Below are 288,358 nucleotides of genomic sequence, written 5' to 3'. Positions count from 1 at the left end.
ATAATATTGGTAGGGGGGATGAGGACGTGGAGTACAATGTACGGAGGTTGGCAAGAGCCTGAAGAGTAAGGCCTCAAAGGCAGTAGTCTCAGAATTGCTGTCTGTATCACACGCTCATGAGCATAGAAATAAGATTAAGTGAATTAACTTGTGGTTGGAAAAAGTTTGCAGGAGGGAGGGCTTTCAACCTCTAGGACCCTGGGACCTGAATAAGCAGGACAGATTTAGCAGAACTGGGACTAATAACCTCACAGGGAGATTTGCAAGTGCTGTTGGGGAGAATATAGAGTAGCTTTTCAGGTGGGTGGGAACCTAAGAGGGAATTCAGATAGAATAAAAATAAAGCTGATTATGGAAAGTACAAAAGCTGTAAGTGAAAGTGGAAATCAGAAGAAGCAAACCCAACAATCAAACAGTGTCATATTATAGAATGAAAGAAAAGAATTAAAAACACTCTATCTGAATGCAAGCAGTGTTTATAACAAGATAGATGAATTGATGGCACCAGTAAAGGAAAAAAGAAGTTCTATTTTGAAGACGTGGCTACAAGGTGAACAAAACTGAGAACTGAATATTAAAGGATATTCGACATTTAACAGGGAAAAGCAATAATGAAAAGGAAATGGGTGGTGCTGATTAAATGGGGTGGTATAAGTTATTAGGAAGAGGGGATCTCTGAATGGAAGAAGAAATTGTAGAATCTGGTGGAGCTAAGAAACAGCGAGAGACAATGAACATTGGTAGGAGTTGTTTTTGGTGTGGGAATTCAGGGCATGGTACAAATCAGGAAATTAGAAGAGTTTATAGTCATGACAATCATTGGTAAATTCAATCTATATATAGACTGGGTAAAGCTAATGAGAATCAATGTGGTGGATGAAGAATTCCTGGAGTGTGCTTGAGATAATATTTGGAGCAATGTGTTCAGGAACCAAATAAGACATTGACTATTTTAGATCTAATATTATATAATGAGAAATGGCTCATCAATAATCTTGTAAAACACACTTAAGGGAATAGTGACCATAATATGGTAGAATTTTCTGTTAAGCTTGATAAAGATGGAGTTCAATTTGAAATTAGGGTACTAAATCTAAACAAGGGTAATTATCAAAGAATGAGGAGGAAGTTGGCTGTAGTAGATTAGAAAAACGCATTCAAAGATTTAATAATAGATAGGCAATGGATGGTATTTAAGTAAGTAATGCTTGCTTTTCAGAAAACATAACTCATTTAAGGCAGAAATGCCTAACAGGAAAAAAATGTACTATGGCTAACAAGAAGATAGTATTAGATAAAAGGAGGAAACTTATAAAGTTCATCCACAAATTGTAAGCCTAAGGATTGGGAGAATTTTAAAATCCTGCAAAGGTGGTCCAAGAAATTGATCAAGAAGGAGAGAGTAAACTATGAATGCAAGATAGCAAAAAACACAAAAATAGATTGTAAAAAGGAATAGGTGGGTAAAGACAAATATGGGCTGAGGCAGGAGAATTGATATTAAGAAATTGTGAGAGTACTGAAGGAGGTGCATGCAGAGATAATGGATGCCTTGGTGATCATTTCTCAACATTTTATTAATTCTGTAAGTTTTAAATGCAACCCCACTGTTTAAGAACAGAGGAAGAGTAAAAATGGAAAACTACAGAGCTATTAGCCTGACAACTGTAGTAGGGAGAATATTGGGATCTATTATAGAGGATGCGATCATGGATGTCTAGAAAATAATTGTCTGATAGAACAGAATCAACTTGGATTTAGGAAGCTGAAATCATATTTACTAATCTATAGGGGTTTATGAAGATGTCACTAACAGAGTCAATAAGGGATAACTGGTGGATGTGGTGTATTTGGATTGTTGGAAGGCTTTTGATAAGGTTCAACACAGGAGGTTGGTACACAAAAGTAAAGCCTATGGGGCTAATAAATGAGCATGAATTGAGGATTAATTAACATCAGAAAGCACACAATGGGAATAAATGGATCACTCTCAGATTGTCAGGCTGTGATGAGTGGGGTTTCACATGGATCAGTGCTTGGGCTCCAGCTGTTCAAAATCTCCATCAATGATTTGGATGTGGAGGCTAATTGGATTATTTCCAAGTTTGCAGATTGGACAAATGTAGTGGGAATAGGAGGAGGATGCTAAAACACTTCAAGGGGATTTAGGCAGACTGAGTGTGTGGGCATGAGCATGGATGTGGAACATAATCTGGTTAAATGTGAGGTTATTGAATTTGGTAGGAGGAGGATTGATGGTGCAGAGTATTTATTAAATGGTGAGAGATTGAAAAGTATTGATGTCCAAAGGGACCTAGGTGTATTGGTTTATAAGTCACTGAAAGTTAGCATGCAGGTACTGCAAGCAATTCAGAAGGCACACAGTATGCTCACTTTATTGCAAAAGGATTTGAGTAGAGGATCAAATAAATCTTGCTTTAGTTGTAAAGAACACCGGTGAAACTGTACCTGGAGTATTTTGAACTGTTCTAGTCCCCTTGTCGAGAGAAGGATTAACTTGACAAACAATAAGTGCAACAGAGGTTCACTAGATGGATTCCTGTGATGGTGGGACTTCTCTGTGAGGCGATTAGGTCTGTACTCTCAAGAGGTTAGAAGAATGAGACGTGATCTCTAGAAACTTAGAATCATAGAATCCCTACAGTGTGAATCAGATCATTTGGCCCATCAGGTCCACACCGACTCTCTGAAAAACATCCCACCCAGACCCACCTCCCTACCCTATCCCTATAATTCTGCATTTCCCATGGCTAACCTACATAGCCTGTGCATCCATGGACACTAGAGGCAATTTAACATGGCCAATCCACCTAACCTGTACATCTTTGGACAGTGGGAGGAAATTGAAGCGCCCGGAGGAAACTCACACAGACACAGGGAGAATGTACAAACTTTACATAGGTAGTCGCTCGAGGCTGGAATTGAACCTGGGTCCCTGGTGCTGTGAGGCAGCAGTGCTAACCACTGAGCCGCTAACAAATTCTAAAAGTGATAGTCTGAGTCGATGAAGAAAGGATGTTTCCCCTGGCTGTGATGTCTAGAACTGTCTCAGAATAAAAGGGAGGACAAATTGGACTAAAATGAGGAGGAACCTTTCTCCCAGGGCTGTAGGAGCTCAATAATTAAAAACTTTCCAGACAGAGATCGATAGATTTCTAGTTACTAATGGCATCAACAGAGATGTGGATAGCACAGGAATATGGTGTTGAGATAGACAATAATCCATGACCCGGACAGAGCAGACCTGAGCGACTGAATGGACTCCTCTTGCTCCTATGTTCCTTATCCATCTGTGAAGTCAAAGCATTGTACCAGTACGGCAGAGCAAGCCTATGATTGCTGAGCATTTAGCAGTCTTAATTGTGCTTAATTACAATTGAACCCAATTATAATAACATAGTGACCACACAACAATGATCTTGTCACACATAGGCAGAGAAATTCAACTCCATGGGGTCCATTTGTTGGCTGAAAATTTAGAGATTAGAGAGAGGAATCCAACCTCCTCCAGAAGTGCACTAGTTGCTAACTTGGATCGGCATTGTTCTGAGAGAGACAATTGGCACACATAAGACCATGAGACATAGGAGCAGAATGCTCCATGATTCAATAAGATCAGTGCTGATCTGATAATCCTCAACTTCATTTTCCTGCTTTATCCTTGTAAGCCTTGCTTTCCTTTACTGATTAAAAATCTGTCTCAGCATTGACCAAATACACTGAACACAACCTTGACAGCCTTCTGTCATAAAAACTTTCATAGATGCACAACCACCTGAGAGATGATGTTTCTCCTCATCTCTGTCTTAAATGTGCAACTCCTTTACTTTGAGAGTAAAGGAGTTACTCTCCTTTACCCTGTGGTCCTAGACTCGCCCACAAGGGGAACCAGCCTTTCCTCATCTACCCTGTCAAGTCCTCTAAGAGCCTCATTTGTTCAATAAGGTCAACTCTCATTCTTCTCAACTCCAATGAGTAGAAGCTCAAACTACCCAACCTCTCTTCATGAGCAAACCCCTCCAAATCCAGAATCATCTCTGTGAATCTTTTCTGGACTCGCTCCAATGCCAACATATTGTTCCTTAGATTTGAAGACCAAAACTGTTGATATCATTGTCGGTATAGTCTGACTCATGCCTTGTATACTTTTAGTAAGATTTCCCTATTTTTATAATCTATTTTCTCTGATATAAAGGCTAACATTTCATTTGCCTTCCCTGTTACCTGGTGATCTTGGATGCTAGTTTTTTCTGATTTATGTGTAATAACTCCCCAAATTTCAACTATACAGGGCATTAGTGAGGCCAGTTTTGAAATACTGTGTACAATTCTGGTCACTCTGCTATAGGAAGAATGTTGTCAAACTTGAGAGGGTGCAGCTAAGATCTCTAAGGATGTTGTTGGGATTGGAGGGTTTGAGCTATAAGGAGGGCTGAATAGGCTGGGACTCCTTTCTCTGGATTGTTGGAGACTGAGGGTGACCTTGTAGAGGTTTGTAAAATCACGACGGACATGGCTAAGGTGAATAGCCAAGCTATTTTCCCCAGGATGGAGGAGACCAAAACCAGAGAGCTAGGTTTAAGCTGAGAGGGGAAAGATTTAAAAGAGACCTGAGGGGTAACTTTTTCCTGCCGAGGGTGGTGTGAGTATGGAACAAGCTGCCAGAAGAACTGGCGGACACTGGTACAAAAACAACATTTAAAAGACATCTGGATAGGTATATGAAAAGGAAGGGTTTAGAGGGATATGGGTCAAATGCTGGCAAATGGGACTAGGTCAGATTGGGATGCCTGGTTGGTCTGGATGAGTTGGACCGAGTGGTCTGTTTCCATGCTGTATGACACAATAACTCTAAATCCCTCTGTGTTGCAGCTTTCAGAAGTCTTTCTCCACTTAAATAATATTCAACTCCTCTATTCTTTCGGCATAAACTTACACTTTCCCATCTTATATTTCATCTGCCATGTTTTTACTCTCTCACTTAACCAGTCTACATCCCTCCCTAGACTCTGTGTCACCCTCATGACTTGCTTTCCCATCTGTTTTTACGTGTTCCACAAACTTGTCTTTAGTACATTGACTTTTCTCACCCAAGCCATCTATATACATTGTAAATAATTGTGGACCCAGCACTGACCCCTGTGACACTACACTAGTTTTAGATTGCCATCCTGAAAATGCCCCTCGATTCGAACTCTCTGTCTTCTATTAGCTAGCCAGTCTTCTATCTATGCTAATATACATCCCCGACACCATGGCTCTTATCATATTAAACAGCCTAATTGTACTATCTTATTGAATGCCTTTTGGAAATCAAAATATAGAATGATTTATTACTGTAACTTGCATTTTACAGTGAATAATACAGTAAACTACAGAGAAAGGCTTCTACTTTTTCCACAATCCAGCACCATTTTAAACAGTTTAAGAATAAAAAGAGTAAATGGTATAACTGAAATAGAGTCCTCCACCACCTTGCTACTTGCACCGGACACACCAATATAGGAGTCGCCACATTTTAGGTGCCAGCTCTTCATCGCAGGGCCCACATCACCGTTGCCATGGAGTCCCATGCTGAATCCATACTTCCTCCTCAACCAGGAGTCCAGTGCCAATGCTGCCTGATTGGTAATCAGGACACCCTGCTCTCAGCCTACTGCAACCGCAGCTAGGAATTCCCAGCTCCACGACTGCCCTTGATGACACCAGGAGCCCCTGCTCTGGGCGTATCATGCTGTAGTCGCTGCTGTTGCTGCCTTACCAGGGCCAGGAGTCCCCACTCTGGGCCTACTGCAACCGGGAGTGCCTGGCTCAGAGTCCCATACCAGCCACAGGTGTTGCCTTGCTGATGCCACCGTCTTGAAGAGTCTGCTGCTGTCCCCAATCTCCATGAGGAGCCATGTCTGCTAATGCTATTAGGAGGCTGTTTTATGTGATATCTACTGGCTTCCCTCTATTTAGCATGCTTCTTAATTCCTCAAACAATTCTAATAAAACTGCCAGTTGTAAGATTTATTAGCAATTGATTATCAACAAGGTAGATTTTGTGTGTCATATCCTGCCCAATTTTTTCAGTTCTTCATGATCTAATCTTTATTTATTGAAAGCCTCAATGGTTATGTCACCTGCAAGATGCTCAGCAGGTTGATTAATTAGTTTGCTTTCACAGACTTGTCCCTCTCCTTACCTATGGTCTTCTGACCTTTCCTCATCCTGCCTTCTCTGCTCTCCATCCCCACCCATTGGTGGTACGATGGCTCAGTGGTTAGCACTACTGCCTCACAGGACCAGGGGCCCGGGTTTGATTCTAGCCTCAGGTCTGTTATGGAGTTTGCACATTCTCCCTGTGTCTGTGGGGTTGCCTCTGGGTGGTCCGGTTTCCTCCCACAGTACAAAGATGCTCAGGTTAGGTGAATTGGCCATGCTAAATTGTCCATACTGTTCAGGGATGTGTAGATTAGGTGCATTACTCAAGGGTAAATGTAGAGGAATGGTTTTGGGTGGGATACTCTGTGAAGGGTCAGTGCGGACTTGTTGGGCTGACAGGTCTGTTTCCACACTATAGGGATTCTAAGATTTTTCTCCCATCCCCTCACTCCCCACCATAATCCCTGTGACCCCATTCTGTGACCCCAACTCACAACTCAGAACCCTAAGTCAGCTGACCAAAAATCTGATTAGAATATTAGCTTGCTGCCAACAGGGCCCATGTCAACTGGACGTTAGCCCAATCTCTTAGGGTGAATCTTACATTCATACAGTCCATTGCTCAGCTAAAACCAACACTCCCAAAATTTATGCGAGCCTGTGATATTGTGTCATAAGCATTTCTGAGGAGCTGTGTTCCCTCCATGATTTATAATGCTCAGCATAGAAACAAGATATGGACAATATCCAGGCTTGGGCTGACAAGTGGCAAGTAACACTCATGCCACATAGGCTATGACTATCACCAATAAAAGACAATCTAACCACCACTCCTTGACATTCAATGGCGTTTCCATCATTGAATCCCTCACTATCAACTTCCTGAGGGTTATCATTAACCAGAATCTCAACTGGACTCACCAACAATGGCTGAAAATGTATTGCTGGAAAAGCGCAGCAGGTCAGGCAGCATCCAGGGAGCAGGAGAATCAACATTTCGGGCATGAGCCCCTCACCAACAATGGCTACAAGAGCAGATTAGAAGTTAGGAATATTGCAGTGAGTAACTCACATCCTGACTCCCCAAGGCCTGTCCACAATCTACAAGTCACAAGCAATGGGGCGCTTCCTACTTGCCTTGATAAGTGCAGCCCAACAACACTCAAGAGGATTGACACCATCCAGGACAAAGCAGCCCACTTAATTGGCACTAAATCCACAAACTTCCACTCCCTCCACCACTGAAGCTCAATAGCGGCAGTGCGTGCTATCTACAAGTGCACTACAGAAATTCACTCAGACAGCACCTTCCAAACCCACAACCACTTCCATCTAAAAAGACAAGTGTAGCAGAAATGTGGGAACATCATCACCTTCAAGTTCCTCTCCAAGCCACTCACTAAACCTGCCTCTGCAAAGTGTTTGGCTTAATGGCAGCATACTGTTAGTGGAGAGAACCATTTGTGGGGTTACTGAACAGAGACAGCTTGAGGCAGGTTGCTTCATCTGTTGTTCAACCTCTTGATTCACGTCCTTTGACGACAGAAATGAGTAATAAATGACTCTCTTTCAGTTATACCATTTTACTCTTTCTATCCTTAAACTGTTCAAAATGGTGTTGGATTGTGGAAAAACGTAGAAGCCTTTTTCTGTATGTTACTGTATTATTCACTGTAAAATGCACAGATTTTTGACAGAAATTGTTGTGTTCAATGTTGAGTCCAGAATATTGTGAAGTGCTCAGTTGTAGGCTGAGGTGCTGTTCCTTGGGTTTGCGTTGTATTTGTTGGAACAGTGTAGGCCAAGGACAAAGATGGTAGTGTGTGTGCAAAGTGGAGAATTCACAAGCTCAGAGGCAATCTTGCAGGAGTGTCCTGAGCGGTCATCTAATCTGGTGAACCCAAACTGGTGGGAGCAAAACAACCTTAACTTTCCCAACTTATCTTCGTAACTGAACATCTCCAACTCTGGTCACACTGAGGGCAGATTTCTTCTCCAGCCTTCGCATGAAATAGAAAGAAACCCATCACCTTATGAATAAAGCAACATTGCAGAAAGATTGTCTAGTAAGCTCAATATAAACCACAAGCATCTCCATTAAAGATTTGTGAATAATTCATATGGGTATAAATTATGTTTTTAAAATAAATCAGGTTCTTATTTGTTTATTGAAATGCATTGAAACTATTCATGTTAATGGAATATTAATAAGGCTACAGTATAAAAGTTCTACAGATTTCAAGCCCATGCATAAAATCACCTTGCAAAGACAGCAAGGTACAAGTGGCTATGTAAAGCTGGTTAATTAGCAACAGCCCCTCAGCTTGGTTTTTTCTCCCGGTTTTATAATCCACGCTGCCACAGTCAGTCTATCAGTATTGCACTTGCTGCATTCTTACCTCAAGGCTAACTAATGAAGGCCCATTTGTTTGCAGACTTTGTCCTCCCTCATATCCCATTTTCCGTGGATTCATAGCAAGATTGGACACCCCTCATGTCACAGTGATGACCATCCCTGTGTTGCTCTTTATTTTTTGATTGAGTGTAAATGTTGCTGACAAGATCAGCATTTTACCTGATGTCTAACATCCCTTAAACCGAATGGCTTATTAAAATTGGATATTAGATCAATTAAAAGAGCAGTTAACAATTAACCAGTGCTCCCAAAATTTATGCTGAGCCTGTGATGCTGTGTTATATGCAGCTGTGGGGAGTTACAATCGTTCCATCCTTTGTAATCCACAGTATCAGAATTAAACAACAGCATCACAGCGCAGAAGGATGTCAATCAGCATGTCATGTCCCTGCCAGTGCACTCTCCAAGAGGAATTGAGCTAGTAATGCTTCCCCACAGTCCTCTGTTGTTGTTTCCTCTTCAGACAATTTCCTTTGAATGCCTCAATTAATCCTGCCTCCACAATGGCTTAATGGCAGCATCCTGCTAGTGGAGAAAACCACTTGTGCTGTTGGTCTGGAGTCGTGTGGTCATCAGATTTCCTTCCCTGAAAAACATTAGTGAACCAGATGGGATTTTACAATGATTGACAGTTTTCAAGTCCATTTCAGGACATAGTTGAAGAGCTTCAGGGTAGAGGAGATGATCTGGGAGTTGCACCAATTCCAGGCTTGTTAATTCATTGAAGTAAATTCCAGTAGCAGCTGTGCTGGGATTTGAACCCATGACCTCACGCATTAACCCAAACATTGGGATTACTAGGCCAGAGACACTACCACTATACCAACATCTCTCTCTGGACTGTTAGACAGACCATTGCTGGAAAAATCAGACTGCCGGCACATGGGAGAGCTCAGCTCAGTTTCAACCAGAGTCCCATGTCAAGGATCATTGGTGGGAGCCACTTGAGATTTCTGGTGCTTGTTCCCCAGTGGCAGGAAATGAAAGCATCTTGTGAGGTTTAGCTTTCTGCTTCCATGGGCATGTTTCCAGACTCTGAAGCTGCTTTTACAGCCACATATTATTTGAGAAAGTTAACTTGACTGTATCCATCCACTTCGGCCTGATGACTACACTTTACAAAATGACCTTTGTAAATGATCATCTTGTTTCAGAATCTGAGAATTGTGGATTGAAAAGCTTTAACACATAATTTAGATGGACACTCCAATGCAGTACCGGGAGTGCTAGAGATGAGATGTTAAACCAAGGCTGTCCTCCCAGTTGGGAGTAAAAGATCCCATGGAATTATTCAATGAAAAAGCAAGGGATTTTTCCTTAGTGTCTCACTCATTATCTATCCCTCAGACAGTATTAAAGCTACAGATGATTTCATCGATATCATATTACTGTTTGTTGCAGCTTGCTACGCATGACTTCACAGTTTATTTCCGATGTTACAACAGTGATTACCATTCAAAAGCACTTCAACAGCAATTATAAGTGCTTCATTCATTCAGAAGTATTTCAAATATTTAGAAGTACTTCAACTACAAGACTTGATCAGTTGTACTATAAACACACGCTAACATAGTTTTCAGAATGTACTACTCAAAGAAAACACCTCTTAAGAGTACAAACAGATGGCCCCGACGTGTATGTGCTCTTCCAAAGTGATATCTTGATAGGCACTTTGTTTTTTAGTGCTTTACCATTTTTAAACACAGGACAGTGACACCAAACCACCTGATCCCCAAATTACTTTGCTCTTGAGATAAGGGTTAACACTGTGAGGCATAGTCAATACAAAAGCACCAAGTCCTGGGCTGCCACAACGATTTGTTTACTCCACAGACACTTGGAAGCCTAAAATGCCTGGCACTCAATAACTTGGCTCTTGTGTACATTTACGCCTGTGGGCTCTTGTTTCTGAGCCACAAGGTTGTAGATTCAATTCCTGCTCCAGGGTTTCAGCACAAAAATCCAGACTGACTCCTCCAGTATGAGGGAGTACTGTATAAAGTATTGGCTTTGAAGTGAAAATTAAAATGAAGCCCCATCTACTTGCCTGGGAAAGATCCCATTGTATTACTTCAGCGATGAGCAGCAGAGTTCAAATCAATGGGTTGTCCAACTGTCCAGAGAGAGATGTTGGTATCGTGGTAGTGTCTCTGGCCTAGTAATCCCAATTCCATCTATCTGTCTGGGAAAGATCCCATTGTGTAATTTCAGAGACAAGCTGCAGAGCTATCCTATTAATACCTTAGTAAAGTTCTAGCTGATGTTACTACCGGACAAGTCGCTTCCCAAACTGACATCTACCTCAGTACACCAGATTTATTTGTTCAACTAACTTGGTCATCTCTCACTGAAACATAAGCACGACAGCCTGCAGATTTGATTTTAACAATAAAGTGGAAGTTTAATTCACAAAAGAAATGAAGATATAGTAGGACAAACCAAACTACTTGCGTATAACACAATTTGAAAGATTTCAAAACAAAATCCCATCCATTCCCAACATCATCACTTCACAGTCCTCAACTATCAGAGAATTCCTTTTTCTGTCACATCTATAGATTTGACTCAACCGTTCCTTTCAATTCCTGATCTTGAGAGCTCAATAGTTCTCTTTTCTTGATTATTCACAAAGCATAGAATGTTGGCCTTTTCACAAGGGAGTTTGACTGAATAGTGAGAGAGTGGTATTCCAGATGTATAGCTCCTTGGCCAGACCACATTTGAAATGTTAGGCACTGAATCTCATGCAAGAAAGGGTACACAACACATTTCTGTCAGGTAAGGGGAGCATCTTGTATTCCTGATAGAAGTATATAACATTATGAGAGGAATGGATAGGATGGATATTTGGAGTCTCTTTTCCAGAGTGGAAATGCCAAACACCAGGGGGCATAGACTAAAGGTGAGAGATGAAAAGTTTAAAGGAGATGTGTGAGGGAAGTTCTTTTACACAGAGGATGGTAGGTGCCTGGAACGTGCTGATGGGGAAGTGGAAGAAGCAGATACAATAACAAAGTTTAAGAGGCCTTTAGACAGACAAGTGAACAGGCAGAGAATAGAGGGTTACAGACCACATGCAGGTAGATTAGTTTAGAATGGCATCATGATGCGCACAGACAGGGCTTATTCCTGTGCTGTATTGCTCTATGTTCTACCTTCTTAAAAGCTTTGAGCAAATAACCTAATGGACTCTGCAGTGCTGAGATGTGCTACACTGTTGGAGATGAGGTGCAAAGCCAAGACCAGTGAGTTTTTGTTGTTGTTTCATTTGTGGGCATTTCCTATTGATCCTATTTACAAATCTGTCGAGGATGTGAAGTTGGAGACCAGGAAAACTCCGCGTTTGACCAACAGCCTCTGCTGGAATTTATTGCTCTTGTCAGGAAATTGGATTGAAACTTTAGATTGACTGGGACAAGGTATGCCAACACTGTTTTTCTAGTGATGTCTCCAGCAAGCAGAATTCTGTGGATAGTAGGCAGTGACAGTATTAATCCCAGCAATGACCTTGCCCACCGTTGCATGGCCTACTGGCATTTATGTCATGGTTCAAATGAAGAGCAGACACATGGGAGATGTGCCAAGGACATCTGCACCATAAAATAGGACTGAGCAGGAAACAGGATGAGGTGCTGACCAAAAAACTGGGAGAAATCCAAAAGAAAGCAAGCAAGAGAAAGAGAGAGAGAAAGTGAGAAAATGAAAGAGAGAAAGAATTAAAAAGACAAAGAGAGAGAGTGAAGGAGAGAGAAAAACAAATTGGGTACTCATTTGACCTTTGTTATGATAATTGGACACAGCCATTTCTGTAGGTTTTGAAGGATAGTCACTATTACAAAGTTAAAAGTACATGTTATAATATTATAACATGTACATATTATAACAGTCTGGACATCCTCTGAGCCTCAGCCGTCACTGAAAATTCTCAGAATGGTCAAGACATATGACATGAAATATTTAAAGGCAAGTATATGTTAATGGTAATATGTTACTATTGATGATAGATGCAATAATGCAACTCTATCAAGATTCAGAACAGAAGAATTGTACTGGGGTGCTGTCAACAGCACTCTTTTAATGAGAATGTGAGTAAAGCATTTACAGAACTTACTGTGTATCTGACAACAGTTACTCTTAGAGGATCAGAGAATCTGTATAGGTGGAAGGAGGCCATTCTGCCTATCCAGTCCACACCAATCCTCTGAAGAGCATCCCACCCAGACCCACCTCATCCCTGTAATCCTGTATTTCCGATGGCTAATCCACCTCACCTGCATATTCCTGGACACTATGGGTAATTTAGCATGACCAATACATCTAACCAGCACATCTTTAGACTGTGGGAGGAAACCAGAGCTCCCAGAAGAAACCCACACAGACATTTTAGAAATCTGGAAAAAAGAATCTTATTATGAGTGTGAAGCTGATGCTGATTGTTAGGGGAGAGGTCCGTCTGGTTAATTAATCCCCCTGAGGCAAAGGAATTTGCTATCGTCACTAGGTCTGGCCTAGGTGGGACTCAAGACCCACACCAATGAGGCTAGTTGTTAACTGTCCAGGAAATGTAATGGGGTCCTCAGTTCAAACACTCAAGCATTCTAAGAATGTGCAAACTCTACACAGACAGTGGAGTGAAGCAGCAGTGCTAATCGCTGAGCCATTGTGCCACTCTAAGTTAAAAGTGAAACCAGATATAACACACTCAGATTATGAGCAGTTTAGCTGATGAAAGCAAGAGTGCATTACAGACAGCCAACACCAAGGATAGGGGCAGAATCCATGAAGGTGTAACAATACAGAACTGAGTCCATGGAAGTAGCACAATCCATGTTGATAGTAATACAATATTAGCACATATCAGGAAGCTCATTAAATATGAAAGGGAGAAAAGACTAGAAGGGTGCTGGGAAGGTTGGATGAAGAGGTGTGGCAGGATGTTCACGTGGAGCATAAACTCCGGCAGAATGGCTGTATCTGTGTTCTAGATTCAATGTGATTTCATAAAACATCAAAAATGTGGAATTTTATGAAGAATGTATGTTGCAACATAATCTGAGAAAAGATCTAATTTGAATGACAATGTTTCAATGATTTAGTTAATTTTCCTCGTTAATACTTTTTTGTGCTGTCATTCAACATAACTGACTACATTTTTCTCCTAGAGATGTGTTAATTGTGCTAGGGTATCATTGACTTGTACATAACTGAGTAAAATCTGAAAAAAACACAAGGCCTTCTTCAGAATATAGAATTTCTCGACAAAATCACTGAAGTCCACAAAAGCTAGGAGATTGAATAGTGACCTTATAGAGGTTTACAAGATCATGACAGGCATCAATAAGGTGAATGATAAAGGTCCTTTCTCTAGGGTGGGGGATTTCAAAACTAGGGGCATATTTTTAAGGTGAGAGGAGAAAGATTTAAAAAGGACATGAAGGGCAACTTCATGTGGAAGGAACTGCCAGAGGAAGTGGTGGATGCAGGTACAGTTATAACAGTTAAAAGACATTCGGACAAGTTTATGAATGGAAAAGGTTTGGAAGGATATGGGCCAAACGCAAGTAGGGGGGACTAGTTTAGTTTGGGATTACGGTCGGCATGGACAGGTTGGACTGAAGGCTGCTCTCAATGTGTATGACTCTGTAAAAAAATGTAGGAATTCGGAGCTCCAGTAAGCCATTTGGCCATTGAACCTACTCTATTAGTCAATAAGACCATGGCTGATCTGTTTGTGGCCTAATCTCCACTTTCCTGCATACTCCCATAATCTTAACAAAAATTGTCTAGTTTAGCCTTGAATAAATTTATTGGCCCAGCCACAAATACTCTCGGTGGAAGAGAATTCCGAATGATTTTTCTGAGAGAAGCGATCTCCCTTCGTCTCCATTTAAAAGGACACCCCTTACTTTGAAACAGCACATCCTAGTTCGAGATTCTCCTGTGAGGGGAAACATCCTGTCAGCATCTATCCTGTCAAGGGTTATTTCAATAAGGTCACACCTTAGCTTGTCAAACTGCAATGATACAGATCCAACTAATCAATCTTTCCTTGTTAGCAACTTCCTTTTCTCAGGAATCAGCTGATAGTGAGCCCTTTGTAACTGTCTCTAACGCAAGTACTTCCCTCCTTGTATTATCCAGGTCACATTTCACAATCCCAGTAGTCACATGACACTACAATAATGGAATTGCTGACCAAACATTGCAATCAAATGCTATCAGTCTACAACATAACTGAAAATGACATGAGAAAACTCTAATGATGGAGAGGCTTGGGAACTATAGGTCTAAAGTCATGTTTTGCTTTCCCAGTACAAGTCACGTTTCATATTACACATATGGTGTATCACAAAATGTTTCTTACTGAAAGAAATTTTTCCAAGTTTTATTTGACTGAATCAATAGTAATTTCTTCCATTAACTCCTTTGGGTGTCTGCTCACAGATTAGGCACTCCCACAGTGACATATTGTTTCCACATCTTTGTTGCATGGTTATATATCTCTGAACATATAGCTATTTGTAAACTCAAATGTAAAATTTAACAAACCAGATTTGCTTCAGCAAACTAAAAGCACTCAGGTTAAAAAGCAAAACTTGCAAATGCTGATTGGCTTAGCTTGCAGGAATTAAGAAAGTTTATATTTTTGTTTATTATGGGACTGTTTTTGGGACTGTTACATTGTTGCATTGGGAATGCGAAACCTCATTCATGGATGGAGATAATTTTGTATTTGTTGTGACTACAGCATTCACAGAGGACTTCAGCATTGCTCGGACAAGACAGCCAGATGATGATAGTTAACAGTAATAACAAAACAATGAAAACTATTTTTTAAAACCAATGAAATACAGCTTTAGCTAAGGGGCAAGTCTGAGACTAACTAAAGCAAATTCTTCATGACACAAATAGTAGTTAATACAAAGACAGATGAAAGAGTACAGGAGGTGTTCTTGGATTCATTTAAAAACCAATTGGATGTTGTAATGCTAAGACTATGGTTTATTGTAGCATAATGGAGAGAAGCCGAGTTTAATGGCCTATCTTATACATAATTATCTTGCAATCATTTCATTAACAGTCGAATCCTTTTTATTGCTGTAAGTGTCAGTCAATAGTTCAACACAACCAGGCAGTGATGTGTGGAATTGGATGATTTGGAAATGCCTATCTATCCCTAAAATCTTGAACACTCTTATGTAACCATTCCAGCTGACGGTCATGTCAGATCCTAGAATGAAATCTAGCTTAATGAAACATATTTTATTTTTATTTTTAATCAGGTTATCCTTCACTAATCTTGAACACACTTGTGTTACGATTCCAGCCGATGTTATTACTGGATGCGACAGATTCCAGACAGCAATCTGGCTTGATGAACTATATTTTACTTTTGTTTTTAATGAGATGATCCTTTGGTGAAACACAAAATGCAACACTGTAGAATTGGTTTTAAGAGACAAGCAAGTTTATTATGCAAAAAAAGGATAAAATACAATAAATTAAACTTTTTATATATTTAACAACACATTGAAAGACTTTAGAGCATACAGTAAAATAGGGATAGATAGGCATTTCCAAATCATCCAATTCCACACATCACTGCCTGGTTGTGTTGAACTATTGACTGACACTTACAGCAATAAAAAGGATTCGACTGTTAATGAAATGATTGCAAGATAATTATGTATAAGATAGGCCATTAAACTCGGCTTCTCTCCATTATGCTACAATAAACCATAGTCTTAGCATTACAACATCCAATTGGTTTTTAAACTCAACAACACTCCTTTATAATTTTCATATCAGAGAGACTTACTTTCTTTTTCATAAAAAGAGAGCTCAGTTTAAATATGAATCCAATTCCCTTTCTTGAGAACCTGGTGTTCTTTTCCTAGAGCCTTCAGATAGTTGAGCCTATACTTTCTCAGTTTCAAATAACCTCTTCAGGGTTTTAGCCAAACACTTCTGGTCTGGAACATTTACACTAAACTCCTTACACCTCTTTCTTAACAATTCCACAACTACCTTTTTTTTTCAGGAGAAACTGTTTTACAAATCTAGGTTCAGGTAAGAATTCTGCAAACTGCCCTGAACTGGAAGGAAAAAGATTTTCCCAAAGGATGTGTACTTCCTTTGAGCTTGCCCCCAACAAAAATCCAGAATCTTTCACCTGAAAGCTTAATACATTGTAAATTCTCCTGTTGTAAACAAAATCCCATTATTCTTGAAGAAATCTCTGTGTTTTAAAATAAATCACCATGGCTACAGAAATACTTGCAAGTTAATTATTAAACCTCTTCCGACACACAAAGTCCCAAGTTCTACTGGTTTAAAATTCAAAATAAATGATATCAAAAAATATGAATGATATATACCTTGCATCATACATGTCAATCATAAATTTATCCACCTTAACCTTGATTGGATTAAGCGGTCTGGCCTCCATTGCTCTCTGTGGAAGAGGATTGTTAATAACCTTTTGAAGGAAGAATTTCCTCTTCACGTCTGTGTTAAATGGGACATCTCAGATTTGGAATTTAAGGTAAAGGATGGAGGTAGCACAGTTTTGGATGAGCTTAAGTCTATGAAAGTGGACAGGCAAGAAACAACTGGAATAATTTTAATGAAGTTTGTCTGGATGAAAAGAGGGCACAGGAAGCAGGTGGGCTGGTTTATTACCAGGCTTTGGGCTCCAGACAACTTTTGTAAAGGTTGGCTTTGGCTGTGGGAGGTGGGGATGGGTTGTAAGGGATGACGAGATGGGCATTAGAATAGGCCCCTTACAGGATCAATTGAAACTCCTCCATCAATGCTATGTGGAATGTTCCAGTTGGCTGTCTGAATGTCACCACTTCCAACTACCCCCGGTCAGTTTTTCTGTGCTCATTTGCAACATGTAAAAGGATGGTCGAGGTGCTTCCCACTCTCCCAGCTACCTGTATTTGATGGCCGGGTTGGCCGTACCAGAGCGCTTAGCTTTTCAGCCTAGGGAGATCACCCGATGTCCAAAGCTGGATACTAAGCACACTCCTTGGCCACTTATTGTCCGAAACTGCACAGACATCTCGTGACTCAATGTCAACACTTGGAAACGTAGCCGCTGTTGGGGTCCTGATCCCAGAAATGAAACCCTGTTTGTTTGTGCATTGGATGAGCTGAGGTGGAGACACATCATGTTATGACTATGGAAAGCAGTGGCCTTTTGAATGGAGTTGAGAAGTTTTCATAGTGCAGTGAAGCATCCTGACCACTGGGCCTAGAAGATCCAGATTCAAGTGACACCTCAGGTCTTGATGGTCATAGATAGCATTTCAAAACATGGTCAAGTGCATTGATTATCATCCAGTAAACATTTCTAATACACTTATGACAGGCAGTACGTATGGGAGAGATTCCCAGTCAGCCAAAATCATATGGTAAATGGAGTACAACTACCTCCCTGTTGTTGAAAGGTTTCACATGCAGGATTGTGCTGTGAGCAAGTATCATCCATGATCCAGTGAGTGTCTGTACACATAGTTAGCCAAGGGACAGTTGCTGAGCTTCGTAATGGAAAGGATATGTTGGCCAAAGGCCATCTCTCTCCAATCTTTTCCCCACATTGCTTCTGTTAGAGTGCTTGACTGATAACCATTCTTACTTGGCTTTAATTTCCTGCAGAAGAACAGCACAAAGGCAAGTCATAGAGTCATAGAGTCCTATAGCCTGGAGGCAGATTCTTTTGCCCAAACTGGTCCATGCTGACCAAAATGTCCATCCCTGCACTTTATCCATATCTTTCTAACCCTTTCCTGTCCGTGCAAGTCTTCATTCTATTGCAGAAACCCTATATCCTGATCCCTAACTCCATCCATCTCTTTGGTTCAAATTGGGACCAAGTACCTAAGTCCCCGTTTCCTCTTCATTGTACCTCAGAAATTGCTGGCTCCCTACGCTCAGTCAGGCAGGCATGGGATTCGAGCTAAAGAGGTAACCTGCGAGTTGAAATTAAAATAACAAAATGTTGGAAATGCTGAGCATGTCAGTCGGCCTCTCAGAGAGCAAATAGGCCCATGTTTCAGGACAAGAGTTCTTCAGGAATTTCTGAGCTGAAATATTGTCTAGCTTTATCTGACACATTCTTATTCCCCTCTCACAGTTCACCAGCATTACTTGCTAAGTTTAAACTTATGCATTCACAGAAACACAGAGCAGGTATAGGCCTGCTTCCCCATTCATCCTAACCCTGCGCGATCACCCACATATCCCTTGATCCCTTTAGCCACAAGAGCTATATATATCTCCTTCTTGAAAACACATGATGTTTCAGCTTTAACCATTTTCTGTGGTAATGAATTCTCTAGCCTCACCATTTTCTGGGTGAAGAAATTTCTCACTTCATTCTTAAAAGTTTACCCCTTATCCTTAAACTGTAGCTCCTGGTTCTGGACTCTGCTAGCATCACTAGCATCCTTTCTGTGAATAACCTGTCTAGTTCTGTTAGAAGTTTACTATGTTTCTATGATATCCTACCCCTCAGTCTTTCATACTCAACTGACTAAAATCTAACTCACATAATCCCTTCTCATCCATCTGTCCTACTATCTCAGGAATCAAGTTGTTAAACCTTTGCTGTACTCCCTCTATGGCCAGAACATCTCTTCTCAGATGTGGAGATCAGAACTGCACACAATATTTCAGTGTAGCTCCACCAATGTCCTTTATAATTACAATAAGATATCCTTTATTCTGTACTCGAAACCTCTCACTTTGAAGAAGAGTTTACCTTTTTTACTGCCTGCTGCAATTAAAACATAGAACATTACAGGCCCTTCAGCCCTCGATGTTGTGCCACCCTGTCATACTAATCTGAAGCCCATCCTACCTACACTATTCCATGTACGTCCATATGCCTGTCCAATGACGACTTAAATGCACTTAAACTTGGCGAATCTACTACCGATGCAGGCAAAGCATTCCATACCCTTACTACTCTCTGAGTAAAGAAACTACCTCTGACATCTGTTTTATACCTATCTCCCCTCACTTTAAAGTTGTGTCCCCTCGTGTTTGCCGCCCCCATACTTGGAAAAAAGCTCTCCCTGTCCACCCTATCTAACCCTCTGATTATCTTGTATGTCTCTATTAAGTCACCTCTCAATCTTCTTCTCTCTAACAAGAACAGCCTCAAGGCACTTAGCCTTTCCTCGTAAGACATTGCTTCCATACCAGGCAACATCCTAGTAAATCTCCTCTGCACCCTTTCCAAAGCTTCCATATCCTTCTTATAATGCGGTGACTAGAACTGTACGTAATACTCCAAATGTGGCCGTACCAGAGATTTGTACAGCTGCAGCATAACCTCCTGGTTCCAGAACTCAATCCCTCTATTAGTAAAGGCCAAAACACTGTATGCCTTCTTAACAACCCTGTCAATCTGGGTGGCAACTTTCAGGGATCTGTGTACATAGACACCGAGATCTCTCTGCTCATCTGCACTCCCAAGATTCCTACCATTAGCCCAGTACTTTGCATTCCGATTACTCCGGCCAAAGTGTATCACCTCACACTTGTCCACATTAAACTCCATTTGCCATCTCTCAGCCCAGCTCTGCAGCCTATCTATGTCTCTCTGCAACCTACTACATCCTTCATCACTATCCACAACTCCACCGATCTTAGTGTCATCCGCAAATTTACTAACCCACCCTTCTAAGCCCTCATCCAAGTCATTTATAAAAATGATGGACAGCAGTGGACCCAACACTGACCCTTGCGGTACGCCGCTAGTAACTGGACACCAAGATGAACATGTTCCACCAACTACAACCCTCTGTTTTCTTTCAGCAAGCCAATTACTGATCCAAACTGCTATGTCTCCCACAATCCCATTCCTCCGCATTTTGTATAATAGCCTACTGTGGGGAACCTTATCGAACACCTTGCTGAAATCCATATACACCGCATCAACCGGTTTGCTCTCATCTACCTGTTTGGTCACTTTGTCAAAAAACTCAATAAGATTCGTTAGGCACGACCTACCCTTTACAAATCCGATCTCTTATAACCTTTTCCAACACTTTACCAACAACTGAAGTGAGCCTCACTGGTCTGTAATTACCAGGGTTGTCTCTACTACACTTTTTGAACAAGGGAACCACATTTCCTATCCTCCAGTCTTCAGGCACTATTCCTGTAGACAATGATGATTTGAAGATCAATGCCAAAGGCTCGGCAATCTCTTCCCTTGCTTCCCAGAGGATCCTAGGTTAGATCCCATCTGGTCCAGGGGACTTGTCTATTTTCACACTCTGCAGTATTTCTAGTACCTCGTCCTTGTGAACCTCAATCTCTTCTAGTCTAGATGTAAGTATCTCTGTATCTTCCTCACCAACATTCTCATTTTCTATAGTGAACACTGTCGAAAAATATTTATTTAGTTCTTCCCCTATCTCCTCTGACTCCACACACAACTTCCCACTATTATCCTTGATTGGCCATAATTTAACTCTCGTCATTCTTTTCTTCCTGACATACCTATGGAAAGCCTTAGGGTTAACCCTGATCCTATCCGCCAACAACTTCTCATGTCCCCTCCTGGCTCTTCTGAGCTCCCTTTTTAGATCTTTCCTGACTTCCTTGTAACCCTCAGGCGCCCTAACTGAGTTTTCACATTTTGTCCTAACATAAGCCTTCTTCTTCTTCTTGACCAGGGATTCCACTTCCTTAGTAAACCACAGCTCATGCGTTCTATATCTTCCTCCCTGCCTGACAAGTGCATACTTATCTAAGACACGCAGGAGCTTTTCCTTGAATAAGCTCCACATTTTTAATGTGCTCATCCCCTGCAGTTTCCTTCCCCATTCTACGCTTCCTAAATCTTTCCTAATTGCATCGTAATTTCCCTTCCCCCAGCTATAACTCTTGCTCGGTGGAGTACACCTATCCCTTTCCATCACTAAAGTAAATCTGACAGAATTGTGATCGCTGTCTCCAAAGTGCTCACCTACTTCCAAATCTAACACCTGGCCAGGCTCGTTACCCAGTACTAAATCTAAAGTGGCTTCGCCCCTTGTCGGCTGTCTACGTACTGTGTCAGGAAGCCCTCCTGCACACACAGGACAAAAACTGACCCATCTATAGTACTCGTACTGTAGTGATCCCAGTCAATATTTGGATAGTTGAAGTCCCCCATGACAACTACCCTGCCTCTCTCACTCCTATCGAGAATCATCTTTGCTATCCTTTGCACGTTAACTTCCAGCGATTGGTGCATGAGGACACCCAGGTCTTGTTGAACATTCCCCTCTCTCAATTTATAGCTGTTCAAATAATAATCTGCCTTCCTATTTTCACTACCAAAGTGAATAACCCTCACATTTATTGACATTATACTGCATCTGCCATGCATTTGCCCACAATGCATTATCCTGTCTGAACCAAACTGCAACATCTCTGCATCCTTCTTACAGATCACTGCTCCACCTAGCTGTGTGTCATTCACGGAAGGAACTCTTAGTAAACAGGTTTGAGTCTGCACGTAGGTTTTTCAGGAGCATGCCCTTGAGTATTTTTATTCAATGGTTCAGTTCTGAAGGCTGGCTCTGCAAGCAACATTTCTTTTCAGTATCTGCTGTGACGATGTTAATTAGATGTTCATATTTTCATAGATATGAACTGTTACCGTCTCCTATAGTCCCTTTAAATAATTTTAGACTTTGCATAATTCATTTAAGAGAGGATGCTGGTGAGGAATAATTATTTTGCCCTTTACTATATTTTGCATTAAATATACTACAGCAATAGTTTTCAGCTGAGTGGAGAGAGGTGTGATTATGGATGTAGGTTAATGGAGATATAGTTACTAATTGCACGCAGATCGAGGTCTCAGAGAAAGCTTACACAATGAGACCTCATTTCAACTCAATTAAATTGATTTTCTCTCATTTTAATTCAGTATGTTAAGTATAGATGTGATAAGGCTGCATTTAAATAAACATAATAGAGTAACTGGGCATCCCTTTAACATGCTCAGTCAAATCATTGATCTCATGCAAACCAGGGAAAACACAGAATAATGATCAATGTAATACTATTAGACAATAAACATGAGCTGTGATATCTCATGCAATGTGGAGGGAAATAAATCTCAATATCATTTGCTGTTGAGATTCAATGACACAGTACTTCATCTGTTCTGGTCACACAGCTCAATCTTTCTTTCCCATGTGGCCCTTTCCAACAAAAAAAAACAACAGTAAGTTATGTTAGGTTCTAGAGGATTGCACAATGTGAGCATTTTCCAAGGAATTAAAGCAAATCTGAGGTCGAGACAGATAAACCGTTCAACAAGTTACCAGCTTGGAACAAACTGCAAATTGTGAACTGTCTTATTTTTGGTATTCAAAGTGTCAAAAATTATGAAAGAGGTTTAGATGCAGTGATGAAGGAGAAACTAGCTGCACTGACAGGAGGCTCAGTAACCAGAGAAAAAGTAGAGACATAGAAAATTAAGAACAGCCCATTCAGCCTGCTCTGCCATTCAATATCATCATGGATGATTGTCTAACTCAGTACCCTCTTTCTGTTTTCTCCCCATACCTGTTGATCCCTTTAGCCCTAAGAACTATATTTAACTCCTTTTTGAAAGCATTTAATGCTTTGGCCTCAACCACATCCTGTGGCAGTGAATTCCACAGGCTCACCACTCACTGGGTGAACACCTTTCCTTTCATCTTACTTTTCAAGTTTGGGCAGCGGGAGCAGAGAGCGGAAGAAGCAGTGCCTGCTGGGAAGGTAAGGGTTTCGATAAAGGGACCTACCTTCGTGTGCCAGTGGCCTTTTCGTGTTTGGGCGGTGGGAGCAGAGAGCGGAAGAAATGGAGCCTGCTGGAAGGTAAGTGATTGTTTTTTAAGTGAGTGCAATCTAAACCCGAGACCCTACACCGTAGGCCTCCTTCCTGTTCACCTCCTCTAACCTCAATAAGAGTCTGTAGACTCGACAAATTTTCTCTTTTTTTTCACTTCCTTGTTTCGTCCCATGTGGGCTTTCAGAGTAGCAGGATATGGATGTTAGGGCAGTTGCATGTTCCTCCTGCAGAATGTGGCGAGTAAGAGACACTTCACATGTCTCTGTCGACTACATCAGCGGGAAGTGCACCCAACTCCAGCTCTGGAAAACTGAGTTAGGGAACTGGAGCTGGAGCTGGATGAACTTCAGATCATCCGGGAAGCTGAGGGAGAAATTGAGAGGATGTACAGGGAGATGGTCACTCCTCAGACACAGGATAAGGACAGCTGGGTTACAGTCAGGGGGAGGAAAGGGAGCCAATAGACAGAGCAAGAATCACATGTGGCCGTTCCCCTCAGCAATAAGTATACCTTTTTGGATACTGTTAGTGGGGACAGCCTACCAGGGGAAAGCCATAGTTGTCAGGTCTCTGGCACTGAGCCTAGCACTGTGGCTCAGAAGGGAAGTGGGGAGAATAGAAAAGTACTAGTGGTAAGGGATTCAATAGTTAGATGTATTGACAGGGGATTGTGTGGTCAGGAACGGGACTCCTGGAAGGTACGTTGCCTCCCAGGTGCCAGGGTCCGGGATGTCGCCGATCAGGTTTATAAGATTCTGAAGGGGAAGGGTGAGCAGCCAGAAATTGTGGTACATGTTGGCACCAATGACATTACCAGGAAAGAGATTGAGGATCTGAAAGGTGACTACAGAGAGCTAAGATAGAAGCTAAAAAGCAGGACAAGTAGAATAATGTTCTCAGGTGCCACAAGATAGTGAGGTGAGGAACAGTCAGTGAGTGCAGCTTAACACATGGCTTTGCGGCTGGTGCAGGAGGGAGGGCTTCAGATACCTAGACCATTAGGATGTCTTCAGGGGAAGGTGAGACATGTATATGAAGGACAGGATGCACCTGAACTGGAGGGGTACAAATGTCCTGGGTGAGAGATTTGCTCGTGTGATTCGGGAATGTTTAAACTAATTTGGCAGGGGGGTGGAACCAGAGCTACACATCTGAGGTGGGGGGAGGTAGTTGTAGATGAGGCAGTGACAGAATGGAGAGATTAACTTAGAACATGGATCAGTACTTGGGACTATGATGTTGTGGCCATAAAGGACTTGTGGGTTTCACAGGGGCAAGAATGGTTGCTAGATATTCCAGGGTTTAGAAAACTTAAAAAGAACAGGGAGGGGGATAAAAGAGGAGGGGTGTAGCATTGCTAATTAGAGAGTGCATCACAACTACAGAAATCAAGGTTGTTGAGCAAGATTTGTCTACTGAGTCAGTATAGGTGAAAGTTAGGAAGCATAGGAGCAGCCACCTCATGGGGGTTTTCTACAGACTCCCAATAGCAGTAGGGAGATTGAAGATCTCACAGGCTGGCAGATTTTGGAGAAGTGCAGACATAGCAGGTTATTGTTATGGGTGACTTCAACCTCCTCAGTGCACATGGTTTGGATAGAGCCATTGTTGTCAGGTGTATTCAGGAGGGTTTCCTTACTCAGTATGTAGACAGACCGTTGAGGGGAGAGGCCATTTTGGATTTAGTGCTTAGCAATGAGTCAGGACAAGTGTCAGATCTCGCGGTGGGAGGACACTTTGGTGGCAGTGACCACAACTGCCTCACATTTACCATAGACATGGAGAGGGAAAGAAGAGGTTACCATGGAAAAATATTTAATTAGGGAAAAGGAAATTATGACGCTATCAGACAGGAGTTGGGAAGTCCAGATTGGGAGCAATTGTTTCACAGAAAGGACACAACAGATATGTGGAGACTGTTGTTGCGAGTGATGCATAAAGTTGTTCGTCTGAGACAGGTAAGAAGGGGTAAGATTAAGGAGCCTTGGATGATGAGAATAGAGGAGCTTCTCGTCAAAAGGAAGAAGGCAGCTTACGTAAGGTGGAGGAAGCAAGGATCAAGTACAGCTTTAGAGGATTACAGGCTTGCTAGGAAGGAGCTCAAAAAGGGACTGAGGAGAGCTAGGAGGGGGCACGAAAAAGGCTTGGCAGGAAGGATTAGGGAGAACCCAAAGGCATTTCACTCATAAGTGAGGAATATGAGAATGATCAGGGAGAAGGTAGGGCCAGAAAATGTGTTGCTGGAAAAGCGCAGCAGGTCAGGCAGCATCCAAGGAGCAGGAGAATCGACGTTTCGGGCATGAGCCCTTCTTCAGAAGATAGAGCCAGTCAGGGATAGCTAGGGAACTTGTGCGTGGAGTCTGAGCAGATAGGGGAAGTTCTAAATGAGTTTTTTGCTTCAGTTTTCACAAAGGAAAGGGACCTTGTTGTGAATGAGAACTTTGAGGAGCTGAGATACAGGCTTGACCAGATTGAGATTGCGAAAGTTGATGTGCTGGAAATTTTGGCAAACATTAAGATTGGTAAGTGTCCCAGGGCCAGACCAGATTTATCCTAGGTTATCCAGGAAGCAAGAAAGGAGGTTGCTAAGCCACTGGCAAAGATCTTTCCTTCTTCACTCTCCATGGGAGTCGTACCGGAGGATTGGAAGGAGGCAAATGTTGTTCCTCTTTTCAAGAAGGGGAATAGGGAAATCCCTGGCAATTACAGACCAGTCAGTCTTACATCTATGGTCAGCAAGATTTTGGAAAGAATTCTGAGGGATAGGATTTATAAGAAAGAATAAAGAACAAAGAAAATTTACAGCCCAGGAACAGGCCCTTTGGCCCTCCAAGCCTGAGCCGATCCAAATGTACTGTCTAAACCTGTCAGTCAATTCCTAAGCATCTGTATCCCTCTGCTCCCCACCAACTCGTGCATCTGTCCAGACGCATCTTAAATGAATCTACTGTGCCTGCCTCTACCACCTCTACTGGCAAGGCATTCCAAACGCCCACCACCCTCTGTGTGAAGTATTTGTCACGTGTATCCCCCTTAAACTTTCCACCTCTCAACTTGAAAGCATGACCTCTCGTTATTGAATCCTTCATCCTGGGAAAAAACTTGTCTCTATCCACCCTGTCTATACCCTTCATGATTTTGTAAACCTCAATCAGGTCCCCCCTCAATCTCCTTTTTTCTAGTGAAAATAGACATAACCTATTCAACCTCTCTTTATAGCTAGCACCTTCCATACCAGGCAACATCTTCATAAACCTTCTCTGCACCCTCTCCAAAGTGTCCACATCCTTTTGGTAATGTGGCGACCAGAACTTTACACAGTATTCTAAATGCGGCCGAACTAATGTCTTGTACAATTTTAACATGACTTGCCAGCTCTTATACTCAATACTCCATCCAATGAAGGAAAGCATACTATATGCCTTCTTGACCACTCTACACCTGTGCAGCAACCTTCAGGGTACAATGGACCTGCACTCCCAGATCCCTCTACCCATCAACTTTTCCCAAGGCTCTTCCATTCATTGTATAATTCGCTTGAGAATTAGACTTGCCTAAATGCATCACCTCACATTTATGACTATTTGGAAAAACATAGCCTGATTAAAGGCAGTCGGCATGCCTTTGTGAGGGGCAGGTCATGCCTCACAAACCTTATTGAGTTCTTTGAGGAGGTGACGAGAGAGGTTGATGAAGTTTGGGCAGTGGCTGTGGTGAATATGGACTTCAGCAAGGCATTTGATAAGGTTCCCCATGGTAGGCTCATTCATAAAGTCAGGAGGTATGGGATACAGGGAGATTTGGCTGTCTGAATTCAGAATTGGTTGGCTGAGAGAAGGCAGAGAATAGTTGTATTTGAAAAGTATTCTACCTGGAGGTCAGTGGTAAGTGGCGTCCTGCAGGGCTCAGTTCTTGATGGTTGTAGCTTCAAGTTCCACTTGAGACGTTTGAGCACAGAAATCTAGGTTGACACTCCAGTGCACCAATGAGGGAGTATTGATGTATGTGAAGGTTTGCTGCATATGAATTAGCTGCCACATTACCTACTATGCAAAGTCAAAAGCGGTTGTAAAGCTATTCAGAATGCCCTGAGGTGGTGAAAGGCCTATATGGATGCACTCTCTCTTTTGTCCTTCCCCATAGCCTTGCAGTAATTCTTTTCTCTGCAAGTGTTTATTGATTTTTCAAGTGTGTTCCTGATAATAACTTTTACTTATTTTATGAAGTGTTTTCTATGTTACATTTTGTAGGCTTACAGATCAGATTTACACTTATACATTGGGGAGATTGAAGAGTGGTAGCAATGGTAGAATTCAAATTCAATTATGAAATCTGGAATTGAAAGCTTGTCTCAGGAATGGTGACCATGACGACCATTATCCATTGTTGAACAACAGGTTGTTGGGGTTTGAATGACGTAATGGCAGAAGGTGAAATTTGAATTCGATGAAAATCTCGAATTTTAAGAAAAGCTATTCCAACGGTGACCATGTTACCATCAGTGATTGTCATAATAACCCATCTTTCACAATTATCCTTTTGGGAAAGGAATCAGCTGTCCTTATCTGGTCTGGCCTACATGTGACTCCAGATCCATATTAATATTTTAGACTCTTAACTGCCCTCTGAAATGGCTGAGCAAATCACTCATTTCAAGAGCAATTTAAGAAGGGTAATAAATGATGACCTTACCAATGATATCAACATCCATTGAAAGAATTAAAAAAAAACACAAATATAAATTTACAGTAAATGAAACTGATATCAGTATATATAAACAAAGCAAACACTGGAATAAGTTAATATCTCAACAGTGGGTCAAGTACAAATAATTTATTTCCAATGACCACACTTGTAACATCCTTGACTCCTGGTCCCATCCTAAAAACAAATTAGCTTGCATGTACGCATAACCTTTAATGTACTGAAATTCCCCCAAGAGGTCATTTCTTTCACAGGGGTATGTTTAAACATTTTTAAGGCAGAAGTGGTTAGATTGTTGATAAGCAAAGGGGTGAAAGATTACAGAGGTAGGAATGAGATGAGATTGAATTCAGACTAGTCAGGATTGTATTGAATGGTGGGACAGGCTTGAAAGGTCGAATGATGTACTTCCAATCTGAATTGACATGGGGTGGCACAGTGGCTCAGTGCTTAGCACAGCTGCCTCACAGCGCCAGGAACCTGGGTTTGATTTCAGCCTCAGACGACTGTTTGTGTGGAGTTTGCACATTCTCCCCGTGTCTGCGTGGGTTTCCTCCAGGTGCTCTGGTTTCCTCCCACAATCCAAAGATGTGCAGGTCAGGTGAATTGGCCACGCTAAATTGCCCATAGCGTTCAGGGATGTGTAGGTTAGCTGCATTAGTCAGGGGTAAATATGGGGTAGCAGGATGAGTTTGGTTGGGTTACTCTTTGGAAGGTCGGTGTGGACTTGTTGGGCCGAAGGACCACACTGTGGGGATTCTATGATGATAAATGTACATATCTATGCTGATGTGTATCAAAAAAATTGTGAACATATAAGGAGATGTTGGGACGATTAACAAAGGTCAAATAGGTCGCTTCAAGAATTATCTTAAAAGAAAGTGTAATGAAGAATCAAAGAGGTTGAGGGAGGGAATGACATATTTTAAGCCCATGACAGTTGAAGGCACAGCTGCCAATGGTGGAATGGAGACATTAGGTATGTGGAGGAGACCAGATTAAAATGCAAAGATTTTGAAGATTGAGAGGTAAGGAGGCAGTTACAGAAATGAGCAGCAGCCATAATGGAAGGATTTGCAAACAAGGATGAGAAGGTAAATATAGCTAAGTCCAGGAATGATAAATGAATGGGGCCCTGTTGTTTTTCATTCATGCGATGTGGGTATCATTGATCTCCCATCTCTAGCTGTCCTGGAGAAGATGGTGATGAGATGCCTTCTTGAACCACGGCAGTCAACATTGTTTAGATACATCCACAATAGTTCCAAGGAGGGAATTCCATGATTTTGATGCAGTGTGATAACAAAGGAATAGTGATACAATTCTATGTCAAGATAGTTTGCGACTTGGAGGAGAACTCATAGGTGGTAGTGTTCCCATGCATCTGCTGCTCTTGTCTTTTTGGGTGGTCGAAGTTCAGGGGATGCTGTTAAAGGAGCATTGATGGATTGTTGTGGTGTTTCTTGTCGATGGTATGTACTGCTGATAAAGTACCTTAATGGTGGATGAGTGAATACTGAAGATGTGGATAGGATGCCAGTCAAGTGGGCTGCTTTGTCCTGGATGGTGTCAAGCTTTTTGAGTGTTGTTGGAGCTGCACCCATCCAAGCAAGTAGGGTGTCTTCTATCACACTCCTGACTTGTAGATGGTGGGCAGGGTTTGAGGAGTTGGGAGGTGAATAATGTCCAGTCTCTGATCTGTTTTTTTGATTTAGGATTAGAAATCTTCAAAAGCATAAATCATCTGATTTCTCACAGCTTCTATGTTTCTGTGTCATTTGAAATGAGGAAACCTACCACAAAAGGTATAATTTCTTACTTACGCTGTTGACACGTAAGCTTGCTCAATACCTTGTGCATTTAGACCAAAGTTAGGAAGTTCCAGGATTTGTAGCCAGTGGATAGAACATAGAACAAAGAACATAGAACATAGAACATAGAAAAATACAGCGCAGTACAGGCCCTTTGGCCCTCGATGTTGCGCCGATCCAAGCCCACCTAACCTACACTAGCCCACTATCCTCCATATGCCTATCCAATGCCCGTTTAAATGCCCATAAAGAGGGAGAGTCCACCACTGCTACTGGCAGGGCATTCCATGATGTTAAGGAACAGTGTCAGGATAGTGTGTAGCTTTGGGGAAACCTGCAGATGGTGATCTTACAATACATTTGTTGACCTTTATTCTTCTATATGGTAGTGTTGTGAGTTTGGGAAGTGCTGGTGGACGAGCCTTGGTGAGTTACTGCAGTGCATCTTGTAGATGGTACACACTGCTGCTACTATGTGTCAGTGGTGAAGGGAATGGATTTTGAGCGTACTGGGTTGGGTGCCAATCAAGTGGGCTGCTTAGTTCTTATTGGAGCTGCACTCAACCAGGCAGATATCCCTTCAGCCTCTGACCTGTGTTTTTTGGACAAGTTTTGGGGAGACAGGATGTAAGTTAATTGCTACAGAATTTGTAGCCTCTTGCCAGCTCTTGTAGCCACTCTATTTATGTGGCCAGTCTGGTTCAGTGTTTGGTCAATGATAACCACCAGCATGTTGCTAATGGGGGTCCATCAATGGTTATACAATCCAACGTCTGGTCATATAATAGGGGCAAGGCCATTGCTGAAATAACTGAAGATCGTTGGACGTAGGACACTACTCTGAGGAACTCCTGTAGTGATGTCCTGCAACTGCAATGATTGACCTCCAGCTCCACAATCAATTCCCTTTGTATAATTGCAACAGTGGAGAGCTTGCTTCCAATTTCCATTTATTTCAGTTTTGCTACAGTTCCTTGATGCAATACTCATTCAAATACTACCCTGCTGTCAAGGACTCTAACTCTTAACTCACTTTTGGAGCTCAGTTATATTGTCCCTGTTTGGATCAAGGCTGCAGCGAGATTGAGAGTTGAATGGTCCTTGTGGAAACCAAATGGACAATCAGTAAGCAGGTTATTCCTCTGCAAGTGCTGCTTGACGGAATTGTTGATGACCATTTCTTTTGCATTCCTAATGACTGAGTTTGAATAGGGGGGCAATAATTGACCATGTTGGATTTGTCCCGATATTTGTGCATAAGGGGAAAATGGACAATTTTTCACATTGTTAGGTAGATGCTAGCACTGTAGGTGTATTCAAACAGCATGGGATGGGGCTGCAGCTAATTCTGGAGCACAAGTCTTCACTGCTGTTGCTGGAATGTTATCAGGGCCTGTAGCCTTTGCAATGCCATTGTGCCTTTCCAAATGACACTGAAGTTGCAGTTTATTCAAGTAAATGGACAATAAAAGTACGTACAACTTGTGCAGAATACTATCAGGTTAAGACATGAGGATGGAGAAAGTGAGGTCTGCAGATGCTGGAGATCAAAGTTGAAACTTTATTGCTGGAACAGCACAGCAGGTCAGGCAGCATCCAGGGAACAGGAGATTCGACGTTTCGGGCACAGGCCCTTCTTCAGGAATGAGCAGAGAGTGTTCAGCAGGAGAAGATAAAAGGTAGGGAGGAGGGACTTGGAGGAGGGGAGTTGGAAATGTGATAGGTGGAAAGAGGTCAAGGTGAGGGTGATAGGTCGGAGTAGGGTGGAGGCGGAGAGGTCAAGAAGAAGACTGCAGGTCAGGAAGGCGGTGCCGGGCTGGAAGGATCCGGCTGAGACAAGGTGGGGGGAGGGGGGATGAAGAAACTGGTGAAGTCCAAGTTCATCCCCTGCGGTTGGAGGGTTCCCAGTCGGAAGATAAGACGCTCCTCCTCCGACCGTCGGGTTGTTGTGGTTTGGCGGTGGATGAGTCCAATGACCTGCATATCCTCGTCTTATCTTCCGACTGGGAACCCTCCAACCGCAGGGGATGAACTTGGACTTCACCAGTTTCTTCATCCCCCCTCCCCCCACCTTGTCTCAGCCGGATCCTTCCAGCCCGGCACCGCCTTCCTGACCTGCAGTCTTCTTCTTGACCTCTCCGCCTCCACCCTACTCCGACCTATCACCCTCACCTTGACCTCTTTCCACCTATCACATTTCCAACTCCCCTCCTCCAAGTCCCTCCTCCCTACCTTTTATCTTCTCCTGCTGAACACTCTCTGCTCATTCCTGAAGAAGGGCCTGTGCCCGAAACGTCGAATCTCCTGTTCCCTGGATGCTGCCTGACCTGCTGTGCTGTTCCAGCAATAAAGTTTCAACTAAGACATGAGGATATCAGGTTAAGACATGAGGTGATCAATCTGAGCTTCGGCATTCCTGTTCTGTCACTGGGTTCCTGACCCAGGACTACTTCCATGAATGTTGATCCTGGGTCTCACCAGCGTTCAACTTTTTGGCTGGGGTTAAGTTTTATTTCTAAGATCCACCCTTGATGCCCATTTGTCTTCAGCTGACACATTTCCACATCCTTCTGTTGCCATCACCTCCAGATGTTTCTCGGACAAGTTCCTGTTTCCATTGTTCAATGATTTTGTCATGCCAACCTAACTCTAACCTTCCTAACACTGACCTTAACCCTAATGCTATCAGGGTTTCAATACATTGTCACAGCCCAGTTCCTGCTTCTTGCACGTTCAGCATGACTTCACAAAAATTGGTCAAATTACCCACAATTCCTATACCTTGCTATATTATTCAAGTCCTTGAGTCCACAATGTTCAGTGTATCCAGCCATTTCTTGATGTCACATGGAGTGAATCGGGTTGGCTGAGGCCTGGATTCTGAACTATTGGAGACTTCTGGAGGTTGAGATGGATCACCACTCAGCACTTCAGGTTGAAAATGGGTTTGAATGCTTCTGGCTCCTTTTTTTGCATTGATGCACTGGGCTTCCCCCATTATCAAAGATGTGGATATTTGTGGTACTTCCTCCTCTAGTGAGTTATTTACATGCCCCAGCACCATTCATGACTTGATGTGGCAGGACTGCAGAGCTGAGATCTGATCGATTGGTTTAGGGTTGCTTAGCCTGGTCTAATACATACTGCTTCAGCTGTTTGGCATACAAATAGTTCTGTGTTGACACCTCATATTTAGCTGTGCTCAGTGCTGTTCTTGGCATGACCTCTGCGTTTTTCATTTAACCAGGGTTAATCTCCTGTTTGATAGTAACTGTAGAGTGACAGGCCATGAGGTTGTAGATTGTGTTGGAATTGTAGGTCGTGTACGTTTTTCTCTCTTGTTAATGCTCTCACCACTTTCTGCAGATCTTATTTAACAGCTATGTCCTCTAGGGTTCAGTCAGTCAGTGGTGTAGCCAAGCAACACATGGTAGTAGACACTGAAGTCCCCATTCAGAGTACATTCTGTGCCCTTGCTGCCCTCAATGTTTCCTCCAAGTCCTGATCAACATGGAGGAGTTCTGATTCATCAGCCAAGGAGTTAGGGATGGTCGATGGTAATCAGCAGGAGGTTTCCTTGCCAATGTTTGACATGATGCCATGAGATTTAATTGGATATGGTGTTAATGTTGAGGGCCTGTAGGGTGACCTACCCCTGACTGTATACCACAGTGCCGCCACCTCTGCTTTGTTCCTCTGCTGGTGGGACAGGACACATCCAGGGATGGTGACGGTAGTGTCTAGGACATTGTCTGTAAGATATGATTTGGTGATTATGACTCTGTCAGGCTGTTGCTTGATTGGTCTGTGGGAAAACTGTCCCATTTCGTTACAAGCACTCAGATGTTATGAAGGAGGACTTTGCAAGATTAACAGGGTTGTGTTTGCTGTTATCCTTTCCAGAGTCAATGCCTGGTGACCCAGCTGGTTTCAATCCTTTGTAGCAGTTTGGTTGGTTTGCTTGACCTTTGGAGGGTTAGGAGGCAACCACATTGCTGTGCAATGGGGTCACATGTTGGACAGACTGGGTTAGGGTGGCAGATTTCCTTCCCTAAAGAACATGAGGGTGGGTTCTCCCTGACAATTGACGATGGATTCATGGTCACCAATACACTCTTAATTCCAGTTTTTTATTGAATTCAAATTCCACCATCTGCCGTGGCAGGATTCAAGCCTAATCTCTACAACATTACCTTGGTCTCTGGATTAATAGTGTAGCTATAAGACCATAAGGTAATTGTCTCCCTGTTTTTCTGACAAACAATAAAATAGTGCCAGGGGATCTTTTCCATCCACTCAAACAGTCATAGGGGGATACTCATTTAATCTGAAAGATGTTGCTTCTGATGGTACAGCACTCCCTCAGGACTGTATTGGAGTGTCACTCCTGGTATTTGTGATGAAATGGAAACTGAACCCATGGAAGAGGGAAACTATTTAGTCAATTTTAGTTCATTCCTCCAAAATCCCAGCTGGTCTCCTGTTTAAATCAACTTACTCTTCCAACCTCTGATTCTGTCTCTTGACCATGTGTGTGTAGAAAGCTCTAGTATGACTCTTAAAACTGCTCTGACTTGGCACATATGTCCAAATCATGCAGTTAACTTCCAGGTAATTTTGTACATATACTTGTTTGATTCTGTTTGAGGAGACAGCTAATTTTAAGGCTCCAAAGCAGCAGGGTCATCGATGTTTCCTCATGGATTTGAACATGCAAACATACGTCCAATCATTTGTATGGTTAAAAGGTTTTTTTTCTTGTTATGATGTGTTCACTTCAAAGTTTAGCACCTCCAGCATGTTCCTGACTTTCTCTCCCTGGTCTCCTCTGCAGTACTTACAACATTGGACCAATTCCTTTGTGACTCATTGGCCAGAACACTGCACTATTTGATCGTGACTTCTTTTGACTTGTGTTCTATTGCTGTTGTGCTAATGTTTATCACTGACCATGTTGACTGTTGCTCTGCAGTGGTTGGACATGTTGGTGTAGAAATTTGATAAGGCAATGTCCATTTTATAGGCATGAAATAGGTGTCTAAGTGCCCAATATAGCAAAGAACAAAGAACAAAGAAAATTTACAGCCCAGGAACAGGACCTTCAGCCCTCCATGCCTGTGCCAATCCAAATCCACTGTCTAAACCTATTGCCCAATTCCTAAGCATCTGTATCCCTCTGCTCCCCACCTACTCATGCAGCTGTCTGGACGCACCCTAAATGAATCTAACGTGCCTGTCTCTACTACCTCTGTTGGCAACATGTTCCAAGTACCTACCACCCTCTGTATAAAGTACTTTCCGCGTGTATCCTCCTTAAACTTTTCTCCTCTCACCTTGAACACGAGACCCTTCGTTATTGAATCCCTCACCCTGGGACAAAAAGCTTATCTCTATCCACCCTGTCTATACGCCTCATGATTTTGTAGACCTCAATCAGGTCCCCCCTCAATCTCTTTTTTTCAAATGAAAACAATCCTAACCTATTCGACCTCTCTTCATAGCTAGCACCTTCCATAGCAGATAGCATGTGCACTCCAATTCACCATGGTAGTCCCTTACCCACTATACTTGATTAGGTTCGGTTACATTAGTCTGACCTGAATTCCGAATTATTGACAAGCTTCATTATCACTTCACATTAAGGGCCCTGATCTCCATTTTGTTCCTATGAAATTGGTTTGCCTCAAAGTCTGAATCCCCATGCGATAAACTCACTCAACAACTCATGATGCCAACAGTGAGAGAGGGCTATTTGGCAAACGGAAAAATAATTAATAACATTGATGCATTCAAATGTAAATTTATGGTTGGTTTGCATATTTTAAGCTGTTGGAGAACTGGCCACTTGATTTCTGCTCTGATGGTTTCTGTTGTGGTTAGACTTGTTTTCACTACAGTTGTATGACTGATATGGGAGGTCTGGAAGATCTGCCTTTTAAATTTAGACTTAAATTAGACTTAGACTTAGATTTTATTGTCACATGTATTCAAGTACAGAAGTACAGTGAAAAATTTATAAGTCACCACACATGATGCCATCTTAGGTATAAAGGTACCAAGGTACAAAAAAAGCTTAGGTACCAAGTAGTAAAAGAGAGAAACAAAGTTAAAAAGTTAAGCATTACAGACCATCAGAATAAGTAGAAAAATAAAGAAATAAGGTAATAGCTAACATTAAAATCCTTCTTAATATAAAGTAGAAAAATAAAATAATAAGCTCAAAGTTTTAGGCTGGAGGATGAAGGAAAGTACCCAGTAAGACAACTAGAGTGCAGGGACATCTGGATAAATTGGAGGTAGTGAGCATGGAAAGTAACGTTCAGGAGACCGTATCTATAGAGGGGTCTTCACCCAGGTTCAACATTATGAAGGAGCTCAGTTTGAGGAGTCTTCACCACTATTGTGGCTCTATATGTGAATTAAAGCTATTGCTCAGGCCTTGAAACAGGGAATGGACAACATTGTCAGTGGCTTCTGAGGATACCAGAGCCCTTAACTTCCATGTCAAGTGTTGTACCTATATCCACAATTCCACTAGGGAGGGAGTTCTAGCATTTGATCCAGTGACACTGAAGGAACAGTGATATATTTCCAATTCAGGATGGTGAGTGGTATCTGCTGGGGACATCGGGTGCAACATTAATGCTGTTTGAGGGATAAACATTGGTCAGCTCTCCAGGATAAACTCCCTTGTTCGTCTTGAAACAGTGCTATAAGTTTTCTTTTACATCTAGGTGCATCACAGTGTGGTTTGGCAATTGCTCTTTCCAAGATCTCAAGAAACTACAGAGAGAGTCATGAACCCAGCCCAGTCCATCACGCACACCATCTATTAACCCCCTCAAACTTCCTGTTGACCCAGGAAAGCAAACAACACAATCAAAGACCCCTCCCACCTTGGTCATACTCTCTTCCACCCTCTTCCATCAAGCAGAAGATATAAAAGTTTGAATACACATACAAACAGATTCAAGATCAGCTTCTTCCCGCTGTCATCTGACTTTTGAACAGATTTCTCAAATGTTAATTCTGATCTGTATCCCTGCACCTTCTCTGCAGCTGTAACACTCTATTCTGCAGCTATAACATTCTATTCTGCTACCCTGATGCACTTTGTATAAAACAATCTGCCTGTATAGCACACAAAACAACAACTTTCTTTGCAGCTCATTACATGTGACAGCAATAAATCAATCAATACATTTACCTGAAAGGATAGATGGTTTAAGATCTCACCAAAAAATAGTACAATGTTCCCTCAGTTATGAATGGACTAATTTTAGATTTTGTGCCTGAATTATGTATATTCCGGTATTAAATAATTATTAGTTTCAATTAAAATCCAACTTTAATTGAGTAGAGCAGGGGCAGATTACCTACCCAGGAAAATACTTGGCCTATTGTCCCCTGCTGGCTCTTTAAAAGTACTATCCCATTTGTCTCATTTCCCTGCATTATCTCCATGACTTTACAAATGCTTCCTTTGCATATGTATACCCAATTCCCAACTTCATATCTATGGTGCAGAATGGAAGAGATCACGATCAGCAAAGGTGGGAATAAACTTATTCCCAGTCAAAGTTCAGTCCTGAAGAAGGGTTATGTCCGAAATGTTGACTCTCTTGCTCCTCAGATGCTGCCTGACCTGCTGTGCTTTTTCCAGCGCCACGCTTTATCAAATCTCCAGCATCTGCAGACCCTACCACAGGGACAAGCTGCTTGTTCAAAGTCTCCTCAACTACAGCAGTAGCCTGTCAGAGGGGAAGGTAGCTCAAGAATAATGAAATCCAGCCCCTCAAAAAATAAACAATCAGTTGACTTTAATACAGCACGCACATGCCTTCTTGAAGACAATCATTAGTCAAATTTCTTACGCAGAAGTGCACAACACAATTAACCAATCAGAGTTCTCTAACAATACAGCACTTTTTCCCCTGACGTCAAGCCCCTGGTGAGTTGAACTCAATACTGGGAAAAACAAACCAACAGCCAAATGCATCTGGCTCTGACTTACTCAACCACTGAAGGGAAAGCTTTGTCTGATTTGGAACTCGGCTTTCAAGCCCAAATTTGTCAGGGATCACCTTCATCCATCTCCAGAATATCACCTACCTCTCCCACTACTGGTTAAAGAACCCTGATGCACAACCAGATCTGCTCAAGGATCAGCTTGTTTAAATGTTGTCCTTTTCAGCTCGTGTCCAACAAATCTCAGAAATCATTAACCTTTCCCTCGTTCAGTTTCACAGACTCTGCAGCTCTCCTAAAAAAGCCAGTTTCAGAATCTTTATCTTTACACCATTTCCTGGCACTATGCCCTCTTATTTAAGGATCTTTTATTAAGCATGTGATCATCTGTTTGCTCCCTGTATTCACTAGTGATCACTGAAAGCTGATCTTGTGACTATCACCACCCTACCCTCTAGAATTCTCCACATAAAGCATTTGTCCTTGCTTCTTGCCTTCACAAGACTGTGAATAATCAGCCTTTTTGACTTGCCCGTTGGTTTTTCCATCTCCAACTAAATGCCCTCCCTTGCTATTTAATGCCTATTTCTATCCAATTAAGCAATCCTAAGTGAGGCGGGTTCTTTAAATAGAAGTTGTTGTTTTTACTGCAACTCCCAATAGTGTTTCATTCCATGGCAACAGGATGGTGTCACTCTGCAGGCTGTACAACATTCAGTCACCTAGTTGCAATCATTTCATGTACTCTATTGTTGAATCTCCAATGCCACTTAGATACTGGAATTAGACAAATTGTCTGCTTTTGATAATTCATGCTCCTGCTGGCTACAATCTGGTCTTAAATCATGCAGTACCGCAAATTGACTGATGAAACTAAAATGACAACATAAAGAAAAATTGCAAAACCAAAACACCAATTGTTCAAATTAATCAACATTGAATTCATAGAACTAGACAACACCTATAACTCTTGGCAACCTTCGTTTTTTGTAATTTGCTGTCTTAAGTGATAGAACTAACTCATGATGTTATTGTATGTGGTTGGGTCGCTAAACGTAGAACCATAATAAAGCATATATATCACATAAACAACTAGCACATGTCAATGTCTCACCAACAGCTACTATGAGAAAGCTGTGGCCAAGTGATAATCCCTAGTTTTCCAGGGATCCTTGACTAATGTTTGGGGACGTAAGTTACCATAGTAACTGGTAAAATTTGAATTCAGTAACATTAAGGCAATCATATATTCTAATGGTGAGCATGCAACTATTGTTAAAAACTGAAATGGATAACAAATTCCCTTTCAGGAAGAAACCTACCATCTGACTAACATGTGAATCCTACCCACTGAAATGGCAAGCCAATTTGGATAAGGGATGGGCAAAATCTACTGATCTTCAATTAATCAAAAAAATGTAATCGTGAGTTATAAGGTTGTAGGGTTCAAGTGACATTTCCGAGACAGGAGCATATCATTTAGGCTAGCATATTGAGGAAATATCATACAGAGGGAATGATGGATTTTCAACAAACATTAAACTCAATATTTACCTATCAGCCAACATCACTCAAAGATTACCTGATTATTATGACATAGCCCTATTTCGGAGCTTGCTGTGTACAAATTGGTTATCATTTTCCTGGCAATAAAGTGCTTTGGAATGTTCCTGAGATTGTGAAAACCACATGTAAATGGAAGTCCAGTTTGTGACGATTGCTGGAAAAGAGTAAGTAAACATAACTGCTGTTCCTTAAGTCCTGAAAACCAATGTTCGAGACAACACTTACATATCCTGTGTTCAAAAACAAATTCCAATAAACAGAGTGTGAATCAATTAATCCCAGCAGCTGTCAATGCAAGAGAAGAATAATTTATACCTTTTAAAGGTGAACTGAAGACTTTGTAAGCTGGCAATTAGGGGAAACAAAATAAATTATCTTTCAAATTGCTGTGTGTGGGTGCTAATGACATTCTGCAGTGTAACTATGAGTATACTATAATGCAGCAGATGAATTCAGAATTTAACCAATCACTAACCAAAAACAGGGTAGCTGAGGCAAGCATGAAACCATGAGAACTGTCTATTGCCAATGCAAATTTCTCAAGTCGCTTTATACTGTACAAATCCAGTGGGGTTAAATGTATGACCTCTTGATCACAATCTGCACCTCCACCCCATCATTGTGTAATCTAACTTACAGGAGAATAATGGGACAAATGAATCATCACGGCAGCCAGAGAAAACACTGCGCAGGAAGGGGAGATAGTCATCATTGCTGTAAACCAGTAACCTTCCCACTTGTTTTGCATCGATATGGGCTCCCTATTTGTTGAAGAAGGGCTGGTCCTATACAATGCCTGAAAGTGGGAATGCTTTTAGAGTCATACAGTCATAGAGATGTACAGATCGGAAACAAACTCTTCAGTCCAACTCGTCCATGCCGACTACATATGAATCTAGTTCCATTTGTCAGCTTTTGGCCCATATCCCTCTAAACCCTTCCTATTCAATACCCAATCAGACACTTTTTAAATGTTGGTGCTGGAAAAGCACAGCCAGTCAGGCAGCATCCAAGGAGCAGGAGTCCCTGATGAAAGGCTTATGCCCGAAATGTCGACTCTCCTGCTCCTCGGATGCTACTTGACCTGCTGTGATTTTCCAGAACCACACTCTAGCCTCTGATCTCCAGCATCTGCAGTGCTCACTTTCTCCCACTTTTTAAATGTTGTAATTGTACCAGCCTCCACCACTTCCTCTGGCAGCTCATTCCATACGCACACCACCCTCTGTGTGAAAAGTTTGCCCCTTAGGTCCCATTTAAATATTTTCCCTCTCACCTTAAACCTAAAAGTTAAAAATCACACAACACCAGGTTCTAGTCCAACAGGTTTAATTGGAAGCACTAGCTTTCGGAGCGCCACTCCTTCATCAGGAGCTCCTTCATCAACCACCTGATGAAGGAGTGGTGCTCCGAAAGCTAGTGCTTCCAATTAAATCTGTTGGACTAGAACCTGGTGCTGTGTGATTTTTAACTTTGTACACCCCAGTCCAACACCGGCATCTCCAAATCATGACCTTAAACCTATGCCTTCTAGTTTTGGACTCCTCCACCCTGGGGGAAAAGACCAATTCATGCCCCTCATGATTTTATATACCTCTGTAAGGTACCCCTCAGCCTCCGACACTCCAGGGAAAACAGCCACAGTCTATTTAACCTCTTCCAAGAGCTTTAACCCTGGCATTAGTCCATAATTACCTCCAGAATTCTGAAAATCTGCCTCCTCTGTAGAGATCCACACCAAATTTTCTTTATGTCTAACTAGTCAAAACTAAAGGAGTCTTTTGTCCAGAATTTCCTTGGACCACATCTGCTCCACTGCTGTGTCTGCGTTGGACATATGTTGCTAATAAGGTATCAGTTATGGCTCATTTAGGAGCTCTACCAACTCTGGCTCAAAAGATCTGAGCACATAATCCAGGTTGACATGTCAGTGCAATACCAAAAGGGGGCTGCACTGTTGGGTGTGCCATCTTTCAGATGAAACATTAATCTTACGTTCTGTCTAGCCTCCTGGGTAAAGTTAAATATATTTGGAATGATTTTGAAGAAGATCAGGGTATCCTGGCCAATAAATGTATCAATAAAACAGACCTAGCAGGCCATTATCTCGATGCTGTTTATGGGAGCTAGCTTCATGCAGACTGCTGTGTTTCCTCCATTACAATAGTGACTACAGTTCTGTTTCCTTTCTTTGTAAACGTGGTGTAAGTAAGTGTTTTCACACTTATTTGGACCCTGCAATGCATCGAGAACATCGCACCCCAAGACATCTTTAGCATTTTCACAAACATTTCAAGGTCGGGTAGCCATTGTCCCAGAGTTGTTTAGAGAGAAACAACTGGTGCAGAGTTTAACCTGAGGGTCATCACATGTCAGGTGAGGGGCAAAGTTGAGAAGGCAGGACCTTCATGGCATATGAATTGATCTCATGCTGTTGTCATCGCTCTGGATTGCAAACCAGCCATCCAACCAACTGAGCTAACCAATAACCTGTGGACGATGCAAAAATCCGAATGAAATCATTTTGCTCATCTCATATCGCCAGGGTGCAACTTCACACGCAGTCTGATCCCATCAACCAGGAATGCATCCTCCTGGAAAACTCAAAGGGAAGTAAAAATAAAGGTCAACTCAGGAGGGAAAAAAAACCCTGGGAAATTTATCTCTGACCCCTGAAAGCACTGAGACATTGCCAGTGGAGGTACATTCCTCAATACTCACTTACATTCAGCATGTGGTTGTGTTGGTGGAGTTCAGAGGCTCATTCAGTTACTTTACAAATGCTGTCACTCTGCCAACACCTGTGGATGTGTACTGTAAGCTGCGACTCTAGGATTGGACTCATCAGCGACACAAGGGCCCACAGAATTCATGACCAGTGACATTGAATTTGTTGGGTGGATGATCATACTCATTAGCGAAGAATTGCTGCTGCTTATGAATCCTTGCTGTATGAATCCACAGCTGACCCCACAAAACGTGTCATTCCACAAGAAGCCAAGGCCATGAGAGGAGAGTTACCACCTGACATCGAACAAAGTTTAATGGTTATGTAACTTCAGGTCATATTCATTGATCCTCCCTATTATATTCAAGCACATCTATCCACATTAACCAAACCGAACGTTTTTATTATTTGATCAACCTCAATTAAATATCATGTAAATCTGTTGGTTTTTAAATTCTAAGGAGAATTGGATGTACTCAGGGATTGACATTTCTAACATGCTAGGCGGAAGTGGGTACTGCAGATGCTGGAGATTAGAGTCAAGATTAGAGTGGTGCTGGAAAAGCAGGTCAGGCAGCATCTGAGGGGCAGGGAAATTGATGTTTCGGGTAAAAGCCTTTCATCAGGAAATTCTAATGTGCTGCCGCACCTGCTGAGTAGCACTTCCATCATTTGCTTTTTTATTCAGATCACCAGTTCTTGTATACATGCTTGTCCAATCCCTGCTAGGACTTCAATATCATCCTCGAGCTAAAGGGAATGAGATTTGAACAAAATATCCCAATATTCCAATATTCCTTATTTGATCCACTTTGTAATATATCCTTACACCGGTTGCATTGGTGACATTTAGATTAGTTTCCCTACAATGTGGAAATAGGTCATTTGGCCAACGAGTCCACACTAACCCTCCGAAGAGTAACCCACCCAGAGCCATTCTCCTACATTTACCCCTGACTAATGCACCTAACACTATGGGCAATTTTAGCATGGTTCATTCACCTGACCTTTAGATTGTGGGAGGAAACCACACAGACACGGGAGAATGTGCAAACTTCACACAGGCAGGCATCAAACCCGGGTCCCTGGCGTTGTGAGGCAGCAGTGCTAACCACTGAACCACTGTGCCACCCATTATACTATAACAGCCATGTCTTTTTCACACTTAGCACCTGTGAGGATATAACCTTTACCTGTTGATCCTGCAGACATGCATAATAATTTATTGATGTATGTTAAGTAACATGCTCATGTTGCAACCATCCTCTCTCTACCTCAATCACTGTGAGAGCTGTCTGTAATTTTTTTTACTCATGTAAGTACTGAAGCAGCTTGGACCCAAGCAGACCTCTGAGGCATAAGATTCCCACTTCAGGTCTTGAATATAAAACTCAAGGTTGACATCACGCTGAATGGGGTACTGTCTTTCAGAAGCGGTATTAACCAAAAATCCAGTCTGGCCTCTCAGGAGGATGTATGGCATTACTTCCAAGGGGAGGTGTCTTGGACGATACACTTAACATCATAAAAACAGATTACCTATCCCTTACATTAAAAGAGTGATGACACTTACAAAATATTTCATTTTCTGTAAGTTTGTGTCCTGTAATTATGAAAACTGCGATATAAATGCAAGTCCTTCTACTGCAAATTGTAATGGCTTAGATTTTGTGATGATGGTGAAACTGAGCACTTACTGTCATTATTCCGCAGAAATTCTTGAGCTCAGACACATGGGGCTGAATCTTATGTTTATTTCTTTAAGTGTTGGTTGGGTTTTTCTCCATGAGGCCTAGCAAAATATCTTACCTTATCTGACAAAAAATGTTTCATGAACTGCTTACCCACCCTTATGGTGTTCCCCTCTCACCCGAATCTATCCCCATTCTACCACTCGCTCTTCCTGGAACAACATGCCACTCACCAGACAACTGCCAGCATCTCTGACACAAACCAATCAGCAGCCTGTTGCTGGTCGAATCTTCCGAGTGCCAGTCCATCTGCAGGCAGCCTCCCCTATTGCTTGAGCAAAGCAGCAATGTAAACATGACTTCAGTAACATGCTTTTTTAAAAAGTGGAGTAATTCCTTCCTGCTACTTTCCTTTTAAGCCGATCCTTTTCCTACTTCAGTCCAAAATTAAAATTATAATAAGGTGCAGTCTTTACACCAGAGCCATATTTAAAAGGCCTGTATCAAAATGCCCTGACTATTCTGTCTGGCGGCAGATAAATAAAATGATATAAATAATGTTGAACAAGGAGAAAGTGGCAACTATGATTCTCCAACAGGGACCTGGAAGTCTTGGTGGTCAGGGAAGAGGGCCATCCTTTATCTGGAGGACCAGCAGAGGGCACCCACACCACTGGGCCCAAGCAACCTAGTCAGATGTTGCCACCTGGGTCAGTGTGTCCTCCATGGTCTGGAGGACTGGATAACAGTGCCATGTGATAGTCAGTGAGCATCTTTGCTCCTCCAGGCTAAATATCACACGCCTCCCTCTGCCACATCACACTCTGTGACTGTACCCACTTCCCACCAAGGCTCATGCTTTGCCACCCTCACTATTACCTGCAACATTTTCCTCACTTGCTCTCGGTCACCTCCATCAGTGTCCCACATCACTAACCCTTCAAGGTATTTGTCCCACCTCACTATCTTTCAACCACCTACGCCAGTGCTAACACCCATTTTGCCTCACTCCAACCCCTCCTTTCTCTCATTCCAAGGGCAAATAACCAATAACTGGGCAGAATGGGTGGAGGGGAGCCTGATATCACAATCTTTATTTTTCTATGAGGACAGAATCCTATTCCTCAAAAGGGAAAACATGGACAACTCCAGCAGCAATGCTGAGTCATCCATATCCCACCAGTATAGATAGAATTCTGTGGTGAGTAACTCATCTGCTGACTCTCCAAAGCCTGTCATCTACAAGGCACAACTCAGCAGAGTGATGGAATACAGTACTCTCCACTTGCCAGGATGAGTGCAGTCCTAACCACTCAAAGCCGGACTCCATCCAGGACATGGCAACTCCTGCTTGATTGGCATTATGTCCACAAGCATCCACTCCCTCCACAATCAACACTCAGCAGCAGCAGCGTGTACCATCGACAAGATGCACTGCGGAAATTCACCAAAGATCCTCAGACAGCACTTTCTAAACTCACGCCCACTTCCATCTAGAAGGACAAGGGCAGCAGGCACTTGGGAACACCACCACAAGTTCCCTCCAGGCCACTCACCATCCTAACTTGGAAATACATCACTGTTCCTTCACTATCATTTGGTCAAAATCCTAGAGTTCTCTCCCCAACGACATTGTGGGTCAACACACAGCACATGGACTGCACTGGTTCAAGAAGCTCCACTACCTTCTCAAAGGCAACTAGGGACAGACAATAATTACTGTCCAGCCAGTGAGTAATGAATTACTATGAGTAAATAATAAAATAAAGCACTCCTCTTCATTCCACTGTTGTCAGAGTCGCCCCTCTCTCAGTATCATTCATGACACATCACTTCTAACCACTGGTCGGCTCATCTTCTATTTGTTTTTATTCATTCATGCTATGTGGGTGTCACTGGCTAGACCAGCATTTATTGCCTGTCCCTAATTACCCAGAGGGCAGTTCAGCATCAACCACATGTGAGTCAGGAGTCACACATAGACCAGACCAGGCAAGGATGGCTGGTCCCGGAACCAGTTAAGGAACGAGATGGGTTTTTCCCAACAACGGATTCATGGTCCCCGGGTCCCCAGAACCCGGGTCCCCAGAACATTATTTGGGTCTCTAGGTTAACAGTCGAGAGTATGGTGCTGGACAAGCGTAGCAGGTCAGGCAGCATCCGAGGAGCAGGAGAATCGACATTTCAGGCATAAACTCTTTATCAGGAACTTATGCTCGAAATGTCGATTCCCCTGCTCCTCAGATGCTGCCTGACCTGCTGTGCTTTTCCAGCACCACACTCTCGACTCTGATCTCTCACATCTGCAGTCCTCACTTTCTCGTCTCTAGATTAACAGTCCAGCGATAACACAACTAGGCCATTGCCTCCCCCTCTCTCTTGTGTCTTGTAGATTCCAGCACAATGTCCGCCACGTTGATGATGGAACAGGCTGCTCTAATAGAAGACACTTCCTCACCCTCAGAGGAAGCATGGGCAAGGATGCCTCACGCATCCCACACCAGCTCAGGTATTGACAGCTTGGTGGGAAGTGTAAGCTTGGAGACTGTGTGGGAATACAATCTGGTGAGCACCTCATTGCAACAGCTCAGCGGCTGGCTGAAGGAGAAGCCACCCAGGCCATTGGCACTCAGACAACTTTTGGAGATGAAAAACATTCTTAGCCCCACGTAGAAGAGGACCTTGTGCTGTCAACAATTCAGAGATTTCACTCATATGCACAGGGAGGAGTAGGAGTGACAGACAGGAGTGACAGACATAATGGCCCTCAAAGCCTAGAGGCTGCCCGAGTGCTGCCTGAAGCATGTGACTGTCTGGCTGCTTCCTCAGAGATGTTGGTGGTTGCCATGGAGAGACAGTACCAGCATCCTCAGGGGACGTTGGCGAGGTGCATACAACTACATTCCGTCACCCCAGCAACGGTCCTGAGGACCAAAGACACATTGACATGGGACCAGGGGACCCTGGCACTCGCTCCAAGTGACTCTTTCTCACAATAAGACAGGATGATGCCAGAAGACCCCAGACTGGAGGAGAAACCGCACCAGGCACTGCACCTCCACCCTGCCTACCACCCACTCCAACACCTAGCAGTTCAAGCCAAAGAGGGGATTCATGACCATGGCAGGAATACCCTCAGTATGTGTGGGCCGTATGGACACATACATCCCTGAATCACCCAAACAAAATCTCCAGGGCAACAGGCAGCTCCGTCGAGCTGACCCCCTCACTCCACCCAGCTGCAGACCGTGGGAATTCACTCTGGGAGTAAAAGAAAAAAAACTTTTTGTTGGCATTTATGTGGCATGGGCAACAGCATGCTATACCTAAAGTCTCCTGTTTGAATAAATGAGGCTGTTTTTTGCAATACATTTGTTTGTTGGAGTCTCTGTGTGTAACTCTGAATGTAACTGTGCCAGCATCATGTCCATACAAGATGCACCATAAATGATGTCTGTGTTAAGATCCTAGGTATGTATAAAACAGGGCCATGGGTTCTGCTGGCACCACTGTCCCTGGTGGTCAAACATCCCTATCTTTTCCCTGGCCTGTGTGTGCTGGTGCTGAATGAAGTGGTGAAGTGCAATATCTGGCGAACGGAGGTGCACAGCACACAGAATCTGTCTGTAATGTTGTTGCCTCTTTGAAGGTTGGTGCGTCTTCCAGTTGCCTCCCTCACAAGTCACCCACCCTGGGTGTGGTCACAACCATTTCCTCCCCCATTACATAGTTTCAATTTCCGGCACAATGGGAGGTGATATTGAGCGTTGCTTGGTCAGTGAGCTTTCAGCCTCCACCTCCACATGCAGATCCACTTCCTAGAAACCCATTCCATAAAGTCCATAGGCTTCAGTCCTCCCAGGTGCCATCTTGCCCATCTATGTGCACTTACAGCTGCCCACCTATTACTGCCCCCAGCCCCCTGCTACATAAGGTGACCATGCAGATATAACCATACACTGTCCCCATCTCCCACACCCCACCGTCCACCTGAAGCTAGGGCACTCCTGATCATGAACACACTCCCTCTCCTTTCTGCATTACCCTGTTCCCATCCATGCTTCCCTGTACTCCTCCTTAAAGCTATTTCACCCTGTCCCCGAGGTCTGCTGACTCCAATCCCCGCAAATACCTTCCCAAGTCTTCTTCCAATGGCAGTGCTCCCCTCCCCCACCGCTGATATAGATAGAAATTCTGTGGCGAGAAACTCACCTGCTGACTCTCCAAAGCCTGTCATCTACAAGGCACAATTCAGCAGTGTGATGGAATACAGTACTCTCCACTTGCCAGGATGAGTGCAGTCCCAATACCACTTGAAGCTGGGCACCATCCAAGACAAAGCCACCCCTGCTTGATTGGCAGTACGTCCACAAACATCTACTCCCTCCACTACCAACACTCAGCAGCAGCAGTATGTACCATCGACAGGATGAACCGCGGAAATTCACCAAAGATCCTCAGACATCACCTTCCAAACCCAAGTCCAATTCCATCTTGAAGGACAAGGGTAGCAGATACTTGGGAACACCACTACCTGCAAGTTCCCTCCAAGCCATCCTGACTTGGAAATACATCGCTGTTCCTTCACTATTATTTGGTCAAAATCCTAGAATTCTCTCCCCAACGACATTGTGAGTCAACACACAGCACATGGACTGCTCTGGTTCAAGAAGCTCCACTACCTTCTCAAAGGCAACTAGGGACAGACAATAATTACTGTCCAGCCAGTGAGTAATGAAGTACCACGGGTAAATAATAAAATAAAGCACTCCTCTTCATTCCACTGTTGTCAGAGTCGCCCCTCTCTCAGTATCATTCATGACACATCACTTCTAACCACTGGTCGGCTCATCTTCTATTTGTTTTTATTCATTCATGCTATGTGGGTGTCACTGGCTAGACCAGCATTTATTGCCTGTCCCTATTTACCCAGAGGGCAGTTCAGCATCTGAAATGCCAACACTCCACTTCCTGTCTGGACTGACCTGATGGCATGATTGCGGCCTGCCCTGTTGAGTGACCTAACCAGACAACCCCGAAGAAGTGTCCAGAGTGCTGACTGATGTCTGTCCATGTCACTATATTCTCCCTACCCCGGAACTGGTTGTAGCTTTCTCCAGGACTGCAGAGACACAGAACAACCCCCCCCACCCCCCCCCCCCCCCCCCCCCCCACCCCCGACCAAGAAGATCCTGTCTGGTAGCCAGTCCCCTGGACTGGTATGGGAGATGCCCTGCACTGACTGTGTCAGGACCCCTGACCGGCAGGTGCCTCTAACGTGTGGACTGCTCCCATTAGATTTAGAGAGCTGGATGCCCACTTGCTGCCCGTGCAGTGTGGTTGCTGTGTAGGCTCTTGGCACATTGTGCAGTGTGAGGATTGAGATAGCAGGACACTATACAGCTGAGAAGTGATGAGCAGCAGAGAAGGCTGCCTGGTGAGTGCACTAGCCGGTATGAAATAGAAGCACGGATACTGTGAACGTGCTAAGTGAGTGAGCACGAGGAGACCAAGTGAGCAGCCTGGTCCAAACTGTGAGCTGGTGACTATCCCCGTAGTGTCTTTCAATGCTATTTATCAGTGCGACCTGAAAGGTGGGTCTCAACTTCGAAAGTGTTCTGTAAATGGGTGGGAGAGGTGCCGCGAAGATCCTGAGGCCATGGGTGAGAGGTGCATGCAACTGGTGCTGAAGCATGGTGGGCCAGTAGTGAGCTGAACTCTCCAAATACCTGCTGTGATCTCCAGGTAGAGAACACTTGATGCCTACTTGGATAAGTGATAGGATAGGAAGTGGCATATCATGAGGCAGAACATGATATTAAGAAGGCCATTAACAGGCAATAATCCCCCTCACAGCTGCCTTGATGCTCAAAAAGAGGTTCAAAAAGTTAAAAGGTGCCTCACGTTACTTCTGACATTGAGATAGTCTTTGCTGGACTTACCTTGTGATCTACCACATTTCTCAACATAGTCCATATCATTTAGGCTTCTTTAAGATTCTGCCCATGCAGAATGAGATGGAAATTCAGAGACTGCACTCAGTGAGTGCACAATATATTACTCTCTATTGGGGCTGCTGTGTTAGTTGCCACAGAAGTTAAACTCTATCACATGGAGAGCCACCATTGCTCTATTGTCAAGCATGGTAACCTGGGGAAAGTTAGCTCCTTGTTTAATGTGGTATAACTGGCTTTTAACTGAGTAGTAACTTCATTATTACAATCCTTGGATTCCCTCCCTAACAGCAGCTCAACCCACCTTCTTCAGGGCAACTAGGGATAGGCATGAAATGCTGGCCCAATCAGTGATGCGCAGTTTCCATGAATTAATTTTTAAAAATTACAGCTGAACAATTTCATGTCACTGAAAATCTAATTTTCAATTTGTGGAATGTCAGACTTTTCAGTGACAAAAGGAAAAAAAAAAATTTAATCAGTCTTGATTTTCATTTCTAGCTTCATAAAATCATATGTTTATTTTGCTTTTAGAACGTTTAAAGGCAAAAAAAAACTGCACATACTGTATTCCAAGGTAGACAAGCAGGAGTCTGGAAGAACACAGCCAGCCAGGCAGCATCAGGAGGAAGAAAGGTCAACGTAGTCCTGACGAAGCGTTAAGCCTAAAACATTGACTTCTCCACCTCCTGATGCTGCCGGGCTGGCTGTGTTCTTCCAGCCCCCTGCTCGTCTAATCTGCATAATTTAAGAGATATTGTTGGATTTTAAGTGTAGAATCATAGAGACATATAGCAAGGAAACAGACCATTCGGTCCAACTAGTCCACGCCGACCATGTGCTCAAACTAAACTGGTCCCACCTGGTTCGTCCCATATTCCTCCAAAACTTGTTGGATATCCAAAACATATCCAAATATGTTTTAAACGTTGTAACTGTATCTGCATCCACCAGTTCATTCCACATGCTAACTATTCTCTGCAAAGAAGTTGCCCCTCATGTCCTTTTTAAATCTTTCTCCTCTCACCTTAAAAAGACGCTTTTTAACCTCAATGAGAATACATAAATTTAATAGGCTGCTATTTGCTTGCCAAGATCACAGTTCCTCTTAGCGCTAGATTTAATCAGTCCTTGGAAAAGGCAAAATCATGCCACAGATATATCATTCAGCATGTTATCCTTTGAGGTCAGAAGTGAACTTTTGTGCCTTGTTTCCAATCACAAAATCCAACCAATAGTTACCAAGTTTGCCACTGACACCCAATGCAAGAATAATACTGCATCAAATCTTACCTTTGTTGTATTGAAAGGTTGTCCAATTTGGAAATCCCATTCTCTGCAATAAGGAACTCATGTTTAAACAATCTACTGAAGTCCTTTGAACCAGCAACATGAGCTATGGATGAACTGGTGCTCTTCTTAGGAGTTATTGTAGAAAATTAAAGTTCAAAGACTAGAGGATAAAATATTGGCTTTTAGTGGATAACAGGAAACCAAGATGAGACATAAACAGATCTTTTTCTGGTTTGCCTGGCTTGCTGTGTTCTTCCAGCCTCCTGCTTGTCTAATCTGCGTATTTAAGACATAATGTTGGATTTTAAGTGTAGAATCATAGAGTCATACAATAATGAAGCAGATTCTTTGGTTCAGCTAATCCACACTGACCATGTGCTCAAACTAAAAATGGTGCGACACACGGATCAGTGCTGGGAACTCAACTCTTCATAATTTACATACATGATTTGGATGAAGGACCAAAGATATTGTTGCCACAGACACTGTGAGGAGAAAGTGAGGACTGCAGATGCTGGAGATCAGAGTCGAGGGTGTGGTGTTCGAAAAGCACAGTAAGTCAGGCAGCATCCAAAATTTCCTGCTGAAGGGCTTATGCCCGAAATATCGATTCTCCTGCTCCTCGGATGCTGCCTGACTTGCTGTGCTTTTCCAGCACCACAGTCTCGACCCACATATACCGTTGACACCAACATAAGAACACAGGTTGTGAACAGGACATAAGGAGGCTACAAAAGGATGGGTTGTGAGTGGTGTGATGATACTGCTCCTTTAACAGGGTATGTTGTCCTTTTTTTCAAGAGGGTTTGTAAAAGGCAGAGGTTCTGATTTATCTGGGATTAAGGCCTTTGCTAATGGGTAACAGATATTGCCTAAGGCATCAATTAGGGAAAAGGTTTTTAGGTTGTTTAAACAAAACACTTGTACAATGGGAGTGGCCTGTGCTCCCAGTTCAGGGACCTTTTCCTGGTTTGGTTTGGGGTTTTAGCAAGCAGTCTGTTCAAAGCTGCTGGTGAAAGAAAGCTGCTGATTAAAAAGGTTCCCTCATTCAACAGACGTTTCTGGCTTACTCTCTCTAACACCTCTCCTGTAAGAACTTGTGTTTGAACTTACCTTTTTTGCCAAGGGGCGTAGTTATAGGGATGTTGCAGGAAATTGAGACAGTTCCTTTGTTGATATCATGTGGGTTGGGTTTTCAAATATATGTTATTCAAAACTCTGTCTTCTTTGGCTAGCATTTCATTTGGTTGTGTAGAAATAAATTCCATTCGACATAAAGCCAAGTGGTTTTACGAGCTGCATCACTCCTGGAATATCCACCTTACATCTGCTGAAAACAACTAAAAACGTTAAGGTCTAGGCTACCTTCTTGACATGTTTTGAGGGGGTCCGGCCTAGTTTACAACAGTGGGCAAACATCTGGTAAATGGAGCATAATGTGCGATGATGCAAGATTGTCCATTTTGGTATGAAGAATAAAAAAGAAGCATATTACCTCAGTGGAGAGAGAATGTAGAGTTCTAAGATGCAGTGAGATCTGGGTATGCTAGTATACTGGTCTACCAAGTAAGTAGAGGGGAACTGAACACAAAAATGGCAGGTTTTATTTCAGTTATATGGGGCACTAGTGAAACCACATTCGGAGCATCGTGTACAGTACTAGTCATCTTATTTAAGTAAAGTAATAAATGTATTGGAGGTAGTTCAGAGATGTACCAGCTAATACCTGGAATGGACGGGTTGTCTTAAAGTCATGGAGATGTACAGCACCTTTCAGTCTAACTCGTCCTTGCTGACCTAACCTAATTTAGTCCCGTTTGCCAGCACTTCGCCCATATCCCGCTGAATTTTTCCTATTCATATACCCATCCAGATGACTTTTAAATGTTGCAATTGTGTCAGCCTCCACCAGTTCCTTTTCTGATGAGGAAATGTTAAAAAGGCTATGCCCCCAACAACGTCACTCACCTGCATTCTACTGACATGCCCCCTATAGATCCCACTGTCACCATCCCGACCCCCAGAACCTTGAGGGGAACACCACCCCTGCTCATGACTCCACCATCATTCCCCCCACCACCACATCCACTCCAGTTACAGGCTCCGCCCCCACTCCCAGCTCCACGCCTACACCAGATCTCAGCCCCCAGCCCTGCCGAGTTTACACCATCCCTCCAGACCTCCCCCTCACTGAGGACGAACGATCAGTCCTCAGCAAAGGACTCACCTTTATCCCCCTCCGCCCACACATCAATGAATTTAATACACGCCGTGACATCGAACACTTCTTCCACCACCTCCGCCTCCGAGCTTACTTTCACAATCAGGACTCCCGCCCACCTTCCGAGGACCCCTTTGCTCACCTCCAGCACACTGCATCCACCTGGACACCACGTGCTGGCCTATTATCTGCCCTCGACCTCTTCATTTCCAACTGCCGCCGGAACATTAACTGCCTCAACATGTCTACCCCCCTCCCCCACTCCAACCTCTCACCCTCACAACGTGCTACCCTCCACTCCCTCTGCTCCAATCCCGACCTCACCATCAAGCCAGCAGATAAAGGGGCCCAGTGGTAGTCTGGCGCACTGACCTCTACACCACTGAAGCCAGACGCCAACTCGATGACACCTCCTCCTACCACCCCCTCGACCATAACCCCACCACCCCATCACCTCCCAGACTATACAAAATCTCATCACCTCAGGAGATCTCCCACCAACAGCTTCCAACCTCATAGTCCAGGAACCTCGCACTGCCCGGTTCTACCTCCTTCCCAAGATCCACAAGCCTGACCACCCTGGCCGACCCATTGTCTCAGCATGCTCCTGCCCCACTGAACTCATCTCTGCCTACCTTGACACTGTCCTAGCCCCCTAGTCCAGGAACTCTCCACAGACGTTCGAGACACCACCCATGCCCTCCACCTCCTCCAAGACTTCAGTTTCCCCAGCCCCCGACGCCTCCACTTCACCATGGATATCCAGTCCCTTTACACCTCCATCCGCCATGACCAGGGCCTCCAAGCCCTCTGTTTCTCCCTCTCCCGACGTCCCCAACAGTACCCTTCCACTGACACTCTCATTCGTTTGGCCGAACTGGTCCTCACCCTTAACAATTTCTCCTTCGAATCCTCCCACTTCTCCATACCAAAGGGGTAGCCATGGGCACACGTATGGGCCCCAGCTATGCCTGTCTCTTTGTTGGCTACGTAGAACAGTCTATCTTCCGTAATTACACCAGCACCACTCCCCACCTCTTCCTCCGCTACATTGATGACTGCATTGGCGCCACCTCGTGCTCCCGCGAGGGGGTTGAGCAATTCATCAACTTCACCAACACATTCCACCCTGACCTTAAATTTACCTGGACCATCTCTGACACCTCCCTCTCCTTCCTGGACCTCTCCATCTCCATCTCCATTAATGATGACCAACTTGACACCGACATTTTTTACAAACCCACCGACTCCCTCAGCTACCTGGATTACATCTCTTCCCACCCTACCTCTTGCAAAATTGCCATCCCGTATTCCCAATTCCTCCGCCTCCGCCGTATCTGCTCCCAGGAGGACCAGTTCCACCACAGAACACACCAGATGGCCTCCTTCTTTAGAGACCGCAATTTCCCTTCCCACGTGGTTAAAGATGCCCTCCAACGCATCTCGTCTACATCCTGCACCTTCGCCCTCAGACCCCATCCCTCCAACCGTAACAAGGACAGAATGCCCCTGGTGCTCACCTTCCACCCTACCAACCTTCGCATAAACTAAATCATCCGCCGACATTTCCGCCACCTCCAAACGGACCCCACCACCAGGGATATATTTCCCTTCCCACCCCTTTCCGCCTTCCGCAAAGACCGTTCCCTCTGTGACTACCTGGTCAGGTCCACGCCCCCCAACAACCCACCCTCCCGTCATGGCACCTTCCCCTGCCACCGCAGGAATTGCAAAACCTGCGCCCACACCTCCTCCCTCACCTCCATCCAAGGCCCTAAAGGAGCCTTCCACATCCATCAAAGTTTTACCTGCTCATCCACCAATATCATTTATTGTATCCGTTGCTCCCGGTGCGGTCTCCTCTACATTGGGGAGACTGGACGCCTCCTAGCAGAGCACTTTAGGGAACATCTCTGGGACACCCGCACCAATCAACCACACCGCCCTGTGGCCCAATATCTCAACTCCCCCTCCCACTCTGCCGAGTACATGGAGGTCCTGGGCCTCCTTCACCACCGCTCCCTCACCACCCGACGCCTGGAGGAAGAACGTCTCATCTTCTGCCTCGGAACACTTCAACCCCAGGGCATCAATGTGGACTTCACCAGTTTCCTCATTTCCCCTTCACCCACATCACCCCAGTTCCAAACTTCCAGCTCAGCACTGTCCCCATGACTTGTCCTACCTGCCTATCTTCCTTTCCACCTATCCACTCACCCTCTCCCCATCCCCGACCTATCACCTTCATCCCCTCCCCCACTCACCTATTGTACTCTATGCTACTTTCTCCCCACCCCCACCCACCTCTCATTTATCTCTCCACCCTGCAGGCACTCTGCCTGTATTCCTGATGAAGGGCTTTTGCCGGAAACGTCGATTTTCCTGCTCCTCGGATGCTGCCTGAACTGCAGCACTAATCCAGCACCACTAATCCAGAATCTGGTTTCCAGCATCTGCAGTTAATGTGTTTTTCTACGCTTGTTATCCACTGGAGTTTAAAAGAGAAGGCAGTAATTTGATGGAATCATATATGATTCTGAAGGGTATTGTCAGGGGAGGTGGTGGAGAGAAGTCTTCTCTTATGAATGAATCAAGAATTAGGGGTCATGTTTTAAAAATCAGAGGTTACCCATTTAAGACGTACGTGAGGTGAATTTTTTTCTCGCAGTGGGTTGTGAGCCTTTTGTTGGCAAGCAACTGTTGGCCCAAAATTGGACATTCTAAACTGACCCACAACTGGGGAAATTAAGCCTGACAGAAAATTGGCCAAATTAAATCAAACAGCAGCCAGAGGCTATCGGCCACAGAGAACAATGGAAACCAAGATCAAAGAGATCACAAAAGTTCAAGGGGAACCAGTTATAACCAGCCTGAGGTTGTGCAGTGGAAAGGTTTCTATTGGAGACTTCCTAGCACCATGATTTCCAGCCAGTGTCTGAGGTCATGCACTTTAGACTTGCCTGCACGTCAACATTGAAGGGTGTTGGTGTATTCCCATTGGATGCTTTTAACCCCACTCACTACCCTACTGGCCAGAGGCCACAGAACATTCCATAAGGTCCGGGCTGTTGGGAATAAAAACACACATCTGGAAGGCCCCCTCCGCCCCCCTCAGCGAAGACTCAAAGCAAGACTCATGGCAGAAGACCATATTGGCAACCCAAGAATACCCAGGAGAAGATCCGCCCTGACCCGAGAGTCTCAATTATGAGGAAGAGAGCCAGTCCTATGCTGGAGAGGATGGAGATTACAATGATCCTGTTCAAACATATGGAGCATTTTGGGAAATATCCTTCCTCAGGTGGGTAAAGCAAGATAGAGAATAAATATGGTGGGAATTTGGGAAATGGTGATTTTACTAAGGAATATTTTGTTAAATAAAAACCATGCTGAACCGCATACCGAAGTCTATGACCCTTTGCCTGCTTCATTGAGAAGAGCACTTGGGGAAAGTGTTTTTAATTCATAAACGAGTCAAAGTGTTGAAAGTACAGACAACCCACACTCTGGACTTCTCTTCCTGAAAAAATAATGGAAGCAGAGTTTGTGAATATTTTTAAAGCAGAGATGAATGGATTCTTGATTGGCAAGGGTTCTTAGGGTTGGATGGTGGAGCGATTCTAATGAGATCAGCAAGGTGGACCTCATAAAATAGGAGTTCCCTGATTGTGGCTGTTAATCTGGTCAAATCAGGTAGCCCTGGCTGACAGATATAAACAGGAGTGTTACCCTACCCTTCACTGTTTTGATCACACAGCACTGCCCTTTGATGTGAAGGGCAGTGTTTGTCACTGGCCACCTGGGTGTTTTCCTATCTTCCTGGTGGTGGAAATTGAATAAAGATTCGTGCACTTTGTGTCTTTCACTGTGTCTCACACCTGCACACACACACACCATGGGTGCTGGGGGAAAAAATAAGCACTACCGCACTTTGGTGGTAGTGTGGGGCTTAAAATAAAAAAAAAGAAAAAGAAAAAAAAAATAAAACCAGAAGAGCACCTCCGTACTCGCGGGTTCGGGAAAAAAAAATAAACAGGAGTGTCAGATATCCTGGGAGCCGGCTCTGAGCTAACTGGCCAGTGTCACGCACTATGCACGTGTAAATAAAGGGAATACTGGCCTTTGTGGAATTACTTCAGACAGGACTGTGGATTTGAGGTTACAGTCACCATGATCTTATTAAATGGCAGAGCAAACTTGAGGGACTGAATAGCCACCTCCTGCCCCTTGTTTCCACATTTCTAAATACATCCTGGATGTGACCAAGTAACTGGACAAAATGAAATGTTAAAACTGACCAAATGACTCGGAACAACAGTCCCAACATCAGGTAGAACAGCAGGCAACTGATGAATTTAAATCATTTTATTGGGAGCAGCTTTTCCACAATATATAAATATATTAACACACATGAAAAATACAACTTCTAAGGCACCCAGAAAAAGTGTTCATACACTAATTACAAAAGCAGTAGACAGTTTGTGTAGGGTTTCTGTCTTGCACGAGTTAGTCATCACACAGATCAGAATTACCTGGTAGTTTATAGAACATTTAGATAATCTTCAGTAAGAAAAAGGGTGCCCACACCAAAAACAGATTGCTAACATTTTTTTAAATAAACACAGCCCCCATTTACTTACAAAAAGTCTTTTTAAAACCCCATTGTGTTCTGCTGTGGGATAAATACATTTAACAAGTTTCTGACAAACACACAGCCCCTACAGGTTCCAGATGCATTACTGGTCCTTTTAGCGAAGGACATTGTCATCGGAAGTGTCCCATTTTCTTCACAAGTGACACAGATTATCCAAAAACTGAACTTCAGGTTTCCTAGCGGTAGATGCACGATGGTTTTCACACGTCAAATGCTTTGTAATTTGAATAAAATCACAGCTTGGCAAAAAATATTCACAAAATGAACGGCCTTTTTCTAAATTAAAAGTGCGTGAAGATTCAAACACGGCACAGTTTTGCTTTAAATGAAAAAGCGACAAACTGTGTTTCATAAACATCGAAAACAATAATATATCGGCACAAAGCATTGAGGTGACAGAGGCAGTCAATGTAACACCCAAAACTGCGATTTTGGGACATTGGACTCTCCAAAGAAGCATACCTTCAGGTTTTGGGTAATCATGTATAAAAGAAAGTTCATTGTTTGAAAAAATAGATATTGCCTTGCAGATTTACCATATTTCTGTGATATGGTGTACCAAACTCGTCTACATAGTCACAGAAGCAACTTGAGCAAAGGTGATGATCAAGTGTATTTATGTCTCCACAAAACCACCATACAGTCTACTCCATACTTACAAGGTGTAGATACCAGTGAATATTTAGAAATAAAACACAGCAGTTAATAATGAACACACTTCAGAGTGTTCAACTCCCTTCGACATGGCTTCCCATTTTATGTTAGTAAATACTGTATTTGCGCCAGTACCCACATATAGGCCTTCCTAAGCGAGTAGACACCCATGTATTTTTGCACAACTAAATTTAAACCAACAACTATTTAGTGAACTTTTCTCAATTTTAGTGACATAAAAACCATATCTTCTTTGTAACATACTCCTCTGAGTCACTTAACAACAGCACATACACTGTCTGATTAGTGCACTTTCTTTAAATAAATAAGCAATGACAAAGAAATCACTACTATTTTAGAACATGGAATATGATTAATTGACTTTGGACCGTAAACTGGTCTATGACAGCAGTCAACACCAGAAGGTAGGTTTTTGTGGTATTTTGTATTGAAAAAGAACGCTTTTCACAACCAGAATATTCCTTCTGTACATGTATTGTATTTGGTATACAAACCCTGCTTGTATATTTTATGCTTCAAAATGGAGCCTTATGTGATAGCATCAAAACTGCAGTCACAATTAGCTCCTGCATGGCTGACTTAGGTAGTTGGGATCAATTTAAAAATAAAATGTAGAAATAAACGTTCCCAATAAGATTCTCACTCAGAATCCCAAATGTCTACAAGAAAAAATGTTGTGATCCATTAAATCTTAATGTTCATATAGCTGTAAGACAATAAATACGTAAAATCTTCAGTCAACTATCTGGAGATTGAATTTTCTTTTGGAAAACAATTATTTAAAAAGCTACTAAATGAAAGCTCACAATTTAATGTTTCTTCCCCCCTGTATTTTCTCAAATGTAATGAAAATCTACATCAATGAAAGGCTTTTGTCTCGTGAAGCTACCTACAAGCCCCAGTGAAAAGAATAGTCAATTTTCCCCATTTGCTACCCACCCCGGCTCCAGCCCTGCTAACTAAATTAATAACAAACTGAATCCAAACATACAACCGTGACATGACTCGTCCTTACTTTTGCTGTGGTTCAGGAGTGAAAGGATTATCTACGACTCATTCCTTTAAGTGTTATTCACAAGCACAACATTCTACATAAATTTGGTAAATAGGTCTAGTCAGTTTGAGGTGGGACAATATTAGGAATGTTAAGTACAACAGTAAAAAAACAAAATCACATGGCATAATTTGAATATGAGCATCAAAATATTTGAAAATGCATGCAATGATGTTGCATCCAATGTATACCCACTTGGGTACATTTGACTGAACATGTCAGTGCTTATCAATGACATTTGCTGGCCAATCTGTTCTGCTTGCAGCACTAAATCCAATTGCTGATGCATTCGCCTTCTTAACATCAGGTAGAGTCCATTAACTCCCTCCACTGACACTGGAATAATGGACAGTAGATTTAAGTCTTACAGTGGTTTCAAACCTCATAGATTTTTTCCTGCAGGTAGCTAAACAGGGAATCTAGTCCTTTTGAGGAACTCCACAGTTGCTTTAACATCTGGCATTCCCTCTCATTCACTTGTTCCAAGGCAGTTTTCAGGAAGCTACGTACCAGACATTTTGATTCTTCAAGGACCTGAAGGTGAAAAGAACAATGCAGGATCAGCAAAGGTAAACGACACACCATTCTTCAGCAATTATAACCAAAATCCAAATAACAAGACTTCTGAAATAAATACCAAAGAAGATAAGTTTTTTGACTTGTTGGGTGTAATGACTTGTTAAGAGAAGGCAATGGCCTAGTGGTGCTATCGCTGGACCTGTTAATCCAAAGACCTAGATAATATTCTGGGGTACTGGCTTTGAATCTTGCCACAGTAGATGGTGGAATTTGAGTTCAGTAATCTCTCGAATTAAGAATCTAATGATGACCATGAATCCACTGTCGATTGTTGGAAAAGTGCATCTAGTTCACTAATGCCTTTTAGGGAAGGAATCTTTACCAGGTCTAGCCTGAACGTGACTCCAAACTCACAGTGACGTGGTTGACTCTTAACTGCCCTCTGAGAAATTAGGGATGGGCATTAAATGCTGGCTGAGCCAGTGATACCCACATCCTGTGAATGAGTTAAAAAAAAACAATGTGGTGGATCCCTGTTTCTGATCAAACAGCTGACTTACAATGTCAGTTTTACCCTCGTTTCAAATTTAATTGTCTACTCCAAAATCTTTTGAAAATGGCAGCTATTTCATCAACTCTGAGGTTTGGTTCGAATCCAATCAAACTAGAAGACTACCATAACACAGATCGTGTGCCAGCAAGCTCATTATGGGTGCAGAATGTTCCTGGCACATGTACAGTTTCCACTAATCTGCTACTTCCAAAAGCCATGAATGCTGCATTTGGAAATCACCCTACTTACTCAAATGGGGCCCAACTTAATCCCATAATTCATGGTTGTCTTCATTGCAAGAGGACTTAAGTTCAGGAGTAGTGAGATCCACTGACAGTGATACAGAACCTTTGTGAAACTGTAGCTTGAGTTTTGTGTGCAGTTTTGATTCCCAACTAAAGGAAATACTTGTTACTGAAAGACTGTGACAAAGGTTTACTTAGGCTGATGATGGGGATGGCAGGACTGTCGTATGAGGAGAGACTAGTTTAGATGGGCCTATATTCACTACAGTTTAGAAGAATGACTAAGTGTATCAAATTCAAACATGACTGGACATGTAGGAAGGATGTTTTTCCCTGTTTGGGAAGTCTAGAACTATGGGTCACATGGGGTAGGCCAGTGAAGACTGAGATGATGAAACATTTCTTCACTCAAAGGCAGGTCAACCGTGGAATTTACTATTCCAGAAGGCTGTGAAGGCCAGGGCACTGCATTCATGAAAGGGATTGATAAATGCTTTGACAATAAAGACAAATGGGGAGAAAGCAGAATTATGACAACCATATAGAGGCCCAGCGATGATCATACTGAACGGGTGGAACTGGCTTGGATGGTCAAATGGTTGAGTACTGCTCCTAGATTCAGCTCCAGCACTGCCGAATTCAATCAGTTAAGATTGACTCTTTTATCTTTAAAAGCTGCATCAAATTTCTTCAAGTAAATACAGAGATTGGACTCAGCTATTACAGTCTAACCTCAAAGAGTTAGAAAGCTGTGTGTTTCTACCCACACTAGGACTTGAGCGCATAAATGTTGTCCTTTATTCCAGTGAAATTAAAAGGGAGTTCTGCATGGGTAGAGCTGCTGTCCTTCAATTTAGAAATTAAAACTGTTTCAGGTGGAAATAAAAAGTTCCCCTGCTTTAGGTGTCCTGGACACAAAATAATGTGGAAATCTAATCTGCTCCATTGGTCCACTCTTCTGACAAAGCATTCCTTTGCCATCTTGACCAACATGCATTAAGTAACTAACTGCTCTGGAATAGATTAACTGGATGAATTAACTGCACAGAGGCTAGTATCCCGTCACTAAGTCACTCTTTATTTACTAGTGCACAGTACACTGGATGTAGCCTGCCAGCTGAGAGTCAGTTCCCCTGAAGTAAAGAGATTCTAAAGTTTGTGTGTGTGTGTTTAACTTATTTTTCTGGCTAACCAGTTTTAGTGATATTAGGACATGTCAGGACTTGAACCCAGCCTGTTGGTCCAGGGTTAGGGTCACTACCTCTAGACCAGAAGTGGGCCTATCCTCTGTGCATATATTTTTTCTTTTTTTGAAAAAACAAACAATAAAGAAACATCCTCTATATATACTGGTCAGCCAGGGCGTGCAGATTGGCCTGGGCTAATGCCCCTAATCTTGGATTTTGTTGTCAACACTACACTGGGCATTCAGTGGGCATTCAGTTTACATTGTTTATGGGATACTCGCTGTGAAGTGTTTTAGAAATGCTGAGAATGTGAAGAGCACTAATTACAGTACATGCAAGTATTTTTTCAAGGGTTGTAAGTCTCTGAGAAACTAGGTTTTCTTTCAAAGTATAGGCAGATGCTCATTTAAACTTCAAAGAAAATGTTCAACTTAACAATTCTTCTTCAGTTCTTCATGCATTTGCATGTGAAACCATTTCAAATTCATTTGTGTCTCCTCAGCTGGATAGGTTGGAGGAGGTTAGAACATAGAACATGACACGCAATACAGGCCCTTCGGCCCTCGATGTTGCGCCGACCTGTCATACCAATCTGAAGCCCATCTAACCTACACTATTCCATGCATGTCCATATGTTTGTCCAATGACGACTTGAATGCACTTAAAGTCGACGAATCTACTACCGTTGCAGGCAAAGCATTCCATACCCTTACTACTCTCTGAGTAAAGAGAGAAGCTTTGATCAAGGTGCTTAAAATCACAAAGTCTCTGGACAGAGCAGACAGAGAGAAAGTATTTCCATTGGATGAGGGTCTTGAATGAGAAGATTTTTAGTTCAATGACAACAAGAAGAATTATTTTTTTTTGAACGCAGCAACCAGTTATGATCTGGAATGCATTAGGAGTTCAGTAGAGGGAGATTCAATCATGGCTTTTAAACTCTCCAAGCATCTTAAGAGAAAATATTTTCAGGGCAAATAACTGCTGAGCTCAAGTGGTAACACTCTTGCAGTAAATCAGAAATTTGTGGTTTCAAGTCTCTCTCCAGTTCCTGCGGCTGATTCTGATGAGCAGCACCAAGGGAGCCTTTACTGGAGCAGTTACCTTTCAAGTGGGAAGTTAAATCAAGGTTAACTTATTGTAAGTGGATGCACCCATTCCCATGGCACTATTCATCAAATGGAGAGATTTCCTCTATAATGCTTGTTGCCTTGTATAGAGCAAAGGCATAATTTACTATTCTAATCCAATGGGAACCCTCTCAGCATGGTCACTCATCGTAAAAGCCCATGTAGTTCACTAATTTCTTTAGGGATGGAATCCTACTGTCCTTACCCAGGCTGACCAACATATAACTCTAAACCACACAGCAATGTCGTTAACTCTTAACTGACCTCTGGGCATTTGCCACAGGCAATAAACGCTAGGACTAGCCTGTATTGCCAACGTCCCCATGAACAAATTCAGAACAAAAAATGACTATGGGCCCTGACCACCTTCTGGTTGCAGTACTAAACACTTGTTCTCCAGAACTAGCAGTGTCCCTACCCAATCTGATCCAATACAGCTATGACATTCACATCTCCAAAATCATGTGGGGGTTGTTTTAGATGTCCTGCACTCAAAATAATGCGGAAATCCCATCTGCTCCATTCGTTATGTTCAGCAAAGTGGTGGCAGGCATCATCAATGAGTGCTGCCTGCAGCATTTGTGCCGCAATTTGTTGCTCAACGATGCTCAGTTCAGGTTCCAGTATGGCGTTCAGCTCCTGACCTCATTACAACCTTGTATCATATGGGGACAAAAGATTCCAGAAGTGAGGTGAGCAATTACATTTGACGTCAAGGCAGCAATTGACCAAGTGGGCACCTAGGAGTCTTAGTAAAGATGAAGTCAATGAGAATCAGGGGTTAATCCTCTACTGGTTAGAATGGTAACTACCACAAGGGAAGGTGCTTGTGGCTGTTGCCGAGGCAAAACATCTCAGTCCTTGGACATTGCTGGAAAGGTTCATTTTTCCAAGTAGCGTCTTAGACGCAACCAACTTCAGCTGGTTCATCAATGATGTTTCCTCCATAACAAAATCAGATATGCAGGTGTTCAGCATCATTCGCAACTTCTCAGAAACTGAGGCAATATGTGTCCATATACAGAAAGATCTGGACAACATTCAGGCTCGGGTTCACTTGTGGCAAATAACATTGGTGCCCGGAAATAACCACCTTCAATACGAGATAATCTAATCAACTTTCCACGATGTACAACGTCACTACAATCACTGAATGCCCCCGCAATGAATGGCTTGGGCTCACCATTGATCAGAAACTGAACTAGACTAGCCACATAAATACTGTGGCCGACAAGAGCAGGTCAGAAGCTGGGAATGTCATGGTAAGTAACTCATCGCCTGACTCCCCAAATGCCTGTCCCACCATCTTTATGTACAAGTCAGGAATGTGATGGAATTCCCTAAAGGAATGTAGGTCTATTAAGACTCAAGAAACATAACACCATACAGAACAAAGCAACACGCTTTACTGACATCCCATCCACCACTTTAAGCATTCATTGCTTCTTATTACTGGCACACAATGGCAGTAGTGCTACAAGATGCACTCACCAAGGGTCCTTCGACAGCATTTTCCAAACTTGCGACCTAGAAGGACAAGGACAGCAGATGCATGAGAACACCACCACCTGCAAGCTCCCTTCCAAGCTGCTCACTATCCTGATTTATAACTACATTAAAAATCACACAACACCAGGTTGTAGTCCAACAGGTTTTATTGAAGTACTAGCTTTCAGAGCGCTGATCCTTCATCAGCTCCGAAGGCTAGTACTTCCAAATAAAGCTGTTGAGGACTATAACCTGGTGTTGTGTGATTTTTAACTTTGTCCACCCCAATCCAACACCGACACCTCCACATTATAACTATATTGTCATTCATTCACTATTCCCGTACAGCACTGAGGGTCAACAACACCAGTGGGTCAAGGTAGTGGCTCACTATCACTTCTCAAGGGCACAGAAAACAGATGCAGTGACTGCATCTCATGAATGAATTTTTAAAAATCCTGACTTATCCAGCATGACTGGTAATAGCCTTATTTGCTGCATGTGACATTTTACAACGCATAAAACAGCTGCCTTGAAAAACAAGTTGCTGAATCTGAATGCTTTGCTGTAGACTGAAGGTCCTACATTGACACAGGTCATGTGTATGTACCATGTTTTTCAAACCTGCACTTAGTTTCTAGTTGATGTACTTTTGTGAAAATGAAGCTTGACCTGATACCCCAGGAAGCCACATAAAGACAGTCAATTTCTGATTACAAGAGCTTCACCCATGTAGCAACAACACATTGTTATGGATTAAATCACTGAGAGAACATCATAAAATCTGATTAGCTACTTCTAAATTATGAGGCACCCAACAATGTATTTGAGAAAGTTAACTTTCAGCAATTCCTTGATTCTGTGTGATGGCTGGGGCTGATACTTAGCCAGTGCATAGTTAGCATTGACGTGGCAATGCCAACTGGTGGGTGCCGTGTAAGGAAATAGTAATGGAAGGGCATGGTGTTCATGTTACATTGCTTTAGCCCATTCAATTAATGTCTAAGAAAGTTTGTAGGTGGAGACAGAGGCCCGCATTTGCACCAGGAAGGAGAGCATATCTGCCATGGTGGAAAATCCAGAAGTTGGTAATCACAAGACATTCCACTGAACCCGGCAGTTCAGTTTCTGGGAGGGTCTGGGGGTGAGACATTTTTCATTTGGGTCCAGATCCCTGAGACAGTTGGGTATTTAAATGATCAAATTACCTCCAATGAAAAATTTACAGTATATTTGGTATCCTACGAGGGGCAGGGGGAGGGATGGAGTTCAGGGATCTATTGGGGGACAGTAGGTAGATTACCTTTGACACTTAACTACAGAACAGGTTGCCTGTAAATGGACAATAAGTCTAAATTGTCATTTGAGTACATGTGACAATAAAGCTAATTCAACTCAATTCGTGTCAACTGGTCAAGAAGTCTCAAAATATGTGTTGATGAATGACTTTTTTTCCAATAACATATAACCTATAATATAAAAATGTAATTGTGAGAAACATATTTTTGTTCCCAAGCATATAGGTATGCTCTGGAATTCTTTTGTCTATTCATGGGGTATGTGCAATAGACGAAGCAAGAACTTATTGCCCATTCCTAACTGCTCCTGAGAAGCTAGTGGTGATCTGCTTTATTGAGGTGCTACAATCCATTTGGTGTAGGTACACCCATAATGCTGTCAGGGAGGGTGTTTCAGGACTTTGACCCAATGACAGTGAAGGAATAAAGAGATGCTCCAAGTTAAGATGGTTAGTGGAATTTTCAGTTGGATATTTTCCCATGCATTGCCTATCCCTCCCCTTCTAGTTGGTGGAGATTACAGCGTTGGAAAGTGCTATCTAAGGAGCCTTGGTGAATTGCTGCAATGTATCTTATAGATGGTACACACTGCTGTCACTGTGCATTGGTGGTGGAGGAGGTGAGTGCTGAAGATGGTGGTTAGAAAGCCAATCAAGGGAGCCACATCATTTTGGATGGCGTTGAGCTTCTTAAGTGTTGGAGCTGCACACTCGGGTGCTGAATGAGTTGGAACGGTCGGCAAAAGGAGAATGTGGTGGGTGAGAGGTCAACACTAAGTTGTTAGAGGGTCATGAGAAGCCATGGGAAAGGGGGATAAGCTATTAGGTTGCATGGTTTGGCATGGAAATATAGGGAGTGGTGTGAGGGTAATTTGAGGAGTGAGGGCTTCAGAAATGTTTTATTTTTATCCACTTTGAAGAATAACATATCCTTTTGTATCTCTGGAACACCTTCAATGGAGGTCAGGTAATCTATATAAAACCAGCGTCGGATTTATGTTGCTCGACTGATTTCCCAAAGTATAATTTTCACAATGTAATGCCTAAGTTTAACTGTTTATTCAATATTTGATGATATAAGGTATTAAGCATTTGAGTGAAATGTTTATTCACATAAACGACTTGCTTAAGCAACTTCAATGTACTTTGCATCTTTTACATCAATGAAGGAGCACTTCTTTTCTAATAGTGATATCGACAATACACTGGCAACTTCCTTTGCTGCCAGACGGCTCCTGATCAATGAAGAGGCTGGATAACAGGTGAGCTGGCATGGAGAAGGGTACGAACACAGCAGGTCAAGCAGCATCAGAGGAGAGTCGACATTTCAGATTCATCAGGGTCCCGAACCAAAACATTGACTCTCCTGCTCCTCTGATGCTGCTGGCCTGCTGTACTTTTTCCAGCTCCACACTCGACTCTGACTTTCCATCATCTGCAGTCCTCACTATCTCCAGGTTGGAGAAGGGACAGGCAAAGGCTGGTAGGTGGGAAAATAAGATTTTGCACTAAGCTGTCTTTGAAGCTAGAAAGGCCCATGTGTATGAGAGGCCAAGAATGTTTGATAGATTGGCATAGGGTGCTTGACGGAATTAGGGAGACAGGTAACTGTCAAAGGCAGTATGAGGGGCCATTGTCAGATAAGAAGTATGAATGGGTCTTGGGAAATAAGTAGTTGGCACAGGAAGAATAAAGGGTCAGTGGGTGTGGTGAAGGTCATAAGGTGGTGGGTGCAAGAGCATAGGTTATCATGGATAGGGTGCATGAAGTGAATGGGTGAGCATGGGGGGGGGGGGGTTGATGTTTTCTGATTTGATTTTTATTTTAAATCTTTGAACACAGCACCTCAGGCAACTTCTTTGGCTCTTCCTGCACTGTGCAGCCTAACTCCTACCCAGCTCCCCCTTCCCAGACTGAAAATGAGCAATGTGGACAGTAGTTTTAAAAGTTGGAGTTCACAGAACCTGAAGGTCTCCCATCTCCAATCCCAGCCCTGGGAATATAAATTGGTTTCTACTCTAGGTTTCAAATGCAGCAAGTAAGTCTCTACCAACTCCATACGATCCTAGTAATTCAACTGTAGTTGGAAATATCGCTCCCATGGAATAGCCCTTCTAGGTATCTAAAGACAGTGCCTCTTCTGTACATACTCTGTGGTGGTGTATCCCTTCCCTTGAATCACTAGATAGGTCCAAGCTAAAACAAAGAAGAACGAGGGTTGGTGGCAGTAGACTTTCTCAATCAGGAGAGCTGACAAATACCATCAGCTACCACGTGTGGTCATCGGGAAAAATACTACAACGAAGGCAAATGTCAATTTATTGGTTGATATCTTATATCGTAATATTTCCAAATTATAAATCAATCTACAGAGGAACCTCGATTATTGGAATGTTGATTATCCAAATTTCAGATTATCTGAACAAGATTGCAAGGTCCCGATGCAAGGCTAAACTGTGCTATCCAGCATTTGATTATCCAAACATTCGATTATCCAAACATTTGATTATCCAAACAAAATATACTCCTCGCCCATGTTGTTCAGATAACCGAGGTTCCTCTGTACATGTGACTGCAGTGTGCCATTTCCAAGATCAATTTGAGCATCAGTGCTTACAGTGGAGAAGGACATGGAACATATAGAATGTGAGGAAATAGATGGTAACATCTTGAAAAATGTCCATATTACAGAGGAGGAAGTGTTGTCTTAAAACACTTAAAAGTGGATAAATCCTCAGGACCTAATCCAGTGTACCCTAGAACTCTGCGGGAAGCTAGGGAAGTGATTGCTGGGCCCATTGCTGAGATTTGTATCATCAATAGTCACAGGTGAGGTGCCGGAAAACTGGAGATTGGCTAACACGGTCCCACTATTTAAGAAAGATAGTAAGGAAAAGCCAGGGAACTATAGACCATGAGCCTGATATTGATGGTGGGCAAATTGTTGGAGGGAATCCTGAGGGTCAGGATTTACACATATTTGGAAAGGCAAGGACTGGTTAGGGGTAGTCAACATGGCTTTCTGCATGGGAAATCATGTCTCACGAACTTGATTGACATGATTTGGAGATGCTGGTGTTGGACTTGGGTGTACACAGTTAAAAATCATACAACACTCAGCTATAATCCAACAGGTCTATTTGGAAGCACTAGCTTTCTGAGCGCTGCTGCTCAACCATCTGATGAAGGAGCAGCACTCCGAAAGCTAGTGCTTCCAAATAAACCTGTTGGACTATAACCTGGTGTTGTGCGATTTTGAACTTGACTGAGTTTTTTGAAGAAGTAACAAAGAGGATTGATGAAGGCAGAATGGTGGACATGATCTATATGGACTTTAGTAAGGCACTTGACAAGACTTATGACACAAAGCTGGGTGGCAGGGTGAAATGTGAGGAGGATGTTAGGAGAATACAGGGTGACCTGGACAGGCTAAGTAAGTGGACAGATGCATGGCAGATGCAGTTTGATGTGGATAGATGTGTGGTTATACACTTTGGCGGCAAGAACAGGAAGGCAGATTACTACCTAAATGCAGTCAAGTTAGGAAAAGGGGCAGTACAACGAGGTCTAGGTGTTCTTGTCAATGAAAGCAGGCATGCAGGTACAGCAGGCAGTGAAAAAAGCTAATAGCATGTTGGCCTTCATAACAAGAGGAATTGAGTATAGGAGCAAAGAGGTCCTTCTGCAGCTGTACAGGGCCCTGGTGAGAACGCACCTGGAATACTGTGCGCAGTTTGGTCTCCAAATTTGAGGAAAGACATTCTGGCTATTGAGGGAGTGCGGCGTAGGTTCACTAGGTCAATTCCCGGAGTGGCAGGACTATCTTACGCTGAAAGATTGGAACGACTGGGCTTGTATACCCTTGAGTTTAGAAGGCTGAGAGGGGATCTGATTGAGACGTATAAGATTATTAAAGAATTGGACACTCTGGAGGCAGGAAGCATGTTTCTGATGATGGAAGAGTCCCGAACCAGAGGACACAGTTTAAAATAAGGGGTAGGCCACTTAGAACAGAACTGAGGAGAAACTTCTTCACCCAGAGAGTGGTGGGTGTATGGAATGCTCTGTCCCAGAAGGCTATGGAGGCCAAGTCAGACTTTCAAGAAAGAGTTGGATAGAGCTCTTAAGGATAGTGGAATCAAGGGTTATGGGGATAAGGCAGGAACAGGATACTGATTGAGGATGATCAGCCATGATCATAATGAATGGTGGTGCTGGCTCGAAGGGCAGAATGGCCTACTCCTGCATCTATTGTCTATTGCCTATTCCTCATGGGAGACCAGTTAGCAAGGTTAGATCTCCTGAAATACAGGGAGAACTAGCCATTTGGATAGAGAACTGGCTTGAAAGTAGAAGACAGAGGGTGCTGGTGAAGGGTTGCTTTTCAGACTGGAGGCCTGTGATCAGTGGTGTGCCACGAGGATTGGTGTTGGGTCCACTGCTTTTCGTCATTTATACAAATGATCTGGATGTGAACATAGGAGGCAAAATTAGTAATTTTGCAGATGACACCAAAATTGGAGTTGTAGTGGACAGCAAAGAAGGTGACCTCAGAGTATAACAGGATCTTGATCAGATGGATCAATGGGCTGAGGGGTGGCAGATGGAGTGTAATTTAAATGCAGGCAATCTTAAGAGATATGATGCTCTCTTTGTTTCACGATATAATTTTGGAGCTGTATAATTCATTACATTCTAATACTCATATCTCTGAATACACTTAGTTACGATTAGCACAGTTATTACATTAGCATATTATGATAAGCTCTCTCATTACCGTGTATGTGCTGATGTACACTCGCACTGCCTCAATTTTATCAATCTTGCTGTCATTTGCAAGTCCCTCCAGAGATTTATCCTCTTTCTGAAATGTCCTCCAGTCCTACAACGCTTGGTGATTTCTGCTTTTATTATTCTGGCCTCTTGTTCATCCCTGATTTTAAGCACTCCACCATTAGTGGACATGCCTTAGCTATCTTGGCTGGATACCCTAGAATTTCATTTCCTGAACCTCTTGATCTCTTTACCTTCTCTCTTCCTTGAAGATGCTGCTTAAAACCTATCCCTTTTACCTCATTTATCCTTCTGTTTGCTCAAGGTTTTCTTAAATAACGTTAACCATGATTTCTCTGCACAGATGCTGCCAGACCTGCTGAGTTTTATCAGCAACTTTTGTTTTGTTAAATAACATTCCTTGAAATGTCTTGGGATATTTTACTATATAAACACGTTATTGCTGCTACTTCACTCGTGTTTCGCTATTATAAGTCTTTTAGCATCTATTTCAAATGGTCCTAATGCCTTAAATCGACCATTATAAAAAAAATCAGAAGATAATTCAACCATATTCACCAGAAGGTCCCTTATTGGATTACCAGATTGTGTTGAAATGGATGATCTTGACTTTTGAGGAAAGGCTGAGGGACTTGAAGTGTTTTCATTAGAGAGAAGAAAGTTGAGAAGAGAATTAATAGAGACATACAAGATGATCAGAGGATTAGATAGGGTGGACAGGGAGAGCCGTTTTCCTCGGATGGTAATGGCTAGCTCGAGAGGACATTGCATTAAATTGAGGTGTGATAGATAGAGGAAAGATGTCGGAGGTAGTTTCTTTACTCAGAGAGTAGTAGGGGCGTGGAATACCCAGCCTATAACAGTAGTAGACTCGCCAATTTTAAAGGCATTTAAATGGTCATTGGATAAACATATGGATGAAAATGGCATCGTGTACATTGATATAGATGGGCTTCAGATTGGTTTCACAGGTTATTTACAACATCAAAGGCTGAAAGGCCTGTACTGCGCTGTAATGTTCTATGCTCTATGACTAAGTTGTAGTTCAGGACATTGAGGTATCGTATTCAAGGGAAGTGAAAACTGGCTCATTTCTTGCTTCTGGTCTCGGTTCCAGTGCATGGGATTGTCAAGGCACTTAAATAATCATGATTAACTCTGCTTACTCTGTAAAACCACTCACAGTTTAGGTGTCAATGGCCATATTGAGTGAGAGTCAGTGTTTTAACACCTTCAGGAGAAGAGGAAGATCATTAACACTTGGTTGGAAAAAAATACACTTGTGCTCACTGTGGCTTTCCAACAGTTTCAGAGAGGAAATATACAAGAAGGTTTTCCTGAGGTACTGGGTTTGTGGAAAGGCTATTCAGAATTTGCCCAATGCTGACAGATTCAGTTTCAGGAGAGGTGAGAATATTGGAAAAAATACAAGCAGTTGAAGCCTGTGCTTTATAGAGTCATAGAGATGTACAGTACAGGAACAGAGCCTTCGGTCCAAACCGTCCATGCTGACCAGAAATTCCAACGCAATCGAGTCCCACCTGCCAGCACCCAGCCCATATCCCTCCAAACCCTTCCTATTCATACACCCTTCCAAATGCCTCTTTAATATTGTAATTGTACCAACCTCCACCACATCCTCTGGCAGCTCATTCCATACACATAACCACCCTCCGTGTGAAGAAGTTGCCCCTTAGGTCTCTTTTATATCTTTCCCCTCTCACCCTAAACCTATGCCCTCTAGTTCTGGACTCCCCGACCCCAGGGAAAACACTTTGCCTATTTATCCTATCCCTGCCCCTCATGATTTTGTAAACCTCTATAAGGTCACTCCTCAGCCTCCAACGCTCCAGGGAAAACAGCCCCAACCTGTTCAGTCTCTCCCTATAGCTCAAATCCTCCAACCCTGGCAACATCCTTGTAAATCTTTTCTGAACCCTTTCACGTTTCACAACATCTTTCTGATAGGAAGAAGACCAAAATTGCACGCAATATTTCAACAGTGGCCTAACCAATGTCCTGTACAGTGGCAACATGACCTCCCAACTCCTTTACTCAATACTCTGACCAATAAAGGAAAACATACCAAACGCCTTCTTCACTATCCTATCTACCCGTGACTCCACTTTCAAGGAGCTATGAACCTGCACTCCAAGGTGTCTTTGTTCAGCAACACTCCCTAGGACCTTACCATTAAGTGTATAAGTCCTGCTAAGATTTGCTTTCCCAAAATGCAACAGCTCGCATTTATCTGAATTAAACTCCATCTGCCACTTCTCAGCCCAATGGCCCATCTGGTCCAGATCCTGTTGTAATCGGAGGTACTGCTTTTCGTTGTCCACTACATCTGCAATTTTGGTGTCATCTGCAAACTTACTAACTGTACCTCTTATGTTCTCCTCCAAATCATTTAGTAAATGACAAAAAGTAGAGGACCCAGCGTCGATCCTTGTGGCACTCCACAGGTCACAGGCCTCCAGTCTGAAAAACAACCTTTGCACCTACAAATTTCAAGCAAAGACATCTTCTTGTTTGTGACACTGAGACAAACATTTTGTGTTCAACGCTCTCTAATTTCTAAGTGGATCAATCATTTGTGTTTCTGTTATACAGACTGTAGTATTTCTAAATACCATTTGATGTTCTTGTTCTTGCATAAAAAATAACAATCTTGAAATTCTTTTCAGTCCTGAATTTGACAGAGATTCAAAGACATAATTCCATCCATGTCTGAACAAATTCTTGCACAGTACACCAATAAGACTAAAGATATAGATGGATCAGTACACATTTTCATATAACTTGACAACAGAGCAATAAATGCATCCTTCACCAAGTGTTTTATTGCTTAATCTGGTGTTGTGAGTGCACTGCATTATAAGATATGAAAACCAATGCTGTGCAATCAATTCAAAAGCCACCATCAGAGAAATTTGATCTTTGTAAGGAAGCTTTACTCCTTTAATTGAATCAATTTTTAAAGCAAGCTCAAAACATCACATCAGTCTACTTACTATTTGCTTTCAGGTTATTCCTGAGTGACAAGGACAATGGGCAAGGTGGTAGAAATCTCACCCTTCCCCATTCTCTCCTTCCTATGTGTCACATCTACTTTCTCAGGTTTGCTTCTTATAAATTCTGAGAAGTCACACAACACTAGGTTTCTTGTCTAACAGGTTTATTTGAAATCACAAGATTTTGGAGTGTAGCCCCTTCAGCAGGTGAAGTAACAGGGAAGCACTCAGACACAGTATTAATGGGAAGAGGGATCATGGGCAGAGAGATCAAAAGATCATACAAAGGGTGTGAATGGCATGTCGAATAGTAAGTCTCTGCAGGTGATCAAAAGTGTCAGACGTTACGAGTAAAGTGCCAACAATGGAATAACAAGCGAAGGGGTGACCTATAATCTGATTGAACGAGGCAGAGAGATAATTGCAAAAAAATTAAAAACAAGGTGGTGCTGGAGACAAACCAAATGACTGGAATAACATGATAACTATAAAAATTGCATACCAAGGGTCTAACCAAACTAGTTAGGTTAAAAATCACACAACACCACGTTATAGTACAACAGGCTTAATTGGAAGCACTAGCTTTCGGAGTGCTGCCCCTTCATCAGGTGATTGTGGAGTCTTATACTCAGTTTTATACTCCTGCACCACCTGAGCGCTCCAAAAGCTAGTGCTTCCAAATAAACCTGTTGCACTATAATCTGGTGTTGTGTGATTTTTAACTTTGTCCACCCCAGTCCAACACTGGCTCCTCCACATCACAGCAAACTAATTAAGGTAGAGAGATCATAACAATTTATCAAGGTGATGGTATCAAAACAGGACAGTAAGGAAGATTTTACAGATACAGAAGAGTGTGGTGGAGTCACATGTAGTGCAACATGAACCCAAGATCACTCCACGCACACCATTTGTACAACCTTTTGATCTCTATGCCCTTTATCTCTCTGTCCATAAATTCTGTGTCTGTGTGCTTCTCACTCACCTCACCTGATGAAGGGGCTATGATCTGAAAGCTTGTGATTTCAAATAAACCTGTTGAACTATAACCTGGAGGAGAAAGTGAGGGCTGTAGATGCTGGAGATCAGAGCTGAAAATGTGTTGCTGGAAAAGCGCAGCAGGTCAGGCAGCATCCAAGGAACAGGAGAATCGACGTTTCGGGCTTAAGCCCTTCTTCAGGAATCCTGAAGAAGGGCTTATGCCCAAAACATCGATTCTCCTGTTCCTTGGATGCTGCCTGACCTGCTGCGCTTTTCCAGCAACACATTTTCAGGACTATAACCTGGAGTCATGTGATGTCTGATTTTGTCCATCCCAGTCCAACTTTGGCACCTCCACATTAAACATTTTGAATGTGCGCCTATTACTTGACTATCAGGGTAGACAAGCAGGAGGCTGGAAGAACACAAAAAGCCTGGCAGCAGCAGGAGGTGGAGAAGTCGACATTTTGGGTGTAACCCTTCTTTGGGACTGGGTGTAAGGGGAGCTGCAGTTAAATGGGTCAGTGGGGACAGGATGGTGAAGTCGTGCTAGGTGAAGACAGGTAGAGGGTATGACCTGGTTGGTCAATGGGAGGGATGAATTCGGTAGCTAGCTGAGAGAAAGGGAAGGGTAGGGAACGGGCTGGGAAAGGGAGTGGTGGATAGGCAAGGAGGTTATTTGAAATTAGAGAACTTAATGTTGAGTCCTCCAGACTATGGCTACCCAAGCGGAAGATGAGGTGTCGTTTCTCCAATTTGTGGCCATGCTGGAGGCCAAGGATGGTCATGTCGGAAAGGGGGTGGGAAGAGGAATTAATGTGGATGGTGACTGGGAGGTGAGTTCGGCCTCTGCGGGCCCAGCTGAGATGCTCGATAAACTGTTCCCTTAGTTTACGTTAGGTCTCCCCAATGTAGAGTAAACCACATCGGGAGCACAGGATATGGTAAACTAGGTTGGAAGAGAGGCAGGTGAACCTCTGTCTCACCTGGAAGGACTGTTTGGGGCCCTGGATGGAGGTGAGGGGGATGGTGTACTGACAGGTTTTGCATCTTTTCTGGTTGCAGGGGAAGGTACCTGGGGGTTCTGAGGGGTTAGGCTTTGAAACTTGTGATTTCAAATAAATCTGTGGCACAAACCAAGGATTGTCAAAGGGAATGGTCCTTGTGGAAGGCAAAGAAGGCTGGGAGGGGGAAGATGCTCTTGGTGGTGTAGATGAGGACAAAGGGTCTCTGTCTTTATTGCATTTGGTGGGGGGGGGGGGCGTTTAGCGCAGTGGAACGGGGAATGGAGGTGGTGCGACAGAGGGCTGTCTGGATGGCAGAAGGGGGGAAAAGCACTGTTCGAAATAGGTGGACATCTGGGATGCTTGTGAATGGAATGTCTCCTCATCCGAGCAGATGTGGCGGAATGGGAGAATGGGATGGAGTTCTTGCAGGACACTGGGTGACAGGAGGTGTAGTCCAGGTGAGAGTCGTGGGTTTATAATAAATGTCTTTCTGGAGACTGTCACCGGAGATGGAAATGGAGTGGTCAAGAAAGGGGAGGGAGGTGTCTGAGATTGGCCAAATGAATTTGGTGGAAGTTGTGGGCGAATTTGACGAACTGCTCCAGTTCAGCCTGGGTGCAGGACATTGCACTGATGCAGTCATTGATGTAATGGTGGATGATTTGGGGCACAGTGCCTGTGTAGGTACTGAAGAGGGACTGTTCGATGTAGTCGACAAAGAGGCAGGCGCTGCTGAGGCCCACCCAAGTGCAAAACCTGCAGGCACACCATCCCCCTCACCTCCATCCAGGGCCCCAAACAGTCCTTCCAGGTGAGACAGAGATTCACCTGTTTTGCCTCCAACATAGTTTACTGCATCAGGTGCTCCAGGTGTGGTCTTCTCTGCACTGGGGAGACCAAATGTAAATGAAGGGAACATTTTGCCGAACATCTCAGCCGAGCCAATAGGGGCCGACGTGACCTCCCAGTCACTGCACATTTTAATTCCCCTTCCCACTCCCTTTCCAACATGACTTGTTCTTGGCCTCCTCATTGCCACAATAAACCAAACCGCAAATTGGAGGAACAACACCTCATCTTCCACCTGGGCAGCCTGCAACCCTGAGGACTCAACATTGAGTTCTCCAATTTCAAGTAACCTCCCTTCCCATTTCCCCGAGTCCTTTCCCAGCCCCATTCCCCTCCCTTCCATTCCTCTCAGCTACCTATTGAATTCATCCCTTCCATCGGCCAGCCAAGTTGTACCCTCTGCCTGTCTTCACCTAACCCCAATTCACCACCCTGCCCCTCACATCCCCTTTATCTGCAGCTCCCCTTCCACTCACCCCCAGTCCAGAAGAAGGGTTACACCCGAAATGCGACTTCTCCATCTCCTGATGCTGCCTGGCTTGCTGCATACTTCCAGCCCCCTGCTTGTCTACTTTAGATTCCAGCATTTGCATGTTTTTTTGACTCGATTACTTAACTACCAAGCATGGCTGTATATTCATGCATTTATACTGTTGTCTCAATGATGCAGAATATAAAATTGTTGGAACACCAGATAACTTCAGGAAAAAAACAGCCAACTTCAAGATGCATGCTGTCAAAGTGATTTTCCGTAGCTACAGGCTGGGTTATCCCAAAATCTGTATGGAATAAGCAAATGAAGTTCTTACAAACACGTGCCAAAAGTGAGCAAGCACAGGATATCTTTGTACCAGTATATTCTAAATTGAGTATTGTTGGGATGAAATATCTACATTTAATACTATGTGAAAAACTGGAAGGTATTTTATTATGGATACTTTATTATTGATTAAATTGCATTTTTAACCGAGGGATTTAGTCAATAGCTTAATGTGGACTGTAAGGTTTCTGCTGATTACAGAATGTCAAGTAATTTTAGGGAAATAAAAGGTTTATGGTTTTCAATTGCTGGAAATCCTATTTCTGGAAGAGACTGTGAGGTCCTGTCCTGATGGTTGATCTTACAACTCTTTCTGGTATCGATTTCTGTTTCACAGACCCATGCAGTCAGAAGGAAGGCAGCTAAAGTTAACACTGCTGCCTCACAGCGCCAGAGACCCGGGTTCAATTCCCGCCTGAGGCGACTAACTGTGTGGAGTTTGCACGTTCTCCCCGTGTCTGCGTGGGTTTCCTCTGGGTGCTCCGGTTTCCTCCCACAGTCCAAAGATGTGCAGGTCAGATGAATTGGCCATGCTAAATTGCCCATAGTGTTAGGTAAGGGGTAAATGTAGGGGTATGGGTGGGTTGCACTTCGGCGGGTCTGTGGACTTGTTGGGCCGAAGGGCCTGTTTCCACACTGTAAATAATCTAATCTAATCTAATCTAAAGTTCACAGTAAACCTTCAAGCATCTCTCAGCTCTTCTGGTTGAAGTAATTGCTAAACTGACAAAGGTTTCCATATTTCTGTATTTTGATTATCTTGCAAACTGTGACCACTCTCCCAAAGACTTGGAACCTGTTCGATTTTCAGCCAAACCAAAACTTGCTTGGAAATCCTTCCATCAGTCTGTATTTGTCAGCAATTTGATTTTGTTAACAAGAGGTCGGCTCACTATGGGATTTCATCAAATTCCAGTCTTTATTTTCAGACGGTAAAGGCTCGTTTCAATGCATCATTTTCGAAGAACTTCGCTGCATTTTGTATTGTTTATCTCTTTGTGTTAGGATAATATAGTTCTAATTCTAATTCTAGTTGTTAACCAGCTTCACCACTGGTTTTATGAGTTTGCTTTTGAGTTTACTCAAGAAACCTGATGAAAGTCTCTTTTATTGTGGATAGTAATACCAAAGGGAAGCAACTGGCCATTTTGATGACTGAATCAAAACAGTGACACTAGTGATGTGACTTGATCCTCCTGTCCTATTATCACTCTGTTAGTATATACGTCAGATTGAAGTATAATATCTGTCTGTTTCTTGTCTGTACAGAAAAGGGTCATGAGAAACTTGGGATGAACTAGCTTTTACATCGCAACAACTTTTGGTGCATGTGTAAAATTCAAATTGGAATTTGACAATCATAATTTGAAACCAGGAACATAAATCTAAATGTAAACACTGGCTTGTAGATGAGTTATAAATAGTTCATCACAATTTAGCATAAGCCCCAATTCTTTAAGAGGTTGTTTGAGACATTTTCAGAATTTTTAGGAAAGCCTGGCTATTTCTGATTGATATGTTCCCATTAAGGCAGGTAATTGGGATTAATTCTATTTACCATCAATTGTGGTGTGTCATCATCATCACGTTTATCATAATTCAGGCCGCGAGGTGACAAATAATTCATGGCTCACTGCATTAATGGATGTTGGTTTTATTAAGTTGAATTGCTGATGTATTACTATTTTTGTGTGTGTTGTAATATTCTATTATAATCTTGCTTTTCAAGTGCACATGGATTGTGGCTAATTTTTTGCACAGAACGTCCTTTAGTTGATAATCTGAATTCAAAGGGAAAAGGATATTTAGGTGGTAGTTACAAGGTTGTATTGCAAAGCAGGGATGTGACTAATTCATAGTAAATGTCAAGGTGCACCCAGTCTGTCCTATTAAAGTAATTTAATCTGCGTTGCGTCCTTGGACATCATACAAATGATTGTCACTCAAATTAGGAAAGTCTATTTCTACTCTGGACAGGTAATTCAGCCAATGTACAAGACTTTCAACTCACTTCTAAAATTAACTTAAATATTGTGTTGGTGACCTTGCACCTGGGTGCTCTTTCTTCAATGCCTTATCTTGTAACTACACCAGCCCAGTATCAGACAGTCAGCTGTAACAACACCAGCTCATTATAATTCAGTTTGCTGTAACTACACCAGCTCATTACAGAGAGTTAGCTGTAACTACACTAGCTGATTATAATTCAGTTAACTGTAACTACACCAGTTCATTGCAGACAGTTAGCTGTAACTACAACAGCCCATTATAATTCAGTTAGCTGTAACTACAACAGCCCATTATAATTCAGTTAGCTGTAATTACACCGGCACATTATAATTCAGTTACCTGAAACTACACTAACTCATTATAATTCAGTTAGCAGTAACTACACCAGTTCATTATAGAGTTAGCTGTAACTACAGCAGCCCATTAAAAGACAGTTCGCTGTGACTATAGCAGAGTATTGTAAGATCATTAGCTGAAACTAGCCCAGCCCAGTTAGCTGTATCTACACCAGCAGATTATAAGATGATTAGGTGTGACTACAACAGCCATTATAAGACAGTTAGCTCTAACTTCAACGGGCCATTTTAATTCAGTTAGAGGTAACTACAACAGCTCATAATAACAGAGTTAGGTGTAACTACACCAGCTTATTATTTAAGTTACCACTAACTACACCAGCTCATTATAATTCAGTTAGATGTATCTATTATAGCCCACTATTAGACAGTTAGCTGTAAATGTAAACATTCCTAATGAAGGGCTTTTGCCCGAAATGTCGATTTTATTGCTCCTCGGATGCTGCCTGAACTGCTGTGCTCTTCCAGCACCACTAATCCAGAATCGGGTTTCCAGCATCTGCAGTCATTGTTTTTACCTAGTTAGCTGTAAATACACCAGCCAATTATAAACACAGTTAACTGTAACTACAAAAGCCCATTATAATTCAGTTAGATGGAACTATAACAGCTCATTGTAAGACAGTCAGCTGTAACTACACCAGCTCATTATAATTCAGTTAGCTGTAACTACACCAGCTCATTACAGAGAGTTAGCTGTAACTACACTAGCTGATTATAATTCAGTTAACTGTAACTACACCAGTTCATTGCAGACAGTTAGCTGTAACTACACTAGCTTATTATAATTCAGTTTGCTGTAACTACACCAGCTCATTACAGAGAGTTAGCTGTAACTACACTAGCTGATTATAATTCAGTTAACTGTAACTACACCAGTTCATTGCAGACAGTTAGCTGTAACTACAACAGCCCATTATAATTCAGTTACCTGAAACTACACTAACTCATTATAATTCAGTTAGCAGTAACTACACCAGTTCATTATAGAGTTAGCTGTAACTACAGCAGCCCATTAAAAGACAGTTCGCTGTGATTATAGCAGAGTATTGTAAGATCATTAGCTGAAACTAGCCCAGCCCAGTTAGCTGTATCTACACCAGCAGATTATAAGATGATTAGGTGTGACTACAACAGCCATTATAAGACAGTTAGCTCTAACTTCAACAGGCCATTTTAATTCAGTTAGAGGTAACTACAACAGCTCATAATAACAGAGTTAGGTGTAACTACACCAGCTTATTATTTAAGTTACTACTAACTACACCAGCTCATTATAATTCAGTTAGATGTATCTATTATAGCCCACTATTAGACAGTTAGCTGTAAATGTAAACATTCCTAATGAAGGGCTTTTGCCCGAAACGTAGATTTTATTGCTCCTCGGATGCTGCCTGAACTGCTGTGCTCTTCCAGCACCACTAATCCAGAATCGGGTTTCCAGCATCTGCAGTCATTGTTTTTACCTAGTTAGCTGTAAATACACCAGCCAATTATAAACACAGTTAACTGTAACTACAAAAGCCCATTATAATTCAGTTAGATGTAACTATAACAGCTCATTGTAAGACAGTCAGCTGTAACTACACCAGCTCATTATAATTCAGTTAGCTGTAACTACACCAGCTCATTATAATTCAGTTAGCTGTAACTACAACAGCCCATTATAATTCAGTTAATTGTAACTACAACAGCCCATTATAATTCAGTTAGCTGTAACTACAACAGCCCATTATAATTCAGTTAATTGTAACTACAACAGCTCATTATAAGACAGTCAGCTGTAACTACACCAGCTCATTATGTGACAGTTAGCTCGAAATACAACATCCCATTATAATTCATTTAGCTGTGACTACACCAGCCCATTATAAGACAGTTAGCTGTAACTTCAACAGCTCATTATAAGACAGTTAGATGTAACCACAACAGCTCATTCTAAGAGCTGTTATATTTGTTGGCGGCACGGTGGCACAGTGGTTAGCACTGCTGCTTCACAGCGCCAGAGACCCGGGTTCATTTCCCGCCTCAAGTGACTGACTGTGTGGAGTTTGCACGTTCTCCCCGTGTCTGCGTGGGTTTCCTCTGGGTGCTCCGGTTTCCTCCCACAGTCCAAAGATGTGCAGGGTCAGGTGAATTGGCCATACTAAATTGCCCGTAGTGTTAGGTAAGGGGTAAATGTAGGGGTATGGGTGGGTTTCGCTTCGGCGGGTCGGTGTGGACTTGTTGGGCCGAAGGGCCTGTTTCCACACTGTAATGTAATCTAATCTAATCTAAAAACAGTTAGCTGTAACTACAACAGCGCATTACAGAATTAACTGTAACTATAGCAGCTGATTATAATTCAGTTAGCTGTAACTACACCAGCCCATTATAATTCACTTACCTGTTACTACACCAGCCCATTATAATTCAGTTAGCTGTAACTACATCAGCCAACTTTAAGACAGTTAGCTATAACGACACTCGTCCATTATCACATAGGTAGCTGTAACTACAGCAGCCCATTATAATTTAGATAGCTGTAACAACACCAGCTCATCATAAGACAGTTAGCTATAACTATAACACCGCATTTTAAGACAGTTTCCTGTAACTACACCAGCACTTAGCTGTAACTGCACCAGAACATTATAATTCAGTTAGCTGTAACTACAGCAAACTATTAGAATACACTTTGCTTGAAATAAAACAGCTCATTATAATTCAGTTGGCTCCGACTACAATAGCTCATGATAACTCAATTAGCTGTAACTACAGCAGCTTATTAGAAAACACTTAGCTCAAAATACAACAGCCCATTATACTTCTGTTAGCTGAAACTACACCGGCTCAATATAATTCAGCTAGCTGCAACTACAACAGCTCATTCTCAGACAGTTAGCTGAAAATACATCAGCTCAATATAAGGCAGTTAGCTGTAACTACACCAGCTCATTATAATTCAGTTAGCTGTAACTTCAACAGCTCATTCTCAGCCAGTTAGCTGAAAATACATCAGTTCAATATAACACAGTTAACTGTAACTACACCAGCTCATTATAAGATAGTTAGCTGTAACTACAGCTAACCATTAGAAGACAATTCTCTGTGACTATAGCAGAGCATTATATTAGCTAAAACTAGCCCAGCCCAGTTAGCTGTACCTACACCAGCAGATTATAGCTGTGACTACAGCAGTCCATTAGAAGACAGTCAGCTCTAACTTCAACGGCCCATCTTAATTCAGTTAGATGTAACTACACCAGCTCATTATAATTCAGTTAGAAGTAACTACAATAGCCCACTATTAGATAAATAGCTGTAACTACACCAGCCCATTTTAAAACAGTTAACTGTAACTACAACAGCCCATTATAATTCAGTTAATTGTAACTACAACAGCTCATTATAATTCAGTTAATTGTAACTACAACAGCTCATTATAAGACAGTCAGCTGTAACTACACCAGCTCATTATGTGACAGTTAGCTCGAAATACAACATCCCATTATAATTCATTTAGCTGTGACTACACCAGCCCACTATAAGATAGTTAGCTGTAACTTCAACAGCTCATTATAAGACAGTTAGATGTAACCACAACAGCTCATTCTAGGACCATTCCATTATATGACAGTTAGCTGGACCTACACCATCTCATTACAGACAGTTAACTGTGACTATAGCAGCTGAATATAATTCAGTTAGTTGTAACTACAACAGCCCATTATAATTCAGTTACCTGTAACTACAACAGCTCATTATAATTCAGTTACCTGTAACTACAACAGCTCATTATAATTCAGTTACCTGTAACTACACCGGTTCATTATAATTCAGTTAGCTGTAACTACACCGGTTCATTATAATTCAGTTAGCTACAACTATAACACCCCATTTTAAGACAGTTGCCTGTAACTACACTAGCCCATTATAATACACTTAGCTGTAACTACACTAGCTCATTATAGTTCAGTTAGCTGTAACTACAGCAACCTATTAGAATACACTTAGCTCGAAATAAAACAGCTCATTATAATTCAGTTAGCTGTAACTGCACCAGCTCATTATAGACATTTAGCTGTAACTACACCACTGATTATAAGACAGTTAGCTGTAACTACAGCAGCCCATTATATTTGAGTTAGCTGTAACTTCAGCAGCCCATTATAAGCCAGTCATGACCACTATATAAAAGCAAGCTTTTGAGGATTCTTTGATTTTACTTTCACTTGCATATCTCCTAAAGGAGAACTTATTTTACTTTCTTTACACGGACGTTTTCATAATTCAGCCTCACCATTTCCAATCCCTGGTATTATTTCTTGCTTCAATATGCCTGCTGCTGTTATACTTTATCCTCAATATTTTGCTTTTGGTACTTTCTGTCTCAGTATTAGATGGATCTACATTGCGCTAATTTTATCTTTCTTGTTATTTCAGCTAATTACAGCCTTATTACAAGGAAATAACAACTAATATCCTCCTATCATTCCCACAGTCTCTCATTCTTGCTCCTTTGAAAAGATATTGCTGGTACTCTGTAAATCCTGCTTTTATAGCTTGTTGTTACTGAATGGGAAGATATTCTTTTGGCTTATTTTGTTTATGACTCTGGTAAAAATTCATCCATCAATTTCTTCCATTAAGCTCAGTGTTTCTAATTTTTAAGATTTATTCATTCCCAGGACATGGGCATTGCTGGCATGTCTAGCATTTATTCCCCAGTCCCAACTGCCCTTGGGAATGTAGTGGTGCACCACCTTCTTGAACCCTGGCAGCCTGGTGATGAAGGCACTCCCACTGTATTGCTGGTGATGATGAAAGAACAACAATATATCTCTACGGCTAGATGGTATGTGAAGTGGATTCATACTCAGATTGATCCAATCAATCACTGTCTCTCTAGTCATTTTAATCCAGGGTAAAAGTGATGGGACATTATTTTTGACCACCTTAACGATACTTTCCTTCTGCCCCATTGATCAGCGAAACCTATCCACTCTCTGATCATGACTCCCCTCGGCATTCAGGCTTCCACATTCTCCATACACATCATTTTTCTCTGGATGGGGAATTTCAATAGCTAATTTCAACTTCCTTAGCCTCCTGAGGAGGTAGAGGCACTGCTGTACTTTCTTGACCATACTGTCAACGTGGGTAGGCCAGGACAGATTGTTGGTGATCATCACTCCCAGGAATATTGTTGGGGAAGGGGGTGAAAATTTGATTTTATTTAAATTGTTCACAAAGACTTTTCATTATCTCTCAGAAAACTAATCAGCACCTAATACATTTTACTTTTAATCAAATCCTCTTCAACCTTTTGGATTGACTATTTTGTTCAACACCAAATCTATCCTGGCTCTCTTGCAGAAGCTGCATTCAGAAAGCAGAATATTTTTTTCCTTTGCAAACACTTCTTTTCACTTCAAAATCCTCAATGCTGTGTAAAACTCCTGGTCTACCTGAGACCTGCATACCTTCTTCTAGGCTGCAGAGATTCTTCTAACATCTTTCCCGCACCCTCAGCACAGGACGGTGAGAAGCCATAACCTCACCAATTTTTCTCCCAGAATCTTAGAACTATGAGTTTTCTAATTTCCATGTACAAGCCTCAAACTTAAAAAAAAATCCACGAGATCTTTACAATCTCAACAGGGTACCATTCATTGGTCGTTCTCTCCCACTTAGCCTGACTCAGTTGGTAACACTCTAGTCTGAGTCACACAGTTCAATAAAGGTTCATCTGTATTGATAGTGGGTCTGAAAAAAGGAAACAGATTGAGCAAAATGGTCCTAAATTGTTTGATGTTTCGAAGAATGAGAGGTAGTCTCATTTAAAACAAGAAAACTTGATTTGACTTATTACTGTCATGTGTACCGATGTAGAGTTAAAAGTGTTGTCTTACATGCTTTACAGGCAGGTCATACAATACCAGTGCATCAGGTTAACAGAATAGAGTGCAGGGTACAATGTTAGAGCTGCTGAGAAGGTGCACAGAAAGCTTAACATTAACATTAAAGAGGTCCATTCAGAAGTCCGATAACAGCGGGGAAGTAGCTGTTCATGAATCAGTTTGTACACGAATGTTCATACTTTCTGCCCAACAGAACAGGGTGGAAAATAGTATAATCAGGCTGGGAGGGGTCTTTGATTATGTTGGTTGCTTTCCCAAAGTAGGGGGAGTTATAGATGAAGTCAATGGATGGAAGGCTGGTTTGTGTAATGGATTGGGCTGTGTTCACAACTCTGTAGTTTCTTGTGGCCTTGGGAAGATCAGTTGCCATCCTATCCATCTGCGATAGGATGCTCTCTGTGGTGCATCCATAAACATTTGTCAGAGACTTTATGGACTCACTACATTTTAGACAGAAGGCAAGAGGTTCAAGCAGCATTTAACCACATTGCTGAGGCTGATATTTCAATATAGGACTGAGGGAATGTTGCAATACTGACATTGCCATCTTTGAAACGAAATGTGGAAAAGTACCATCTGCCCAGTCAGGTGAATCAAAACTGATCTTGTGGTGTGATTCGTTGTTGAGTAGGAAGCTTTCTGAGTGTTTATCGATATTGACCCCACCACTAATTTCATCAAATGTATTTGTGGGACCTTTCTCTGTGCTAACTGGTTGCTGTGTTTGCGCAAAAAGCAACAGGAAAACAGTCCTCTGTAAATGCTTCGGCCTTGCACATCATCAGGCGCTTTGACAAAGGGTCAGTTAGACTCGAAACGTCAGCTCTTTTCTCTCCTTACAGATGCTGCCAGACCTGCTGAGATTTTCCAGCATTTTCTCTTTTGATATCAGGCTTGCTTACTTGGACATAAAGGTAAATCCGAATTGAACCAGTCACTACTCAGGATCAGCTGATGCAAGGTTCAGCTCTTGTTTGGCATATCAGTGAGGATCTTGCTACTTATAGTTAGCTTTTTAAAATGAATAAAAAGCTTTCCAATTATGTGATCTGCACTTTTTTTAAACAGTTACCGAGGGCCAACCAGGATTTGTAAACTCAAATTTGTTGAATTCACCCATCTAAACCATAAAACTGGTTGTTAAAGTGAAAAATAAACTTGCCATTGCACTGCACGATGCCATTTCTTTCACTCGTAACATCACTTCTTGACTAAACGTTGTTGGCCAGAAGACCTGAGACACCAGTCCCCGACTGCAGGCTTCTTGTGCGGTTAACTTTCTCCCACAAAACAGCATTTCATTTGCCTGAAAGAGGAAGATACATTTTTTTTAATGTTCACCCAGAATCTTGCTTTAAAAAAGAACTTCTCCTGCGTTTTCATAAAGTAAAGGCACAACGTTAGTAACGACACACAAATAGTTTCAAGAGGCGTAGTACAAAGTTAGAACACAATCCTTGAGATTAAAAATTATCGTGAATGTTCACAATCTAAGAATAGAAACAGAAAGAAATGCTTGACTGCTCAGTCCCCATTTTGAAATAAGGTACTGGCTCTGTGTTCTGGTATTATTTTTTGATACATCATTTATCCTTCAATACTTTATTCAAATAACCATATCACATACAAGCCTAAGCATGCCTGCCTTCTATTTTAAGGTGGTTCAGAGACATCACAGCCTAACAACAACAAGGTGAATATTCCCTTTAAATGCCAAGGGCCTGATGTGAATCGTAAGGCTCCTCCTGCTGCTCCCTCCCCATGTCCGCAATCAGAGACCGGTACCTTAGACGATGGAATAGGAAACCAGGTCCTATTGGCTTCACCTCCCACCAGACAAGTCAGTGGATACACTGGGGAAGTTGTGTGCATTTGGCTCTTTCTTGAAAAGGTATCATGTTAGCAAGTTTTGAGAAGATTTGTAGCTCAGGTTGAGGTTCTGGATGTAGGTTTGCTCACTGAGCTGGAAGGTTCATTTCCAGACGTTTCGTCACCTTACTAGGTAATATCTTCAGTGGGCCTCTGGGCGAAGCACTGCTGATAATTCCTGCTTTCTATGTATATGTTTGGGGTTTCTTTGGGTTGGTGATGTCATTTCCTGTGATGACATCACCACAGGAAATGACATCACCATATGAAATGACATCACCAACCCAAAGAAACCCAAACATATAAATAGAAAGCAGGAATTATCAGCAGTGCTTCGCCCGGAGGCCCACTGAAGATGTTACCTAGTAGGGTGATGAAACGTCTGGAAATGAACCTTCCAGCTCAGCGAGCAAACCTACATCCAAGGTATCATGTCACTGGAGAAGCCCTGTATCAGGAGATGTGCTGCACTATCAGATCAGAGGGGACAAGAGGGGAAGAAAAACAGGTACAGCAGCAAACTGCACACAGTTAGCTTGGTCTCCTGGTGGGCAGATAATCCAATCTGCTGATGCTTCTCCCTTCACTGTTGTTCCTCTCATGTGGACATAAATATTCCCGTGATACTGTTCTGAAATCCTGGTGTCCTGGCCAATATTTACACCCTAAACACCATTACTACTTAGTTATTGTGCATTGTGAAACTGTTTTTCACATTTCCTTACAGAGAGCAACCACTGTATTTCAAAAGCACCCCACTAGTTCTAATGAAAATTCTGAGGTTGTGAAAGGTGCTCGATAGTATCACACTTCACTGAGATTGCGCATTGGCAATCAAGTCCTACTAATCCCAGGGTTGTTATAGAAGTTAAATTTTATTTTATTATTGAAATACGTGGAGTTCCCAATTTACCTGAGTCTGTTTGACAGGTGAAGAGAAAACACTGATCAGCTTTCTGAACGTAACACGGATTCGTATTTTGTACAGAAAATGACATCTAACCATAGGTAAACTATGAACAGTTCGTATAAGTCTACTAGTTAAAACTCTAACCACCTTCTAAAACCCCACAATAGACATATACAGACAGGCAAAATAAACTAGTTTCATAAGTGAAGGTACAGGAAAAAACTGGGGAAGCAGGTATACAAAGCAATGGGCCAATGTTTGGAAAATGGGATTAGAACAGTTAGGAGGCTATTTTTGACCGGCTGACATGCCTTTTTCTGTGCTTTATATGACCTCTCTGATGCCATGACTCTCATAGCACTAGTCCTCAAGATTCAATGGAGTTCTCTAGTTCCATAAGCTTTATTTTTGGGTTCGTTCACATTTTCACATAAGGCACGGACTGACTAGTTCACAAATTACAAAGTCTCTAACTTTCTGGTTAAAAGCAAAAGTTTATAACAACTGTTGGGATAAAGTAACAATTAGCTTTTTTTTTTAGCTTTGGGCAGTTTACTGGAGATAAAGACACATCATCTCCCCTTCTGGAGGTTTGAGAGCTTCTTATTGTATCAGCCATACTCACAAGCTGTTCAGCTGCCCATAAGCCAATCATATAATTGTCATCAGGCTGGTGACCTTTGACATCCACAATTGGTCTAAATTCCTCAAACCAATAATTAATCTGTTGCCGACTTGAGTCTCATTCTGTATATGCAACCTCGTGTCGTGCCATTTCTCTCCTACACCAACCCCCACTGCTTACAAATCAAGAATGTAACTCACAAAGAGTTCCAGTACCTCGCTGTTCAAAATTCCAGCAATTCCTCTGTTGTAAAACAGCCCTTTTCTCAATTTACACCACAGTAAAAAGTAAAAGAAAAATACATGGTCATTAAAATAAATGCAGGTTATTCTTTCTTTTATCTTGAAGTATGGAGATAAGTAGATCAACGATGAGAGTTTTTGCTTCAATTTTGCAGGGAGCTATTTTGTAGCTGGAACACTACTTAAGAGACACAGCCTAAAGGCTTTGAGGCAACAGATACAAACTTTGTGGAAGCACTTCTTTGTGGTCAGTAACTTCAACTGGTAACGACACCCTGGAGAGAGCAGCTTTTACAAATTTAAGGTCTTGCCATTATTCTTGGGTAAAGTAGTGTTAATGATTCCTATAAACAATCTAAATGTTTTATATTACAAGGCTATTGTGTATTGTACAATACTTGACAATACAACAGTATGATCTAGCAGTACAACAATACTATCCCTCAGTGATCTGAACTAGAGTTTTGTATGCTTTGCTTTAGCAGTTTTGGCAAGGTCACCAAGATGAAAAGAAACATTTTTGACAGACTTCACATATTTAAATCAATATGATTTGCTTCTCTGTAATAATACAAAATATTAAATACGCTGCGCCTCTTTAAAGCAGGGTATTGTCTTGTTCAATTGAAACTGGATAACTCTTGATGACTAATGAACAGTTATTGTTGGTTTTTTTAGTATCTGACTAGCCTTCTGCTATAAAACTCCTCAGATCTTGCTTACATCTCGGTCTCTACACCTTCCAATATTCATTATGAAAAAGGGATTAAAGGTTTTCCAATGATATATCCGAGGTATTGTTTTAACAGGTTTGGAAATTGCTCATAAATCACTGTCCATTATGAACCAACAACGAAGCTTATCAATAAGCATTCTATTCTTGCAAGAATAGTGAACAATTTCAAACACACTTTAAACGTAACCAATTTTTCCCCTAAACTCTAATCTGTGAAGAAATAGTCAAAACATCTTGAAATGCGACACTTGCATTTGACCACGTTTTTTTTCTGTCAGTTGGGAGTTTGACATATATGGAAGCCACATGCCAAAAGTATTGTCAAACCAGACTACGGATCATGCTTGCTTGCTGCACACTCTCTCCAGTAAGGAGACAATGCACTTGTGGAAACGGTTGTCTTCATAACAGTCCAGATCAGAGTCTTGTAACCTGCAGCAAAAATGCCACATGACAGAGGTCTAACACGAAACTAAGTCATGGGAATTTCTTTTTAATGTTGGCACTGAAATGTTAACCATAAGGACATAGAGTTAGGAACAGGAGTAGGCCCTTCAGTCCCTCAAGCTTACTTCACCATTCAATACAATCATGGCTGGTCTCATCTCAGCCTCAACTCCATTTTTCTGCTCATTCTCCATGACCCTCCAATCTATTATTAATTAAAACTCTGTCGATATCCTCCTTAAATTTACTCAGCAACTCAGCATCCACCACATTCTGAGGTAGGGAATTCCACAGATTCACGACTCTGAGAGAAATAATTTCTCCTCAGCTCTGTCTAAATCTGCTACCCCATATCCTGCAACCATGACCTTTTGTTCTAGATTTTCCCACATGAGGAAACATCTCTTTGTACATCTATTTTCCCGATGAAGGGCTTTTGCCCGAAACGTCGATTCTCCTGTTTCTCGGATGTTGCCTGACCTGCTCTGTTTTTCCAGCACCACACTCTCGACTCTGATCTCCAGCATCTGCAGTCCTCACTTTCTCCTTCTACATCTACTTTGTCAATCCTCTTTAGCATCTTAAATACCTCAATGAGGTCTCCTCTCATTCTTGTAAAGTCCAGAGAGTGTAGGTCGAAACTGCTCAATCCCTCTTTGGAAGAGAATCATTATGTTGAACTTTATTATTTCAAATGATTATTTTCATGAAAAACCTCTTTGTGCTCCAAATGAACCATTCCTAGTGTTATGGCCACAGCATGGTTATAGATAATGCCTTTCATTCAGGGTAAAGGTTCTATATATTGACAAATATTATTGTCTGACACAATGAACAGTTCTGAATGTGTGGCCAGAATAATTTTATTGGTCAACAGGTGAAAAGATTATCTTAATTCTATGCGCCCTGTTAAAGAGTTTATTTCAAAAGTGACGTTACTGACAAAATTATAGTAAAACAAAGCCAAAAAAGCTCTACAATTCAAAACCAGGTTGATTTTAATTTCACTTTGTTTTTAAACTGATAACTAAATTCAACACTGACATTTTATTTGTCTACACAAATTACATGTACTACCAGAGACAGTTGGCAATCTGCAAACTGTTTTGTTCAGAAATGCTGAATTTTCATCTTGCTATCCCGAACAGATATGATTTTTATGCAACTTTTAAAAACGAAATATGTTCTTCTGGTGTAAAGGAAAAGATTGCTGGGCCCTGTTCTAGATTAAAGAATGTTATGCATTAGAATGGGCTACCATTGGTAACAAAGACCTTTGTCACCCTCCTGTCATTAGAAGCAGACAGGTGTACTGTGTATCTGCCGGCTTAGCCAGTATTGCTTTGAACCTATCCTCCGAGGTCCATGCACAGTAGTGACTCCTGGACCCTCTGACTGGTTATGTGGCTATGCTACCTCAAGGGAACGTTACTTTCAACTGGTATTTATTCCACTTGCACTGGTTGGTCCAATCTCCTTTCCCTCAGCATCTGAAAGGTCTGTACCATGTCAAGATCAAGAGATAATGCAAACGTGAAATAGAGATAAGGCAAGTATTTTGATCAGCTAACTCAAGATCAGAGATTAGGTGGAAACACACAGCAGGTAAAGGCAGTGTGTGCAGAGAGGATAGAGACATTAACTCTTCAAAGGTGGAACCTTCACGAAAGCATAAGGTGGGGAACAGTAAGTACACGCATTTTTACAATTAACAAAACAGGTTATTTCCTTAAGCCGAGAACTCACTAGAGCGACTCCCATTATCTGCGGAAAGGTGTACGATGAACATCCAGCAGGCGTCAGACGTATAGTTGCGTATGGAGTTTGGAACCATGCTTTTTCACTGGCCCACACAATGTCACAGAGCGGGAGAATAGAGGCTCCTAGTCCCAGAGCTGGCCCGTTGACTGCTACGACAATGGGTTTCTTAAACTGAATGAAGGCATTCACAAAATCCCTAGATGAGAAGAGAATGCAGCAAAAAAGAAACAACCATTAGTGAGCAGTAACAGATCGTTCGGGATGAGCTCAGCATTGTTTCTGGTTAGTCTAGGATTGTAGATGCTGACTGCTTCCAGTCAGTCTTACTGCAGTCACCACATTCTCATTTCAGATCAATAATGAAATGAAAGGGAAGCAATTTTAAACTTCAAACTATATCAACTGCAGACTGGATAAAGCACAGAAGCAGGCGATTTGATCCCTCCTATCTATATTTGCTCTTCACAAGAATAACTCAGCTAGTCCCATGCAGTCCTGATGGCACTGCAAATTCTCCCTCTTCAGATGATTATCCAATTCTCTTCAGCAAAGCATGATTGAGCCTGTCTCCACGACACTCTCGAATACTGCGTTCCAAACCCTAACCACTCACGTGTAACAAAAGACTTATCTCAACTCATCTTGGGTTCTTTTGCTATTTATTTTAAATTGGAGTCCTCTGGTCCATTGGGCACTGATGGGAACAATTTCTCCCCATCTCCTCTGTCCAGATCCCTTGCGATTTTGTGTAACTCTCTCAACCTCCACTTCCCTTAAGTACAATAGCTTTTACGTTCAATGATTATGGAGCCTCTAACTCATGGGGGCTTCAACCATTTTGACCAAGATGTCAAAACCTAGACGTAAAAACATCAGAAGGTCCTTAATGGCAAAAGACAGGAAGAGCCAATGGGATTCAAGGCTGAGTAGCATGTTCGATCTAAAATTGGCTGCAAGGCATGAAGAAGTGATTAGGTTAGATTAGATTAGTTACAGTGTGGAAACAGGCCCTTCGGCCCAACAAGTCCACACTGACCCTCCGAAGAGCAACCCACCCAGACCCAATCCCCTACATTTACCCCTTCGCCTAACACTACGGGCAATTTAGCATGGCCAATTCACCTAACCTGCACATTTTTGGATTGTGGGAGGAAACCGGAGCACCCGGAGGAAACCCATGCAGACACGGGGAGAACGTGCATACTCCACACAGACAGTTGCCTGAGGCAGGAATTGAACCCAAGTCTCTGGCGCTGTGAGGCAGCAGTGCTAATCACTATGCCACCGTGCCATCTGGGTGGGTTGCTCATTGGAGGGTCAGTGTGGACTTGTTGGGCCGAAGGGCCTGTTTCCACACTGTAGGGGATCTAACCTAAATGTTCGGAACAACTTCCTTTTGTGCTCGAGACCACTGTAAAGCCTAGGATTCCATTTGCCTTCCAAACCTTCTGCTGAAACTCCTTTAGCATTGCACCCCTGATCTTATATCATTTCTTCCTATTAAAATATGCCACTTTATACGTCTCTGCACTGAATTTCATCTGCCATGCATGCATTAATTTACCAGATTGTCCCTGTCCTCTTAAAACCTATGATCCCGCTCATGGTTAATCTGTGCAAGACCAAAAGATGACTGTTCACTATTATTCCGTTTCCTGTCAATCAGACAATCTCCTAGCTGAGCTGCCACTATCTCTTTCGTTCCTGGTATTTTCACTTTGCTGACTGACTTGCTACGTGGCTACTTATTAAATTCTTTTTTGGAAGTCCATGTACACCACACCAGCCGCTTTATCTTCTTCAACTCTCTCTATTATCTCTCTGAATTGTAAGTGCAATTCAGTTGAACAAACATAACAAAACCACGCTGGCTTTCCTGAAATGACTTACCAAGTGATTGATCATTCTGGCCCTGATTATCATAGAGTCATCCAGCCTGGAAACAGACCCTTTGGTCCAGATCGTCCACACTGACCAGGTTTCCCAAACTAAACCAGTCCTATTTGCCTGCGTTTGGCCCATATTGCACTAACCAGTCCATAGTTACTGGGATTATCCTTAACCCCTTTTTTGGATAAAGGCATCAGCTGCTGGGGGTAGCCTACCAAAGGGAATATCTACTGCTTTGCAAGCATTTAACTGCTATTTGCCTATTTTAGTCTGGAGCTGGGATTTCATTTAAACACACTATGAACATAGCTGGACAGGTGATGTCAAACTGTCCTTTCCCTCATGATCTGAAGAGCATGTCAAGAGATAAGGCAAACATGAGATAGAGATATTTTCATCAGTTAACACAAGATGAAAAAATAGAGGGAAGCACGCAGCAGGTAAAGGTAGTGCCTGTGGAGATAGCAGAGACATTAACTCTTCAAGGACGGAGTCTTAATCAAAGCATATACAGATACAGGCATTTTTACAACTAATGACAGAGGTTTTCTCTTTGACAAAGAACTTTGAGTGAATCCCATTATCGCCTGGATGCTACTTGAATTACTGTCTACAGCTTGAGCAGCCTCACAGAGTCATAGAGATGTACAGCACGGAAACAGACCCTTCGGTTCAACTCATCCATGCCAACCAGATATAGAGTCATAGAGATGTACAGCACGGAAACAGACACTTCGGTCCAATTCATCCATGCTAATCAATTTAGTTCCATTTGCCAGCATTTAGCCCGTATCCCTCTAAACCCTTCCTATTCATATACGCATCCAGGTGTCTTTTAAATGTTGTAATTATATCAGTCTCCACCACTTCCTCTAACACCAACCTCTGCATGAAAGATTTGCTGCTTAGGTCCCTTATACATTTTTTCCATCTCACCTAAACTATGCCCTCTAGTTTTGGACTCCTCCACCCCAAGGAAAAGACCTTGACTATTTGCCCTGTCCATGCCCGTCATGATTTTATAACTCTCTATAAGGTAACCCCTCAGCTCCTGACTCTCGAGGGAAAACAGTTACAGCCTATTCAGCCTCTCCTTATAGCTCAAACTCTCTAACCCTGGCAACATCCTTGTAAATCTTTTCTGAACCCTTTCAAGTTTCACAACATCCTTCCTATAGCAGGGAGACCAGAATTGTGACCAAAAGTGACCTAACTAATGCCCTGTACATGACTTCCCAACCCCTATACTCAATGCACTGACCAATAAAGGCAAGCTATCCTATTGACCTCCACTTTCAAGGAACTATGAATCTGAACTCCAAGATCTCTTTCTTCAGCAACACTCCCCAAGACCTTCCCATTAAGTGTAGAGAGTTTATGAGCTGGAGTGTGAACTCCAGCAGCTGACACATCAGAGAGGGTCATAATTTGTCTAATTTTCTGATTCACTTTAGACAGCTCTAACTTTCATACCCCTGCAATTGCCCTCATTTAAGTTTAAAACATGAGTATTAGACCCACTCTTCTCTCCTTCAAACTGAATGTCACAACCAATCATAAAAGATCGTTGCTACCGAGGCTTCATTAACAAGTCTATTAATTAAGCCTATCTTGTTTCACAAATAAACAATCTGGTGTGGTCTGCTCTCTGGTCATTTTCAGTATGTGCTGTTCTAAGAAAAGGGGAGGCAATGGCGAAGTGGTATTATCACTAGACTGTTAATCCAGACACCCAGGCAATGTTCTGGGGACCAAGGTTTGAATCCTGCCATGGCAAATGGTTGAATATGAATCCAAAAAATCTGCAATTAAGAATCTAATGACCGTGAATCCATTGCCAATTGTCGGGAAAAACCCATCTGGTTCACTAAATGTCCTTTATAGAAGGAAACTGCCATCTTTACCTGGTCTGGCCTACATGTGACTCCAGACCTACAGCAATGTGGTTGATTCTCAACTGCCCTCAGGGCAATTAGGGATGGGCAATAAATGCTAGTCTAGCCAAAGATGACCTCATCCTGTGAAAGAATATAAAGAAAAATGCTATGGGTTCCTTATTGAGGCTAACTATGCAAATCTGTCTTTTTTCACTGATTAACATCATACCTTCCTGAGGAACATCCTTTATTTCTTCCTTTATACTGCATCCTACTGTGCGGTTACTGTTAGGGGGCCTGTACACTAGTCCTGCATGTGCTATGAAAATGGAGAAAATTGGTGAATGCACTATACTTGGATTTCCAGAAGACATCTGTTAAGGTGCCATATAAAAGGTTATGGTGGAAAATAAAATCTCCCAATGCAGGGGTAACACATTGGTTGGTAATTCCTTTTATCCATGCCCACAGGTTGTTAGGAAACTGCCATAACCTTCTTTGGCCCACGTGTGATTCCAGACCCACATAGTGCGGTTGACTGTTAAGGGCCCTTTGGGCAGTAGGGATGGACAATATATGCTGACTCAGCTAGCGAGGCCGGCATCCTGTGCATAAATAACAAAGGAATGCAAACTGTGTTTGAGAATTGCTTTTAATAGCTCAAGTTAAATAAAAGATAGGTGGAAAAAAAAAATCCTCATTTGGAGTCCATCAGGTAGAACAGATGGGAAGCTTAATTTAGACAGTATAGAAAAATGCAGATAATTAAAATGTGCATAATTCAACAAAATTCACCAACAGGATCAACAAAATTGATGACGTAGGAAAAGCCTTGCAGGTTTTGAACTGGTGATGGAAGGCCACGAGTAACTGGCTGTGGATCCTGCTGACACACTTGGCAAAATGTCAATGATCAATTGGGAGGACACTGAAACACAGGCCAGCTGCTTACTCAGACACAGTGACCTTAACAAATTATACTATAGCCAGAAATTGCATTGACTGAGCATTCTACCTGAAACATTACTCAACCTTCAGATATTGGCTGGCAAACTACTCATTCCCAGGATATTGTATTTCAGATTCGCAGCACTCACAGGGTTTATTTGTCTTTTTTGCTCAGGATTATTGATGATCATATTTCTATATATTAATACACAATAATTAACAGACTACAGTTTAATATGGTTTCTTACAACCACAAAACTAGGGGGGCAACTTGCATAAACAGTTGCTGACCAGTCCAATCCTTTGAAAGAATTGGAGTTCCATCCAAGTACAATGATCTAAGTGGCTCTCTCGAGATTTTCCAAAGTCGAAATCTTACTAACTTGTTTCGTAACTTCTGCACTCCACCGAATAAATAATAGACTCACAGTCACAGAGATGTACAGCATAGAAACAGACCTTTCGGTCCAACTTGTCCATGCCGACCAAATATCCCAACCCAATCTAGTCCCATTTGCTAGCACTTGGCCCATATCCCTCCAAACCCTTCCTATTCATATACCCACCCAAATGCCTTTTAAATGTTGCAATTCGACCAGCCTTCACCACTTCCTCGGGCAGCTCATTCCAAAATCCGCACCACCCTCTGCATGAAAAAGTTGCCCCTTTGGTTTCTTTTAAATCCCTCACCCTAAACCTATGCTCTCTAGTTCTGGACTCCCCCACCCCAAGGAAAAGACTTTGTCTATTTATCGTATCCATGCCCCTCATGATTTTATAAATCTCTATGAGGTCACCCCTCAGCCATCGATGCTCCAGGGAAAACAGCCCCAGCCTATTCAGCCTCTCCCTGAAGCTCAAATCCTCCAATTGCCTTTCCTAACAATGTTACCAACTTCAGTCTCAACATTTCCATTCCTAAGTATTCAATTAGCTGTTTTAAAAGTAGAGGCTCTGAATAAATCAATAAACATTTTCATGGAAGAGATTGGTTCAACTTCCTACCTTTGATGGACTTCCTTCGCCATTCACAGATTTCTGCTCTCTGCGAATGATGAACAGAAAGTGTGCACATGGGTAAATTTTTTGGAATGTTACTAATACATTTCCCCCCCCCCACCTTTGGTTTAATGTCCAGCTCCATTTTATAGATATTTTTAGTTAAGCTGTTCAGAGATGTCATGGCACACCACTGGGGCAGGTAGGAACTTGAACCTGGTCTCCAAAAGCAGAGGTAGTGACACAACCACAAGAGTCAGAATTTTCTTTTTACGTTATGAGCTGAACATGTACATTGAATCCTGGCTGGACATTTATTAAACATTAATCTGTTGAGAAGTGTTATGACATCTCTGGAGGACAAGTGGGACTGGAACATAGACATGCTGGCTCAGATACTAGCACTGAACCACAAGACGGTAAGCTCCAATTTATGTCGAGCAACAGAAAGTACAGGACTATATCCCTTTAAGGCTACAAAAGCAACTGCTTCCAAGTAAATTTTGGGTGGGGTGATGCAGATAACAAGTAAGAGATTTTCATTCTTATACTTAACGGTTGTAATATCTTTCTTTGAAGAGTGACTCAGAAAGTTTTGTGTGACTAGAACTACAATGGACAGGAAATGTATGATACATTGTTAATGCAAGACCACCAGGTGATCCTAGCAACAATTAAGTTGAAACATCTGCATGAGCTGAGGGCAAAATAAATAGCAAAAATTACTCTGAATGGCGTAATGTATTCTGAGTGTTACAAGGTCAAAATAAGTTTTTATTTCTATTCACCCAGGACTCAAAAATTAACTAGGAATACAAAATAGCAAATTAAACAAAACAGCGAACAGCCTGAAAAATTATTCAAATTTGCAGATGTTCTGACCTCAAAAATGCATGAAGTAGAAAGTACTGTAACACCAAATACTATAAAGCACTGTCATCTTGTAACTTTATGTGAATTTTGACTTTCTTGATAAAAACCCATATCCTTGAAAAAGAGGACCGTGAAGATAGGAAGCCATTTACTGAGGCTACATACAGCAATTGTGAAATTGGGAAGTGATGGAAACATGCTTATTTACTTGCAGTGGGCAAAGAAAATATTTTTACTGGCCTGTAAATTCCCACAGGAACTGATATTAGTATTATCCTTGGAGGGAAAGTTAAGCCCAAGGAGAGTACACTTTGTTCCAAGTACTCACTCCCCATTGTGTAAAAAAATAAACAAAATGTTCCTTGACATTTTCGTTAAAAAAAGTCAAGTTTTACAACCAAACGGTTTTGTGTTTCATTGCTGCATTGTGGAAGGTCACTAGGGCTCTGTCAGCTACTGAATTCATCTTAGATGCTTGTGGGGAACAATGCACGCTTGACCATTCCACGAGGGTATCATGTAAATGCTGTCCCCCTTTTAAACCAAAAAGAGAGTGCTACATTGTTGATTAATAGTCCTTAAATAATGTCATCCTGCTGAATCAAAGTCAAAGAAAGCTTTTATCACAACTTAGCAACTCTTCAGTATAGACTTCAAACTTTTTTGTTCTTTATAACTATAATAGAATAATCTTGTTCCACAAATGTTCTCCAAAAATCCTCCTTTTCAGTCATGCTCATTCCTTGCACAAAGTGCCTCACCCACCAGTTTATATCGATAACAACAGTGCTTTGGTGTTAGAAAGAACTGCACTTGTGGAAGTCTTGCAGTTATTCCACCACTTTTAAGTTGTTTGACTAACCACACAACGTGTTCTCAAATAGTTGCAGTGGTTCTCTGAAGTTATCCATTTAACAATATTCCATCAAGAAATGCATTCTATGGTGATAAAATGTTATTCTTTTAATTGGACTGGTTACAGTTCATTCAGACTCTGGGTGAATAATCACTGTTTCCTCACCACCACCCCCACACCCCACCCCCTCCCACCACCACCTCTTCAAAGTGTACCTCTCAAGAAAATAATAGCATGAGCAGATGTACCTGTCAGAATAATTATAACAGTGCCCTCCACCTCCACAATGAACAGGAGCAAGGACTAGTGCAATGTGAAGAAAGAGTCTAACAGAAATACAGATCACTAAAGTCAATCCTGCAGAGTGAAGACAGGTATGGAATCAGGCTAATTTATTCTGGTCAAGTTTTTTTCCTATAGAAGTACACAGAATATGCAGCAAGATGTCAACCAGCCCAACCAAGCTGTGTCCCAATTGGTCCTCCTCCCATCCTTTCTCATTTAATTCTATCAACATAATCCTTTATTTGTTCCTCCCTCATTTAATTATTCAGCTCTTTCTGAAACAGAGTCATACCGAGTGCAAAGGAAGATGGTTATGATGATTGGAGACCAATCGTCTCAGTCCTGCAATGTCATTGCTGGGGTTCCTCAGAGTGCCATTGTAGGGCCAACTATCTTCAGCTCTTTCAGCAACACCTTCTATCCATCATAAAATCAGAAGTGGGAATATGGGCTGTTGACTGCACTATTTGTGATTCCTCAGATACTTAAACAGTTTGTGTCCAAATGCAGCAAGACCTGGACAACCTTCAGGCTTGGTGTTAGAAAGCGGCAAGTAATATTTGCATCACACAAAAGGAAGACAATGACCACCTCCAACAACAGACAATCAAATCATCTCCCCCGGAATTCAATGGCATTATCATTGTGGAATCCAGCTCTATCAACATCATACTGGGAGCCATTATTGACCAGAAACTTAACTAGACTAACCAGATTAATATAGTGGCTGCAAGAGCAGGTCAGAGGCTGGGGATATCGTGGCAGAGTAAGTTACCTGCTGACTCTCCAAAGCAAGTCAATCGTCTCGAAGACACAAATCAGAAATGTGATAGAATACTGTCCACCTGTCTGGCTGTGAAGTACCAACACTACTCAAAACTCTTTGCACCAGCCAGAACAAAGTAGTCTGTCTGACTGCCATCCCATCCAGCATCTTCCACGTTCACTCCCTTCATCACTGAGGTAGAAAAGTAGCAGTGCCCACCATGTGTAAGACACACAACCCCTACTCAGCCAGCAATGTCCACAACTATGATCAGATTAAAAAAAAACAGAATTAACAGCAGGAGTATGCTGTTAGTCCCTCACGTCTGCTTCACCATTTGATAAAAGGATCTGATCTGAATGTGGCCTCAACCCACTTTGTTGGTAAACTTTTACATTCTGACTCAGGAATTGATCACTGCTTTAGAAATGTTCTATGACCTCGTCGTCACTGTTTTCTGTGGAAGGGAATTCCACAGACTCTGGACCACACACAGAGAATACACATCTCTATATTAAGTGAGAAATATTTATTCTTAAACTGTGTCTCTTGGTTCTAGTTTCTTTGACAAGAGCAAACATTCTGTTAGCATCCCAAGTCCCTTCAGGATCTTACATAATTCTACAAGTTCACCACTTATTCTTCTTCCCAGTCATATCGGATATTAAAGATAGTAAGTACCAAAAACTTTCATGTACTTACCACCACACTCTGGATTCCTCAACCGTTAGAGATTCTCCTGTTCCTTTGATACTGCCTGACCTGCTGTGCTTTTCTAGCAACATATTTTTAAGCACTTATTCCTCTGGTCAAACCCATTTAACCTTTCCTCATATCATAAACCTCCCCCTCTCAGCCAAGTGAATCTTCCGTGAGCTTCAAATTTAATTACGTCCTTTCTTAAATAAGTAGACTAAGAAGACTAAGACTAGTTTAGTTTGGGATTATGGTCGGCATGGCCTGGCTGGACCAAATGGTCTGTTTCCGTGCTGTAGAATTATGTAGTTTCACTACTGCCCAGTGTCGAATATTCCTACTTTTATATTCCATTCTCCTCGCACTTAAACAAAAACATTCCATATGCCTTCCCTATCACTTGCTGAACCTGCATACTAACTGTTTTGTGATGCATACACCTGGATACCCAGATCTCCCGGAGTTCTGCTATCTCCATTCTTTTAAATCACATACATTTTTTCTGGTTTCCTGTCCAAATGGATGTGTTCATATTTTCCCAAATTATAATCTCATCTGCCAGATTGTTGTCCACTCACCTAAACTAACTATAAATCTTTGCAGACCTGTCATATTCTCTTCACATCTTACTTTCCTAGTTATCCTCGCCTTTTTGGCAAAGTTAACAACTATACATGCAGTCCCTTCTTCCAAGTCACTGACACAGATTGTAAATAGTTGCACACACACAATGCTGCACATGTATTAAAATAAAACAGACATCTGAAACACAACAGAAAGTGCTGGGGAAACCTAGAATTTGAATTTGGTTTATTGTCACATGTACTTAAGTACAAAGTGTAGGAGTACAGTGAAAAGTGTACAATGTTGCCACACATGGTGTCATCTTACGTACAAAGTACTTCGGCATAAGTCTTAGGTACTAAAATAAATTATGTATAAAAATAGATAAATAAAGAGAAAACTAGAAGTTCTACATTACAGTTCTTCATTGTAAATATTAGGAAGATAAAGGAATAAAGTGAAAAGATAAACGTTACATTGCCTCTATAGGGTGCAGTCTCTCCACGTTGTGGGCTTTCCACACGTGGTCTCACTCACCCAGCAGTTCTGGCAGTATTTACGGAGAGTGAAATGTACCTATATCTCTGCGTGCATACACTGCCTATGATTGGCTGTGAAGAAGACGATTAAAGGGATTCAGTCAACATGTTGGTCTGCTAAGCAACATCTTTTCTCCCCTACTCAAACACGACCTGGATGTTACTACACTGAGCTGAAAACGTGTTGCTGGAAAAGCGCAGCAGGTCAGGCAGCGAAACGTCGATTCTCCTGTTCCCTGGATGCTGCCTGACCTGCTGCGCTTTTCCAGCAACACATTTTCAGCTCTGATCTCCAGCATCTGCAGTCCTCACTTTCTCCTGTTACTACACTGACCCCAGTAGCCATTAAGGGAACTGCAGTGTCCAGCTCTCTCGTGGCAATGAACAAGTTTGGATTTCAGGACAAAACTTCTATTCTTCAGTCAGGACAGAGGTCGGGAATGTGATACTTGTTCTCTGGCCTTGGGGAGTTCACTCGCAAATCTGGATGGGCGACTCCTCCCATCTCGCTGGCAGCAGACTGATAAAACTCTATGCCACAGCATGAGTTAATCTTGATTGACACTCTCATGACCACACCTTTCCAAAGAATCGAAGAGGCAATGAGGCCAGCAAACATGTGTTTAAAATGAGTTCAAATGTGCCAGATATCCGGTGTTACTGGTATGCCATTGAAACATTGATTCGGGAGAGACTGGCATTCTGAGCTCTGCGCTGGTTTCCCACTGCCAGTTTCACATCGAGGTAAGTGTGGTAGTAAGTGTCGGCTAAGCCAGTGTCAGTTCTCAGGCACTGCAACTCAGCACGGCACAGGCTTGAATCCCCTACGTCAGCTTCATTTGCTCAATACCATCCAAAGGGTTATGATGGCAATGTATAAATCCAGTTTGGCATGAATCCATATCAAAAACCTGTCCATCTTTGCCCTAAAAACATTCGACAAGGAAGTCTCAACTGCTTCACTGGGTTGGGAATTCCACAGAATCACAACCCTTCAGGAGATGAAATTCCTTCTCAACTTCTTCCGAAATCCCACCATCTTTTGTGGGAGCTTGCTCTGTGCAAAGTAGCAGCCACATTTCCTACATTACAATAACAACTGCACAGCAGGAAACTACTTCACTGGCTGAAAAGCATGCTGGGATGCCATGAGGCCATATAAGTTGCTACATAAATGCAAATCTTTATTTCTGTTGAAAGCAATGGAAATAATTTATTTTTTTTTTGGTCGAATATGGTACAGCACTACTTTTGTTGGAGAAAGCTTTTCCTCATTTGTAAGAAGAATAAACATGACAACGTAGGTTAAAGATGACAATGGGGAAATACGTGATCATGAATTTATACCTCATTCACAAATACCTTCTGAATGTCTTTTGAAGGAGGTGGGGGTATGGGAGGAATCAGATGCAAGTTGTTTCCAGGTATATTTTCACAATTTGCAGTCAAATAAACTTTTAAAACATAATCCTTCTGTTCCACAATTATAATGTTCAATTATTGTGCAGCCCTGCAAACCAAATGACAGGGACAGCCATCCAAAATTCACTATAGTCAATCAGTCATTCTTTGTGGAGGGCAGCGTGGTGGCTCAGTGATTAGCAGCACCAAAGACCCGGGTTCGATTCCACCCTCAGGCAACATGTCTGTGTGAAGTTTGCACATTCTCCTAGAGTCTGCGTGGGTTTCCTCCAGGTGCTCCGATTTCCTCCCAGAACCCAAAGATGTGAAGAAGGAACGGCGGGAGCTGGGCTTGGAAGGAAGAAAAAATAATGGGCGGCACGGTGGCACAGTGGTTAGCCCTGCTGCCTCACAGCGCCAGAGACCCGGGTTCAATTCCCGCCTCAGGCGACTGACTGTGTGGAGTTTGAACATTCTCCCCGTGTCTGTGTGGGTTTCCTCTGGGTGCTCTGGTTTCCTCCCACAGTCCAAAAATGTGCAAGTTAGGTGAATTGGCCATAGTGTTAGGTGAAGGGGTAAATGTAGGGGAATGGGTCTGGGTGGGTTGCGCTTCGGTGGGTCGGTGTGGACTTGTTGGGCCGAAGGGCCTGTTTCCACACTGTAAGTAATCTAATCTAAATTGCCTCATTGTGTCCAGGGATGTATAGGTTAAGTAGATTAGCCATGGGAAATGCAGGGTTATGGGGATAGGGTAGGGTGGTGAGTCTGAGTAGACAATAGACAATAGATGCAGGAGTAGGCCATTCTGCCCCTCGAGCCAGCACCATCATTAATTATGATCATGGCTGATCATCCTCAATCAGTATCCTGTTCCTGCCTTATCTCCCTAACCCTTGATTCCACTATCGTTGAGAGCTCCATCCAACTCTTCCTTAAACGAATCCAGAGACTAGGCCTCCACTGCCTTCTTGGGCAGAACATTCCACACACCCACCACTCTCTGGATGAAGACGTTTCTTCTCATCTCTGTCCTAAATGGCCTACCCCTTATTTTTAAGCTGTGACCTCTGGTTCGGGACTCACCCATCAGTGGAAACATGTTTCTTGCCTCCAGAGTATCCAATCCTTTAGGATGCTCTTCAGAGTGTCGGTGCGGACTTGGTGGGCCAAATGGCCTGTTGGCACACTGTAGGGATTTTCTATTATTCTTTCATGGGATGTGGATGTCACTCAGAAGGCGGCATTTCATGGCCATTGCTAATTGACCTTGAACTGAGTGGCCTGTGACTTTGTTTCAGATGGTAATTAAGCTCCTGTGAAAGCATGTTCCAAAGCCATGACCACTTCCACCTACAAGTACAAGGGCAACAGATACATTTGAACACCACCCCCTGCAAGTTCCCCTTCAAGCCACTCACTTGGGAATATATCACTGTCCCTTCACAGTTACTGGGTCAACCTCATTGAACTCACTCCCCAAAGGCTTTGTGGGTCGAAGGTAGCTCACCACCACCACCACCACCACCACCTCTTCAAAGCTAATAATGGATGTGCAATAAATGCTAGTCCCCCCAGCAATTCCTCCACATCACAAATAAGTAAAACTGATGTTTTTGAAGTCACATGCTGTCCACAGTTTGTGAAAAGATTCACAGGAGGCTCCCAAGACAGCTGGAACTGACAACCGGAAGCGGCAGATTCAAACCACCACAAATGCCGGAGGAAAGATCACAGAAGCGCTTCACAGGAGGCTCCCAAGCACTGAGGATGTCACCTAGACAGGAGACGAAACGTCTGCAACACAAATTCCCAGCTTGGTGAACAGAACCACAATCACATGCTGTCCAAATTTTCTTTTCTAAAGCACACTGGTGAACCAGATCGGTTTTTAAGACAGTCAATGATAGCTTCATAATTAGCATTACTGAGACTAGCTTTCAATTCCAGATTCATAATTAAATTGAATTTAAATCCCACTAGCTCTTGAGGGATATTTGCACCCGTGTCCCCAGAGTTATTCAGTAGCTCACTGTACTGTTTCTGAATGTACAACTTCCTATTTCCCTTGCACAAGTTGGGTTTGATAAAAGAAAAATGGCCAATTGCTATTCTGCTTTTTTGAAAACAGAATGCCAGAGACACTGACCCGTTACAAATCACAAAACTTTGGATTCCAACAAGCCAGATAAAAACAGACAAATAAATCTGTAGAAGCAAGAGAAACCATCATTTCTGATTGGTACACATACGTGTGAAACTCTTCAGATGTTTCTGAGATGATACATCAAAATGCAATTACCTGTTCTGAAGCAAAAGGTGCCACCGATTTTTACAACCAGAATCTCTCTGGAATATACAAATGTGTGTATCAGACAATACTGTCCTGAAGACCAGCTGAGACGTTGATCTGGAAGTGGTGCACTAAGTCCTGCAAAAGTGAGCATTCCTGAGAGGAAATTGACAGTGTGATAAAAGTGCCCGATTATGCAGCATTGTAGTGAAGCAATCTGAGGAAAGTGTGTGACAGGCACCAGCATGGCGAAGCAGTCAAGGAAGATTGTCTTACAGGCAGCATCACAGTGAAGCAGCCTGGGAAGAGTGTCCTACAGGCAGCATCACAGTGAAGCAGCCTGGGAAGAGTGTCCTCCAGTCAGCATCACAGCGTAGCAGCCTGGGAAGAGTGTCCTGCAATCAGCATCACAGTGAAGCAGTCTGGGAAGAGTGTCCTACAGGCCGTATCACGGTGTAGCAGTCTGTGAAGAGTACCCTTTGGTCAGGATCACAGTGAAGCAGACTGGGAAGAGTGTCCTACAGGAAGGTTTTTCCAGACTGCTTCAGAGTGAGGCTGACTGTAGGACATTCAGCCCAGACTGCTTCACTGTGATACTGTCTGTAGATCACTTTTCCCATACTGCTTCACTGTAATACTGCCTGTGAACACTTTTCCCACACTGCTTCACTGTAATACTGCCTGTAGAACACTTTTCCCACACTGCTTCACTGTGACACTGCCTGTAGAACACGTTTCCCAGACTGCTTCACTGTGATACTGCCTGTAGAACACTTTTCCCAGACTGCTTCACTGTAATACCGCCTGTAGAACACTTTTCCCAGACTGCTTCACTGTAATACTGCCTGTAGAACACTTTTCCCACACTGCTTCACTGTGATACTGCCTGTAGAACACGTTTCCCAGACTGCTTCACTGTGATACTGCCTGTAGAACACTTTTCCCAGACTGCTTCACTGTAATACCGCCTGTAGAACACTTTTCCCAGACTGCTTCACTGTAATACCGCCTGTAGAACACTTTTCCCAGACTGCTTCATTGTAATACTGCCTGTAGAACACTTTTCCCAGACTGCTTCACTGTAATACTGCCTGTAGAACACTTTTCCCACACTGCTTCAATGTAATACTGCCTGTAGAACACTTTTCCCAGACTGCTTCATTGTGATACTGCCTGTAGAACACTTTTCCCAGACTGCTTCATTGTAATACTGCCTGTAGAACACTTTTCCCAGACTGCTTCACTGCGATGCTGCCTTTAGAACACTTTTCCCAGACTGCTTCACTGCGATGCTGCCTGTAGAACACTTTTCCCAGACTGCTTCACTGTGATACTGCCTGTTGAACACTTTTCCCAGACTGCTTCATTGTAATACTGCCTGTAGAACACTTTTCCCAGACTGCTTCACTGCGATGCTGCCTGTAGAACACTTTTCCCAGACTGCTTCACTGTGATACTGCCTGTAGAACACTTTTCCCAGACTGCTTCACTGTGATGTTGCCTGTGAACACTTTTCCCAGGCTGCTTCACTGTAATACAGCCTGTAGAACATTTTTCCCACACTGCTTCACTGTGATACTGCATGTAGAACACTTTTCCCAGACTGCTTCACTGTAATACTGCCTGTAGAACACTTTTCCCACACTGCTTCACTGTGATACTGCCTGTAGAACACGTTTCCCAGACTGCTTCACTGTGATACTGCCTGTAGAACACTTTTCCCACACTGCTTCACTGTGATACCGCCTGTAGAACACTTTTCCCAGACTGCTTCACTGTAATACCGCCTGTAGAACACTTTTCCCAGACTGCTTCATTGTAATACTGCCTGTAGAACACTTTTCCCAGACTGCTTCACTGTAATACTGCCTGTAGAACACTTTTCCCACACTGCTTCAATGTAATACTGCCTGTAGAACACTTTTCCCAGACTGCTTCATTGTGATACTGCCTGTAGAACACTTTTCCCAGACTGCTTCATTGTAATACTGCCTGTAGAACACTTTTCCCAGACTGCTTCACTGCGATGCTGCCTTTAGAACACTTTTCCCAGACTGCTTCACTGCAATGCTGCCTGTAGAACACTTTTCCCAGACTGCTTCACTGTGATACTGCCTGTTGAACACTTTTCCCAGACTGCTTCATTGTAATACTGCCTGTAGAACACTTTTCCCAGACTGCTTCACTGCGATGCTGCCTGTAGAACACTTTTCCCAGACTGCTTCACTGTGATACTGCCTGTAGAACACTTTTCCCAGACTGCTTCACTGTGATGTTGCCTGTGAACACTTTTCCCAGGCTGCTTCACTGTAATACAGCCTGTAGAACATTTTTCCCACACTGCTTCACTGTGATACTGCATGTAGAACACTTTTCCCAGACTGCTTCACTATGATGCTGCCTGTGAACACTCTTCCCAGACTGCTTCACTGTAATACTGCCTGTAGAACACTTTTCCCAGACTGCTTCACTGTGATACTGCCTGTAGAACACTTTTCCCAGACTGCTTCACTGCGATGCTGACTGCAGGACACAGTGAGGTCTGGAGATGCTGGAGATCAGAGTGGAGAGTGTGTTGCTGGAAAATCATAGCAGGTCAGGCAGCTTCCAAGAAGCAGGAAAATCGACATTTCAGGCTGGAGCCCTTCATTGTCGTGCACTCAGCATCATGAAGCAGTCTGGGAAGATTGTCCTTCAGTCAGTATAGTGGTGAAGCAGTCAGGGAAGAGGGTCCTACAATCAGCATCACAGTGAAGCAGTCTGGGGGGAGTGTCCTACAGTCAGCATCACAGTGAAGCAGTCAGGGAAGAGGGTTCTACAGTCAGCATCACAGTGAAGCAGTCAGGGAAGTGTTTCCTGCAGGCAGCATCATGGTGAAGCAGTCTGGAAAGCTAGACCTGCAGTTGACATTGTAGTGTAGATGTCTGGGAACAGTGATCTCTGGAGGCTGCATCACATTGAAACAGTCAGGGAAGAATGTCCTGCAATCAGCATTATCGTGAAGCAGCCTGGGAATAGAGTTCTACAGTCGGCAACATAGTGAAGCAGCCTGGGAATAGAGTTCCACAGTCGGCAACATAGTGAAGCATCATAGTGAAGCAGTCTGGGAATAGAGTTCTACAGTCAGCATCATAGTGAAGCAGTCTAGGAATAGAGTTCTACAGTCGGCAACATAGTGAAGCAGTCTAGGAATAGAGTTCTACAGTCGGCAACATAGTGAAGCAGTCTGGGAATAGAGTTCTACAGTCAGCATCATAGTGAAGCAGTCTAGGAATAGAGTTCTACAGTCGGCAACATAGTGAAGCAGTCTGGGAATAGAGTTCTACAGTCGGCAACATAGTGAAGCAGTCTGGGAATAGAGTTCTACAGTCGGCAACATAGTGAAGCAGTCTGGGAATAGAGTTCTACAGTCGGCAACATAGTGAAGCAGTCTGGGAATAGAGTTCTACAGTCGGCAACATAGTGAAGCAGTCTGGGAAGAATGTCCTGCAATCAGCATCACAGTGAAGCAGTCTAGGAATAGAGTTCTACAGTCAGCAACATAGTGAAGCAGTCTGGGAAGAGTGTCCTACAGGCCGTATAACGGTGTAGCAGTCTGTGAAGAGTACCCTTTAGTCAGGATCACAGTGAAGCAGACTGGGAATAGAGTTCTACAGTCAGCATCATAGTGAAGCAGTCTAGGAATAGAGTTCTACAGTTGGCAACATAGTGAAGCAGTCTGGGAATAGAGTTCTACAGTCAGCATCATAGTGAAGCAGTCTGGGAAGAGTGTCCTACAGGAAGGTTTTTCCAGACTGCTTCAGAGTGAGGCTGATTGTAGGACATTCAGCCCTGACTGCTTCCCTGTGATGCTGCCTGTAGATCACTTTTCCCAGACTGCTTCACTGTGATGCTGCCTGTAGAGCACGTTTCCCAGACTGCTTCACTGTGATACTGCCTGAAGAACACTTTTCCCAGACTGCTTCACTGTGATGCTGCCTGTAGAACATTTTTCTCAGACTGCTTCACTGTGATGCTGCCTGTAGAACACTTTTCCCAGACTGCTTCATTGTAATACTGCCTGTAGAACACTTTTCCCAGACTGCTTCACTGTGATGCTGCCTGTAGATCACTTTTCCCAGACTGCTTCACTGTGATGCTGCCTGTAGAACATTTTTCCCAGACTGCTTCACTATGATGCTGCCTGTGAACACTTTTCCCAGACTGCTTCACTGTAATACTGCCTGTAGAACACTTTTCCCAGACTGCTTCACTGTGATACTGCCTGTAGAACACTTTTCCCAGACTGCTTCACTGCGATGCTGACTGCAGGACACAGTGAGGTCTGCAGATGCTGGAGATCAGAGTGGAGAGTGTGTTGCTGGAAAATCATAGCAGGTCAGGCAGCTTCCAAGAAGCAGGAAAATCGACATTTCAGACTGGAGCCCTTCATTATCGTGCACTCAGCATCATGAAGCAGTCTGGGAAGATTGTCCTTCAGTCAGCATAGTGGTGAAGGAGTCAGGGAAGAGGGTCCGACAGTTAGCATCACAGTGAAGCAGTCTGGGGAGAGTGTCCTACAGTCAGCATCACAGTGAAGCAGTCTGGGGAGAGTGTCCTACAGTCAGCATCACAGTGAAGCAGTCAGGGAAGAGGATCCTACAGTCAGCATCACAGTGAAGCAGTCTGGGGAGAGTGTCCTACAGTCAGCGTCACAGTGAAGCAGTCTGGGGAGAGTGTCCTACAGTCAGCATCACAGTGAAGCAGTCAGGGAAGAGGGTTCTACAGTCAGCATCACAGTGAAGCAGTCTGGGGAGAGTGTCCTACAGTCAGCGTCACAGTGAAGCAGTCTGGGAAGTGTGTCCTACAGTCAGCATCACAGTGAAGCAGTCAGGGAAGTGTTTCCTGCAGGCAGCATCATGGTGAAGCAGTCTGGAAAGCTAGACCTGCAGTTGACATTGCAGTGTAGATGTCTGGGAAGAGTGATTTCTGGAGGCTGCATCACATTGAAACAGTCTGGGAAGCATGTCTTGCAATCAGCGTAGAAGTCTGGGAAGAGTGTCTGGCAGGCAGCATCACAGTGAAGCAGTCTGGGAAGGGATTCCTGCAGTCAGCTTAGTGGTGAAGCAGTCAGGGAAGAGGGTCCTACAGGCAGCATCACAGTGAAGTGGTCCGGGAAGTGTGTCCTACAGGCAGCATAGTGGTGAAGCAGTCAGGGAAGAGGATCCTACAGGCAGCATCACAGTGAAGCAGTCAGGGAAGAGGGTCCTACAGGCAGCATAGTGGTGAAGCAGTCAGGGAATAGGGTCCTACAGGCAGCATCACAGTGAAGCAGTCTGGGAAGTGTGTCCTACAGGCAGCTTAGTGGTGAAGCAGTCAGGGAAGAGGGTCCTACAGGCAGCATCACAGTGAAACAGTCTGGGATGAGGGTCCTACAGGCAGCATCACAGTGAAACAGTCTGGGAAGGGTTTCCTGCAGGCAGCATAGTGGTGAAGCAGACTGGGAAGAGTGTCCTACAGGAAGGTTTTTCCAGACTGCTTCAGAGTGAGGCTGACTGTAGGACATTCAGCCCAGACTGCTTCACTGTGATACTGTCTGTAGATCACTTTTCCCATACTGCTTCACTGTAATACTGCCTGTGAACACTTTTCCCACACTGCTTCACTGTAATACTGCCTGTAGAACACTTTTCCCACACTGCTTCACTGTGACACTGCCTGTAGAACACGTTTCCCAGACTGCTTCACTGTGATACTGCCTGTAGAACACTTTTCCCAGACTGCTTCACTGTAATACCGCCTGTAGAACACTTTTCCCAGACTGCTTCACTGTAATACTGCCTGTAGAACACTTTTCCCACACTGCTTCACTGTGATACTGCCTGTAGAACACGTTTCCCAGACTGCTTCACTGTGATACTGCCTGTAGAACACTTTTCCCACACTGCTTCACTGTAATACCGCCTGTAGAACACTTTTCCCAGACTGCTTCACTGTAATACCGCCTGTAGAACACTTTTCCCAGACTGCTTCATTGTAATACTGCCTGTAGAACACTTTTCCCAGACTGCTTCACTGTAATACTGCCTGTAGAACACTTTTCCCACACTGCTTCAATGTAATACTGCCTGTAGAACACTTTTCCCAGACTGCTTCATTGTGATACTGCCTGTAGAACACTTTTCCCAGACTGCTTCATTGTAATACTGCCTGTAGAACACTTTTCCCAGACTGCTTCACTGCGATGCTGCCTTTAGAACACTTTTCCCAGACTGCTTCACTGCGATGCTGCCTGTAGAACACTTTTCCCAGACTGCTTCACTGTGATACTGCCTGTTGAACACTTTTCCCAGACTGCTTCATTGTAATACTGCCTGTAGAACACTTTTCCCAGACTGCTTCACTGCGATGCTGCCTGTAGAACACTTTTCCCAGACTGCTTCACTGTGATACTGCCTGTAGAACACTTTTCCCAGACTGCTTCACTGTGATGTTGCCTGTGAACACTTTTCCCAGGCTGCTTCACTGTAATACAGCCTGTAGAACATTTTTCCCACACTGCTTCACTGTGATACTGCATGTAGAACACTTTTCCCAGACTGCTTCACTGTAATACTGCCTGTAGAACACTTTTCCCAGACTGCTTCACTGTGATACTGCCTGTAGAACACGTTTCCCAGACTGCTTCACTGTGATACTGCCTGTAGAACACTTTTCCCACACTGCTTCACTGTAATACCGCCTGTAGAACACTTTTCCCAGACTGCTTCACTGTAATACCGCCTGTAGAACACTTTTCCCAGACTGCTTCATTGTAATACTGCCTGTAGAACACTTTTCCCAGACTGCTTCACTGTAATACTGCCTGTAGAACACTTTTCCCACACTGCTTCAATGTAATACTGCCTGTAGAACACTTTTCCCAGACTGCTTCATTGTGATACTGCCTGTAGAACACTTTTCCCAGACTGCTTCATTGTAATACTGCCTGTAGAACACTTTTCCCAGACTGCTTCACTGCGATGCTGCCTTTAGAACACTTTTCCCAGACTGCTTCACTGCAATGCTGCCTGTAGAACACTTTTCCCAGACTGCTTCACTGTGATACTGCCTGTTGAACACTTTTCCCAGACTGCTTCATTGTAATACTGCCTGTAGAACATTTTTCCCAGACTGCTTCACTGCGATGCTGCCTGTAGAACACTTTTCCCAGACTGCTTCACTGTGATACTGCCTGTAGAACACTTTTCCCAGACTGCTTCACTGTGATGTTGCCTGTGAACACTTTTCCCAGGCTGCTTCACTGTAATACAGCCTGTAGAACATTTTTCCCACACTGCTTCACTGTGATACTGCATGTAGAACACTTTTCCCAGACTGCTTCACTATGATGCTGCCTGTGAACACTCTTCCCAGACTGCTTCACTGTAATACTGCCTGTAGAACACTTTTCCCAGACTGCTTCACTGTGATACTGCCTGTAGAACACTTTTCCCAGACTGCTTCACTGCGATGCTGACTGCAGGACACAGTGAGGTCTGGAGATGCTGGAGATCAGAGTGGAGAGTGTGTTGCTGGAAAATCATAGCAGGTCAGGCAGCTTCCAAGAAGCAGGAAAATCGACATTTCAGGCTGGAGCCCTTCATTGTCGTGCACTCAGCATCATGAAGCAGTCTGGGAAGATTGTCCTTCAGTCAGTATAGTGGTGAAGCAGTCAGGGAAGAGGGTCCTACAATCAGCATCACAGTGAAGCAGTCTGGGGGGAGTGTCCTACAGTCAGCATCACAGTGAAGCAGTCAGGGAAGAGGGTTCTACAGTCAGCATCACAGTGAAGCAGTCAGGGAAGTGTTTCCTGCAGGCAGCATCATGGTGAAGCAGTCTGGAAAGCTAGACCTGCAGTTGACATTGTAGTGTAGATGTCTGGGAAGAGTGATTTCTGGAGGCTGCATCACATTGAAACAGTCTGGGAAGAGTGTCCTGCAATCAGCATCACAGTGAAGCAGCCTGGGAAGAGTGTCCTGCAATCAGCATCATAGTGAAGCAGTCTGGGAATAGAGTTCTACAGTCAGCATCATAGTGAAGCAGTCTAGGAATAGAGTTCTACAGTCGGCAACATAGTGAAGCAGTCTGGGAATAGAGTTCTACAGTCAGCATCATAGTGAAGCAGTCTAGGAATAGAGTTCTACAGTCGGCAACATAGTGAAGCAGTCTGGGAATAGAGTTCTACAGTCAGCATCATAGTGAAGCAGTCTAGGAATAGAGTTCTACAGTCGGCAACATAGTGAAGCAGTCTGGGAATAGAGTTCTACAGTCAGCATCATAGTGAAGCAGTCTGGGAATAGAGTTCTACAGTCAGCATCATAGTGAAGCAGTCTAGGAATAGAGTTCTACAGTCGGCAACATAGTGAAGCATCATAGTGAAGCAGTCTGGGAATAGAGTTCTACAGTCAGCATCATAGTGAAGCAGTCTAGGAATAGAGTTCTACAGTCAGCATCATAGTGAAGCAGTCTAGGAATAGAGTTCTACAGTCGGCAACATAGTGAAGCAGTCTGGGAATTGAGTTCTACAGTCAGCATCATAGTGAAGCAGTCTAGGAATAGAGTTCTACAGTCGGCAACATAGTGAAGCAGTCTGGGAATAGAGTTCTACAGTCAGCATCATAGTGAAGCAGTCTGGGAATAGAGTTCTACAGTCGGCAACATAGTGAAGCAGTCTGGGAATAGAGTTCTACAGTCGGCAACATAGTGAAGCAGTCTGGGAATAGAGTTCTACAGTCGGCAACATAGTGAAGCAGTCTGGGAATAGAGTTCTACAGTCGGCAACATAGTGAAGCAGTCTGGGAAGAATGTCCTGCAATCAGCATCACAGTGAAGCAGTCTAGGAATAGAGTTCTACAGTCAGCAACATAGTGAAGCAGTCTGGGAAGAGTGTCCTACAGGCCGTATAACGGTGTAGCAGTCTGTGAAGAGTACCCTTTAGTCAGGATCACAGTGAAGCAGACTGGGAATAGAGTTCTACAGTCAGCATCATAGTGAAGCAGTCTAGGAATAGAGTTCTACAGTTGGCAACATAGTGAAGCAGTCTGGGAATAGAGTTCTACAGTCAGCATCATAGTGAAGCAGTCTGGGAAGAGTGTCCTACAGGAAGGTTTTTCCAGACTGCTTCAGAGTGAGGCTGATTGTAGGACATTCAGCCCTGACTGCTTCCCTGTGATGCTGCCTGTAGATCACTTTTCCCAGACTGCTTCACTGTGATGCTGCCTGTAGAGCACGTTTCCCAGACTGCTTCACTGTGATACTGCCTGAAGAACACTTTTCCCAGACTGCTTCACTGTGATGCTGCCTGTAGAACATTTTTCTCAGACTGCTTCACTGTGATGCTGCCTGTAGAACACTTTTCCCAGACTGCTTCATTGTAATACTGCCTGTAGAACACTTTTCCCAGACTGCTTCACTGTGATGCTGCCTGTAGATCACTTTTCCCAGACTGCTTCACTGTGATGCTGCCTGTAGAACATTTTTCCCAGACTGCTTCACTATGATGCTGCCTGTGAACACTTTTCCCAGACTGCTTCACTGTAATACTGCCTGTAGAACACTTTTCCCAGACTGCTTCACTGTGATACTGCCTGTAGAACACTTTTCCCAGACTGCTTCACTGCGATGCTGACTGCAGGACACAGTGAGGTCTGCAGATGCTGGAGATCAGAGTGGAGAGTGTGTTGCTGGAAAATCATAGCAGGTCAGGCAGCTTCCAAGAAGCAGGAAAATCGACATTTCAGACTGGAGCCCTTCATTATCGTGCACTCAGCATCATGAAGCAGTCTGGGAAGATTGTCCTTCAGTCAGCATAGTGGTGAAGGAGTCAGGGAAGAGGGTCCGACAGTTAGCATCACAGTGAAGCAGTCTGGGGAGAGTGTCCTACAGTCAGCATCACAGTGAAGCAGTCTGGGGAGAGTGTCCTACAGTCAGCATCACAGTGAAGCAGTCAGGGAAGAGGATCCTACAGTCAGCATCACAGTGAAGCAGTCTGGGGAGAGTGTCCTACAGTCAGCGTCACAGTGAAGCAGTCTGGGGAGAGTGTCCTACAGTCAGCATCACAGTGAAGCAGTCAGGGAAGAGGGTTCTACAGTCAGCATCACAGTGAAGCAGTCTGGGGAGAGTGTCCTACAGTCAGCGTCACAGTGAAGCAGTCTGGGAAGTGTGTCCTACAGTCAGCATCACAGTGAAGCAGTCAGGGAAGTGTTTCCTGCAGGCAGCATCATGGTGAAGCAGTCTGGAAAGCTAGACCTGCAGTTGACATTGCAGTGTAGATGTCTGGGAAGAGTGATTTCTGGAGGCTGCATCACATTGAAACAGTCTGGGAAGCATGTCTTGCAATCAGCGTAGAAGTCTGGGAAGAGTGTCTGGCAGGCAGCATCACAGTGAAGCAGTCTGGGAAGGGATTCCTGCAGTCAGCTTAGTGGTGAAGCAGTCAGGGAAGAGGGTCCTACAGGCAGCATCACAGTGAAGTGGTCCGGGAAGTGTGTCCTACAGGCAGCATAGTGGTGAAGCAGTCAGGGAAGAGGATCCTACAGGCAGCATCACAGTGAAGCAGTCAGGGAAGAGGGTCCTACAGGCAGCATAGTGGTGAAGCAGTCAGGGAATAGGGTCCTACAGGCAGCATCACAGTGAAGCAGTCTGGGAAGTGTGTCCTACAGGCAGCTTAGTGGTGAAGCAGTCAGGGAAGAGGGTCCTACAGGCAGCATCACAGTGAAACAGTCTGGGATGAGGGTCCTACAGGCAGCATCACAGTGAAACAGTCTGGGAAGGGTTTCCTGCAGGCAGCATAGTGGTGAAGCAGTCAGGGAAGAGGGTCCTACAGGCAGCCTCACAGTGAAGCAGTCAGGGAAGAGGGTCCTACAAGCAGCATCACAGTGAAGTGTCTTGCAGGCAGCATCACAAAAAGTCTTTCATTTTACTTACTGATGAGAATCTGCTGTTCGGGATTCTCTGAATCACTCACTGATAAATTTGAAAAGTGTCTTCTCAAGGTGCAAGTAACACGATTACACCCATGATAACCACTGAATTAAATGGCCACAATGTGGCCCTCACAATCTATCCAGTCAAGCTTCAGGTAAATATATACTCCAATATTTAACTTCCATGGGCTATCCAACCTTTAAAAGTCTCTTAGCTTGCCAGCTGTAAGGGTGTGTGTGAGTGTGCAGAGACACACTCTCCCTAATTATAGGTTTGGTCAGAAACTGAGCAGCATTCGTCACTCAGCTGTCACCTGTTGATTTTCAAGATTCAAAGTGTGAAATTCCAGGGGGGGGGGTGGAATTATTCCGATGGAAAGTGCTGATCTTCAAACTTTCAGAGACCTGTCAATACCTTGGATTTGAGGCAAGGTTTCAGAAATGTGCCCAAGGAAAGAAACATAAAACATTGATGGGAAATTGCTTTTCGATATTAGATGATCTTATACCTTCTGAGTCCACATCAATCTTTGAAAGCATTTGATTATGCCCTTTTTTAAAATTCAAAATATCAAATGCATTTACTAAATTATGAATGAGTGAATAACCTAATAGTTACATAGGTTACAGATTTACAGTAAGAAAAACTTTAACTAATGAATTAATAAAATCAGTGATCATAATCCTACCAGCTAATCGTGGCTCCGATAAATTATCGTTTTAGATCGGGTTTAATAGCTCATTGTAAATGCACTAGTCTATAAAGATTCAATGTTCAAAGCATGAATTTCAGGGGGATTGTGAGGAAGAAATATTTCGCACTCTGAGTGATGATGAGTTGGAAGTCTCTGTCAATGAGGGTAATGAAAGAGGAGATAAAGGAACCTAAAAGGGAATTAAGGGATTGCAGGAAATAAATTTGCAGGGATCAGACCAGCGAATGGGATTAACTGCATGGTTCTACAAAGAACATGTCATGTGCTGAATGTCCCCCATAATGACAACAGGATACTTAGAAATGTGTTTCATATTTAACCAAAATACACAGGTCTCACAGAACGTTACAGTTGTTACATCTTGTGAAATTCTTTTATGTCTAAATGGATCTTCCAATCTCCCAAATACAAAGAAATCTCTACTAAATCACAAGATGTTGTAGCAGAAGTAGACCATTCAGCCCATCAAGTATGCGCTCCCATTCAACAAGAACATGGCCAATTTGATAATCTTCAATTCCTCTTTCCTGCCATTTCCCCCCCGGAACCTTTGATTCCCTTAATGATTAAACGTCTGTTGATCTCAGCCTTAAAAATACCTAATGACCCAGCCTCACAGCCCTCTGCAGTAAAGAATTCCACAGATTGACTACCCACTGAGAGAGGAAATTCCTCCCCATCCCTCTTAAAAGGGCGATCCCTTAAATTCCTAATTGGAAGTTGTTTTGAAGAATTCTACAGCACAGCATGAGGGCCATATGATGTCCTCTCTGGATTATTCTCTGCTTCAATGGCCCACTTGAAAACCACGTGACAGCTAACTGGGTTCTGTCTGGAGATTAGCTGAGTTTTAATGAAATGTCGATCACAATCAGAAAACATGAAGATCCATCATTTTAGCAGTAACTGTTTTAAATGCATAGTTAATATCATTAGGGAGTTTTGAATTTACAAAATAAAACAAAGGAGCTGTTTATCTCTTGACCGACCATAGTGAATGTCATTTATTAGACAAATTCTACAGCCATTTCCCACCCACCAAGATCCACACGAGTTGAATGATATAGAAAGCCAAAAAAGCACAACAGTATTCTATCTAGTAAGATTTGTTTGGATGTGGATGTAGTATTGGCACTGCAAAGAATCAATAAGTTATACATCTATCCTGGCCGGGCTACATTTTGGAATGGAAAATGATATTAGATTTTCTCCATTGAAAGGCTCTTCCTAAAGAACCCACAGGACATTCTTTCAACACAATGCAACTCAGACTTGTATTAATAAACCGTGACATACCGTGCTATGACATACACTGTCTAATGGATACGGTCCATTGGGATATTCCTGCCTTAAAGACACTGATGTGCTGCCACATAAAGTAATGGAATATAATTAATTGGGTCGAATACTCATAAAATACAAATAGCAACTCGAGATTACCACAATGACTCACAGGGTGAGTAAAATGTAATGCGTAAAAAGAACTAAATGCGATCAATTGATGACTGAACGCCAGGGAGCATGCACGTCATCTCTTATTTTCTGCTTCATTCTTTCATGATTTGGGGTATTGATGCAAGGCCAGCATTTATTCCCTAACTTGCCCTTGTACTGAATGTCCTTTAGAGGCAGTTAAGACATTCACATTGCTGTGGTGTGGAGTCACAGGCTTCCTTCTTTCAGGGGCAACACTGAACTAGGTGGGTTTTGTCGATGATAATTTTGTGGTCTGCTTTACTGAGATTAGCTTCCGATTGTCGTTCCAGTAATAGAATTCAAAATCCACCAGCTGCCATAATGGGATTTGAACTGGTGTCCCCGGGGTCCTTGGATTACCACCAGTGTCTTACTGTCATATGAACAACAAATGAATTTAGGGCTCTGAAGCAGGGGTAGGTCCCATGAGCCTGCTAAGCCATTCTATATGACCATGGCTTGACTGACTACTCCACACTCCTTTCTATTCACAATCACCTTTTATATCCTTGCTCATTAAGAATCTAACCACCTCTGTTTTCAAGCGAATCAAATGCACAGCTTCTACAGTCTTTTGAGGAAGAGTTACAAAAACTCTCAAACCTCTGTGAGAAAAAAAATTCTCCTCAATTCTGTCCCACATTTCTGAATTTATAAATTGTTGTTTTGAATTATCTTTAGGGCTAGAACATTTTCACTAGCTGTTTTTAACTGTCAGGAACTCATGAATAACAAAGGTTCTGGGTCTGTGTTCCCTTAACATCAGAAGGTTTATGAGGTTACCAAATTGAGGATTTGACAGGGTGGCTTTTTTGTGGTGGAAGATTCCAGAACAAGGATGCATTACTGAGATCGAACTACACCATTCGGGGGTGATGTCAGGAAGTACATTGTCACACAGAGGGCTGTGGATACAGAGAACTCACCACGTGTCCTCCCCTAAAAACTGCAGAATCTGGGGTCAATTGCAATTAATATGTTTCACTTGGCAAAGATGTTCAGAGGTATAGACAAGGTACAGAACAGAGCTGGGTAGATGGAGCTAAGAAACAGATGAGCAATGTCCTGAGAGAACATGTTAGAGGGACAGAAGAACTTTTACAATTCTCATCAGATTTATTTTACAGAGAAGTTCTCCAATGTCAATGACTGATTGTGAACTGTACCTTGTACGAACAGAAATACAATTATTGTCTTTCAGAATATTTTATTACCCTGCACTTACATGTTCCCAGACGTCTCCTGTGGGGTCAGATTCTGCAACTAATTTTAAATCAATTACACTACATAGTCTGCCTTTAAAGGTTGTAATTTGGCATAATCCCAGCTCATTCATCCAGTAGGTATTGTGTGTTCCTCTGCATTTGGGTAATTCTTAATTGACAACAGTTTTAATGCCTTTGCAACCAGTAGGTTTAATGTTTTGACTACTCTGTGTAAAATAGTTCCAGGAAGCCATCCTAAATAGTTTGTTCTGCTAGCTCGAATTAGCTTCAAAGGCCTCTGTGGATTTACCCCTTTCAGGCTGTGTAATCTTCCCGAGCCTGCAGAGGAACCCTACTCTCCACCAACTCCTGTCTCCTGTGCATGCCTGACATTAATCACCCACTACTGGTGCCCTTTCCTTCAGCTTCCCAAGCTCTGGACATCCCTCTCAAACTCTCATCCTGCTTCTTTAAGGAGCTTCTTAACCCTGAGCTCTGTGGCAAAGCATCTTTTTTCTCATGCATTGCTCATCAAGATTTTGGATTTGTCTTTTCCATACCTCGTTGTTTTCTGTATCTATAAATGAACTCTCTCAGTTGCAAACTTAAGCCACTCCAGTATTTCTCTTGACGTTTACTGTAGTTCTATCCTCTGATCCTCTATTCTGAGCTGCTTCCAGGTGAATGGGCCAGATTGTGACAAATCTGGAACAGTACCCAAGGTGTGGTCCGACCAGAGTACAGTACTGTTAGGTTTTGGCACATTGTCCTCCGGCCTGTACTATGATTAGCTTTATTGCTCAGCGTTCTATTTATATATTGCAATGCCTCACCATGATTGTGTTAAGTGCCAAATCTACTAACACTCGTTGACTGCTGCTGCTGTTCTTTAAATGGCCCTTTGGCTTGTACTTTGAGCTGAGGTAAGGGGAATACATGAGGATCCAGGATCCATCCATTGTTCTTTGTCAATGCACTAATGTCCACCTTGCTGACAGGTTCAAGGCATCTAAATGCTTTTGCAGGTCAAGGAGACTTGATAAATGACGTCAAGAGGTTGAGTCTTGAGTTCAAGCTTCTGCTGAGCTAGTCCTACTTAGTAAGAGTGAATTACTGTGAGTGCTGGCTATCTGAATTTAAAACTGAAACCCAGTAGGTCTGGCAACATTCATGGAGAGTGAGAAACAGAGTTAATGTTTCAAATTCCGATGCAAGTCTTTCTCAGTACCAGTGCTACTTAGTGCCTTGCCTGCTCACCGGCCATTTTGGAATACTAGTTAAACAAAAAGCCCAGGACTCTGCGTCCAAGTAAGCAAGACAATCCATGACGAAAATACGTGTAGATTTATTTGCTTGACACAAGCATGGAGCTGGTGGCATGGTGTTAATGTCACTAAACCAGTCTGAGGGTGAACACTCTGAGCATACAGGTTCAAAAAGGGTGATTAAAGTCAAGAATTGGTGGAGAGCAGGGAACATCTGTGGATTGGAGGATATCACAGAGACCGGGATGGGTAAAGCCACAGAGGCTTTTGAAGCTAATGGCAACTGATGGAATTTCAATTCAATTAATTATTGTGAAATTAAATCTCATCAGCAATGAAACCATGAGAAATCTGCCTTCCTTGTATGGTCTGGCCTACAGGTGACTCCAGATGCACAGCAATAGGGCTGACACCTAACTGCCCTCTGAAACAGCCTGCCAAATCACTTCATAAAAGGGCAACGAGTGATGGGCAACAAATCCTGGCCTTGACAACAATGCCCAAGTGCTAAGAAATGAAAAAAGGTTTGGTGATCTGATCAAAGTCTTCAAGATAGTAACAGGAAAATATGGGATAGATAAAAATAAACTATTTGCACTGGTTGGGTATTCTGGAACTAGGGGGCATGGTCTGAGAATTAGGGCCAGACTGTTCAGGAGAAATGTTAGTAAACACTTCCACAAAGGGGGTAGAAGTTTGGAAATCTCTTCTACAAATGGTAGTGGATGCTGGATTAGTTATTAGTTTTAAATTTGAGATCAATAACTTTTTGTTAAGCAACGGTATTAAAGGTATATTGATCCACAGGCAGGTGTCTGGAGTTAGGCACACATCAACCATGATCTCACTGAGTGTTAGAAAATGCTCATGGGGCTGAATGGCCTACTCCTGTTGGAGGAAAAAGAACTTCAAACGCTGAAATAAAATAGAAAATGCTGCAAATGTATAGCAGATTTGTCAAGTGCCTGTAATGTGTGACCAACCTTCTGGGCTTTGACCTGCTGAAAGATGAACCTGCTTTCTCGCTGTTTTGTTTGAAGATTGCAGTATGTTGCGTGCTATATGCTTCAAATCATTTCTGCGACGTGCATGCAATTCAAATACATAGTCTTTTCACTGTTGACAAAATACCTTATTGATTCTGCAATCCGATTGCTTTCTTTCCTTCTGTCACTGGACAACCTGCCAATTAGGTAGGAATAGTCTAGGCCGCTGCAGAACACGCTCCCTACAGCGCTAAGCAGCAGAAGCTTGCTGTCATCAGCTGAAGCATTACCGAGTGCTCTCCGCACCTCCTTCATAATCTGTAACGACAACAGTAACATGCAACTATTGTCAGCAATAACAGATGGTGAATGGGCAACAAAGCTTAGAAAACTTCCATTCCTCTGCATCTCTGGCTTTAACAAGTACCCAAGTCCAATTTGCAGAGGCTGGCTAAACAGTCCGTGAAGCACTGATATTAACAGAGAAAGCTGTTGCGAGCATAAAGCGAGTGGTGGTTGGGGGTGGGGGGTCCGGGGTCTTAAAATAAATCCATGCTGACTTTCCCAGAAAGTGAATGGAAAACGGAACACCCAATGGAACTCTGTGCTTTATCTGTAAGCCATTTTTCATGCTACATGTGTTTGACATAAGAAATATTTACAGGAGACTTGTTAGCTGTCTATTATCCTGCAGTTATACCATTGGTACTGTTTTGCACAGCAAAACTTGGGAGGAAAGCAAATCATTTATCGGGTTACTTAGAGCTTTCGAGATCAGTGAGATCTGAAGCTGACAAAATGTATCCGATGGCAAAGGGCAGAAATGTAAGATAGAAATGAATGGAGAGGCCTCGAAAGGGAAAGGTGAAGTTGCCATCATCCTAGCATAGGGTGCCTTGTTCGTTGGAGGGAGGACTAGTGGTAGTTTAACCTGAGGGTCACCATGCTTGAGGTGAGGGGAGAGATTGAGAAGGCGAGTCCTTCATGGCAATTTCAAACAGTACACCACTGCACCCACAGAATTGGCATCAATCTGCATCACAAGCCAGCCAGCCAACTGAGCTAACCAATCCTCCAGTAACCTCAAGGTGCAAGTGCAAAATGCACTGGACAAGGAGTTTGACCAAACTGTTCTCAATTGTGCATATTAATGGGGTTTCCCTGTATTTCCATTAAAAGTTACTGCAGTGAAGCAAGGCAACTTTGAGGAAAATCACCTCCAAAATTGGGCACAACAGCCAATCTGATTGACATAAATTCTTAACTGAGCAATAGCTACATAAATGCAATGGTTAGGGCTTCCCCAGGCAGTCATAAGTTTGACACAACGTTGGAAAAAGGTAGCGAGTGATTATTTAAGATAGAAAGTAAACACACTGCGGAGAGAAAGCATAGGGCATTGAATAGTACAACACAGTACAGGCCCTTCGGCCCACGAAGTTGTGCCGAGCACTTATCTTAATCTAAGATCACCCTAACTCCTCAATTTCCTGCCATTACTCCATTACTATAATTTTCAGAGAACAGTACTGAACATCGCAGTGAGAAAAGACACTTATTTGGGGTTGACAACTGGCTGTGCCCATTTCGTAAAGAAGTTATGTTATTGTATGGCGAAACAGACTATCTGACTGGAGTCTTTGCCTTTATTTGGCAGAACACCACGAGTGCCTACCTGTCTTGTGATTTATTGATTATAGTAAAAAATCCCACATGTGTTGTCACTGATTGAAATTGGTGCAGAGATAGGGCAAAAAAAAAGACCCATCAGGAGGAATGAAGGGATGACGTTTAACTCAGACTCATTGCACTGCAATACCAACCGGCTGCTGAGATTTCAGTAGTGCTTACAAATTACGCTATGCTTTACAATAATGTCAACAATATAAGGAAGCTGTCTAATTTAATCTCAAAGAAATTGTGCTGCTCTTGGGACAGCTGTCTAAGCAATGAGTCACATTCTAAATAAAAACCCAGCATGCTTCATTCTTAGTTGTCTCTTAACCTTTGGTTCCCCACTTAATGGGCAAAAGGTGTTTCTTATCAGCTATTTTTCTGTCAATTGTTTTCTCATCAATAGTCAAGAAGAGCCAAGTAGTGGTTGGTAATTCAAGTATTATCAGAAAAAAGACAACAGTATAAAAATGAATTCAACTACTCATTAATTTTATTCAAGGGCCACATTTTATGGCAGTGATCAGATCTACATGAGTCATTAAAATGGGGTAATTTTATTTTTATTGTGAGACCCGCAAGGTAAATGATTCAATGTCAACATGAATTTATATAGCACCTTTGATGTCGCAAAGTATCCTGAGGTGCTTCACAGAAACTACATGGGATATAGGGTCACATGACCAAATGCCTGGTGGGTTTTAGGGGATATTTGAGAGAGATAAAACGGCAGAAAGTTTTAGGTGAGCAATTTCAGACCTTAGAGCCTCGGCAGCCAAAGATGGCACAATTAAGATTGGGGATGGGCAAAAGGCCAGAATTGGTATCTTTACAACTGACAGAAAAAGCCAATAGTTGTTTACCTACTGTGGAAAGGTTAACTGAGCAGTGTTTATATATTACTAAGGTAATACAGAGTGCTCATGAATACATCGATTCACTCTTAAAATTGCCCAAATACTGCATGAGCTTTAATGAACATACAGCAAAGAGTCCGAAATGACTAAATTATTAAGGTCAGCACTTTACGAGTGTTTGCTTAGGGTTAGTACAGTTCAAACCTCTGAAATAGAAGCATGGAAGTTAAACACCACTATTTACTGTGTAATTTCCACGCAAAAAAAAGCCAAGGAGGAAAAGGAAATTTTGAACAGCAAAAGCATGAATGGTTGGATTGATTATGACATAAAGCTGCCATCCCTCCTCCAAGAGATGCAGCAGGCTTGGCAGGATGTCACTGAGATGGTCAATGCAAACTCCCAAATCTACAAGATTCAAGTGGAAGGTGAAGGGCACTCAAGAAATGGCAAATCCAGTGTGTAAAGAACTAAAGTAATTGGAGCTGGAGTAGGCTATTCAGCCCCTCCTGCCTACATTCAATAAGACATGGCTAATATTCTACAGCTGTGACATTTTTCCAAACTACTCCCCCAATCCCAAAAACTTTAATCCTGGATATGCCCAGCAACGGCAAACAAGAGTCCTCCATGGTAAAGATGCCCAACGTTTAACAGAATTTGGTTATGCATGACAAATTCTGGCTGAGACAAGACCCAGTGAAATTTTACTTCTATCTTATTTGCACAGGCAAGCCAATAGGAGGGTGCCAACCAATGCAATAATGGCCTTGTTTTTCATTCATTTGTGTGATGAGAGTGTTGCTGGCTGGGCCAGCATTTACTGTCCATCCCCAATTGCCCAGAGGGCAGTTCAGCATCAACCACATTGCTGTGGGTCTTTTGTCACAAGTAGGCCAGACCATGCAAGGACATCAGTGAACCAGATGGGTTTTTCCAAAATTCAACAATGGTCAACGTTACACTCACAATTCCAGATTTCTTTTCTATTGAATTCAAATTCCACCATCTGCCATGGTGAGATTTGAATCCAAGTCCCCAGAACATTACCTGGGTCACTGGATTAAGAGTCCAGCAATAACACTACTAGCCATTGCATCCTCTAAGCTTTGAATATTTAGCATGAATGGAGATGGTTGTAAATGAGATAAGTAACATTAACTGCATATATAGAAACATACAACTTAGTGCATATTTAGATGATATGGGCCTTGAGCCTGGTTTCTCATTCAATCAGATTATGGATAATCTGTTTGTGTTTCAAACTCTATGTGTGAGTGGCATGGTGGCTCAGCGGTTAGCACTGCTGCCTCACAATGCCAAGGAACTGGGTTTGATTCTAGTCTTGGGCTACTGTCTGTGTGGAGTCTGCACATTCTCCCTGTGTCTGTGTGGGTTTCCTCTGGGTGTTCCAGTTTCCTCCCACAGTCCAAAGATGTGCAGGTTAGGTGAAATGGCCATGCTAAATTGCCCGTAGTGTTGAGGGATATGTAGATCTAATATGTAGATTAGTCAGGGTTTAGAGTAATAGGGTAGGGGAATGGGTCTGAGTGGGTTACTCTTTGGAGAGTCAGTGTGGACTAATTGGGCCGAAGGGCCTGTTTCCACACTGTAGGGATTCTGTGATTCTGATCTGTCCCCTATAACCTTTGATACACTTTCCGAACAAAAATCTATCTAATGATTCAATGACCTCCATGCCTTTAACACCACATTTGCACCTTCTGATTTTCCAGCTGGATTCTGTTAATATGAAGAATCTAAAAAACATTAGGAAAAGGACCTTGTTTTTAAAATGAGGATAAGATCACCACATTGCACTTCACATGGTTCCAAGTACTTATTTTATCAAAAGAATGTCATCATGCCATAAACAAACTCATAAATGAGGTAAGCTACCCCATGCTTGTAGATGATGCCTTTGGGTTGAAGAACAAGTTTTATGTTTGAGAGGATTAGTTTTTCTGGTATAGTGAAATGATTAGTTATTCTGAATGGACTATTTCCTAGGTTCTTAGTCACAAAAATCTATATCTGAAAGGACAGTCTTAAGTTAAAGTATGGATCTTAAGTTAAAGTTTGTTTAAAAATGCCTAGGCTGTGATATGATGAGAAGGAGCTGGTGTTGGACTGAGGTGGACAAAGTTAAAAATCACATGACACCAGGTTATAGTCCAACAGGTTTATTTGGAAATACTAGCTTTCAGAGCGTTACTGCTTTGAGTTACCTGATGAAGGAGCAGTGCTCTGAAAGCTAGTACTTCCAAATAAACTTGTTGGACTATAATCTGGTGTTGTGTGGTTTTTAACTTAGGCTATGATAATGCAGGACTTTCTATGCCGCTCCTACGAAACTTCCCATCCCTACTGAGACCCAGTGGACTCTTTAAAGTTTTAAAATACAAACTTAAAATATCAGTTTCAACATGAGTGGAAACAAGACACAAGGAGCGAATAGTCTTGGAAATATTAAATAGTCTTGGAAATATTAAGCAGGTCACTGGTGTTTATAGCAGGAAAACGTATGGAAGAACTTATGAGGGCAATATAATGACAGTAACAAAATGGACAGAAGAGATTGGGATTAGGTGTATTTTGCTGGCTCTGTGTTGCTATTCTGATGTCATTTTTATGTGATTTGGTGGTAGACTGCATAGAATGTAGAGATCAGAGGTAGAACTAGGAACTAGGAGCACAAGTAGGCTATTCAGGCCCTCAAAACTGCTCTATCATTTACTACAATCATGGTTGATCTCATCTCAACCTCAACTCCATTTTCCTACCTGCTCTCCATAACCCTTCAACTCATTACTAATTAAAAATCTGTCCATCTCCTCCCAGCATCCACTGCACTCAAGGGTTGTAAACTCCACCTAAGAACAATGAAGAGTTGTGAGTAAAACACTGTATGTTATACTGATGCTCAAAATGTGAACTGCAAAGTACCTGAGCACACATGCTGCATTGCATTGTGTGGTGTCTCATCGAAACCTTAGCATATAGAGTCATAGAGATGTACAGCATGGAAACAGACACTTCGGTCCAACCCGTCCACGCCGACCAGATATCCCAACCCAATCCAGTCCCACCTGCCAACGCCCGGCCCATATCCCTCCAAACCCTTCCTATTCATATACCCATCCAAAAGCCTCTTAAATGTTGCAATTGTACCAGCCTCCATCACATCCTCTGGCAGCTCATTCCATACACGTACCAACCTCTGTGTGAAAAAGTTGCCCCTTAGGTCTCTTTTATATCTTTCCCCTCTCACCCTAAACCTATGCCCTCTAGTTCTGGACTCCCCGACCCCCAGGGAAGAGACTTTGTCTATTTATCCTATCCATGCCTCTCATAATTTTGTAAACCTCTATAAGGTCATCCCTCAGCCTCCGACGCTCCAGGGAAAACAGCCCCAGCCTGTTCAGTCTCTCCCTGTAGCTCAGATCCTCCAACCCTGGCAACATCCTTGTAAATCTTTTCTGAACCCTTTCAAGTTTCACAATATCTTTCCGATAGGAAGGAGACCAGAACTGCACGCAATATTCCAACTGTGGCCTAACCAATGTCCTGTACAGCCGTAACATGACTTCCCAATCCTGTACTCAATACTCTGACCAATAAAGGAAAACATATCAAACACCTTCTTCACTATCCTATCTACCTGCGACTCCACTTTCAAGGAGCTAGGAAACTGCACTTCAAGGTCTCTTTGTTCAGCAACACTCCCTCTACAAGTTTGTGAAGCATGAAACCTCCTTAAAAATCTAATCTGTGTGATTAGAACTGATATTTGTATACACAGGTGTTTAAAGTAACAAAACGATTTAAAAAGGTCCCATACATAAGCTGCAAAAAACACCATACACAGAAAGGGAAAGGAGAGGAATTATACTAATAGAGTGTTCATGGAAAATGCTATGAATGGGAAGAATGCATTACACTTGATTTGTCCATTATGTTGTATATTTATGTGCCATCATAGTAAAAGAATGGAAATCAGAAGAAAAGACAGCATTTTAGGAAGTGTGCAGCATAGTGCAAATGCTCAGCTATTTTGCATAAGTGGAAAGTAAATTTAAATTTGTTTTGGAATTAATTGCTGAGATTTGACATGGCTGTGGCAAGGCTGACATCTGTTGTCAATCCTTCGCTGAGGTCTGGTGATCATGAAGGGTGCTATAAAAATACAAGTCTTTCTTTTCTCAAAACGTGCTTACATCCCATGAATGAAGGACACCTGTAAACATGGAACCATGGGGTTTTCAGCATCAAGCTGTTTTGCCAAGGTTTACAGCATGGAGACAAGCTCTTCCATCTAACATGTCAATGCTGCCTAGTTTTCACAACTAATCTTGTTCCATTTCCCTGTGTTTGGTCAATATCCCTCTAGACCTATCCTATCCATGTACCTGTTCAAACGTTTTTTAAATAAATTAAGTTGTACTCACCTCCACCACTACCTCTGGCAGCCTGTTCCAGACACTAACCACACTCTGCGTGAAAAAAATTGCTCCTCTGGACCTTTCTGTATCTCTCCCCACTCACCGAAAACCGATGCTTTCTAGTTTTGAACTCCCCTACCATGGGGAAAACTGTTAGGTATCTAACTTATCAATGCCGCTCATGATTTATAGAGCTCTAAGGCCACTCAGGAGAAAGTGAGGACTGCAGATGCTGGAGATCAGAGTCGAGAGTATGGTGCTGGAAAAGCACAGCAGGTCAGGCAGCATCCGAGGAGCAGGAGAATCGACATTTCGGGCATAAGCCCTTCATCAGGAATGAGGCTTGTGGGCCAAGGGGGTTGAGAGATAAATAGGAGGGGGTGGGGCTGGGGGGAAGGTAGCTGAGAATGCAATAGGTAGATGAAGGTGGTGGTGAGAGTGATAGGTCAGAGAGGAGGGTGGAGCAGATAGATGGGAATGGTGATGGATCGGTCAAGAGGGTGGTGCCGAGTTGGAGGCTTGGGACTGGGATAAGGTGGGGGGAGGGGAAATGAGGAAACTGGTGGAATCCACATTAATCCCATGTGGTTGCAAGGTTCTCATTTCCCCTAATTTCCCTTTCCTCCTAAGATAACCCGGCCATCCCAGGTATTAATTTCATAAGCACTCTCTGAAGTGTTTCAGATGTAGGATTGGTCTGAAAGGAATTTACAGCCACAAATTTTCAAATAACGGTCATCTTAATAACGACCAACTCAGTGCTTGGCCAGTGATGCCCACATCCTATGAGCAAATTTTCAAAGAATGGTTGTAAGATACTTCAAGAGATTCCTTGCAAATATGTGTTTCTGCGTTGGTTACAGCAGTCTTGTGTGTGCGCGCGTGCGTGTACGAGAGAGAGAGCACGAGAGAGAGAGAGAGAGAGAGAGAGAGAGAGAGAGAGAGAGAGAGAGAGAGAGAGAGAAAGCACAGCAGGTCAGGCAGCATCTGAAGAGCAGGACAGTCGATGTTTTGGGCATAAGCCCTTCTTCAGGCTGATTGCGGTTCATGCCCAGCCAACCCCCGAGGAAGACCAAATTAGGGTCAGCCAATTTTGACACACACAGCCTCTCAGAAAAATATGAGGCAGTTGAACGAGGGAAACAAAGAGCATTGCTATCAGCACATTTAGCATTTCAAAGAATGGAACATGGACCGACAGAACTGGGAATTACTTGGGAGGCAGGCGGGTGGAGGAGTGGGATTATAATTGGGATTTTGAAATTGACAGGGTTCAAGTTGAGGACTGGACCAGAACTGTTTGGTTCAACAGGAGGCATTAAATAGGGGTGGCAGTGACACAATGGGAATGTCAGTAGATTTCGCAATCCAGAACCCAAGGCTGATGTTCTGGGTATGTGGGTTCAAATCCTACCACAGCAGGTGGTGCAATTTGAATTTGGTAAAATTAAGAACAAAGAGCTGGCTTAATTGTGACCATTGTTATAAAAGCCCATTCTTCCCTTCAGGAAAGGAAATGTGCTGTGCTTGGCCAGTGGTGCCCTCATCCATTGAGTAAATTTTCAAAGACTAGGTGAAAACCTGTCCAGGATGAAAAGTGATAGATTTGGAAAAGAAGTAAGAAAACACTACATCACAGACAGGTTTTAAAGCTTTTGGAAAGCGTATGAAGAAATGCAAGTTGATTTGATCTCAGAATCACAGAATCGTTAAATTACAGCATTGTGCCCTGCATCGATTCTGTTCCCTACTGCCAATCTCCTGCCTTTTCCCCAAATCCCTTTTCGGTCAAACTGGACAGGTATGTTGAAGAGGAGCTCATCAACAGGTAAATGGAAGTTGAGAATATCCCACTACCTGGGTCCATAAAACAAACAGTAAATGCTAGGAAATGACTGGAGGAAAAAAAAACCCAAACTTTTCAGTGTTTGACTGCTGTGTTCAGATTTCGACATAGTGAAACTGTATTTAGTAAGACTTAATTTATTAGGTTAGATGCTGGCTCTCTGTACACATTCAAAAGGGCATTGGACTAGTTCCAGATTGGGACAGTAACCGCATCATATAAAAAAGTTCACGGTCTTTATAAATAACATGCATGTGATCTGCTGGACCAGTTTCAATCACTGGTGCTGGGCTGGGAAAGGAATGACTCTGAATATTGTCTTCTTCTATTGCTCCTGAATGTTTTCTCCCACCAGAAAACTGTGTGGGTGGGGAGGAAGAGAGTTTGAGAAGGAGCGAGAGGGGAGAACTCTTTACTTGTGATGCTCCTACTATCACGGTGTGGGACAACCTGATGGTAAGGGTAAAATCACCCCCTTGTTTATTAATTTACTCATTAACACAAAGATGGAAATCAATGAAGTTTATGTTAATTGTGTCTTTTATCTTAACTTATTCAAGCAGCATACTAATTTGTAGCATTGCGCAGGTCTCTACCCACCCACACCCCCCAACCCCTGCAAAACATAGATTTGATCACCCATCTATACAGTCATATACTAATTAAAAATAGTGTACTATGGGCCTTACCTCGGGTGTTAATGAATTGTTGTCTGAAGTTTGGCTAGAGAGCAATATATGTGTAAAACCATCTTGCTTCCTAACAACAATGTCCCTGAAACGATAGTTGCTTTCATTCTGTCGTACACTGCATCTGAGCCGTTTGTCAAATACATAGTCTTCCTTGTCTTCCACAAGCTTCCTCTTCACAGAACATGGCAGGTTAGCTTGTCCATTGGAAATCCCTATTGAAACAGAATGCGGTGAAATGTCAGTCTGCAAAATGAACAATTCCATTTAGTCAATGAACATTACTGTTAGCAAGCATGGAGCAATCTATTTTTAAAATTATCTCAAAGATGGAGGCATGTTTAACTGAACTGTTTGCAAGTTTGAGTCCTGCTGCTTGCAATAATTAAAAATGTTCATGCAATCTCCAAGTATGTGCACATCAGTGAACACTGTAGGATAAAGACCAGCGTTGCCCTGGGGGAAGGTGAGTGGGGGAGGGGAGAAGCTGAATGACTTGCTGACATTGTAACACCAATACTTATTACATACCTACTCCGTTTACCAAAGGAGAATCGGCAACTGATCCATCCTCTGCAAAGTCCTGCTCTCCCAGGTCCACATTCACTTCCTGTTGCCTTGAGGTATTGTCAAACTGTAATGCATTTTTGCCATGTCTAGCATCCCCATTCTGAAATGAGTTATCAGTCTTTCTGTAAGGCATAATCTGTACTCCACTCGCAGTTGTTCTGTAATGCACCGTTTTAGTAGCGATGATTTTCTTGGGTTCTCCAGATGTGTGCTTTCCATCCCTCCCTATTGTACCCCGCTTTTGTTTTTGATGTGCATTATTAGTCCGCTTTCTTCGTAATCCTCCACCCTTCCCCTTTGTGGATTCATAGGCTCTCAGTGGAGAAGTTCCATGATTGTCCCTTAAGACCTGTCTTGGGCTATTTCCCCGTTTCCCTGATTTAGTTCGCTTTTCTTTGGAAGCGTTGAGTCCATTAAACTCATCAATAAATTCTTCACAATGCAGGAGGTGATGTTCTGGCTCCCAAGTGTCTTCATTACTTCCATAACCTTTCCATCGTATAAGGTACTCCCATTTCCCTTTTTTATTTTTCCTTTTATCGACAATCTTCTCTACCTATTGGAGAGAAAAGGTGCTGTATCAGTTATTGCCATCATTTCACATCAACCCTGAAGAGCTTTGTGCAACCTTCCTTGTGTAACTTTCCATATTGCTTAGCTAAGCATTGACAATTAACCTTTATCAATCAGAGACAATAATTCACATAGAGATCTGTTCTCTCCTCTAGTAGTTTTCTCTACTATAGCATAAACAGATGTGCAGATGTGTGAGAGTATACACAAAGGGAAAAAAACACTTTTTCACAAGCAAGCTCTGAACCTTCCTTTTCACCACAAGGAAGATTCTTTCCAATCGGTTGGAAGACATCTGGAATCTGAAATGTCGAACCAAATCTAGCATTTCTCATTTTCATGGGGATGGGTTGTGGTTCAGGCATGTGTGGTTTATGGAGGGAGCTAGCTACATGGATGGCCACCTGCTTCAATTCAAATTGGACTTGGGAATCACAGCTATCTGAAAGCTGAAGTGTGGAGACTGGCACAGGACTGCTCTCAATGCATTCTGTTTGGACAGTTAGGGTACCTCCTTGGGAAAGGTAGGTCATCCTCAGGATATCATCTGAAGACAGCTTGAAGAGAGGGGTCAGGACTTCTTTGGGAGGGTAGGGTGTCAGGTATTCTTTGTGGTGGTGGTTGGGTAACTCAAATACCTTTTGGGATCATTAACTGTGCAGCAGATTATGAAGAAAAGGTGCATTAACACTGGAATTGCCGGCACTGTCAAGAAGTATCGACTCATTTTATAGATGTTTACAAAACTATGAGGGGTATAGATAAGGTGAATGGCAGTTATCTTTTCCCTAGGATGGAGGAATTCAACGAGGTAAAAACAATGACTGCAGATGCTGGAAACCAGATTCTGGATTAGTGGTGCTGGGGATGCCTGCCTTGAAGAAGTTTTCCTCCTCTCTCTACAAGAATCTCAGGGAGTCTCTCTCCCACTGCAACTCCCAGGTCATTCCCTCTGCCCTGAAGCTCTTCAATCATGTCCTGAAACAAACCCGCTACTACAGCCCTCACTACCAGACGCATGGAAGAAGAACGCCTCATCTTCCGCCTCGGAACACTTCAACCCCAGGGCATCAATGTGGACTTCAACAGCTTCCTCATTTCCCTTTCCCCCACCTCATCCTAGTTTCTAACCTACAGCTCAACACTGTCCCCTTGTCTTGTCCGGACTTGTCCGACCTGCCCAACTCCTTTTCCACCTATCCACTCCACCCTCTCCTCCCTGACCTATCACCTTCACCTCCTCCCCCACTGACCTATTGTACTCTATGCTACTCTGTCCCCACCCCCACCCTCCTCTAGCTTATCTCTCCACGCTTCAGGCTCTCTGCCTTTATTCCTGATGAAGGGCTTTTGCCCGAAACGTCGAGTTTGCCTGTCCTCGGATTTTGCCTGTCCTCGGATGCTGCCTGAATTGCTGTGCTCTTCCAGCACCACTAATCCAGAATGGAGGAATTCAAGACTAGGGGGCATATTTTTAAGGTGAGAGGAGAAAAGTATAATAAAAGATGAGCGGCAACTTTTTTTGTGTGAAATGATCTTCCAGAGGAAGTGGTGGATGCAGGTGCAGTTACAAAGTTGAAAAGTCATTTAGTTAAGTACATGAATAAGAAATGTTTCGATAGGCCAAGCGCAGGCAGGTGGGACTAGTTTAGCTTGGAATTATGGTTGGCATGGACTTATTGGACTGAAGGGTCTGCTTCCGTGTTGTGTGACTCTACAGCTCTAGGTGTTAAGAGATGTCAAGAGGTGTCCAGAAGTAGCAATAAGTATTTAAAGCAGTGTTAAAGTAGTTAAGCCCAGTCAAACTATGTGTTTTTTTTATGAATTGAGTGTTTTTCACAGTATGTGTCCTTTGCAATAAGGAAACAAAGTACTGGAAGTTTATTTTTCTCCAGTGTGGGTGGATATTTGTGAACACCAGTTGAGTTGACAAGGTAGGTGGAGGGAGAAAGAATGGTAGATGGAAGTAGGTGAAAGTAGGCACTAAGTTGGCAAAGGGGGTAGGAGTGGCCATGGAGATAGGTCGAGGAGCATGTGGTGTGAGGTGAGGGTGAGGTGTGTCGGGGAATGAGATGGAATCAAGCAGATATGAAGGTTGGAGGGCTGGAATTGGCCTGACTCCCACTCCAGGCAGATCCCCCAAACGGAGAGTGGGCAGTGCGGCCTGTCATTTTTGGAAGTCAGGTAGCCGGAAATTTTCCTGCCTCTGTGCGTCCAACCCAGGAACGACAAAAGGGACAAGAGTTTTTAACTCCAATTGTTCTAAAACATTTCAAGGGCGATGGAATCGCCAGATCTTTTGCTTTTCCTTAAATACCAATAATTTTTTTTTGCCTGCCGTGAGTATTCTTCAAACTCTATCCATACCTCCCTCTTTCGTTTCAATGGACTCTGACTTCCTGCAGAAATGTCATGGCACTATAGCCTTCCTTTCGATGGAAGTCCAAACCCAAACATGAACTTGAGCTCAAAAAACTAGCTCAGCTTCACTCAAAGGCTGAACTCAGAGTGGACAAAACCCTTCATGTACCGTTCACCTTCAAACTTTACTTCCTGCCCATGGCCCTCCTCAACATCGTACATCGCCTGCTGCAAACCACATTTTAGTCACTGACCTCCTCCCTTTCCACTTCAGGAGTAATGTCCTCACTAAGAATGTGGTCAGAACCGTAGGAGTTGAGGCAAACAGAGGAGGGGCAGCGAGATAACCACATTGGACAGAAAAAGAGACGGGAAAATATGTTACTGAGATAAGGTAAACAAAGGTGGGTAGGGGAAGCTCAGATGCAAAATAAACCCTGACGTGGCACTTGTTTACAGAGAGCAAAGGAGGTTTGCATTATATCGCGCCTTTCACGACCTCAGGATGTCCCAAAACACTGAAGACACTCCATGAAGAGAAGGTGCACCAGTGAAGTGGCTCTTTGGCAGTGGAGACAAGGGTACACTATGCAGAGTTTTGTCACTGTAGAAAGACGTGCACCCTCAATCCAACTCAATGATCCACCCAACTGTAATCAGACAAGTCTAAATACGAGAACAATGCTACATTCCTCAATTTTATAGTGGATCACCTTAATAAGCACAAATCTAAACAAAGAAAACAAAGCAGTAGATCCAAACCCTTATGTGTCTACAATGGATTCCAGTTTGTTCAGTGAACATCTCAATAAAAGATTCAAAAGGCAGGCCAACTATTTTAACTCTGCCTTCAGGGTGTCACTGTTGCCCTGACTCAGTTTGATCGGTACAATTGCTGGTGGGACAGGAATGACTGCGGGCATGGGATCAAAACGATATTTCCAGAGGGTGACACTGAATCCCATTGGCTCCAGAACCCAAAGTGGTTTTCAATGGAAGGGCAGGAGGAATGGGAAATCCATTCCCTTTGAATTAACTTCCATAAAACCTCTTGAGGAGTTTGCTAAAGGGCTAGATGCTTTTGAAGCTTCTGAATCTAAGCAGTCTACTGCGTATTGGTACGCTGTGGGGTTCAAAGCAAGCATAAGTTAAAGACTTATTTTTAATCATACTGCATCATTGTGTCAGGTTCTGTGCTTTGACACTCATTTGTTGATTTGGCCATTTCTGGTAGTGCATGGAGACTGCTGTCTTCTTTGATTGTCTTCCTTCTCCCTGCAAGACAACAACAGACCCCAGCATGGCTTGCCACTCAAGCACTGCAGTTAGCTCCCAGGTTCTGGTAAATCTCAGTGCTCCGCTACCATCTTGGAAGGTCTTGCCACTTGTTGAGGGCACTCAACACTTCTTGACAGCTCGTCAATTTGGCAAGTTCCAAGGGATTCGGACCATTTCTGCACAATTGCCTGCAGTTAACAAACTCAAAGGGCATCAGATTGGCCATGCCTCTTCCTCCGCACCCTGAAAAGATCTCTCACTCACATCCCCTAAGGGATACCTAAATATCCAGCCTCATGCAAGGAACCTCAATCCCCACCAAAAGGTCATTTAGATTTGAAGATTGCACAGTATGAGTGATAAATCTGCATATGGAATTAGGTTGTGGAGATTATCCAGATCACAAAATGAAATTCAAGCCTATGGTGCTTAAACAAAATACAAATAAATGAGGTTTCTTTAATGCATAGCCATGAGGTCCAGGAGCTAATATTCACATATGAGAGCAAGAAATGTTTTCTCAGTACACATATCTGTCAGGACAAAGTTAGCAACAAGTTGTCAAATCATAAAATCTAATAAACTAACTTGGTTTGAAGATGACCTAGTCGAGGTTTTCAAGATCACATGAGATTTTGATACCAAGTAGATCAAAGTTCACGTTGATGAGTGAGTCATTAACTAGAGATTCACCTAACCTGCAGATGTTTGGACTGTAGGAGGAAACTAGAACACTAGGTCCCTGGTGTTATGAGATAGCAGTGTGAATCACTGAGCCACCATTTTTTCTGAAGATGAAGATGAAAGCTTCTGCAAATCAATAATTTTTTGAATAGGAAGACTCTTGAGGATGAGGAATGTACAGGGTGATGGATAAAAGATAGGAACATGGGATAAAGTACAACGGTTCTTTCACAGAGCCAGCAAATGGATGGCAGGCTGAATATACGAAACAGAAGATAATATACAGGAGCACAAATAGGCCATTTGGCCCCTTGAAACTGCTCTGCTATTCAAAAGGATCATGGCTAATTTGCACCAAGTCTCAATTCCTGATTTTTTGCCAGCTTGTGCTAACTCCCAACTCCCTACCTCCTCTTGAAATACTTTCAGTGATCTTGCCTCCGCACCTTGCCTTAAAAGAAAAAAAAACCGCAGTTGTTGCAAGGAAGATTCAATCTTGCCCTTCAAAAGGAAATTAGGTGAACACCATGAGAGGAAAAAAAATTGCAGGGCAACAACGAAAGGCCAGGGGGTTGGGATTGTCTGTGCTGCCCTTGCACAGATGCTACACAGCTGTAACACGCCAATAATTTATCTGTGAACTGAAGAGAGAAATGACAGGGGCGAGGGTGACACTAGGCACATGGACACACAAGATGTCCGCTGAGCCATCAGTTGGCCAACTCGACACACAAGATAGCCACCAGATCACATTATGGAGAGAAACAGCAGATATAGACATTGCCTGGGGCAACCAGAATGCCAGCACAATGCACTCACAACTCATTTGATTCATTTAAGGTGGGTGGGGGAGATAATACACATGAGTAATGAACACTGCCTGCCGAAGTGTTTGGGTCTAGCCAACACCTCTTATAGAAATGCTAACAGCTTGATACAGACTCAGTACGAAATGCTAATAGCCAGGGCTACAGTAATTGTCCTTCTCAGGAAGAGCAATTAGCGCCCATAACTACAGCAATGGATTTCCGTGCAGACATTGAAGCTGACAATGTCTACACTGAAACTGACAGTGACCATGCAGAAATTAACAAAGGCTGCGCTGAAACAGACAAAGCCTATCAAAACTATCACCAATTCTGCAATAATTGCCATAAACATACCATGTTACAAAGACAATAATCTCATCACTGACCTAATGTATCACAAGATGTACAAAAGTGTATTGACATGTGCTCCGGGTCGAGAGAAGACTCACAGCTGACCACTGTGCTGTTGGTATCTTTCTCTCCCTAGAGCTCCAGTATTTCCTTGTGCAGTAAACTCTGTCAGTGAACCTGATTCTGACTCTGAGAATGGTGTTTTTCCCCACAACAGAACCACACTGTAACAAATTTATCACTGAGGGATAGAATATGAATTAAATAAAGACCTTTCACAGTTTATGTGAGAATAACAAAGGCCACTGATTTTCAGTTTTCGTATAAAAATAGACAATTGCAGAATTCAATTCCTTAAAATACGGGCCATGTAATATAAAATTATCATTTATTCAGTCAGTGGTCTTGACAATATAGTGAATGATCCAAAACAAAGACAGAAGTTGCTGGAAAAGCTTAGCAGGTCTGGCAAGATCTGTGAACAGGAATCAGAGTTAATGTTTTGGGTTCGGTGACCATTCCTTAGAATGATCCAGTTTCTAGGCGGCACGGTGGCTCAGTGGTTAGCACTGCTGCCTCACAGTGCTAGGGACCCGTTGTTCAATTCCAGCCTCGGGTAACTGTCTATGTGAAGTCTGCACATTCTCCAGGTGTCTGTGTGGGTTTCCTCTGGGTGCTCTGGTTTCCCCCCACAATCCAAAGATGTGCAGGTTAGGTGAATTGGCCATGCTTAAATTGCCCATACTGTTGAGAGATGTGTAGGTTAAGTGCATTAGTCAGGGGTTAATGTAGAATAATAGGGCAGGGGAATGTGTCTGGGTAAGTTACTCTTCGGGGGGTCAGTGTGGACTTGTTGGGCTGAAGGGCCTGTTTCCACACTCTTATGATTCTATGTGTAAGGAGGCTACAAGGTGCTATAATTTTGTAAGAGATTCCTCAAAACACAAATCCTAATCTTTTCCTTCCCCTTTCAGGGTCCAAAGGATGTTACAGCACAGGGAGAAGGCCATTTGGCCTATCATGACTAGCAACCACACTCCCCTCTTTTCCCACAGCCTTGCATTTTTCATTTCAGTATTTTACATGTTTCAATGAGATATATGACTCTGTTACTTATAATTCTCCTCACAAGTGCACTTGGACCAATAACCAAGATTTAATTAACATTATCTATTTACTACTGCTGAGGTTATTTCAAAAGCTGGTAGAACACAACAAATTAAATGATAAACAGATATCCAAGCTCACCCCAAAACTGATTCCACACAAGGGCAATTATAAATTGTTCCTGTATTTATTCATGAACACTACTTCCTCCTTACCTTAAGTAGATCATTTGGTGAAATGGAAATTATATGGCCTGCACTGCAAGAGGAATAAGATCAGCTACAACTTATGGCTGATCTGATACTAAACAATACAATTAGTGACAGGTTAGAATCTGTTGTTACATAGTTTATTCATCCAAGTGTTAAACTGCATTTAAATTGTTTTGAGTTGTCACTTAATCTGTTGAATCCTAAGAATACAGGATAGATAGCAAGCATAAGCTCGCTGATTCCAAAAGCATGTGCACCATTTCCCAAAGTCATAAAACGATTCTATATGCTCAGCAGCCAACCCAAGGTAAAAAAAGGTGCAGCATTTACATAGTGCCTTTAGCAATCTCAAAAGTTATTCACAGTCAACAACCAAATTAAGCACAGTAAGATCCCATAAACCACAGAGATTAATTAACTTATCTGTTTTTGGTTTTGGCAAAAATGTTGGTCAGAAAGCATGTTCCCTCACAGTTTGCAACCTATTACCAGTCTCTCCATCGCAAACATTCCCAAACTTTTATTGTATACATTGCATGATCCTGTTGGAGTCAAAAAAGATACTGATGCCTACTATATATTTTTACACTACAGCATGAAACAAATGTCAGCTAGCTATATATACTTTGATACATTCAATTCCCTTTTAAAAAGAGCTATAGTTTTGCTACACCATTGCTTCTGCTAAGATATTCTAGACCTTAAAAATATTGAGTTAAAAAAATCTCCTAACTACTCGCTTCTTTTGATGTAAACTTGAAACAATTTGTTTCCTAGTTGTTGAGTAACCAACACATGTAAGCAAAGATGTATTTATGATTAGTATTAGACAAGTTAGACAGACGTCATGATGGACATGTAAGTTACAGTGTTGTGAAACTAGCTTTCCCATACAAGATGAGGTGGAACATGATAGAAAGGTATAGGTAAAAACAATGACTGCAGATGCTGGAAACCAGATTCTGGATTAGAGTGGTGCTGGAAAAGCACAGCAGTTCAGGCAGCATCCGAGGAGCAGGACTAGAACTGAAATTCATTCAAGTCAATATCAACTTTTACTTCCATTTTGAAAGGTCACTCTGGACATTAGTGGACATGAAAGCATCAAAGGAAGAGTATCGTTGCCCCATGGACCAGAACTGGTACCATTCTGTTCCTGAAAGATCTTTCTGCCTCTCCTTGCTCACTGTAACTATGACATGCACTGAAAGGACAGAAGATAAGCACTATTTAAAAATATCACTGCCTTGCAAGATCTGACTAGGAGGACAGGCTAGTTATGCCTGTGTAGTCACATAATGTGGAGATGCCGGTGTTGGACTGGCGCGAACAAAGTCAGACGTGACACGACAGCTGGTTACAGACCAGCTCATTTGAAATCACAAGCTTTCGGAGCACTGCCCCTTCGTCAATGAAGTAGCAGTGCTCTGAAAGTTTGTGATTTCAGATAAACTTGTTGGACTATAACCTGGTGTCATTTTACTTCTGACTTTGTGCAGTCACGGCAAAAGGGTTTGATAGATAACAGTCTATCAGAGAGAAAGGAAGGGGTCCAGGTACCAGAAGCATTAATTTCGGTCAGCCAAGGTGTCTCTTGTGTCTCTGCAACCGAGGACTTGGGTTCTGGTGCTACTTATCCATCACATGATGCTGGATGACCAGATTGAGAGAAACTTGAGGTCTCATTGCTGCTCCTAATGTAGATCGAGGTACATACCCAGGCAGTGCCCAGCATCAGTAGCACTAGTGAAGTACTGGCCTCTTTCCTACGCCAATGCCACATTCAACCATTCCTGCCTCAGGTCTGGGGAAAATATTCAAGGAATGGTAATCTAACCATCCCTGTATACCACCACTTGGGACAGACAGGCCAAGAGAGGTCAACACAAATCACCATGGTAACATTCGTAAAGAGACAGGCAGCTAAGCCATAACCACAAGGCCGGTGGATATGAAAAAAATGGTAGAATGCCTGCTGCTTTCACCTCAACAGTAGTGAAACCTTGATCCCTTCGTCAAAATAACACTGAGGGTTATATTCTAGTAATATTACCGAGGATATTAATAATAGTAATATTACTAATGTTAACCTTATGGGTAACTCTGAAAATTACTTCATCTTCAAAACTGGTCCATTAGAGATGTTTATTTCTTCAAGAACAAAACGAGCATGGCCACACTATGAACAACTGATGGAGAAAAAAAGCTCAGAAGGATTTGGTGGTCAAATCACAAAAAGCTAGCATCCAAGTTCAGCATAATAGGGAAGGTGAATGGAATGTTGGACTTTATTTCAAAAGGGAATGGAGTCTAAAAATAGGGGAGTCTTGCTATTTTTAGACTGCTTTGACTTTTGAAATAAAGGCCAACTAAACTATACAAGGCACGACTGAGACCATACCTAGAATACTGTGAACAGTTCCAGTTGCCTCATTAAAGGGGAGCCATATTAGCTTTGGAGGCAATCCAGAGAAGGCTAACAAGGTTGGTCCCTAGTATGAAGGGACTGTTTTCTGAGGAGTGGTTCAGTAGGTTTGGCCTGTACTTACTCCAGCTTAGAAGAATGAAAGGTGATCTTATTGAAACATTTAAGATTCTTAGGGGATTTGACAGGGTAGATGCTGAGAGATCCGCTTGTGGGAGAGGCTAGGACCAAGACTGTAATCTCCAAATAAAAGGTGGTCCATTGAATACTGAGTTAAGGAGGAATTTCTTCTCTGAGGGTAGTGAATCTGAGAAATTCTTTACTGCAGAAGGCTATAGACGCTGAGTCATTAAGTATATTCAAGGTTGAGGTAGACATTTTTAATCAGTAAGGGAAGCACAGGTTATGGGGAATAAGGCAGGAAAGTGGAGCTAAGGATTCTCAGATCAGCCATGATCACACTGAATGGCAGAGCAGACTCAATGGGTTGGATGAGGTAAAAACAATGACTGCAGATGCTGGAAACCAGATTCTGGATCAGTGGTGCTGGAAGAGCACAGCAATTCAGGCAGCATCCGACGAGCAGCAAAATCGACGTTTCGGGCAAAAGCCCTTCATCAGGATGGGTTGGATGGTCTATTTCTAGAATCAAAAAATCCTTGCAGTGTAGAAACAGGCCAACAAGTCCACATTGACCCTCCAAAGAGTAACCCACCCAGACCTATTCCCCTACCCTATTACTCAACATTTCCCCCTGACTAATGCACCTAACCTACACATCCATGAACACTATGGACAAATTAGCATGACCAATTCAGCAAACCTGCACATCTTTGGACTGTGGAAGGAAACTGGAGCACCCAGAGGGAACACACACAGACCAGGGAAGAATGTGCAAACTCCACACAGACAGTCACCTGAGGCTGGAATTGAAGCCAGGACCCTGGTCTTGTGAGGCAGCAGTGCTAACCAATGAGACACTGTTCCTTATGGTCTGTTTGTGAAACCTTACTATATGCAAATTTGATGCTACAAAACAGGAAGACACTTCAAACACAATCAATTGAATGTGAAGTACTTTGAATATAAGATCCTAGTACCCTGACCCTTTGTCCCAACTGTGTTGAACTTCTACATGAACTGACCCTTCCTGCTCCACCCAAATATCTCTCAATTACACTAGTGAGCAAAGATACATCAATCCGAGCCCTGAATTACCACCGCCCACTGGGACACTGAACGTCAAGCACCCACAATCCTCTGAGAAACAATTTCTCATCATCTCATTCCTAAAACGTAAGAGAAATGACTCCTAGTTCACGACTTAGACAGGCAAAGAGAGTGGACAGATGGAACACAGTATGGAAAACGTGTGAGATTATGCACTTCGGCGGGAAGAATAGAGGTGTAGACTACTTTCTAAATGGGGAAAGGCTTCGGAAATCTGAAGCACAATGGGGTTTAGGAGTCCTAATTGAGGATTCATTTAATGTTAACATGCAGGTTCAGTTGGCAATTAGGAAGCTAATGCAATGCTTGCATTCATTTCAAGAGGCGAGAATTCGAGAACAATGATTTATTGCTGAAACTGCATAAGACTCTCGTCACATCACATTTGGAATATTGTGAGCAGTTTTGGGCCTGCATCTCAATATGTGGATGTGGAGGGGGTCCAGAGGAAGTTAACAAAAATTATCTCAGCTAGTATATGAGGAGCGGTTGAGGACTCTTGAGTCTGTACTAAATGGAGTTTCAAAGAATGCGGGGGTGATCTGATTGAAACTTACAGAACACTGAGAGGCCTGTATAAAGTGGAGAAGATGTTTACACTAGTCGGAGAGACTGGGACCTGAGGGCACAGCCTCAGGGTGAAGGGATGACCCTTTCAAACTGAGATGAGCAGGAATTTCTTCAGCCAGAGGATGGTTAGTCCGTGGAATGCATTGCCTCCATAAGCTTCTGCGTAAAGTCATTGAGCGTCCTTAAGACAGAGATAGATAGGTTCTTAATTAGTAAGGGGACTAAAGGTTATGGGGAGAAGGCCGAAGAATAGGGTTGAGAAATACGTCAGTTATGATCGAATGGCAGTGCAGACCCGATGGACTGAATGGCCTAATTCTGCTTCTATATCTTATGGTCTTCACAGACAGAAGAAAAGTGACTCAGCATTTAGTACGTCAAGCTCTCAGAGTTTCAATTAAGTGATTTCTTAACCTTTTCAGCTCCAGAGAATATTGATCCACTCTATTCAATGAGTTCTCAAATATCAATGCCCTCATGAATCTCATAAACCCTTCTCTGTACCACTAAAACAAGTCAAGAAAACCCAAGGTATGGTCTCACCAAAGTCTGATAGGAAACAGATTTGCTTCCCAAATAGGACATTTGTGTGGGATGTAGGAAAAATAGTGTTACTTCTGCAATTCTAATTACTTATACAAAGTAAATGAACTCACACCAGTGTGTAATTGTTTTAGCCAAGAGCCGAGTCAACAAGAATGGAAATTATGTGGAGGAAATACATAATTGTTTTTGTATTAGCTAAAATTGAATGCAAGAATGAAACGTGACTGCAAAACAATGGTAGATATTACAGGCGAATAGATAAGATGCTGTGAGGGGAGGAAGTTAAGCTAGATACGCCTGTACAAACTGTAGGTATAAACATCTGTTTCCCACTTTTACAGAAACACAGGAACAAACCCCAACTAAAAGGGTCATAAGGATCAGTATAATACGGGAAGGTACAGATGGAGGGAGTAGATAATGGTGAAGCAAGAATATGCCTAACAATGACCTACAGCGGGATGAGGTCAAACAGCCTTGAGAGGCCAGAAATAAGCATTTTGTCACTGACAATGCCGGATAAGACAAGAGATAAACAGGAGTAATGGGTGCCGGTCTTAGGGAAGTGGAAGATGTAAACAGGGGAGGAGCAATGAAAAAAAAGAAACCAAATTATATAAATATTGTGTATTAATTGAATTTGGTGTGTGTGTATGTCCCTTGCCTTGTAGACACTGGACATCACACCCTCTTGCAAGATTACTGATTCAGATTTTGTCTCGGACTGCAATTATTGAAGTGTGTGAGCTTTGTTTCTCATATTTGCATATTAAGTTTCTGCATTTTCTTTATGCAGACCCTTGAGCATCCTCTGGTTACCATTACCTATAAGACATAGCAGCAGAAGTAGACCATTCAGTCCATCACATCTGCTCTGCCATTCAATGAGCTCATGACTGATCTGATAATCCTCAGCTCCTCCCTCCCTCTTCAGTAATTTCTTGATAAATATGTGCTGATCTTCAAAACTGTCCTCAGGCTTACTCCAGTTTTGGCAATATTGTAGGTCTGTGCTTTTAATGTCATGTGATTTTTTTTCTATCTGTAGTTAGGCATGGCTTTGAGACATCCTGAGGATAGAACAAAGTTCAATTCAAACACAAAAGGGTTTCCTTCAATGAACTGGAAACAGAGCTGTAATAAACTACTCATCTGGAGAAAGTAGGCCATAAAAAATGGAGGATGATCTAATTTGTCTCACATATGCATCATAGATGCAACAGCCTCAACAAATAAATAATAAAAGCAGGTGAAATTGAAATGATGGTGCGCATCTACTTCCACTGATGCTGCTTTTTATGGGTTATACTATCATCGAGCCTAACACCCAAATGATTTGTAGATTAGACTCTCTCTTTGAGCACCTTTTTGCTCAGAGCTCACCCTGTAAGAAACAAGACCAGTCACTCAAGATGAAGTCAAAACAAAAATAAAATCAACTATATCCATCATTTGTAAACACTTCTGTTAATACTTTCATGGCAAAAGGATAAGTATCCCTCTCTGATCTGCCCAGTATGGTAGGTAGCTGGATACTGAAATCAGCAAACCTCCTGAAAGTTTTGAAAAGATAATTTTTTAAATTAATTCATGGGATGAGGACATTGCTGGCTACATCAGCATTTATTGCTCATCCAATTGACCAGAGATCAGTTAAGAGTCAACTGCACTGCTGTGGGTCTGGAGTCATACGTAGGCCAGACCAGGTAAGGATGGCAATTTCCTTCTCTAAGGACATAAGTGAACCAGATGAGCTTTTCTGACAATCGACAATGGATTCATGGTCATCGTCAGATGCTTAATTCCAGATTTTTATTGAACTGAAATTCCACCATCTGCCATTGCAGGATTTGAACCCGAGTCCCCAGAACATTACCTAGATTAACAATGGGCAAGTTAACAAGCCAACTGAGATGATTCTTGGAAGACAATTGGCATGAGCAAGGGTGAGATTCAGAAGGTCGTTTTTATAAATAATTGTGTGGAAAAGGCAGGAAGGAGAGTGGTCATATCTTCTAAGTGGAATACCTTGTGTGCATTGGGAGCAGTCACTACACCACACCACAAAATGCTCTTTGCCCCCTCCCCACATCCTGCCAGCCTTTATTCCTCCCCACCTGGCTACACAGCATATTGCTGTAGAGTGGTCTTGTTGTTCATCACGTGGTAATGCATCAACTTTCCGTGCTGCAGTTACAATCACCAGGGAAGCAATAGAATCATAGAGTCATAGAGATGTACAGCATGGAAACAAGTACTCAGCAAAGAGATGGAGATGTGTACTGACAAGTCTCTAGCTCCAAGTGGACTTCATTGTCAAGTCCTAGAAGTAGTTCATAAGGTAGTGGATGTGTTGGTGCTAATTTTTCAAAAATCACTAAAAAACATTGATTTATCCCATCTTTTAAAAGGAGGGAAGGAGGGAGAAAATAGGAACTTAACATTTGTCATGAGGAAGGTATTTGAGTCAGTCGATATGAAGGTTGTAGCTGTGTACTTAGAAAAACTCAACGTAGTTGGGACAAGGTTTTCTGAAAAGGAAATCATGTTTGACCAATTTGTTGCAGCTTTTGATTGGAGCTACATGTGCTCTGGATAAAGGGGAGCCAGTAAACATACTTTACTTGGTTTTCCACAAAGCACATGATAAAGTTTCACAGAAAAGGCTATTGCTCCAAATAGCAAGCCATGGTGTAAGGGTTTACACAGCAGCACATAAAGAAGATTGATCATTTCTGTACTTACAAAAACTACTATTTATTCCAAATAACCACTGATTCTAACTACTGTTAAACAACTAGATACTGCTAACATATACTCAACTAGCTAAAACTCCAACCCTCAACTTCCAAGCACCACCACCCACCAATCCACAACTAGTCACAACTCCACAAACCCGCAGCAACCTGTTGCTGGCTGAATATCACTTTGTATATGCCTGGTGCCGGTCTGTCTACAAACACCCTCCTTCACTATTTGAACAAAGCAGCAATGTAAACATAACTTACAATGAGCTTCTTTAAAGTTTGCTTTTTAAAAATAGAATAATGGAAGAAAACAGAGTCTGCATGAATTAGTCAATTCATGATTTGCTGGAAGTAACAAGTGAAATCAAGCAGGGATTCAGCTTTTTACAATTTACATTTATGACTTAGATGAGATGAAGAAATGCATGGTAGCTAAATTTGCTGATGACCCAAAGAAAAGCATGTTATGAGGAGGATATAAGGAGATTGCAAATGTATATAGATATGTTGAATGAGAAAGTAAATATCTGACAGATGGAGTACAATGCTGGAAACCATGATACTGTTCACCTTGGAAGGAAGAATACTTAAATGGAGAACAACTGTAGAATTATGAGGTGGAAAATGAGCTAGATTTCTAGTGCTTACGTGAAGAAAATATTGCAATGCTGCTACAGCCCTGCAAATAAAAGTTAATGGAATGTCAAACTTTACTAGGAAAGGAATTGAACATAAAAGTAAGGATGCTATGTTTCATTGATGCAGGACATGAAGTGTGACCTACATTTTGAATACACTGTGCAGTTTTGATCTCCTTGTTTAGGATGTTAATGTATTTGAAGTGGTTCAGAGAAAATTTACTCAATTAATACCTAGAACAACTAAGTTGTCTGATGAAGAAAGGTTGGATAAACTCAGCCTGTTTCCACTAGAGTTTTGGAAAAATGAAGTGTTGTGTGGTTTGATAAAGCCACTTTGAGGCTTTGTTACAGTTATTATAGAAGAAAGTGAGTACTGCAGATGCTGGAGATCAGAGCTGAAAATGTGTTGCTGGAAAAACGCAGCAGGTCAGGCAGCATCCAAGGAGCAGGAGAATCAATGTTTCAAGCATGAGCACTTCTTCAGGAATCCTAGTTATTATAGACTTTATTTGACAGATGTATGCTGGCAGTCAACCATCAAGACATAGATTAGATTCCCGACAGTATGAAAACAGGCCCTTCAGCCCAAAAAGTCCACACCAACCCTCTGGAGAGCAACCCACCCAGAGCCATTCCCCTACATTTACCCCTGACTAATGCACTGAACATTATGGGCAATTTAGCATAGCCAATTCACCTAGCCTGCACATCTTTGGATTGAGAGGAAACTGGAGCATCCAGAGGAAACGCAGGCAGAGAACACGCAAACTCCACATGGATAGCTGCCCAAGCCAGGGATTGAACCCAGGTCCCTTGTGCTGTGAGGCAGTAGTGCTAACCACTGAGCCACCATGCCACCCAGAATACTGATCATGATAATTCATTGTCTTATTTCTCACGTTTCAGTGCAATGTTATTATTCACTTGCCATCAACTATCTGAGCCCTTACATCATATATTATAAATAAAACAGGGATAGACATGTTCAGCAGACAACCCTTCCATGTTGTCATTAGCTGTGGGACAACAGTTATCACTATGAGCCTAATGAGGTCTCCTACTTATCCCCTCATAGCCAGAGATTCATTTTCATGCTGTGAAGTTCATTCAGTTTTAAAAACATACATTCTTAGCTAGGGCTTCCATATAAAGTATTTCCTATTCCATAATGTTTACCATATTGGTTACATTTCCCATGATGTCTAGAAAAAAAACCCTCACAGCTACATTTGGCTATACTTAGACTTTAACATCAATTTCAATCAATTGTCTCACTTTAGAGGGGTGACTTGTCTCATGCATCACTGGATAAAAATTAAGCCTTTTTTCCCCCCAGAGTCATCACTGAACTTAAACATTTTATCAAAGTACACAAAGTCCCCACTTTAACTGTAGAGTAGACTCAGGGTAAACAGAAACACTGATCAGGTTTCTGTACTTTCAAAAACTACTGTTTATTACAAATTAATACTGGTAAACAACTATGAACACTGCCAATTAAAACTCTAATGTTCTTATCTTTTCTGTTCTCTTTGCCTCAATCCACAACTAGTCACAACTCCAGAAACCAATCAGCAACCCGTTGCTGGCTGAATCTCACTTTGTACACCCCTGGTGCCATTCTGTCTATACACCCTCCTTCACCGTTTGAACAAAGCAGCAGCGTAAACACAACTTAGAATGAACTTCAGAAGTTTAATTTTTAAACATTTAGCAATTCTTGCTTCAGTCCCTTGCTGGAAAACAGCTCTTTCTCTGTTTCAGTCAAACACACTGTCTTCACACTTCACTGAAGTATACAAGATCCTCAATGGCTTTGACAAAGTAAACCTTGAAAGGGTATTTCCTCTGGCAGGTGAGTCCAGAACTAGGGATCACTGTTTAAAAGCTGAGGGATCATCCAATTTTTCTGTCAGAGAGTTATGTGATTTTGGAACTCACTGCCCCAGAAGGCAGTGGAGGCACGGTCATGGAATATTGATTTTTGTTAGGCAGAGGAATCAAGGGGTAAGATAGGAACGCTAGCGAGTTTTGAGAAGATTTGCAGCTCAAGTGGAGGTTCTGGATATAGGTTTGTTCGCTGAGCTGGAAGGTTCATTTTCTATTCGTTTCGTCACCATACTAGATAACATCTTCAGTGAAGCAAAAGTGGGTACTGCAGATGCTGGAGATTAGAGTCAAGATTAGAGTGGTGCTGGCAAAGCACAGCAAGTCAGGTAGCATCCAAGGAGCAGGAAAATCGATGTTTCAGGCAAAAGCCCTTCATCAACAAAGGGCTGCCCGACTTGCTATGCTTTTCCAGCACCACTCTAACATCATCAGTAAGTCTCCAGATGAAGCACTGGTGGTATGGCCCACTTTTTACTTATGTGTTTAGGTTGGGTTGGTGGTGTCATTTCCGGTGGTGATGGCATTTCCTGTTCTTTTTCTCAGGGGGTGGTAAATGGGATCCAAGTCAATGTGTTTGTTGATAGAGTTCCGGTTGGAATGCCATGCTTCTCGGAATTCTTGTGCATGTCTCTGTTTGGCTTGTCCTAGGATGGATGTATTGTCCGAGTCGAAGTGGTGTCCTTCCTCATCTGGGCGTAAAGGTACTAGTGACAGTGGGTCATGTCTTTTTGTGGCTAGTTGACGTTCATGTATCCTGGTGGCTAGTTTTCTGCCCGTTTGTCCAATGTTGTATTTGTTACAGTTCTTGCACAGTATTTTGTAAATGACATTAGTTTTGCTTCTTGTCTGTATAGGGTCTTTCAAGTTCTTTAGATGCTGTTTTAGTGTGTTGGTGAGTTTGTGGGGTACCATGATAGCAAGGGGCCTGAGTAGTCTGACACTATACAATGTATTCAAAAAGAACGGGTACCCAATGAACACAGTCTGATGATTTCTCAGCAATAAATCCCAACAAGCAGACAAAACACGTCCAGAAACACTAGCCACTCTCTCCTTCATCAAAGACATCTCAGAAATGACTGCTAGACCACTCAGACCATGGTTTCATCTGGGGGCTCACTGATGATGTTACCTAGTATGGAGATGAAATGTCTGAAAATGAACCTTCCAGCTCAGCAAGAAACCTACATCCATGGGAATGCTGTCTTCGAAATGTAGACAGATCCATAATGATCTGATTGAATGGCAAAGCAGGCTTGAGGGGCTGAATGACCCATGCTTGATCCTAATTTTTACTTTCCTAAATGTGCATGGTCCTTCTGGTGGAACAGCTAGCAATAGGCCCCCAAGTAAAATTCATTCCGATACTATTCACATATTACATTACGGGGAACTCCATTCTGTCGTCAGCTCTCTACCAAAAAGATGATTAGTGAGACAAGATGGTTCAGGCTTATAGACTGTATGAGTCAAACAAGAACATAACATTAACATTTTAGAATTGTGGTTTATAATAAAACAGAAATAAATTGACTTCCGAGATTACAGGGTTAGAACTGTTTAGAAGTCAGCAATGCCAAGAAAGTTTAATACAAAAAAGACGTCTGATAGTATAAAATTGGAAAAACACCAAAGATGACTGTTTTGATTAGATTACTTACAGTGTGGAAACAGGCCCTTCAGCCCAACAAGTCCACACCAACCCGCCACCCAGACCCATTCCTCTACACCTAACACTACGGGCAATTTAGCATGGCCAGTTCACCTAACCTGCACATTTTTGGACTGTGGGAGGAAACCCACGCAGATACAGGGAGAATGTGCAAACACCACACAGACAGTTGCCTGAGGTGGGAATTGAACCCAGGTCTCTGACACTGTGAGGCAGCAGTGCTAACCACTGTGCCACCGTGCCGCCTGTTATCACAAAGCTCCGGCCAACTATAAATATTCCTGAATAAAACAGCAGTAACTGCTACTGTAATTGCATCAATACTTTAAGATAATAACATTGTAGAATCTAGTGATTGCTGGTGATTGACCTAGAACTGTTAATACTTGATGTGTAATCAAATGTCACAGCCAATTATGAAGCCTTCATTACCCAGAATATTCCTTGAAAAAGGTTTAACTTTTCATTATAGTGCACTCAGCTAGTTCATTTCAGCACCACAGAATGGGACACTGCACTTTTTCCAGTCGGTAATAAAGGTAAATGTCACCATAAAATAAAACACAATGGAGAAATAAAACACAATATAATCCTCTTTTACCATCTGCAGCCCTAATGACCATTTACAACACAGTCTGAGTCCGTGTCTGAATGCAATTCTGGTCTCCTTCCTACTGGAAAGATGTTATGAAACTTGAAAGGGTTCAGAAAAGATTTACAAGGATGTTGCCAGGGTTGGAGGATTTGAGCTATGGAGAGAGGCTGAACAGGCTAGGGCTGTTTTTCCTGAAGTGTCAGAGGCTGAGGGGTGACCTTACGAAGGTTTATAAAATCATGAGGGGCATGGATAGGATAAATAGACAAAGTTTCTTCCCTGGGGTGGGGGGGTCCAGAACTAGAGGGCATAGGTTTAGGCTGAGAGGGGAAAGATATAAAAGAGACCTAAGGGGCAACTTTTTCACGCAGAGGGTGGTACGTGCATGGAGTGAGCTGCCAGAGGAAGTGGTGGAGGTGAGTACAATTGCAACATTTAAAAGGCATTTGGATGGGTATATGAATAGGAAGGGTTTGGAGGTATATGGTCCGAGTGCTGGCAGGTGGGACTAGATTGGGTTAGGATATCTGGTCAGCATGGACAAGTTTGACCGAAGGGTCTGTTTCATGCTGTACATCTCTATGACTCTATGACTTCCCAAGTAGTGTCAAAACAGTAAAAATATTTTGAATGCATGTTCTTTTCTCAACTGAGTATAGTCTGCAATATAGATTTTTTAAAAATTTGGGTGAGTTGGCATGATATGTGAAGACAGAAAGGGTGACGTGTGGAAATAAGAACTAACTTGGCAAAAGGGTAGAAGGAGCCATGGATAGAGAGACATGGGGTAGCAGAGCAGGCGATAGCATTCATGGGACATGTATGGGAGTGAGTGGAAGTGAGATATGTAAGTGGTGACACAGGGAGGAATGCTTTCGATTTGATCCTTTTAGTTTAATATTTGGACAGCACCAGAAACCCGAGGCAGGCTTTCCATGCAATCAGCCTCAAGAGCCAGCAACCTACTAGGTTACTCAGAAAAACAGAAATTGTTGGAGAAACTCGACAGGTCTGTAGAGAGAAACAGTAAGCACTTCCAATCTGGTGGCTCTTCTTCAGAATCGTACTGGATTACCCGACCTGACTTCTGATCCAGTATGACTCATCTGAGAACCCACAAAGGGTCTGCAGCTGGCCATTTCTAAAGGTCAGGCTCACAGAGCTAGAACTTTTCACATCTCTGCACATTTGAAACAGGAACAGAACTGGGGCCTGCAATGATTATAATGAGTTTAGCCAGCTGCACCTCTTAGAAAGTGAGGTCCCTGATTGGACCAAATTAACACCCAATCAGAAGGCCTTGGCTGACATTTCCAAAGGGTGAGTGCTTGTGGATACTGGCACTCTGGTGCCTGACTATAGTCCAGGTCTGCTCATGTGTAATTAAAAGGTAACTTGGTGGCAGCCTCTGTGGAATTACTTCAGGGCCAAGTCTCCACAATTCCCATCCTTGAGCACCCCTCCTGGACTTGCATTTTTGAATACGATATGAAATACTGACAGTATTCTGACAGTAACTCTCTTCTCAAGTAGAACATTCATTCTTTCTATACTCCACCAACCCTACTATGGTCAGTGCACCTCTTTACTGTTCTGTCTTTCCCCTCCTAACCTCCAAATGTATCCACACTCCTTCCGCATCATTTAAACTCACTCCATTGAAGTCTAAGTCCACTCAGTTTCATGACTCTTTAATTTCCTTCTTGTTATCTCCCTCTTATAATATTCAGGCTTTCAAAACATGTCCTACTGGCTACTTTCCCGATTAATTTGTCTTCCTTCTCTTTCATTAAAACCTTGCTGGTATACTCCGCATAACACCAGAACTCTGCACCTTGCTTTAATCATTTAGAAGAACACTTGCATCAAAGGATTATGACACAAAGAGGATTATTGCACTCCATTCAACCTTTGAAACTTGGGTCCTGATCCAAGTCAAGTTCATCAACAGAAATAAATCTGTATCCCCCAGGTATCCATTACCAGCCCTAATGACTAGTGGGTATGGGAGAAATGTCTGGCAAGTATCGAAAAATTGCACAAGACTCCCCATAATTCAGCAGAGAGAAACTAAAATAGATGGAAAGGACAAAAATGTGCTTTTGTTTCTAAATTAATACTGATATGACAGCAGCAGTAGTGAATAAGAGTAAAATTTGCTTTATCTGACATGCATGGGGATTGGGTGGTGCCAATAAGTCAAAAATGCCCTTAACCCATTGCAGTTTGTAGTAATAGTGGAAATCAAACAAACATGTGTCTTGGCATAGATTGCAATTTGCAGATGCTCCCAGCCTCCCTTTTAACTCTTACACTATAAACAGTACGGGGGGGGGGGGGGAGAAGAGGGGAGAGAGTGTTCCAGCCTCACCCTTGCAGTTCTTCTACAATTCACTTTGGACTGATATTAGCATTTACCATTTACAATAAAGATACAAGTTGCTGCCTGGCTGATGTCCTCAAGGTGATACAGATATTCTGTAGACACGAATGAGTCACCTACAACGTTCCCCATGTATTGTTAAACTTTTTGGCATGATGAGGAGATATAGCTACAATTCATCAGCAGTTTCTCAGCTTTCATTGTTGTCAATTATCTCGTGATTAAAAATGAAAAAAAAAAGACAATTCTGTACAAAATAGAACAAGGTAAACAAGGGAAGCACATGTTAGAACTAAAATATTACAGCATAATAAAATGAGCTAACGATCACTTAACTACCTCCCATAATAGTCTCAGCAGAGATCAAGACCAGAGACAGTGGGCAGCCGCAGACAGCATGAAAAGTCATTGTAAAATATGATTAAAGACCTTGGAATAATTCAAGGTCAGTAAAAAGGATCCTGAACTTCCAGTTGCCTGCCATTTCAACGCCCCACCGTGTTTCCTGGCCAACATCTCTGCCTCAGGCTTGTTGCAGTGCTCCAGTGAAGCTTAGTGCAAGCTGGAAGAACAGCACCTCATTTTCCGCTTGGGAACTGTTCAGCCTTCTGGACTCAATTTCAAATTCAACAATTTTAGGGCCTGACACACCACCTCCTATGTCCTCACCCCAACCCCCACACTCCAGGCCTTGTTATCATATGGTCTGCTGTTACACACAACACATTGTAAGCCACTGACAGTCCCCATTAGTAGCCATTCTCCTAGGCTGACTGTTAGCCACTCCTTTCGTCAGTCCAACTGTTCTTCTATCTCTCTGGGCTCTATCCCCACCTATTGTTTACTCCTCCCCCCTTCCCCCCACCCTTTCTTCAGTACAAAAACAACTGTTTCCTAGCTACCATTAGCTCTGAGGGTCACTGGACCTAAAATGTTAACTCTGCTTTCTCTCCACAGAGCTGCCAGACCTGCTGAGCATTTCCTGCAATTTCTATTTTTATTTTTGATCTTCAGCATCTACAACACTTTCAGTTTATGACTAAATCATTGGTTTATGACTAAATAACAGCACAATGTCCTTGAATGTTACACCATCTTACAATACTTTCAAATTGATGCAATTGCCTAACTTCATTTAGATTGTTCTCAGGGAGTTACATTTCAAGGGCCTGAAAAGCCACAATGGACTGCTTAAAATGTACAAACATAAATAATCAGGTGTTATAGGCTGTTACCTATAGAATGGCATTTAGTCATTAATACTTTCAAAACACTATCAAATGTGCCTCTGTTCTCCTGCACAGCTGTCTAATTACCAGCTTCTAAACTCTTACTGATCAGAGTGCCTGTTGCTTTAATCTTGCCAACGGGTTAGCAGCCTGTCAAATAGTATTAACACACAATGCTCTCACTGACAAATCAGGCTTCTGTTTCGTGACATGCTTACTTGAGGTTTCAATTTCTGTTGCATTATCACCTGCATCATCATAACTTTTATGAGTTAATCACTTTATCACAGACCTTTCCCTTCCGTCGCTTCCCGATCCAGCTTTATCCTGACTCCATACTTGCTTAAAAACTATTCAACACTATCATCCTCCAGCTCTGAGATCACCTGAAACTTTGTCTCTATTTCTCTCCTGAGAGGCTGTCTGACACAAGCTGACTGGTTTTACTTTTACTTTTTATACACAGTTATGCAGATTCTCTGACACATTTATTTCTGTCCATGAAATGCAGACATCATACCTCATTATATAATAGACATTTACTGGGGGTAAAATTACAGATGGTGACAATTCCTGAGTGAGATGTTGCCTTAATGCCACAATTTGACAGAAGCTCTAGTGGTGGACAAAACAATACTCAGGCTTCAATTCTGAAGGAGATGGAACAATTCATTGACAGAAGACGTCAGCTTTGAAAACCATTAAATGGAATTTTACAGCACGGTAACAGGCCACTTATTGTCTCCTCCCAACCTGCTTTGTTTTGCCCAATCTGGATATCCTTTTATTCTTCCTCTCTCACATGCTCAGCTAGCTTCCCATTAAATGTATCTGATTGACAATGAAATTGTGACATGTCAAAGTCAGACAACTTGAACACCACCAGAATTTTGAGTTGGCAGTCATTCCTGAGAGTGGAATTTCAAATCCCATTGAGTAATGTCTGTGATTAAGCTGAACCTTTGCACAGGTTACTCTGAATTAGCTAACTTTGGAAAGGGGCAATATTGGATCAGCTTCCTTGTTCAGCCACTTAAGCGTTCACACTTAGTCAGTGGAGAAAGTGACTGGGGAATATACAAGGGTTTTGCTGGAAAATGCTTCAAATCTTTTTGCCTTTGGTGTTAAACTTGCAACCAGCCCAAAAGGCAGAAAGAGTCATAGAAGCCTCTGATCTGCAGGAACAGAAAGTAGTCAAGAAGGCCAATAGCTGCTGTCCTTTATCATGACAGGTTTCAAACACAAAAATAAGGATGTGATGCTTCAGTCACATCAGGCATCAGTGAGACCACATCTTGAATCCTGTGTGCAGTTTGGATTTAAGGAAGGATGTTAATGCATTGGAAGGGGTTCAGAGAATGTTTATTAGATTGATACCTGGAGGGGGTTGTCTTAGTTAGATTAGGTCGGACTTGTTCCACTGCAGCTCTGAATGCCTTGTCGAAAGTTTATTAGATCCTGAATACTTTTGATAAGATGAGCGTATGACGTTTCCTTGTGTCGGTCAGCCCAAAATGATGAGGCACTGTTTTAAAATCAGGGTTGCCCTTTTAGAACAGAGACAAGGGGAATTCTTCTCTCTCAGAGGCTACTGCAACTTCGGAACTCTCTGTTTCAGAAGACCCAGGAGATGGGATCGTTAGATATTTTTGATGCAGAGGTGGATAGATTCTTGTTGGGCAGGGGAATCAAAGATACTCCAGAATATAAGTTCAAAACTCACATGAATAATGAAGCAGCCTCGAGGGTCTCCTCTATTCCTATCTTATACGTCTGTACGTTAGTTCAATACTGCCATTGCCCCATTCGCTTTCTCAGCTGTCAGTTGTGAGGTTGTGTGGCTGCCCCCTCAGGACCAGCTCATATATAACAAAGCTTTATTCAGTTCAAACCCTGCAGGGATTCCCATGTAATTTGACTTTTTGAGACTTTACTGTATTTGTGTTGCATATTGGAGCAAATTCAAGATTCTCACCAGTTCCTTGTTGAGAGACATTTCTCCTGAATTCCTTCTTGGATTCATTAGTGACGATCCAATATTAATGGCCTCTGCTTTTTGACTTCCTCACAAGTGGATACATCTCTTGTATGTCTATACTGTCATACCTTTCTGAATATTAAAGACCTTCAGCAGGCCATCTCCCACCCCTTCCTTTTTCTAATATTGGAATATTAATTTAGCATTCACGGAATTTCATAAATGAAAGATACATTGTGCACAAACAACCTTGGATCTTAGTTGAAATTTCGGCGTTTGTGCAGTGTTCCTCTTTCTTATAAATCATGGACATGAAGAGAGTGTTATCAGTTTCAGCACACAGTTGGTGCATTAAATTGGAATTCACGCTTTGGAGTTTTCAAAAATAAGATGCATTCATTCCATCCTACACACTGTTCTAAACTCAAGTACTTTATATTGTGGCTGAAGCTATGGATACTTCAGATAAAGATAAAAGGAAATACTGCTTTTAATAGCATTGCTGACAAAAAGAGGCATATTGTTGAAGCTTTTTGTTCTGCATTCATCAGGACAGAATCACAAGAACACCACATCTCAAAGGAAGTAACAATTTACACGGCACAAAAAGATGGTGCTGATTGGTTGATAAATGGATTTCGATTGGTGGAGGCATTCCCTCAATGCACCAGAAACAGTTAACTACCAAATTTGTTCACCAATCAACACCAGTTTCTCACACAGTATAAAACTGCTAGTCCCTTTGAGATTTGGTGTACTTGAATCTGATGAGTGCAGACAAAAAGCATCAACAGCATGTCTCTTATTTTCAGCAATATGCAAAGTTTGCAGTAGCAAGCAGCTAGTAAAGTCAACTGAGGGGCGTGATCTGATAGAAGTTTACAAAATTATGAGAGGTATGGATAGAATAGACAGTGAGAGTCTTTCTCCCAGAGTAGAAATGTCAACTACTAGGAGACATAGGTGTAAAGTAAAAGGAAAAAGTTTAAAGGAGATGTGAGAGGCAGTTTTTTTTACACAGAAGGTGATAAGTGCCTGGAATGTGCTGCCAGAGGAAGTGGTGGAGGTGGATACAATAGCAAAGTTTAAGAGGCATCTTGACAAATACATGAATAGGCAGGGAATAGAGTGAAAAGGGCCATGTAGAGGCAAAAATGTTACTCTTTTAGAAAGGCATGACATGGTGGTACAGTCTTGGTGGGCCGAAAGGACTGTTTCTGATCTATACTGTTCTTTGTTGTTCTAAATCAGTAAAAATGTCAAAAATCCCACAACACCAGGTTATAGTCCAACAGGTTTATTTGGAAGCACTAGCTTTCGGAGCGCCGCTCCTTCATCAGGTAGTTGTGAAGTATAAGATCGTAAGACACAGAATTTACAGCAAAACTTAACAGTGTGGTGCAATTGAAATTATATAGCGAAAAAGAGCTAGATTGTTTGTTAAGTCTCTCATCTTTTAGAATGACCATGTTGGTTTCAGTTCTTTCATATGGAAATTGCAAAACTTTTTTAAAAGTTACATTCTCAAGTGAACTTTAACAATTGGTGTCATGTCGGCCCAGGTAATGCATTTAAGATGTGAGCTGCTCTGTGTGAGACTGTCTTGTGTCACGATGGTCAGACTGATTCTAATCTAAAAAACAGATTTACAGAATCTTACATGAATTCATACACTTTTTGAGCAAAGTAAAATGTAATTCTGCAAGTACAAATTTACCCCACAAATTGATATGTGTATGTGTGCATGTGGGTGTGTGTTCGGGGGTGGGGAGGTGGTGGGGGCTTGTGAGTGTCCATGAGAGAGTGTATGTATGTGTTTGAGTGTAAAGGGGTATAAGTCTGTGAGAGGGGATGTGTGTGTGAGTGTGGGAGTGTACGTGAGTGTATGGATCTGTAGGAGTTTGTGTACCTGAAGGAATATGCGTGTGTGTGTAAGAGTGTGCGCGTGTAGGAGTGTCTGTGTCTATGTGTGTGCGAGTGTGTGTGCGTGTGCGCACAGTGCAATGGGGTCACCTGTAGTGTGACATGAACCCAAGGTCCTGGTTGAGGCCATCCCCATGGGTATCAGCCTCTGCTTGGCCATTTTTCGTTTTGCCTGTCCCGAAGTCTGCCTTGGAGGACGGTCACCCAAAGGTCTGAGGTCAAATGTCCCGGACCACTGAAGTGTTCTCCGACTGGGAGGGAACACCATACAACCTTGTCACAGTAGACGCTGCAAGACATGTCAGAATGTCGACATGGACACCACAATTACACATGGGGACACCTCCCACCATGTACGTGACAGATACTTTTGCAACTCAACCAACATTGTCTATCTTATACACTGCAGGCAAGGATGCTCTCAGGCATGGTAGATCGGTGAGACCAAACAGAGCTACAGCAACAGATGAATGGACACCGCACAACAATCAGACAGAAGTGTTCCCTCCCAATTGGAGAACACTTCAGCGGTCTGGGACATTCGAACTCAGACCTTCGGGTGACCGTCCTCCAAGGTGGACTTCGGGACAGGCAACAATGAACACCAGCTGAGCAGAGGCTGATAGCCAAGTTCAGTATCTACGGGGGATGGCCTCAACCGGGACCATGGGTTCATGTCACATTACAGATGACCCCATTGCACTATACACACACACACTCCTACAGACCCATACACTCACGCAGACCCTGTCTCATATGCTCCCACACGAACCCTCTCACAGACTTATACCCTTTACACTCTCACTCACATACACACACACTGTCTCACAGACACTTATAACCCCTGCCACCCTGACCCCCCACACACCCCTTGCACACATACACATATCAGATTGTGGGGTGAATGTGTACTTGCAGAATTGCATTTTACTTTGCTCAAAAACTGCATGAATTCATGTAAATCTTTTTTTTAGATTAGAATCGGTCTGACCATTGTGGCACAGTCTCACATAGAGCAGCTCACACCTTAAATGCATTATCTGGGCTGACATGGCACCAATTGTTAAAGTTCACATGAGAATGTAACTTTTGAAAAAGTTCTGGGATTTACATATGAAAGAACTGAAACCAACATGGTCATTCTAAAAGATGAGAGACTCAACAAACAATCCAGGTCTTTTTCAATATGTAATTTCAGTTACATCACACTGTAAAGTTTTGCCGTAAATTCTGTGTCTTAACGATCTTATACTGCACAACCATCTGATGAAGGAGCAGCGCTCCTAAAGCTAGTGCTTCCAAATAAGCCTATTGGACTATAGCATGATGTTGTGTGATTTTTTAACTTTGTACACCCCAGTCCAACACCAGTGTCTCCAAATCATAAACCAGTAAAGGTAGCCCTGGGACAACTCAAGTGAGTAGAAGTGGAGAATCTGTGGAGATAATATCAATTAAGATTTCCTGATTGAGATAAGCAGATCCCAATCAATGGATGCTGCATGGAATCTTTACTGAGCATAAAATCATTTCACAAAACCCAGGAGATGGACTCCATCAAATAATGAGGAGAAAGTGAGGACTGCAGATGCTGGAGACCAGAGTCGGAGAGTGTGGTGCTGGAAAAGCACAGCAGGTCAGGCATCATCTGAGGAGCAGAAGAGTCGACGTTTTGAGCATAAGCTCTTCATCAGGAACCATTCTTGATGAAGAGCTTATACTTGAAACTTCAACTTTCCTGCTCCTCGCATGCTGCCTGACCGGCTGTGCTTTTCCAGCACCACACTCTTCGACTCCATCGAGTAACGGCTGGGCATCGGACATGGGGTGCTGCATCACACCCCCAATCATACTGGCATGAGGCAAAACTCCTTTTCTGTGCTTTGTTACATTTGATGGATGAGCTGTTGGCTCAAAATCAGGCTGGTAACCAAAGATAATTTCCACTGGGTTGGGGGGGAGGGGTAACATTCAGGTCAACTGCCATTTATATATCACCTTAACAAAGTGGAACAGCTCAAAGTGCTTCACCAAAGTGGTGGAGGCTGGTACAATTACAACATTTAAAAGGCATCTGGATGGATATATGAATAGGAAGGGTTGAGAGGGATATGGGCCAAGTGCTGGCAAATGGGACTATCTTACTTTAGGATAACTGGTTGACATGGACGAATTGGACTGAAGGATCTGTTTCCATGCTGTATATCTCTATGTCTGTGTGAAGTTGCACATTCTCCCCGTGTCTGCATGGGTTTCCTCCGAGTGCTCACGTTTCCTCCCACAATCCAAAGACGTGCAGGTTAGATAAATTGGCCATGTTAAATTGCCCGTAGTGTTCAGGGTTGTGTAGGATAGGTGCATTAGTCAGGGGAAATGTGATGTAATAGAATAGGGGGAATAAGTCTGGGTGGGATAGTGTTTGGAGGGTCAGTGTGGACTTGTTGGGCTGAATGGCCTGTTTCCACACTGTAGAGATCTTCTCTTCTTCTGCAAACGAGAGCTTATCAAACTTAATCTGACAGCAAACCATGTAATAAAGGATTATGACAGATGATTTAACTCTTGGACAGCAGCACCTTAAAACAGAAGTAAGAAGGCAGAGAGGTTAGAGAAAGAATTCCAGAATTTGGGACTTATACAAATGAAGGAATAGTGGCTCATGGTGGAAAGTCAGTAATGTTCAAGGAAATGGAGCAGCATTGAGAACTCGAGGGATTAGATTCCCTACAGTGTGGAAACAGGCCCTTCGGCCCAACCAGTCCATAGCGACCCTCCGAAAACCAATTTCCCTCTGACTAATGCACCTAACACTATGGGCAATTTAGCGTGGCCAATTCACCTGACCTGCACATCTTTGGATTGTGGGAGGAAACCCATGGAGACACAGGGAGAATGTGCAAACTCCACACAGACAGTTGCCTGATAAGATAGGGAGAGATATATGGCCATGGATGGATTTGAACAGAAGGATGAGAATTTTAAAACTACTATATTAATATACAGAGTGCAGCTCTCTTCAGACAGAAAGAAACATGTATACAACAATGCACTTGTTTTAACTTAACAAAATAAGTGATAGATATTTCCTGGTTCATTTCTCAATACATTGACCAATCAGGGTCAATCTGCTTGGTTTAGAATTTAAACAAAGCCTGAAAGGTAATTGTTAATCATCATTAACTGACACCTTTTCCTTTGTAACCCCTCTGCCAGTCAGAGTCCACCTGCCAGCCAATCAGCACTCTCCACTTATGCATTACAAACAAAGCTTCTCCCCCCAAGTTGGAATTCTTGTGAATTGTCCTGACAAGTGTAAGATAAAAAGCTTTGACAAAGTACTTTTTCTCAGCAAAGTTCAAGCTCTGCGCAACCAAGCAACAGTTTTATGGGAGTTCACTAAACTGAACTGGTTGAAGGTGTTTGATGGACAGCAATGTTCTGCTGAATAGACTCTATTTCATTTTTTTTGCTACATTGATTGCAAAATGTTGTGCCAAAGGAAAACCTACATCTGTGAAAAAGTTAACCTATTGAATTTGCGTGCTGTCATAAGCCAAAAATGTCATCTCTTAACACTTACAAATATGACTACTGTAGAGTAGCCCAACTCAATTAAAACTTGAAGAGACCTGCAGTATTAGATAGCTTTGTTAGTTTGCTTGACTCAGCATGATCACGAGAAGGTCCGGTGGTTGAACTTAGCACACACTGATGGAACATTTATTAAAAACATTTTTATCAGAGCTGTTCTCACTGTTCTACTTACGGAGCTATTTGCACTGAACTTAATGGCACATTTAGTTTAATTTATCTACACCTAAGCAGTGTTTAGGCTCCCCATGAGATTCTTTCCCACCCTATTTCATTTAATCCAGTCAGCACACTATTCTAATCATTTCTTCCTCATATACCAGCTTCCCCCAAATACACACATGCTTTCACAGCATTGATTTAGATTGCTGGATACTGTGCATCAGCTCTGAGAAAGACCAAGATAATGATAATTAATTGACAAAACGGCACCCCTCCCACACCTCCATCACCAACGGACAACACAATATTGAGGATGCAGACCCCATCCTCCATCGAGGAGACAAAATTCCCAGGGAGGGTGATGCAGAGATTGATGTCGGACATCAAAGCAGCATTTGCCCTCCAGCCAGCCCTTGCCTTCCAACACGGTTATGATGCTGTGACTCTCCACCTCTGCACTAGTACCAGCCACAAGCCATAGTCTGTAAGACCTGAACAGCAAATGTATCCCGCAAGGCAGACGTCTTGCCTATGCGGGATGACTTGGAGGGAGAATATCAACAATGCAGAAGTCTGCCACAGGACTGGTCAGGGGCGATGACAGGATATTGTGATGGAGGGATTGCTGAGATGAGCTGGCTGTAGAATGGGCTAAGATTAGATTGGTGCTGGAGAAGCACAGCAGGTCAGGCAGCATCTGAGGAGCAGGAAAATCAGAAATGAAGGCTTTTGCCCGAAACATTGATTTTCCTTCTCCTCGGATGCTGCCTGACCTGCTGTGCTTTTCCAGCACCACTCTAACCTTGGCTCTGATCTCCAGCATCTGCAGTCCTCACTTTCGCCTAGTAGAATGGGCACTGCCAGGTGGAAAAACAACAGGAGGCCAGTCAAAGAAATCCTAGTGAAGCGTAATTATGCGGCACTTTCAACAGTGCAATGCCACCTGGATTGCAGCCAAAGAGATTCAGGTGAGCAGGCACCACTGAGTATAATGTTGCTGCCCATTGCACCACATGGGATGAGAAGGACTAAGTTCTAAATTAGACAGTGTACAGTCTTGGTCTCCTCGAGATCAAACATACAGAAGTCCGGAGAAGGTGCAAGAAATATTTATAAAAATGAGATCAAAACTGTAATGTTTACGATTCTGAATTCCATGTCCTCTTAATCTTCTCTGCTCTGATGAGAACAATTGCTGTTTTCCTGGTGTCTCCACACAACTGAAATCCTTCATTCCTATCTAGTAAATCCTTTTTTGCTGGGTAAAGGGGCTTGTCCTGAATTGTGTTTGAAGTTGTGATCAGTAACTATGTTGCATCTATAACTCTTAATTTTCAACTTGCCACATCTTTTCTACACCTAGCCTATCGCAGAGTCATAGAATCACAGAGATGTACAGCATGGAAACAGACTCTTCCGTCCAACTCGTCCATGCGGACCGGATACCCCAACCCAATCTAGTCCCATTTGCCAGCACTTGGCCCATATCCACCCAAACCCTTCCTATCATACTCTTTGGTAGTCTTGAATAAAAACCTCTTACAGACAGTTAGAAGGATATTGCCAGGGTTGGAGGATTTGAGCTATAGGGAGAGGCTGCAGAGGTTGATGCTGTTTTCCCTGGAGTGTCAGAGGCTGAGGGGTGGTACGTGTATGGGATGAGCTGCCAGAGGAAGTGGTGGAGGCCAGTACAATTGCAACATTTATAAGGTATTTTGGACGGGTATATGAATAGGAAGGATTTGGAGGGATGTGGGCCGGGTGCTGGCAGGTGGGATTAGATTGGGTTGGGATATCTGGTCGGCATGGACGGATTGGACCGAAGGGTCTGTTTCCGTGCTGCACATCTCCATGGCTCCATGGCTATTCATATACCCATCCAGATGCCTTTTAAAGGTTGAAATTGTACCAGCTTCCACCACTTCTTCTGGTAGCTCATTCCATACACACTGTGTGAAAAGGTTGCACCTTAGGTCCCTTTTAAATGTTTCCCCTCGCACCCTAAATCTATGCCCTTTAGTTCTGGACTTGCCTCCTGAGGGAAAAGACTTTGTCTATTTATCCTATCCATGCCCCTCATGATTTTATAAACCTCAATTAGGTCACCCCTCAGCCTCCGATGTTCCAGGAGAAACAGCCCCAACCTATTCAGCCTCTCCCTATAGCTCAAATCCTCCAATCCTGGCAACATCTTGTGTATCTTTTCTGGACCCTTTCAAGTTTCGCAACATCTTTCCGATAGGAAGGAGACCAGAATTGCATATAATTTTCCAACAGTGGCCTAACCAATGTCCTGTACAGTTGCAACATGACCTCCCTACACCTATACTCAGTGCTCTGACCAATAAAGGAAAGCATACCAAACACTTTCTTCACTATCCGATCGACCTGTGACTCCACTTGCAAGGAACTCTGAACCTGCACTCCGAGGTCTCTTTGTTCAGCAACACTCTGCAGGACCTTACCATTAAGTGTATAAGTCCTGCTCTGATTTGCTTTTCCAAAATGCATTTATCTAAATTAACCCCCATCTGCCACTTCTCAGCCCATTGGCCCATCCCATCAAGAACTTTCAAAAGCTGATTGGGGGACAGATGCTCGCAGGTAAAAGAATAGCTGGAAAATGGGAAGCCTTCAAAAATGAGATAGAGAGTCCAGAGACAGTATATTCCTGTTAGGTTGAAAGAAAAGGCTGGCAGGTGAAGAGAATACTGGATGACTAGAGAAATTGAGGTTTTAATTAAGAAAAAGGAAGCATATGTCAGGTATAGACAGCAGAGATCGAGTGAATCTTTATAAGAGTAACATGCAGTAGAAGTATACTTAAGAGGGAAATTAGTTAACCTTCATTTTGAAGATTTCTATTAACATCCTTCTTTGCCAGAGAATAGAACCCTAGCCTGCTCAGTCTTGATCAATAATCCCAGAATTTTATTTATCCAGTGTTCAAATCTCCGAGGTCTATGTGATGGCAACTTCGAAAACTGGAAGTCAATGGCTGGAACCTGTGAGTGGCTGTGCAACTTAGAGGGACCATTGGTCTCAATCTCCCAATGACTTTTGAAATCAGGTTTGCATCTTCCCTGGGGTCTTTATATCCATTTTCTTAAAAGGCACAGGGCTCTCATTTAAAGAATTTTGTTCCCATACTTACTCATTTGACTGAGGTTAAAATAATGATTGAGATTAATTATTTGCATTGCTCTCGCATCTATCCTCAACACTTTCAGATCTTCCATCACCTCTTGGGTGTTCTTAAAATATACAGACACATGAACAACAAATAAACACCCTCATATAAAGTCAAGAGTCATACAGCATAGAAACAGATCTTTTGGTCCAACTCATATGCGCTGACCAGATATTCCAATCTGACATAGCCCCATTTGCCAGCATTTGGCCCATATCCTTCTAAACCCTTCCTATTCATATACCCATTCTTTCAAATGTTGTAATTGGACCCACCTCCATCACTTCCTCGAGCAGCTCACTCCATTCACACATCACCATCTGTGTGAAAAAGTTACCCTTTTTATATCTTTCTTTTCTCACTTTAAACCTATGCCCTCTAGTTTTGGACTTCTCTAACCTGGGGAAAAAAAGAGCCTTGGTTATTCACCATATCCATGATCCTGATGATTTTAAAAACCTCTATAAATGTCACCACTCAGCCTCCAATGCTCCAGGGAAAAAAGTCTCAGCCTACTCAGCCTCTCGCTGTAGCACAAATCCTCTCGTGCCAGCAACATGCTTATAAATCCTTTCTGTATCCTCCCAAGTTTAACAACATCCCTCCTATAGAAGAGTGAGCAGGACTGTATGCAGTATTCTAAAAGTGGACTCATCAATGTCCTGTACAGTGCCAATATGACATCCCAACTCCTATACTCAACAGTTTGACCAATAAAGGCAAGCATATCAAAAGCCTTCTTCACCACCTTATCTATCTGAGACTCTACTTTCAAAGAACTACACACCTGTACCTCAAGGTGTCTTTGTTTGGCAACACTTCCCAGGGCATTCTATTTACTGTACAAATCCTGCCCTGGTTTGCCTTACCAAAATGCACGACCTCACATTTATCTAAATTAAACTCCATCGCCACGTTGGCCCATCTGATCAAGGTCCCTTTGGGCTCTGAGATAATTTTCTTCACTGCCCACTACACCACCTATTTTGGTGTCATGATCAAAGTAATTCCTTTACTTTTTGTTTGGAGATGGTTCCACCTGCACTGTTTTCATAATTGAGCATCTGAATCAATACTTAGGGATTAAAATATTTACAAATGGTTGGCACTTAAAATGATACAGGAGTGTGTTTGATTTACAGATGGACTCCAAGTCACATTGATATTGTGTTTTGGAAAGAACCCATCAGCTGCAGATCTCCCTCTCTTGAGGCAGCTCTTCTAGTAACAACTTGTGGCATTTTTACAGCATCTTTACCCAATAAAGCGCCCCAAGGCACCTTAAAAGAGCATTATCAAACATTTGCTGAAGCAAAGCAATTTAAATGTCCTTTTTTCTGTGTCAATGTTTCCCTTTTACAGTGGGTTCTAGGGCTTCTGCCTGCATCCACCTTAATTCTCGTGCTATGGCTTTCACTACATTCTCTCACGCAAGTTGCTTGTACTCTTGTCTACAAAAGCTAAGAACCTCTGCATTCATGAAATCTTCTTCTGACATCAGACACAGAAGAACACCACACCAGAACACATCCTCCACTTTTCTCTTTGTACAGAAGCAATGGCTGCCAGGATTTCCTTGTTATTCTTGGGCCATTTTAAGCAATCTTGTAATCAGGTTTGATTTGCATTACTCTCCAGGGGCTCATAAACTCTTAGTGAGTTTTGAGAAGATGTGAAGCTTAGGTTGAGGTTCTGGACGTAAGTTTGCTCGCTGAGCTGGAAAGTTCATTTCCAGACGTTTCGTCACCCTACTCGGTAACATCTTCAGTGGGCCCCACGGGCGAAGCACTGTTGATAATTCCTGCTTTCTATTTTTATGTTTGGGTTTCTTTGGGTTGGTGATGTAATTTCTTGTGGTGACATCATTTCCTATGTTGATATCTTTCCTGCTCTTTTTCTCAGGGGGTGATAGATGGGGTCAAACTTGGTGTGTTTGTTGATAGAGGTCTGGTTGGAATGCCATGCCTCTGGGAATTCTCATGCGTGTCTCGGTTTGGCTTGTCCTAGAATGGATGTGTTGTCCCAGTCGAAGTGGTGTCCTTCCTCATCTGTATGTAAGGATACTAATTAGAGAGGGTCATGTCGTTTTGTGGCTAGTTGATGTTCATGTATCCTGGTGGCTAGCTTTTTGCCTGTTTGTCCAATGTAGTGTTTGTTACAGTCCTTGCACGGTATTTTGTAGATAACATTAGTTATAAACTCTTGCTGTTCAACGCTCATTCTGCTGGGCTCCAGGATAGCTGGGAGGCGAAATGCGGATTAACTAAGCACTTGAGTGAAGGCCTGTATTCTGTCCGCATATTGTAAGCTGGCCTATTTAGTGACCACATTAACTACTCCCTGCCTTCCTGCTTTCATTGCAAGAAACTAGTTTTGGAAGAGCAAGATCGAAGACTTAACAACATGGAAGCTGTAATGTATTGAAAATTGCACAGTGCATTTTGCCAACTTAAGTTTACAATACATACATGTACCAACAGAGGGAGTCTCTTAGGAAGACCTATGATTAATGGCTTATGCAATTCAATGTTTAACAGGTTATACACTTCCAACTGTAAATATCTCTGGTTGAATATAAGAACTTCACAGAGGCCAACATGGTATCACACTTCAAGTAAACATAAAGACATAAAATGGAAATTTAAATATCAATAAGAAATATTTAGAATGTCAAGCATCATCTACTGGAGAGGGAGAGAGAAACAGAATGAAGATTTCATGTCTCCTTTTTTTTTTATCATTCTGATGTAAGGTCATCCCTTGAAACATTAACTTTGTTTCTCTGGCCACAGACAGTGGTCATACACTGAGCATTCCTAGTCTTTCTGAATGATAAAATTAGCTGCCAAACAACTCCCAGGATTTTTTTTATTTTCAGTTTTTCAGAATAAAACTGTTTCAGTGTTTGCATGTAGTCTGATATTCAGGCCAGGTCTGAGCCTCTGATGATCTCAATCACTTCGTTCAATCTTGTTTCTCTGCAGCATTCTCTTCCAATGATGCAGACATTCTGACATGCGTTATAACCTCTGAGTAACACAAAGGCACAGGTATTCACTGTCATAACAGTAAAAATTACTCATTTCAGAATACTGAAGAGTTCTGGAATTTGATCTCCTGCACCAGTAAAAATATAATGTTTTTAAAAATTCGAATTTGAATTACTCAGCTACTATAAATCAGTCAGTAGCATAGTTCCTACATGATTTCAGCACCTATAGACAATGTGACCAAGTTGGGTGGAGGAAAGGACAAGTGGATGACTTTCAGAAGCCATGCCCTTGTCCCCATCCACATGGCCCCAGCGTGGGGCAAATGAAGCCCTCCATTACTCAGCAGGGCAGGTAGTTTACCTTGGTATCCCCAGTTGAAAAGCCAGCCATTTTCCTCATCCATCAGGTAGGCTATGAATTGGCCATTTCAAGGCCTTGCTGCTGGGAAGTCCCCAGTGGGCCAACTTACCCAGCACTTAATTGGTGAGGTAGCGACTGTGTGTATATGTGTATGAGTGTAATGGGGTATAAGTCTGTGACAGGGTGCGTGTGTGGGAGTGAGTACGATTCTGTAAATCCCACTTTAGAAACAGAGTCAGTCTGATCTAACATTGGGACACAGACTTTCACCTTAAATGCATTATCTGAGCTGAGATGGCATGATTGTTAAAGCTATCTTGAGAATGTAACTTTAAAAAAGTTCTCGGATTTACATATGAAGGAACTGAAACTAACATGATCATTCTAAAAGATGAAAGACTTCAGCTAAATTTGCTGAATATTACATTCCATGACACTGCAAACCTGCTATAAATTCCGTGCCTTATGATTCTGCTTCACAACCACCTAATGAAGGAGCAGTGCTCTGAAAGCCAGTGCTTCCAAATAAACCTGGTGAACTATAACCTGGTCAAAAATGTGTTGCTGGAACAGCGCAGCAGGTCATGCTGCCTGACCTGCTGCGCTGTTCCAGCAACACATTTTCGGCTCTGATCTCCGGCATCTGCAGACCTCACTTTCTCCTCGAACTATAACCTGGTGTTGTGTGACGTTTAACTTTGTCCACCCCAGTCCAACATGGGCACCTCCAAATCATAAAATATTTAAAATAAAATATTTAAAAGTTATTTGTTAAAACAAGTATTGCAGCAGCAATAAAATATCACTTAAAAGTCCAACTGAGAACTGATCACCTTTGATTGGTAAGAATTGCTGTTACGCAGAATTGCACTGAACGCACAGAATAGATTAACAAAATGATATTACAGCTGTGGCACAGGAGACTATTTAGTCTATGATGTCTATTTTCCTCGTGCCACTCTGCTACCTTTTCAGAGTACCCTTGCACATTTGTCCAGTTCAGATTACGATCCAAATCCTTTTTTAAAAAGGTGCAGTTGAACTGCCTGCTCCACAATCACAGATAGCACATTCGAGATTCCAACCCATCGCTATGATAAAAAAAGGTCTCTCCTCGTGTTGCCTTTTGCCAATTACTTTAAATTGGTGTCCTCTTATTAGTGATACTCCCATCAATGGGTGCAGCTTTTCCCAATACTTCTTTCCAAACTTCTTTTTCTGCTTTCATTGTCTTGGCATCACTGACTAATGAGCCTCATTCCTGATGAAGGGTTTTTGCTCAAAATGTCGATTCTCCTGCTCCTCGGATGCTGCCTGACCGGCTGTGCTCTTCCAGCACCCATACTCTTTATCACAGATTAATATCCATATTCTGCCAATATTGATATGGGTAGTCTGAGCTAACAAGGAGTCAGTTGCTGAAATGGTACTCCTAATCATGAAATCTTACAAATAAAAGTAATCTAAAGCTGGATCTTGAGGATTCAAGTGATGGGGCTGTAATTATTTCCATTGGCAACTTGTTCTATTGGGATATTCCATTTTTGGGAAGAAAAAGTTTTGAAGCGCTGTCTTTTAAAACAAATGGTCTTTATGGTTTATCTAAGTGGCTAACTTCTGTTGTGTCACTGCCAGAAGCACTGGGTTCTTGATTCTATCAATACTATGAGAAAGATGTTCAAGATCTTTCGATTTCTTATAATTTAATTTCTAAGACAGAGGCAGATGGAGTCTGGTTACAGGTCTGTGAAGGTGACTTGTTTTTAAAAAGGTTGGAAAATCATCTTAAACAGTGACCTAAGTACATTATTTCCAGGAAAGCATATGCTTCAGTTAATGCATAGCAGGTAATACTTGGGATGTTAACTGATTGAATGCTTGTGCTGCTGAGTTTACTGACAAACAGAGAAATGCACTGAGGGCCACTAGTTTCCACGTTGTTTGCAGTTTAGAAGAATCTAGTTTTCAATTCTGGAGAACAATTCCCCATGAGCACAAAGGCTTGAATTTGTCAAGTTGCCAACCTTTGTATGCAAGTTTTCAAGTCGTCAGAACTGACAAAGACAAAGGTTAGGTAATCTGAACTGGAAATAACTCACAAAACTGCCTCAGCATTCCAAGAAGGAAAACTGGTCAGTTATGTAAGAAATTAAAGAGTTCAGATAGCAATGATATCTATTTTAAGAATGGAGTAGCTGTAAGAAGATCCTGCTGAGAAACAAGTTGGAACTTTGCTTTTATGTTGTCACAAGTAGCTTGTGTAATAAACTTGTGTCCTTTTGTTAAAGAACATTTGCAGCCTGGTATGAATATATTTCAGGTACTAACCATCACAGTAAGCAACTGCAAAAATGAACATTATAATATATCAAGCAAGGGTTCACTCTGGGATCTCAAAAATGTGCAATTTTTATGAAATAGGGTCAGATCATTTTTCTCCCTCCTTTGCTCAGTGACTCCTGTTTCAAATCTTTGATCAAGGATGTGACCCTAGGGTATTGCTCCACTGACCCATGCAGTATCATGCACGACATCCAGAGATAAGCCATTCCTGATGAAGGGCTTATGTCCGAAACATTGATTCTCCTGCTTCTTGGATGATGCCTAACCGGCTATGCTTTTCCAGCACCACACTGTTTGACTAACTTCAATAACTTGCATTTCTTGCCAGATTACACACCACACACTCCAGGACTAGTTAAACAAATATCTGGTAAGCTGTAACTCCAAGGTTTTTTGTTGCAATGCTAAATATTCCTCCTCAGAAATCTGAGAACGCTGTTTGTTATGGATGTCGTTAACTGCTGAAAATGGACTCCGGACTGACAATTGTTTTTTTTTAAGATGAACCCCCAAGTATAGTTGTGTATTTCTCTGTCAGACAATTATGTTTACTGAAAATAAAGCTATCCATAGGTGGATTCTTGTAATGCACATGACGTACGCTTTTTTTGGTATTGAATGCAATCTTCCATTGGTGCTGCCATTTCTGCAAATCCAGAATTGGAAGGATCTTGAGTTTTCTTTTTATAAACTTGTTGGAAAGATCATTTGTGTATGCCAAGAAGAGTGAAGGTTGCAGCACTGTCTCCTGGGGCTCTCTGGAGAGGACAACTTCCCCTTCACTCACTACTCTTCGTATGCTGTTGGATTGTGTACAACAATGTCCCAGGATTCTACCAGAGTGAAGTCTGGACAAGAACTTTTCCATGAGACATTTTGTCAAAGCATTTTGAGAAATCCATTATCATCACATGAGAAAACCTCTTTCAAAGCTTGAAGTGAGGTCATCAACAGTCTGTGTTTCAGTAGATCAATCAGAAACCATGCTATGTACCAGGATATATTGGCATTCAAAATTCTTCATGATAAGGAATTTTAAAACTTGGCTTATCAGATGTGGGCACCATTGGTTAGATCAACATTTCCCTAATTGGCCAGAGGGCAGTTCAGAATTGCTGTGCGTCTGGAGTTACATGTAGGCCAGACGAGGTAAAGATGGTAGATTTCCTTCCCTTCAGGGCACTAGTGACACAGATGGGTTTTTTAAACAATGAATCAACAATAGTTACATGGTCACTATTAGATCAGCTTCTTATTGAATTACCCCAGAATATTAACGTGGGGTTCGGGATTACTAGCCCAGTGACATTACCATTACATCACCAGATTCCCTTAGAATTAATGATATGTTCAAGTAATTAGCAAATGCCTTTGGTGAGAGATAAGTCTCCAGTTTTCTGGCTAACTGCTATCTCCCATTTCCATCTACAGATGTTAGCTTGTCTCTACTGATGCACGACATTGAAGTGTTAATCAACACCAGCTAAGATATGGTTCCAATCAGAGCCAGTTCATCAGCTGCTAACATTAAAATCCATGGAGGCGTTTCCTTGGGGCCCAGAGTTTTCTTTGCATGTACGTGCAATAATTTCAAAAACACCCAGTTTGCTTATAATTAGCTTAGCATGTTTGGTAAGTGGTCACCAACATGATTCTGAACACTTCTTTCTAAGTCAAGATTTAACCATCTTGTCCAAATGCACCTACTCTCGTCCTTTTATCATGTCTATTTCTTTTCCTTCATATTGTATACTTAACTAGCATCATTCAAAATACATCGACGATATTTCCCTTAACTCCTCTTCGTGGTAGTGTGTTTCACAATCAAACTATTCTCTGGGTAACGGCATTTTTTCTGGATTCCCAATTGATTTTGTGGGTGACTCTCGCGGTACTTCAGGCATCTAGTTGTGGTCACTACTACAGAAGCAACCCTTTTTCTATATCCAAGCTATTAAATGTCTTCATAATTGTAATGAGCTCTATTAAGCTTGTTCAGTCTTGAGGAGGCATGTCATCATTGCAAATCTTTTTTTTAGTGCCGCTATGTCCATTCTATAATTCAGAAGCATAATAAACATAAACAGAACAAGCCAAAATAAGTGTGCTCCCTGTTTTGTGATTATGCAAAATGAAAGCTCGTGAGATGGGGGTGGGGTGGATAGTGTACTGATATGGATAGGAAACTGGTTGACCAACAGGAAACAAAGACTAAGAATAAACAGGTCTTCTTCTGAAGCACAGGCAATGACTGGTGGGATACTGCAGGAATTGGAGCCTGGACCCTTTTATTCACATTTTATATTAACGCTTTAGATGAGAGAATCAAATGAAATATCTCCAAGTTTGCAGATTGCGCAAAGTTATGTGGGAGGGTAGGCTGTGAGGAGGATGCAGAAATGCTTCAAGCTGAGTGACTAGGCAAATACATGACACTTGAAGTATAATCTGAATCAATGTGAGGTCATCCAGTTTGGCAGTAAAATCAGAAAAGTGGATGATGTTCTGAATGGTGATAGGGTGGGAAAGGGAGAGGTGCATTGAGACCTGGGTGTCCATTGAGAGGAAGCATGCAGGTGCAGCAGGTGGTGAATGGTATGGTGACCTTCATAGTGAGAGGATTTGAGTACATGAGCAGTAATAACTGACTGCAATTGTACAGGAACTTGATGAGCCGAGAGTATGGAGCTGGAAAAGCACCGCAGGTCAGACAGCATCCGAGGAGCAGAAGAAACGAGGAGGCCGAAACGTCGATTCTCCTGCTCCTCGGATGCTGCCTGACCTGCTGTGCTTTTCCAGCACCACACTCTTGACTCTGATCTCCAGCATCTGCAGTACTCACTTTCTTCGAAAGACTTGTTTAAACCATATCTGTAATATTGTGTGCAGTTTTGGTCTCCTTATCTAAAAGGATATTCTGACTAAGGATGGAATGCAGTGAAGGTTTATCACACTGATTTCTACCACCTTTACATCTGAAGACAGACTGGATCAGTTTGGACTGTATTCAATAGAGTTTGGCAGAATGGGGGGGGGGGCTGCGGTCTCATAGAAACCTATAAATTTCTAACATGACACAGTAAACAAAGGAAGGATGATTCTGATGCAGTCGACAAATACGGGGCAGGTCATTTCGGACAGAGATAAGGAGAAGTTTCTTGATCCAGACAGTTGGCAGTCTGAGGAAGTGTCTATCACAAAAAAGTTGAGGACAAAACAATGAATTGTTTTTGAGAAGGAGATACATGTACATCCTAGGGGTAAAGGGATCAAACAGTGCGAGGTGAAACTAATCAGATAACTATCAACCTCCAAAACCACCAACTGTGATTTTGTCTTTATTAAACACCATCACAATCTCATGGAGATGAAGAAATTTCTTGTTGGACTATTTTGGTTGCAACTAAATATTATTAAGTAGTAGTGTTGATGAATATGTAGAAAAGCAATTATTCTGAGTAGACAGCCTGTCAATCATATGTATTAAGTTATGACAAAAATCAGCCAAATACTGACTGAAAAAGTAGTTCATAAACAGATTTTTCAATGGGAATATATTTAATTTCTTTCTCACCATGTCCATTTTGGCTTAAATTTCTGACTGCCAACAAAATAAAAAATATCACTGCCAAATATGACAGCTTTATTAATAATTCTTTCAATCACAGTGTTTTGCTACTGTTCACAAAGATATTCACTCAGGAATAATCACTGTTGATGCTCCTGTTTGTGGGATATGAAAACTGTGATGGAAATTATAGGAATAAGCATCAAATTCATTCAAGGAAAGAAAATAGTCACGGCTACACTAAAAATCTCCCTCAGATAAGTGCAATGAAAGCTAACTGGACTATCTTTACAGTGGAAGATATTTCAAACATCCCATTTATATGAAGGAATACAGGGGAGAAATTATGTACCATCACCATCACTAGGAAGTAGTATTAGACAAACTTATGGGGATAAAGGCAGATGAATTCCCAGGCTCGGATACTTTTCATTCGAGGATGCTGAAAGAGATCAGTACAGAGATAGTGGATGTGCTGATTGTAATTTTCTAGAAGTCCTTAGATTCTGGAGAAGTACCGGAAGATTGGAAAACTGCAAAGTGACATCCCCATTCAACAAGGGAAGGAAGCAAAACAAGGGGTAACTATAGATTGACTAGCCTAACATTTGCTTTTGGAAAAATGTTGGGATCATTTATTAATGAAGTAATAGCAGCACATTTGGAAAACCATAATCAAATCAAGAAGAGTCAGTATGGCTTAAGAGATTTTCTGAGGGAGTCTCAACCAGAACGGATAGAGGGGAACCAGCATGAATATAATATTTAGACTTCCAGTAGGAGTTCAACACAGCATCTCACAAAAGGCTAAGCTGTAAGAGCCCATGGTGTTGGAGAAATTAAACTGGGTTGGTTAGTGAATTGACTCATGGGCAGGAAACAGTGAGTGGGGATAAAGGGTTCTTTTTCAGGTTGGTGACCCATGACCAATGGGGTTCCATGGGGATCAGTGCTAGGACTGCCACTCTTTACAATATCCATGAATGACTTAGAGGAAGGAAACGAATGTACTGTCGCCAAACTTGCAGTCAACATAAATATACATGGAATGACAGGTTACAATGAGAGATATAAATGAACAATCTACATAGATACTGACACATTAAATACAGAGGAACCTCGATTATCCGAAGGACACGGGTGGGGAGTATTTCATTCGGATAATCGAATGACAGATAATCGAGACTCCTCTGTAAATGGGCAAAAAGTTGGAAAATAGTGTACAATGTGGGAAACTGTGAACTTGTTCATATTGGAAGGGAGAACAAAAGAACAGTATTATTCAAATGGAGATACACTGCAACACGAAAGGGACTTGGGAGCACATTTCCCCCAAATCACAAAGCTAGAGCACAGTTGCATCAGGTAATTAGTAAGGCTAATGCAATATGGACTCTGAATTCAACGGATTTGGTGTTTAAGAGTAGGCAAATCTGACTGCAACTGTACAAGGTGCTGGTGAGACCACATCTGGAGTACTGTGTGCAGTTTTATCCCCTTAACTAAGGAAAGGTGCTATTAGATTGGAGGCAGTCGAGTGAAAGTTCACTTGGAGGATCCCTGGTATGGAGAGATTGTCTTACGGGCAAAGATTAAACAGGTTGGGACTTTACTCACTGGTGTTTAGAATGAGAGGTGAGCTCATTGGAAACATACAGGATTCTTAAGGAGCGTGACAGAGTAAATGCTGAGAGAATGTTTTGCTTCATGCGAAAGTCTAGAAGCAGAGGGCATAGTCTCAGGATAATGGGGTGCCAATTTAAGATTGAGATGAAGAGGAATTTCTTCTCTCAAAACATTCAGAACATTTGGAACCCCTTGCCTCAGAGAGATATGGGGGCGGAGTCTTTTTACATATTTGCGGGTGAGATAGATAGATTCTTGATCAGTCGGGGATTCTTGATGACCTGGAATGGAAGGTTTAATCTTTGTGAGAGCTTTAATATGAGGTGTTTTTCTCCCTTTCAAATTCAACATAGGTTTGCTCAGGCTGACTTCTGAAATTTCAAAACCTTTGGCTATATGTTTCAGGAACTAACTTGTATATGTTGATTCAGAGTAGCCTTTTTTACGGTGATGTAATCCATTGAAACTTCCTCAGACAGATATGCTTAAATCTCATGCACTCTACCTGTCAACCTGCTCTGTGTGGGGCATGTCCAATTTTCTTTGGACCACTTCATTTGTTTTGCTATGTTATCAAACAAACATACACGAATGCTTCCACACCCTTTCCCTCCAATTTCACATTGTGAAATACTCTTTTGTTTAAATTTTAATACTTCGCCAGCATGTTAATTATATTTACCTTCTTAGCTTTTGCAGGAAATTCCAGCTTTAACCTATTTGCTAATTCTAGTAGCTTAGTTTTAGTTAAATCTTGTGAACCAGTCAGAGATTGATCCTCCACCTTAAAGCAAGTTCTTGCTTCTCAGTACTTCTTTGGTTGTCGGGTGCTTTAATACATCTGATGGTTGGGGAAGACCTTCTATAAATGCTAGTCTTTTCATGGAGATGTACTTGCATTATGGTGTAATTTGATGACATGTCCCCTTGTTTCTTCATTCCAGTGATTTACACAGTAATCTAATTCAGTTTAACACTGCTTTTATCACAATTTGCAGTGGTCATATTGCTATTATATTGGATTCTTTAGATCATGGAACGATGCGGAACAGGGTCTTCAGCACCATGTCTGTTCCTACTAGTAAGACCATAAGATACAAGAGCAGAATTTTGCCATTCAGCCCATTGAGTCTTTTACTGTTGTGTTTGTCAACCCCATTCTCCTGCCTTTTGCCATTACCAATCAAGAACCTGACTTAAATACACTGAAGGACTTGGCCTCCGTAGGCCTCTGTGGCCCTGGTTTCCTCCCACAATCCAAAGCTGTGCAGGCTAGGTGAATTGGCCATGATAAATTGCCTGCAGTTTTCAGGGATGTGTTAGTTAGGGGTAAATGTTGAGTTGTTGGGTAGGGGAATGGGTTTGGGTGTGACACTCTTTGGAAGGTCGGTGTGGACTTGTTGGGCCGAAGTGCCTGTTTCCACACTGTAGGGATCCTATGATCCTAGATTCACCAACCTCTAGCTGAGAAATTCTTCTTAATTTCAAAAAGAAAGCTGTTTCTGGCACTTACTTATTTTTTCAAATACACAATTGCCAGACTTTCTGGCAAGAATGAGGGTGAGGCTATCAGTGCTCAGTTAGGATTAATCAGACATTAACGTCCAGTTTCTAAGCATGCACAATTAACTAGGGATACCCAGACATTTCCCTCTGGGTTAAAAAGGAACAGTTACAAATAGAAGCAAGTATACAACATTTTATTCCTTCAGCCTTCTCTACCATTCTGTAAGATCATGGGTGAACTGATTGTGGCCAGAACTCTACTTTTCTACTTGACCCCCGATAACCCCGGTCAATCCATGTCCTCCTGTTCATTTCTCTACAAGTTTTCCACTCAGTGCTGATAAAGGTGAGTCATAAAGATGTATAGCACAGAAACAGACCCTTCGTCCAACTCATCCATGCTGACCAGATATCCGAATCTAATCTCGTCCCATTTGCCCATATCCCTCTCAACGTTTCCTATTGATATGCCCATCTGGATGCCTTTTAAATGTTATAATTGTAGCCCCCTCATCCACTTCCTCTGGAAGCTTGTTCCATGCATGCACCACCCATTGTGTGAAAATGTTACTGCATGGGCCCTTTTTAAATCTTTCCCCTCTCACCTTAAACCTATGCCCTCTAGTTTTGGACCTCCCCACCTGGGGAAAAAGCCTTGGCTATTCACTCTATCCATGCCCTTCATGATTTTATAAACCTCTATAAGGTCACCAGTCAGCCTCTGATGCTCCATTGAAAACAGCCCCAGCCTATTCAGCCTCTCCCTGCAGCTCAAACCTTCCAACCCTGGCAATATCCTTGTAAGTATTTTCTGAAATGGGTGAAGAGGCACTCCTTACCTATTAAAATCCCCAAAATAATCAGGATTTATCCAGTCAAGCGTGAAGTAATTTTTAACATCACATCCCTTCATAATTTAATTATTGCTGGCTATTAAAATTTGCTATTGTTTTCCTTCTGATCTTTTGCTTTACTCTTTCTCTTTTCATCCTTATTTTGCTCCCCATCTTTATTTCATTTGGCACACTGTTGATGTGGCTTTGAATAAATATTTTGAACCATATTTCCTGGTTTAGGCCCTGAAATCTCAGAAAGCATTCTTTAAGGAAATGTTCTTTGTCCTGTTGATGCAGATTTCCTGTTGGGAGCACCATGCTGTTATTTCTCTCTAACTGTCGCAAAACAGGTAACAAACAAGCACATAATTTTTGTAGGCAAGTGTTAGGGTAATGAATAACTAGCACCATTCATTTACCACTGATCAAGAAAAAGATCTGGATCTATGACTGAAGGATTAATGGAAAGTGGCACTGGATGACTGAACAGAGAAAACAGCAATACAATGGAACAGATGATTGTCTAGAGCTGGCTTCTGATTACCACATTAGCATCAAGGCGTCAATAGGGACTGCAAACTCTGGAGGTGGTCAAATAAAAGATCGCCTTAGGGTGACTGCTCCTCCAGTCTCATTCCATATCCTGATCAGTTGATGATGATATCCAAGGCCTAAAGCCTCTTGAAAAGTTCTGCCCTCACTCAAGTCTCAAAATAATATTGACAGAAATTTTCTAAATTAATTCACTGATTTATACACATTAAAGTAGTGCCGTGACCTCAGCTGATGGTAATAATACAAGACAATCCAGAGACCATAATTTTTATTTCGGTTTACCAGAGAGTCAGTCACTGAAGACAGCTGCAAGTGGCTGCCATTGTACTTTGAACAAAGTTTTTTTCACATAAAAGAAAAATGTGAACTAAATCACACTCTACAAAGAACCACTGGATCAAAGGTCAAAAAGAATTCATCTTCTACCCCAGCCATAACCTTACAGTCAACTTCAATGAATGGTCAACATATCTTTACACTAAAGCTTCTTGCTTAGCTGGCATGGCGGGTACCAGTTTCCTTTCAACAAATTCTGTGCATTCACCAAATGCTATTTTCTTCAGTTCATGTATTCCTCAGACACCTTAAAATCGCAAACTCAGCTTACCTTATTATTTATCCTGAGATGCCTAATCTCACACTTTCAGTAGTCTTGCAGGCCATCCTTTTCTTTTTCAATGCCTTCTGCTTCTATAGCTTTCTTCCCGCTAAGGTTTGAGCTTATCAGAACTTCACCCCAGCCCTGACAGCTCTTGTTCTGAACTTTTTGTCTTTGCATCTGATTCTGGTCCCCTCTCCCGATTTCTCTGGGTGATGGAGCTCAAGTCAGCAAACACATCTTAGCAATCCTCTCCCCAGGAGACTTGTTGGGCATTTAGCTTAAATCACATGATTTCTTGTCCACGTGGTTTTAAATTCACTGTTTAAACTTACCATCCGACCTTATTAAAAAAAAATCAAGTCAAACATTAAATGAAAACTAAAATCCATTTTCTTCCACTATAAAACCCAAGTTCCCAAATAACGATAGCGTATTATTATGAACTGTCATCACATTAGCATCTGATAACATACTGGATTCTTATTTTGTTACACCTGAGAATATCCAGCATAAATATTTTATAAGATCAATTTCACAGCAGGTCAGTTAATGTGTTGTTGCATAAGGACAGAAACATTATACCATGTAAAACATTGTGCATTATTCTTTTGCTAAAGAGGGGAACAGTGCATCTCTTTAAAATTACAACATCCAACTATAGTGCAGTCACTAATCAGAGACAAGTTAAGATGGAGCAGATCCAATGGGAACCTTACCATTCTCTCACAATTTGCCAAGGAAAATTCCACACAGGTTAAGAGTTCTCTTATTTCTAGCTAGAAAGTGCTACCTAAAAAGCCAATTACACACTACCGACTTTTGTGTACTCCGTGAGATCTGATTCAAAACATAGTATTTCCTACAGCCTTGCACCAAACAGGAATAATCCAGAGAAAGCTTACATAAAATACCAAATTGCACTGTACTGTTCAGATATGACAACTATACCTGGGCTGTATTGCAAGTAGAGAGATTATCCAATAAATTTATAATGCTGGAATATTATGATCGCTGGCAGAAGCCCAGACTGTCTGGTTGGCAACAATGTGCAAAAAAAGGACAGACAAATGTCTCAGTCTCTCCCTGTCATTTAGGATGTCTTCTGTTGTACCTCCATATTGTGGCACGTAACGATTGGGTTCCTCATAGTTCCAGGTACAAGCTTCAGAGAAACTCATAAAGTGTTTGGCTTCTAGATATGCATTGCACAGGCCAACCAGCACATGAAAATACCCAGGTGCTAATGAACCAAGCTCCCAACTCTGGTCAATTAGCCTCATTGCCTTGTAGAACCTCTACAGAAATTAAAGCCATGGGAGAAAGTCCGAGCCAAAATAAGAAACAAAGTAGAGCTTAAAAAGATGAATGCCTTAATATGTGATCTTTCCATCAACCCCTGCAACCAAACCAGTGTCAAACATTGAAAGGAGACATCTAGAAGGGTTGCTGTGATGATTGGGTTGCCCAAGGTCTCCATTAGTTTTCGCCAGGCTTGTACCTCAGAGTGGACACTGGTTTTGCTGTAGAGAGTTAACACATTATTTGTGTCTGTCGTATCTTGAAGTCCAATCTGATTGGCATAGAAAACAAATGCTCTGAGCTGTCCCAAATCAACTTTCACATTCCACTGGTCAGTTACCATCCAACTCAACCTGGCAGCATAAACTGGCCAGTTGCTGGCACACTACCATGGGCAATTGAAACTTGAGTGTCTGCTCAACAAGCAGACAGAAGAGACCTTACCTGGCAAACAAACAGAAGGATTCAGGCTTTTCAAGGGGTAAATTGGAAGACCATGCCTACAGGGCTGCAACAAATCATTTGTTTACAAGACCATAGAACAGCAATGATCAACAAGGTCCTTGACAGATTGAGCTTTCACACTGAGTGTCATCCTTCCTGAGAGAGCAGAGTAACTAATGAGGAAAAACACAGTATTCATCGGGCACACTAAGTGTTTGGAGGGCATGTGTGAGCAAGTCGTAAATTTTGTTGCAAGGAGCTTGTTGCATTCCATGATAGAACTTCCACCAAATGTTTAGAAGGTGCTTCCTCTGTTGCACTGAACAGGATCAGTAAATTGTAATGACTGTGTGCTGCAACACTGTGCTCCACTCGACAGCATGAAAGACCTGTTCTGTGGAAGAGCTTTACTCTTCAATCAGAATTCCCAAATCAAAACTTTCGACCCCCTTGGAAACCCTAAAATAGATGTGGACCACAAGAAGATAAAAGAACAAAGACGGAAGGTACCATGAGCTGGTCCTACTTTTTTTTACCTCAGAATAACATTTCCTGAAAACAAATATTCATTCATGGGATGCGGGTGTCACTGGCTAGCCTAGCATTTATTGCCCATCTCTAATTGCTCACACAGCAGTTAAATGTCAACCACATTGCAATGGGTCTGGAGTCATGTGTAGACCACACCTGGTAAAGATGGTATTCTTCTTCCCTCAAGGACATTAGTGAACCAGATTGGATTTTTGTGACCAACAACAATGGTTTAATGGTCATCATTAGATTCTGAATTCCAGACATTTACTGAGTTCAAATCCCACCATGAGACACGACACAATTCAAATCAGGGTCCCCAGAATACGACCAGGATCTCTGGCTTAATAGTTTAGTGATATTACCACTAAGCCATCACCTCTCCTCCAAATACGTAACAGTAAAGTTGCCATAGTCCTGCCATTCCAACATCCAAATCCTGAATAATGGCATTAGCCAAATTTGCTCACCAGCTGACACGAATTGCATTTTGAATGTAGGTGTGCAGTAGATCAGGACACAAACCTTTTATATTTTAAAAGGAAAAACTTCAGACTGTCCATTTAATCAACATCAGCTGCACAGCCTACCAAGGAACAACAGTTCCTTAGCTCCATTGTGCATTCCTACAGATTGAAAAAAGAAGGTAGAACTTGTACCTTCTTGCTTTATGGGTATAACAGAGGATGAATAACCTCTGACAATCTGGAAACTGGTCCATATGGCCACATGACAATTCATGGAATGGTTCTTTGCCCAAGACAATGGCATTCAAAGTTCTTGCGCCATCACAGTTGACGACAGGCCTCCATTGATCTTCTGTTGGTTAATTTGGTTCATTGAGCAGAAACAATCTTGACATCAGACTTGTGTAGCTAACAGTCCAAAATTATCAGAGTGTATCCAAGTGCACTGAGCTGTTTCTGCACCTTTGGGTCTACGGGATAATCAATCTTTTCCACACAAATGATGTGAAGAAAATGATTTTAAAAAACCCCAAATAACTGTGGATGCTGAAAATCAGAAACAAATCAGAAATTGCTGGAGAAACTCAGCAGGTCTGGCAGCATCTGTGGAGAGAGAAACAGAGTTAATGTTGAGTCCAAAGGCCTGAAGAACAATTCTGAAGAAGGATCAGTGGATTTGAAATGTTACTTCTCAAAAGATAAATCTCAAGCACAGAACATTTCATTGGCTTTTGCACAACCATAGAATGGAAGGTGGATGCTTTCCCAAGAATTTTATAAATGGCAGAACAGACAGAATGAGAAGCAATTAAAGCACCCAAAAGTTTCACCCCAACACAGATTTTCACAGTTGGCTGCAGTATTCTCTAATCCTGGAAAATTTCATTTCACTAATCTCCTTTTGAAATATCACATGCAAAACAGATTAATTTCTGCTTGATGGGAATAACATGTGGGATGTATCATTTTGATGATGAGAGAGAGAGACAGGCACAGAAGGCGCAATTTCAACCTAACATACCAGGTGAGAAAATACAGCATCAGTTTTATATCACGTGCAAGCACATCTCATCAATTTTAATAGAAAGCAACTAGGCCAGGGTTAAAACTAACACTGTAGACAAACTTGTCAGCTCACAGTGTAGTGGGATAGGATGAAATTGGACAAGATATAAATTCTACTTGATCCTATTGGTTGAATAATGAGAATTAGGGAGACAGATAAAAGTAATAGACAAGTGGAGGAAAGAAGTTTAGTGGGCGGCACAATGGCACAGTGGTTAGCACTGCTGCCTCACAGCACCAGTAGACCCGGGTTCAATTCCCTCCTCAGGCGACTGACTGTGTGGAGTTTGCACATTCTCCCCGTGTCTGCGTGGGTTTCCTCCGGGTGCTCCGGTTTCCTCCCACAATCCAAAAATGTGCAGGTTAGGTGAATTGGCCAAGCTACATTACCCGTAGTGTTAGGTGAAGGGGTAAATGTAGGGGAATGGGTCTGGGTGGGTTGCGCTTCGGCGGGTCAGTGTGGACTTGTTGAGCCGAACAGCCTGATTCCACACTGTAAGTAATCTAATCTAAGTTTAGAAATAGTGAGGTATAGACAGAGATAAATAGTGATAGATTGGTAAACAATGAGTGATAAAGACAGGAAGAGTTATAAGAGTTCAAAATTGAGTGTGGGCTTGTAACATTAGAACATCTGTCATAGTAAAGAGTTGAGGGAATTTTTGTTAACATCGATAACCTAACCTCTCTCAGCCAACAGGATGATCCCTCCAACAAAGAGGGATATGTCTTTAAGCATATTTAGGAGTAAAATCAATAAATTCATAGACACCAAAGAGTTTGCAGCAAGAGGCAGAATAATGGAGTTGGTGCTGATCTTCAGGAACAGTAAAGCAGGCTTGAGGAATTGGATGAGTTGCTATGGAGATAAAGAAACAATTGCATGGCAGACCTATTAGAGTCAAGATTAGAGTGGTGCTGGAAAAGCACATCAGGTTAGGCTGCATCCGAGGAGCAGGAAAATCGACTTTTCGGGCAAAATCCCTTCATTCCTGATGAAGGGCTTTCGCCCAGAACGTCGATTTTCCTGCTCCTTGGATGCTTTCAGTACTTGTGTTAGCAATAGCTTAGATAAACTCCATGGGCCTGAGGGAATAACAATAAAGGCTGACATTCTTGTGCAATACTGAGGACGTGCCGCACTGGGTCAGTGCTGAGGAAACATTGCACTGTCAGAGGGTCAGTGCTGAGGGACACTATACTGTGGAAAGGTCGGCATTTAGAGAAACAGCACTGTCAAAGAGTTAGTACTGGGGACCACTGGAGGGTCAGGGGTGCTGACGTTTGAGTTAGATGTTAAATTGAGGTCCTGTCTGCCTGTTGAGGTGGATGTAAATAATTCCCATGATACCATGTCAAAGAGGAACAGGTGAATTACCCCTGATGTCCTGGCCCATATCAGCCCTCAATTAACATTAGAAAAAAATTACCTGCTTATGGCTGCAATTATTGGGGGAGAAATGTCGGTGGAACATGGATATTAGTCTGTGATATAGACACAACCAAATACAATGTATGGTCGTGTCCAAGTCCAGTGTTTAAGATTAACATTCTTACCCAAAACGATGGTACTGGCCTTTACACAAGTAATACCTTCAAAGGGTTTAGTTCTCCCTTCTCTGTCTCGCTGTTGCAGGCTTTCCAGTTTGGAATCTTTTCCTACCAAGACCACCCCAAGCATTTCACAAAAGAAGCCTTCACATATGATGATACGTGCAGTTGAACAGTCACCTTCAGTGACCTTTTAGGAATCCATCAACATGTGAGTTTTGCAACAAGGTGAATTCAGTGGCCAATCTGTGGTTAGCACAAAGAGTTTGGATCGACCATTACTTGAGTTTAGACAGTAGAAGAACTTTTCTTCATAAAAAGAGAATTTTGTTACGCATCTATACTCTTTGACGAACGTAGTAGGACCTCAGAAAAATTCTAACTTATGTACAGCTTCATGGCCAGAGAACAACACTCTAAAGCGCTAATGACAACTTTCAGGTCAATAAAATATAAAAACGATCCCATTGGCATAAAGTCAATCCTTCTGAAATAAAACACCTCGTTTTAATCCTGCTGATCTGGAACAAAGAATTGGAAGATGACGATTCAAATGTTAGTGCAGTTTCTCAAAGGATATCATGTACACTCCCGGTTTATCAGCGTCAAATATTATAACTAGTTTGGGTTAAAATCATTATAATTATAACCTTTTGGAAATGTTCGTTGGCTACATTAGAAAATGGAATTGAATATCAGTGTGGTGTTCATAAGGAATTGTGGAAAGTATTAGCACTTGGTAAAATCTACCCCATGACTTATAGAACATGCAGAATATTAAAATCCAATGAGCTGGAAAGTATTATAGATATGGAAATTTAGAAATATGATTACAGGAAATGATAGCTCTCCAGTTCAGCTATTCCCCGTGGAATCTGTAAGGATAACATATTAAATGCAGCCGAGCAATAGAACAACTCAAACTTCAGCTTTGCAAGTTTCATGGTTCTGTTTATTGGTCAGGAGATTAAAAAGGCAGAATTGTTTTTTAATAAAGGATGAGATGCAAGTGACACGAGTACTAAGAGGAATTTGGGGGTTCATCTGCAGGTACCACGGCAATGTTACTATATGCATCTACAGGAAGCAAGTAGGAAGAAAAATGATCTGTTACTTTTAATTACAGGGCAGCTTGAGTGTCAGAATAAGGAACTCTTCCTGCCATTGCACAGGGATTTCGGGAAGGCCACACCTAGAATTCTGGTCTTTGTTTTAATACCAGGATATACTTGTCTTAGAGGGGGTTGAAAAAGAAGTTCACAAGCTTGACTCCTGGGTTGAGGAGGATGCCTCAAAACTGAGCCTATACTGTGCAGAGGAGGAAGAGGTGGTCTTAGAACATAGAAATTACAGGCTCTTTGGCCCTCGATGTTGTGCCGACCTGTCATACCAATCTGAAGCCCATCTAACCTACACTATTCCATGTACGTCCATATGCTTGTCTGATGACGACTTAAATGTACTTAAAGTTGGCGAATCTACTACCGTTGCAGGCAAAGCATTCCATACCCTTACTACTCTCTGAGTAAAGAAACTACCTCTGACATTTGTCCTATATCTATCACCCCTCAATTTAAAGCTATGCCCCCTCATGTTCGCCATCACCATACTTAGAATCGAATCATATGAAACCTTTAGAGAACTTTTGACGTTAGATGCGAAGAGGCTGTTTTCCCAGGCCGGGGAGTCTAGAACAGGGCTTCCCAAAGTAAGTGTGTGTGCGTGTATGTGGTGGTGGGGGTCGCCAGCTGCAATTTTGGGGTTGAGAACTCAAAGGTAGCAATGGATCAATGGAGTACTTTCCCCTCCCCTCCTTCAACCCCTGCAGTCTTTTATCATTAGGTAACTGGTCTCTCCACCTCTGAAAAAAAGAGTCAGGCACCCTGAAACTCAGCTCACCTCCTTCCACTTGGGCTGACCGAATGGAGAAAACAGGAAGGGCCCCTCAAATTCTCACAATCTCCGTGGATCCTCTGCCACTTCCTGCTTTTCTGTGCTCTATTTTGTGCCAAGGAGGAAAAAATCTATGCATTTGACAAATGGACTGTATCCACGAGATGGATGGAAAACATTTGCAGAGGGTCCCCGTGATTTTCTGACATCCAGCACTTTGGGTTCTTTTAACCTCCTAGCAACCATACCTGCTCACCTCTGGCAGTTAAAATTCTCCCCCTGTTACTTTTGGTTATTGACTGGTGCTTCCTAATTCTTTTCCCACGTTGCCTCCGTTTCAAGGCCTGAAAATTGTCATCAGCCCTCAGTGAGAACTGTGGGGCCACAGGGGGAGGCAATAAAGTGGATTTGAGGCCACAGTCAGATCAACCATAATTTTATTGAATGATAGAGCCATACATGAAGCCAAATAGCCTACCTGTTGCCTATCACCATCACCCTCCACCTCCATCTACCTATCACATTCCAAGCTTCCTTGCCCCCGAGCCCTACTCCCTCCCATTTATCTCTCAGCCCCTTTGGGCACGCTACCCCCAACCCCCACATTTTTGATGAAGGGTTTGTGCCCGAAACATTGACTCTCCTGTTCCTTGGATGCTGCCTGACCTGCTGTGCTTTTTAAGTGCCATTGATTTCTAGCATCTGCAGTCCTCACCTTCTCTTAGCCTACCTGCTGCTCCTAGTTCACGTGTTCTTAAATGTGAAGTGTGAAGCAAATGCAGTGGCCAGGTTAAATGTTGCTGACAAACACAATGCTGAAACCTTTGGATTCCCCATGTGCTTCCGGGTCAAGAGGTGGGACAGGAAGTTCAAGTTCAGCTCTTGGATGCAGGATAAATGAAACAGTTAGAAATTTCTTCACTCCAAAGGTTGTAGATCCATAGAATTCTTGTCATCAGAAGACTAGGGATACTCTGCTAAGGAGTAAATTTAACATCGCTTAGCTCTGTCTGTCTATCACATGGTGATTATGATGCTTGGCACACAAGTAGGTCCTGGGTTGTATCTTCACCAGGTTTAGGTATAGCTGATGCTGCTCCTGATATGCTCTCTTCATTGAACCAGGGTTAATCCCCTGGCTTGATGGTAATGGTAGAGTGGCACGTGCCAGACCATGAGGTTGTGGATTGTTGGCAAAACTACACTTTGGCTGCTATTGATGACTCAGAGCACCTCCTGGATGCCTAAACTGGAGTTACTTGTCCTATTCGAATTCTATCCCATTCAGCACAGTGATAGTCAAGAGTCAAGAGTAGTTTTATTTGTCATTTCTACCATATACAACTGATACAGTAAAAATGAGACAGCGTTCCTCCAGACCGAGGGTGCTATATAGACAGCATAAATTACATGAGAGGACAGTCATACAGAGAGCAGCATAAAGTACATAAGAAAAGTGTGTTGTCTTGCATGTTTTGAAGTAATTCCTGACAAGACAATGGGCATGGTGGTGGAGTCGTGCAAATAATTTCACATGGGAAAGCATCCGATCATACTGTGTTAAGGAGCCTGATGGCTTGGGTGAAGAAATTATTGCACAGTTTGGCCGAGAGAGACCGAATGCTATCTTCTGCCCGATGGCAGGAGGGAGAAGAGTTTGAGTGAGGGTTGTGTGGGGTCTTCCATAATGTTCTCAGATGCAGCGTGTGGAGTAAATGTCTGTAACAGAGGGAAGAGAGACCCCAATGATCTTCTCAGCTGTCCTCACTATCTGTTGTAGGGTCTTACGATCAAAGACGGCGCAATTCCTGAACCAGGCAGTAATGCAGCAGCTCAGTGTGCTCTCAATGAACCCTCTGGAGAATGTGGTGAGGATGGGGGGGATGGGGGGGGCTTTTCTCAACCTATGCAGAAAGTAGAGATGCTGCTGGGCTTTCTTGGCTATGGAGCCGGTGTTGAGGGACCAGGTGAGATTTTCCGCCAGGTGGACGCCAGGAAATTTGGTGCTCTTCACGATCTCCACAGGGGAGCCATCAATGTCAAGTGGAGAGTGGTCACTCCATGCCCTCCTGAAGACAACAAGCATCTCTTTAGTTTTTTCCACTCGACGTGACAGAGGGTGTCATCAATATGAAGGTGGGACTTTGTCAACACACATAATGTGCAGTGGTCATTCTTATATACAATACTGTCATGGACAGATGTATCTGCAGCAGGCAGACTGGTGAGTGTGAGATCAAGAATGTTCATCTCCCTTGTTGGTTCCTCACCATCTGCTACAGGATTAGTCTGACGGCTCAGTCCTTTAGGACTTGACCAGGCTAGATCAGTAGGACTGGTAAACACCCTCAGTGAACCTAGAAATGATACAGCACAGAAGGGGGCCATTTGGCCCCATCTTCCCATGCCAACCCAATAACACCTAAATACCTTTTCTAATCCCATCTCCCTTCATATCCCCAGCCCTTGGTACCACAGCTTACAGCACTTAAGGTGCAGACCCAAGTACTTTTTAAACAGAGAGTAGGATTTTTGCCTCCATCACCAACTCAGGCAGCGAATTCCGGACACTGACCACACTCTGCATAAAAATATTTTTCCTCTAATCCTTCTGCCACTTAGATTCAAGCTATGACCACCTGGCTTTTGAACTCTCTGCCAAGGGAAACAGGTTCTTTTGTCTACTCCCTCAACCCCACAGAACTTTGTATACCTCAATCACGTTGCCCCTCAGCCTTCTTATTCTAAGGAAAACAACCCCAATCTCTCCGCGTGGCTACAATTCTCCAGCCCCAGCAACATCTTCTCTGCATTCTCTCCACAGCATTTACATTCTTCCTGTGATGTGGTGACCAGAACAGCACACAATATTCCTGTTTCATCATTATATCTCTACTTTTGTATTCTGTGCTTTCTTCAAATGCCATCCAATATGGAACATGATGTGGAGGAGCCGGTGTTGGACTGGGGTGGACAAAGTTAAAAATCAAACAACACCAGGTTATAGTTCAGCAGGTTTATTTGGAAGCACTAGCTTTCGGAGCACTGCTCCTTCATCTAGCTACCTGATGAGGAAGCAGTGCTCTGAAAGCTAGTGTGCTTCCAAACAAACTGTTGGACTATAACCTGGTGTTGTGTGATTTTTAACAATATGGAACAGTATGATTCATCAGCTTGAGAGGAGATAGGGGATCCGAGGTAATCGGTAATCAGCAGGCAGTTTCCTTGCTGATATTTGACCTGATGTCGTGAGATTTCATCAGGTCTGGAGTCAATTTTGAGGATTCTCAGGACAAACTCCCCTCCACTTGCATATCACAGAACCACTACCTCTGCTGCATCTGTCAAGCTGAGGGGACGGGATATACCCAGGACGGTGATGGTGGTTTGTGATATTTTGTATGAGGTACAATTCCATGAATGTGATGTGTGCCATTAGCTCCTCAATAAGAAGGCCTCTCCCGGGTCAACGAAGCAGCGCGTGTCGTTGTTATTTCTGGTGCCAGGTGATCTGTCTGGTTTCATGTTTTTTTGAAATTTTCTGGTGATTGAAACAACTGAAGGGATGGTTCGGACATTTTAGAAGGCAGTGCAAACTGAACCACACAGTAGTGAGTCTGGAGTCACACTTGGAATCATACACAGTTTTCTTCCATAAAGGACATCAGTGAACCAGTTTTTAATGACAATCGATGATGGTTTTTATTGCTTAATTGCAGATTTTTACTGAATTTAAATCCCATCATTTGCCATGATGGGATTTGACTCATGTCTCCTGAATATTACCTGGGTATTAATGGCACAGCAACATTACGACTAGGTGATCAGCTCTCCTAATTATAGAACACAAAATTAAGCATAGAAAATAGGTGCAAGAGTAGGCCATTCGGCCCTTCGAACCTGCACCACCATTCAATATGATCATGGCTGATCTCAGTATCTCATTCCCACTTTCTCTCCATACCCACTGCTCCTTTTAGCTGCAAGGGCCACGTCCAGCTCCCACTTGAATATATCTAAAGAACTGGCCCCAACAGCTTTCTGTGGGAGAGAATTTCCACAGGTTCACAACTTTGAGTGAAGAAACTCTTTCTCATCTCAATCCTGAGTAGTTTATCCCTTATTCTTGGACTGTGACCCCGGAGTGTTGCTGAACAAAGAGACCTTGGAGTGCAGGTTCATAGCTCCTTGAAAGTGGAGTTGCAGGTAGATAGGATAGTGAAGAAGGCGTTTGGTATGCTTTCCTTTATTGGTCAGAGTATTGAGTACAGGAGTTGGGAGGTCATGTTGCGGCTGTACAGGACATTGGTTAGGCCACTGTTGGAATATTGCGTGCAATTCTGGTCTTCCTATCGGGAAGATGTTGTGAAAATTGAAAGGGTTCAGAAAAGATTTACAAGGATGTTGCCAGGATTGGAGGAATTGAGCTATACGGGGAGGCTGAACAGGCTGGGGCTGTTTTCCCTGGAGGATGAGGGGTGACCTTATGAAGGTTTACAAAATTATGAGGGGCATGGATAGGGTAAATAGGCAAAGTCTTTTCCCTGGGGTTGGGGAGTCCAGAACTAGAGGGCATAGGTTTAGGGTGAGAGGGGAAAGATATAAAAGAGACCTAAGGGGCAACTTTTTCATGCAGATGGTGGTACAGAATGAGCTGCCAGAGGAGGTGGTAGAGGCTGGTACAATTGCAACATTTAAGAGGCATTTGGATGGGTGTATAAATAGGAAGGGTTTGGAGGGATATGGGCTGGGTGCTGGCAGGTGGGACTAGATTGGGTTGGGATATCTGGTCGGATTGGACAGGTTGGACCGAAGAGTCTGTTTCCATGCTGTACATCTCTATGACTCTATTTGGTATATGCTTCCCACATCTAGCCTGTCCAGTCCTATCTGGATTTCTAAGAGATTCCCCACTCATTATTCGAAATTCCAGTGAGTACAAGCCCAGTCAATGTAGTTTTTCTTCGTGTGTCAGTTCTGCTGTCCCAGGAATCAGTCTGGTGAATCTTCGCTGGACTCTGACAAGAGCAAGAATGTCCTTCCTCAGATAAGGAGACCAAAACTACACACAGTAATCAAGGTGTGGCCTCACCAAGACCCTGTACAACTATGGCAGGACATCCCTACTCCTACATTCAAATCCTCTTAATATGAAGACTAGCATGCTTGAGGGTTATAGAGATCTTACTGAATGGTTAGGGGCTCCTTGGGCTGTCTAGCCTGCTGCTGCTCCCACTTCATTCTTATTCCTGTTCCAATTTTCTCTTCAGTGGTCCCCAGCTGACTTTGTATGGACTGGGGTCAAGCTACACAGTCTGTAATAACATTCCTCTATAGTGAAATGGGGCTATAGCACACACTGAACTCTAACAAAAAGGAGAGAGAGACATACACAGAGACACGCACATTGACAGACCACTAGCAATCAGCATGCAGAGAAGCATGAAGTCAGAATGCAGCATCATTCCCTTTTACGCTGGTCACTCAATATCAAGAGGGAGACAATTCAGGTTGAATTGCAGCAGCAAATCCAACATGCTCAGATAGAAACGGAGACGCTGACGCAGTAGATGTCAGCTAAGATTAGCACAAAAATAGGTCAGTCACATTAAATATGTTTAGGCATGTCTGACTGAGCTACAGAGAGAAAGGATGGGAAAGCTGGACAGATCAAGTTACCATATCTTTCTCATAAATTTGGATCGTGCTTTGAAATTACTTAAATCAAACATTTTAGGCACAATCCTTACAGATCTGGTCTCCAATGTGGGTTAACAACAAGTGATAAACCAGAGAAAGGGACTTTCATAGATATCCCCATCCTCAATGATGGGAGAGCCAATTCAAATCACTCCATGTCACATCAAGAATTGACTGCGGATACTAGATATAGCAAAGGCTGTGGACACACTTGGGAACTCTACAGCCTTCTGTCTCAATATCAAGTTCAACAATTTTAGGGCTGGAGGCACCTTCTTCTATATCCTTACCTTAACACACACACACACACACACACACACACGTGGTTATTGCACAGTCTGCTACTACACACCACCCATCGTTAGCCACTAATTGCCCAATAATAGCTATTCATTCTCCCAGGCTGATCGTTATCCATCCTTTGTCTTGCCCTGTCTGTTCTTCCCTCTCTTTGGACTCTGACCCTTCCCCCAACCCTATATTCTATACGCACACATTAAGAAAAACTTTTTCCTAGCTACCATTATTTCTGAGGAAGAGTCACTGAACCAGAAACATTAACTCTGATTTCTCTCCATGGATTCTGCCAGACCTGCTGAGCCTTTGCAGCAATTTCTGTTTTTGTCACTGTACCATTGAACCTAATGGGTGACTGACAGTCACTGTTCGAAATGATGCCATATATCCGAAGGGAGAAGGTACCTTTGACCCTGGTGAGTCCTTGGAGACAAAGACTATTTTCCAACATGGATGGTGAACCTAAACTTAAGAAAGGTGCAAGAGAGATAATATTTTGTGATCAAGTAATGATTTAACTTATTCAGAAGCTATGAACTATCTGGAGATATACCAGAAAATTAGGATGTCAGCTTCATTGAATGATTTTTTAAAAATATTTTATTTCCTTAGCTCACCCGAGATCTTGAACAGAAAAACTGTCAACAGCAAAAGTTATCTGACGATTTATCATAATTTGTTAACCAGAGAGAAATGTATCACTGAAACTGCAGGGGGATTTCAGACAAATTGTAAAGGGGATGATAAATCACAGATGTTTCAATTACTTTAAAGATATTCACTGTTTCGGTAAGGAAGATTATGATGATGGGATTTGCTAACAGGAACTGAACTCTGACGCAGAAAGCAACTAAAAGCTGGAGTAGAGGAAATCACCTCCCAAGAGAGGAGTCAAAACAGTCTGGATTAAAGTGAGAGATAAAGGAAGGGAATGGAAAAGGTGGAGGAAGGACAGCTGCTTCATCTCCATCCTCAAAAACACTTCACCAAGTGGCATAAGCATCTCCACAAAGACCACAAGCTTCTTCGTGCATGACATTTCTGAACACATAATGGGTGAGGTTTCCAATCTTGGTCATTACAACATGCCCCACACCATCAGCTGCTGGCAGATCTACACTGACCTCCATCTGTTGCTGCTTGGAGATACTGGCCGTGCACAAGCTTGTGTTCGTCATACATTCAATATACAGAGGAATATCCAGCATTCAATTATCCAAATTTTGGATTATTTGGACAAGACTGCAAGGTCCAAATGCTTGGCTAAACTGTGTTATCCAGCATTCGATTATCCAAACATTCGATTATGTGAACAAATTACTCGTCGCCCGAAACGTTTAGATAATCGAGGTTCCTCTGTATATACAGGTACTGGCCATTAACAGGGGATTCATTTGTGTCCCTGGAGGTAGGAACAAGCAGAAACACCGCCAATTGGGTTGGAAGATGCATTTTCGTAAAGTGTATCACGGTAATTAAAGTCTGACAAAAGTGTGTGAAGGATGGCTCCACTTTCGTCCTCCATTACTTGACTTTCTGGATTTGAACTGTTATACTTTAAACATTCCTGAAGGCCGACACCATCCAGAAAAAAGCAGCTCGCTTGACTGGCACCACATCCACAAACATTCAGTCATTCCACCACTGACGCTCAATAGCAGCAGTGTGTACTATCGACAAGATTTCTAAATCGTAAGATATAGATGCAGTATAGGCCATTCAACCCACTGGGCCTGCCCTGTCTTCAGTGAGGTCATGGCAGATCTCAATCCTCAACTCCACTTTCCTGCCTTTTCCTCCAAAAGCTTTGATTCCCTTGATGATTAAAAGTCTGTCAATCTCAGCCTTGAATATACTTAATGTCACAAACTTGGAAGCCTTCTGTGGTAAAGAATTCCACCAATTCACTACCCACTCAGAGAAGAAATTCTCCCCCATCTGTCTTAAATGAGTGATCCCTTATTTGACCTTATGGCCTCTGATCCTAGAGCCAGGATTTTGCCCAGCGACAATGAAGGAGCATAGATATAGAGGATGTGCGAATTGGAGGGAGCTTGCAGCTGGTGCTGCTCCCATGCATTTCCCGCCAGAAGTCCTGAGGCAACACCTTTCAAACCCATGACTGTTTCCATCTAGATGGACAAGGGCAGCAGATACATGGGAATGCCATCACCTACAAATTCCTGTTCACCCACTCTCCATCCTGAGTTGGAAATATATTGCTGTTCCTTCACTGATGCTAGGTCAAAATCCGAGAACTCCTTCCTAATAGCACTGTAGGTCTATGGCATGTGGACTGCAGAGATTCAATCATGGTACAATGGCTCAGTGATTAGCACTGCTGCCTCACAGCACCAGGGACCCAGGTTCAATTCCACCCTCAGGCAGATTGGTTTGTGCAGTTTGCACATTCTCCCTGTGACCACATGGGTTTCGTGCCACAGTCCAAAGAGATGCAGCTTAGGTGGATTAGCCATGGGAAATAGCCCCATAGTGTCCAGGATTGTGCAGGCTGGGTGGATTAACCAGTGTAATTACAGGGATAGGGTGGGTCTAGATGGGAAGCGCTTCTGAGGGTCACTGTGGACTTGATAGAAGAATCATAGAATCCCATTCAGCCTACGAAGGAAGCTTGCTACCACCTTCTCAAGGACAATTAATAACAAGCAATAAATGCTGGCCCAGCCAGTGATGTCCATGTCTCTTGAGTAGAGAACGGAAATAAATATGGTGACTAATCTTCCAGCTCCATGCAAAACACCAGCGTGTGTTGAAACAACATTACAGTAATTGTAACAGGGAGCAACTGACTCTTTTTCTCCCATTTAATACATTTCAATGAACAACCCTTCAATAATAGGTTTGACCAAAAATGTGTTCTGCTTTTAACAGCTTATACTCATGAAATCTTGGTTCTAAAAGGACATTTGCAACTTTCAAGGATCTTGTGCTCCACAACTCAAGAATCAATTTTTTTTGTAACAATAGCTGTCCAAGGTTATTTTTTGTTAGAATCTATCTGCAAAAAAAAACCCTCAGGAGTCAGTCTAGGGTTAAAGCAAGTCTTAAGTGTCATTTGTTGCAGAAGCAATGTGAATATTTTCTGACATCATGTATATAATGCTGAACATTTTCTTTTCGAGAAGGTATATAGACTAAAATGATGGAAGAATGGGGCATTGAAATACATCACTGAAATGAATCACTTGCGCTGAGGTTTAAAGCAGATTCCAAGAATTACAGAAAAGCTCAAGAACTGAAACAGCGACAACAACAAAAGGTTAATGAGCTGTAATGTGGATAACTAACCACGGTGTATTGGCTTGACCTGCATGGTGCATCAGGAGCTCCAAGATTAAATGTTGCAGTCTGACCTCAGCTTCTGCAAAGAAAATTATACAACAAATGGCTGGGAATGTTTTGGAATAGTGGACACACTACATGAATTTCGATAAGATGGTTTGTTTGCAATATTTAGAAGCTATGCCAAACGTCACATTGAGCTGCATCAGCATGAACAACATCAACTCCAAAAGTTTGGAAAATTTCACTGGCTAACTACAGTATTCTGAATGGCCTCCATCAAAGAGAACCAGCATATGAATGCTGTACAACTTTTACATTGCAATGGTCACTGCAAACTTTACAACAAGGTTAGATGTCACAGAGCCATACAGCAATGAAACAGGCCCTGCGGCCCACCATGTCTGTGCCAACCAACGAACATCAAACTACACTAATCCCATTTACCTGCACGTTGTCCATAGCATGCTGTGCCCTGGCATTTTAAGTACTTATCCAGATGCTTCTTAAAAATGTTGAGAGTTCCTCCCTCCATCACCCCCTCAGGCAGCAATTTCCAAGTGCCCACAACCCGCTGAGTGAAAAGATGTTTTCTCAGATCTCCTCTGAACCATTTACTCTTCAGGTTAAATTTGTGCCCTCTGGTTTTAGACACATCTGACATGGGGAAAAGATTCTCATTATCTACCCTATTTTATACCTCTCAATTTTGCATACTTCAGTAAGATCACCCCCTTCACCTCCTCTGTTTCAAGGAAAACAAACCCACTCACTCCTCATAACTGAAACCTTTCATCCAAGGCAACATCCTGGTGAATCTTCTCTGCGTCCTGTCCAATGCAATCACATCCTTCCAGGTGAACTTGTGAGTTCATGTCTCTGTGGGTAACTTCAGAGCCTCCACGTATACAGTGTTCCATCCATGGTGGTCTAATCAAAGTTTTATGAAGTTGTAACACAGTTGCAAAGTTCTGATACAGTGAAAATCATCTGTTAGAACCAGAGAAAACACAAGCTTAATAACTTGAGGGTGTGATTAACCAAGAGCACTACTACCTCACAGCAGCAGGGACCCAGGGTTCAATTCCACCCATGGGTCACTGTGGAGTTTGCACATTCTCCCAGCATCTGTGTGGGTTTCTGCCAGGTGCTCCAGTTTCCTCTCACAGTCTAAAGATGTGCAGGTTAAATGGATTGGCCACAGTAAATTGTACCGTAATGTCCAGGGATGTGCAAGGTTGGTGTATGAGCAATGGTAAATGCTGGGTTACAGGCATAGAGTTTGTACAAACTTGACGGGCCAAATGTTCTCTACCTGCACTGTAGGAATTCTTTGATTCTATAAACTACAGCTCAAATTTCAAAGAAGTGTAGGTTCACTAACAGGGAGCCATCTACAGAGAAGTGGATTAAAATTGTGGTAAATATGAAGTTATCACTTTGCAAACACACATCAACAAGTCTGACAGAATGTCAAGAGAGAGATGCTGACAAGGAGGCATGGTCTGAAAAACGATCACTAAACAACGGCAGAAGTAATAGTCTCAAAAACTATTAGTTTGTCCCGATGTTAGCTTTGTGGCGTTGTCCAGGATTTAGAGAGAATGCTTGTGATTAGAATTCAAAGTGTCAATTATCAGACACGTCAATCAGATGGTAAGATTTGTCTCATCCCCAGGCATGACGATGTTTTGGTCACTTTGGTAACACCACTACAAACATGGTAATCATACGTGGAGAAAAGAACTGGCAAAGATAAATGTTAAAATACACTATGCTGAAGAGGAAAGCTTGCGAGTTCACATCACTGTGGGTAATTTCAGATTCTCCATGTGACGGAACATTAGGGCCAATCCAGCTTTCCTTAAATGGAGCAGATGCCAAGGCCATATGATCAATAGAACTGGTGAAGCTGAGATACTTCAATTCTTGCATCTACCTTCTACTATCTATGATTGCCAAGGCTGTTTCTACTCTCTGTCAGACTCTTGAAGAGAAAGTGTACTGAAAACACTACTGGAGCTTCAGCTGATACAGTCATACTGAAATCAAACACAAAAGAAATCAAATACACACCCTCTTAATTGCCTTCTCCCGAGTAGTAAGAGATGGGCAATAAATGATGGTTTAGCCAGCGACTTCCACAACGCATGAGTAAATAAATATAAGTGCAGTTGAAGTTGAATCTTAACATTTTTTACACATCTAAAACAAACTCACTGTCTAGAAGGACTCTCATCAACTTTTACAACTGCACCATAGAAAGCATTCTATCTGGATGCATCACAGCTTGGTATGGCAATTGCTCTGCCCAGCACCATAAGAAACTACAGAAAGTTGTGAACACAGCCCTATCCATCAAGCAAGCCAACCTTCCATCCATTGACTCCATCTACACTTCTCACTGCCTTGGATTGACACATGATGAAAGACTACATTGACTGGGTTTGTACTCGCTGGAATTTCGAAGAACGAGGGGAGGATCTCATAGAAACATATTAAGTCCGGATGGGACTGGACAGGCTAGATGCAGGAAGAATGCTCGCGATGTTGGGGAAAATCAAAAACCCCTCCCACCCACGTTACAATCTCTTCCAACCTCTTCCGTCAGGCTGGAGATACAAAAGCTTAAATACACATACCAACAAAGAACATATTTTTCCCTGCTGTTATTAGACTTCTGAGCGGTGCGCTCAAATTTCAATTCTCCTATTAATCTTGCTTTTTACGCATCTTCTTTGCAACCGAAACATTACATATCTCACTCTATTCAAATCACCTTATGATTCTTTGTAAGATATGCTTTGCCTATATTGCATGCAAAACAATACTTTTCACTGTATCTAGGTACATGTAACAATAATAAATTAAATCAAATCAAGTAACTCTTACAATTAAACATCAGACACAGCTCCACTTTCCTGGATAGTGCCATTACCTGTAGCTCTGTCTTCCATACAGAATGACACAGAGTTAATGGAGTGAACCAGCAGTTATAGCATGAAACGACAAATTTTATGCCAACCAGGACATTTACAATTGGATTGCACAATTCTCTAGATTTGAAGTTCTGTCAGTTTGAGTATTGAGGGAAACAATTAAAAAGCACTGAAGGGGGAACTGCACAGTGCCATGCGATACTCTCATCGATCTGGTTTATACTTCATCTGGAGAAAATGCCTACACAATAGTGATCATTTACTCCTCCCAAAAGCACACCAGCTACCAGTCAGTCATCTAAGAAATTCAGTGAACTTAACACTGTGATAGGGAAAACTGGAACAGTCTTAAGTTGAAGGCTGCCTACAGACTTTCATCTGTCTCACAAGAAATCTAAACTACTTCTGGTATATGCCATGGCAGTTAATATCAGGATCCATAAGACTGTATCAGATCAAAGCAATCATGCACTGCCTAGTTTATGTATGAGGCACAATTTACTGTAGGCCAAGAGGAAAATATCTTTGTAGATTTAGAAGCTCAATCAAATTATCTAGCAAGGAAACCAATATTCATGTGAAATAAAGTCTGTCGACAAACTAACAAGACATGTCAGCTTTGATTTGAATCAAGTCAGACTAATGGGAAATCATTAACATGCATCTCTAATTTAGGTGTCACTTATTTTCCTTTTGTCTGAAGATAAAGGCATCAATGCCTTCTTTATAGATGCCATGGCTCTGCTGAACTGCCAGGTGAAATTGAAGATGCTTCCCCAGGTAGCCCTTTGGGATTGAAGCTGACTTGCTTCTGTTCCATTTTGACGGGTTTGAGATAGGAGGTAAGTCCATTGCATGATATCCAGTGGTGACCATATATGAAAGAGACAGGTGCTGCTTGACCAGTTGGATAGATGAGTTGTTTGGAAGTTTGTGTGCTTCCTCCGAAGCCTTGATTTGGCCTCTATTCTATTCTTAATAGAAATTGCTCAAAGTGCTTTTATCCTTCCCAAAGAAGCTTTCTCCATTTTGGACGGTCATAATCCGGGGTCGATCATAAGACGTTGTGTTGTTTAAACTCTTCAGGAATGCTTTGAGAATCAATGCTTCTGCTCTCCACCTGGGAGTCTCCAGAGTTCAGAGTACAGCAATGGCTTTTGGGGTCTGGTATCAGGCACATAAGTGACAGAGCTGATCTTGAATGCCATGCTGCTGGCCAAGTTGGCTTGGAAGAGGATGTTGCTGCTGGATTGTCTTCCTTGGTACTGAAGCTTACAAAGGTGCCTGCTGTAGGTCATCCAAATCTCCAAACCATACAGGGATCACTGATGATCACACAAATTTAGATCCTAGTTCTCCAAACCTTTTCCTCAACTAACTGAAGGTTGAGTTAGCACACTGAAAGCAATGATGAATTCCGTCATCTACCTCTAATCGAGAAGAGGCTCCCAAGATATGGAAAATAATCCCCATTTTCCAAAACTTCACTGTTGATGTCAATTCAAAGATTGGCAAGTTTTGCTCGGACAGTTGGTTGAGAGAGGACTTTAATTTTCCAGATGTTTAGCAGAAGGCTTCGTTTCAGAGAATGGGGAGCACACACAAGTTCGACGTTCAAAAGTGCAAGAATTCAATCAGTTTTTATATCAATAGATGCACCATAGAAAGCATTCTATCCAGATGCAACATGACTTGGTATGACAACTGCTCTGTCCAGGACCACAAGAAACTACACAGAGTTGTGAACACAGCCCAGTCCATCACGCAAAACAGCTTTCCATCCATTGACTCCAACTACACTTCTCGTTGCATATTCAAAGACCCCTTCCACCCCGGTTAGAATCCCTTCCAAACTCTACCGTCAGGCAGAAGATACAAAAGCTTAAAACACATGGGCCAACAGGTTCAAGAACAGCTTCCTGCCCGTTGTTATTAGACTTCTGAATGGACCTTGCAAATCTAATGCTGACCTCGCACTGTGTGCGCCTTCTCTGCAGCTGGAACATTGTCTCCCTTGCTCTGTTCTATTACCCTTAAGCACTTTTAATGGTATGATCCGCGTACACTGCACACAAAACAAAACCTTTCACTGTACCTAGGTATATGCAATGATAATAATAAATCAAATCAAACTCAGTTGAGTCAAGATTGGGAAGAATAAAGTCAGTCATCCTAAGCAGGTTCTTGATCCTGGAAAGTGTCTGGGTCCAAGCAGCACAGAGGCTCCATTCTCACTACAATTTCAAACTCATCTACAGCTTCAATGGCCTACATGAAGGGAAAGCACTAAAAAAAAAATCCTTTCTCTAGATCTACGAAAAGGGGTAGAAGTCAACTACCAGACAACTGTGCACGAACGTTGCTTCAAAGTTAGAATTCTTGGCAAACAAGTCAGCGAGAGGTGAAATGTGCACAGTACCACCCAGCTGTCAGAATGGTTCAGAGAAAAAAAAACACATTCTTTGCATCAAGTGGCCAAGAAATGCTTCTTAAATCAATCTTGTGTAACGTTATCAACATTTCAAATAATCTTAAAAAAGGCAATAACCTCTTCACCCCAATTAGTCAGTCAAGTTGTTGAACTGGATCTACAACTTACTTGGGAGGACACAAACATTGTTTGACACATCTTTGTTGCATCACAACACTTACATAATGGAAGGACTTCAGAAAGGAGGACCAAAGCCGTTCTGGGTTTAAAAATCAACACGCTTTTATTGTTGCTTTTGCTATTATTGAAAGTATGCTGCATAGCAAGGTCAGTTCATGGAGTTGAAGCAGAAAATTCTCAGGAAATGCTCAGCAGGTCAGGCAGCGTTCACTGGGAAAGAGACAGAGTTCAGGTTGCTCAACGCTCACCAGAAGTGGAAAGGATCTGGATGTGAAACGTCTCAACAATGGGCGTTGGCAGGGTGAAGTGGAGGAAAGAGGAAGAGGACAGATCTGTGACGGGATAGAAAGTAGGAGAGGTTAAAATGACAAAAAAAAAGATGTTTAGTGCAAGACAAAAGAAGGTAGCAATGGTGCAAGGAAGAAAGGAACACAAGACTGAAGAATGACAAGGATGGCAAGAGAGGTGAGGAACGGCAAAAGCTAAGGAAACAAGGCAGATTAAAAAAACCCAAAATTAATAGATGTTTACCTACTGATAGGGAAGGCTGCAAAAGGACTATAAGTGGTGACACACCAGATAGTGCGAGCTATGAAAGAATGGGAAGCAACCTCCAAGAACCATAAAAATATGGGACAAAACATTTTGAGAGATCATATTCATAGAGCGGGGGGGGGGGGCGGAATCAGCCAGGAGCGATACTGGCCCTTTCAGAAGTGCTAATGTAATAAAGGAGAAAGAAAACAATGAGGAACAGTGAACAATCAAATGGAAAAATAAACTCTTTGCACTGGCATTTATGATTGAGGAAGAGGTCAGCCTGGCAGAAGAACTAAGAAAACTCATTGAGTCAGAACCAAGATTCACCTAAAATTAATGTAATGTAGAAAATAATAGCATCAAAAAGTGACAAATATCCAGATCCAGATGGTTAACATCCAAGGTTTTAAAAGAAGAGGGTGTACAGATGACATTGTATAAACCAGCTAAAAGTGGTACTCAGTTGACATAAAGTGGAGCGGTTGAGCAAAATTCGTAGCTGAAACAGCAGTTTCCATAGTTTGCTGTTTGAAGTTAAACTAGCAGACTTCATTGAAGTAACTGCATTAAGATAACACACAAAGGGTCTTGCAGAATGTATACAATGGCCCCTTTGGAACAGAAGCAGATGCTTGTGCAGAGACAGATAAGGCACAGCTTTGAGGAATGCTGATAGAAGCCTCGGTACCAGCCTGGTCCAAAGTCTGTTGCTCATCATGGTATAGAAGGGAAAGGTCTGACCACACATTGATCATGCATTCACATAATAATTGAATGAATAGTTAAAAGGATAGCCAGTTGAAATGGCCTGTGTATCTATATTTAAACTGCATGTTTCATTTGTTCAGCAGAGATCTCCCTGGATGGACCAGAGGCTCTTTCCCCACTGTTGTAAAATAATAAGCTCTTTGAAGATTAACGCGAAGCTATGTAACGAATGATTCGCTTAGACGTTCCATCCCATCAACCTAACTTATAATCTGACAAATTTCTCTGAATTTAGGAATTCTGTATAAAGAAATCCAGTTCCTTTATTCTGGAAAATTATGTCACTCTGCTATTTAAGCAAGGTGAGTGAGGCAGCCAATTATGTTGAATACATGCTGTCATGAAATTACAAAAGTCTATCATTCAGGACACAGCAACAAACACAGTGAAAATATTCAGCTAATCAGAGACCCAGCATGGATTTTGAAGCAGTAGGTGATACCTGGTGAATCTAACTGAATCTTACAAAGAGGTGACTGAATTTGTGGACATGATAATGTACTTGGATGTTATTTATACAGATATCCAGATAATTTCCCTCAGAAGAGACTGTTCACTGAAGTTGAAGCCCATGGAACTGGAAGCATTTATCGAACTAACTGGGAAACTGGATGAGTGGAAGGAAGCATCTTTCAAATGGCAACTTTTCTCTTTCATTTCACACACTTGGTGTTTGGTCTGTTCACACCATTTTGTGAAGCAATGCATTTCTTTCCAAAGTGATGGCTGACTTTGTAGTTGTTTAGCACTCTGACACTGCAAATTCACAGACACCAGTGAGAGGTGCGTGCGGCAGACAGCAGGGATAACAGGCAAGTCTTGTCATTTGGCAGGATATGACTAAGTGTCCTGCAAAGATCTGTGTTGGAGCTTCAATTATTTGCCATATTTTATCAACACTTTGAGGGAAAGAGTATCATTTTATCCAAGGTTTGTCTTTGAGGCAAAGACTGTATTTTGGAGGCAAAAATTATCTAAAGACACCTGGGTAATGGATTTCAATAGAGATAAGAGTCAAGTCATCCATTTGGGATCCAAGAATGAAAATTCAAAGCACCGCTGAAAAGTTGAAAAACTTTAACCAGCAGAGGTCAAGGGGGTCCATGTACAAATACAGGTTAAAAAAAATGAGAAAAGCCCAATGGTATGTTGGTTCTTTCAGACAGATAATGAGAATACAAGAGGTTAGCAATTACATTACAGCTATTCAAAATCTTGGCATCACATCTGAGAACGATGACACAGAGTATGGAGGGAATGGCAACATATTTACTAAAATGATACCCAGGAAGACTTGGATGCCGTTCTCTTGAATTTAGTGTGTTAAGGAGTCATTCGATCCATGTTTTCAAGAGATTCAGCAGAATTGATTGGGTAAGTGGAGATATACCTTTTCTGTTGGTTCAGAAGTCTAGGACTATATATAATATAAAATTAGAACAAGGTCTTTCCAAGTGCAGGTCAGAAACCCTGCTGTAGGGGAGGGCTGGTGGGGGTTTGGGGGGGGGGGGGGGGAGGCAGCAGGTATGTTTGTTGCTCTTAGCAAATGGCAGATGATTCTGGACCAATTGTTCATTTTAAATCTAAGGAGGCAGCACAGTGGTTAGCACTGCTGCCTCACAGCGCCAGAGACCTGGGTTTAATTCCTGCCTCAGGAGTTTGCACATTCTCCCCGTGTCTGGGTGGGTTTCCTCCGGGTGCTCTGGTTTCCTACTAAAGTCCAAAGATGTGCAGGCGAGGTGAATTGGCCATGCTAAATTGCCCATAGGTGTTAGGTGTAGGGGTAAATGTAGGGGAATGGGTCGGGGTGGGTTTCTCTTCGGAGGGTCGATGTGGACTTGTTGGGCCGAAGGGTATGATTCCACACTAAGTAATCTAATCTTGATTAGATTTTACCAAAATGCATTAAGGAATACAAACAAAGGAAGGTATATAGCTTAGGTTTCAGACCAACCATCATCTTGTTGAATGGAGACAGATCAGGATCAAGAGGCTAAATTGTTCCTTCTGTTCCTTCAAATGGCCAACATCAAAAAATGTTGCAGTCCAAAGAAGAAAAATGACTTCCTGACATCAAGGTGAGCCCAGGGGTTTGATGTCAAGAACCAAATACCTGGAAACTAAGGTTCTCTTCCAACCAGCTGCCATTGTAGAACATCTCCAGTTAATTAAGATCAACAATGCAGACGATTTCCTGCTCCTTGGGAGCTTCCTCTCAATGAGGAGACTTACGCCAATAAATTTATTGCCTTCAAATTTGCCAATCAGCTTTCAGCCAACTGGAGGAAGACAGTGTTTGCGGGCTAGGATCTCAAACCAGGGTCTTGGTTTTTATTTCATTGTCACATGTACAATACAGTAAAAATGCAATAAAATACAGTGAAAAGCTTTCTTTTGTCACCATGGAACAGTGCTGTTTTGAATAATTTAAGGAGGAGGAAAAAATATATAGATATAGTGTGAAGAGAGTCAGTCAGTCCTGAGCCAGCTCATCACCTTCAATGAAACCTGTGTGCCATTCCTCTGCCACCGCTTTGCCATCATCTACACCAGCTTCAATGAACACTGAAATCACTGATCCTTAGGAGCTATCTTTGGCACTGGGTCAATACTCCACTGTCACTGCTTTGTCAACTCCTGTGTCAGACCCATCATTGTCATAGCAGCTGATTCCAGGCCCTGTGCTTGCTCTGGAAAATTAAGTAGGCTCTCGCTCTCCTCTGGACTGGGTCCGCTTGGGATCCGGGACATGGGCCTGGCTCAAGACCGCTCAAGATCCATGTTCTGGGCTCTTGTGGTCGCAGATGCTGTCCAAACCCAGGATATGGTAAGAAAGTTTTAAAAGAAAAGAGGAGAAACAAAAAACGAAAAGCAGTCCAAGTGGTCAAGCTTCAACACAGGAGTCTTACTTTGTGTCACCTTGGACTGGAAACTTCTCTGTGTCATGGTTTACCAAGCAGCAGATGTCCCATGCTCCTAGATGTTTAGGGAGCTTGGACAACTGACTGCAGGTACCTCAAAGTACAACCACAGGTGCTTCTGCATCATCCTCCAAATCCAAATCCAAAGACATTCCAATAGCAGTGTCCTCTCCTAGGTCAACATATCCTGCAACGGACCAACATTCCCAGTAATTCTTAGACGTTCATGGCTCGTGATCGAACAAAATGGAGTAATTTCATCCAGGAAGGCTCTGAACAGATACTTCACCATAAATGGGTAGAGGTAAATTCAAGGTGTCTAAGAGAGAGCACAAACTTCTGAACATCCAACTCACAGATCGGAGGATTCTGCACTGGATTTAATCAATCACCCCAGACTGAAGTCACTCTTGGTTTGAATGGACTGCCAAATGCAGTTGATTCATAACTAGGCATGATGAGCAAGCCACCCCGTTGCATCCCATAAACCAACTAATCACCACCTTACCAAGACATATGTATGAAAATAGACTTGCCAATGACACCCACATGGCATGAGTGAATTAAACAAAAGCTGCGGTCTGCAAAGAATTAGTGCAGTGGCTATGAACTGAAATTGTTGAATGCTATGAGTCCTGAAAGCTGTAAAGTGCTAAATCAAATGCTGGAGCAATGCTTTGAGGTTTTGTTCAGTTTCATTACAACAGTGTGGGAGGCCAAGAACAGAGAGGTCAAAGTGGGAGTATGGAGGAGATCGGAAATTTTTAGATTTCAAGCACCGCACCAATTTTTCAATTTTAATTAGAGGGATGTCACTTTCAGCAGCGGAGATAACTAAATTCTCATTGTGAAAGATGTGAAATGAGGTCATTTTTAATAGTGATACCAAAATCCTTTTCGTTTGGTTTCAGACTACTTAGCTCAGTGTTTATACCCAAGGTGTTTTCAAGCAAGCACGTGAAACAGGTGGCTAGAGAACCTGACAGGTGGGCAGGAATATGGAAGAAAACTTGTCACAATGGGAAGTTACAAGATCCTGTTACACTTTTACCACTGCCACCTTGTTTGTGTGACGACAGTTAAACCAGTAATGGAGCAAAAGCTATAGACAAAGAGAGAACCGAAAATAGTCCACCTAAGTTGCTCCAACTATTCAAGAGGTGTTTTAATTAACACAAAAAAAAACATCAAAATTATGACTAAAACATGAATTGCACACATTTTAGGCAGGGAACATAATGTTGAGGTGCACCTGCAATTCTTTTAATTCAGTATAGTCTCAACACCAGCGTGGACAGTCTTTTTTGCATAGCACTTTTCCAACTAGTAGAACTTCAAGTCAACGATGTCTTCTGGTATTCTCCCCCCCCCCCACTAGGTCTAAATGTAGTGCTACTCTCCATTTACTGAACAAGGACGACTGAAGAATTCACTAAGCCAGAGTAAATCTCCAGGTCACACTGTACAAATTCTCTTGGCTGCACCACTAGATGAAACAAACCAACAAATCCAATTCCTGGAAGAAATTATTTTCATTACAGTTGCTGCTGTTCTGGATTTAAGATTGTAATTGCCATGTCCTGCAGAGTTGATCTGAATTGTTTGAGGATGTTCCAAATTTAACAGCAACACTTCATGGAGTTCATTGATGTAAATTTCAAGAATGGAGCTAAAAAAAAAGCGCAGTGCAGTCAGACTTCAATTATTTCCATGCATAATACTTTATTCAGATTATTAAATCAAGTGAATTGTAGCACTGCAAGAAAAGACGTTTTGATGAAGCATTTTCTGTTACAGTCAAGACCATTTGCAAGAAATACTAGTGTAAAGGGGAACAATATGCTCTTATTATATGGAGAAAAAGGTGTTGATTGTTTGGCAAGTGAACTCTGATTGGTACAGGTAGTGCCTAAATACAGCAGCAATGGATGACGACCGACAGTGAACTGCCAAGTCCACTTGCCTACCAGAATTCTCTTTCGTGCAGTGTAAACATAAGCCCCTTGAAACTGGTATTCTTGAAAACTGTCCTGATCAACGCAAGATGAAAAGCATTGACAAACTGTATCCTTTTTCAGCAAAACTCAAATTCTGTACAACCAAACTAATATAGATTGTAATGCACAGAGCTAAAATGTATCCAAACTTGGTTAACACTACAGGCAACTAATCAGAAGATACAGTACAAGTCAGAACCAATTCCCAGAGCAGTGTTTTCTACCTTGAACTATTAGCAAGGAATTATTGACATTTTTCTACTTCTTTGCGAAATGAAATGCATGAGGGTCAAAACACAAGAACAAAAGGCGATCCCACTGAACAATGGTTTATATTTATAGTTTGCAAAAGGAGATAAAACATTAGAAATCATAGAACAATCAAATATCAATACTAATAAAATCAATGTATTAAATCAACTCTTTAGTGTTGCTCTGGTATCTTCAATCCATTTCTTTCTCTATCTTCCCCTATCTTTTGGCTGCCAAAAATACAACAGCTTACACCAGGAAGAGAATTTTATTAAAAGTCATGTACTAAGAAATCAGGAATACAGCCACTAACAATTTGGGAGGGGAGGTAATGACCTGTCTATATATTTATTTTTAAAATCAGTTTGGGTGTCAAAAAGAATTATTTAGTGCAATTTTCTTTTTATTATTAGTTCATGAGTTGTGAACATTGATCAGTAGGCCAGGATTTATTACCACCTCTAACTGCATGGGAGAAGGTGGTGGTTGCCTTCTTGAATCACTGCAGTCCTAAAGTGCTGTTTGCAAGGGAGTTCCAGGATTTGGACACAGTGACAGTGGAAAGGAACGGCGATATCTTTTCAATTCAGGATGGTGCATAGCCTGGAAGTGAACTTGAAGGTTCCGGTGCTCACTGCCCTTAACCTTCTAGGTGGTAGAGGTTGTGAGTTTGGAGTGTTCTGTTCAAGGAGCCTAAGTTGGCCACCATGCATTATACCGACGGTACACGCTGCCATCTCTGTGCAATATTAGTGGAAGAAATGCATGTTTAAGATAGTGGGCAGGTGCCAATCTTTGATGGTGTCAATTTCCTGGGTGTCATTGGAGCTACACTCATCCAGACAGATAAAAAATTCCATGATGATTCCAAATCGTGATGTTGGCCCTGCTTTGGGGGCAGGGGAGAAAACAGAAAAGGAGTTATTTGCTGCAGGATTCTTAGCCTCTGAACTTTCCTGTAGCCACAGTATTTATTAGACAGCCCAGTTCAGTTTCTGGTCAATGGTAAATCCTAGGATTTTGACAATGGGCAATTCAGTGGTTTTAATGCCATCAAGAGAAGTTAGTTAGATTTCCTCATGGTTGAGAGGATCATTCCCTGGCACTTGGGTGAAATGAACATCATTGGCAATTTGTGAGCCCTAGTCTGAGTTGTCCAGGACTTGCTGTATATGGACATTTACTGCTTAAGTATTTGAGCACTGACAATGGTGTCCATTCATCAGTAAATATTCCACTTCTGACCTTACGATGGAGGCAAGGTCATTGATGATGCAGCTAAAGATGGTTGGCTCTAGGACACTACCCTAAGGAACTCCTGCAGAGATGTCCTGGGGCCTGCAAGGATTAACCTCTAACAATAATAAGCATCTTTCTTTGTGCAAGGTCTTCTGCGCCCCTCTCAATTCCTTTCGATTCCAGTTTTGTTTGGAGTCCTTGATTCACACTTGGCCAAATTTTTCCTGGAGGTAAAAGGCAGTCACTCTGACATCACCTTGTGAACTCAATTCTTCTGTCCATGTTTGGACCAAGGCTGTAATGAGGCGAGGAACTGAGTGGCCCTGACTAAACCCAATGTGAGAGTGAGCATCTTACCGCTAAGCAAGTTAGCATTGTTGACAATCTTTCCATCATTCCGCTGATGTGGCTGTGAAAGAAACATTTACCTTCTGTGTGGTCATGCAATGAAAAGAAAAAGTACGGCCTCAAGAAAAACCCTACTGCTGCTCTATTTTAAATAAGGACATCTTATTCACAACCAGACTTCTGTTTCAGAAAAATCTGAGATGAGCCATAATTAATCTAGAAGCTAGTCCACCTTTCATACATTTTCAGAAATAACAAGTAGCTCCATTTTCATTGGCATCAGAAGTATTAATAATCTGAGTACACAACCCACTTGAAATTTGATACTGTAATTGGGCCAAAATAATATTTTGCCACATAAAAGTTACACACAAAAAAATTCGACACAACCCAAGTTTTCACCCAAAGATTATTTTATTAAGTTATGTCACACAGCATACCTAGTGTTCCGTACCTGCTGTGGTAGGATTTGACTACCTGTATGTCTTCAACTGGATCAGTTCTTGACTGGGGTGAAGTTGAGATTATACAGAAAGCAGATGAATGCCTGTGGAGAAGGCAATTGGTTCTGGAAGAACTTTCCAAAGTAGCTTTGTCCCTTACTGACCCTGCATTCTTCCTCTGTTAAAATTACAATGCTGGATGAGAAGGGTTTCAGTCATGATATTCAAGCTGTCATAGTGTGCAGGCATCTGCTCTCTTACTGCTTGTCAATTTCATATGTTGGTATTTCCTTACAAAATTACGCATGCCCAGTTCAAATTAACACTAGCGCAGCCCAGAACTGGGATCCATGTACTTCTAAACGGAGGTGAAATATGAACAAACTGTCACTGACTGAGTTATGGAACATACAATCTGTTTTTGAAATGATTTTGGCCTGTCACCCACGCCTTTTTGTTTATAAGAAACACAGGCCATTTTCTTTGCAAGTTCCATGCTGTGTTACAGTTGACAAGACATTGTGCAAAAATGAACAATAATGGAGCAACACAACATGAGGGTGAATTGAAAGTTGACCATTCACAAATTCCACACAGATTCTTAAGATAGCTAAAGTTGATTACAAATCTCTTTCAGCCTCATAAAACATCATTCACTCTTTGACATCGTACAGTCACAGACAAAGGTTCTCAGATATCACCTTCTAAACTCATGACTACCTTAAACTAGATGGACAAGAGCAGATAGATGGGAACACCACCACCTGCAAGTTTCCCTCCAAGCTGTTTTGGAAATATCACTGGGTCTAAATCCTGGAATTCCCTCCCTCAGGTCATAATGGGACAATCTGCAGCAAGTAGACTGCAGTGGTTGTAGAAGGCAGCTCACTACCACCTTCTCAAGGGCAACTACAGATGGGCAATAAATGCTTGAGCCAGTGACACCCAGTACCATGGGTAAATGAAAACTGAATGGAAACAATATTACTGAAAACTCAACAAGGTGAAAACCAATTTGAAATGATGAACTATTTGACTATTTCTCAATGTACATTTATCTGTTCCTTTCATCATTGATTTCTGCTAGAAATGTCTCATTGATTTTTTAAAAAGAAATCTGGTTTTTTTTTGGGTTTATCCTGGGCTTTACTTCAAAGAGGTCTTGCTTTTCATCATCTACATCACTTCAATTGGTTGGTTTAGATCCTCCTTTTCAATTTATCCTCGAGGCATTTTCCAAACCTTCTGTATAATCCATACTTGTATCTTCCTTCTGTAGGGAAGCACAGTGCGGTATTGGCTTTTGCTGTCAATTCTACCCGGGTCATATCGTGCAGACGCAATCTCTCCCCTTTGCAAATTGCTCTGGCCTCCAAAAGCAGCGTTCCACAGTCCTGGTCAATTATCTGCTGTTGCTTGCAAACGTTTAGATCAAGGCACCTTCCCCTTCGGCAACCGTGTGGTTAGAAGAATGATGCTGAGAATCCCCCGAGTATCACCGGGGGGTAGGACTGATCCAATACAAACTGAGCGACAAACGAAACCAAACACTCGCAGGTACCAAAGGCAAGCACCGTCGAAATCCATGCAAATGCAACACTCAAAGGCAGGTCTTACACAATAGGTGATGCAAACCAATGATTCCCCCAAACTTCTTTGGTTTCAATTTCTTCCCATTGGGTTTGCACCATTAAGACTGGGAGACACCGCCAGAAGAGATCGCCCCATTGAGCTGGGCAACAATTATCTGTGTTGACAGCGGCATCAGTTTAAAGATGCCACTTTGGAACAAAAAAGGTCCTCATCCTCAACCTCCAACCAACAGCCCCATCCAGAGATTCCCAATTCTCCACCCGGATACCATAACAGTTTGTTTTTTTTTAAACTGGGTAGGGGGAGAAGGCACGGTTTGATGTTCCTGTCCGTATGGTGGTGGGTGGGGAGAGTTATTTTAACCCTCCCACCCACAAACTTCCCACCGCCGCCCCGTCAATGTGGGAACGCTCGCCCGCTCTATTTCCATCGCGTTTCTCAACAGAGGCGGTCACACCGCCCCAGTCCCTTCCGTTTCATCTCACTCACTCACACATACAGACACCCAAGCAACCCCTTCCCCAGGGGTGATGGTTGTGGTGGGGGAACTGGGTCGGTGCATTTCAACGAAAGGAAAAGCTCACTGGCAGCCCCCACGACTGGTCACCCACTTTTCCAGAAGAGGCTATTTTTTAAATATAAAAAAGCCACTTGTAAAATTACCTCAGGAAGTAATCATCAGGCGGTGCCTCTCTGACGTCTGTCCTTGCTCGAATCCTACCAAAAAAATGGTGCTTTCCTTTTTTTTAAAAATAAAATGCACTAACTTACATACTTGTGTTGTGCATGGGAAAATAACTGACCCACCTTCTAAAAATGCACATCACCCAACACTGTGACAACACTGCCATGGGGAGGGTGAAATATGACTTGTCCTGGCAGAACTAACAGGCAGCCCTGAAAATAATACACAGGACCTCGGGATCTCACTGTGTTAAAATGCAATTGTAAAGGCAAGTAGGGTTATTAATGATCAAACTGAGGTACAGACGTTCCAGGGACCCCAGTAACAAACACGTCTTACGGGTTGCTAAATGTGACCAAGTAATTGAGGAGGGGGGAAAAAATAATGTGTGCATCAGAAAAGTGCACCCTGGTACCCCATACCTTGCGGTACGTTGTTTCAACACAAGTCTTCCAGGCTGACCATCGCGAGGGGCGGGGGGGGGGGGGGTTGTAAATACATCTGACAGCAGCTTTACGTAAGAAAAAAAAAAGAGAAAGCAGTGCAGAATAAAGAGTGATAGAGATTTGAAACTCCCATCCACTCTGAGCTTCCTGCACGTTGATGCGAACGGAAAAGTCACCGGGCGTCCTGTCAATAAATGAGTGCGTGCACACTTCAGATCTGCTGCTGCTGCTGCACTCGATCCCTCTCCTAGCTCACCAACCTGGACTTCTCCTATCTCCCTACCCTTCCTCTCCCCTCCAGGCTCTTGCTCACTGTTAGGGCTGCACCTATCTGCCCCCAGACCTCCCTTCAAGGCAACCGCTAACTCACTCAGCTCTTCCTCCCTCCTCCTCCCCTCCCAAGGCCTATCATCAAGCAATGCATTTAAGCATTAAAGAGAAAGCAGAACGACAGCGCTGCCATCCCGCAGCTTTTCAATTCTGTTTCGCCCTGTGTGCAAGAGAGGGCGAGAGAGAGAGAGGAGGGAGGAAAGGGGGGTGGGGGGGGGAAGCCAGCCTCGGAAGAGCTGCGGCTACTTTCAAACGCTTCCCCCTCGTGTTATATCTAGTTGGGAGCCGGGGTCGAGGCGATCAGCGAATATACAGGGAAAAAATGAAGAACAGTACCTCGTAGAGATCTCCTGAAGCCATCCCGCTTTGAGACCTGGTCGCTGCTTGCTGACTGCTGCTGTTTGTGGTGGTTGTTGCTGCCACTGCTGTTGTTTTAGCGGCCGGGTACTGAGTGCTCCTTTGCAGGCTGCTATATACACACATACACATACACACATTCACATACAGACACACACACATATATACAGGGGGGCTGAGTTAATGCGCAGAATCCGCCGCCAGCGTCTCTCTCTCTCTCTCTCTAGCTACAGTGTAACAGGAGGAAGTAACAAAACGCCCCATCCAATCCCGCGGCGCCTAACAAACTAACACGGCCGTCCCCACGTGCGGAAAGGAACAGGACAAGTAGCGAGAGCAGAGAGACGTTAACACATCTCTGGGCATGACTTACCTGGCCAAGGTCTCCTCCTCAACACCTGAGAACAGGAGGGAAAAAAAACCCATCTTCTTCCTTTCCAAAAACAAACCATTCTCACCGCCAGTTTTCACAGAGAGTAAAAAAATTTCCAAATTTGCTAAAATTGACACATGTGCTTGCAAGTCACATGCACTACGGAATGCAACTCGCTGCTTTTTGACATCAAAAATATTCGCAGTTTCTTTAAAGACAAATATACTTTTTGCCTGAATGTTCTTCCAATGGTGTAGCAACCTGCCACCCCTTTGGAAACCAGATAAAACATTACAAACTTTTTATTAGAATGTTTTTGCTTTTTTCAAACAGAATCACAAAAGTCCCAGGGGTGGGAGAGCAAAAATATTCAAAAAGTTTAATTCAAAGCATACTTTGCACTCATAATTTTTAGAGTTATACTCCTAATGGTTCCAGCAATTTGCCACAATGTCATAGAGAAAATGCTTAAAAATTTTAATTTCAGCAATGTATTTGAATGTGAAAATGCATTCTAAATAATTGTCCCTTTCTGTAATGACTGCACAATCCAACAAATGTATGCATGATGATATGGATATTTGTGATACAACCATGGCTATTTGCACCATAGTACTTGTGACTATTTTAATATTAAGTTAGCTGGGCAAAAAAAAATGCTTATTGAAATCAGAAAAGACAAACTGTGTGCAAAGTTCACCTCAGCACTTTAAAATTGAGATGTGGAATTCGAGCATTGGAATTGATATGCCTTCGGACCCAGCAAACAAAAGGTAATATTGAATAAATTTCAAATCTATGATTCCTTCTAGAAGATTAGAAGGTCTTATGTGATAAGCAACTTACACCAATAAAGCAAATATATCACACATGACAACTGCATAATTGCTGGAAATGAAAAAGGTCAATGCGCATCTTCAGCAATGAGAAATGTGACTATTATGTGAACCATGGTAAGTTGTCAACCAATGCAAAATAACCACAATAGCCGTCAACTGTGAACCATTGACTCTTTTTCTCTCTCCACAGATGTTGCTTGAACTGTCTAAGTGTCTCAGGATTTTGTGCTACCTTTTTACCAAGAGCTAATGGTGTAAACAACTTAAGCTTTCCTCCCAGGATTTCTAAAGTTCTCAGTTCTTTGAATTGAGCATGGTGCTTTGCACACCTGTGGCTTCTGAGGGATATTCAGATCCCTTGAGGTTCTTTTGCTTTACTTCTGAGTATTGCCTGACTGTTGGCCAAATCTTGAAATTTCACAATGTGTTTAGCAGTCTCATTAAGCTTCATAGACCTGCATTCACCTGATAATTTCATACCTGCAGTGGTGCTGTTTTGAACAGATTTCTCCATACTTTGTGCACAAGTATTAACATAACAATTTGGCAATTAAGTCAGGCAGTCATGTGAGAATGCTCACAAGTTACAGCGAAGTATTGAAAAGCAACTAAGACAAAATCTTGGGAGCTTATATCTGTTTATGCTGGAATCTAATTTGCTGGTGAGAAGTGGATATGGGAGGTGCCACGTTGGTGATTGGAATGGATGTTTTTTAGATTATGAAATGTAGGGGAAAAGCCATGGCAAAACAGCACAAATATTGAAATATTGAAAGTTCTCTGCAGCAAAGACAGAGAGTGCCAAAGGATGTACTGCCTACCGGGCGCCATGGTTCAGGTCATCTCCTCTTGGCTGGAGATAAACTTGGAATGAGAGGGAAGGGTTCAAATGTTAAAGTTCGTACGGATGCCAGTGAAATAGATAGGACTTGGAAGGAGGTTCTGTTGAGGGATTATGAGCACTTTGGGGCTAAATTAGGAAGCAGAACTATAAAGTTAATAATCTCAAGCTTACTATCTGAGCCACTTGCAAATTGACATAGGTAAAGAAGGATTAGAAAGGTAAATGTGTAGCACAAAGATTGATATGGGAAAAATGGGTCCTGATTTATTGGATGCTGAGACCAGTACCAGAGAAAGAGAGATTTTGTTTGGGATGGGTTTCATTTAAACCAAAATGGGAACCATTTTCAGGCAAATCGTCTAACTAGGGTTGTCAATAAGGCTTTTAACTTATTAATTGGGGAGGGTCAAGTTTTTTAAAAATTAAAAAGAGATAAGAGGGCAGAGGTGTTGGCTCGAGAAGTGGTGACTGATAATGAAAGTTTGGCTGTAAGGTACAGAAAATATCCACAGAAGAGTGCAGCAGAAATTAGAATCAGAATATGTAACAAGGATAAAAGCTCTTTATCTGAAAGAATGCTGCATTTCTACTAAGATTGATCATAAGATTTCTACTAAGAGTGGTCAGGACTGGGAGCTCAGTGTTTAACATGCTCCAGAACAAAAGGCAAAAACAAAAAGGAAATGTGTTAGTTTTGTTTATAAAGGATGATATAAATGCAGTGGTGAGTAGTGATATAGATGCATTAGATGCATGGAATCTGTTTGGCTGGAAACAAGGTATACGAAAAGAAAGAAGTCACAGCTGGGAGTTATCTATAGGCCTGTGAAGAGTGGTCTCACTGCAGGACAAAGTATAAATCAGATACAGTGCATGTGAGGACACTACATTTATAATGTGTCATTCTTAATCTGCATATTGACTGGACAAATTAGATGGGGAAGGGTAAAATGGAAGACACGATTGTAGAGTGCTTTTGGGATTATTTCTTAGATCAGTATGATCTGGATGTAGGTTTGCTCGCTGAGCTGGAAGGCTCATTTTCAGATATTTCATCACCCTACTAGGTAACATCTTCAGTGAGCCAACAGATGAAGCACTGCTGATGTTTCCTGCTTTCTGTTTATATGTTTGGGGTTCCTTGAGTTGGTAATGTCATTCCTGTGGTGATGTCATTTCCTATGATGATGTCATTTCCTGTTCTTTTTCTCAGGGGGTGGTAAATGGGGTCCAAATCAATGTGTTTGTTGTTAGAATTCCGGTTGGAATGCCATGCTTCTCGGAATTGTCATGCGTGTCTCTGTTTGGCTTGTCCAAGGATGGATGCATTGTCCCAGTTGAAGTGGTATTCTTCCTTATCTGTATGTAAGGATACTAGTGAGAGAGGGTCATGTCTGTTTGTGGCTAGTTGATGTTCATGTATTCTGGTGGCTAGTTTTCTGCCTGTTTGTCCAATGTTTGTTACAGTTCTTGCATGGTATTTTGTAAATGACATTAGTTTTGCTTGTTATCTGTAAAGGGTCTTTCATGTTCATTAGGGGCTGTTTTAGTGTGTTGGTGGGTTTGTGGGCTACCATGATGCCAAGGCAGTCATTTCCAAGATGTCTTTGATGTAGGGGAGAGTTGCTATGGTTTCTGCACGCATTTTGTTTGCTTGTTTAGGTTTGTTGCTGAGAAATCAGTGGACTGTTTTCATTGGGTACTCATTCTTTTTGAATATACTGTATAGGTAATTTTTCTCTGCTCTGCATAGTTCCTCTGTGCTGCAATGTGTGGTGGCTCATTGAAATAATGTTCTGATTAAGCTTTGTTTGTGGATGTTGAGATGATTGCTTCTGTAGTTCAATATTTGGTCTGTATGTGTTGTTTTCCTTGTTGGAAGTTTTCCATTGGCTGTTTGCTTTACTGTGACATCTAGGAATGGCAGTTTGTTGTTATTTTTCTCCTCTTTAGTGAATTTTATGCCAGTAAGGGAATTTTTGATGGTCTTGAAGGTTTCCTCTAATTTGTTTCATTTAGTGATGTCAAAGGTGTCATCCACGTAGCAGACCCAAAGTTTGGGTTGGAAGATATTACCTAGTATGGTGGTAAAACATTTGAAAATGAACCTTCCAGATCAGTGAGCAAAGCGACATCCAGAACCTCAAGCTGAGCTACACATTTTCTCAAAGATCATTATGTGGTACAACCTATCTGGGAATAAGCTAATTTGATTTGATTTGATTTTATTGTTGTCATATGTACTGAGATACAATGAAAAGTATTGTTTACCATGCTATCCAGGCAAATCATGCCTTACATAAGTATATCAGGGCAGTAGAACGGAATGCAGAAAATAGTGTTACAGCGACAGAGAAGGTGCAGAGAAAAATTAACTGTAATATATGAAAGGTCTGTTCAAAAGTCCGATTACAGCTGGGAAGAAGCTGGTCTTGAATCTGTTAGTATGTGTTTACAAACATTTCAATCTTCTGCCCAATGAAGAGGATGGAAGACAATATAACGTGTTAGGAGGTGTCTTTGATAATGTTGGCAGCTTTCCTGAAGGAGCGGGAAGTATAGACAGAGGCAATGGATGGAAAACTGGTTTTCATGATGGACTGGGCTGTGTTCACAATTCTTTCTGTATTTTCTTGTAGCCTTGGGCAGAGCAGTTTTGGATCTCGTATTGTGTAAAGACAGAGAATTAACCAGAGATCTCATACTTATTTGTTTGACGGAGAGTTAATTCGGATCTAACACCATGTCCTCAACTTAAATCAGGGCAATTACAGAGGTGGGAAGACTGTCCAAAGTGGCCTGGGAAAATAGACTAAAGGGCAGGTGAGTAGATGAGCAGTGGCAGGTAATTAGGCAGATATTTCATAATGCCCAACAAACATTAATCTGGTGTAAAAGAAGGATTTGATGAGAAGGATGAACACCCCTGGTTAACAAGGTGGTCAAGCATGATGTCCAGTCAAAAACTAAGGCATACATAATGGTTAAAAACTGATAGAGAACTTTTTAGGAGACACCAGCAGATGACTCAAAAGCTAATAAAAAGGGAGAAAATTGATTATGAAAGTAAATTGGCAAGAGATATAAAACAAACAGTAAGAGCTTCTAGGGTAGATAATAAGAAGGAGAGCAGCTAAAGTGAATGGGTACTCTTGGATTAGTGATTGAAGAATTAATAAGGGGGAATATGAAAAAGGCAGATAATTTCAATCAAGATTTCACATCAGTCTTCACAGTGAAGAGGACTATAAAGATCCCAAAGATATCAGATAAACAAGGTGCTAATGGGAAGAAATGTGTGTTAAGTCTTTATCACAATGAATAAGTATTTGACAAGTTAATACGACTGAAGGCAGACAAGTCACCAGGACCTAATGGTCTACATCCAAAGGTTTTAAAGGAAGTGGCTGCAGAGGTAGTGGAGACATTGGTTGAAATATTCCAGAATTCACTGGATTTCAGGAGGGTTCCAATGAATTGGAAAACTGCTAACGTGATGCTCCTATTGAAAAAGGTAGGCACGATTCTATAGACCAGTTAGCCGATGGCTGCTGTTGTGATGATATTAAATTCATTATTAAGAAAGAAATAATGGGACATTTTAAAAAGTCTAACATAATCAAACAGGGTTGACATTGCTTGTGAAAGGGAAATCATGTTTACTAGAGGTGTTGGAGAATATAACAAGCAGACTTGGTGAAGAGGAACTGGTAGTTGTAGTGTATTTGGATTTCCAGAAGGCATTTAATAATACGCCATATAAAAGGTCATTGCATAAGATAGGAGCTCACAATACTGGGACTGATCAATTAGTATGGATTGAGGACTGACTAATGCTTAGAGGACAGAAAATCTGTAACCTTTTCACGTTGGGAAAATATAACCACTGGAGTGCAACAAAGTTAAGTTCTAGGCTTAGTTACCATTTATATTAATGACTCGGAAGAGGAGATAGTATGCAGTGAACCTAAATTTGCTGACAGTACAAAAATAGGATGGGTGTCATGATGAGAACATAAGGAATCTGCAAGGGAATATATGTAGGTTGAGTGAGCAGAAAACAAATTTAGCAGATGGAGCTTAATTTTGGAAAGTGTGAGGCCATGCATTTTGGTCCTGAAAATGTGTTGCTGGAAAAGCGCAGCAGGTCAGGCAGCATCCAAGGAACAAGAGAATCGATGTTTCGGGCATAAGCCCTTCTTCAGGATTGTTCGATTCCTGAAGAAGGACTTATGCCCGAAACGTCGATTCTCCTGTTCCTTGGATGCTGCCTGACCTGCTGCGCTTTTCCAGCAACACATTTTCAGCTCTGATTTCCAGCATCTGCAGCCCTCACTTTCTCTCATGCATTTTGGTAGACAAATCAAAAGGCATACTGTTATTTAAATGAAGAGAGTCTCCAAAAAAGTGCAACACAGAGCAATCTGGGTGTTCTTGTCTTCAAAACACAAAAATATTAACATGTGGGTGGAGCAAGTAGAATATAGAATCCTGGTAGTGCAGAAAGGGGCCATTTGGCCCATCAAGTCTGCACCAACTCTACCATCAGCATCCTACTCAAACCCTGCATTTACCATGGTTTATCCATCTGGATTACACATATCTGGTCACTACGAGGCAAATTAATGTGGCTAATCTACATAACCTGCACACCTTTGTGACTGTGGGAGAAAACTCACACAGACATGGGAAGAATGTGCAAATTTCACACAGTCACCCCAGGCTGAAATTGAACTCAGGTCCCTGGCAATGTGAGGCAAGGCTAACCTTTGTGCTACTGTACTACTCCAAAGAAATTAAGAAAGCAAATGGAATTTTGACCTTTACTGCTAGAGTGTTGGATACCTTGGAGGAGAAAGTGAGGACTGCAGATGCTGGAGATCAGAGCTGAAAATGTGTTGCTGGAAAAGCACAGCAGGTCAGGCAGCATCCAAGGAACAGGAGAATCGACGTTTCGGGCATAAGCCCTTCTTCCTGAAGAAGGGCTTATGTCCGAAACGTCGATTCTCCTGTTCCTTGGATGCTGCCTGAACTGCTGTGCTTTTCCAGCACCACATTTTCAGCTCAGTGTTGGATACCTTGTAACATCTGTCTCGGGTGTTGGTGAGTCACATCTGGAGTACTATGTACAGTTTTCATAGAATCCCTACAGTGTGAAAATAGGCCATTTGGCCCAACAAGTACACACTGACCCTCTGAAGAGTATCCCACCCAGACCCATTCTCCTACCGTATTACTCGACATCTCCCCTGACTAATGCACCTAACCGACACATCCCTGATCACTATGGACAATTTAGCATGGCCAACTCACCTAATCTGCACATCTTTGGATTGTGGGAGGATGTCAGAGCACCCGGAGGGAACTTACACAGACACGGGGAGAATGTGCAAGCGCCACACAGACCGTTGCACGAGGTTGAAATCAAACCCGGGTCCCTGGTGCTATGAGGCAGCAGTGCTAACCACTGAAACATGGTGGTAATTTTATTTAAGAAAGATATACTGGCATTGGAGACAATTCAAAAGAGACTCACTAGATGAAGGGGGCTGACCTATCAAGAACAGGTAAACAGAATAGACTCCTATTTATTAAAGTTTCAATGAATGAGGGACTAACTTATTGAAACATAACAGATTCTGTGGGAGTTAGACAGGGTAGCTGTTGAGATGATGTTTCCATTAATGGGGGAGTCTCGACATAGTTCCAGAATAGGGGCACAATTATTTAAAACTGAGATGTGAAGGAGTTTCTTCTCTCAGAGGGTAGTGAATGTCTGGCATTCTCGATCCCAGAACGTTGTGGAGGCTCGATCACTGAAAACATTTAAAGAGTAGGTAAAGAGATTTTTGTGGAGTTGAGGGCTATGGAGAACTGGCACTGCTGCTTCAGGCAGATCAGCCATGATGTTATAGCATTGTGGGGCAAACATGGAGGCTGAATGGCCAACTCCTGCTCCTGTTTATATTTCTCTTATCTCCTTATGGATACTAGAAAAGTTAGGCATCTTAAAAAGCTAAGGTTGCATGACAATACTAAAAGTTCTGTTGTGCAGACTTAAATGAAAGGCTTGCATTTATATAGTGCCTTGCACAATCTCAGGTGAACTCAGAGTGCTTTTTAGCCATTTAAAGACTTTTGAAATGGTATCTCCATTGTCGTAGAGAAAACATGGAAGCCAATTTGCAGAAAAAATGTCCCACAAGCAACAATGTGACTAGGACCAGATTACCTGTTTTTTACTTAAAGCTAACAGGAAATACTGATCATCAACAGGATGAAAGGGCACGGTTTCTCTTTCTATAAAGATCTCCAGCAATTTCCATTTATATTTCAGACTTCCAGCATATGCATTCCTGTTACTGTTTTTTTTGTTGATGTTGATTGAGGGATAAAGAAAGGTATTTACACTGGGGAACTCCTGTTTTTATTCAAATAGAACAATAGGACCTTTAGCTTGCAGATATAGGGAAATGATAAGCCAGAGAAACAAGGGAAACGTAGAAACTGTAGCACCGAGGAGGCTACTGAGCTCATAATTTTCTCAAATTTCATTCCCTCCACTACCAACACACATGTGCTATCTACAAGATGCATTGCAACAACTCACCAAAGCTTTTCAAAAGCACCTTCTAAACCCATGACCTAGGGCAGCAGATGTAGACAAACAGCACTACCTGAATGTCCCCCTTCAAGCTAAACACCTTTGCTTCAGTGTCGCTGGGTCAAATTCTTGGAACTTCATTCCTAACAACAATGTGTGTATACCCAAATCCCCAAAAGTCAAGTCACCACCACTTTCTCCAGTGTCATTAGGGATAGGCAAAAACTGTTGGCCCAGCCAGTGACATTCATGAATAAATAATAGAAGGAAGCCGGCATTTCTTCTGTTGTCAGCTTCTTGCTTGGAGTTATTTATGCCTTTCTCCTTCTCATTATTGAAATAATGCGATAAGCCTTGCTTTCAATAGCAAGCACGATGGAGTATTTGGACTTTAGAATTAAGAGAGCAAGGTTCAGTTGAGTAATCGCTCAAGCAAAACATGACACTGTTGTAGATTGTATCATCTGTAATTCACACATAGCTTTACTGAAATTTATTAAGTTTCTCTCATTGAGTAGCTTAGAACCAGTTAACTTTATACTGGCCAATTCGTTCAGCAAAGGAGGAAAGAATTATTGACATGATAATGATGATTGAGGTGAGAGAACACTCATTGGGGCAACACTGGACTCAGTTCTAGTGTACAAGTTCACGAGAGTACAATGCATTGAAGTGATAGATCCAGTAAGGTTTAATTTGTCCAACATGAGATCTAGTTACAAACTTCTAGTAACCCTTCACATATTTGACTAAAACTTGTCATTTTCTTTCTCATTCATAACCATTTGGATTAGAGGCTTCTACTGTTTGTTCTGCAACTTTCAGATCTCTGATGTGTTGATTAACTGAGTAAATCTGAACAGACTAATCATGTATTTGTCTTTCAGTCATAAACATTTCTTCTAAAAGGACTATGACGTCACAAAAACTTAAATCATAGGAGGAAGCCATTTGTTCAATATAGCCTTTCTGACTTTTGGAAACAGCAAGTGATGCTGTAATTACTCATACTCATGGTTTATCAGCTGTCAGTTTGAAATATTGAGAGGAAAACCTATTAGGCAGATTATTACTGAAGGATAAGTTGATATTTTGGCAATTGATCATTTAGTAGTATAAAATACCAAAGCAGAAGTAGGCTATTTGGCCCTTTAAGACTGCACTGCAATTCAAAAGGTTTATGGCTCAGCCAACATTCCTCACAACTATTTTCCTGCATTTTCCCTGTAACCCTGGATTCCCATATTTTGTTTTGATGTGTTCATGGGATGTGGGTGTAGCTGGCTGAGCAGAATTTATTTCCTGTCCCTAGTTGCTGTTGAGAAGGTAATGGTGAGCTGCCTTCTTGAACCTCTGCTGTCCATGTGCTGTGGTTGAATCATAAAATTGTTATGGAGGGACTTCAGGGATTTGGACCCAGCGACAGTGAAGGAACAGTTGTATAGTTTCAATATAGTATGGTAAGTGGCTTGGAGGGGAATTTTCAGATGGTGCATTCCCATATATCTGTGCCTTTGTCATTCTAGATGGGAACAATTGTGGATTTGGAAGATGTTGTCTAAGAATCTTTGGTGAATTTCTGCAGTGCATCTTATAAATAGTATACACTGCTGCTCCTGAGCGTAGGTGGTGGAAGGAATGGATGCTTGTAGATGTAATGTCAATCAAGTGGGTTGCTTTGTCCTGGATGGTGTCAAGCTTCTTGAGTGTTGTTGGAGCTGCAGCCATCCAGGCAAATGAGAAGTCTTCCATCACACTCCTGACTTGTGTCTGGTAGATGGTGGACAGTCTTTGGGGAGTCAGAAGGTGAGTTGATCAAGAATCTATCTATTTCAGCCTTAAGTATACATAAAGATTGTCCCTATGCTAGCTAGGAACAGCATGTAACTTAAAAGATCATAAGAACATTAGATTTAGGAACAAGTGGAGGCAGTTCTGCCGCCCGAGTTTGCTTCGGTTTTCAATAGGGTTATGGCTGATCCGATATTCCTCACTTCCACTTTCTTGTCTGTTCCCCACAACCCTTTGTTACTCTACTGATCAAGTATCTACCCATCTCAACCTTAAATATACATGGAGATTCTGCCCCCTACAGCTCTCTATGGCAAGGAGTTCTAAAGACTCACAACCATCCAAGAGAAGAAATTCCTCTTCAGCTCAGTCTTAAATGGGTGCCCCTTTATTCTGAGACTATGCCTTCTGGTCCTAGCCTCTCCTCATGAGGGGAAACATCCTCTCAGCACTTAACTTGTTAAGCCCCTTAAGAATCCTATGTGTTTCAATGAGATCACATCTCATTCTTCGAAAACACCCATGAGTAGAGTCCCAGCCTGTTTAACCTTTGCTCATTAGACAATTTCTCCACACTGTTGATCATCCTAGTGAATCTTGTCTGAACTGCCTCTAATAAAATAATATAATTCCTTAAATAAAGGGACCAAAACTGCTCACAATACTCCAGATGTACTGATGATTTGGCTTTTATGTCAGATATTGACAGAAGTTGATTATGTCATCAGAGATGCGTTAACTGTTTGTGTATTGCAATTGCTAATAGTTTTACCCAGTTTGTACACAGTCCAAATAGAGTTCCAATTTCTATTTACATTGAACTATTACAACACAGCTGTAAACCCTTCTGCTAATTCAACCAAACACCCAAAAAAGCTCACCTCACATCGTAATCTGTTAAAGTGTGTGACAGAGAACTTCCAAATATTTAAAGAAAAAATATCAATTTATTCTTTAACTGTGAAGGTGAACATTAAACAATAACTATTTACAACTCCAAGTTTCCTCCCTCTGAAAGGTTTGTTATCTACCTCCAGCTCCATAACAATATTCTGTTCCAATGAAAGCCCATATTAAAATTACATCAACTTAATTTTCAAAACCAGACAGCAGCTGTCATCTCTGATGTCGATCTTCCTCTGGATGTAGATCTTCAGTCTGCAGAGATGTTTCATATGATAAAGGTACCTTTGAGAGTATTTTGAATGGCAGTCTCTTGATAGCTGGCCGTTACTCACTCTCTCTGGCTAACTCTCAAAATACCGGCTTTTTTATACTCCAAACATCAGATTGTCAAATTGGTTCAATGTTGTCAAAATATTAAATTCAAATTTGGTTTTAGTATCTTGGGGCATAATTTAAAGTGATTGGTTAAATTCAACTGGTTGTCAAAACATAGCAACCAAAACTCAGGTATTTGTTTCACAGCCTAATGTTACACTTTTTAAATTTTCCAGTATACTCTGAGATTGCTAGTCAGTCACATGACAACCGCTTGCATTCAACTCTCTCTTAAAGGTACAGTACACACCTTCAACTTCATAACATGCCATTGACTAAATTCCTTACAGTGCTTAATGAAACACCAATTTTCAAATGTGTTAACATTCAGTCTGTATCTACGTGACCTTTCTGGGTACTTCCAAAGAAATACCAAGTATAAGACGAAGATTGTATACTGAGGAAAATGTGAAGAGTCAAGAATAACTTTGGGATTGGTTATTTATTTGGTGTCTGAGCAACAGTCTACCTTGGAGCATGTGACAATTCCAGTGTCATTTACAGCACAACCCTGAGTGGCGCATGTTCCAATTCTAGTTGGAATAGTTCTCCTGAATGCCCAGGCATTTATTGTACAGGTTTTAGGGTTCAGTATATAAGAGGCCATTTTCTCTACTTTCATGGTGTTGGCTGACTGGATTCTGTCAACAACAACACTCTCAGCTCTGAATCAGAGGATTGTGGGTTCACGTTCCACTGCAGAAGTGTAAGTACGTAGTCTGGAATGATATTTAGGTGTAGTACTGAGGGAGAGCTTTTCTGTCTTATATAAACATGTAAAATTATGAATGGAATAGATGAGATAGAAGCAAGGAGGATGCTTCCACTGGTGGGAACTAAACAAGGGAACATAGTCTCAAAATAAGGGGGAGCAAAGTTAAGACTGAGTTGAGGAGGAACTTCTTCATCCAAAAGGTTGTGAATCTCCGGAACTCCCTGCCCAGTGGCACAGTTGAGGCTACCTCGTTGAATGTTTTTAAGGCAAAGACAGATAGATTTTTGAACAATAAAGGAATGAACAGTTATGGTGAGCAGGCGGGAAAATGGAGCTGAGTCCACGAAAAGATCAGCCATGATCTTATTAAATGGCAGAGCAGGCTCGATGGGCTAAATGGCCTACTCCTGCTGCTAGTTCTTATGTTCTTATGTCTTAAATGTCTTCGGGACATTTAAGCGACTGCTGGACATGCAAATGGACAGCAGTGAATTGAGAGGTGCGTAGTTTAGGTTATTTTATTTTAGATTAGGAATAATCCTTGGCACAACAACGTGGGCCGAAGGGCCTGTTCTGTGCTGTACTTTTCTATATTCTATGTCAAAGGTGCTGTCTTTATGGATGAAATGTTAAACTGAGGCCCCATTTGACTTTTCAGTTGAGTGCTAAAGAATAAGTGATAGTATTTCAGTGAAGAACATGTGACTTTTCTTGGTGTGCTGATCAATACTTATTCCTCAAAAACATCACTGAAGCACATTAACTGCTCTTGTATTTCATTTCACTTTGTAGAACCTTGCCATGCCTAAACTGGTTATCTTGCTTTCCAAATTGGAACATTGATTATAATCCCAAAGTACTTAACTGATTGTAAAGTGCTTTGGGATGTAGTGAGGTTATGACAAATGCTTTAACAATGCAAATATTTCTTGTTTGATTGAACGTTGAACCTCCGAGAGATCTGTTTTCCACCAGGTTGGTGTTGACAGCCAAAAGGTTCCTCTTTCAAGGAGACATCACTGTCCATTCATTTCTGTGTATGGCCAAAAGTGCATGAGAAATCAGGTTGAATCAGTCACGGCAAAAGCAAAGGTGTTCGAATCAAGTGCCTGATCATATCAAGAACAAGTAGGAGGAGATATCTTAATCCCATTCAGCTTCCCACTGGAAACTGCGGAGCACCATTATTTCTTCAATTTAGGAGTTAGGACTTGAAATTGCATATAATGCATATCACAAATCAGAAAGACATCATTGACACCCAAAATGGAGGCATTGTCGTATGAGCAAAGGCTGAACAAGTTAGGACTCTGCTCACTGGAGCTTACAGAGAGATATTAATTAGGTTAGGTAAGTGGACAACAAGTTAGCAAATGGAACATAATATGGGAAAATATGAAGCTGTACATTTTGGAAGGGAGAACAAAAAAAAAATTATTTAAATGGCGAAAACTGCACAAAGTTGCAACACAAACGGACTTGAACCTGTGTACAAAGCTTAGAAATCTGGCAATCAGATGCAGCAGGTAACCAGGAAGGCTAATGGAACGTTGTCCCTTATTTCGAGGTGCTTAGCCTATAAGAGTAGGGAGGTCTACTGCAACTGTACAAGATGCTGGTGAGACCACATCTGGAGTACTGTGTGCAGTTTTTGTTCCCTTAATTAAGGATATATATCACTCCATGGGAGGCAGTCCATAGAAGGTTTGCTTGGATGATCCCTGTATATAATCAAAGATTAAATAGTCTTATAATCAAAGATTAAATAGATTGGGACTCCAAACACTGGTGTTTAGAAGAATGAGAGGTGATCTTGTTGAGACATATAGGATTCTTAAGGGACTTGACAGGGTAAATGATGAGAGGATGCTTCCCCTCATGGGACAGTTTAGGACCAGAGGGCATAGTCTCAGAATCAGGGTCGTCCATTTAAGACTGAGATGAGGGGGCATATTTTTTTCTCTTGGAGAATTGTAAGTCTTTCGAACTCCTTGCTATAGAGAGCTGCAGGGGCAGAGTCCTAGTGTACATTTAAGGCTGAGATAGTATCTTGATCAGTAGAGAAATCAAGCATTTCAAGGATAACATTGGAAAGTGGAGGCGAGGAATGTTTGATCAGCCATGATCCCATTGAATCACAGAGCAGCCCGAGAGACCAAAAAACCTACTCCTGTTCCTATTTCTTGCGGTCTTATATGACAGATTGTTCATGCTGTATTTCACCATCTGCACCCTCTCCAGTGATGAGACGGTGCAACGAAAATTTACCAGAATGCTGTCTAGGCTGGAGAGTTTAAGGTAAGAAGAGAAATTGGATAGATTGGAATTGCTTTCCTTGGAGCAGAGGAGATTGAGAATGGACACGACTGAGGTGTATAAAATTATGAGGAGCAGAGGATAGACAGGCATAAAATGTTCCCTTCAGGGAGGAATCATTGATTAGTGGGCATGCGTTGAAAGTAGGAGGCAGAAGGCTTACAGGTGTGAAGAAAACCTTTTCTCACCCAGAGAGTTGGAATCTGGAACTCACATCCTGTAAGGTTGGTGGAGGCAGAAACCCTCATATTATTTAAGAAATATTTAAATGTGTGTTTATAAAGTTAAAGCAAACAAAGCTGTGGGCCAAGTGCTGCCAAATGGGATTAGAATAGACAGCTGGTTGTTTTTGACTGGTGTGCAAGTGATAGGATAAAGGGCCTTTGTACTATAGATGGCTATGACTCTATGTATTTTAATTTTATCCAGAGTTGCTTTCGGACAAAGTAGGTGAAAATGACTGCACTGCAAAGGATAGGCATTGATGATCGTTGCAGAAGTAGGAAGTATTTTGGAAAGTATTCTCTCAGTCCGCTCATAAAAACATCTTTCCAAAGTTGCAGTGTTCTTGATTGACCTCTGTGCTTGTTGTTCCTCCATTATTTTTGCAGCATCAAACTTTTAGGCAGTGCATCCCTTGCTCTGACATGGACTGCAAATTGACCCTTCGTCTTACTTGGCTAGGTTGAATTGTTTTGCAAAGTTGTGAAGCATCCAGGCGTGATAATCATGGAGACTCTGACTGTCCCTGATTTGTGAGGGGTGCTGAGAGGTTATTCTGAATTGCTGGTAGTAAGCTTTACAATGATGCATTGTAGATGCCTGGATTTCATTGTACCTAGCTTACAGAGAGGTATTGAAAGGTTAGGTAATTGAGCAACGAGTTGGCAAATGGAGTGTAATGTGTGAAAATATGAAGTTCTTCATTTTGGAAGGGATAACGAAAGAAAAGAATTTTACTTAAGTGGAGAGAAACTGCAGAAAGCTGCAATACAAAGGGACTTGGAGATATTTGTGCACGAAACACAGAAAGCTAGCGCACAGGTGCAGCAGGTAATCAGGAAGGCTAATGGAACGTTGGCCCTTATTTCAAGTTGCTTAGAGTACAAGAGTAGGAAATTCTTACTGCATTTATACAAGATGCTGGTGAGATCACATCTGGAGCACTGTGAGCAGTTTGGTCCCCTTATGTAGGGATAAATATCACTTCATTGGAAGCAGTTCACAGAAGGTTTGCTTGGATGATCCCTGTATGGAGGGATTGTCTTATAATCAAAGATTAAATAGATTGGTATTCCACTCATGGGGGTTTGGAAGAATGAGAGGTGATCTCATTGAGGCACATACGATTCTTTAGGGACTTGACAGGGCCAAATGCTGAGAGGATGTTTCCACTCATGGGAAAGTGCTGGACCAAAGAGCATAGTCTCAGAATAAAGGGGTCCCAATTTAGGAGGAATTTCTTCTGATATGGTCTGTGAGTCTTTGGAACTTGTCGCCACAGAGCTGCAGGGACAGAATCCCCGTGTATATTTAAGGTTGAGATGGGTGGATTCTTGATCAATAGAGGAATCAAGAATTGTGGGAAATTGACAGGAAAGTAGAAGCGAGGAGGTTGGAGCAGCCAAGATCCTATTGAATAGCAGAGCAATCTTGAGGGGCCGAACTGCCTCCTTTTTTTTCCTATTTTTAATGATCGTTTGAGTTGCATGCTGTTCTAAATGGCATTATTATGGCATCCAGCAGAAGTAAAGGAGGAAGCTATGGTCTGTAAGGGGGAAACGTTAATTGTCTTTGAGGCCTGAGGCACTTAATCTTTGAACAGAGGCCTCACCAGTCTTCAACTGTGACCATCAGGCTGGCAGAACTTGCTGTTACAACAACCCAGCTTCTCCTTTGACTCGACTCAATTCCTCCAAATCAAAGCTGTTGCTATGGAAATCTGTATAGGTCTTAGTAATGCATTCCTTTTTGTGGGTTACATGGAACATTCTTCACTTCAGTCCTACTCAATTCCTCTTCCTTTGTTTTCCCTGGTACATTGGTGACTGTTCCAATGTTGGTTGATGTCCTTACCCTGAACTGGAAAATTTCAACACCTTTCATTCAAATTTTCACCCTTCTCTCTCCTTCACATGGCCCTTCTCCAACTCTTCCCTGCTTAGACTTCACTGTGTCTATTTCTCCAGCAATGCTGTTCGTCATTCTCATGGCTACCAGCCATATCCCCAACACATGGCCAGTGAACTGAATTTATAAAGATCGTTCAGCCCCCTTTTTGATTTGTAGAGGTTTACAGTGAAGCAGACTAGCAGTCAGTTTTTTTTATGGAAGGTTAAAGGTTAGTTATTTCAAATTGTTACTGATGATCACTTAAGAATAAATATATAAGGTTATCAAATGAAAGTTATAGATACAAATAATTAAACAAAAACAGAAAAGACAAACAAATGCTGATAAGAATAAGGCTTAATAAGCGTTTGCGATTTTTCGTAGTGTCATAGAGGCATACAGCATGTATACGAACCCTTTGGTCCAGCCAGTCCATGCTGAACATAATCACAAACTGAACTAGTCCCACTTGCCTGCTCCTGGCCCATATCCCCCCAAACCCTTCCATTTCAGGAGGAAGAGTCTGATAAAGGGTCACTCGACTCAAAACGTTAACCCTAATTTCTTTCCACAGATGCTGCCAAACTTGTTGGGCTTTCCCAGCAATTTGTTTTTCTTTCTTATTCATGTACTTTTTCTAAGTATCTTTTAAATTTTGTTACTGCGTCCACATCCACCACATCCACATGCGAACCACTCTTTGTGTAAAAAAATTGCCCCAATGTCTTTTTTAAATCCTTCTCCTCTCACTTCAAAAATATGCCTGCTTGTCTTGAAATCTCCCATTCTGGGGAAAAGGCATCTACCATTAACCCAAACCCATACCGCACTTGATTTTTTTTAAGCCTCTGTAAGGTCACCTCTCAATCTCGTATGCTCCAGTGCAAAAGGTCCTCGCCTATACAGCCTTTCTTTATAACTCAAACCTTCCATACCTGGCAACATCCTGGTAAATCTCTTCTGAACCCCCTCTAGCTTAATAATATCCTTCCTATAACAGGGAAACCAGAACTGGACACAGTATTCCAGAAGAAGCCTCACCAATGTCCTGTAAAACCTCAACATGACTTCCTAGCTCCTATACTCAAAGAACTAAGCAACAATGACAACTGTGCTAAATGCCTTTTTAACGACCTTGTCTATATGTGATGTACACTTCAAAGAATTATGTAACTGAACCCTTAGGTCCCTGTGTAATCAAGGGTCTATCATTAATTGTGTAAGATCTGATCCTGTTTGTTATACCTAAAATGCAATGCCTCATATTTATCCAAATTGAACTCCATCTGCCATTTTTCAGCCCATTGACCCATTTGATTAAGGTCTCTTTGTAATCTTAGAAAAGCTTCTTCACTGTCTACTGTGCCACCAATTTTGATGTCACCCCCAAAGTTACGAGCCAAGCTGTACAATTCTCATCCAAATCATTTATATAAGTGACAAACAAAAGAGGATCCAGAACCGATCCCTGTGGATCCACTGCTGCTTACACGTCTCCAGTCTCCTTCTACCACCACTGTCTTGCCGTTAAGCCAAATATGTATCCACTTGGCAAGCTCAGCTTGAATCCCATGTGACCTAACTTTATTAATTAGTCTTCCATGCAGAACCTTGTTGAAGGCTTTACTAAAATCCAAGTAAACAGCCACTACTGCTCTGCCCTCATCAATCTTTTCATTGAGGCTTGCTGTTTGAATTCCTTGTTGCAAAAGAGTTAACACTTGAAGTAAAATCCAGCAGATACAATGGCTCGTTGGTGAATTGTTGGTATTGTCTTGTGCAGGTAGACTTGGTAGGACAGCTGATTTAGGATGGTTAATGGATTCTGGATCCTCATGGTGGCACATTTAGTTTTGATTTGATTTGATTTAATTTATTATTGTCTCATGCCGAGATACAGTGAAATAACTGTTTCGCGTGCTAACCAGACAAATCATACCTTACGTAATGTACATCAAGGTAATAGAACAGAATGCAGAATATAGTGTTACAGCTACAGAGAAGGTGCGGAGAAGAAAACAACTCTAATGTATGAGAGATCTGTTCCTGATAACAGTGAGAAGAAGCTGTTCTTGAATCAGTTGGTATGTGTTTTCAAAGTTTTGTATCTTCCACCCAATGGAAGCGGCTGGAAGAGAGTACAACCGGGTTGGGAGAGGTCTTTGATTATGTTCTCTGCTTTCCCATGGCAGTGGGAAATGTAGACTGAGTCAATGGAAAGAAAGCTGGTTTTCAACATGGTCTGGGCTGTATTCACAACTCTTTGTAATTTCTTATGGTCTTGGGCAGAGCAGTTGCACACCAAGTTGTTTTCTGTGGTGTATCTATAAAACTTGGTGAGAGTCATTGTGGACATGATGAATTTCCTTAGCTCCCTGACATCGAGGTACAGATTGTTGTCTTTGTACTACGCCACCAAGGTCTCTATCTCCTCCTTGTACTCCGTCTCATCTCTGTTTTAGATCTGACCCATTAGCAAATTTGTAAATGGAGTTCAAGTTGAATTTGGCCACCCAGTCATGAGTGTTTGAGGAGGACAGTAAGGCATAGTTATCTGCTGCCTAGTTATTTTCTATAGCAGACCATTAGTTGTTATGAGATGTCACCCTCTTACACTGATGAGAGGTTTTTTAATACGATTCAAAATGGAATCTCTCTTTTGGATGTAGGTTTGCTCACTGAGCAAAATACCGTGCAAGGACTGTAACAAACACTACATTGGACAAACAGGCAGAAAACTAGCCACCAGGATACATGAACATCAACTAGCCACAAAACAACATGACCCACTCTCACTAGTATCCTTACATACAGATGAGGAAGGACACCACTTTGACTGGGACAACACATCCATCCTAGGACAAGCCAAACAGAGACATGCACAAAAATTCCTAGAAGCCTGGCATTCCAACTGGAACTCTATCAACAAACTCATTGAATTGGACCTGATTTACCACCCCCTGAGAAAAAGAACAGGAAATGACATCACCATAGGAAGTGACATCACCAACCCAAACCAAAACATATAAATAGAAAGCAGGAATCATCAACAGTGCTTTGTCTGGATGCTCACTGAAGATTTAACCAGTATGGAGACAAAACGTCTGAAAATAACCTTCCAGCTCAGCGAGTAAACCTACATCCAGAACCTCAACCTGAGCTACAAATCTTCTCAAAACTCTTTGTCTGTACAGTTTTATATTATTAGCAGGTAATGTGCTCACTTGTTACAAGGTGGCCTTTGCAAAAAGCTGTCATGTTCCATGTTGCCATTTTGTAAATAGTTTTTCTCCCAGTTGGTGGTTCTGTTCACTGCTGACCTTCTCACAATATGTCATCAATAAGATGTTAATTTCATGGATGAGAATCCTTAGATGCCTGGGATAACCCTCTGTAATCCTCTTTGAACTTGTTGTTGTATAGTCAGGTGACTTATAGCAGCCATTTTGTTATAGAGTCGTAGAGATGCACAGCAAAGAAACACACCCTTCAGTCCAACTCATCCATGCCGAGCAGGTATCCTAAATTAATATAGTCCCATTTGCTAGCACTTGGCCCATATCCCTTCAAACCCTTCCTATTCATATATGCATCCAGATGCCTTTTAAATGTTGTAATTGTACCAGCCTCCACCACTTCCTCTGGCAGCTCATTCCATACACTCACCATCCTCTGTGTGAAAAAGTTGCCCCTTATGACCCTTTTAAATTTTGACCCATTCCTGATGAAGGGCTGATGCCCAAAACGTCGATCTTCCTGCTCTTCAGATGCTGCCTGACCTGCTGTGCTTTTCCAGCACCACATTCTTGACTCTGATCTCCAGCATCGGCAGTTCTCACTTTATTTTTAACCCTCTGCATGCAGGACCAATACACTTGGCAAAAATGCCTTGTGTAAGAGCAATGAACAAAATTCACATATTCTTTTTATACCATTCGTATCACGCGCTCGAGGACAAGGGCTGGGAAACATTTGAGTTCTTATTTTCTCATTCCCTTGCCGTGGACATAACTGTCTTTATGTTTTCCTTAGCTCTTTTGCTGAATTCAACTGCTCGCAAGGCCAGGTTGAATGTTTATAAAGTTCAGCAAAGACAAGCTGTCTCCTCGACTGCAGAATTCAGCAAAGTGTTTGCAAAGTTCAGAAAAGTATTAAGTTTAGCAAAGCATTCTCTTTCAGATTTCACATTAAATGTTAATTCTGTTAATTTTCCATTACATTTTCCCCCTTTTTGTCATTTTATGACAAAAGACAACAACCAAAAAAAGTACAGAGCCAGAATAGCTATACATCAAAAATGCTTAGGGAACACCAGGCCTTTCCTCGGACATCACCTACCTGTAACACAGCTTTGTGGTGGAATCGTCACTTGCTCTGGTGTGCCCTGTACACAGCCCATGTTCAAACGTCACACTTGTCAACGTCACGATAGGGTGGGGTCCACGTAATCGGATCTTCCTGCCATGGGGCCACTGATAGTTTTACCATTTGACATCCTATTGCCCTCATAAGCAAGCAGCGTAGGCAGGTACACAAGCAGGGTCCTATACAAAGCACTATGAGTAAGACCAGTCCTACAACCAGTAGAATGTGTAGAATCCAATACCCCCACCCTCCCCAAAGGGAGGTGAGCCATCGGAACCAGGCGTCACCTGCTGGGGGAGGCGGTCATTTCGCTGCCTTCATATGATTTATTACACAAGTGATATTTTGGGACTCATCAGGAATATTAAAACAGCATGAGGTACCTAACATTTTGCAGACACCCCTATCTCGGCCGTTAGTATGTCTAGCACTAGTCAATTTTGTATCACTGCTTCCCTAACCACCGTTAACTCAGTGTGAATGAGTGCTCGGCCTTCCTCCATCTCATTAGCTAGCAATAATACACTATATGCGAGGCCATTAATCTTGTTTATTGCTACCGTTATTCCTGCTCCCAAGATAATAGACCACCCAATGTTCGCTCCTGGTGTAGCCCAGGGGTCTGCGAGTGTGTGCCCATTCCAATGCTGTGGGATGTCCCTTCGGGTGCGTCAGTTACCTGCCCTTGGGATGAACACTTTTGTGCCAATGGATAGTATCGTGGGGTATCAGCGCCCCTTCCATCCCAGGGGAAGATGGTGGTACCCTTTCTCTCCACAGGCCCATATTATACCCATCATCATGGTCTGATTATTGATAAAGGAACAAGCAATGTTTATTCATTGCTTGTTCCTTTATCAATAATCAATAAATAGCTGAGGAAAACATAAAGACAGTTATGTCCACGGCAAGGGAATGAGAAAATAAGAACTCAAATGTTTCCCCATTACTAGTTTCGGACAAGAGGGGTGCGGAAAATCTCTCTCGCACCACGACTCCTGATGCACCCATTATATTCGGGAACTTTCCACTCATCCTTATTGTCAATTGTCTAAACTGGCTTAATTTAAGGACTGAATATGTTGCCCCTGTATCTACCAAAAAGGTAACTGGTGTACCTTCCACATATAACATAGAGGTAGGCATTGACTTATACGCATCATTGTTATATTGAACATGTTGTCCACACTTTGCAATCTCAGCGCTCAATACAGAGGTGGGACATGTCTCAGTGCCCATAAGGTTAGTAGAAGAGATTAGCATAAGCAAATCTTCATTGCCAAGCATAAGGGGAAAGTGGCTTACCTGTACCTTGTGGGCTGCCCACCTCCACCTCAGCCTTCCCCTGTCAGTCATCCTGCTGTCCAGCCTCCAGGGTCAATTGGGGCTGTCTGTGTGGGCACTGTCTGGCCCAGTGGTCCATTGCTCCGCAAACAAAGCATCCGCCAGATTTATCTCTGCCAGCGCTTCTTCCACGACCCCTTCCTCTTTCTCTTCCTCTTCCGTGACCACCACCTCTGCCTCTCTCTCTTCCTACAGCACCTCCTTCCAACGGCTGGGTGACCATTTGCAGCATAGTAAGCTGAGCCTTATGTGCTTGCTGTTCCATCTTTAGTTTTCACTTGGGTAAGCAATTTTTCAGCATGTATCACATGCTGTTCTATCAAATTCAGCTTTCCCGTGTCCTAGGTAATACATGTGTCTTTTACCTTTTTCGCTATTTCGTCCTTCATTCCATTGATGAAGCTGTTCCTCAGGTATACTTCGTACGGCGTGATTTCTGCCGCCGTTATGTCGTTGGGTGGTTTCAGTCCACTACGGGTGTTATGGATTTCAGTGAGGCATGTAAGGTACTGGGACACTGTCTCACCTTCGCGTTGTTTACACATTGCAATTTTGGTCATGTCCATTCGCACTGGGAATGCCTCCCTACAGGCGGTTCCCAGCGCTGCAACAAAAGCATTAAAGTCTCCGTACTCTTCCGCTTGCGCGTCAGTTGATCTGGCATGAATGTTTACGGCTGTCCAGTTATACTTGATTTTGGTGACATCAGCATGCAGTTTTTGTCCCAGAAGCACAGTGGCACAGTGGTTAGCACTGCTGCCTCACAGCGCCAGAGACCCGGGTTCAATTCCCGCCTCAGGCGCCTGACTGTGTGGAGTTTGCACGTTCTCCCCGTGTCTGCGTGGGTTTCCTCCGGGTGCTCCGGTTTCCTCCCACCATCCAAAGATGTGCAGGGTCAGGTGAATTGGCCATGCTAAATTGCCTGTAGTGTTAGGTAAGGGGTAAATGTAGGGGTAGGGGTATGGGTGGGTTTTGCTTCGGAGGGTCGGTGTGGACTTGTTGGGCTGAAGGGCCTGTTTCCACACTGTAATCTAATCTAATCTAAAGACGGCTCATCTCATGTGACGTGGGATGGAACTCGGTACAGAACTTTGTCACTTCTTCGGCGAACTTATTACCTCCAACCTCTCGTGGGTCAGGCAACTGCCCATAGGCACTTTGCAAATCCTTCATGATCCATGGTTGGTGGACCATCACTGGGCGCCCTTCTGGGCCTGCAACGTTAACCATTGGTGTTTGCAGAACCACCTGGTTAGATGATTGTACCCCAATACTCTCACTGTCTGACTTACCATCCGTCGTGGGGAGATCGCGAGCAGGCCCTGGATGCCTTTCCGTCTTGGTGTGGCCGTCGTCATTTTGGGCTTCTTGCTTCAATTGCTTGCAGGTATGACTTGCTATCGGTGATTCAGCAGACCCTGAAGCGGCGGCTGCTGACTTGGAAACTTCACCAGACGAATCTTGGAGGGGGGCTGTAGGTCTCGGAGGGCAGTCATCAAGGTCAGGATCTGGAACAGATTTAAGACACTGTATAGCTTCGTTAGGTTGTTTTCCGCACGCGTCTTCATGTGCGCTAGTGTTTGTACGCGTATTTAATCTATCTTTTACTTGAGATTTCCTTTCCCTTGAGTTTTGTTCAAATACCGTGCGAGAGTTTACTGAACCCTCTTCCTGATTCATTTATTCTTTTAGAATGAGGCTCTATGTAGGATTATTTAAGCCACGACTCTTAACCCGACCCTATTCGATTTGAACCCCGGCGCTGGTGTGATCCACAGATTCCCAGTCCTCTTACGCAAATGGGCCAAATCTGTGCTCGAGATGAAGTGAAAGACCTTCAAGGCGCTGGCACCTGCACCTCCTGGGAATCTTCAGAATCTCATCCAATCGCAGGGTCCCGGGATGAGCCCCCAAGTTTACTGTTGTGGAAATTAAATCAACTCGACTCAACAGCTAGCATGAGCAAAGAAAAACCTTTATTTTTAACCCTCTGCATGCAGGACCAATACACTTGGCAAAAATGCCTTGTGTAAGAGCGATGAACAAAATTCACATATTCCTTTTATACCATTCTTATCACACACTCAAGGACAAGGGTTGGGAAACATTTGAGTTCTTATTTTCTCATTCCCTTGCTGTGGACATAACTGTCTTTGTGTTTTCCTTAGCTCTTTTGCTGAATTCGACTGCTCGTAAGGCCAGGTTGAATGTTTACAAAGTTCAGCAAAGCTGTCTCCTCGACTGCAGAGTTCAGCAAAGTGTTTGCAAAGTTCAGAAAAGTATTACATTTAGCAAAGCATTCTCTTTCAGATTTCACAGTAAATTTTAATTCTGTTAATTTTCCATTACAGTATGCCATATGCCTCCTTCTCCACCCTGTCTACCTTTGCTGACATCTTCAGGTATCCATGGACTTGTACACCAAGATCCCTTTGATCCTCAGTACTCCCTACCGATCCACTATTCATGAGTATATCCTTCCCTTATTGAGCCAAATACAAGGTATCATCTCATAAAAATTGATTTGAATCTGCCATTGCTCTGCCTAATTTACCATATGATCAATATCAGACTGTAGCATGAGACCAGTCTCTTATCAACATTACCACCAATTTTCGTAACAGTGGCAAACTTACTAATTATACCTTCTACATTCACATCCAAGTCATTAATCTACATAACAAACAGCAAGGGTCCCAACATCAAGCCCTGTGGTATACCGCTGGTCGCAGGTTTCCAATACAAAAACAACCCTCCACCATCACTCTTTGCTTCCTATTTGCAAGCCAATTTTGGATGCAGTTTGCCAACTTGCTTCTGATACCAGCTTTCCATGTGGGACTTTGTCAACAGTCTTACTGAAGTCCATATAAACCATATTAATTGCACTATCCTCATCAATATATTTAATAATCTATTCAAAAAACAGGCAGGATATCCCTCAAACAAATCCGTGCTGACTATCAATCTGATCAATTGCTGATCAATTCTGCCTTTCCAAGTATTGATGAATCCCGTTCATCAGAATTTACATAAATAATTTCCCAACCACTAATATCAGGCTAACTAATCTGTAATTACCTTGCCTATCCCTGCTTGCCTTCTTGAAGGAACTCCATTAGATATCTTCCAATCATCTGGCACTTCACCTGTGGCCAGCAAAGTATAGAACAAAGAACATAGAACATAGAACAATACAGCACAGAACAGGCCCTTCGGCCCACGATGTTGTGTCGAACATTTGTCCTAGCTTAAGCACCCATCCATGTACCTATCCAATTGCCGCTTAAAGGTCGCCAATGATTCTGACTCTGCCACTCCCACAGGCAGCGCATTCCATGCCCCCACCACTCTCTGGGTAAAGAACCTACCCCTGACATCCCCCCTATACCTTCCACCCTTCACCTTAAATTTATGTCCCCTTGTAACACTCTGTTGTAACCGGGGAAAAAGTTTCTGACTGTCTACTCTATCTATTCCTCTGATCATCTTATAAACCTCTATCAAGTCACCCCTCATCCTTCGCCGTTCCAATGAGAAAAGGCCTAGCACTCTCAACCTATCCTCATACGACCTATTCTCCATTCCAGGCAACATCCTGGTAAATCTTCTCTGCACCCTCTCCAAAGCTTCCACATCTTTCCTAAAGTGAGGCGACCAGAACTGCACACAGTACTCCAAATGTGGCCTAACCAAAGTCCTGTACAGCTGCAACATCACTTCACATCTCTTGAATTTAATCCCTCTCCTAATGAACACTAATACACCATAGGCCTTCTTACAAGCTCTATCCACCTGAGTGGCAACTTTCAAAGATCTATGAACATAGATCCCAAGATCCCTCTGCTCCTCCACCTTACTAAGAACCCTACCATTAACCCTGTATTCCGCATTCTTATTTGTCCTTCCAAAATGGACAACCTCACACTTGATAGGGTTGAACTCCATCTGCCACTCCTCAGCCCAGCTCTGCATCATATCTAAGTCCCTTTGCAGCCGACAACAGCCCTCCTCACTATCCACAACTCCACCAATCTTCGTATCATCTGCAAATTTACTGACCCACCCTTCGACTCCCTCTTCCAAGTCATTAATAAAAATTACAAACAGCAGAGGACACAGAACTGATCCCTGCGGAACTCCACTTGTAACTGGGCTCCAGGCTGAATATTTACCATCTACCACCACTCTCTGACTTTGACCGGTTAGCCAGTTTTCTATCCAACTGGCCAAATTTCCCTCTATCCCATGCCTCCTGACTTTCCGCATAAGCCTACCATGGGGAACCTTATCAAATGCCTTACTAAAATCCATGTACACTACATCAACTGCTCTACCCTCATCCACATGCTTGGTCACCTCCTCAAAGAATTCAATAAGACTTGTAAGGCAAGACCTACCCTTCACAAATCCGTGCTGGCTGTCCCTAATCAAGCAGTATCTTTCCAGATACTCATAAATCCTATCCCTCAGTACCCTTTCCATTACTTTGCCTACCACCGAAGTAAGACTATCTCTGCCAGGACCCCAGCAATCTGCTCCCTCACCTCCCATAATAGCTCCAGATAAATTTCATCAGGCACTGGAGGCTTATGCACCTTTATACCCACTAATACATTTAATACCTCCTTCTTATTAACCTTAACATGTTCTTCTACAATGTCATCATCCTAACTGAAATTCTCTGCTACACTGTAGCTGTTCAGCTGATAGAACTTTTTATACCTGGTGCTTTGATATATTTTCCTTTTACCTCAACTAAGATTTTGCCACCACTGTGCTGAATAGGGTAACTGATCACATTCCTCCCATTTATCACAGCTTTTCCTATCCTTTTCCTGATTTCCCAGAACCATAATATTGTTCTGTTTATCCTCACCTTCCACAATAGTGACCTTCACATTCAGTAGATCGGCCATTTCCACCACCTCCAATACAACATCACCATCAAACAGACCCTCACCTCTCCTTTCACTTCATTATTTCCCAAGGGAAAGTTCACTCCACTTCACTATTTCCAAGGGAAAGGTAACCACTCTTCAATCGCCTCCAAAACTCTCCCCTTTCCATCGTATCCAATTCTGCAAACCCAGGAGATGGAACATCCACCTTTATCTTCTCTCTCTCACTGTGCAGGGTCCCAGACACACCATCCAGGTGAAACATGTCCACTTGTCCTTATTATAGTGATGGTATTGGGTTTTCTGGAATAAAGTCTGCATTAGGAGAGAGTATTTTAACCCTTGAACATTGTGACTTTTAGGAACAGGTACGCAGCAGGCTTTTGGGCAATTTTAAACCAGAAAAAAAGATGGCATGCACTCACACACAACCACAAACACAATGAAAAGCATTCATTCCTTCATGCACTCAAACAGATTTCTGTAAAGACAGATTTTAGAGGGCAAAACATGAAGCTAAAAGATGAACACATATCAAAATTGGTGTTAGTGATTGTTAGGCTGGATTCTGCTCTCCTGGCTGTAGAAACTGATTGATTGATTGATTTATTGTTGCCACATGTATTGAGATTAAGTGAAAAGTGTTGTTTTGCGTGTTATGCAGGCAGATCGTACCATACAAAGTGCATTAAGGTAGAAAAAGAGTGTAGAATACAGTGTTACAGCTGCAGAGAAAGAGATCAGAATTAACATTTGAGAGATCCATTCAAAAGTCTGATAACAGCGGGGAAGAAGCTGTTCTTGAACCTGTTCGCACATATATTCAAACTTTGATGTCTTCTACCTGTCGGAAAAAGATGGTAGAGAGTATAACTGAGGTGCGGGAAGTCTTTCATGACGTTGGTTGCTTTCCTGGGGCTGCAGCTAGTATGTGTGATGGACTGGACTGTGTTCACTCTGTAATTTCTTACCGTCTTGGGAAGAGCAGTTACTATACCACGTTGTGACTCATCCAGAGAGGATGCTTTCAATGGTGCATCAAAAAAATGGTAAGAATCCCTGTGGACATGCTGAATTTCCTTAGCTTCCTGAGGAAGTAGAGACATTGTTGTGCAATTTTGACCGTTGTGTTGATGAACCAGGACAGATTGTTGGTGTTTGGCATTCTCAGGAACTTGAAGTTCTTGACCATCTCCACCTCAGCATCATTAATACGGACAGACATGTGCCCTCCACTCCGCTTTCTGAAGTCAGTGGCCAGCTCCTTTGTTTTGTTGACATTGACGGAGCAATTATTGTCTTTATAGCATGCTACCATGCACTCAATCTCTTTCCTGTACTCTGTCTCGGTATTGTTTGAAGTCTGACCTGCAACAGTGGTATCATCAGCAAATTTGTAAATTTGAAAGCCTCAGACCTGGACTTCAGTAGGGAGTGGATCTACCAGTTCATCCAATCCAGAAAAAGTATATTCCTTTCAGGGTGAAAGGAAAGGCTGGTAGGTATAGGGAATGCTGGATGACTAAAGAAATTGAGGTTTTGGTTAAGAAAAAGAAGGAAGCAAGTGTAAGGTATAGACAGGATAGATCGAGTGAATCCTTAGAAGAGTATAAAGGAAGTAGGAGTATACTTAAGAAGGAAATCAGGCGGGCAAAAAGAGGACATGAGATAGCTTTGGCAAATAGAATTAAGGAGAATCCAAAGGGTTTTCACAAATACATTAAGGACAAAAGGGTAACTAGGGAGAGAATAGGGCCCACAAAGATCAGCAAGGTGGCCTTTGTATGGAGCTGCAGAAAATGGGGGAGATACTAAATGATTATTTTGCATCGGTAATTACTTTGGAAAATGATATGGAAGATATAGACTGTAGGGAAATAGGTGGTGACATCTTGCAAAATGTCCAGATTACAGAGGAGGAAGTGCTGGATGTCTTGAAACAGGTAAAGGTGGATAAATCCCCAGGACCTGATCAGGTGTACCCTAGAACTCTGTGGGAAGCTAGAGAAGTGATTGCTTGGCCTCTTGCTGAGGTATTTGTATCATTGATAGTCACAGGTGAGGTGCTGGAAGACTGGAGGTTGGCAAACGTGGTGCCACTGTTTAAGAAGGGCGGTAAGGACAAGCCAGGGAACTATAGACCAGTGAGCCTGACCTCGGTGGTAGGCAAGTTGTTGGAGGGAATCCTGAGGGACAGGATGTACATGTATTTGGAAAGGGAAGGACTGATTCGGGATAGTCAACATGGCTTTGTGCGTGGGAAATTGTGTCTCACAAACTTGGTTGAGTTTTTTGAAGAAGTAACAAAGAAGATTGATGAGGGCAGAGCAGTAGATGTGATCTATATGGACTTCAGTAAGGCGTTCGACAAGGTTCCCCATGGGAAATTAGCAAGGTTAGATCACATGGAATATAGGGAGAACTCGCCATTTGGATACAGAACTGGCTCAAAGGTAGAAGACAGAGAGTGGTGGTAGAGGGTTGTTTTTCAGATTGGAGGCCTGTGACCAGTGGAGTGCCACAAGGATCGGTGCTGGGTCCTAAACTTTTTGTCATTTACATAAATGATTTGCATGCGAGCATAAGAGGTACAGTTAGTAAGTTTGCAGATGACACCAAAATTGGAGGTGTAGTGGACAGCGAAGAGGGTTACCTCAGATTACAACAGGATCTGGACCAGATGGGCCAATGGGCTGAGAAGTAGCAGATGGAGTTTAATTCAGATAAATGCGAGCTGCTGCATTTTGGGAAAGCAAATCTTATACTTAATGGTAAGGTCGTAGGGAGTGTTGCTGAACAAAGAGACCTTGGAGTGCAGGTTCATAGCTCCTTGAAAGTGGAGTTGCAGGCAGATAGGATAGTGAAGAAGGTGTTTGGTATGCTTTCCTTTCTTGGTCAGAGTATTGAGTACAGGAGTTGGGAGGTCATGTTGCGGCTGTACAGGACATTGGTTAGGCTACTGTTTGAATATTGTGTGCAATTCTGGTCTTCTTCCTATCGGAAAAATGTTGTGAAACTTGAAAGGGTTCAGAAAAGATTTACAAGGATGTTGCAGGGGTTGGAGGATTTGAGCTATAGGGAGAGGCTGAACAGGCTGGGACTGTTTTACCTGGTGCATCGGAGGCTGAGGGGTGACCTTATAGAGGCTTACAATACTATGAGAGGTATGGATAGGGTAAATAGTCAAAGTCTTTTTCCTGGGGTCAGGTAGTCCAGAACTAGAGGGCATAGGTTTAGGGTGAAAGAGGAAAGATATAAAAGAGACATAAGGGGCAACTTTTTCACGCAGAGGGTGGTACGTGAATGGAATAAGCTGTCAGAGGAAGTGGTGGAGGCTGGTACAACTGCAACATTTAAGAGGCATTTGGATGGGTATATGAATAGGAAGGGTTTGGAGGGATATGGACCAGGTGCTGGCAGATGGGACTAGAATGGGTTGTGATATCTTGTCGGCATGGACGGGTTGGACCGAAGGGTCTGTTTCCGTGCTGTACATCTCTATGACTCTATGACTCTATGTGGAAAATTTGGATTAACTTCTTTGGCTCGCAGTCTTCTACACGCTTCCGAATGAAGTCTATAACAGTAGGGGACATACTTGTTTAGGTTGGCCACTGAGTTCTTGAGTATGGACCTGTCCACCCACTCTGAGCAGTCCCATAGAAGCTCTTAAGCTGCCTCAGACCAACACTGCACTACTTTTTATACCGGTTCCTCATGTTTCAATTTCTGCTTGTCAGTCAGGCGTACGAGCACAGCGGTGTGATCTGATTTTCCAATATGAAGATGGGGGATGGAGTGGTAAGTGTCTTTGATGGTTGTGTTCAATGGTGAAGGATGTTTGGATCTCTGGTGGGACAAAAGACATGTTGATGGTATTTTGTTAGCATGTCTTTGGCATTCCTGATGAAGGACTCCTGCCCGAAATGGCGATTTTCCTGCTCCTCGGATGTTGCCTGACCTGCTGTGCTTTTCCAGCACCACTTTAATCCTGACTCTGATCTCCAGCATTTGCAGTCCTCACTTTCACCCTGTCCTTAAGGTTAGCCTAGCTGGAGTCACTGGCTATGATGAGCAAAGCCCCGGGGTATTCTGTCTGAAGATTGCTCGGAATGTTGCATACTTCATACACTTTTTACTTCTGCGTGGTGTGGGATGTAGACCGCTGTCAGGATTTGGAGCAAAATTCTGGAACTCCCTGCTGAAGGGTATTGTGGATTAACCCTCATCAGGTGGACTTCAGTGATTCAAGAAGGCAGCTCACCATCACCTTCTCAAGGGCAACTCGGAACAGGCAATAAACGCTGGCCTAGCCACTGATGTCCACATCCCACAAATGAATGAACAAAGTAAAGGATAGTGAAGGTGAACTCACATGGCAGATAGTAGGGACAGCACTTTATGATAGTAGGTCTGGGGAGCAGTGACTAGGCAGGGTCATCATGTGTGATCAGGAAGCAAACCCCACTGATTGTTGTCTTTCCTGAGTATGTTGAGCCATCCATTCAGTGAACTGAGAAACCCTTAGGTTGTAACGAACAGTCAGGTATAGCAGGAGTGAGCCAAGTCTCTGTAAAACAGAGCATTCAGCAGTCTTCCAATTCCCTTTGGAAGGTGAGTCTTACTTTAAGTTCATCCATTTTGTTCTGAATGGCTTGGATGTTTACTAGGCGTATGCTGGGGCCAGGGGTGGGATGGTGGGGGGGGGTGGGGGGTGTGGTTGGGACTTATAACCCTGAAGTTTCGGTCTCACCTGAAGTCCAGTACGTCTCCCATGTTTCCTGGTTAGGTGGCTGCTCCTGGTCAATTCCATAAGACCGTAAGACTATAAGGAATAGAGTGGAAGTAAGACCATTCAGCCCATCAAGTCTACTCCGCCATTCAATCATGGCTGATGGGCATTTTAACGTCACTTACCCACACTCTCCCCGTGAGAGGTGTCAGTGAGGGAAGTCTGCTGCTCTGGGAGGTACCTGTGTGCTTCCAATGAGGTCCTGGGCACCTGTTGCAGCCCTGAGCATTCTGAGGTGTCTTGTGGCTGGTTCCATTGGGTCTCCTCCATGATGGGTTCAGCATTGGAAGTCGAACCTATTCAGTTGTAGAAACTTTAAATCTGAAAGTAGATTTAAAAGAACATTTAAGAGAATTCTGATAGACTTAGAATTGAGGTTTAGAAGAGCAGAACAATGATAAGAAATTAAAGAATAAAATTTGCTATAAACAGCTCACAAAATGTCACCACACTCTGGAGCCATCTTGAATTCTTGAAGTGGCCTCAGAATTAGACCTGGTGTTTTTCAGACTGACTGGTTTCTCCCTGATGCTTTGAATCTAAGATTTGTTCACTGATGACAGATTTCATACCCAGAGAAAATGCTTCCATTGTTCACTCAAAATGGGGTGGAAATTCAAAGCTGAAGCCTTTGTTACATAATGGGCAGAAGGGTGGGTTGTTCATGTCTACTCATGATTGAATGGCTGTTTTGTTAAGTATCACACACGGAGACATGTAGTCTGGACTTGAGTTTTGGGTAAGTACACAGCCTGCAGGAAGTGTAAATTCATAAGTAGTCTTGCTTTGCAAATGTCTATGCAAGAGAGGGCATTTCCACCCACCATCATTTACACTTTAAGAAATTCTCATAAGCATGTCCTGACATGAGTTAATCTGACTGAAAATCATAAAAAAGGTTTGCGGACTGTCAGCAGCCATGCTTTCGAAAGTTCATTTTAAAAAGTCGATGTTGACTGAAGTCTGCATCTTGAAAGCTAGAATTATGACATCCTTTCTGGGAATGGTAGTATACAGTATTGCCTTCTCAGGCTGCAGTATCTTACATATTGAGCAGATTCAATGCAATGTTTGTTTTGAAGGATGCCTTTTAGTCTTCAAACATGACCCTAGAGCTTCAAATCTTTCATTGTTTTAATTCTTGGTCCCACTCACACTCTGATCTCTATATCCTTCTCCTCAAAACAAGGTAGCTCAAGGAATGGCATGTCAACATGCCTTCTGTCTTAATATTGAGTTCACCAATCTCGGATCTTAATTGAAGAGTGTGGTGCTAGAAAAGCACAGCTGGTCAGCAGCATCCGAGGAGCAGGAGAGTCAATGTTTCGGGCAAAAGCCCTTCATCAGGAACGAGGCTTGTGGGCCAAGGGGGCTGAGAGATAAACAGGAGGGGGTGGGGCTGGGGGGAAGGCAGCTGGGAATGCAATAGGTAGATAATGATGAGGGTGATAGTGATAGGTTGGAGAGGAGGGTGGAGCAGATAGGTGGGAAGGAAGATGGACAGGTAGGACCATTAAAAAGGGCGGTGCCGAGTTGGAAGGTTGGGACTGGGATAAGGTGGGGGGAGAGGAAATGTGGAAATGGGGAAATCCACATTGATTCCGTGTGGTTGGAGGGTCCCAAGGCAGAAGATGAAGCGTTCTTTCTCCAGGCATTGGCATTGGAGGAGGCCTAGGATCTGCATGCCTTTGGTGGAGTGGGAGGGGAAGTTAAAATGTTTAGCCACAGGGCAGTGGGGTTGGTCTTAGCCATTGTCCAACTTTATTCGAACGGTAGCTGTCAAAACAGTTTGGCCATTGTCATTAACAGCTCCTCCATGCTCAGATTTCTCCTTCTTTTGTTCCAGAATCACACCCTGCTTTCAGGATTGAGCATCACCAGTCTTCCACCATATTGCAAGACCTTGTCATTCTGTCCTTTCTTTCCCTGTCCCCCTTCCCTTTCCTTGATTCCATGTGCATTCAGACTTGTTATATCACAAAATTGTTCCACTTCTCATAAAAAAGGCAACTCTAATTTAGTGTCCTCCTCCACAACAGCTGTCTGACCTGCTGAGTATTTCTAGAACTTTCCATTTTCATTGGAGGAGATGTTGGACAACTTAACAATCACTTGCTGAAATCAATATCTTTTAAGGAATGACTTAAAGGAAGAGAAAGAGATGGAGACCCAGAGAAGTTAAACCAAGAACTTTCAGTGCTTTAAACCTAGGCAGGGGAAGATATGCCCTCAAATGGTTCAGTAGTAAAGATCGGGTAATGTTCAAGGACCTCTTCCATTTCATTGTTAATGCGGTACCTCTATAGTAAAGTAGCAATTGGGCTCCTATGTATATCATGAGTACCTGCTTTCCAACTTAAATAATTTAACACCTATCCAGGAGGTTTCACTGCCAAGTGGTAAGCCCGATGAATATAATCAATTGCTGATCACCAATCATTGATTATAATGGAATGTTCATTCTGTGCTCACTTTCAGTTCCTGGTCAAGCAATGCCTCCATTTCTAAATTAGATAAAGATGGATTTGTTCATTCCGTGATTCAGGTTGTCTAAAGAGCTTTACAATCAATTGTACACTTTCAAAGTGCTGTAGGAAATGTTCACATAGATAGCAATATAACAAGTCAAAAATCAAACCACACCAGGTTATAGCCCAACAGGTTTGTTTGAAACCGCAAGCTTTTGGAACTCCCTGCTCCTTCTTCACACAGCTAGGAGTGGGGGCTCTGAAAACTTACAGTTTCAAATAAATCTGTTGGACTATAAACTGGTGTCATGTGATTTTTGACTTTTTCCACTCCAGTCTAACACCTGCACCTCCACACTATGACAAGTTTAAAAATCACACAACACCAGGTTATAGTCCAACAGGTTTAATTGGAAGCACGCTAGCTTTCGGAGCGAGGCTCCTTCATCAGGTGGCAGTGGAGGGCTCGATCGTAACATAGAATTTATAGCAAAAATTTGCAGTGTGATGTAACTGAAATTATACATTGAAAAATTGATTGTCTGTTAAGCCTTTCATCTGTTAGAATACAATGGTAGTGACTATGACAAGTGTTATTGAATGATGCCAAGTATTGACCAGAACAGGAGAACTCCTCAACTCTATTTTGAAGTAGAACTCTATTAATTGTAGATGTCCACTGGGGAGAGTAGTTAGGACTTTGATTTAATCTCTCACCTGTAGGCGGCACTTCCTATGGTGTACCACTTCTGGTACAATGGGATATGACAATGACAATGATGCAAATGCAGATGTTAGTAAAGAGGAACATGTAATGGAGCAGGAGAGAAAGACTGTTTTAGAGAGTTGTATTCAGTAACATCTATATCTAAGTGTAAATATTATGTTACAATAGTGATGAGAGTGAAAGGATCTGGATGCTGTAGGAAAAGGACAAAAAAGGGACGCTAGGCACTCAGAATTAGCAGCCAAGGAAGCCCATGCAGTTCCTCAGAGTGCAAGTGCCTAAGAGATTGTAGAATCCATGAAGAGACAAGCAGCAGGCAAGAGTCTGTGGGATCACACAATCCAAAGACTGAGCTACAATTGCTGAGGACATGGTTACTGCAGATTGTCTCAGAGCCCCATTCATTAGTTCTGCACTGGACAGTTAGTCGGTAATTTTAAACCTGTCTCTGGAGTGAGACTTGAACCTGCAAATATCTGACTCAGGGTGCAATTGCTACCTACAGAGCCACAGCTTCTCATCCTTCTAGTCAGATCCCTTCCTGATCCCTCTCAGACTAACTCTGGAACCTCCTCCAACCTTACAATCCTCAACTTTATCTGCCTTTGTCCAATTCTAGCCACTTTAGCATCTCTGATTTTCATGGCTTCATCATTGTTGGCTGTGCCTTCTACTGCCTTGGCTCTTAGCTCTGGAATTTCCTCTTTAAACATCTCTACCTCTCTCGCTCCTTTTGGAAACTCCTTAAATCTGACTGCTTTGATCAAACTGATGGTCATTGTCCTAATATCTCTTTATGAAGCTTGGAGCCATATTTCATTTCATAATGCTGCTGGAAAACCGAGGGATGTTTCATTATTTAAAGGTGCTATGCAGTTCCAAGTTGTAGTTTTAATACTAAATACTTAACTGTGAGGATCCAAACCATGACCAGCCTATTTAAATACTTCCAGTACTCTACAGAGCCTGTTACACTACAATGGAATGGAACAATAAAAGCTTGCATTTATCTAGCATCCACTAATGTGGTAAATTCTTCCAAGGCACTTTAGAGGACCATTATCAGATAAACTTTGAGGTCACACCACATGGAGATAATATTGTGATGATTTTCACTTTTAACAGAGAAAGGGTATTGGTCACCAGCCATATGCTCTGCATCCCTCTCCATTTTCATTTCTCAGGTAGAACTTTGAGCTGTGCGTAAAATGGGTCCCCAGTGTACCACAGCTGATTTAACACCCAGCAATAAAAGAGAAACTTCATCTGTTGCTTCACATTTGAGCAAATAGGAAATTAAACCTAAAACTAATTTATGATTTTAGAGAATTAATTGAACCTAAATTAAGTCCAGTTCCTGAACCCAGAGCAATCCTAACAACAGGACAGACCAACCCAATGTGCTTTCCTATGACTGGTGACTATCTTTATACCAGAGAAGAGATTAAGTTGTTAAGTTATTAGGCTGAAACAGGCATTGACAGGCATCAACGAACACAACCAGGCTAATGCCAACAGTTCAAAAGCTGCTGAAGCTATACATCACAGCATTTTGTGCCATACGTCAGTTCGGAGTGTGATAAGCAACATTTCTCCTGCTGTGAGTCTCGTCACACCTCCTCTGTTTGCCTGAAACCTGTGCGCAGAAACACAAACACAGTATTTGTGACCACTTCCTGTACCATATTTAACTATTTAACTCAGTCAAGGGGAACTGTTTGCAAACCGTTTACACATCTCATCCTAGCAACAGCAAAGGTGGATTCATAAAAGTTTTTGGCCGTCCTAATTTGGCCCCAGTAACATCTGCTTTGGAGTTCCTATGGTCAAAAGTCTGATAGCACTAAGGTCAAGGAGATATTACGACAGGTGATTGAAGACTTTTCGGAGAGGGAGGTTTTTAGAAGGAGAGAGATATAGACAGGTAGAAAGGAACCCACACAGCTGAAGGGAGGGATACCAATGTGGTAAAGAAATCAAACAAATGTATCTAGTTTGTTGTCAATATTGCTTTCTTCCATCTCAAATTGATTGCTGTTTATTCATAAAAGCCCTTCACCCTTAATTCATAAAAGCTTCACCCACATTTTAATGTATTGAAGACTGTTTTTTTAAAAACTGTCTTCTTCATCAACTTCTCCTCCTTCAGTAATTACAATTTGTTTAGAAACCTACTTATTGCCTTCGATGAAGAGTACAAGTGCCCAGGCTTATCCTCACAATCAACGTTGAATCCTCCTGCCCCAGATCATCTACTTCACCATCTTTCCCCTCATTGTCAAATTCCTGAAACTGGCAACCGGAAGCGGCAGGCTCAGGCCACTATAAATGCCGGAGAAAACACCACAGAAGCGCTTCACAGGAGGCTCCCAAGCACTGAGGATGTCACCTAGACAGGGGACGAAATGTTTGCAACAAAAAAAAAATTTCCAGCTCGGCGAACAGAACCACAACAATGTTTTGAATGTTCTTTTCCTTGAGAGGCACTACATAAAAGAACTGGCTAATATTGTTGCCACATCAATATTTCTTTTGTGTTTTAATTTGTTCTCCCTCGAATGGTCTTGCTCTGTGAAAGGGTAGAAAAGTGGGGACTATTTTACATCTATCAGGAGCTGCCTCTTTATTGTTGCAACTTTTTTTCCCTAGGGCAACAGTTTGCCATTAACCATCTATTATTCAATATAGAATCTGCTGCCCTTTAAACAACTGGAGTGTGTGCCACAAAGGAAGGTTACAATGCTGAGTATATGGACCTGCACAACTCACATCGCACCATCTTACAACACATGACTTGATTGGAAAAATTGTATTTGCCACAGCATTACTCCTTCGGGTCAGTATCTTGGAACTCATCTTGTATTGTTATTTTCTGTGTATCCAGCCCACAAACTGGGATACCTCAGTGTAACAAGGCAGGCTAGAAGCATTTGCTTAATCAGAGATGACAATAGAGTCCTGAGGAAACAGCTTCATTCATGCCTTGATGGACGTTTGCGTTGAGTGCGTATAACTAATCAATTAAACCACAATTTCAAAGGAGATTGGGCACAATCACTGAAGTTAATTTATTTCTAAAATGATTGGAGGTAAATAAATGACATCTTGTATGTCTTAGCTTGGAAGCCACGTTTGGTAGAACCACACCCATGCTAAACTATTTAGCAGTGGTTATTTAAAATAGAACACAATATTTTTCACTGTTTGCAGTTAACCTAATATCAACTAATTTTCCCATAACTGGTATAGAATGGGGTAGTTGATGCAACTGTAAATAATTGAACACGTTCAACAGCCCACAGCAAAAATACAAAAAGGCAGCAATTACTGCTCTTCTCAAGCGTTTTCTAATGTACATTACTTAACATCTGAGAATGGTTCCAATGGAAAGAAGTGTTTTGCAAAAATATCAAAAGTGTAACCAAGGAAACGTGGATGCTTTACTTTCAAAAGAAGTGTCCACAACACAGTCAATGGTTCAATAAATATTAATACTTGTTGAAACTCATTGGCACTAATTAGTTCCTTCAGAGATAGGAAATGAGCAAATGATCAACCATTGGAATAATTCAAAAACCATGCCAGATTTTAACCAATTATATTGCTATAAAAGCTAAATACTGCAGATGGAGGAGATCAGAAATAAAAACAGAAAGTGCTGGAGCAACGTAGCAGGTCTGGCAGTATCTATGGAGAGAGAAACAGAGGTAACATTCGAGTCTAATATAACTGTTTTGGAGCAGTCTATATAATTCTTATTCCCATATCCAGTTCAAATAGTAACAACATATCATATGACCCTGCTCCAAGGTTTTCTTTTCTGGGGAGAAGAATTAATCAGGATCTGCAAAACTAACCAGAGTGAAACCACACCAGACTAGCACTTGTGGATTAGAGAAGCCAACTTTGGGACCAAAGTTTTTAATAAAACCTAATCACACATAAATCATTCATCACAGATTCCACATTCCTTAAAACTGTTTAGTTTTAATTTCCGAATAATGTTTACAAGGCTAACATAGAAGCATTATTGTCATAGTTTCAAGTGTAAATGATATTCCAATTGCTGTTGGCTTTGGAATATAGCCCTTTGAGTGACTAGCAGAGGAGCAACGCACTCTCATGACATGCTGGAGGCTATTATAATGAATGTTTGAAAGCTTCTACAAGTTTTTTCAGATGACACATATGTGATTACATATATACATCCTGGGATTCATGCACATATATTTCATACCATTACATTTATGATGTTTTAGAAAATAGAAGCTTTAAAATTAAATTTTATGCTTACGATATAGATAGAATCAGTCACAGAGCTAAGTAAACATTCCTACTCAGGGTGTTGACAATGAATCACTTATAAGTTGGACACTGCTGGATTCAGCATGCACTTTTATTGCATATTGCATTTTGTTTACAATTTAACATTAAAATACAAATATACAACCAGTGACATTTCATCTGAAATCTCCCATTTTGTTCTACATGCCTAGTGTTTAAAATCGCAAAGGTTTTAAATAGACTAAATAAGGGGAAATGCTGAAGGGTTGATAACCAGAGATTAGAGATTGAAAGTGATTGGCAAGTGAGTCATAGGTGACATGATGACAAGGTTTTTTATACATGGGTGTGAATTTAGAGTACATTGCCTGGTGGGGTGATGGATGCAAATTCCTTAGCAGCCTTTAAAATAAGACTGGATAAATACTTGAAGGCAAGATAATTTACAGAGCTGTAGGAAAACAGCAGGGAAGTGGGACTAACATTTTTTAATGCAGTGAGTGGTTACGATCTGGAATGCAATGCTGGAGGCAGATTCAATCATAGCTTTCAAAAGAGAATTGGATAAGCACCTGCGTGGGAAAAATAATTGCAAGGCTCGGGGGTAGAAGGGTGACACGTGGGACTAGCTGAGTCCATTTTATCTGCAGCAAGAATTCCGTCTCCACCAAGATTTGAACTTCTCTCCATCCCGTCAGAATCCTGAGTGTTCACCATTATATCATGGAACCCATTTCATTGGATGGCATACACTATGGGATATCCCGAGGTCATGAAAGGTGCAATAAAAATCTTCTGAAGATTTGTGTTGCATTTTGCATCCAACCTGGCCTGGGTTCAAGTCCCACCTGCCCCAGAGGTGTGTGTCATAACATCTCTCAACAAGTTGATTAGAAGGTACCTAGAATTCATTCTCACAAAATAACTTCAGATTGAAAGCTTTGTATATATTTTAGTTCCAACTTTTAAGTTAATGGAAGAAAAAAGCTTCTCCTAATTAACGTTTTCCTCATTCTGTATTTTGTCATAGAATTAGATGAATTGCAATAGTCGACTTGCTGCCCTGAGGCAGTTTCCAAAGAGGTTACAGGTGCTCTACGTGCTGACGTTTTCCTCACTGCAGTTGGACTAGTCCCAGATCCTTCTTGTTGCTGCTGTTTCACTTGGCAGCATTGCTGTGCACTGCGAGTGGCAATTGCTGAGCTCACAATAGTGTTTACTGGAATAGGAATTTCCCCAGATGGCACAGGGCCAACTTTCAGAAGCAAAGTTACTATGTCATGTAGCAACCGGAGCCGAGGAATGTTACGAGGTCTTGTCCCATTTCCTCCATGGCTTTCTGGTCATCTTAGCTTTTCCTGAGTGCTTGGCAAAGATGGCTTTTGGCTGGAAGCCCTCCAATGAGCTTCTCTATGGTTTACAACATCAGAAAAAGACGGCCCTTCCCCCTCTCTCCTTATACCTCCACCCCACTTACTCCCTGCCCCCAATAGTGTCTGCATTTTACTGAAATCTATTCGTTCAAGTTATAAGTTTAAAAGTGCCCACACAGAGCATATTACTCATCTCTCCTCAGCCCAATGTTAGCACTGTGCTCTTTTAGTAAGCTGTAAGATTTGCTTTCCCATCTTATTCAATTCCTTTGCCATTAGGGATACCCCTACTCTATTCTGGCACTAAAAAAAACTCACTTGCAATTGAAGATAATCTGTTCCAGTGTGCAGGGCTCTTTACCGCTGACCCCCAAAACTGTTAGTCTTCTTGAAGCTGAGTGAGTTTCAAGACTACACTCAGGATCCTGATAGCTTCTTAGATTTACTTGGCTACATATTGGGTGCTAGACATAGACATAGACATAAATGTGACTCTTCACTGTCACCAGCCATCCTTGTTGCTTTTTCCAGAAGCTGTATCCACCATTTGACTACCTCTTTGCTATTGATTCATCCACTTTCTATAAACTTGGTTTTCTGCTCCTTTGTCAGGATCTTTCTAAACAAATGTTGAAATGGCTTGATCTGCTCCTCCTGGATTACCTTCCTGTTCTAGGTTAACCTCAATCCATAGCTGTTTTTGGTTTGCTTCCTCATGCTCACTGATTCCACTCATTCTCCAGAACTCTTTTGTCCTCCTCTACTAGAACATAACTCTTCTGCTACATCAGTGACCTTCTCTCCATCATAAGATCTAGACAATATCCAGGCTTGTGTTAATGAGTGGCAAATAACATTCACATGACACAAATGCCAGACTGTGAACATCTCCAGTAAGAGACAATCTAACCACCATCCCTTGACAGTCAGTGGTGTTACCATCACTGAACTCCCCCACAGTCAATGTCCTGGAGCTTTTCATTAAGCAGAAGCCATGCGAGCATAAGAGGTACAGTTAGTAAGTTTGCAGATGACACCAAAATTAGAGGTGTAGTGGACAGTGAAGAGGGTTACCTCAGATTATAACAGGCTCTGAACCAGATGGGCCAATGGGCTGAGAAGTGGCAGATGGAGTTTAATTCAGATAAATGCGAGGTGCTGCATTTTGGGAAAACCAATCTTAGCAGGACTTATACACTTAAAGGTAAGATCCTTGGGAGTGTTGCTGAACAAAGAGACCTTGGAGTGCAGGTTCATAGCTCCCTGAAAGTGGAGTCGCAGGTAGGTAGGATAGTGAAGAAGGCATTTTTATTATTTCCTTTATTGGTCAGAGTATTGAGTACAGGAGTTGAGAGGTCATGTTGTGGCCGTACAGGACATTAGTTAGGCCACTGTTGGAATATTGTGTATAATTCTGGTCTCCTTCCTATCGGAAAGATGTTGTGAAACCTGAAAGGGTTCAGAAAATATTTACAAGAATGTTGCCAGGGTTGGAGGATTTGAGCTGTAGGGAGAGGCTGAACAGGCTGGGGCTGTTTTCCCTGGAGCGTCGGAGGCTGAGGGGTGACCTTATAGAGGTTTACAAAATTATGAGGGGCATGGATAGGATAAATAGACAAAGTCTTTTCCCTGGGTTCAGGGAGTCCAGAACTAGAGGGCATAAGTTTAGGGTGAGAGGGGAAAGATATAAAAGACACCTAAGGGGCAACTTTTTCACACAGAGGGTGGTACATGTATAGAATGAGCTGCCAGAGAATGTGGTGAAGGCTGGTACAATTGCAACATTTAAGAGGCATTTGGATGGGTATATAAATAGGAAGGGTTTGGAGGGATATGGGCCAGGTGCTGGCAGGTGGGACTAGATTGGGTTGGGATATCTGGTCGGCATGGACGGGTTGGACCGAAGGGTCTGTTTCCGTGCTGTACATCTGTATGACTCTATGACTTGCCACATAAACAGTGGCTGCAAGAGCAAGTCAGAGGCATGGAATACTGAGGCGAGTAACTCACCTCCTGACTCCCAAAAGCCAGTCCACCATGTACAAGGCAATTCAGGAGTGTGATGGAATACATCCCACTTGACTGGATGGGTGCAGCTCTGAAAACACTTGAGAAGCTTGACACCATCCAGAACAAAGTAGCCCACTTGATTGGCACCACAGCCACTCCCTCCACTACTGATGCTCAGTCGCACCTGTGTGTACTATCTATTTGATGAAGATACAAGGGCAATAGATATATAGGAACACCACCATCTGCAAGTTCCTCTCCAAGCTCCTCATCATCCTGACGTGTTCCTTCACTGTTGCTTTGTCAAAATCTTGGCTTTTCCCGAGAGTAGGGGAGTTCAAAACTGGCGGGCATTATTTTGAGTTGAGAGGAGAAAGATTTAGAAGGGATTTGAGGGGCAACACCTTCACACAGAGGATAGTTTATATATGGAATGAACGGCCAGAGGATAGGTGCAGGTACAATTGTAACATATAAAACACATTTGGACAGGTACATGAACAGGAAAGGTTTAGAGGGATATGGGCCAAAAGCAGACAAATGGGACTAGTTTAATTTGGGAAACATGATTGGCATGGATGAGCTGGACAGAAGGGACTGGGACAACACATCCATCCTAGGACAAGCTAAACAGAGACACACACGAAAATTCCTAGAAGCATGACATTCCAACCAGAACTCTATCAACAAACACATCGAGTTTGACCCCATCTACCACTCCCTGAGAAAAAGAACAGGAAATGACAGTACCACCAGAAATGACATCACCAACCCAAAGAAACCCAAAAATATAAATAGAAAGCAGGAATCAGCAGCAGTGCTTCGCCTGAAGATCCACTGAAGATGTTACATAGTAGGGTGATGAAGCGTCTGGAAATGAACCTTCCAGCTCAGCGAGCAAACCTACATCCAGAAACTGTTTCCATGCTGTATGCCTCTATGACGCTATTTTCATCTTGAACTCATCAGGATAAATAAAAGAATGCCAAATTTCAAATTATGACAACAATTTATAGTATGGAAGATGAGGGTGCTCAGTGTTTGATAAGTCTGGTTGTTGCCATGGAGATAAGAATTGGGAACTATAGCCTTTTCAAATTCCCAGATCAATTCAAATAAGAAACAAAGAAGGCTTGAACATATTCCTTTTGTTTGCAGAGAATGGAAATGGCAAATGAATGTGTGTCACTTTTAGCAAGCGCAAATGATTCAATTACAAACTTGACTGATTATTGTACCTTGAATTAGTTGTCAGTGTTGCTGTTGGCACATTATACAAAATTGTATTTTCTATAACTACATTTTCTGTAGAATTTGCACTTCCAGCAGTCTTTGCTTTAGCTCTTCAATATCTTCTTCAATCTGAGCTAATTAAAAAGAGGTTACTGACCATCTGAGTCATTTCAGTGGTCCTTGTGTTCCTTGATGACCCAGTTAATATTTACCAGTGACTTGTGCAGACATAATGGCTGGGCTTTTTAAAAAGAGGAGACAAGAACTGCTCAGGTCATCCTGAAGAATAGCATTCTGATGGATTTGTGAAAAATCAATCAACACAAATATTATCTCACTTATAATTATTTTAGATCAGGAATTGGTCAGTGAACTGCCTGTCGGATGCACCTTTTGTAGGCAGAGTCACAGAATCACAGAAGTCTACCATGCAGAAAAAGACAATTCAGCTATCATGTCCATACTCATCAAAAAAAAGCAGCGAATCCCATTTTCCAGCACTTAGCCCACAGCCTTGTATACCTTGGCATCACAAGTTGCACATCAAAAGACATCTTAAATGTTAGGAGAGTTTCTGCCTGTACCAACCTTACAGGCAATGAGTTCCTGACACCTTCTGAGTGAATGTTTTTTCTCACATCCCCTCTGAACCATCTGCCCTTTACCTTAAATCTATGCCTATGGTCACTGATTCCTCCAGCAAGGGAAAAAGTCTCTTCCTATCTATACCCATCATCATTTGATGCATGTCAGTCATATTCTCCCCTGAAATAACACGACAGAGGCCAGCATCCCATCACCAAGTCATCCTTTTATTTACATGCGGAAAGTCTTTGAAACTGATCTGGCTGCCTCAGAGCCAGCTCTCAGAGTGAACTCCTGACACTCCTGACACTCCTGTTTATATCTGTCAGCCAGGGCTCCCTGATTGTACCCCCAATTAATAGCCCCAATTAGGGAATTCGTATTCTATATGGGCCTCCCCATTACAATCACTACATTCCTCCCCCTCTGAGTCCGAGGACATAGGCTAGTTTTTTTGTAGTTCTTTCTGGGGGATTTTAGCACTGGGTCAGATTCCTCCAACTCTGTTTCTGATACGGCTGGCAGGTAACACACAGTAGCTCGCCTTTTGCGCCCAAAACATCTCTGGAGAAATTCATTCCCCTCTCGAAGTGGCAAAGGCATCGAGGCGATGACATCCACCGTGTCCATGTCAGATTCTGAGATATCTTCAGCGCTTGGAGAGGGAGAACCCATAGGTCCTGGAAAACCAGAGTGGCTATCGAGGAGCCGGGCACATCGTACTCCCAGACCGTTTGAGGGTTGCAGCTTTCATGTGGCCCGTGCGCTTGTTGAGGACTGTTGCACCTATCCAAGCTTTCCACATCCCTGGACCTGACCTTGTGGTGACCATGTTTTTTACCCATGCAGGCCCATTCCCATGGTTCATACTCTAAACTTCGCCCCCTGAAATAAACTTTCTTTCTTGCTTAGCAGAGTCTTTTGTCTGGCATTGGCTTTCCGAATGCTGTTTCACCTACACCCGCCAAGGTCCAGAAATATCAGATTTGTAAAATCTTTTCTCCATTAGCAGTTCTGCTGGTGCTATCCCTGTAGTTGCGCAAGGGTTGGTCCTATAATCAGATAGGAACCGGGACAGTTTGGTATTTAGTGAAGTTGTAGGCTGCTTCTTTAAGCCTGCCTTCAATGATTGGATTTCTCTTTCTGCCAGACCATCGAATGATGGATGGTATGGAGCTGTCCTTAAAGCATTCAACTTTAGGAAATACCCAAATTTCCTGCTGCTAAACAATGGCCCGTTATTCTTGACCAACACATCCGGGAATCGGTGTATTGCAAAAGATGCACGCAGTTTTTTTATTCTCCTTCCCATGTTTGATGCATCAACTCCACACATGTCCATACACTTTGAGTGGCATCCACAAAGACTAAGAACATTGAGCCCATGAAAGGACCCGCACAGTCAATGTGTAACTGAGTCCAGGGTTTACCCGGCCATTCCCACGAATGGTGGGGGGAAGCTGGTGGCAGCAATATCTGTCCTTGTTGGCACTCTGGGCCCTGCCCCACCAACGCAGCTATGTCTGCGTCCAGTCCTGGCCACCAGACATAACTTCTTGCCAACATCTTCATTTTGGAAACCTTTGGATAACCCTGATGGAGTTCAGCCAGTATCTGGCAGTGACCTTTGCTCAGGACAATCGCTCTTGCTCCCCATAGTAACGTGGCGGCCTCCACTGTGATCTGGTCTCTCCGGGTCCAAAAAGGTTTCAATTCTGGCTGTGACGACACTTTGGTTCCTCCATCACCACCAGCCATTTCAGTTTTGCTAGGATCCAATTTTTCTGTGTCCAAAGTCTGATATTGTCAGCTGTGACTGGCAAGTGTGACTAGAAAATTTAAAACTGTTCCAGTGATGGTACCACTGGCAATGTATCTGCCAGTGGAAGGCAGCTCAATGCATCCGCATTTGCTACTTGGTCTCCTGGACAGTGTTCCAACTTGTAATTATATGCACTTAGCATTATAATCCATTGCTGAATTCGACCTATGGGCGGCACTGCCTTGCCTTCTTTAAGTAGACCTAGCAGGGGTTTGTGGTCTGTTATTATTACAAATTAACACCCATAAACGCATTGGTGGAACTTCCTGACTCCAAATATGACTACCAATCCTTCCTTCTCTTATTTGGCATATTTACACTCTGCATTAGCCAAAGTCCTGGACACATACCCTATTCGACATTCCTCTCCATTGGACCACTTATGAGCTAGTACCACCCCATACCATATGGGGAGGCATTGCATGTCAATACCAGATATTGCTTGGGATTGTAGTGTGCCAAAACCTTCCAGAATGATAGTTATTTATTCAGTTACCTTATTGGTATGGCTTAGTTATATGGCCATTTCTAAGGCTGAACCTTTTTTTTAACAGTTGATGCAATGGTGCCAGGATGGAGGCCAGATTATGTATAAACTTTCTGTAATAGTTCACCAGCCCAAGGAAAGACCCAAGCTCTGGGACAGACGTGGGAGTTGGGGCACCTTTGATCACCCTTACGTTATCTTTGAATGGGTGTAACCTGGTCTTGTGGACTCTGTAGCCCATGTAGGTCACTTGAGGTGCCTGGAACACACATTTTTCCCTCCTAAGGTGTACATCTGCCTTGCAGGAGTGCTCTGAGGACAATGTCCAAGTTCTGTAAGTGCTCCATATTGGTCTTCCTTTTATTTGTATTAATCTAGATAATTGGTGATTGGAATAGCTCTTGTAAAATGTTCTCAATTATCCATTGAAAAATGGCGCAGGCTGATGATGCCTCAAATGGGAGTCTCATATGTTGGTACAAACTCATATGGGTATTAATTGTAGCATACTTCTTGGAATCCTCATCTAACAAATTGCAAGTACCTATAGCTCATGTCCATCTTCTTTAAGGACAGCTACCCCCCCAACCACCCTTCACCAACTTTGTGTATAAATCCTCTATGCAAGGGATTGGGTATTTATCCAGCAGCGAACAGTTTACCATTTGTTTAAAATCCCCACAAAGGTGAACCGACCCATCAGGCTTCACAATGGGCAAGGCAGGTGCTGCCCATTCCACAAACTGGACTGGCTTTGCTTTCCAGCCTTCTGATTTCTGCCACTACTTTCGCCCATAAGGCAAGTGGCACTGGACAGGCCTTGCAATCATCTCCTGGTCAACATGCACGGTAGCTTTGGCCCCTTTGATAGTCCCTAGACCTCACTGAGAAACCTCTGGGTATTTAATTTAGACCTTACTCAGGCAGCCATTTTCTAATTGAAAAATGTTGAGCCAATCAAGGTGAATCTTCCTCATAATAATTGCTGCATCAAACTTGGGCCCAAGCCTTTAACGACAATCAGTGCTAGCTAAACCATCTGCTTTCATGAGAGGCCAGAACCAAAGTTGTACCCTTAATCTGTGAACATTTCTTGGTATAGGTTCTCGGTCTAGCTGAGGTCTTTTGTAAATGTAAGAGTTGGAATCCAGAAGGAATTTTGTTAAAAACTGGTTCTGCGATCACTGATACAGATGCACTGGTATTGCACCTCCATTAGAACCCAGATGACCATTTAACTAGATATTTATTTTAATTGGTTCTGACTTAGATGTTGTTCAGCAATTTAACTGTTCCAAACTAGATAGTGGTGGACTTTCCAGTGTGTGCATTCTCCTGAATCCCTTACTCCATTTAGTTTGAGTGGGACTCTTCTGCTGTCTTGAGTCCATAGGACTACAATGGCCTGCCAGTCCAAATCCTAAAGAAAATGTTAACCAATTGGCCGAGGCTTGGATTTGATTTAGGGTTTTGCTGTGGGCTGACCTAGAGTCCGTCTGTTCAGGATATGTCCTGAGTCAGGCTCTGCAATTGCCTTCAACAAGTGGTGTTCTCCAAGCTCAGTCGGACTGGCAAGAGTGTCCACTTCCTTTGGAATACCCTATAACTCATATGCTCCATTTGCCACATTTTCCAATGATAAAATTATCTGCCTGTTTGAAGTCCAGTTGGGCTTCAGCAGGTGGGTGCTTTTGCATAGTTACATCATTAATCCCATGTACCAAATAGTCTCTCAGCATTTCATTAAGGGTTAAACCAAAGTCACATATATGTGCTAGTTGTCTTAACCTAATCAAAAATCCCAATATGGATTCCTCTGATTCGGAAAGTGCCGAGTAAAACTGGTAGCACCTCAGAATTAGAAGAGATATGGAGTTGTAAAATTCCTTACTAAATCCATCAATTACTGTAAGGTTTTAGTATCTGGTGCCTCAGGAAAAGTTAGGCTCCTAATAACTGAAAAAGTAGCAGGAACACAAACTGTCAGGAGAATTATTTGTTGCTTTTCATCTGCCCCAATGTCATTTTTCCAGAATAAAAATGCATTATTTCCACAAATGTGGGCCCAGTCTTCAATGGCAGAGTCGAATGAGTTTCCCAAATAATAGCACGATGCCATAAATTCTTACCCTACTCAAAGGCAACTCTTGCAAGTGAATTTCTTCAGGACTATTCTTTACTCTCATTGTCACTGAAACAACTCCATGGTATTCTGTCACTGTCACCCTTTATTTACACATACAAAATCCTTGATGCTGATCCAGCTTCCTCAGAGTATGCTCTCAGAGTGCACAGAACCTCTGACACTCCTGTTTATTTTTTTTTAAGTGAAAGACACAAAGTGCACGAATCTTTACTCAATTTCCACCACCAGGAAGACACTCCTGTTTATATCCGTCAGCCAGGGCTCCCTAATTGGACCAGATTAACAGCCCCAATCAAGGAACTCATATTCTAACAGGCCCACCTGGCTGCCTTTGACACAATTACTACAATCAATTAATTAAAGCCTAAGCCGACTCCTTGTCTTTTGGGGTCTATCACACAAGGACAGAACATCTGGGTAAAAGTTTGAGTTGTCCATTCAGGTAAGAAATCCCAGTCTATCAAATTTCTCTTCGAGTCTAAAACTCTCTTGCCCAGGCACCATCTTGGTAAATCTCCTTTGCACCCGCTCCAGTGCAATCACATCCCTCCTGTAATGTGGATTCAGAAATGCACACAATACTTAAATTGTGGCCTAACCAACTTTTTATACAGCTCCTCCCTAACCTTCCTGCTCTTAAAATCTATGCCTTGGCTAATATGGGTGAGTAGTGAATATCCCATATACCACTTCATCTACTTGTCCCACTACCTAATGGACATGCACACCGTGGTCCCTCTTATCCTCAGTACTTCCTAAAGTTGTCATTTATCATGTATTCTTTTGTTATGTTTGTCCTGTCCAAGTGCATCACCATAGACATCTTTAGATTGATTTACATTTGCTATTGATCAGCCCATCTGATCAGCTGTCTATAACCTCTTCCAATCTAAGGTTATCATTCTTTCTATTTAGGAGAAAGTGAGGACTGCAGATGCTGGAGATCAGAGCTTAAAAATGTGTTGCTGGAAAAGCGCAGCAGGTCAGGCAGCATCCAAGGAGAAGGAGAATTGACCAAGAAGGGCTTATGCCTGCAACGTCGATTCTCATTCTCCTTGGATGCTGCCTGACCTGCTGTGCTTTTCCAGCAACACATTTTTAAATTCTTTCTATTTACCACTTCACCAATCTTTGTATCATTCATGAACTTATTGATCAGCTCACCTATTCACGTTTAAATCATTTCTGTATATCACAAAGGTCAAGGGCCCCAACACTGATCATTGTGGAACCCAACTGAACACAGACTTCCAATCACAAAAACATCCCTTAACCATCCCTCTCTGCTTCCTGCCACTCAGCTAATTCTGAATCTAATTAGCCAAATTTCCTTGGATCCCAAGAACTCTTATCTTTGCAATTAATCTCCAAAAGGGAACCTTACCAAAAGTCTTGCTGAAGTCCAAGTAGACCACGGCAAATGTATTGCTCTCATGTACTCAACTCTTAAAAATATTCCATCAAGTTAGTCAGGTATGACTTCCTCTTAACAAAACCATAATGACTATTCTTGATTAACCCCTGCTGCCCAAGTGCAGATTAATTCTGTCTCTCAGAATTGCTTCCATGTAGGTTCGACTGACTGACCTGTAGGTTCCTGGTTTATTCTTTCTGTGGATTAGAATGCGATGATACCAACATGGGGAAGTATTAAACACAAGCCTAAGTTTGCTGCGTGTACCATGAATAGCAAGTTACTAGAAGTTGTACCTGCTGTTTGAAATGCACACTGTTCAATCAATATTATAATTGTTTTTGCAATTGAACTAAATCAAAGTCTAAATTTAAGTACAAGAAGGAGAAGGTATGTAATTTCCCTTCCAATACTGTAAATTGTATGGAAGTGGGTTGCAGGAAGAAAATAAATGAGCATGATGCAGCGAGGAAATATGATAAATACATTTCATTTACTTTAAAGAGCTACCAAAGTGAGAAATGCCAAGAATGTGGAAGAGAAACTAACTTCATAGTATGAACTGCATTAGGTTGACAGAATTACCAGAGATTTTGCTTGTCAAAGCAAACACTTCTTTGTCAGGAGTTGAAGTTGCTTTAGAAACAGAATTTTCAGTAAGCGCAGTCTTGTTTATCTCATTGGAAGTGACATCTGTTCCACTACCCTCCGACTGTGCTTGGCATATTTTAGCTTCCCATCAGCGTTATTGTAAATCTCCTCTCATTGAAGTGTATATGTTATTTAATTGCAGTTTTGCTCACGGAAAATGATGGACAATTTTCTGTTTATCCAGATCAGTGATAGGAGAGCCAAAACTCTCCTGGATTTTAAAGGATTTCTCCAGTTTTGTGGGAATACCAGATTGCTTACATGTTGAGATACATAGACATCATGGAATAAGAAAGATGCAGTTCCTGGATTGGAAAAAATATTATGTTATTTTTAAGATGTGAACATCACTGGCAAGGCCAGTATTTATTGCCTGTCTCTAAAACCCATGAGCCACCTGCAATGTCCTTGAGCAGTTTGTTTACCCATTTTATGTTGGCCAGCAAATTTCCTCCTCGAAAGAACATTAGCAATCTGGATGGATATATTCCACTTCTATTCATTGAATTTAAATTCATTTAGCTGCCGTGGTGGGATTTGGATATGTGTCTTTGGACCATTGAGGAGCTCTAGATTACTACTCCAGTAACATTGCCCCCTAGGGTCCTCTAAGATCATGACATCCTTATGTTTACCATTGTGTTACCATCCTTTATTTATAGGAATACGCAAGTACCTTTTTTGTATTTGTTGATTTCTAAGGATCCTATACATTCCATTAGAACCTTTGGTTCATGCTTCTGCCTGTTAGTTTGCCCAATGGTGAATCAATTTATATCTTTGAAAACAATCAGATAAAACCATTTTATTAAATGTGCTCCTGTTGTATTTCAATGAGCACAGAATAAAATCATTACTGGCGACTTTAAGTGTTTTCTCAGTTTCTTGCTGTTTAAATATGTTTACAACATACCTTTTCAAAACAGCAAGCAAGTGTGCTATCTATGGTTTGGAGTGGTCATGTCCATGTGAGCTGCAGTCAAGTGCTAGCACATTTGCCTCTGAATTATCAAGTCATTGAGTTCATGGCTTATTCTAGGACACAATCTCAGTTGATGTGTCAGTGCAGTATTGTTAGAGTGCTGCACTTTTGGAGGGGCTATATTTTTGATAAAACTTTCAAACAAGTTCTTAACTACTTGTTTGGCTGGATGTGTGAAATCCTTTGGCATTGTTTGAATAGCATAATATAATAGCAATAGAGTATCGGGATTTAGTTTAACAATGTCTGAGTCAAGATTTTTTACTCATCCACCTGTTCAGAATGTCAACAGTACGGTTGAGGAGTTGGTGATGCTACTGCTGCAATCCTTTCCCCATGCTATCAGGTCAGGAATTCCACCTTTCTGACCCAGGGATTTATTGAGACATGGCAATACGATTTCAAATTGGGATAGTGTGAGGAGAACCGGCAGATACTGACATTCCTGTGCATTTGCTGCCCTTGTAGGCTTGAAACATGTTGTTACAGGAGGCTTGGTGAGTTGCTGCAATTAATTGTGTGCTGGTAGTGGAGGGCGTGAGTGTTTAAGTGGTGAATAGCCTTCCAATAAAGAGCACTCATTCAGCAAGTGAAGAGTATACCATGACATTCCTGACTTAGGCCTTGTAGACAGAGGAAAGACTTTGGGGAGTTAAGATGACAGTCAATCATCACTGAGTGCCCAGCTTCTGACCTGATCTTTCATTGACCATATTTATAAAGCCGTTTCCAAGTCGGTAACTGCTTCTGGTGAGGTTGCTTGCCACTTAACAACCGAAGTCTGATATTGACCAAATCTCATCGCACTTGGGTACAGATTGCTTTTTTATAGGAGGAATTTTAATGATCCTTCTTACTCTTGATATTATGATGGAGGGAAGGTCTTTGATGAAGCTGCTAATAATGACTGGGCCACTGATCTGAAGGAGTCCTGCAGTGAAATCCTGGAGCTGAGATAATTAGGTTTCAACAACCACAACCATCTTACTTTGACTTCAACCAATGGAGAAATTTCCTCTGAACGCCCACAGACTTCAGTTCTTCGAGGGCCTCTGCACAGCATAACCAGTCAAACGCTGCCTTAGTGTCAAAGTCAATCATTCCTATCTCACTTCCAGATTTCATTTCTTTTGTCAAGTTTGGGCCAAGGCTGTAATGAGATCTGAATCTGAGTTCTCCTGGTAAAACCCATACAAAACATCAATGAGCAGCTTATTGGTAGATGAGTACTGCTTGATACTCCTGTCAACAATGCCTTCCATCACTTTGCTCAATATTGAGAGTAGATGGCTGGAGCATTAGTTGTCCAGATTGGATTTGATTCGTGTACCCTGAGCAACACACCATTGGATGGGGTCTAACTCAATGTGTTTATTGATAGAAACACATCAAGTTAGACCCATCTACTACCCCCTGAGAAAAGGAACAAGAAGTGACTTCACCACAGGAAATAGCATCACCACGGCAAATGACATCACCAACCCAAAGAAACCCGAACATATAAATAGAAAACAGAAATTTTCAGCAATGCTTCGCCCGAGGCCCACTGAAGATGTTACCTAGTAGGATGATGAAATGTCTGGAAATGAACCTTCAAGCTCAGCAAGCAAACCTAATCTAACACCATTGATCAATTGCACACTTTGTCAGGAAGAAGCCAATGTTACAGTTATATCAGAGTAATTTGGATAGGGGCACAAATATTCAGCATTTACAGCTCATTGTCAGGACCAGTAACCTGTGCTGTATCAAATACCTTCAGCCATTTCTTAATATTGTGTAGAGTGAATTGACTTGGCAAAACAAAAATCACTTTTGAAATGCTGGAGATCTCAGGAAGAGGTCAAGAAGGATCAACTACTCAGTGCGGTAAAAACAATGACTGCAGATGCTGGAAACCAGATTCTGGATTAGTGGTGCTGGAAGAGCACGGCAGTTCAGGCAGCATCCAAAGAGCTTCGAAATCGACGTTTCGGGCAAAAGCCCTTCATCAGGAATAAAGGCAGTGAGCCTGGAGCATGGAGAGATAAACTAGAGGAGGGTGGGGGTGGGGAGAAAGTAGCATAGAGTACAATGGATGAGTGGGGGAGGGGATGAAGGTGATAGGTCAGGGAGGAGAGGGTGGAGTGGATAGGTGGAAAAGGAGACCCACCCCCACCCTCCTCTAGCTTATCTCTCCACGCTTCAGGTTCACTGCCTTTATTCCTGATGAAGGGCTTTTGCTCGAAACGTCGATTTCGAAGCTCCTTGGATGCTGCCTGAACTGCTGTGCTCTTCCAGCACCACTAATCCAGAATCAGCTACTCAGTGCGTCTGGCTAAACCTGAATTCAAATATTTTAGCCACGGCATTTTCATACATGCTGGGCTCGGCCTCCATTGAGGATAACAAATATTCATGGAGCCATTTCTTCCAGTTTTATATGTGGAATTGTCCACTACCATTCACAGCTGCATGTCTGCAGAGCTTTGATCTATTGGTATGTAATCTTGTTAATTGTGTATAGAATCTGCCATCTAGCTTACATTTGGTCAGGCAGTATTCATGGACAGAGCTCTCCCTCCATGGATGCTGCCTGACCCACTCTGAGTTCCAGCGTTTTTTATTTTCAGTGGATTCCAGCGTCTGTAGTAATTTGCTCCAATCTAACCCACTTTTGTCTGGTGTTGCAAATAATGTGGGTTTTACCTCCAGCAGGATATTTTCCCTGATGTAGCAATGCTTATTTTACCCCACATTACGTGAGAATCCAGGCCTGAACATAGTCTTATTCAAAAACGCAACAGATATTTGTTACAGCTGGCTATTAAGTACAAACATTAGATTCAGAGTGGCACCAGTGTCTGAACTAATATTCGGTTAATAAATTACATCAGGACATCATGCTTTCAATAGACCATCATGCTTCAAGTGATGTGAGTTAAGATGGAGTATGAGATCTTTATATCCTCAGGTCACATGCCTTTGATGAAATGATTAATATCATCAACATGTTTCTTAAAGGCACGTTGACATTCTGTGACCCTTAAAGGTATACTGATGGTGAGACATCATACAACATCTCCCTTTCCCAAAGATAAATCTTATTCTTTTGTTTGGTGTGTCATATATTGTTCCGAACTGCCCTCTGTACCAATCCAATGCAGCATCGTGATCAATAATATGACCAGGGGTTGACTGTATATTTAATAAACTTTTCTGGTAACCAAATATTTATATTTGTATTTCTAAATTGCAGTTTCTGCCCAGTGCACAGTTTTGGTAATTTTTTACCTGCTTGCTTGTTATGTATCTCTATCATTCGCCTCTGTTTTTGAAGAGGAATTTCCTGTGTCTCAGAATGGTTAGACAGTTAATTGCTGAGTAAAATTTATTTCACTGAAATTGTACTGGGAATTGTAATTTTGTCTCCAATTGCTGTTGCATGAAAATGCAATAATGCAATGCAAAAATCCTGTTTTGTTGCTCAACACTTTATGATCATTTTAGTACATAAAATGCATTTTGCTGGATCATTTGAGCATTGTTAGTGTGATGATGATGTGATATGACTCACTTTCCATTAATTCTCATGTTTAGAAATGTTTTGCCAGGGAGTTACTGTCCTTGATCAGACATTATATGATCCAGGCTACTGAATAAACTGTAAATAGCTCTCATCGTGTCTGCGACAGTTGTGCTTGTTGTGTAGTTAATTCATTAAACAATGGGAAACTTAGAGAAGTTGTCTGTCACAAGGATGTAATACTCCTCATGCACTGTGAATAGATCTATTGCTACTTTCATTCAAGGTCTGGCTGAAACATTGTCTGGATTAGAAGCTCCATCCGCTGCTTGGGTTGATATATTGTCATGCCTCACCTGCATTCATGAGTCATTGAATATCCTGATTCATCTCAAGCCAGTACATATTTGTGGATTCAATACTCACGAGTCCCTGGTGTAACACAGACATGATAATTTTGGTCCAATGCCTGTAGTAATAGGAATTGTACACCTTTGAACATGGCTTGTTATCATATGCCAAGTTCTCTTCTGTATGGCCAAATGAGCAAACCTTCTCAGACATTTCTTTAAATGTCAGCCAGGATAGTGATCTTTTGTAACTCTTATAGTTGCTCACCTTCAGGCAGTGGACAATCACAAATGTTCTGGCCAAGGTGTAACAGATCGACCTTGGGAATGTCTTCAACATCATAGTGTAGAGCATCAATGGGCATATCAAGAGAAACATCTTTGTGTGGGTTGGGTAATCTGCTCAGCATGTCAGGTGTAATCAGCCTAGTTCCTGGTTTATATGTCACTTCAAAGCCATATCGTGGCACCTTGCCAAGTAGGTGATGCAAACCTGGGGGTGCACTTCTTAGCAGTTTGATTAGATTAGATTACCCAGAGTGTGGAAACAGGCCCTTCGGCCCAACAAGTTCACACCGACCCTCCGAAGCGTAACCCACCCAGACCCATTTCCCTCTGACTAATGCACCTAACAGTATGGGCAATTTAGCATGGCCAATTCACCTAACCTACACATCTTTGGATTGTGGGAGGAAACCAGAGCACTCGGAGGAAATCTCCACAGACACGGGGAGAATGTGAAAACTCCACACAGACAGTCACCCGAGGCTGGAATCAAACCTGGGTCCCTGGTGCTGTGAGGCAGCAGTGCTAACAACTTTGCAGCATATCATTTCTAGCTCCATATGATCTGTTTCAATGGTGAATTTCTTGCCGAATAAACTGTATAATACTATGTGCCACATCTAATGTCTTGTGTATTGGAATAGTTGGCTTGAGCAGATGACGGAGAATTTGAATCAAAAGCACTAGATCTCTCATCACAAAAGACAAACCCCTGGGCCTTTTCATTATACACCTTCTTTGAAAATCATGTTGTATATTCTAACAAACAAGATTTTTCTGACAGAACCTGTTCAAGAGAATCGAAGTTGTATTCTTGGTCGTCTTGCCACACCTTCTTGACCCATGGCCCACTGGGACAATTTGCTTAAACAAGTATGACCAGCCTGACCCCCTGAATTCCTTATATACATATTCTCTCAGCAGAGAAATTGCTGGAAAACCTCAGCCAGTCTGGCAGCATCTGTGGAGAGAAATCAGAGTTACCATTTCAAGTCCAGTTCCTCAGAACTTCCTCGCAACAGAGATACCTTATTTTGAAATGTACAGTGAGAGATTTAAAAATCTGAGGCAACAATGTGAATCCTCTTTATCCTGCAGAGTCAGCACTTGCTTAACATCTTTCCCGGATTCAGGACAAACCTCCACAGAGGGAGTAAATAGACCCAAGGGGAATTTATTTAGCTGACATTGCGCTGGCACTTCCTGTTGTAAAATATTAATCCTTGTTATTGTGATGCTGCGATCAGTAGGTGAAGATTGTGGCCACGCTCAGCCTTGTCTTACTCATTACTGCAATATCGTCTGCTATACAAACATAGTCAGCTACATTCATTGTGTAGGGCTTCGCTAATTGAGACATCAAATGTCAACCAGTGGAAACAGTGTCCCAAATGACACCTTAAATATCGTAAATTCTTCTGTTAGACAGATAAGTATCCAAATTTTGCATCTAACTTTGAATGGAATCCTGCTCTGAAAAATTTAGGATTTAGTTCTTCCAACACTGGCTTTTTGTGCTGGTATGTTTTGAGTACGTGGTTGAGGTACCTTGGATCTAGGCACACTATTATATTGTCATTTTTCCTTAAGAAATGTGAAGGAGCTCCACAAATTTGTAACACCATTTTATTCAATGTCAGTCAGTTCTGCTTGAAGCTTCTCCTGAATGTGTATGTTATACTTCCCTGGAGGATCAATTAATGAGGTTGCATCATCCTTAACATTGCTGATCACATTTACACAATTTCACCTTGAAATCTATCAAGTTCTCAGGAGCTTGCTTGGAAGTAGCCCCCAAGGGTTCGGTAAAATCTCCATAATTCTACTGAGAGCCAACTGGTGGGGGCTTCACCTGAGGGCCATCACACCTCAGGGAAGGGGAAGGGTTGAGAGGAATTGAACCCACACTGTTGATATCATTCTACACCACAAACTAGCTGACTAGTCAACTGAGCTACCCAACCCCCAACATTACCCATGGTCCACTAGGACAATTCGTTTGAACAAGTGTGAACAACACGTCCCTTGAACTCCTGACATACATATTCTATGGATCCAAATGGGTGTCGTATGAGTCATTAAACTCAATTACTTTTGTACAATGGAACCTGGCTGAGAAGAGAGCCATTTAATTTAATCACTGTAAATAATAGACCTGAGTGAGGGCTCTTCAGCATAATTAGTACCTGGCATGTTTGTGAATGGAGGTTATGTGATAGCATGCTAACACTTTGTGCTAAAACTGCTCTTCCAAAGAAAAAATCAGACCAATCATGAGTTGGTAGCACAAGAAGATTTGTTCTCTCCCTCTCTCTCTCTCTCTCCCCCTCTCATTCCCCCCCCTCCCTCTCTCTCATTCCTTCTCTCTCTCTCATTCCCTCTCTACCATGCACTCTCTCACTTTCTCTCTCCCTCCCACTCTCTCTCTCCCTCTCTCATACTCTCTCCCTCTAGCTGTTTCTCATTTGTGTACCCTGCTCATTCCAAACATTGCAGGTATTGTCTTCAACTGTTGATTTCAGAGGAAAACACAGACATTGTCTGAAATGACTTTGAATTGTCTCTGTGGTGTATCCAAATAAAGGAATGACCAAACATAGCCTGAAAATATCCGATACATCAACCTACAGGATTGTGGACATAACTGATTCACTTTTAGGATTTCTTAAAGGATTTAATCTAATCTCCCTCCCTATAACCTACTTACAGGTGTGTTTGAAACAAAAACAGAAATTACCATCTCTTAGGTGTAAGTTGGGTCAGTTTTTAAAATCAATGTTATCTATCATGTGGTCAGAACAATGAACACAAGTTTCTTATCAAACTTACCAGAAAATCTGCTTGTGTGTGTGTGAATGTCTGAGTGTGCGTGTCTGAGTGTGTGTGTGGTTTACAGTCATGAAGCTGTTAACACAGAACAGTTAAATGCTCTCTAACTTGAAAAGCAAATTATTTTAAAACAGCTCATGTGGTCAAGCAAGAGGCAGGAAGAGAGATGGGATCATTTTGTCACCTCTCACCTGGTCATAACAAGGTACAGTATTTACCTTCCAAAAGGCATGATTGAATCTGTTCCATCTCACTTTCAGACAGTAGACAAGGCATCCCAGATCCCAACCATTTCTATTCTTTCATGGGCAGTGGCATTGTTGCCCATTCCTAATTGTCTTCTCACTGAGTGGCTTATCAGACCATGTCAGAGGGCAGTCAACCAAATTGCTGGGGATCAGGAGTTATAGGTAGGCCAGACCAGATGAGGATGGCAGATTTCCTTCTCTATTTGATTTGATTTGATGTGAGTTATGATTGTCACATGCATTGAAGCACTGTAAAAAACATTATTTTGCGTGCTAACCGGACAAATCATGCCTTATATAAGTACATCAGGGTAATAGAAGAGAATGCAGAATATAATGCTACAGCTACAGAGATATGCAGAGAAAGATCAACTCTAACATATGAGAAATCCATTTATAAATCTGACAGCAGCAGGGAAGAAGCTATTCTTGAATCTGTTGGTACGTGTTCTCAAATTTTTGTATGTTCTGCTCAATGCAAGAGGGTGGAAGAGACTATAAAATGCGTTGGGAGGGGTCTTTGATTATGTCGGCTGCTTTCCTGTGGCAGCAGGTAGTATACGTGGAGTCAATGGAAGGAAGGCTGGTTTGTATGATGGACTGGACTACGTTCACAGCTCTCTGTAATTTCTTGCGACCTTGAACAGAGCAGTTGCCATACCAACCTATGATGCAGATAGGATGGATGAACCCAGGCTGGATATTTGTCAAACGTAAGGGGTTTTTCCAAAACTGATAATTCAGCAGTCACTAGTGTAGCATTGGGGCTCACTTTCAAATCCACATTTAATTAATTGATGTTGAATGCCATCAGTTGCTGGGCTAGCTCAGTTGGCTGGGTGGCTGGTTAGCTATGCAGAGTGATGCTAACAATCTGGGCTGAGTTCCTGCACTGGCTGAGGGGACCATAAAGGATTTTCCTTCTGAACCTTTCCCCTTGTCTGTGATGTGATGGTCCTCAGGTTAAAGAACCACCAGTTGTCTCTGTTTTTAATGAGAGAGCGGAACTGTGGCCTCTACTTTTATTCATTCCTCAAACAGAATTGATTCTTATAATGAATACTCTTAACAATTATTAAGAAGTTGTAGTTCCTCAATAATTCACTGATAACAATATCCTAGAATTCTTGAGGTGGGATTCTATGTATGAATACTGGTTAGCTTTGACAGTTGTTTCTGCTATAAGTTAAAAATCACACAACACCAGGTTATAATCCAACAGGTTTATTTGGAAGCACTAGCTTTTGAGCACCACTCCTTCAATAGCCTGTAAATATGGTCAGTCCTGAGATAACTTTGCTGATATGAAATGACGCTTAATTGAGATTTAATCTGGTAACAAATTCAAAGGAAAAGTTTAAATTGACAAGAGGATAAACATAGTAGAACCATGAACAATTTCTCCTCATGATACCTCCTGTTCTTTTGTTGATTGTTTTAAATTATTATCCTTTAGTTCTCAAACATCTGGAAAAAGCCATTTTGTGTACAGAGATCTCAGGGGACCACATGCAGACAGCTCCAGTCACCGGATCCAGCTGAACTAACTGAGAACAGCAGGGTTGGGTTTTCTCACTGACACCAGAGAATAGATGACCTGAAAGCCTCTCTGTTCTTATGTAAAGGATTTGAAGCAGTTAGTGCTGTGCTAGTGGAACTAGTAAAGAGAAGCCACAAAAGTCTCAGAAATACAGAATTGTTACAATGCAGAAAGAGACCATTTAGTTCATTGTGCCTGTACGACTTGTTAAATGAGCATCATTACCTAATGCCAATTTTCTGCCCTTTCCCCATACCCTTACACCTTACCCGTTATCCAAATAACCATACAGTGCCCTCTTCAATGCCTCAGTTGAACCTCCCTTCACCACAATTCCAGGCAATGCATTCTATACCTTAACTACTTCCTGAGTGGAACAGATTTCCCTGACTTCACACTTGCTCCTTTTGCAGATCTCTTAAGGTATGTGCCCATTTGTTTTTTGTTCCATTTATGAGTGGAAACAGTCTCTCCCCGTCTAACCTATCCAGCCTGTAATATTTTGGAAACCTCTATTAAATCTTCTGTCAGCTTTCTTCTATTCAAGGTGATCAGTCCCAACTTTCTCAATCTGTCCTCATAACTGAAGTTCCTCACCCCTGGAACCATTCTCTTAAACCACATCTGCACTCTCAGATTTGTTCATATCCTTCTTATAATATGGCACCCACAATTGTACACAATGCCCCAGGTGAGGTCAAACAAGTGTCTTGTATAAGTTCAACATCATCTCTTGTACTCTATGCCCCTATGAATAAAACTGAGAACGCTGTATGTTTTACTTCTGTACCTGTTCTGTCACTTTATCTATGCACATATACACCCAGGTCCTTCTGCTCCTGCACCCATAGTATTGTACCCCTTACTTTATATTGTCTTTCAATGCTCTTCCTAACCTAATGCACCACTTCACACTTCTCCACATTGAAATTCATCTGCCCCCTATCCACCCAATCCACCAAGAAGTCTGTAGACCTTCCCCACCACTGAAATTAAACTCACCGGTCTGTAATTGTTGGACTTATCCCGCTAACTTTTCTTGAACTCAGGTGTCAGTTAGAGGAAATTTAGGAGATAGTGATTATTTAAGTTTTAGGATGATGGTGGAGAATGACCTGCAACAATCCAGAATGAAAGCAATCAGTTGGTGGTGGGCAGACTTCAGTGGGGCAAGAACAGAGCCCATTCATTTCCTGAAGCTGCTTAACTTACTGAGTCCATTGACAAATGCATACTCTAACTATACAATCACAGACACCATTGCAACTGAGGAATATACCTTCAATTTTTAACCCTTTCACTTCAGAAAGTGAAACTTTAGGAAATAATGGAATTGTGAAGACTGATCTCATTTTCTATCTTCACAAGTAGCAATTATCCTTGCTTATGTTAAACCATCGCGTGTATTTTAGTTAATAACATTTTCAATTGTCCTTTAAACAATTTTAGCGTAGTTCTGTAATAAACTAACCTATGATCTTGTTTGAAGCATAAAGGTGTGCTGCTGGTTATTTTGAAATTGATTTGGAGATGCCAGTGTTGGACTGGGGTGTGCAAAGTTAAAAATCACATAACACCAGGTTATCGTCCAACAGGTTTATTTGGAAGCTCTAGCTTTCGGAGCGCTGCTCCTTCATCAGGTGGTTGTGGAGTATAAGATCATAAGACACAGAAATTTGTAGCAAAAGTTTATAGTGTGATGTAACTGAAATTATATATTGAAAAAGACCTATCTTTGTTAGGTCTCTCAACAATTCAGGTCTTTTTCAATATATAATTTCAGTTACATCACACTGTAAACTTTTGTTATACATTCTGTGTCCTGTGATCTTATACTCCACAACCATCTGAAGAAGGAGCAGTGCTCTGAAATCAAGTGCTTCCAAATAAACCTGTTGGACCATAACCTGGTGTTGTGTGATTTTTTTGATATTGAATCTCTTGATAATTATAAGTGGGTTGTAAGCAAGCTATACAAATGCACAGTTCATTGACCACTCTGAGGACACGCCTGTTGTGATAATATTGCTGACACTAACAAAAAAGGAAATCTGAAAGTCTCCTGTGAGCATATAAATAGTAGACAGATAGAAAGAGGAAGCACTGTGGTAATGAGAAACTTAAAAGGAAATCCCAGTGTGGAGACACAGGTCAAAGTTGAGGTACTAAATTAATACTTTCCATCTGTCTTTACCAAGGAAGAAGACATTGCCAAAGTCATAGGAAAAGCACTGGGAATGCTGGGAATACTCAAAATTGATAAGCCATCAGGCCCAGATGGAATGTGGTCTAGGTTGCTGAAGCAATCAAGGTGGAAATTACTAAGGTACAATCTGGACATAATCTTCCAATTCTCCTTGGATACAGAGGTTGCATCGGAGGATTAGAGAATTGCAAATGTTATACTGCTTTTCAAAAAATAACTCCAGCAGCTATAAGTCAAATCAGTTTAATCCCAGTGATGGGAAAGCTTTGAGAATTGATTAACCAGGACAAAGTTGGACTACTTAAGGAAAAGCAGCACTGGTTTGTTGAAGGCAAATGATGTTTTACTAACCTTATTGTCATTCTTTGATGAGCTAACAGAGAAGGTTGATGAGGACAATATGTGTACCGAGATATCCGTAAGATATTTGCTAAAATACCACTTTCTCAGCAATGGTGAACCCGATGGATCAGAGGCAGTATTGATGACTAATTGGTTAAAGGACAGGAAACCGAGTAATGGTGATTCTTCAGACTGAAGATCATAATATGTAGCAGCAGAAGCAGGCCAGTCTGCTCGACCATTCAATGAGATCACAGTGATTTGATAATCCTCAGCTCCACTCTTCTGTCTCTTTCCCCATAACTCTTGATTCTCTTACTGATTAAAAAGGTAAACTGTAAAGTACTCTGGAGTCTGTACAGGCACCACTGCTTGGACTTTGGTGTTCTTTTATTTACTCACAGGATGTTGGCATCACCAGCTGGGCCAGTATTTATTGCTTGTCTCTATTTGCTCTGCTGAAGGTGGTGAGCTATCTTCTTGAATCGCTGCAGTCCAAAATGAAAACAGATAGAACACATGGCATCAACCTAGGCATCGGAAATGACAATGGCAAACACTTGAGTGTGAAGGTCACAATTCCAGAATATGCCAGTGACACAAATCCTGAAATATATTGAAAAGTGAAGAGGATGTTGATTGAATTCAGGTGGGTATAGACAGGAACTGATGGACCAGTCAGTCCCATGGCTAATGAAATATCATTCAGAAAAATCTGAAATGATATATTTTGGCACGTTAAAAAACAGAGAAGTGGCAACATAAAATAAATCACACAGTTCTGTCGAGAGTAAGGATAGAGAGAGTTAGGGTGCATTTGCACAAATCATTTGAAATTATCAGGAAGGTTTTGTGAAAGCTGTTGAAAAATACCTGGACTTTATAAATATAGGAATGGAGAAAATCAGGAAGTTATGATGGACTTTAATAATATACTGGTTTACCCTCCATTGGAGTTTGTATCTAATTGGAATTTTGTGGCACAGAATCCTGCAGCAAGTGACTCACCTTGTGACTGTTCAAAGACCAATTACAAGACACAAGTCCAGGTGTGATGGGATACTTTATGCATGCTTGTTTGAGTGCAGCTCCAATAAAATCCATGACAAGAGACCTTGGAGTGCAGCTTCATAGCTCCTTGAAAGTGGAGTCGCAGGTAGATAGGATAGTGAAGAAGGCGTTTGGTATGCTTTCCTTTATTGGTCAGAGTATTGAGTACAGGAGTTGGGAGGTCATGTTGTGGCTGTACAGGACATTGGTTAAGCCACTGTTGGAATATTGCATGCAATTCTGGTCTCCTTCCTGTCGGAAATATGTTGTGAATCTTGAAAGTGTTCAGAAAAGATTTACAAGGATGTTGCGAGGGTTGGAGGATTTGAGCTATAGGGAGAGGCTGAACAGGCTGGGGCTGTTTTCCCTAGAGCGTCGGAGACTAAGGGGTGACCTTATAAAGGTTTACAAAATTATGAGGTGCATGGATAGGATAAATAGACAAAGTCTTTTCCCTGGGGTCGGGGAGTCCAGAACTAGAGGGCATAGGTTTAGGGTGAGAGGGGAAAGATACAAAAGAGACCTAAGGGGCAACGTTTTCACACAGAGGGTGGTACGTGTATGGAATGAGCTGCCAGAGGAAGTGGTGGAGGCTGGTACAATTGCAACATTTAAAAGGCATTTGGATGGGTATATGAATAGGAAGGGTTTGGAGGGATATGGGCCGGGTGCTGGCAGGTGGGACTCGATTGGGTTGGGATATCTGGTCGGCATGGACAGGTTGGACCGAAGGGTCTGTTTCCATGCTGTACATCTCTATGACTCTATGACTTGACAGTGTCCAGGGCAAAGCAGCCCATTTGATTGGGACCCTTCCCGCCACACAGATGGGTACCAAGACACTCGCCAAGATGTACCAAGACACTCACCAAGAGTTCACTTTTGTACTTACCAGCCTCTACCACGGTGGCACAGTGGTTAGCATTGCTGCCTCACAGCACCGGAGACCCGGGTTCAATTCCCGCCTCAGGCGACTGACTGTGTGGAGTTTGCACGTTCTCCCCGTGTCTGCGTGGGTTTCCTCCGGGTGCTCCGGTTTCCTCCCACAGTCCAAAGATGTGCAGGTCAGGTGAATTGGCCATGCTAAATTGCCCGTAGTGTTAGGTAAGGGGTAAATGTAGGGGTATGGGTGGGTTGCGCTTCGGCGGGTCGGTGTGGACTTGTTGGGCCGAAGGACCTGTTTCCACACTGTAATGTAATCTAAAAGCACCTAGAAGGGCATGGGCAGTCGATAAATGGAAACATCAACATCTGCTAATCCCCTCAAGTCAATTACCATCCTAACTTGGAAATATATTTCTGTTCTTTTACAGTCACTGGGTTGAGATGCTGCACTCTCTCCCTAACAGCATTGTAGTTGTCCTTGCCTCCCAAGGTCCAAGAGGGCAGCTCACCATCATCTTATCCAAGGAAATTAGGGCTCGGCAATCTGCCAATGCCCCAGGAATTAACAATCAATTAATAAATAATTCCCACATCATTCATTCTGAAGAATGTGAAGGAAGTATGTGCAGGAATGTTCTATAGGAAATATTTCAGGAATGTGGTAAAGCTGGCTGATCACCTTTGAGCAGAGAACTGGGAGGAGATTTGACAGAGGTCAAATCATGCTCAGAACATCAGTGTTCTAGATTAAAATAGATAAACAGAAAGTGTTTCCATTAGCGACAGGATTGAGACCCAGAATTAAGGTGATTGGCAAAATATAACCTAAGGTGATAAGATGAAAAGTTTTAATTAGTAATTGGTAGCAACTTGGAATGTATTGACTGAAATGATGGTGGGGGCAGATTCAATAGTCACATTGAAAAGGAAGCTAAAACTGTGAAGGGTCAAAAGTTGCAGGATTATAAAGAAAGAATAGAGAGTGGGACCAAGAGAATTACTTTTCCAGAGAACCAACATGGACTTGACAGACTGAATGGCCACCTCTACCACTGTGTTGTAACTATTCTATGATTATGTAATTTTATGAGCCTTGTCGCCCTCTAACTGTCTCTTCCCAATTCCTTGCTGTTACCCTCTATTACTTCTTTCCTCATGTGTGTATTAAGTCTCCAAGTAAAGTTTGAGCTATAGGGAGAGGCTGAAGAGGCTGGGGTTATTATTCCTGTAGCATCAGTGGTTGAGGGGCCACCTGAGAGGAATTTATAAAATCATGAAGGGCATGGATGTGGTGAATAGTCAAGGTCTTTTCCCCAGGACAGGGGTGTCTAAAAGTAAAAGGCATAGGTTTAAGGTGAGAGGGGAAACATTTAAAAGGGATCTAAAAGCAGAGGGTGGCATGACCTGCTAGAGGTGATGGTGATGGAGGCTGGTACAATTACAACATTTAAAAATCATTGGGATGGGTATATGAATATGAAAGGTTTAAAGGGATGTGGGCCAAATACTGGCAAATGGGACTGAATTAATTTAGGATATCTGGTCGGCATGGATGAGTTGAATCAAAGGGTTTTTTCTGTGTTGTATAGGTCTATGACTCTATGATTCTAAATGTACTGTTTCGGGTGGCAGAAAGTTTCAATTTCTCACTGCTCAGCTTAGAAATTCTCCTTAAAATTTTTATTTGCATCTCCAAGGCTATATTACAGTGATTTCACTGCATTTGGGGATTGGTCACATGAAGTAACAATTTCTCCACCTTTCAAACCCCTTCAGACATTTAGCAGCCTCTGTCTGGCTTCCCCAGGGTTTCTCTTTTTAAGGGAGAATAGACCTAGACTGCTCAAACTCTCCTGATCATTGCATTGTCTCCATTTTGGCAACAAGTTTATTAATATTTTTTTCCCTTTTATTGAACATCCTTTTAGTGGTACATACACCACATTACTTCAAACGTGGTCTAACTAAGGTGTTACCGAAGTTCAACAGAGACTCTAAAATGAACTCCAATATTTTATTTTCTTGTTTTTGTGGCCCTATCAATTTGAATTGCTACTCTTATTAAATTATATGTCTGTAAAGACAGATCGGTTTGTTTCTTTGCTTGTTCGATTTTCTTGCCTTCAAATGAACAAATCCTCTTGCCAAAATAAACAATAACTCATTTCAAACTTATATCTTCTTTTGCTATGGCAAATTATTCTTACTTTCTCTGTTGTATACATAGGATTACATTATCCTTTCATTGTGTACACTGCGTTCCATGCTGTCCTGTTCCTCAAAGAAATGTAGGCAAATTCAGCAGGTGCAAAATAAATGACCAAAATGAGATGGATGAAAGATTTACCTTTGCTTTTGAAGCTACGCCTTTAGATTCCACCTCCAGTTGTCTATTTTTGTAACATCCATTGCAAATGAAAAAGGGTGGGGACAGTTGGCATCATGCACTCCCAGGAAACTGGCCCACCTCCAGCTGCCTTGAAAAGAGTTACAAATCCATCTCCAAGTTCACAACAAAATCGCTTTCCCCTGCACTGTTCCAGAGTTGTCTTCACTTCAGTGGTAGTATTTAACACATTTGTGACACATGCCATATTCGTCTGTTCAACATTTTTCTCCTGCTTGCATGAGCTCCATGATGTTTCACAAATTTGGTGCCAGTAAATGATTTTTCCACTAATAGCAAACCATTACTTTCCTCAACATTTCCTTGGCTGTTCCAAAGTTTTCCTTTGGCACTTGTCCACCCAGCAATTCACATTTATCTTAAAATCCATTATTTGCAATCCTTGAAGCCATGTCTTGTATTTTGAATCTGAATTACATGGAATTTTATATACGCTTGCAAAATGAAAACAATCTTTGCTCAGCTTGTTTCTACAATCAAAAGGGAGAATTGGAATTCAAATATCCACGAGTCTTCAGAGAATTGTGTTGTATAAAGCTGAAAGGGTTAACTGATATCATGAGATAATTGCCAACCATCAGGATATAAAGATCTATTCCTGAAAGTGCTAACCTGTGTCTAATCAGTTTATTGTATGTTTGAGTGTTCCAGATGTTCTTATACAAAGAACAAAATAGCTAATGATAACATGTATTTATTCTTAAGGTGAACCTGATAGTTTCTTATAAGTCTGTCATGTATCCCAGATGTAATGTAAATAACCATTAAGTACAATGAAATGAAACAGTACAGTTTGTCATGATAAGCCAGTCTTCTGACAAAGGCTTCTTTTGGGCTATTTTCCCCATATGGCGTCAGTAACTTGGATAAATGTTAATAAGAAGGATTAGTGGCAGTCAATTTAGCTGACGTTTTTCGGCTACACCATTGTAATTGGCCGTTACCTGTAAATGTATAATAGTGGCAGCAGTAGATGACAATTTTATTCAGCTGCACCTTTATACCATGGTAACAGCAGGCAGGCATCACTGTATCATATATTATGCTAACAGTTCTCCTGAATAAATCTTCATCTCCACAAAAGCCACAGCTCTAAGGAGAAGAAAGATACGCTGTTAGTAATAGTAAGCATGTCTCCAGTACCTTAAAACTGCAAGAAATAGTGCAAAATAGTGAAGAGAAAAGCTTCTGACTTTTATGTACAAAGTTAATCATCACACAACACCAGGTTATAGTCCAACAGGTTTATTTGGAAGCACTAGCTTTTTGAGCACTGCTCCTTCATCAGGTGGATGTGGAGTACGTGATTGTAAGACACAGAATTTATAGCAAAGTTTACAGTGTGATGTAACTGAAATTATACATTGAAAAATACTTTGATTGTTTGTTAAATCTCTCATCTGTTAGAATGTCCATGTTAGTTTCACTTCTTTCATATGTAAATCACAAAACTTTTTTAAAAAGTTACATTTTAACTTTTAAACTTTTAAACAATCAAGGTATTTATCAATGTATAACTTCAGTTACATCTCACTGTAAACTTTTACTAAAAATTCTGTGTCTTACAACTGTGTACTCCACAACCACCTTATGATGGAGCAGCGCTCTGAAAGCTAGTGCTTCCAAATAAACCTGTTGGACTATAACCTGGTGTTGAGTGATTTTTAACTTTGTAAACTCCAGTTCAACACCAGCATCTACAAATCATGACTTTTATGTAGAGTCTCTCACCAAACTGCAAGGGGAAAAGCCCAACTCATAAATTTGTGGTACAGTGGTTGATGTCAAACACTTGAAGCAAGTTATGTTCCTTAGAGGAAAGGAAGATGTCTTACATTTACAGGAAAGTTTCAGGGTGAGAAGATTAAATTGCTATATTTAGTAAATGAACATTATTAGGAGCATTTTGAATTATCATGAAAAGCTGCAAAATGTCTTTATAAAGAGGACACCCATTAAGAAAATTGTTAAAGTGGAATTATACTTTGAGTAATTGGAGTGAGAAAATTGAGGATGGGAGAAGAGTTTATTGAAAATCAGTGCTTGAGGGACAAACTAAGTTTTATTGTACAACTGAAACTTTTCTTAAAGATATGATTGCATCCCAATACCCTTCTTTTAAATCAAGAATAACAGGGAAGAAGCAAAAAGGCACAATGATCGATATTGTTAGAAAGGCCATGAAAATTGCGAACAAATGGAAATGGCATTAATTATTAGTGTTTCCCTTGATTCCCCATATTAGATTTTTTAAACTATCTTTAAATGATTAAATTTTTGTTTAGTAAGGGACATAATTTTGAAACTTATGGATACCTTTTCAATGTCAATCAATGGAAAATGCCAAGAAAATGTCTTGAAAAGAAAATAAGAACACAGTTTAAAATATTCATTTGAACAACGAAGCTTCTTAATGATAAAGCTTTAGCAGAAACACATTTTCATTATCCAGTAATTAAGAACCTAATTGCAATATTTGATGGAAGACTTGCTGAGGGAGACAATATTTAATACAATTGACCTGATTGTACAATTCAACACATTGAATGGGAAAGCAAGCTACAGCTACAAGTAATTTAAACATTCCTGCAACCTATCATCACCAGGATGCTCTTGTGATGCAGTGGTAGCATCCTTACCCCGGACTGAGCAGTCTGGGTTCAAGTCCTATCTGCTCCAGAGGTGTGTAATAACATCTCTGAACAGTTTGATTAGAAAAATAGGTTAAAATAAAAAATAACGTATGACCAAAAAGCTATTGTGCCACAGTCATAAGGTCCCTATCTTTGGTCCAGGAGGTCTGGGTTCAAGAGTTGTGTAATAATATCACTGAGCAGGTTGATTAGAAAATGGGTTTAATGGAAATAAAAAGATTCATCAGCCAAAGAGCATAAAGAGAAATCTACATACTGTTGTGTTCAAATTCTACTGGCAAAAACCTAGCAAATGAACTAAGGGCAAAAAGGCTGTGTGTTGAGTTTAGGAGTTGGAAAGTCATGTTGCAGCTATAAAGGACATTGTTCGTATCTTTGTGTCTTAAAAATGGTCAGTCTCATTGGATTGACAAAATAGCCAATGGTTGCATTTCCTGAAGTTCCTGAACCTTGTTATTACATTCACAACCAAGTTAAAGCTTATACAAAGGACTTAGAGATGAGCTGTATTCTCCCAGCCAGCTCTGGACAAAGAAAAACATCAAAAACCATTGTACCAAAATGAACACAAATTTCTTTATGTTAATAGAGTCATAGAGATGTACATCATGGAAACAAATCCTTTAGTCTAACTCATCTATACCAACCAGAGATCTTAAATTAATCCAGTCCCATTTGCTAGCATTTAGCCCATATCCCTCTAAATCCTTCCTATTCATATACCTCTCCAGATGCCTTTTAAGTGTTGTAATTACATCAGACTCCACCACTTCCTCTGACAGCTCATTCCGTAATCGCATCATCCTCCATATGAAAATATTACCCCTTAGGTCCCTTTTAAATCCTTCCCCTTCACCTTAAACCTATGCCTCTAGTTTTGGACTTCCCTACCCTGGGGAAAAGGTCTAGGCTGTTCACCTCACCCATGGCTGTCATGATTTTATAAACTTCTATAAAGTCAGCCCTCAGCCTCTGATACTGTAAGGAAAACAGCCCCAGCCTATTCAGCCTCTCCCAGCTCAAATGGTCCAACCCTGGTAACGTCCTTACAAATCTTTTCTGAACCCTTCCAAGTTTCACATCTTTTCTATTGGTACCTCATAATAGAAACTCAAACAGAGGAGGTACAGTTGTATTGATGGTTTAACGAGCTTTCAATTAGTGCACTGAAATAGGCCATCAACACCTGAAATGCCTAACATTGTTATTACTCTAAATTTGGAGCTGGTTGAATGCTTGAACATAAAATTCTGAGATTCTCAGTTGGTTGCCATGTGACCTCCAAAGGCAAAGCACGCTTTGGGCCATCCATTTCTGTCTGAAGAATGGTGGAATACTTAGCGTGATTTCAGAATTTGAATGAACAGTTAAGATCTTATAATGCATCAGGGAATTCTTGGCTGGAGTTAGGAAGTAAAAAAGGAAGTGTATTTATACATTAGTTATTACTGTATATAGCAGTGTTTGCTTTGTTTATATTTTTATATACAGGAAGTTTTGTTTTATTGAATAATGTGAAATTTTGTGACAATTTCTTTCACTCACCTGGCCTTTATCTCACTGCTGTTTGTGGGACCTCAGCACGTACAAATTAGCAATTGTGTTGCCTTGCGTACTACTTGTGACTGGTTAACTCAGCTGGCTGGGTGGCTAGTCCACAATTGGCAGTGGTACCTAATACTGTGGGTTCACTTCCTGCATTAGTCAGGACTACTGCGAAGTTATATCATTTTCTACTTCTCTGTTTACCTGAGGTGTGGTGACCTCAGGTTAAACCACCACCAGCCAACTCTCTGTCATGATGGAGCAGTCTAATGGTTTGATAAGACTTTGATGACTTTAGTAATTACAGATCATTCTACTATAAAGAGCATTTTGTTAACGCGAATTCTCT

General features: G+C 42.1%; 1 protein-coding gene across 2 annotated transcripts; it reads right to left on the bottom strand.

The window, feature by feature from the left end:
• Positions 1-57,721: 57,721 nt before the first annotated feature.
• Positions 57,722-215,923, bottom strand: LOC122558230 (chromodomain Y-like protein 2). 2 transcript variants are annotated; one of them, XM_043706574.2, is made up of 8 exons: positions 215,684-215,923; positions 133,112-133,706; positions 132,581-132,795; positions 123,218-123,390; positions 92,483-92,693; positions 87,070-87,213; positions 64,880-64,915; positions 57,722-60,288 (listed from the first exon to the last, which is right to left on the bottom strand). In XM_043706574.2, exons 1-8 carry the CDS (start codon positions 215,864-215,866, stop codon positions 60,130-60,132), a joined length of 1,716 nt encoding a protein of 571 aa, XP_043562509.2. In that variant the 5' UTR covers positions 215,867-215,923; the 3' UTR covers positions 57,722-60,129. The 2 variants fall into 2 exon arrangements, with proteins under 2 accessions (XP_043562509.2, XP_043562511.2); XM_043706576.2 differs by lacking the exon at positions 64,880-64,915 and having other exon boundaries at positions 215,684-215,922.
• Positions 215,924-288,358: the final 72,435 nt, after the last annotated feature.

Source organism: Chiloscyllium plagiosum, unplaced genomic scaffold (genome assembly GCF_037043375.1).
Source record: "Chiloscyllium plagiosum isolate Xiang-an unplaced genomic scaffold, Cpla_swu_hap1 HiC_scaffold_17, whole genome shotgun sequence".
Lineage (NCBI taxonomy): Eukaryota > Metazoa > Chordata > Chondrichthyes > Orectolobiformes > Hemiscylliidae > Chiloscyllium > Chiloscyllium plagiosum.
Note: the sequence above shows the minus strand (reverse complement) of the source record. Positions and strands in the feature narration are given on the sequence as shown.

Excerpts from the sequence above, each read along its gene's own strand:
- LOC122558230 (XM_043706574.2), bottom strand. The coding sequence starts at position 215,866 with ATGTGTGTGTGTCTGTATGTGAATGTGTGTATGTGTATGTGTGTATAT. Across the intron at positions 123,391-132,580 it reads ACAATTCATTAACACCCGAG|ATTATGAAGGAGGTGCGGAG; the intron begins GTAAGGCCCATA and ends TTGTCGTTACAG. Across the intron at positions 92,694-123,217 it reads CGGATTGCAGAATCAATAAG|GGATTTTGTGAATGCCTTCA; the intron begins GTATTTTGTCAA and ends CTTCTCATCTAG.